Here is a 283,411-nt window from a genome sequence, read left to right on the forward strand (position 1 = left end):
TTTTTTTTTTTTTTTTTTTTTTTCTTCCCCCTCCTTATTCTTCTTCCTTTTCATTGGAAATCAATGAGAAAGACCACTTCTAAATTAGGTCTGTGTATCTGTACTGTAAATTTGCTGTGCTTTTCTGTTCTGCAGATAACTGCAAGTGTGGGTGGCTTTTAAGCTAGATGTGTGTTTTCAACCTAATTCATTTTTAATCRTTTTTGTTCGTTTTATATATGATTAACATCACACTTGTGATAATTATTCTTGTGTTGGTCATAAAAAGGAAAGCAAGTATATACTTTCTTAGTTTCTTTTCAGAAAATATGAGCTGTATTGAGCACTCACAGTCATTTTGGTCAGAACTGCCCATACTGAAGTGCCTTTGCTGCTGTCAAACATGGAAGACATAAATTGCTAATTTGCCTGCTGACATTGAATTTATCCCTCCTTCAGTGATAGTCTTCCTGTGGTGAAAGACTCTTGTCAGCATTGATCAACCTGAATATTAGACCTGGGATATTAATAATACATTTGGTAATATTATAAAGCAGTAAAGTAGCCTGCTTACTGAATAGTACTAGTTTCATGATTCCATCTAATTTTTTTCCGTTTTTGCCTTTCTTATTTATTTTATGACATTTGAGCACCTCTGTTGGTTTAGAGTATGTAAAGTATTTGCAAAAGGACAATGAAAATAAGTTATTTCAAAGGTTAGGCTGTTGAGAAACCAGTAATTGGAGTAAGCAAGGTCTTCTTAACAGTGAAATTGATCCCCCTAAGTCAGCCTACTGGTAGTGACAGTCCGGACTTTCTTCACCAACCTGGAATATCTGTTTTGCAAAAGTTCTTAATTGCTTAGTGGTTGGCAACAAGTATTGTCTTTTGAGATGGCAACTTCTGAGGAAGTGGTAGGAACTGTTAAGTCATTTCTAATAGGTTTCAAATACTACCCAATGTAAGATGAGGAAAAGGCAGCTGACTTGTTTGCTCTCTTTTTCCCTGTAGTTCAGCTTTGCCATCTAAGTTTCAGAGGTGCTACTGAATTTAAACACACACTTCTTATTCTGTTGGCATATTGCTAAGTGGTTGGTTTCATGAGTGGTATGTCTATGGTGTATGAAACCCCAACTTTTTAGTCTGACAAGAGAGCTATGAAAAGAACTTGAGTGTAGCATGTCTTTGTTCAAGCCTTTTCCTGAACTCGAAAAGAAGTTTTCTGTGTGTGCTCTGTATATGATATGAAGTCTCAAAATGAGCCCTCTTCAATTCTGTTAGTTCTTAAACTTGTTCTCTTCTCTTGCTCATCCTTTAGGTTGCACTTCAAGATGTCCTTTGGGAGAGATATGGAGCTGGAGCATTTTGACGAGCGTGACAAGGCGCAGCGCTATGGCAGAGGGTCCCGGGTGAACGGTTTGCCTAGCCCTACCCACAGTGCCCACTGCAGCTTCTACCGAACCCGTACCCTACAGACCCTCAGTTCTGAGAAAAAGGCTAAGAAAGTCCGTTTCTATCGGAACGGAGACCGCTATTTCAAAGGAATTGTATATGCCATCTCCCCTGACCGGTTTAGATCCTTCGAGGCGCTGCTGGCTGATCTGACCCGAACTCTGTCTGACAATGTGAATCTGCCCCAGGGGGTGAGAACAATCTACACAATTGATGGCACCAAGAAGATCTCTTCCTTGGACCAGCTAGTAGAAGGTCAGCAATAAGATTTGGAGTATAAAGTTCTGTTTGAATCAATGTCTGTTATCTTTWATTTTTAAGTCTTCCACAAATGAGTAGTAGCATTGTTTGTCCTGATAGAAGAAAAGAATTTCCAATGGTAAATTTGAATTACAAATATCTTAAGTTGTGCTATGAAATATTCTTGCCTTACCTTACTTGTTTCTTTTGAAAGTGCCTGACTGTTGCCAGTTAACCKAGTGGTAGTAGTCCTAGATCTTGAAGACCTCCCCTGCTGCTTACTATGAAAGAGTATGTTTAAAATACCAGTGAGGATTTAGTCAGTTACACCAGGCAAGGTCCATGGTGGACTTTTTATAGATCTTTATAGATATAGATAAGCAGATACTGCCACCTCTACATGAAAGTCAGTTCTGATTCTTGTCTTTATCAAGTGAAGAGCTCAAACTCTTCCATAACAGTAATTAYGCCTTAAATGAAGTCCTTGTCACTCATGATGCTTTGGAATAAAAGTAGTCATCCTGTTAAAGTCATGTTGCACCTTTTAGCTTTGCTGAAGTAGATGGTTTGAATAGATTCAACCTTTTTCTCTCCTGTAGTGTTTTTCGTTCTCCTATTCTCTGGTGACATTCTTGCATTACTTTTAAGACTCCTCTACATGCAGCATGAAGCACTATCAATTACTCCAGCATAAGCATCTATAAGGTCTTAGCTTATAGATGGCTTCACATTCCGTGGGTCGGCAACATTCAGAGCATGTAAAATCTGAAAGCACTCATGAGTACGTGCTGTAACTTAAGTTGTTCCTGTCTGTGAAGTGGAAGGGCATAGCTTTCRTCTTGTAGAAACAAAGTCTACCTGAGCAACTTTGTTTATGGTGTCCCTGCCCTCTTACCCAACCCCAATATGGCTTGGACAGCCCTGCAAACTGGGGCCTGTTAATTCTCATGTGAGTGTCATCTGCCTGTGGCTAAAGCCATGGGAGAAGCTTTTTAATTTTGTAACAGGRATTGTAATTTCTTCGTGATTTTTCATTTTTAAGACTAGGTGAAAGAATTTTTAGTATCAGTATATTATGAGGGAGGAKCAGAGTAAGTTGGGGAGAGAAGTCCTTAGTGCTGAATAAGGCTCTTTAAAAAGAGAAGCCTGTCTTGGCATAGCAGGTGTTCAGATTCCATGAAGTTGTTTCCTGTAGGTACCATTGTAGAGAAGAACTTTTTAAGGAGTTTTCTAAGTTTTGAGAAGAGGGATGATCCTCCCCATGTTAAAAAGCAGAATAGAAAACAACATGAAGGTGCTCAAAAAGAGCTGGCGTGGTGGGATTGCCCATGTAATTAAGAGTTTTCAGGTTTAGGACTGCAGTTTTAGAGAAACAAAAGAAACTGATATGAGGATGAATGTCTTGAATTCCATGGCTGTCTTGAAACTGTGTTTTTCAGGGCAGTATTTAATTGGCAGAGAAAATCAATTTCTGTGAGGACAGACCAATATTAATCAACATGTGTTTAAAACCAGCATTTATAAACTATTTTCTCATTAGCTGTATAAATAATTGTGTTTATTTGATTGCTTTGCTCACCAAGAAGCATGTATCATTGATATTGATGTTGATTTGCACAGTCTTTTACTGCCAGCCAGAACGTGCAGTTGAGAAAGAAAAGGAGGAAAAAAAAGAATGCAGAGGATGAAATAAATTGTGTTACCTCATAAGCCTGGTTTATTTTGGCCTCCTGGAGAATTATATATATATATATAAATATATATATATATATATAAATATATATATATATATTTGGGCTTTTGAGATATCTTTTATTTTTATGAGACTTTCTTCCTTATCTTTCTATATGCCACTTGTCCTTTGGACACTTCAAGATGGTAGTGATGTTTTGTATAAACTCTTTGCACTCTTTACTGTACAAATTTAATAGAGCTTAGATAGTCTGGTACAGCATTAATTAGCTTGCAGCTCTGCTTTTATGTYTAAATAGCTGGAAAATCACGTTTTGTGCCTCTCGCCAAACGACATTTTACATTTTCACTACAACTACTGGCATATGAAGCATTGCTTTGTTCATTAAATTATTCCCTTGCTATATGAATTTATACAGCAGCATGCATGAATTTCCTAAGACTGTTACGATTTGGAATAATAGTGTCAAAAGGACTGAGTTAGTTATTCTGCTGACACATAAATGTGGTAAATTTTTTATTTGATGGTGCTTATTTCCTCTTACGTATGTGAGAAAGTTACTCTTTCCTTCCCTTACTGGTGTAAGGAAGACAGAGAAGCAACTAGTTCTTGGAGAAGACGTAGCCACTGCCTTTCGTCTAAGAGCTACATAGATAGATCTGCATGAAAGTAGTAGCAGCAGAACAGAAGTTGTAAAGGAACCGTTTTCATCAGTAATGTTTAGTTCTGCTTTGCCTTCAGAACTGGCATGTGTGTGTGCTTGTGTGGCTGGTTATTTTGAGGTCTATGAGAACATTTTCCTTTTATTTGAAACCAATGGCTTCCCTGTGTTTTTGAAGATTTGGGCCATGTGGTATTTCTTGGGCTATGCACTGTTGTATAAAGTTTGATGCACTTGATAGCTTCTTTTCTCTTTTTACGTTAGCCAAAGAGAGAATGTAGGGGATTCAGATTACCTTCTTTGTCAGACCTGATGTTCAGGACCCTTTTGCCATTAGGGAATGGCTTCCAAATGTGAACTGCCTTTTTCCCTTGGTGTAACATGTAATCAAAGCTTCTGGGAACAATGAGAGGGAAGCTGCTCTCAAACCCAAGTTGTTTATTTGCAAGAAGACCTTAGAAAAGGACTAACTCTGTTTGCTTTTGTAAGGATTAGTGTAACGTCTTTAAACTGGAGACAAAGGTGGACTGATGGTTTTTGTTACAGTGCTAARCATTCTTGGGATAAGAACAATAATAAACTGGAGTGTGTGGGATAACTCTAAAATAAAGGATATTATTTACAGTTGTTATTCTTGGGGTCCTGCTTCATGAAACAATGACCACAGAATCAATCCATAGCATCCCTTTCTCATTAWTTTTTATTATAATATTACCTCAGACTTGGTTATGAACCAGAATCAATTGCTTTAGGTTTCCACAGTACTTACCGCAAAGCAGGAAGCCTTCTGCAGAGAACTTGAAGTCAAACCCMAAAACCCCAAACCGCAGGACAGGTGAAGGAGCACCAGGAAACAGCCTTGTCACATGCCAGTGTTGGGAGCACTAACAAACTTTTATAAAGGTTTGCGTGCATGCGTGCGCCTTGTGTAGGCTTAGCATTAAAAATAGTTTTAAGGAATGATCTGAAAAAGAAAAATGAATGTCCCTGGGGAATTATCTCAAAGCCCTAATCCCAATTGAAAAAGCTATGTGCAAGAGTATAAATGTACTATTTTGAAAAATGAAGATGGCCATAGCTGCTAGTAACTGTGGTGTAGGAATSCCACCCCAAAGGAGGTGATGGACCCCATGAGCCTGGACCAAAGAGTCTCCCAGTACAGGCAGTGCAGTTTGTATTGGATACAGCAGGAAAGCTGCCCGCCAGCCAAGCATCCAGGAGCAGCATCTCCTGGATAAAGTGGTGGGCTGTGATGCAGTTCCCAACATTTGTGTATAGGCCTTGCTAGCCCCAGTATCACCTCATTCCTCTTACTGCTCCTTTCCGCTCTGCATSCTGTTCTTGCTGCTGCCACCTGTGCTGCCCCCGTGGTTGTGAGGAGCCCGAGTCACCAGCCCCTGGCAGTGGCTGAGCTGGTCTCTGGTGTGCTCTGTAGTTAATGCTCTTCTGAGTCCTGCTGATCTCAGCAGTTAGCAACCGATGGGCTGGGAGGATACATAAGCACAGGTATTGCACTATGAGAATACTGCTAATATGCTAGTAGTGTCTGCTTAAATGTCTGCTTAAAGCTGGATCGATGTGGACATCTGTTCATGGGCCTGAATTTACACTGGATATTGGGCATGGACTTCATCCAGGTCTGTCAAAGCTGGTRAAGCTTGGACTGGATCCTGTAACAGAAATGTCTGCAATTCTTACAGTATTTAATAAATAAACAGCTGAATAATCTCATTACACAAAGCTGTTGAGGACTTTCTGGCCCTGTTTGATTATCTGATGAATTTGAGAAGATCCGCCCAGTAGCCAGATGATATGCAGTGTGTCTTCCTAAACAATCTTTTTGGAAGGTCGCATGATTTCCTTTTTTCTTAGGTGTTTTCCAGTGATACACAAGTACAAGGCAAATCTTGCTTGTACCACAAGTAAGGATTTTTTTTTTTTTTTACTTTAGGCTTGTGGCATGGTGCATTTTCATTGTCTTGCTTGTGTATGGAAAAGGGGGGAATTTTTGTTAGTTTGTTTTCAGTCTGAGCTGAGCAGAAAGAATGATATGTCTTCTATAAATCAAAATGTAAGAAAGTCCTTTTAAAAATATGAGATCTAATTTATTCCAAATTCTAAAAGTTTCTTGGTGCATCTAATTGCTAGGCAAAAAGGGTGGAGTAGGTTTGTTTCCTTAAGATATTTGATTTCTTTTATGCTGTTGCATTTTTTCAAGACACTGCAGGAAGACAATGCACCAGTAATATAGTTTAACTAGGTTATTGCTTTATTAAGCAACACATTTGGGAACTATCAGGTAATAACTACTTGGTTCAGGTCATCTTCCTTTTGCAGACGGCTCTGCTTGGTGGAGGATTGTCAGAACAGGGTTTTGTTCCTTGGCCTTTTGCTTGTATGAAATCAACAGGATGGCAGTCAGGAAGGTTGCCTGGATGATGGGGTATCAGGCCTCTTTCATGATCTATGAGTCTGGTTTTTGTCCCATTAGTTGGGAAAACGGACGACAATGAATGATGGTTGCACTGAGCCTCCTTGGCTGTGCTTGCTGCTGTTCTTCCACCTCTGGTGAGGTTGTAGAGATGCTCTCAAATGAGGAACCAACACCATTTTAAGCAATGAAGTGGCAGTCACGCCGTCCAGCAAGGAATAACTCTTCCTACCTTCCTTGCATCATTCAAAGAGCCTCTGTCTCTCTTATCCGGGGTTTTCCACCAGTAAGGGCCAGCTTATGGAACCTTCTCCATGGAGCCATTTAGGTTACGTTGTCTTCACCCAGAAAAGCAATCTGAATAGTCTCTTTCAAGAGATAGTGGGGGGGACATTCTAGTAATGAGCATGAGAAGCTGAAGAAAACATTAATATCAATGCACCAGAAAGAGGGAGTCAAACATTCATGTCAGGAAAGCTCCAGTATTTCCAGGTAATGATTCAAGGAGGATCTCCTTAGCACCCACTCTGTAGAGATTTTTATTTTTTGATTGTGCTTTTAATATGAAGGATATTATGACATTCTGTCATTGCCTAAGAGAACTGTCCTGTGGTGTTCGGTGTCTCCAGTGATTCAGCTGCATTAATTTTTTAAAGAAGTATACCTGCAGGTAGTAGACTTTATTTTACCTTTTATTTTTAGTACAAGCCAGGCTTCTAAAGGATTGGCTTGGATTAACCTTTGAATGCCAAGATTTTTGTAGGGTACATTTTAGATTTTATTAAGTGTTGAACACTCATACACCTTAAATTGTGAGATTACCGCTTCAGAAACATAAAACAAACATCGTGGATTTTATTTTTTCTGAGTGGGTAAAGTTGGGTAAATGTTTAATTTATAGTGTTGATTTGAGAAGGTGAGGAGGAAAGTGGGGCCGTCGGGAAAGAGGTATTAGTGTTTAATGCTTTTTTTTCCTGGCTGGGTTTCAGATGTTCCAAAATAGCTGGATCTCCTTCACCCCTTTTTTAAATTCTAATGGTTATGGATACTGTAATCAAGAGTCAAGATTTCATTAGATGACTGCAAGCTCTGACACCTCTCAAATGTGTGTTTCTCTGTTACTCTGCATCTGGGGAGGATAATTTGCTGCTGCTGGTGGCTATGAACAAGGTTCAGCTCTGCTGCACCTCAGGCACAATTCACAATTTACTATGGTGAAGTGATTGTCCACACGACGGTAGTAGAGAAAGGTTACCAAAAAGTAAGTTTTTAAGCTGCATTTGATGGTTTTAATCTTGTCCTGACTGCAGTTTGATTCCAGGCGCCGATTCCTGAATCAAGCTGCCTTGCTTTAGTGTGAGACTAAAGGACTGCAGGCCTCCCTGCCTCCTCCTCAGAGCAGCTGTGAGAGACTCCTCAGGAGGCAGGAGTTTAGCAGAAGGTGGATCTGCTGGCTTGACAATCCCCCTCTGCAGTACCGAGGCACTTTGGTGCTGTCCTTGAAGCAGTGGTGTTTACTGCAGATTTTTTTTTGCCGTCTTCSCTTCCTTAAGGTACTTATGAAAATGAAAACCAAGGTTTTTTTTTTTTTTTTTTGGCCTTTCCATTGAGATTTCCTACTGACACAAGTACTGCCAGAGCTGAAGGATCGGATCAGGAACTGGACTTTCTGGCTGCTGTCAGTGTGAAGCCCTGGACCTTAAGTTCAGGAAACCTAAAGTTACACTTAGGTATGTCTAGTATTAGGAGTACTTAAGCTTTGAATATTGCCATAAAACAGTTTACTGATTGTAAAGATGAGGTACCTGTAAGGTGTTGGACTTCTGCCYATTTAATTGATGTCCCTAGAGGTCTGGACCTCCCTATAAATTACAATCCCAGACAGACTTCCCTGAAGCTTCGTGTTGGGGGTCTTAAAGTGTGAAGTCTTAATTTGACATGATGTGGGGAGAAGGGGATGGAGTGCCTGTATTTCTGTTTTGCTATATGCAGTTGCTCTTAATAAAGATATTTAATCCTACAAGGCCTTGGATATTCTTTTACCTCCTAGGAATTCTGTAGCTAAATTTGATGCCTCTCAAGAAGGAAAAAAATGTATCTTGGTACAAATATTTTATTGATRCCGTATGCAGGCCTGTTGGAAAAGAAGAGGGAGGAGGCAGTTGGATRTTAAAACAATCCTATAGATTCAGGGATTGTATCAGGCTCTTTCATATTCACTTACACAAAAGGGTAAATGCAAGTGGCTGAAAAATGCTGTTACACATTTGCTAGGAAGTCAACTGATCTTTAATATAAGTAGTATTAAAAATCACATGAAATGTTTTCCTTCTGTGAAAGAGAACAAAAATAATTCTTAAGTTTTCTGGTGTCCATTTTCTGGGTACAGTAGATGCAACTTTTTGTTACTCATTTCTGAGTAACTGGGTTGATAGTGAAATGTAAATTGAAATTCAGAAGGATGGACCTTTGAGAAATATGCTTTAATATAATGTCACCTTTTTGGGACACAGTCTTATTTTATGCAAATAACTGGAAGATTTCTCTGGTAACATGGAATCCCCAAATATATTTTTCCTCTGAAAAAGGTTTCCAGTGTGTTTTAAATTTGAGTTACAACTCAAATGGAGACAAGTKTTCTTAAAATCTAGAGGACAGTAAAATCTCATGAATCTTGGATTTCTTTGACTTCTGCAAAATATTTTATAAAAGAAGTATTTATTGTATTGGATGCAGTTTTGTTCATATTAGGATCTTTGTGGTTTTTTTTTTTTTCCACAAAGCAGCATTTTATTTTTTTTAAATTTGTTGCTTGTAAGTGAGGCATTGGGGAAGGAGGGTGCGTTCGTGTTGTTCTTACCTTGTAGTAATTTAACAGTTAAGTATTAAAAATAATGTCAAGGGACATGGATAGGAAAAGAAGAGAATGTCTTGTATGGTTATTCTTGGATCAGTACCACTGCTAAGCCCTCTTGTCTGTCTTTCTTTACATATATCCATCTATATATGTGTGCGTGTGTGTATATATAAAGTATATATACACACACAGTGTATATACATCATATATTTATGTATATATGGATAAAAGGGGAGAAAGTACTTTGGACTCTCGTTAATTTAGTGTAGCTTTCCCTCCGGGGTTCCYTTCCTAAGTTATGATGTTATTGGAAAGTGTGCAGCAACTTGAATTCACATGATTATTAGCAAACATTTGAATGTTGCACTTGTCTCCTGCTTTGCATTTGGTGTTCTGCTTTTAAAGAATATTTTAAAAAATCTTTCTAAAAAATAAATAAAAATCTTTCTATGATTGCTGCTTGCTCATTGCAGTTTGCTGCCCTGTGGTCCATCTTCACCTGTTKCTCTGACCTCTTTATCTTCACTTGGAGTTCTGCCACCGCCTTTCTGGTGGCCATGGAGTTATGAGTCACCTCCTCATCTCTCCCTTTGGGATCATGGCAGCTCTACCAGTAGAGGCCCAAATTCCTCTTGCATCCTGGGACGCTCTGTCCCAAAGGTTTCTCCCAGAGCTAACTATGTCCTGTGTTTCTTGTGGGGCTGGAGTAAAGGGTCCTTAATCCTTAAAAATGAATGTCAGAAAGGAAATCTAGGTACTGAACCCTGAATCCTGTTTTTAGGGTGAGAATAATTAGCAAAATTGATCTTTTAGTGTATGTGAGATGGCTTTTTTTCTTCTTCTTGCATGCTGTTTGGCATAGTAAGTACCATTTTTTTTTTCCCTCCATGTTTCTGTTTTAATACCTTGGGCTAAATGCAAACATAAATGTCTTTATATCATTAGCAAACACTGAACTACAGAACCTAGAAGATTTGAAACATCTCAGATGTTTTTGTGGTATTGTTTGGGACGGRATTTTGTATTATTTGTCATCCAGTTTAATTGTAGGCTGCCAAAAGATGTTGTCTTCCTGGATTTAGYGTTAAGGGGTTTTGTGTGTATTGCCCCCAGCCACAGGGTGAGCTGGATCACCCAGCTCTTTAAGTATTCATTCTGTCTTTATTAATGCATTTTTGTTCTATCAGATCAACAGTCTCACCCACTGGCAGCGCAGTCCCTCACCCAAGCGTGAGGGAAGGGTTGGGGAGGGCTGCCCCTCTTGCAGCAACCTGCACTTGGAGTCAATTGAGTTGTTAACTCACTTTTCACCTTAGCTTCAAGGTGAAAGGCAGATGTGGTTGTGTTCAGTAGCTACATTAGTTCCAGAAATAAGTAGGYGTGTTAATTCTATTTTTTTTGTTGTTGTTGTTTTTGGTAGAAAATGCTCTGATAGAAATATCAGCTATAATCAGCCTTCTTTTTTTTCTCTCTTTCTTCTCACTCTTGCTCTTGATAACTGCAGAGTTCCCTCCCAATGAAGTTACTCTGCTCCTTGCTTTCTTTCTTCCCCCATATATATAGAGTGAGTCCATAGAATAGTAGTAAGACTTCTTGCCTATATGCATCCTGTTTTATATTATTTAAAGTTTAAAATAAATATTAACAAATTTACCATGGTACTTTCATCCATTTCTTATAGAAATTAATTTTCAACYTGTTGCTTTTGATAATGTTTCAAAGTGTTTCTTCTGGAGTGTTTGGGCCCTGTTGTTTCRTTGGTGTTGGGCAATTTAAATGTGAATGCTGGAGGACTGCTGTGATAATGCGCTCGGGCTGGAAAGCTGATTAGCTGCATAGGCCACTTACTGACAGTAGCAGTCCCTACTTCAGATGGCGGGTTTTTTTTTGAAAAGAAAACCATAGCTTTCAAGAGGTTTGTAATAACATCTTTAATGGCTGATAAGTGCTCTGTAAGATATTTTCGTAGTCCATAACATCTAAGAAGGAAGRAGATCAGTATTTATGCATTGTAGATTTATCTTTAGATCAAGAATCATGAGAATAATGTTTAATAATTGAGTAGGATTTCATTTGGTATTTTCCTTGGGTTTTTGTATTTTATTATTATCATTCCCCTGATCTGACTTTCTTATCTGGTATTTTTGTTCCTGCAGGGGAGAGCTATGTATGTGGTTCAATAGAGCCCTTCAAGAAACTGGAGTACACCAAGAATGTAAACCCAAACTGGTCAGTGAAYGTTAAGACAACTTCTACTTCCCGTTCAGTGCCGTCTCTCGCCACTGCCAAAGGAGGTGTTCCAGATGCGAAGGAGAATAAGGATTTCATTAGGCCTAAGCTAGTCACTATCATCAGGAGTGGAGTGAAACCACGTAAGGCAGTCCGGATTCTGCTCAACAAGAAGACAGCACATTCGTTTGAACAGGTTCTTACTGATATAACAGATGCCATCAAGCTGGATTCTGGGGTGGTTAAACGCTTGTACACACTAGATGGAAAACAGGTAAGAGTTTTCATCCAAATCATTCTCRCCATGAATAAAAGAGAATCTTTTCAAAACAGAAAAAGTAGTAAATTAGTACGACTGTGTTTCTTTATAAAATATAGAACCAGGCCTTCCACAGATTAAAATGCACTTAAGATGTGTGATCAGTTTAAGAATGTATGATGAAGTATTATTTGGCCTCAATGATGGTCTTGCCATTTATGATAAATAATAGCTCTAAGTTTATCAGTCAAAAGAGTGGTGTGATTTTGGCTATACATGTCAGAAAGCTAGAATGAAGGACATATAAAGCCGGAACTCATTCTATTATTATTATTATTATTATTATTGTTATTATTATTATTATTTAGCTTGTATTGCAACAGTTTTGAGTCTTTGTACTTACCTTACCAAAACCACTATGAATGGTCAGGACACATTCCACCATGCAAAATTCAGGCCAAATTTGTTGGCCTGAAATTCAGGCCAAACTGCTGTCCATGATGATGAAAGTGATTCTTATTGCAGCYAGGATGGACTATGAAGAAGGTGACAAATTTAGGAAACAATGACTGAGGATTTTCCCTTTCACAGGAAAACAGGTAGGGTTTTCTGTGGTACCCGAATTTACTGAGGAATCTCTTGTAGGTAACTTCTTTCTTCTAGGAAGCACCTTCACAAAGTGTCTTTTTTTTTTGCTGACTGATGAGATTGGGTCATAGTCAGAATTCCAGAGGCTTCTCATGGAACTCGAGGACAGAGGGAAAAGAACAAATATTACTGAGTAACCCAACTTCTTTCCTGTCTTTCACTTCAGTTGTAATTTACCTACAAGTGTATATTAATTATCTCAAAACCAGAGGAGCGATAACCCTGATGAAGGACAAGACTAATTTCARCATGACCTGAATTGATTTAGAGCAGTAATGACTCTAGAGAAATAAGATATTAGAGTTTACAAATGTAACCTTTTACACTGCAGAAATGGATACAAACATAAAATGTGCACAGAGAAATGAGCAGAGTATCCCTGAAAACCTAGAAGCTACTAAAGACTTAAAAATACATTTGTACTGTATTGTAACTTGTTTTGCAGCTTATACATCCATAATATCTGTATTCATTGAGCCCAGATATAGCTAGACATGCAGTCATATCAGCATAGGCTGCAAAATACAGTTGATATAGTCAAATCTTCATCAGCTAGATCCATCCGTGCATCTAACATGTCTGCAGTTACTGGAAATAATGTGTAGGCATAGCTCTGGAAACAGCTTCAGYAATATCTTCTGATCTGAGACACGACCAGTTAATGGACAAGCTGCTTATTCAGAGCACTGGTTCAAAGTAGGGCCAAGTCTGGATTGACCGAAAGTCCCTTCCATCTGCCTTTTTATGATCAATGACCTCTGATATTGGTACAGATGTGAAGTTCAATTTTGATGACTACATACATGTTTTAAATTGTTCTATTTATATGGTCTCTCTGGAAAGTCTAGCTTGAGGTAGAGATGGTCTGTACATGAAATTCATTTTGCATTCTGTCCTTCAAGGGTAAAGTCTGTATCTGGTGAGACTTGTGTTTTTAATGTTACTCTTTTTAATGTCACTTAATGTTTCAGGGAGCAGTAAGACTAGTAAACTTCAGAAGAAGCTGAGATTTTAAAACAGCAGAGATCGAAGGTTGTCTTTGCTATGAACTTGACAGGAGATCTTGGGTGAATATTTTCATTCTTACAGTCTCTATTGGAGCCTCTCAGAAACAGGGTGTTCTCTGGCCTATGTTAATGTTTTGTTTTAGTTATGAAGAAATTCAGTCACTGTCAAATACACTATCAAAATATTTTTATGCTGGTCTCAGATCTCAAATTGTTGGAAATAAATAGTACTGCCCTATTCCTGTGAGAAACAGGACTACCAGGGTGTTCCCGGCCCTAATGTGGTCACAGCTCAGCTTAATTCACGAGGCTTTGTCAAGCCATGAGACTTGAGGTGAGTTTTGACAAGTGTTTTGCTGGGGCATTGGTCAAATACCTCATAGCCATTTGTTTAAAGGATGTCTGGGAGGCCAGGTGTCCCAAAACTTCCTTTCTTCCTCCCTGTCTACCAAATTGCAACTGCATAGCCTGCTGCCCACTGGATTGGTAAGGGYAGGGTTTGGGGGAAGGCTTGTGTCTCCAACTGGCTGGGACAGAGACTTTTTTCATTGAATGTGCAAAGCAGCTTTGTTGGCACGAAAGGAAATCAATGATGTTGAGCACAGCAGGAGCAACCTGTTGTTCACCCCTTCGTGGGGAAGTCATTGATTTCCTGTTCTGCGAGGCAATTGCTGTTCCATTTCCTCTGCCAAAAGCCTGAGCTCCCAGATGCTGCTGGGGGCATGATGATGGATTTCTTTATTGCTAAACTCAAGCTGTGAATGATTACTAGGAGGAAATCCATGGTAAATCCAAAATTTTTGCAGTAGTGTTTATAGCTGGGAACTTCTGCTGTGGCTCTTGTGGGAACTTAGAAGGTTCTGGAAAACCTTGTGGTTAAATCTAACAAATCTGTGATTAAATCTTTCACCACTAACTTGAAAAGCAATAAAATCTTAAAGCTCTAAGCCAAGGAAAGTAATTTAAGGATAAGAGAGTAAAGGTCTCTTAGGATTATTATTTGGGAATGTAACTTGGAAATGAAGCTTTTCTGTACAGCCTTCTTTGTTGTTGGCCTCAAAACATAGTTAACAAGTTAGCTAGCAGGAATCCAATATATTCAGCACAGGTGGGCCATGGGCATGCATAGAGGTCTTGGGGACTGGCATTTGATGCCTCTGGCTAAACCAAAAAAGCAGTAGAAGTCAGTGTCCTCGCTGGACTGCTGAGTTAGGTGTAGCAGTCCCATATGGGCACTAGGCAATGAGTTTAAATCCTCTCTGTCTAACAGCCCGGTCAGTTGTAGTGCTTTGATTTACATGGTTAAAACTACTATGCCATGCTAAAAGAATTGAAGTAGTATGGCCTATTACATCATCATCAGATCATACTTTGATATTACACATCAGATAATCACCTTGATGTTGGTGTTAGTGCCTTGAGATGCTTGAGAAGAGATACAATTGCCTAACTTGTTAGGAAGAAACTTCTCCCATACTGTCTAGTTGCTTTTTCCAAATCTGTGGGAGACTTTAGTAATTCCTGGTGCATTTGATGCTTCATTGGTATTTTTGAAAGGTCAGAGGAGCTTGATCAGGTAGGTTTATTGCAGCAGCCCTTCCCATTCTTTGATGGTGGAGTTAACAGAAGAAAGAAAAGCTAGAATCAACTAAAAGTGATTTTTTTTTTTCTGTCTCACTGTGTCAGTGGCATTTGAGGAAGTATAGTTTGACATTTTCCTGTGTTGTGTAGGTGTTACTGTGGATTTTATGCATTTGACCTAAAAAATTGTATTTACCACAAATAGTAGGATTATTTGCATTTCCTTATAATTCATGGCAGGATCTCTATTTTGACTTCACTGTTTCAAAAAACTTCAGTATGTAATTTCATTAGCACAAATAGGGGCCCAAGATAAAACTTTTTTTAAGCTGATCCTTATTTAAGCTTGGGGCCTTATTGGGTATATTGTCTCAGTTCAGATACTAATGATTCCTTAAAGCAGGATAGGATTCATATTGTGTCTAGATAATTTTAATGGATTTTTTTATTTTTTACTGGCACAGTAAAGTGATGCTGTTGGTTTTAGGGGAAGATATAGAATCATTTTTTTTTTTTTTAAAGATACTAATAATTGTGGAGATGATAGGGAGTTCTCRAACAGACTTCTGAGCTCAGGCACTAATATCCGTTTCCAAAGTCCTTTAGGTAGTTTAATTTTTTTTTTCTCTTAATTTGGAGTATTTTTAAAACCAGCTCAGCAAGAAATCCTGAAATATTCTCATTGCCACCTTTGCTGTGTAAGGAAAGCAAAAAATAGAATGATTTTTAATGGCTGCTTTGAACCATTAGATGGCTACGAATGTAGATCATGGAGGTGTTCTCTTGGTGGTCCCGTGGAAAAGTTTTATGCATTTTTAGATTAAAAGGCTGTTTAAGAGGAAAATAAGACATTTTTAGTATTGACACATTCTCAAATACTTCTGCAGAACAAGATGTTGAGCTGCCCYAAGTTCAGTTTTGGTCTCTTAGCGGATGTCATTTTTAGTTTGGGYGTTAGAGAAAGGTTTGATGTAGGAGGTGGGTGGGCACACAATTCAAGTGTCAAGGACACAAGTTGCCCTTGCAGGTAGAGCCAGGTGGCTGTGTCGCGAGCTTCTTTCTCTCATTTCTATACATTGATGATCTTCTAGAACAACACCAAAAACTGAAATGGGAGAATGTTAATGAAGGACACATATTACAACCACATGAAATTAGTGCCACTTCTAGGAGTGTCTGGTGTGTGATGTGYATATTTATACAAAACTTTTACATTGTTTGTTTAGACAAAGACTAAAATTGGACAGAAATGCTTYATCACCTTGCAAGACATCCCATTCCCTTTTGGAAGAACAAACAAGGGCCTACTTATTTGAAGAGGAAGATTATTTAGTTTAAGTAGATGCAGTCATGCAAATGACGTTTCAACGTATTCGACTCAAGTTAGATTAGCGGTCAGTGGCAGATATATCAGAATAAAAGTCACCATGTAACATTTTCCTTTTATATGTCATTTAAAATAAATTTAGCTTTGTGAATGTGAAATACAGTGACTGTTATTTAGACATATTCATTTTAGGAGCATGTCTGTGTGTCTGTGAACGTGAGAGAGGAATGATTTCCATCAAGCTACCCTACAATTATTTTGTCTTAAGCCACTGAATATCTATGCTAAAAGCAGTGACTGCAAGGAAGGGACAAGTCACAGGGCTAGAGAGGATGAAACTTCTCCAGTGAGTAAAATAAATACATGTGTTTTTTTACAGGAACTCCACTGTACAGTTATGTTATGAACTAAATTCCATTTCCTTGAGACCTCCCCATGTGAAGTAGTATCTTAGCTTTTAATCAGTATTTATTACTGTTAGTTTAAGAAAGTATTCTATGAAGAAGTAGAAAGCAACTGTCTGTATATTTTTCAGTTGTTAATAATGTCAGTGTTCTAAAATAAATCCTTGGCCAAATTTACCTTTTTTTTAGGATGGACTAGAGATCTCAAATTTCTTTTTCTAGACTTGGATTCTCCTTGATATGGAAAGACCTACATAAAGCAAGGTAGGTACTAATTGTGAAAAGACATTCTCCAGTCTACATTTGTGTAGAGTATGTCACACAACAGTCCACACAAGAATAATGTTAAGCAAAATAAAATTTATGTGCCGCAAAATGACTCACTGTGTGTGTGCTTTGAAATTTTGATTCATATCAGCATTTGTAATTGGTACCATCCTTAATACAGTACAGACTTTTGATTTTCAGGGTGACTAGCTGTGCTTGATCTTTAGATTTGCTCTTTCATTTTAGTCACAATCCACTCAAAACGCATACAACTTAAAATCATTCCTGTTTTGAAAAATGAGTTTGATAAGTGCTGTTTTATCTTGTTCATGGTTTCACTTGAGTGCGGTAACCTATGTTACCTGTGCGGTTCTGCTGGACGAAGTGCAGCTCCTGGCCAGCTCCTTGCCAGAGGTGGTGCTGATTGATCAGAAAATTGTCCTGAGTTCTCTATGAGATGTAGCTGTGCTAACTGTTTGGAAACAAATATTAAGTAAGATGGCTATTGCAGATCGCTCAAGTTCAAGATCAAGTATTTTAACAGGAAAGCACCTGCTGGGGAAGTTTGTGCTTCTGTTTTCTGCACTAGTATTTTATTATTGTGCTATCCTGGGCTGTTCCTGGTGGGACCTGAAACCTGGTGTGCTTACACTATCCAAGCTGTTCCTTTTCAGAAATCTTACTCTGAACACTACAGGATTGTATACTTCAGAAAATACTCATGSAGCCTGGTTTTGACATGTTGTTTAGGAAAAGAGACAGGGATGGACTGATRTACTACCTAGCTGGGAGAGACACTTCCCAACAGCAAATCTCTCCAACCTGTAAGGCAACTCGCCTTCCATCCTGCCATCCATATTTAGCTGCTTTCTTTTCTTCAGGAAGATGCATTCCTGGCTTTGGATTTTTGAAACTGATTTAGGGGAAGGACAAYGATTAGGGGTTTCTCTTAAGTATGAAGGCTTTCAACGTTGGGGGAAAAAGCCCAATAATGCTTTTTGGGAAAAAAAAAAAGACAAAGCAAAACCAAACAAAAATTGGTGACTGGAAATTATCTCAGCAGGTAGTAATCAGTTCTAAGGGTCTTGGAAGATGGATCTGACTCCCACTCAGAATAGTGGACTTCCTTTGCAAAATAGATATTAAAATGTATATTTAATACAAGAAGGAGTAAAGTCTTGTACAAAATTGGGAAAACACATCCAGGGTTCTAGGCAGTTTGCTTGTAGCTGAAATGGTTTTGGTGGAGAGGGAAGAGCAATGCTAGGACCTTGAGCCCTTCTGCCTCTGCATTGATGTCAAGTTATGACATTGACTAACAATTTTAATTGTTAGCTGAATAAAAAAAGCCTTCTGTAAGGGAGTGAACAGAAGCCCATTCCTAATTGAAAACAGTGTGTGTGTTCATTTTTCTAGTTTTGGTTCCTATTAAACTGAGACCAACAACTGTGTTGCTCCATCTCTAAAAGCCCTCTCACAATAGGAGTTTCCAGGGTTGCTAATTGGCATCCCCTATGAACTGTAGATTTACTTGGAAAATGAAGAAGAGAAAATTCCATCTTCTTTGACCTTTAGATTCTCTTCTGCATAGCATGAAAGCCAAACTATTATTACTTGAATAGGATTGAAAGCTTGTACACCTGTTTCACTGTGCTTTAAATATCACAGAAGTTGTTGTTACTGTCCTGTAAGGATACCCAGCTACTTACTGGAGTTCATGTATAGTTAGTAGCCATTTTATAAGGACTAGTGATTTTTGACTTCTCAAAGACTTAATGTCACATTTTGTAAATTTGACAGATGGTGCCTCAGCAGAAAGGAGGTTGTCTGGTAATTCTGAGTTTTCAGTGTTACTGGAATAAGTGTCCTTTTGCTTCATATCTGAACTTGCTTTATTTTTTAAATGTGTGACTAAAAATGAGTTTCTCATAAAATTCTGTTGACTGGTAGGAGGAGCAGTAAACTAAAAGGAAATCACTCTAAACTTGAGGGTTTTTTTGGTTATTTTGATGGTGGGGGGAAGGGGAAAGGAGGGGAGGGGACTAGGAGGGTTTTTGTTTGTTTGTTTGTTCACTTCTCTCTCCCTGAGGACTTTTAAAAGCACTATCAAATTTCCCTGATGGCACAGCRTTGCTGTGCTGCAGAAAAGGGTAAATTCAGTTGTAATCATTGAAAAGATGAATAACGCCCAGTCCTTAGGAGCAGAGAYGTTCTCTGTCGGGAGCTGGAATGTCTCTTGTCGTGCTGTCTTGTCTTCCTAAGCCTTGTGGGTACCTCTCCCCAGTCCCGTTAGGATAGTTTCATGAGTTTGACYGAAGGAGTTAAAATTGGAAGACTCCACAGTGTGTATTTTCAGTTGTGTTTACTGAAAGTATTTTTTTATCTCTGAAACTGTGATTATTAATAACATTTTAACTGGAATTAATAAGTGGTTTTTTTTCCTATGACTGTGTGATGTCATGGCGTGATGTAGTAAGGCAGTAAAAAAAAGTGATAATGGATCTTGGATTCCGTAAGTAAACTTCCATCATTTAGCAAAATTTTAGGAAATATCAAAAAAAAAAAAAAGAAAAAAATATGTTCCTCAAGACATTCTGTAGCATATATGTCTTTCCTAGGGAAATAAATATACAGCTCTAAAGAAAATAAACAGTACTACATGCAAGTTATTACAACTCACATAATTGATTGGTAATCTATGTATGACTTCTTGGGTCTAGCATTTTTGCACCAACACTTGAAAAAATCTTTGGAATTTCTCTTTGAGAAGGTTAAATTACTAAAACTTAAGGTGAGATTTTTTTTTTTTTTAAATCAAATACAAGTTTGAAAAGCCACCTGAGAATTGGTACAAATATGTCCTTGACTATTTCCTTCTTTCTACTTAATCTTCACTCACTACCTTTTTGCAAACCTGTTGTGTAGAAGAAAATTCTTCTCTGAATGAGAGCTTGGTGAGTGGTGTAAGAGGACGAGCTACATAAATATTCTATGACTAGTGTGATTTTTCTGTGAAATCTAATTCCTTTGTTTTTCTCTGTCTCTTTTTTCTGTTTATAGGAACGGGGTTCTCTAAAGTGCAAGGAAATGTAACTGATACTGTCCAAATGGTTTAAAAATTATTGATGGTGGAAAGAATGGTAGTGACAATGCCCAACTAGGTGCCTTGTTTTGCTATTTAAGCTTTTAGAAAGTTAGTTTATTTTCTCAAGCTGTAGTCAACTGATTTTAAGTTCTTTTCAGTACTTTCCAACTTTTGAAGGCATGCACTCCACTGTCTCTTATGGTCATTGGAAAAAAAGAACAAAAATATTTTGCAGATGTGGTATTTATTTGATTTGGAATTCACTTTCATGTTTCTTCTACTTTAGTGATAGAGTAAGGCAGTTACTGCAGTCATTGAGGACTGCGACACTCGCTTCTCGGGTGTCTGTCAAGTTAAACAAGATGATTCCAGATCTCTGACTCTAGAAAGATTATTTTTAAAATAAGCTCTGTTATGAATATGAGTTTAATGRACGACTGTATTTCCTTATTCCCTGCACCTGAGGACTTCTGCTGTGAATTTTGATAGAAGTGGGATTGATTAGAGGATGTTTAGGGACCACAATATTAAGTGCTTAATAAGTCAGCAATGTTCTGCACTGATGCTTGACACGTGTTCTTCCCCACACACCTTTAAGCTTGCAACCTCTTTGTTCAATCTTGTAGGAAGTATTGACTTAATCTCTTCTGATCTTAAGTCCCTTAAGTTCTATTGTGTGCTAGTTCATGAGGGYAGAATGCCTAGACTCAAACAGATTAAAGAACTAATACAATTACCAGCAGGTAATTCAAATATTTCCATTGTACAGCATGCAGACTGTAGAGCTCTAAAAAGGATTCAGGTTGAATTAAGCCAATAAATTGAGCCAACTCCTTGGAGACTGTTTTCCGGATGTCAGTGGCTAATGAGTATGTGACAAGTCCTGCAAGGTGTGCATTACACTGACTTTAATTTTCCAGAAACACTTTTTTCCCCATAAACTGTTAAAGCAGTTCAGAACAACTTATAGACATTTTAGTTTCTAAACCAAAGAAGTTGCTTTGGCTGAATGAGCCTGCGCTGCTGAAGAAGGACTTGAGCTTTTTCAATAGGACTGAACTCTTGAAGTCACAGATAGAAGACTTTGGGGACTTGGAGGATGCAGGASAGCACTTCATGGATAGGTAAAAATCAGCACAGATGAGTGTGAAATTATCAGAGATAAGTAAATTCGACTTTAAATGTCATGACAGAAGATTGTGGTGTGCTTCTAGTGAAACTGGGAAAGAAATACAGGGCTTTGGTGTCAGAGCAGAAAGTTACTGAGAACAGCACTCACGTTATGTAGTTAAGGCTGATTGCCACTTCTGAATCGGTGTTCTGGTGGATTTGGTTTTCTGTTAAATGCAGAATATCAAAAACTTCTTTTATGTAAAATTCCTCTGAGCTTTAGAAGCTTAAAACTGTAGGAGACATCCACTCATCAAATGAATGGAGGGTGAAATCTCGGTTTGAACTGTTTTTTTGGCTTGTTTTAAGCAATGATTTTCTCAAAGCTGCCAGACATTTGTGGAAGATTAGGGGGCATCTTTTAGAATGTCTTTGATTAAAAATGAGGGAAAACATTTATCGCCTCAAATGCACATGCTGGCTTCTTAAATAACGTGGTTGAAAATACTTCCACCTACTTTCCCCAGCAACCAGGTTATGTTCATGTTTTGCATTTATTTGAATTGCAAACTGTAGCTGCTGCTGTACAGAATGCATCAAAAAGTCAAACCTTTGACACTTTCTTTATTTCAGCTGCCCCTGAAATATCCTCCTGTCTCATGTTGCCTTTCTTAGTTTCTTATCTGTCTCCTAATCGTCTCTCTGCTTCTCATGGCTTTCTAGAGGTCTCCTCCACTTTCTCTAATTACTCATTTTCACACTTCTTTTGTATTTCAATGTTATCTTCTGTGGGTTTTGTGTGTGTGTGTGTGCGCTCTCTAGTTGCAATTCCTGTTGATTTGCATCTGGCACACTCTCACAAATGTGACTTTGTGGAGTTGGTTCTCCATGTGAGATGGTTTCTTGATCACAGCTTTGGATTTTGTAATACAGCTCTTTTGTTCTGTTTGTAGATCTTATGTTTTTATAACAAACCTGATGTCTTTAACTTTCTTCTGCTGTTTCTGCATATATGAGATTCTTGTTTGCCTCATAGGCCCAGATAAGATCTGAGTTAAAGGTAATTCAGTATACAGAATATCTAAGTTGGACACTTGCRTACTCCTTGAAAATATTTTTGAGAAGAAAGCAGAGAGCAGTGTGCATGGGAAATAACCCTGATGTGCTGGACATTGATAATGACAAACCCTGTGTGGGAATAGATTTTGTGTGCGAATGAACACATGTATGCCAATAATCATTCTGTCTTTTTTAAAGTATTCTCTGAGGGAATAAAAATAAAAATGTTAAAAATAGAGACACTCATGAAAAGGTCTGTTGTTGACATATCAGTTGACATGTATGATTTTGATAAAGTTCTGTATCTGACACTGTTATGGCATTTTATTTCATTAACATGAGCTGCTTTTTCTCTTTATTTTTTTATTTCCATATTAAGCAATATTAAATTGCTTCTTGTAGCTAAGGGAGCATAAGTTGGTGCCCCTGTGGATGTAATATGGTCATAGGAGAGAGTCCAGCTCAGAGCTATGAGAGGCCTGGAACATCTGCCCTRTGAGCAAAGGCTGAGGGAGCTGGGCCTGTTCAGCCTGGAGAAGAGGAGGCTGAGGGGGGACCTGATCAGTGTCTATAAATACCTCAAGGGAGGMAGTGAGGAGGAGGGGGCGGCTTCTTTTCAGTGGTGGCCACTGATAGAGCTAGAGGAAAGGGCCACAAGCTGAAGCATCAAAAGTTCCACAGGAACTTGAGGAAATATTTCTTGACAGTGAGGGTGACAGAGTCCTGGAACAGGCTGCCCAGAGAGGTTGTGGAGTCTCCTTTGGAGATCTTCTAAACCTGCTTGGATGCAGCCCTGTGCCATGTGCTCTAGGTGACCCTGTCTGTGCAGGGGGGGTTGGACTAGATGATCTCTAGAGGTCCCTTCCAACCKTAAGGATTCTATGATTCTATGAYAATAAAGTTTCTATGCAAGTCCTTGGGTTTGGGGGGAATACTCCTGAATACATAAAGACTCTCTCTGTTCCCTGGTGTCTAAGTAGTTCTTGTTACCATCTGAAATGCTAATATTTATTTTTTCTTTTATTCTTGCTACCTAAAAAATATTTTCTGTGCACTGGTGCAGCAGTTAAGAGCAGCTTACAGGGTTTAAGGAGAAAATATGGCTCTTTAGACATTTTAGTTTCTAAACCAGAACACATCTGCTCTGGGGCAGATCGAGGAACACTGAAAATAGTCTAGAGACTATGTTTAGATAGAGTTTGRTTGTGATGAATTGGGAACAGGGCCTGCAATCAGTATGAAATCTAATAAGACAAATATCAAGCAGTTAATGTTGGAAGAAATAATCAAATGGTTCATCAGAAATGGAGAAACAGAACCCRGATGACAGTGCGGTAAGAATGATATCTAAAGCTTTTTAACAGAAGTATTGAACACTTCATCATTAGGAAATAGTGGAATAGTGGGATGTAAGGAAGAAGTTTCTAGTGGTTGTGCAGTTGATTAGGGTCTTTGTGAAAGCAGTTGGTAACATCTGCTTTTTGCACCTGGCATAGGCAAACAAAAATTCTGCATCTTACAAATGTGTAAGGGCAATGCAGAGAGTAACCTTAGATGTGAATGTGCKCAGCACAGTGAGCAAGGGTTGAGAGGAGGCACAGCATCTAAAGGCATGAAAGAGGAAGAMTGGGGCTCTTCTRGCTGTCTGAAAACCACGAACATTGWTACTTTAACTTTGCCCTTTTTGGCTTGTATTTGGCAAACTTATATTCAGTACCTTTAGGTAAGGGCATACCAAGCAACTTGTCTAATAAAGTCGCCTTGGGACTCCATTTTTATAACACAAGAATTAAAAGGAAAAAAAAACTTTTTTAGGGATATTTAAGTACTTCAATAGTTAAATCTATAATATTTCAAGAAAAAATATTTGTCAAAATTAATACATTCTCACAAAAACTTCAGGTTTTGGCAGAAAAGTATTCAGTTGAATTTTTTCATCAGACAGTTTCATTAAGTTTTGAGTGAGAAATACTGTGCTGAAGCTGAACAWTCATTTTAAAATCACTAAATATTAAACTTTGGATCAAATATTAAACTAAGTAGCTAAAGATGTATTGAAGTAATTATAAGGAAATACTGCCTCATGTATATTGAGGCAGGAAAACAGCTGCAAGAAAAATGCTTTCAATGCTAATTATACTGCTGCTTTATTTAAAGCTTCTTTAAGAAGAGGTAACAAACTATAGGGTTCTTGTGTCTAGAACATTGCATTTTATTCATCGGTGGTTGTTTTTTGGGGGAGGGGGGAAAATGAGGTGAAGTGAAGGAAATGAGGACACTTTCCTTTTCCAGGGAAATCTTCAATGCCACTTTAAGAAGAGCAGCCTTTAAATGCAGCACCCCTGTCACAATGAAGCCGTCCATCTGCAGGTGGATGAAGACTGTCCTAGAAAACAGAACTAAGCTCTGGTTTCTCTGGTGCTGAATCCAGGTGACTGCTAGTCATCTCACCCTGCATACACTAGGAACTGCTCTCAAAAATCTTATAGAGGGAGAAGAACAACTGAAAGTCATGCTGCACCATGTAGGAAGCAGTATCATATAACTTCGTGCAGTCATCAGATTTCATGTTTTTGTTAACATGGTGGTGGTGTGTGTGGTGTGTGTGTGTTCTTTGGTAGCCTGTCACCACTTAACATCCCTGAGATATGCAGTGTCTTCTTCCAAAGAACCCCACTGGAGTCTCTTTGTGTCCCGAATCAGTGAGTAGTCAGTCTGAGAGATTATCTTCATCCTTCCTCAAATAGAGTAGTTTCTGCTCTTTGGCAACGAGGCTTACTGAAACCCTGTAGCAGCTATGCTAAAGTGTTTTAAAGTGTTTTTTTTTGCCTTTTTTTTTTTTTTTTTGAGATTACTTCTTGAAAATGTCTCCTTGAATTTGGTGCCAAAAACAAACAAACAAACAAAAAAAAACCCCAAAAGAAAACCTCCTTTGAGCAATTTAGAAAAAGTGCCAAGTCATTTTCATCTGGTAAAACTGAAAATTGGAGCTCTGAAACAGTTTCCTGAGGTATGACAAGGTTTTCTGCTGCATTAGACAGACATTACTTCTGCCCTCAGTCCTAGTCAAGGTTAGGCAGAAAGCACCAGACAGCAGTTGAGTGGGAGGGGGGAGGCTTACACAAAATCAGGCTGAGGCATTTTGTCTTTAGCTAGGTGCATATTTCCCTTTTTAATTAGTACTTAATTAAGCTGTTGTCAATCACTTTGAAACAGAGACTTGGAGAATGGTAAGTTGATTATTTAACAATGGACATAAAGATCAGCATGAGAGTAGATAACCAGACCTCTGTGAAGGAGACTATGGAAGGAGGTGGAGAGAACTGTATAAAATGGTTACGGATGGCAGTAGTGGGGTGGAATGGTGGGTCAAGAGAAGCAGTGCAGAGCTACTGAAACAGCACCAAAAAAACATCCGTGGAGTCTCCATGTAAGTGCCTGTGTTACATGTGGGTCAGGAGGAATCCCTGATCCACAGACCCATGAAATTCCCACAGGAGCCCTGGGAGCAAGGGAATACTGGGGGGCACTGCAGAGGGACAGCCGGTGTCTCATGTCAAGTTCCAAGTAATGCATCCCAATGAAGAAACAGACACCTTGGAACAGTAGATACCCCTCCATTTCCAAATGGAGGGAATAATTCCAATGTGAAATGTAACTTACAGAACCTTTTGGCACCGGCACAATGTGTGGGGTATCTGAATATCTCTTGTAAGTCCAGTAGGTATCTGATGGGTTGGATTTGTCAAAACGCTGACTTTGCAGAGCGTGTACACAAGTATGTAGGTTGCTTCTGAGCACRTGATCAGTCTAAGTCTTTGCACATAGTGAGGAGGTATCTTACGTGGTAAAAGTCTGGGTAAGTTTGGCAGTAAGATAAAATAAACTCTCAGAATCTGACTGTYGTGTTCATCCAAGTTATGAAATTGTTAGCTGTGAGGTGAGGTTGAAGTTGTAAATCTTACTGCAGCAAGGCTCAATAAACTTGGTCAATATTTCAGGTGTTAATTTGGCAAAGCCTTAGCTGAAGCTAGTGACTTTTCAAATAGAAATTTTATCAAAGGAATTAACAGTTTGATAAACTATTAATTAGTTTAAAAAATTTAACAAGTTAATTTTTAGTTTAACAATTAACAAGTGGGATTTTTGTCTTGCTCTAGGCTTCATGTTCTCAAAATTCCTTTCTCAGGAAAGATGAAGTGCTATGAGTAAGAGCATTTGGAATCAACTGGCTAATACTAACAGGATTCAGGTATTGTGACAGCGCTGTGATGGAATAACAACCTAAATTAATCTATTTTTGGTAGTACTCTCATTCATAAAACTTCCAACCCTCTGAATATTTTCTTCAAACCTTTTATTTCATTCATCTGCCTCTGAATTGTCATATGCAGAAATCAAATCCACCAGCTTTTGGGTATGCTTAACACTGCAAAACAGCTAGGAATACTCTTTTTGGCTGAAGCTCATAGTAAGTGAACTGGGGGAAGGATGAAGGAGGGGTTGGTTCGGGAGTTTTTTGCTGCCTTCCTTCCAGTAAATATAATGTGAGCATGAACTTGTCATTCTGCTCTACCATATAGTTTATTTTATGAGTGGGATTCCCCTATTTGCTTCTTCCTATAGTTCAGAATTTCCCCGGTTTTGTGAGGTTTGATTCTTCTAGGAATGAGTACTGAGCAGAACCTTTCTGGATGGGTCCTTAGTTATTTCCGTACGGAGCCACCTGTTATAATTTTCATATATGCGACAGCATTTACAGCTGTCTTTTCTTCATAGAGAAAAATGTCACTGGAAGTTTCAGGGTAATTCTTCCCTGACCTTGCTCCATTACATATATATGCAAACAATCTGCCATTTGCTTCAAGTTATTTCTTGAAATCTCTTCAGGCTGTGGAAAAAAATGTCACCAACGGAGACAGTATTTTAATGATGCTGCTCGTCTTTTGATCTGTTGAAATGTATTGCTTCAATATAAAAATGTGGAAATAGATATCCTTGGGATGCTTGATATTGCTTATGTTTCAAAATGACAGAGGATCTTTAATCCAATAGATGTTTCAGGATTAGAAATGGAGAAGCTCTTCAAATAAGCAGTAAACTGAATTCTAGGTTTAATTTGAATCATTCTAGGAACCCTGTTGCAATAAGATAATGAATGGTTTGATAACAAATTGGAGTTGTAATCTTCCCTGTTTGCCAGGATACCTATGGGCTCAGCATTCTTCATTACTTGCATGAATTCAGGATTTACAACTCAATTTTCAATGTACAATTAAAGTATAATTCTACCAGGTCAGATATGCTGGTAGAATTGTATTCACTGTCTCATACTTCTTGAGATCATGAGTAGTTTAAGAAGACTTGTGAACTGACCATGTCATCACTTGAAGAGCGCTAGGAATGCCTGGTGCAGAGTATGAGTCCACATGTCCCTTTGAAAATTGGAAAATGCACAACCAAGTATTTCAATGAAATGACCCAACAGCCTCATGTTAATAAAAAAAACCCAAATCTTATATTGTGGCACACAGTCTTTAAGGAGATAAAAAGAATGATACCTATCTTTTATTTTGGCTGTGTGCTAAGGTGATAATATCTCTAATTTTTCTATGGCATCTGAATAGGGAAGTACTTCAAGWACAAAAAGACTACGATAGCTGGGTAACTTCCTACATTTCTATAAAATGAATTTCAGTCTGCAACCACAGTTCCTGTGCTGTTCAGTGTCCAGTTAAAAGAACTCATTTATTTTCTCATCTTTTTTTTGCATCTTAARGTTCTCTAAGGCTAATTTAAATTTTGTTGAGTCTTTGTTAGATCTTCATAGTAGAGAGAACCTTGCAGACGATGGTATTTCATGCACTAAAGCTTCAAACGAGCAGTTAAAACTTAAGCATACACACCTTGTAAACTCTCCAGAGAATCMGTAACTAGGAACATTTGTCAGGAGTATAGGTGAGTCTGTGGTTGAAAATAAGCTGTTGGTGCATAATGTGCATACATACACTAAAATTTCTTAAAAGTATGGTCAGAAATTATTTCAACATTGTATTAGAGCTAATGGAATCCCTGGGCAGTCTTTTGTTGTTCATATAGCAGCTAAGGYATTAAACTAGCAGATTTAGGGAGATTGTTTATGTGGGATGCACATACATCTTTTAATCCACAAAAATTTACTGATGTGYAGCATATATGAGCAGTTGCTGTCCTTTAGCTCCACAGTGTCTTACACACCTGAAAATCTTGGTAACAATCCCAACTCTCAGTGAAAATACTGGTATTCCCAACACATTGAGTAACTTGGAAAGATTACATTTGTATGATTAATTTCTTTGATTTGCAAAGAGCTTCAACAGGAGACCAGGAATTCCCTTCCATGTCCTTTTAAACTTAGCAATGTATTCAGTTTCAATCTAGTCTCACAAGAAAATGAAATACAGGGACTGTTTTTCATTCAGTCCCTTCCTAATTCATTCAGAAGCTGTTAGTCTAGTTAAGTCTAACTGCAAAGATGAGTTGTAGTTTCTGTGAATTCGTGGAGTTTTATGGCAGGATTAAGAAGCCTCAGGCTSACGCCCCCAGTGCTGCCATTTGCCTTTGTCCTTATGGAGATGGTGCWGGGAGAATTCATTTATGTTCATTTATGTTTTGTTTGGCCACCTGGCCATACAGCTCTGCTCTCTTTGGCCCTGTGGAAGTGCAGCAAAGTAGRAGAAATCAGAGAATCACAGAATGGTTGAGGTTGGAAGGGACCTCTAGAGATCATCTAGTCCAACCCCCTGCTCCAGCAGGGACACCCAGGGCACGGGGCACAGGGTGGCAGCCAGGCGGGTTTKGRAGATCTCCATGGAAGGRGACTCCACAGCCTCCCTGGGCAGCCTGTGCCAGGGCTCTGTCACCCTCACTGGTGGAGATGGATGCAGCCGAGGTGTCATGGGGATGATGGTGGCTGTACCCACTTGGGGGGAATCTGCCCTCAGGAGTTCTGTCTCTCCAAACAGATGTGCTCTGCCTTGATTTATCTCTCTCTCTGTTCAGCATCTCATACTGAGTAGTTCTGAACCCTGGCTAGGGAGCTTGAGCATACTGGTTTTCTCTTTGAAGRGAACACTTGTTTTTATTTTCATTTCTTTTCTTGGCAAATACAGCATGTGATTTTCCCCCTACCCCACATTAATTGTTAAAACATACTCCTCATGTGCTCTCAGCATGTGTATGTACACGCACACACACATACACACACACAGAAGTGGTTAAAATGCATTCAGTGGATGACCGTTTCTGACATTTCTCTCTGAGATTTAATTGCTAGAGAAGCTGAAGTACTTTTCTGCTAGTAAATCCTAGTTTACTAATGAATAAAGCTTGAATAAACATTCCATAAGTCAAATGAGCTATGGTACTCAGCTTGTTTCTTCAATATGTGAATGTTTTTTTTATCTAGCTTGCAAATGTCCCGGGCACACCCCTAAACAGTTACTCCATGCCTTTTTTCTTCACTCCTCCTCTTCTCTAAAAGAGAAATTCCTGTCTGAAATGGATAATRCGCCTCTTCAACTGCAGTATAAATCTTCAGATATATTTGCCAACTTGAACAAAAAAAAAGGAAAGGGCTGCTCGCTGCCAATGCAATAAAACAATTTTCTATAACCCAATTTTACTACAATTCAGTGTCCTTTTTGTTTTTTTTTATGATGAGAGTTTTTGAGGACATAATACTGAGTACACCCTATTTAGTGTTGCCTTTGCAGTTGCTTTGTTTGATAGTTTTTTTTTTTAAATAAATTAGTTGTTCCCGTTTCTGTGGCAACTCAGTTGTCTGCATTGGTTGCCAAGGAACAGCGTCTGCGGCACAAAGGACAGGGACTCTGCGAGGGAGTGATTTCATCCTTGGTGCAAAGAGACGGGGGAAAGCTGGATAATCTTAAAAGTACAGCCTCCATACTGACTCTACCAGGAACACTTCTTTTTCTAATGCAATTAAGGTGTTGATTTTTTTTTTTTTTTTAATTCAGTTATCGCAAACCTTTTATCCCTAGCTTCACGATTTCTATTGAAATGTGTAAGAGTAGCATATGCACAATGTTTTAGGAAATGCATGTTTCTCAGACAATTTGGCCCACTCTGATTTTGTGGTTGTAGCAAAAGGTGTTGTGCTGTAGTTAAAAAGTGAATTGTTTTTACAAGTGAAGGTAGGAAAGCCCTTCTGCTTTGTGGTGATTTGTAGAAAGCAGACAGATGTCATTCGACATGTCATAGCAAAGGTAGAATTAAAAGCAAGCATTTATTGGAAACACTTTTGGACAAATGGCTCACAGATTCACAGAATATTTATTTAAGGTTGGAAGGGACCTCTAGAGATCATCTAGTCCAACCTTCCTGCTCAAGCAGGCACACCTASAGCATGTGGCACAGGGTGGCATCCAGGCGGGTTTTGAAGACCTCCAGAGTAGGAGACTCCACAACCTCCCTGGGCAGCCTGTTCCACTGCTCTGTCACCCTAACAGTRAAGAAGTTGCTCCTCACCTGGAGACGGAACTTCTTGTGTTTCAGCTTGTGGCCATTACCCCTCGTCCTATCRCTGGCCACCAGTGARAACAGCCTGTCCCCTTCCTCCCTGCATTCTCCCTTCCTGAACTTATACATATTAATCATATCCCCTCTGAGCCKTCTCTTCTCCAGAGAAAACAGGCCCAGCTCACTCAGCCTCTCTTCATATGAGAGATGTTCCATTCCCTTAACCATCCTGGTTGCCCTTCTCTGGACCCTCTCCAGAAGCTCCACGTCCTTCCTATACTGGGGTGCCCAGAACTGAACATAGTACTCCAGGTGCGGCTCTTTAGAGTCTTTTAAACCCTAGACTATTTTCTTACTTGACCTCCAGTATAATTCCAATCTGGATTACCATCTGATCTTTCTTTCAAGAAGTACAAACTGACACCTGTCATGAATTCGTCACTTTTCTAAAATGAATGCAGATAGCAGGAACATATTGTGAGCCATRATTTTGAATTAGTGCTTTTTTTTTTYYTTTTTTTGAAGCTGCCTTGCAGACATCAGTTTGTGATTTTCTGAATTGCTGAATTCAGGATCACAAAGCAGTTAAGGAATTCACTTGGAATTTATTACAAAATAATACACAAAATCTATCCTCAAAGAAGAATGTTAGTTTGTTTTCTACTTAAGTGGTAATGAGATCTTTAAAAAGTACGTTCAATTTTGTTAATAATGTCCAAAATGTATTTAGTACATAGGCATATGAATAGATCTGCTTCTATGTGAATGAAGGAATGATGGAATTTRTCTTTCTTTCTTCCTTAGAGGTTGGTATATGAGCAGAAATAGTTTTTTGTTGTTGTTCTCATAGTTTTTCCCCTCCTAGTATGGAATATGTAGCTCAGTTCTAATCTACTCTTGTTTATTCTCTAGTGAAGTGCTATTAYTATTATTATGTATTACACAAATGCTTCATATCAGTGTTTTTTGAGTCAAATACTATTTGGAATATCCACTGGAAGGTGAAGAGAGCATTGTATACTTACTGTATACTACTGTACACATGTTTTCTGCATACCAAAATGCAGGTAAACATGTGAAACAGAAAAGCTATTGCATAGTACTCTACCTGTAACTGTGTCAGAAAAGAAACCGAGAAACAGTTCTGTTCTCCTGTTCTTAAAAATACCAGAAGGAACAACAGAGCTTTCAAATTGCCAAGGGACGTTGAGTGATTGGAAGCTTGCTGGTATTCCTGACTCTCATTTCAGAGAAAAGCTTCATTACCTGCTATTCTGCTTTCTTAGACATTCTGAATAGAGCTTACCCTTTAGTGTAAGYTTGGACAGAAGATATTGCTACTGTTTCTTGGTTTTGGACATTTTCGGCCCGATATCATTCAGTACTAGATCTGTTCACATGAAGTCGCTTGTCTGCAGACTGACTTACAAGAGTTCTTTTTGACTTAGCTTTGCTTAAAAATGTGTTGGACTTTCCCAGCTTGATGGGTCACTGAATGAGGTGTATTTTGATTTCTGACTGTTTTTATCACCCTTATTACTAAACTTGTTATTTTATTCTCCAGTATAAAGGCAAAAGTGCACATTCACCATGTTGTTGTAATAAAATAATTTTCTGTTTCTTATGGAGGATTTCGTATGGAAAACTATGGCACAATCAACACAGGAAAACGTACTGGATTTCAGACTGATCAGTAACTTGGCTTCAGAGCACTGTTTAGTAAGTTAGATACCAGAAGCTTGTTATAGTGTAGTTTCAGCAAAATAATTGCATTTTGCAACAAAGTAAGGTGTACGGTGTTGATTTCATAGCATAAACACAGAAAACTGCAACTCCCTTTTTGACCCGTACTTAGCTATAATATGGAAGCCTCACGCAGAGAAAGCAGAACGCCCTGGAAAATAAAGGAGCAAGTTACCTATCTTTCAGTGAATGACATAAATAGCAGTCCAGCCTTTGTACTTGCTCTGTCTTTCAGATATTGTGTTCCATGATCCAAGCCCTACAATGTTCTTTGAAAACCATTTGGGGATTATTAAATGGGGAACATGAATTCTCTTTCTGTATAATGCACTTGCAATAATTTCAATTGCCCAAATAGCTTTACGAGTCACCTGAGGCATGATTTACTTAAAAATTATATGAATCAATTAGATATTAAACCATACTTAATGTAAAAGTTATAGCACAGACTGATAAAAAACAGACAACTTGATTAAGTATTTGACCTAAYGTCGTCCTTTTGAACTAAATACGAGGCAGCACATAGACACGTAGTGTAGACACTTTGTGAACTATAATAATATTCTAATCTCTGATACCAGGTTGATTTTTAGAGGCAATGATCACATTTAACTATTTATTGAATAAAATTGTTTATTATAAATATCGTTTGGAAGGAAGAAAAAGTTAAAATAGTAGTGGGCAGTATGCCCTGTGGGATTACTTAACCTTTATTTAAGTGAGATTAATCCTCTAAATTTTATGGAGCCCATCAAAATTGGAGWTTTTTTTCCCTTCTCTTACATAATAGACTTTAAAATCCAGATTTGATACTGAAAATCCATACAAACRTTTCATGTAAAATGCATGTCCTATAGATGAAAAGTAGATGAGATGAAAATCTCTCGTCTACTGTGCCAAAAGTAAATGAACTGCCAAATGTGCACATGAACAGCAGTTTTTAAAAGATGCTTATTTTTGCTCTCTCTAAAATGCCTAGAAAGGMTGTGTTCTGAAAGAGAGCTTGAATGAGGAACCATTTTATTGCATGCTRTAATTTGCATTTTATTTCATTTTATGGTTTGGTACAGGATAAGATGRAATGCTGTATAACTTGTTCCACATTGCCTGTTACCCTCGTGCTGGTAGGATTTGATTGTCAACCTGTAAATTGTTCTGAATTTGTCAGCTCAAAAGCTGGCCTAGCCCTGTAATGTGTATTCTTCCCAGCTTTTGCTACTACCAAAATACTGCCTTACCTGGATCCTTGAGTAGAAGGGTCCTTGTTTGTGTTTAATTGTCTGAGTTTCTAGTAGTTCACACTCAACAAAAACTGAAGGAGAGTTTTCAGGTGTCCCCTTCCTAACAAAAGGGGCAAATGCATCCTGGTTTAAGCTAGAAATTAGCCTCTTCCTATAGTGTCTTTGAAGTGTCTGCAAAGAGGAAGACAGGACTAAATCTAAACGTGATTTTCAGAGGGCATTTTCAAATTCACAAGGCTGGAGTATAGAAAATGTTGAAACTGGACTGGGCAAGAAAATTCTGTAAGCATATCAGTGTGGGATAGATGAGTGGACGGGGAGGTGGATTAGGAATTGGCTCAGTGACAGGGTGCAGAGAGTGGTAGTCAGTGCGCAGAGTCCAGCTGGAGGCCTGTACTTAGTGGTGTCCCCCAGGGRTCAGTTCTCGGTCCGGTCCTGTTCAACTTRTTCATTAACGACCTGGATGAAGGGCTGGAGTGCTCCCTCAGCAAGTTTGCTGATGATACCAAACTGGGAGGAGTAGCTGATAGCCCTGAGGGCTGTGCTGCCATCCAGAGGGACCTGGACAGACTGRAGGASTGGGCGGCGAGAAACCTCATGAGGTTCAACAAGGACAAGTGCAGGGTCTAGCACTTAGGGTGGAATAACTCTGGACGCCAGTATAGGCTGGGGACTGATCTTCTGGTGAGCAGCCCTGCAGAGAGGGACCTGGGCATCGTGGTGGACGACAAGTTGACCATGAGACAGCAGTGTGCCCTGGTGGCCAAGAAGGCCAACGGGATCCTGGGGTGCATTAAGAAAAGCGTCTCCAGCAGGTCGAGGGAGGTGATCGTCCCCCTATACACAGCCCTGGTGAGGCCACACCTGGAGTACTGYGTCCAGTTCTGGGCTCCCCAGKACAAGAGGGATGTGGAGCTGCTGGAGAGAGTCCAGCGCAGGGCTACGAGGATGATCAGRGGCCTGGAACATCTGCCCTRTGAGCAAAGGCTGAGRGAGCTGGGCCTGTTCAGCCTGGAGAAGAGGAGGCTGAGGGGGGACCTGATCAGCGTGTATAAATACCTCAAGGGAGGCAGTGAGGAGGAGGGGGCCGGCCTCTTTTCAGTGGTGGCCAGCGACAGGACTAGAGGAAACGGCCACAAACTGAAGCACCAAAAGTTCCACAGGAACTTGAGGAAACATTTCTTGACAGTGAGGATGACAGAGCCCTGGAACAGGCTGCCCAGAGAGGTTGTGGAGTCTCCTTCTCTGGGGTCTTTAAAACCCGCTTGGACGCAGCCCTGTGCCCCGTGCTCTGGGTGACCCTGTGTGAGCAGGGGGTTGGACTAGGTGACCTCTGAGGTCCCTTCCAACCTTGGGCATTCTATGATTCTATTATTCTATGCTGATGCTTCGCTAAGAAAGGAGTTCAACTGACCAAGTAAATGAATTCTTAGAAATCTCTCTGAATAAATTTCCTTATAAGAGTAACCTAGAAAACAGAATGGAGACCTTTTCTGTAATGTCACTAAAAATCTGTGAAGGTGATTATACTTTCCATTATTCAAGCTGTCATTTGTTGCTGCCTAAATGGAGACCTAAATAATGCACTGTTAAGTGCAAGTTACTCTAACGCTATATTATTGTTGATTTAATGAAGACATTGATATCAGCTATTTGATAATAGCTGATAGCTATTTATTAGCATTTATTAGAAGCTAAGAATGGAATAGTGAGCTCACATCTCAACACACAAAATTGCAGTGAAAAGAAAAGGTGCTGTTTTGTTCTTGCTGCAGTCTGACAAAGGGTACTTTAGTCAAGGTTCCCACTCCCTTCTCTAGTAATGACCTTCAGGTCTCTCTCAGCTTTTGGGAAGACTGTTTTGTCTGTTCTTAGCTTTTCATTTCTACCTGTCACATCAGAAAATGGGTWACCTTAGGTGGACCATTGCGTTGCTTCTGCATGTCTGTATGAGTTGCTGGAAGGCTCACGAGGCCRTCCTTCTTCTCCCACCTCTGCCATGAGAATCTGCTCTGTCTGCCACCTCGTTATTTAGTGCTCAACAAAGGTATGTTGGGTTTCTTTACTAGTCTGTATGATGGACGATTGTAAAGCCTTTTAAGTCTAGTCAGACCAGTGAATGCATATAGGTAAGTTTTGGCCTTGTCACTGCTTGTGCCACATGGTTGTATTTATTTTCTTTTRCCCATAGCTAATTTATCTGTCATTTTAAACAATATCTGAAAGGTCGGTTGCATTAGCCTGGCCCACTTATTTTGAGTGACAGAAATAATTCATAAAYCAGAATGCCCTTTGTAAAATAAAGAACAAGAGATATTTTTTTTTTCCTTATTAACCTTCTTCAGTTGCTGCCTTTTGGACTTTTCTTTCTTGCATATRTTGTGAGACCTTAATGATTTTGCCTTGTTATTCATGTGAGCTACATATAATGTTAAGGACACTTGAAACATGCACAGCAGGAGAATATGCTTTCCATGGTTCAAAGTTCGTTTGGAAAGTAGRAATATAGTTCAGTTAAATCACAGAATCACAGAATGGTTGAGGTTGAAAGAGATCTCTAGTGCAACCCCYCTGCTCCAACAGGAACACCTAGAGCATGGGGCACATGGTGGCATCCAGGCGGGTTTGGAAGAACTCCAGAGAAGATCTGGGCAGTCTGTTCCAGGGCTCTGTCACCCTCACAGGAAAGAAGTTCTTCCTCACATGGAGATGGAACTTCCTGTATTTCAACTTGTACTCATTGCTCCTTGTCCTRTCAACTGGCCATCACCAAGAAGAGGTTGGCCCCAGCCTCCCTGCATTCTTCCCTCAGGTACTTAGACATATTGATCAGATCCTCTCTCAGTCTTCTCCAGGCTAAACAAGGCCAGCTCACTTAGTCTTTCCTCATAAGATAGGTGCTCCGGTCCTTTAATCATCATTGTTGCTCTGCTCTGCAGTCTCTCTGGAAGCTCCACATCCTTCATGTACTGGGGAGCCCAGAACTGCACCCGATACTCCAGGTGTGGCCTCACCAGAGGTGAGTAGAAGGGCAGAATCCCCTCGCTTGACCTGCTGGCAACACTCCTCCTGATGCAAGAGTTTGATAAACTCTTGGAGTTTATCAAAACACGTGTGTAAAGAAGAATTCCAATGTAGGATATCATAGTAATGCTGCTTTGTTCATTAACCCAAGTGGAACTTTAGGTGTTCCAGAAACCTGCTTCTTTGTCTGAGAAAACAAGAGATGATACCAACAGTTTTCTAACCCTCTTCGGTAGAGAGGAAAGGATGTGGCAAAGCAATAGCTTGACTTCAGAAATGCCTGCTTTCTGTTGAACATACCCAAATTGAGTATACTTTTCACTGAAATGCCAAAAGGCAGAGCTTGTCCTTTTAAAATAAAATTTCAATTTCAGTGAATGGAAGAGTGTTTTGAGCAAATGAGCCAGCTGAACATTTCATTGACAAGCTGTCACTGCCTCTAGTCTTCTTAAGATTAGTTGTCCTTAGAAGGCTTCCATCCGAGGGTTTGTGAGTTGAAGTATATGCTTATATGTATGCCTTTGGGGCTTGGTTTGGATTTTTTTATATTAGCTTCTTATTTTGCTGACACTAGCAAGGGGGATTGTTTTAAGGTGGTGCATTGTGTATTCAACATTACCCAAAATTTCTGCATTAAATCCATCAATTGTTTTAAATAGAGGAGATCTCTAATCCAGCCTGGAGTTTCATGYGTTTCCATAGCAAGCTATAATGCTTTGATTTGTGATTGCTGTGTAATATTTTGAGATTTTTTTCTCCTGTGAGTCATTATTTGGCAGGTACGTGGTGAACTGCAGGACTCAGCTGAAAGCTGACAGCTCTTCAGCTTCCTGCTGATACTGGCCATATTGAAAAACAGTGGTGGTCTGTTGCACTTAGGACTTTTGAGGCTGTGTCATGTCTTAAACAAGTTTTTAATCTTGGTTTTGGAGCAGTTGTCAGCAAAAATATTTTGATTGAATAAAGTGTGCAATGTATTAACATGTCTGTTGTTGAATCAGTCCTAAAATATAATTTGAGAACGGGAAGCTATTTATTAGTATGGCAGTTTTATTGGGATTGAGAATAACAACTGTATCAATTTCTTTGACACCAAGGGCTTGAAAATGAAAGATAAAATCATCACAACCAGGTTATAAGCCAGTATTTTTACCTAAAAAAAAAGGCAAACAAAAAACCCTTCCACTTCCTTCCTCTGCTTGCTCATCTGGTTTCTGTTGTTGTTCTTGTTTTATTTTTGTTTTTTCTTTTTTTTTCTCTCCAGATGCTCTTCTAGGCTTTCAGCTAGGGATATTTAACACTTTCCTGGTAGTTAACACTGTATGCTAATATCTAAATTGAGTTAAGTATTGTCTAATTGCCTGTATCCAGAAGCAAGTGCTTTAGAGAAATTAGCAAAATACTGATAAACTTGTGCATTGGCAGGATTACTTTCCACTTGGAGGAGGTAGTTTCCCCCMTTTTCAATCCAGGGTTATGATATGGAAAACAAAGCATCCTGCATGTGCAGTGCAAAGATTAAAACCATATGTAATATTTTAGTGCCTTGAAATAATGCTAAGTGAGAACATGTGAGGCTGTAGCAGTTTAGTTTGTGAGTAGGAAAACAGAGTGTAATCTTYCCTCTCATTCTTATAGATTTACCCTTCAATGCAATTTCACCTTATAAAGCAATTCATCCTATTTCATAAGGCTTCTTTYTCCCCTTAGCCTAAATTATTACTTTCTTTTAACTTTATTTCTAAAAGTCTTAATTTCTGATTTTTTGCTTTCATTAAGCAGATTTTTTTACTAAATGATATTTCCAGGGCCTCTCTAAAGTTTTTCTCTAAAGAAGTTACTGTCCTGTCAGAAATAAAACAGTGGAAAAATCCAGAGATTTTAGTAAGGCTCTCTCAAATTATATTATATATACAATTATATATACATATATATGTATATTGTATATATGTATTATATATACAATACATATTATCTATTTAGGATATGCTAGATTCAATCAGTCAGTGCAGTAGTTGCAAACAGATTTGATGACAAATGCAGAACATAGCAAATGCAGGAGGTAAGAAAAGTAGTATGATAAAAAGATACCTATTTGGGAATTATGTGATATTATGTTTTATGGAGTAGTTCATGAACAAATTTCTGCAAGTATTAGATCTGCAAATCTTAAAGGACATTGCCTAGCAGTTGTTTCAGGGAGTCACATAAGGACCCCTGAAGCAAATGAGGAGGCAAATGACAGAAGCAAATGAGGAAAGCCAGTAGGAAAATGAACTGGCCTTGGAGTTTCAGGGAATTCCTGATTTTGATTCAAATTTTCTGAAGRAATGATGGTATATGTTTTACTCCCAGTTTCCGTAGCAGGAGTAGATGCTATTCCCAGTCCTCTCTTTAATGTGCTGAGCATAATAAATGATTCCTAGTCTTAGYAGCAACCTGGTATAATAGATTTGTGAAGTTTTTCAAAAGATTAAGCAACGGGCCGGGCAGCAGAAACTACTTAATATGAAGGGATCTAGGTTAGATGCTTGACTTGTCAAGTAAGATTAAGTCTTTCCCCAGGAAAAACTGCTTCAGTGTTTAAGAGAGGACATAGGCTAGAAAAATATGAAGTGATTCACTCTTGTAAGACAGAGTATGTTCAGATCATAATTCATCCCTAACTATGACCATGCAATGAACCAACACATAATTTAAATGTCTGCTGAGAGGTTGGCTGGAGAAACTTTTGAAGAATTATTTAGGACAGGACAGGACTATCTGGAAATCAGAAGAGGCACTGTAGTGTGTCAGTCTTTATTCATGTCTTGCTCTCTTCTATATTCCAGTCTGTAAACATTTTATATAGTACTACATATTCAAGGAGAACTGCGAGTGCTTCTTCATTTTCTAATAATCAGTTTTGTGCATTTACTCTGATCATCCTGTGTATCTAAAATTYCAGTCCCATTTGTTTTGGTTTCTGTGAGACTAACTCAGGTTTAAAGGAGGGGTATAGAATGGGAATTACACCATCTGGTTCTTAATGTATCAATTCTGGAACAGATGAAGATACTAAATTAATTAGACCATTTACATTCTGAATAGTAGAGACAATTTCCTAACAGAAAGGTTATCCGGGGCAATGTTCCACTTGACCCTGTTTTTCATGAACCTGCAAATGTTGCTGGCCAGTGAGATGACTAATGGCCTGTTGGACTACAGGGATCCTGCCATGGTTGAGCTGAGAGTGTGTAGGATAGAATCACAGAATCCCAAAATGGAAAGAGAGTGTAGGGAGCTGTTGTACTTAGGTCCCTGGAAAGATTGTGGAGCACGTTCTGTTAGAGTCTATTCTGAAGCATGTGAAGAACCTAAGGACTGYTCAGTACATTTACCAAGCGCGAATAGCGCTTCACTGATGTGATGGTTTTTCATAATGATGTATGATTGGCTACATGGTGAGGAAGGAGCAGTACATCCCATGTATCTTGTCTTTAGTAAGGCTTTTAACAGCATTTCCTGCAGACTGAGTAGGAGCCCTGCTGAGAGGGGCATTGAATTGCAGTGGACCACAGGCTGAATATGAACTGACAAGACACGCACTGCAGTGAGGCAAAACAGTTTATGGAGCTACATTGGGAGGTGTGGTTAGTAGATCCATGCAAATTATTATCCTCCTTTATGTGGTGCTAATGAGTTTGCACCTGGTGTTTGTTGTCTGCTTGTGGATCCCCCAGACAAAGACGGTTGAGGGTCAGTGGTGGCTACCAAGATGTCTGGGGCCTAGAGCACACAGCCTTAGAGGAGAACTTGTTAGATCTGGGTTTGTTTAACCCTGTAGAGAGAAGATAATAACTGCCTGTAGCTACTTGAAGGGTAGTTATGAAGATAATAGAGCCAAACTTCTCAACAGTGTAAGCATGGCAAGGGGAATGGCTTACTTGGAAAGCTCAGCTTGAAAACTGGGAGAAACATTTTTTTGGTAGGAGGGCAGTACCACACCTCCTCCCGCAGTTTGCTTGGAGTTTGTGTAACTTCTACAGGTTTTGGAAGTTTGGCAAGATAAAGTTGTGGCTGACCTGAGCTAATCTTGGAAATGGTTCAACCTAGAGACTTCTCATACATGAGGGATACTAATTTATATTTAGATTTAAATCTGCTAGTTTAGATTAGTATCCTTAATGTAGGCTTCAGTGGTCTGTTCTGCTTGTTTTGTGGATGAACATAGACAAATGTCTCTCCACATGTCTCGTATGAGGAGAGACTGAGTGAGTTGGGACGGTTCAGCTTGCAGAAGAGAAGGCTGAGGGGGGATCTGATTAACAGGTATAAGTTCATGAAGGGAGAATGTAGGGAGGAAGGGGCCAARCTCTTCTCAGTGGTTGCCAGTGACAGGACAAGGGAAAATGGGTATAAGTTGAAACACAGGCAGTTCCGTCTCCAGGTGAGGAGGAACTTGTTTCCTGTGARGGTGCCAGAGCCCTGGMACAGGCTGCCCAGGGAGGCTGTGGAATCTCCTTCTCTGGAGATCTCCCAAACCCRCCTGGCTGCYACCCTGTGCYCCGTGCTCTGGGTGTCCCTGCTGGAGCAGGTGGGTTGGACTAGATGATCTCTAGAGGTCCCTTCCAACCTCAACCATTTTGCGATTCTGTGATTCTATGAAATATTAGAATTTTGCATATTTTGTATTAAAATTTTCAGGGATGTGGATTAGGTAAAAATACCAGATCCCCCACACTGTAGCACTGTTGTTCCTTGATGCACAAATTCTTAGATTTTTTTTTAAGTAATAAGAAAACGTTAGTCTTGCATCCTTATGAAAACTATATATCCTAAAAAAGAAACCCRGGAACCCTTTCCCCTTCAAAATCCTAGCCAGCCTATTTCATATTCAATGTAAATTAAAGTTCTATAGATAGATTGTATGAGTTTCTGGTATTCATTATTCAACTCAAATGTATGTAAAGTTAGGCATTTTTTAGTATGACCTGTCAGTATAATACATTTCTATACATAAATATATCTTGTAAAAATGACTGGATGTCAGAGTTTATTTAAATTTTGTATATATATCTGACCTTTTCTACTAGTGCCCTTTTTAGTGTATTGTGGAAATATTTTCATTTTTATTTCTGTTTAAAACTGCACCTCACAAACTTTGTAGGAGTTCTGGATGTTGCAGACAACATGTACAGACTATAGTCGTACAGACTATAGTCTCTCTCCCTTCCTTTCTTTTAAACCCTTTTATGACTTTGTCTAGCTACCTTCAGTCCTTTACCAAAACTGTTTCCAACAAATCTGTTTGCCGTATGTTTAGGAGTTCAGGATTCAKTGCATTTTTCAGGGAAACTTTCTTGAGTCTTGTCTAAAAGCTGCATCCATAAATGTAGCACATTCCTGGCAGCATTGCACCAGGATGATGATATATTTCTGCCTTTTTCCTTCCTAGCTGTTTGTTGGTTATTGCCAGTGATGGTTGCAGGTTCTGGAGCAGTGCTGATGGAATGGTAGATTCCCTGGCTTATGTTATCACATCTCTCCTTTCATCTCTCCCTTATGACCCTTCAGAATATTCTTATTCTTCTGCTTATCTTCAAYTATGTACTGATCTGTCTATGATCAGCTATGAGAGCAGTGAAGAACATAGTAAAGATTTATCTGCTTTTGAAATGCCAGATTATTTTTAAGATGTTTATCTTCACTCCCATAGCAAGACAGGGCTTTTATTCCCAGCTCCAGCAAGCGTGGTTTATTTAACACATTCCGTGCAGAGAGTGTCCAGAACTGGGAGGCTGATGCAAGGCAGCATCCTAGAGAGCAGTGTCCTGCTTGGCAGCACTGCCAGGAGACACAGCTGTGGTTCCCATTGCCTCTTCTATGTCCGTGCTGACCGGCTGGCTGACCAGGATCCCGTGCATTTCGGTTGCAGTAGGAAGCAGGAATTGGACATAAAGCTCTGTGCTGGACGGCAGTGGAAAGGTGGGATGTAATCAGGCRCATGACAGCAGCACTAATGTGAGTTGGCTGCAATTGGTGGGGAAACCACATCCTAGCAAATAACTGCTGATCACATTTGAATCACGSTCATTTCAGAACCTTCTAACTTGCTCAAGCGCAAGAGCATTTTTACCAGAACTTTGAAAGTCATGACCTTGACCATAGCTCTGCAAGCAAATCACAGGGCTGTGCTCCAGACTGTAGAACTATACAAGAACTTTTAATTGAAATGAGAGTTCAGAGATTTTTAATGTGAGGAATACTGTTCATGTCTAAACTGTTGTTAAAGAGGATTCCTGCATAAGTGTGGCATGAGACTCATACATGTCATAGAAATTTTAACTCCTCAGGCATTAAGCTTGGCCAAGTTTTGGAAGAAGAACATTTCCATTTTTACAACTGGATTAATATTAATTTTCCCTGTGAAAAGGAGAGGAAGAGGAGGACATGATTCTAGTCAGATTTGGTATTGATTGATCTTCCAACCGTGATGGTGACACTGTATTCCACTACTGAATTTACCTTCCTGTGTGGAAGATAAGCAAACTGTGGCTACTGGGGAAGAGTTGTACCTCCAACTTCATTCCTTCCAAATAAAAGCTGTGAGAGGGAAATTCCCATGTGACGAGTAATGCTCAGTGTACAGGGAAGTCATGTGTTTTTTGCCATTTATAGAAAAAGKTTTTTTTCATCAATCTTGAAAAAATCTCAGCTTTTTAGTCTAGTTGACATTTTTGCCTCAGGATAGATCTTCAATTTAGAGATACTGGTTATATGATGAAAACAAATACAGGCTAATAGAGTCACCTCTGTTTTTGAGGTGACTGCCACTGACTTCTTCTTTCAGCTTCTAAAACTAGGTAAAACATTGTAGTGTGGTAGCAGATAACATTCCTTTTAAAAGATGACCCTTTGGGAGTAGGGAAGGTCCTGGAAGATGGACATAATTGTGTTCTCATCTGTAGCTAAAGTGGCATTTAGTGAYGAACAGGAACAAACTGTTTATGATTTCACAGAAATCTCCTGTGGAAAGTTCTTCAACTAGTATGCATTTAATGCTGCTCAATCTCTGGGAGTTTGCAGCCCAGCAGAATAATTCTTTTTGCTTATTTGTGGAAGCAAGCACCCGCCTTTGCCCTGAGAGCTTGASTGTGGTAAGCTTCAAATCACATGGAACTGTAGGCAGAGAAAGACAAGTTTTCACATGAACAATTGCTTTCATTATTTACTTCCTATCCCATCTGATGATCCCTGTGTGTTACTGCAACCTCTTGGGATTTAAAGGCTATATAGAGTTCAAATTAAGACCAGTTTTATGCTGATGGCATAGGATATTGAAAAATGCATCTCGCATTGCCTTTAGGGATGAGAACTTAGTCTAATATAAGAGGTTAATTATAAGTACTTTAAACACTTCAGCCTTTTTTTCCCTAAAGAGAACATAGTAGCTATGAGCATTATTTTTAGTTAAATGTCTTTGCTTCTGCAGAAGTTAAAAAGATTGTTTGATTTTTCTTCTTTTGTTTTAAAGTTGAGCTGTTCTAAAGAACCACGTTTCTTGGCCCTGTTCAGGATGATGTTCAGGCTTTGTTAGCACTAATGAGAGAGAAAAGTGTGCTCCTGAGAAGTATTATTTTCCTGTGTTGTTTTACGAAATCCCTCAATTTCCTTTCTATTTTTACATTTATTATTACTTTTAAAAGAGTTTTGCTATTTCTAAATTATTTGCAATTCAAAACTTGGTATTTTGGTGTCATCTTTAAAGATTAAACCAGAAAAGTAAAAATCTTTGTTACGTGAGTTAGCAGAATCCAGAGATCTGGTGTCTAGCCTTCAGCTTTGCCATTTCTCAGAACATCATTTTTTTAACACAATTTTTCTAGGAATTTCAGAGGATATATTTTATTAGTGCCCAAATGTTGAAATTGTAGCTGTTGTGTTTTCTACCTTTAAAAGTTTTTTATCCTCCTTCTAGAGTGTGTTGGGCTAAAAAATTGTGTTTTAGGGTGCACTGTCTGTGACTCTGTTCCAAGTCATCAGTGTGAATTGGGCCATATTCAAGTGAGCATGAAGTTTGGTGTTGTTCRCTGGATTCTTGTGTTTTCTAGACAAAGATGAGTCTAGAAACCCATCTGATTTCAGGTGAAAATACTGGTTACAAACAACATTAATCAAATTAGAATCAACAATAACTTATAACGCAGATGAGTAAGTCTTCAGATGATTTTTGTGTACTGCTTTTTTGAGGCTTTGTGCTGACCTGTGCTGGTGGAAAATCACTTTTGTTTAAGCCAAAGCTCTTGCTATCAGCCAAAGCGGAGCAGCTGTGACAGGCCAGCCCAGGCAGTGGCAGTCCTCTCTGTGTGTGGCTTTCCCCTGTACCAGCTGGTAAWAGGCAGCTACATCTGCTCAGCCCTGGAGCGGCTGCTTGTCTGGGTCAGAAGCTTTTTGATGCAGAGTTCTGGTGGAACCACTTTAAACGTTGTGGAGATATACCTGAACTAGCAGACCATTGGGATTTGTACTATTTCCTGAATTTCTTATACATGCTATTCAGACATAGCAGAAAAAAAAAAAAGAATAATATAAAAGCTTGATCCCATACTTTTGTTCTCTTTCTTAAATAAGACACCATTCATACTAATGTGGAGTGACTTTTCTTTTTCCACTTGCAGGATTTCTGTAGCACTGAGGCATAGCCCTTAGCAATCGACTCTGGATGTCACAATGTGCTAAGCGTTGTAATATCATGGATTTATACTCCAAGACCTCAACTGCACCTAAAATGTCTACAAAATGGAGAATAAAATGTATATCTCTGTTAGTTAAGGGACATTGATCTTTATACAGCTGTAAAAGAGAGCTGAAGGCATTGGAGAAATTTGTATTATCTGTGTTGGATGTTTAATAGATGAGCTTGGTTACAGCCTAGCACAAAACTTTAGGAGATGATCTCCTGAAGTCAGGAGTGAGAGAGAAAGGAGCAGATTTCAGAGCAGAAATTTAACTGAGGTGTACTTGTTCCTACTTTTGGAATAGCTTTACAGTCTGGTTTGGATATTGAAGTACCTTAAATCAAAGATGGTATAACTGAGGGACCAAAGAATGGTGTTCACTCCCATACAGGGACTTTTCAAAGTCCTGTGCTGTTTGGACTCTGGTTCCTTCTTAATTCACTGACAAACATATACATAACTTTGCAGTTATTTTCCAAAGCAGGAGGTGGTGTATAGGTATTTTCAGCTTGACAGCAGCAAAATCCCAGATCCCCCAGATGCATCTTTGTGGGGTTTGATTTGGTTTAAGGTGAAGTCACTCATTTGGTGGGAAAATGTGCAAGTGGGTCTAGTGGATTYATTCATTTACATTTTGACTTCATTTCCTCTTTTGAAATAGGAAGTTTGGAAATTTTTAATTGTCATGCATATTCCTATATATTTTTATCCACACTTTTGTTTGTGTGTGTGTTTGGTTCTTTACAGTGATTAATATTCTACAGTTTCTAGAAGCTATGTATTTWTTTTTTTCAGTAAGGAAGTCATTTGGAATCTAAATTCTCATCCTAATAGTCAAGGACTAGACTAGAAGGGACTAGAAAGTCAAGGACTGACATATATCAGAAGTTGAARGAGAATAAAAACAGGAGGTAAGGCAGCCCAGGCTTGAAGGGRAAGGTGAGGAGGCTGTGCACAGACGTCAGTCTTGTCTCATGTTGTGAGAGTCGCTTGCCTCACTTTAAGTGTCTGCAACTTAGACTTCTGCATTTAAACTAATTATCCAGACTAATTCATTAGCTGGTGAAAAGAAATAGGCATTTCTGAGGCATGACTCACAATCAGTTTTTAGGATGTGATGAATTGAACTGGCAAAAAAAGAATGTCTCTCAATGAGTGGAGCCTAAGGTAAGCAGATCATCCGTGAATGTCTGCACTGTGGAAGGCTAAAGCTAGGGAAGAACTTCACCCTGGGGTAGGAAAGCACCACGTGTATCATGTGTATGGGCGATTTCACAGGAAGAAGAAGGGTCTGTGACTCTCCACTGCCTGGAAAATCCACCCCCAGTACCATGGAGTGATYGAACTACCAACCCTACCATAGCTTACCTCAAAAAATGTTTTTTTAAATCTCACTTGGAGATAACCATTATATAACAACCRTTTTAGTACACCCACAGCAGAGAAAGGTGACAGTTACCCAGTGAGGAGAGCAAACCAAGGGTGCTGTTTGCTGAGGAATTTTAAACAAAATGGGCTGCTCGGAGGTGTTTAATTGCAGTGTTGGCAACTCTAATTTTACTGTCGTTAAGGATGTGGTAGTCACTGTCTGTCTTGAAAATGTGGCTTCAGAACTTGCATAATTTTAAGAATTTGTTCTTTTATTCCAGGTTATTAGACATTATACTTGTGAAGAAATGTTGGAAATACGATTCTCAGCACTTTGTTGCATTGTGTTTTTAATCATTATGGATTTTGACTTGATTACTTAGGCAAACACCTGAATATTTTCATCTTCATGCCATATGTAGATCACCTTTCTGACAGTTTTAGGCAGACAAAAATCCTCTAACAGAAGGGAATCCAGATTGGAGATGGCTGCCCTTTGCTTAGTTAAAGAAAACTGGCAAAGTTTTTTTTTTTATGGTTTAATGAAAAAAAAAAAGTAGTTGGGGGTGAGGTGCCAGTTATTTCAAAGTTTCAGTTTTTATTTACTGTGACTTTGTGTCTCAAAAGATTAATCATCAGCAAGAGAATTAGATTTTCTGGTAGTTTTTCTGGCCTTTGAGCATCTAATTACATTTGTTAACATGCAGTAAAAAGCTATTGTGAAAACACAGGATGTGTTAATAGAATTATTTTCATTGTTCTGGATCTCATGATAGGAAAATGCAGACAAGATAAACTGCTCAAAATAATAATYGTTATTAAATGCTTCTGTTCTGTAAAGACTTAGTGAATAATGCTAGTAGAAATGTTCTCTTAAAACTACCCTGCTGAGTGTTAATGAAGGAGCCAAAGGTGTGGAGGAGAAATCTACTTAGAACTAAATTATGCTCTGATTTTGAACTGCAAGTATCAGGAGAGGTAATCTTGTCACCTGACTTTTTTTTTTTTTTTAACTATAAAAAGTTTCTGAAAGCTTTCCTTAGGAAAGTTCTAAATGGTTCATCAAGCCTTGGATGTTCAGGAGAATAATGTGCCATTGAAATAATGATTCGCTGTGGATATTCAGGAGAATAATGTACCATTGAAATAATGATTCTTGCATTATGCAAGAATGATGCCCATGGGTCATAGAATTATTTGGTCTTCTGAAACTCAGCATATAGGTCTAGTATCCTGTCCATGGCACATACACCTGAGATAGGGATCCTTCTACAACAAGGATCAGGTAGGAAACCTTCTRCAGAGATGTTGGTAGAAATGTGGTGGAAGTGCAGAGATGCAGCTGAGCTACAACAGGCTTTTTCCTTCTTTCCCCCAAACCAACCCCAGTTCTGTTTGGAGAAAATAATTTGATGCAGGTGTCCGTCGGGTGCTGGATGGTAAGCTTGGAGTGAAACCTAAGGAAACAATAGTAACAGAAAGAAAGCCCCTTATCCGAGCCAGCTCCTAGGCTAGATCTTTGCATCTTTCCCAAATGGGTTTGCACATGGGGAGGATTCTTCTCCTAGATGCAATGGATTTCCATCCATGTGCAGATGTGGGGACTTGTAGCCTCTTCCTTCTACCTCAGAAGATGGAGAGGCAGTGACTGGTTGCTGCAGTGTACCTGGAACTGATCAGCAGGGAAGTTGGATGGATTAGTGGATGTTGTCATTTGACTGTTCACCACTTTTCTGACTAGGAAGCCTAGTATTTTATGTATCTCAGCACAGATATTTTCACAGTTCCACTGAGACTGCAAGAACTGACCATTTACGTCCACTCATTTTTCCAGTCTTTTAATCCTTCTAAGTCCTGTGCAAGAACAACCTTTTTTTTTTTTCATAGGTACTTAGTTCCCTTAAAAGCCTTTGATAAAGGACTTGACAAATTGGAATTTAAAGTAGAGAAAATGGCTCAGCCCTTTCCACTGCTTGTGGATAGGACTCAGTAGGTTGTAAATCAGGACTTCCCTTTACAAAAGCCACATTCACTCTTGCCTAACAGATCATACTCAGCCAGGTCTCCTCATTCTGTTCTTCATTACAGTTTCTGTTAGTTGTATAGCACAGATCTCAGGCTTACAGGCCGGTGGGTCCATGGGTCTTGCCTGAGTCTCATATACCCATGTCACACTTGCTACCATGCTGTCCACAGCTACCCGGATATTCCTAATTGAGAGGTTACATATCATCGTGTTAGTAATTCAACAATTTCATGCCTGAGTTCCTTCATAATTCCTGGGTTGAGTGCCGTCTGGTCCCGGTGATTTGTTGATGTTTGTTTTGCTGGTCTGTTCTCTATCTGCTTATTCAATCACTGCAATTTCAAACAGATCCTTGGAGTCCCCTGCCAAGAAGGGTTCTGGTAGGGGAATTATAGGAAATAGTGTTGCAGTGGTGCAGTAAGCATGCGGAAAARCTCAAGACCTTACAGAAGGGAAAAGTGATTTTATTTCAGAACAAAGCTGGCTTCATTCCTTTCATTCCACCCTCTCTCATTTATACRCTTGCAAGTGCCAAGAAGCACTGCTTATGCACATCTTTAAGATGTGTTTACATAGTCTGTCTAGCATCTGGACATCAGGATGTGTAGATTGAAAGTTGTCAGGCCAGGATTCTTTGCAGGGCTGTAGTGGACAAGGGACTGCTGCTATTGAGTTCTCATCATTTTTCTGGATCCCTAGGTTGAAAGATGTGCTTATTTTGCATTTGCCTTTATACCCATGAGAAGCTGACAGAGTCTGTATACATCCTGTCCCACCTCTGCATCTTTAAGAATTACAGTCTCTTGTCTTTGACTTTTGTTTTCCTGATCTAACCATGCTGGGAAACTACATGTGGGTGTGCTGCTCTCTTGATGACCTGCACATCTAGGTGCCAACAACACATGCTATTTTTACATTCCCTCTTCTGCTGCTGGTGCCTTTGTGCTCAAAAATTCCCATTTGTACTGCAGTTCTTTACAGAAGCTCCCCCAGCTTCTCATACTGCGTTACCATCACTGCAATGAATCTTTTTAATTTATTCTCTGTAATGCTTTTATCTTCTGAGTGCTCCTTTTCTACTCTGATCATGAATTGTCCTACAGGCTCTGGCTAGCCTCCTGTTCCTGATGTGTTGAAGAAAGGCTTATCATTAGTTTTTTCCAGCTATTCATTGGATTATATTTTTGGCCTTGCTGTGCTTTTACATTTTAATATATCAGAGTTTAGAGTCCTTTCTACTTCTTCTATTAGGGCATGACTTCAGCTTTTTGGAGGGTACAATAGTGTAGACTCTATCCAGTCTATCTGCTAGTAATGTATCTAGAATATACTACTGTTTGACTATTCTGGTTTCCTTTTTTTTTAATTTTTCTTTTTTTTTTTTTCTTTCTCAAGTTTTCCTTATTARGAGGCATGTACCTGTCTTGTGCCATCAGCCTTCTGTCAGTTAATCTCCACAGTGCCCATAAAGATTTAAATTCTTTAGCTGATCATTGTGGATCCTCCTTAACAAGTTTCCTTACTTCTCATGTTGCACATGCTGAAGTGGTAGATTTAGGGGAACTGTAGATTTATTTTTCATCTTTGCTGCTTCTGCAGGGAAGTTGCAGCATGCAGAATTGGTTCGAAATCTTATAGCTGAAGAGCCACTCTTATTTAGGACCAAGTCCTAAATGGACTTCATATGATGCATGACGCAGTCACTCATTTCACCCAAAAAAAGAATAAAAAATGATGTGAAAATTTTCTTTAGATTTTTCAAGTGGGTTGATTCTCATTCTTGTGCCTTCTCAAATGTAGGACATGCTATTAAGAGGAACTTCCACTGCTCGGACAACTGCCAAAAATTGGATTGTTACATCCATGGTCAAAAAAAGTTTGAAAAGTGTGGTGACTAGCCTTTCGATGAACCTTTTGAGTGCTCATGGTGAAAGTCTTTTATCTTTGCGTCTGACAAATAGCAAGGAGAGGTTTGAGGAGAAAGGGGAATTAGATGAAAATGACTATCAAGCAGTGGCCTAAAAAACATGCTTTAAAAAATCAAAGAATTGGTGGAAGTCTGAAGATAGAAGCTCAAGAGATTGAGTGGTTTCTTAAAGAAATGCTATAAGCGCGCAAATATAAGCCATTTCTTTGACACCAAAAGATAACCAGAACTGACACTGCCTAATTACAAGTTTTTTTAGCAGTTTGAAACTTAAGGAGCAATGCAAAAAGTGGATACTACATCACCTGTTGTACATGTGGCATAAAATAATTGTACTCACACCACAGAGAACTTATCTGAAGGCCAGGTATAAAAAAATATATAACTGTCAAAGACATAAGATGAAATTATTCTATAAAGATATTAGTAGCAAGAAAAATGACTAAGCAAAGAATTAGTCTTCTAGGCAGAAAGGCTAGAATAGATGATGCTGAAGAGGTTGTTAGTGCTGCTTTTATTTGAGAATCTACTTAGGGTTAACTGTGATCAGATAGCACAAGAACGAAGATGGCAGAACTCAGCCTAGCATATAGAGAGGCAAAAGATTGGTATTCTTTCTTGAGTGATTTTGTGTTTAATGGATTGTTTGGCTAAAATGATTCGGTGCTACTATTGGYGACTGTACTTGAGAACATGCCTTTAATAGTTAAACTGTGGAAATCAGACGGACAAACTTAGTGCTGTTTTCTAAAGGAGAGAGTGGAAAGAAGTTTTGAAACCAGGCAGATTAGTTTTAATTCCTGGAAAAATACTGGAACAAACAATTTGTAAGCACTTGAGAAAAAACGAGGTAGTAAGCAACAGTCAGCATGAATTTGTCAGAAACAAGTCATGTTGAATCAATTTTGTCTTCCTTCTGTAGCAAGGCAACATGCCTGGTGGATATGGGAGAAGTTGATACGTCTTGACTGTAGGAAGGCTTTTGGTGCTGTTCTCTCACTCTTACAAACAAGGTGGAAAAATACCATCTAGCTGAAACTTGGACAAAGTTGATGTAGTACCAACTTCAGTGTGTGGTTTATTCATTTGTTTTCAGCTGCAGAGAAATTCCCCGTTTTGCAGTAGTTTATCTGAAATACTAATTCTAATACTAATTCTTCTCTTAATTCTTCTCTTTTCTCCTCTTTTCCTCTTCTCTTTTTGTCATCTTCTCCTCTCCTCCCTATAAAGCTAAATGCAAAAAAAAAATTAGCAATAATCAAATACAAGAATGACTTGTTAGATAAGCAATTCTGTATAAAATAGTTTTGAGATTGTAGTTGTTTAAAACAGAACATGAATTATGAATGACATCTTGTTAGAAAATATTGTCATTCGCTGTATAAACAAAGTGTTTTTATGTTATTTAATGCTAGTCTGGCTGAGAAGCATTGTGACTAAGGAGTAGCATCTTGTGTGACAGTTGGACAGAAGAAAAATGTGAGAGCCCCAAGACTGGTCAGAAAGCTAGAAGACTTCCATGACAGATAGACATTGTCAATGGCTTCATCTTGAAAATGGCTGTAGACTGTGGCTTAGTGTACAACTTGTACACAATCACATATTTTTGATTTTTTTCTCTGTACATATGTATTATCTTCAGAAAACTGCATTTTAAAACAAAGAAGAGAAAAACTCCTTATTCAGAAAAGACCAATACTGAGTCTGCAAAATCTTGAGAAATGCTAATTCATGTCTGCATAAATCTATTCAGCTTCCATGCATGAACACAAGCTGCCTTTTTAATTATGCAATTGGATATTGTTTTCTCTCAGTAACATTTCTGGATTCACTTGTTGCATGTCATGAATGCCCACAAACTGAAAAAGATGTGTGGGTATCTTGGTGACATCTCATTTCTAGGATATGGCAATCTCATACTTTTAAGGTTTCTCCTTTTTTTTTTTTTTTTTTTTTTCCCCACTTCTTTGGTTATGCTTATACAAGGAAGAAGCAGGATGGATCACTGTCATCAACCTACTGCAAATCACTAAATGAGTTTGAGCCATTTAATATAAAACTGTTCATTCATTACCTGGTTTTAGTATCCAAAGATAGGTAAGTATTGTCTTCATAATAAAAGAAGATAGTTCCTTGTATTTTATTGCTTATTGCAATTTTATGAGTTGGTCCTATACATGCATTAAGCTATTTCAATGGCAATATTAAAAATGTAATGTTTACCACTCGCAGAAGAAAAATTGTGTGTGACAGGTTTGCCCTTCTTGTTCATGACATGAGCAATATTTCAGAACTGTGCTGTAAAGAAATTCATTAGCTGTAAACTATGCTGATAGGAAGGTGATTACAGCAGTATATGTGAATGCGTAGATGAACAAGGTCTGAGTCTGATCTTTCATCCACTGATGCAATCCCAATGTAACCAGAATTAAATCCTTGCATCTTTGTGTATGTTAATATTATATATATAGTATGTATATATCTGTATCTATAAATAAATCTGTAACAACTGTAAGACACACTTAGACTGTGTGATGAAGGGCAGGGACATACATTTAGAAATGTGAGTTTCTTGAACTAGGTTTTAAACTCTTGGTTCGGTCTGACCCCTTGCAGAAGAGATGACTTTCCATGACTTATAAAGGAGGTTAATGTATACTTGCACTGCATCGTTCAGCCCGAAGAATCTTGCAGTACCTAAAGAAATGTAAAGAATATCAAGTTTGAAAAATTACTATGGAATTGTACTAGTCTGAGCAAAAATGGAGAGCTGCAGTGTGCTCTTAAAAAAAAAGGAAAAAAAAGTGAGGGAGGATAGCAAATATGCTGCTGCTTTATTTCTTTACTGCCTACATATCAGCCGGTTTCAAACATAAGCTGTACAGTGAGAAACTATAATAGCCTGAAGCAATAGTGAGCTTAGGGAATACCTTCCCTATGAAACACTTGTTCGGAAGCTTAGGGATTTCTCATTGTTAAGCAAAATCCCATAACTTCAACCACCTCCTGTGTGTGCTCCGTGGGAAACGCGAGCTCGGCCGTGAGGGCCGTCACAGCCGTGCGAGTGCTCCCTGCACCCGCCCTGTCCCTCCCTGGGCTTCCAGGGGCCTGTGCCCGTGACYGGGCCCGGCACGGCGGCAGTGTGGCCCGCAACGTGGCTGCAGTGCGGCCTGCACGCAGAGTGTAGCTTTAAGCCAGGTGGAGGYGGCTTTCCAGCAACTGCAGCACGGGTTGTCACCATGAGGAGCTTAGCAAGCTCTGCAGACGTCCCTGCTTTTCTTTGTCCCCAGGAAATTATCTCGTATAAGGGGCTGAACATGTAATGGAGAAACAGCCGTGCTGACTCAGGTGGAAAAAGAACTAGAAATTGGTGCACGTTAGTCTCCTTTCACTCCATGTCTCCCTAAACCCACAGTAAATACTGAGCTTCATTTATCCATGYGCAGTGTGTATGAAGGCATTTTAATGAGCCTGACAGCCGAGTGGCCTCTGACAAAACGAACTGCCCCTATTCTGGTAGGGTGGCTGGGAAGACTGTCCTGCAGTGAACAACAGCCTAGCAGAAGAGGATAGCATTTGAATCAATTATGTTGCTTGATTTTGTCAGCTGGCATATGGCATTTGCAGTCCTTAAATTGGTTTAAAACATAGATCTCCTGCTGTGCTGATAGCTAAATCTGATTATTCAATGATCTGGCTTCTCCTGGAAGATACCAGAGTTAAGCAAGGCAGCATATTTGTTACGACATGCACTGAGACTGCCTCGGTGCATCCTTTAATGAGGAATTTGCGAAACCAGCTTTGGGGGATTAGAGTACTGGAGGTGAGGTTTGCCCCTTCCAATGTGCCCAGCAGGATCTGGTATTTATAAGGGGAAGGGTAATAAAGGGAGTCTTATGTGCTACCCTAGATTTTATTATAGGTTTCCTCTGAAGCTGTTGCAAATTGCTTGTTACCAAATACTGTAGGAAAACATATTTTTATGACTAGCACTGCAGTTAGGATTGTTAAAATGTTTGCAATATTTGACTTTCCTGAAGTGTTCCTAAAGAAAATCATGAYTAAGCTCAGTTCTGACCTGCTGGTCTGAGGAAAATTCCCAGATAGACATGGTAAACRTGAAGCAATTGCAATTTAAAACCTGCTTCTGATTTTTCCATTATTCCTCCCTCATTGTATTACGTCTCTTCCATTGTAAGACCACTGGAACTACATTAATGTTTTCTGCTTTTTTACTTATAGACATTTAAGTAGTATCCATCATTACCTATGCCTTAGAGATGAGAAAAGTAAAAGAGATTTAACCACGTACATCAAAATTGCATCGAGTAGTTYGGTCTCACAAGTCACTGAACATCCTCAGCCCATTCAAAATAAGGCAGTAAGTCTCAAATGTGGAAAGCATAAGGAACTTACACTGGATTTACAGGTCTTGACAGGCCCTATGGATTACATTTGTATGGAAGAAGAGTTGGTTCCTGGGTGCCTTAGCTTTACAGTTGTTCCCTGCATGTTTGGCTGGGAGGCCGGAGAGGTGCCCAGTGGTGGCACCATGTGGGGCATCACAAAGAGGTCCCCATGAAGCTTCTGCTGCAGCTGCCAGGGCAGTAGAGTGGAGCCTTTGCCCTGAAGATGCTTTCCTTACGGTTGCAGGCTGTGCTGAGGGAACGGAGCTATCTGGGGCACGACCGGATTAACTATCCGGAGGGTGCACATCTATCCTCTGTGCTGCGGGTTGAATAGAATGAAATCCATGTGAATTCCGGCTCATTTCTGAATAATATCTAGGGCTTGTAGTGCTGTGAGCAGAAGGATTTGGAAATACTGTTTGCATAAGAAAAGTATGAAGATGATGAAGGGAACTGATACTGATGTCAGTTTTAATATAAAGCATCTGTATGTGCTGTGTTGCCCTGATATTTTCAGATTATTTTTGCTGATTCATCACAGAGTTGGCCTTGGATGATAGTAGTCAACATTGAAGCTGTGCAACAGATTAATGTGCTGAGTCCAAAGTATTATGGCATTTATTCTGTGCAGCTTCTAGCTCATTTTAAAAAGTAACCCAGGAGCAGCTGTTTCTTTTGCAAGATGTGTACAGTGTTCCTGTGTGTGTTGATGACTGTATCTGTTCTTGTTGTGACCATGTAGTCTAGAGGGAGAGATACTTGCTATTGATTGTAGCCTCTTTCCTTATCAAATACATTAAAAACTTTTGAATATGAAGAATAGTTTTTCCATAGTTTGCAATTCTAGAATGATGTGACTTTTCGGTAACTGTATTCAGTGTCWGAGGGGAGGAGGAGGTGTTAGAAATAACTACCTTCCCAAATTGTGAACTTCCYAAAACCCAGATACTCACCATATGGATGAATCCTGGACTTACAGAGTTCCTGGAGAGGGGGAGGCATATAAGAAAATCCAATAATGTGCTGTTTGCAACACTTGCTGGAGATGTAGGTTACTCAGGGTAAAGTTTCAGCTTTAYTTATCTGAGACCAAGGACCAGATTTGCTGCATCCCAGCAGTGCCCAGCACTCAAGCCTATTAGGGACTCACCCCAGAGGAGTTGTTTTCTGTGTTGAAGCTTCCCYTTCCCAGCTTCCCAGCGCTCCGCCTCTGCGAGGAGCATGGGGAGCATCCCTGTTGGCATGGGGCGCCTGCGCTAAGAAGCTTTCCTGGGTTGCTGCTTTACTCTGGGAYACCTGCCTTGTGCCACAAAGCTCAAAGCACAGGAAACCCAGGCAGTTCCATYTCCATGTGAGGAGGAACTTCTTCCCTGTGAGGGTGCCAGAGCCCTGGCACAGGCTGCCCAGGGAGGCTGTGGAGTCTCCTCCTCTGGAGATCTTCCAAACCCGCCTGGCTGCCACCCTGTGCCCCGTGCTCTGGGTGTCCCTGCTGGAGCAGGGGGCTGTAATGGATGATCTCTAGAGGTTCCTTCCAACCTCAACCAGTCTGTGATTCTGTGAAAGCAAATTCAGAGGTTTGAGAAAACTGAGGAATGAGATTGTAGAAGTGCTGTGAAGCACAGACTGGAGGTGTCTGTAGTCTATTATTTTTAAATATTTCAATTCACATGAGCAGGAGAAATCGGTGGGCACTGCGACTTCTTTCCTGACTGGGAGTTTGCTAGTGTGTAAACTGTCACTGTAGGGACCATAAGCAGGATCAAAGTGAGTCCTTTTCACTTGGCACATATATTGAGAACCTCAAAACACATATGAACAGCATAAAATCTGGAATTTGGCCCATGAACATAATGGGCCCCTAAAACTCTTCGATAACATTGAAAATACAGGGGGCAGGGAAAACAAGTTGGAGTGAGTGAACTAGATGACATCTCCTTTGTTAAATCTTCTGAAGTMCTTTATAAATATAGCAGTAAGCTTGTTTCATATTTTTTCCCTCATTGTTTCTGTATGTGCATGTATGCGTATTTTTTTTTTCCTGAAAATATTGTATTGCATGAAATGGAAACATTATTTAGGAAATTGCCATTAAAACCTCAATCAATATAATGACTTTCTGACCATCTCTAATAAAAACATAAGAAATCGGTATCAAAAGAAGACTTCTTCATGGGAGATGATTGCAAAGAAGAAAACATTGATTTTTTTTAAGTCAACCTAGTAGCAAGACACTTCTGTTTATGTTTTCAGAAGCAGATTCAATGCACCTAGATGTCTTATTTCCCTTTTATTTTGCTTGTCCTTCCATAGAAAAAAACATACAATTCTCAAAATGTGAATGTTAGTCTTCAAAAAATAAACAGAAAGATATTAGTTACTCTGATGTCCACCGTGCTCAGGTTACTTGAATCTATACTGTTTACTGTAGTTGGGAACATACCAAAGTGATTTGCACTGTAGTGGTGCTTTTACAGAAATAGTTTATGTTGAGCATATATGGATACTAACTGGAGCAGCATTCTGGTAAAGTAGGACAGTTGCAATTCCTGGATTGATACACCATGCTGAGGTACAAGATTGAAGTATTTGTCATGCAGCAGTAACCTTATAAGTAATAATACAGGACTAAATTAGTTTAGGATTTGTTTCTTCAACGCAGACATTATTTACAAGTTCCTGTTTCTTTGGCTAAGCAAGTATAAATTGATTTTATTTCTTTGCTGGAATTTGTTTTAAATTTTTCACACATGGATATGCTTTTCCTGGGAGCATCTTGTTATTATTTATAGCCCTCTGCCCATTCTGACTGCAATATTTAGGTAATTTTTTTCAAAGGGACATTCCAGGACTGGGCATGAGTGCCTTGTGTGTCCTGTCTGTGTTCCCTTGTTTACGGAGCATATAAGGCTTTTAAGGACTTAAAGAAAAACTGAGAACCTCTGAAGAATTAGCTTTCTGAGTCTGTTTGGCAGGGAGGAGGCCCCTGTCGCTGTTACTCATAGTAGATCTGATTTCATGGTGTTCTCCTGTTGGTTGCTGTGAGTTAAATTGTCCGAGGGTCTCTTTCTATGCACCCTCGATCTTTCCAGAAGTTATTCATGCAGGTGAAGTCTTCCAYCTTTTTGCAAAAAAAAAMCCCCAAACCCACCATTTCCTGGATTAGTTTAACTAATTTTGCAGGACTCTGTTTTTTCACCTTGCCATATATATCCTGGAACTAGAAATCCACGCTTAATCCTCCTCCAGTTATTGAGGAGGGCATCCTGCTTTCATTTAATGGCATCATGTTCTGGACTTGTTTGTGATCACTTGTAGGGATTTAATGAGCTAATTTTTAGCATCCTGTGATTTGACAGGGCTTCGTTTATTCCCTAGAACAGTTAGATTTTTTTTTTTTTTCCAGAATTTCCTGGTTATTTTCGGTAAGCTGGCTTTAACTGATTATGCAGAATTATTCTAATATTCTTAACATAAGGAAGCAAAATTGCATAGGACCAAGGCGGGGGGATGCAGGAGGAGACAGACAGTTCTGGAAGAAATTGTTACCTAATTGCAGCCAGTATTGGCATTAAATGAATATGTGCCTCTAGTCCTGTTAGTGCTATGGAGTTGGTTGTCACTAACTACAGACTCTGCTGCCCAAACCTGTTTTCATTAAAGTAAGAGTCAAAAAGTCAAAGCTTGCTTTGAAAAAACAGTGGATTTGGGAGCTGAACCTCATTGAATTCATCAAGAGACAGGGCACTTTGAAAACARTATTTCATCTGCAGTATACAATAGTGCTGCAATTAGTATTAGAAATATATACTGATATTGCCTTATTGAAGTAAAAGCAGGAAGAAATGAAGTTTACAGTTTGCTATATAGTTGTTTATTCCTGCTACTTTTGAAGCCTATAGTTTCAAGCGTAAATAAAATAACTTGCTAACACAGTATGTTTTGTGTGTGATAGTGATTGCATCAGAAAGTGATTGCCCTGATTTGGGAAGCAGGACTGCAGCATTTCAGTCACTTGGATACACATCTGCCTTTTGGTCATGACACTGGCTTAAAATAGCCTGTCTTAAGGGTGAAATCAGTTGTTGTGTCTGCCTGTTTGTAAATCCTGCTCATCTTTCTCASTTCTTCTCACAGATGCTCATCCATTAGACCTCCCTAATTTTCCCCTCAAATACCATGAATCGAAAGGATCCTGCTCACTCACTTCCATGTGTTGACTTGCCAAGCTCACATATTACCAAGGTGTTGATCTGCATGTTTTTATTGTGATAACTTAGTATTTTTTGCTTCTCMCATGTATTTTCCTTTTTTCCCTTGTTAAGCCTTGCTTCATTTTAAGCATTAGTTCCACAAACATTTATYATTAACCACAAAGTATCAATACATTGCTCATCTGAGTTACCTTCTGAAAGGATATAGTGTTGGAAGGACTTGTAGGTTGTTATTTCTTTAGCATAGGATCCTAAGCCAGACACATGGTGAAAGGTGACTCAGTACTAGGTCTCCCCAGTATTTGAGCCAGTTCTGAAAAGGTACATTAGGGGGCTGTGGTAATATATAAATTACAGAATTTAATTTATACAGAATATAAATACAGCAGGTCTATCACTTTATTAATAAAAAGGTCACRTTATGTGATAGTAGAATTACATTTTGAGATATATAGAAAATTTTACTTGATATATTTATGTACCTTACTCTTGAACAGGTCTACTGATGCAGAGGGAACTCACTGATGCAATAAAGGATATCAGAAAAATCTGTTACAGATTTCATAAAATTCAGGTTGCTCCCTCCATTTTGCAATTTTGCATCCTGAATGTTAGCCAGGCACAGTAACTCTACCCTGATAACAGGTGTGAAAAGCATTTTGAAATGTTACCATATTGATTGCCTTCAGGTGTGTTTAATTAAAAATAGCATACAGAGAGGCTTATATACTCTCTTTCCTGGAACAACTTCATCAGAAATTTTCAGTTTTTCCCTAGAAATCAGAAAATGAGAGCTCTTTGTGTAGGATAATGGAAGCAGGTTAGAACCTAGTAGGTATCTAGTCTCAGCATCAGCAGTAGGTTTTAGCTAATCACATTTGTTTTTTCCAGACTGCGAATCTGCAAGTCCTTCCCACACCCACACCTGTGTGCATGGATATGTGAAAATCAAAGAGCGTAATCTGGGAGAAATTCTGTTGTCATTAGAGCATACACAAGATGGTGACACTTTTGGCTTAAGTGCTCTTTTTCTAAAAGACAGCATCAGTCTSTTAGTACTAAAAGTAAATTTGTGAATAAAATCCACACTGTTGAGTGTGTGAAGAGTGTTTTTTTCAGAAATATTTGTCTTTCAGGCACTAGGTAGAGTGATTCATGGGTGACAAAAAATATCTTGCCTATTTTGCCTTGATCCATTGTTCTAATTCTAAAAATGAATCAGGAGAGTAATTTAGAGTTCTCTCCATGTACAGCGTGCCCAGCTCAGGGGAATGAGCAAACCAGAAATATAGGAAGTGTTTCCCATGAAATAATACTTATTGTTTTTTAAAGAGAAAGAACTGTCCTCAGAAGCTAGAGGGGGTCCCAAAATCAGGTATATACTGATTCAGGAATGGGGTGAAAAGTAGACAGATGAGCTACATATTTTGGAAGATACAGTTTGTTCATGGCAGTTTGTGTGTCGTTTGCATTTTGTATTGCAGTAATACATTCCTCCCCAGACTAATCTTAGGTTGACCTTCTCTCTTTCTTATAGGACATTATAAACTATCGTCACCTCTGTTTCCCAGTGTTTTCCCTCTTAAAAATAGGTAGAACATTTTAACAGTAGTTGCTGCCTTCCGAGCTAAAGGAGATATTAATAGATACATTCTCTCATTAAGGTTGCTGTCTTCACGAGGTTAGCTAGAACTAAAACTGAGTAAAAGGAAGTGCATTTTGAGTACAATTAGGTTCATAACATTATGGATGTGACTAATGAAGAGCTAGTCTTTGGTGGAAGTTGCATTGCAAAAGACAGGAAAAAATAGGGGGGAAGGAGTAATAAATTTTTGAGTTGTGTATTTAAGTGTCTACTTGGCTAGCTTACATGAAACTTGGGAGAGAGAAAGCTTGTCACATTATCTCCAAAAATTCGGTGTGGTCTTGCTTTAAGTTGTAGCACCTTGCCACTGGATTCACTGTTTTTCTTTTAGATGCGGGCCAGAAGGTGAACCATAAACATATTTTTTACTTTCACAGCAGGTTTTACAACAGCTGCTTTTTTTTTGTCCTCCTGATTTGGAAAAGAAATCAGTCTAGGAGATTTTTTAAAATAATTTTTTGAAAGAAAAGTAGCATATTAATAGAATTCTAGTTCAAGTCGACACTTTTCATGATTTTTATCACAAAACATTTTCATGATTTTGACACAATTCATAGTTTTTATCAACTTCTTACCTGGTTAAGACAAAAATAATTGAACTTAGCATACTGAAGATGCCAAATGCTAAGGGCTGTGAATGTCCATGTGTCTCTCTAGCAACCATTCCCTAGTTAAAAAAAGAAAAAAAAAAGGTTTTAACTGGTAGTTAATATCAAGGACTGCTTAATGGAATTCTAGGAAAATGGAGAGACATGTAATTAAATAAATGTAACTTATTATCATGCTGGCTTTCTCTTTGTGCTTTTGCAGATGAATCATGGGTTGCAAAGGTGGAAATCAGATACATGCCCAAAAAGAAAGGCTTACAGGATTGGAACTGAAATGAAACACAGGCTGTCTATGCTAAACATGCTCAGCATCCCCTAAACTTGGAAGTATCCTTTCAACTGAGATTGCCTCCCAGCATATAAAAGTAGCATTTCTGTGGTCAGAGTACCGCCAATTTAATTTGGCTTACCAAATTAAAAATTAATAATAAAAAAATAGCAGAAGCACCGTGACTGACATCAAAGGCTTCCTTGCTCTTTAGTATGCAATTGGGCTAGAAAATTGTGGTCCTTCCTGTTATCTGGCTTTCTAAACTACTACTAGTAATAATMATCATCATCATCATCATCTGTATTGTGCTTTTCAAAGTGAAACAGCTATGGAGTTAAGTGCTGCTGTCCCAAACAGTTTGACCTGGTGRCAAGAACACATTCCTGAGAAGAGGGAGTATTTCCTTTAACCATTAAGATCTTGCCATTGTCTAATTGATATTTTTTAAAAAACTATTTTGTTTCTTCTCTATTATCTGAAAGCTTTAGACTGTGACTAAGTCCTTGGAGTGAAGCATTTAAGACTGAAATGCATTTAAGACTGGAGGAGGTGGTGTTTAAGGTATACCTTCTTTCCTTCCCATTTTTTGGGGGGCTTCCTTTTAGTTGCTCATATATTCCACTGAGTGCACTTAGTTGTTTTAGATCCGTTTCCTAAGAGATTTGACTAAGTACATGGAGACATCCTGGGTAGTTTCTGCTCTGGAAGACAAATGCCTGCCTCATTAGTCCTGCTCAAGGATGAATGTACCCAAGGTTACGTCTTCTAACTCTGTTGCCCGTCTGCATGGAGTTTTATACTTGTGTGCAGTTTTCACTGCCCTTGTCAAATCAATAATTTTTTGTTTCCTTTTTTTTTCCCCCCAAAGGTCTTATCATCAAGAAATGCTTTGAAATTAAACCTGGCTGGTTCTGAGGCAGTGAGAACACAGCATAGGTCTTGGGAATACTGTTAAGTGTGGTATTTCTGTGAATTGCTGGTGAAGTGCTCATGTGCCCAGAAACATCAGAGTTCACAGTTCCTTCCTATCAGTTCCAATGCTTAGGAAAAAAACAGTTGCAATGAGGTAGTGTATATCTGGGAGTGTGCTTCTATTCCTAAAATTTAGAAATATTTTTCTAACTTACTTTACATTGTAATCACACCGATGTATTAGAATTCTCTATCTTCTCCATGGAGATTTTCAGCAAAAATTTAGAATGAAAATATGGTGGTGCTAACATCCTGAAGCTCTAAAATATCTTGTTCTGTTTTATCATTTAAACGTGGCATCATGGCAGTTGGGTAGCATGTAAACACGTTAGAGTTCCTTTGGGTTCCTGGCCTTTCTTTTCTGTGCACACTTTTGTAACAGTTCAGCACTGAAAAGTATGGTTTGGGTCTTGCATACAGTGCAGTTAATGACAAAATTAAAGCTCAAGTGGGATCCAGATAATCATGGTGTTAAAAAACATAATGGACGTTGTTAACACCCATTTACATCTGTGCATCTAGTCTGCAATGACTTTTTTCTTCATGTTAGTTTCTTCAATGCTATTTCCTGGGAGAAGGASCTGGAAGCTGATTTTCAAACACTGATTATACCCAGCAGATTTATCCAGAGTCTAATCCAGCACCCGTGTACCTCAGTCACCTCAGGATCTCAGGAGCAATTTGCTTCCTTGCCTCAGTTCAGCGCTGCTTGCAGGAGTTCAGCTGCTGGCTCGAGCTCCCTGGGACTGGGTGGCTGCTGCAGCCAGCTCCTTCCTTCCCTTCTCAGCACTGCTGGTGGAGAGGAGGTGCCAGGAAGATGCAGGAATCTTTCTGCTCTTTTTTTTTTTTTTTTTTTTTTTTTTTTGGCCAGGATGAAGGGAAAGAGGGGACCCACACTCCTGAACATCCTAAATGCTTCCACAGCTTTCTTTTACTAAAAAAAAATCTCTTCTTTAGGCTTTGAAATTCTGATTTATTGCTTTTGGGCRGAAGGTATTTAGTCAGTGGATATTTTTACAGAGAAGAACTTAATTCCTATATTTAGTCTGGAGTTTATTGTATAATTAAGGGACTACCTCCACCAGGACCTGAAATGGCAGCACTAAAGAGTTGACAACACTGTTTATTGCTCAGTCTTTACATAAAAACTGTGAAAATATCACCTAGAAACATATTGCCATGTTATTCTCCATTCTTCTCTTATTGTAAAAGATGCTAAGATGCTATAAACATAAATCTTTGAGACTATCTTGTTCACTCTGTTATRAAAGATGTTTCATTTTGTAGCCTGGCTTCTGATTTTATTATGTTATTTTCTTCTTGGGCATGAAAGAATCAATTGAAGTGGTAACGTTACAGAAAAATGAGAGTATTTCCTCTTCTGTGTCTTTGTCTTGGCTTCATGGCATCTAAAAACAAGTTGGAGTGCTAAAGGGTGTTTCCATATACAAGCATCTAGTGAAGTCTCTGACTTAGTTTTCAATAATACAGCAGCCAGTATCTTGATACAGCTGTTTCCCCATGACAGTAACATACATTATTGTGGTTACCTTTTTGTTTCTGGTCATGGCTAGATGGACTAACAGGATGCAAGGCGTGAACGCTGTTTATATACCCTTACCTGGGGCTGTGTTGTGGAAGTGTAGCAGTTTTTGCATTAACAGCTTGTCTGAAAGGATGCTCAGCAATGGGGCAGAGTTTATGGTGGCTGTAAASATTCAGGAAAGGTGAGCAATGTGAGTCCCAGGGTATCAGCACTCAGCCTGCCCAGGCTGCCTCTGCTCGTGGCATGTCATCAGRTAACACTTCTGGATGATTTCAGTATCCCAGCTCTTCTTTTAGATCTTTGTACTTATCTAGTACAAGTCTTTGATGAATAGACTATATAAATAAGCTAAGATACCCTCATCATAATTTCTGGATCTGAGTTTTCTGAATGCAGGTGTCTCTGGAACCAAGCTGTAATGTTTCACCTGCTCTAGGGACTGCTGCAGAGTCCAAATACTCACCCTGGGGTTGTTACTGCAGCTGAAGGACTGACTGGCAACGGTGCTGGATGCTGCCTGTTTACACATTGCATGGTCTGCCCTCCCGAAACAAACCTTGCTGCTGTGCAGGTGTCTGCAAGGCTGACAGGCGAGCCAGACCCTCCCTGTATTCCCACTGCACTTAGTCAGAGCCCTAAATAGGCTGTCTTCCCTRTCCTGAATTTCACACAAAATTAATGTATGTTAAACAGCTTCTCCACTTTTGTAACCTTTCTTTCTGGGTCTTTGGCAGCATTTCTTTTTTTTCCAAGCTGAGGTTCATTAGTCAGTTTGTCTAGCAGGCTATGAAAAGACATTATTACTCTCAAACTTAATTAGCTTTTCAGTCTAAAATCATATGATGGTGTCAGTGCCTTTCTATGCTGGACCCCCAGATAACAAGAATGCAAATTCAGTGAAGCTGTAGCCAAAGGCGTTGCTGTGGATAAAAGCAGGAAATAGTTCCTTTAGGAAATTGTTCATTGGCATCTTTTTTTCCTTCTAAACAAAAAAAAAAGTCTTTCATTTTCTATATCTGGAAAGCTTTAWTATGCAAGAGGCACATGTGGCTAGAAGGAGTGTGGAAGACGTTTTAAGGTGTCGTGCTCAAACCCCATAGAGCGGTAAGTAAGAGAAACAGAGTGCTCACACAGTTGATGATTAACTTTTATTTGGTGTTTACTGGACACTAAATGGCTGTGCATTAGTTGAATACACAATAAAATACAACAGWGAATGTATTAGACAACAAAATCTGATTGCAGCTATATATTTCTCTKTGCATTTGTTGGTACTATGATCTCTTTTACTAAGGAAAATGGCAACACCAATTGAAGTTTTGCTCGTCTCAGCTATCTTCTGAAACCTTTGAAAAGGCTTATGGGCTTCCTGATTGACAGTCTTTGAAGAAGTGCTTATATTTAAGTCTCAGTTGTTGTGCTTGGTGATCTTTGGGCACAGGGAAAAATGTCTTCTATTATTAGGGTTTTCTGGCTTGGGAATATTGTCTTTTAAAATTAGCTATATCTGTATCCTGTTGGTTCCTTATCAGTTAGAGGTGTTGAGGGATAAATACACGAGAAATGTGAGGTGTTCAATAGGATTTGACAATGGGGGCCCTCCATGAACTAGCAACAAGGATATTTTCCTTGTGCTCTATCAGGTAAAGAGAAGTAGAGAGTTAAAAGAGAGCTAAAAACTCACTAATTACWTGTCTACAAAATACTGTTTGGAATAAACAAGGAATTTCAGGGTCTGCTAGATTTGCAGTCTGCTGGTACATACCTGCTTTCCTCTTTTCAGTCCAGTCTTAGACTCTGTGTAGCTGCTGTATCAAACAACTGGACAGCACCATCTGCATGGGTTCTGGATTCATAAGACTCACAGTTACTGCTGTAATGTCATCTTAAAGCAGCTTCCCAACACGGGAACCTCTCAGGGAAGGTCTCGTCTGTTCTGTGCCTGCAGTCAACATGGCAGATTACAGATTCACCAAGCAGGTCTTTTACTGCTGTGCTTGTGGCAAAAGACCATCTGGAGGCTAATACAAGGGTATTAGGAAATTACTTCTTAAAGCTTGTCAGATCGATATGAATAATTGCAGGAAGAGCTTCATATCAAAAGGTCTGGAGGTAAATTTGTTCTGATGCTGCTGCATCCCTTGAGGTGAAGTTCTCAGCTATACTGAAGGATGGAAAGAAAAACAAGCAAGCTCACACGGAATCARTTTCAATGTTCTAGTCATGTATTATACATATATTTGGCTCATCATGGTACATCTTCATCATAGGTTCTTTTTACAGTCTGCTGTCACTTATGTGGAAGTAAAAAAAGGAAAAAAGCATGAAGAATTGGTTATTAACTGTGACAGCTACACATATTACTTTGATTATATAGCACTAAGAGGAGCCTTTAGAACATGATAGGACATAAGCAGTGAATTATATATAACACAGATTTCATGAGAGCATTTCAAAGGTAGGGGCTGTAGTAAAGGGAGAGGATGGAGAACTACTTTCAAGCAGCAGTGCTGTGGATTAAGGCAAAGAGCTCTGTTGGCTGTCTGGGACATCCTGGGTCATCTAAGCCTTAAGCGAGGGGATGAGCTGGAAGCCAGCTCCAAGTATTATGTGCTTAACCTTTTTTCCTCTGCTTCTTGAGTGCTTTCGGACAGAACGGACAACACTGATTTGGAAAGAAGCTGTCATTTTGAACTGCTTAAGCAGGCACCAGTACCAACAAGGCAAGTCTTACGGTTAGGCTTGTCTCAGATTCCTTCCAGAGCTGTAGAGGTGAAAGCTGGTACCTACAAAAATGTGAATGCAGCAGAAATTGTCTTTGAGGAGCACATTTGTAAGGCAAAAAGAGCRCTTTGTTCTATTATTAGAAGAATGAGATTGCCATGGTGTGATTTCACCTGAACTGTGTGAATTACACAGTAAATCCTCACTAGCAATAAGCCAAAAACAGGCTGATATTTCTCTGAACTCTCATGGCATGAATAAGGTCATTTAAAAGTGTAGTAATGTCCTTATAGTGTAATGATTAATTTCCCCTTAAATCTTTAATATCTATTTGTTATTGCAGTCTGTTTTTTATTCTCTTACGTTTCTTATGTATTCTTATGTTTTTCTGAATGATTTTTCCATGTTTATGTATTGCAGTGGGGTTTTTTTGTTTGGTTTGTTTKTTTCTTTGATTGCTTTTTTAATAAGTCAGTAGTCATTCTCCTACAGGCTTAAATAAAAGCAAATTCATATCTGTGCTATCCTACAAACGTTACTTGTTTATTTTAACTGTCCTGCATCGCAGTGAAACTGGAATGTTTTACAGATTTGAACCTCTGCACATAGTTTAGCACATTTCCTTTGTAAGCAGCACAATCGTTACGACATTTTCATGGGAGAAGAGAGGAACCCAGTTTGAAATCTTTGCTCTTATTAAGATCAAATTTGGTTCTCCATCCTCCCCCATGCTCTGACTGCTGGGTGATGGGATATATTTCAGAGAGGAGCATGTACGTAGAAGTGACTCCTTCACTGAATTTAATGTAAGATCACCTGAACCAGAGAGGCCTTTCTTAATAGAGCACTGTTTTATTTTTCTCAGGAAAGATTTGTCTTCTAAATACATGGACTTTGAAAGCTCTCAGAAAGTCATCACTTATATGGTAATGTGCGTATTCATTCATCCATTCAGGGTGCCATCCAGGCATTCATTCAAAGCCTAGTTCACATTTGACATATTACAGATAATAAGAACAAAAATCTGATATTCCAAGGATTTTGTCTCAGGCAGAAGAATGGGTCTTCACAGGTTAGTTTGTATGTGTGGTGTTCTCCACACATTGAAGTAAGCTAGGGTGATATTTCAGATATGATGTATTCACCAGCATGATGTATTTTGAACAGTCATCTTATGTTTTATTCTTGTTTTGTGTCAATTACACATTTTCTAGAATTAAATGAGAAATGCCATGAAATTGCCAAGTAATTGTTTATTTCTTTCCTATGTGCATAAATGTGAGAATGTTTCTCCTTAGTAGCTGTCATTTGATTTCCTCATGGACACGCATCTTCTGTGGCATTGTGCAGTGCAGAAGTGCTCCAGTGAAGGTTGAGATCTGTAATTCCTCCACGCTGGTGTATCATCGTGGATAATGAAATGACTGAGGAAGCTTTGCTGTGCAGCTCATGGGAGCTCACTCTCTTAACTCCCTTTCTTGAATATCCCAATAGTTTTATTCTTCTGACAGTGTTCTACAGAAAATGTAAATCAACTTGTATTTTATAGGGCAAATGATCATTCTTTAGAGATCATCTCACAGTCACCATTTTGTATGAATGAGAAGTATATTAAAAAAAAAAAAAAATTACTATCAGGTTATTTACTCCATTCCAGATAGTTGTATTAGCTTATTAAAGGAGTCAGTAAAATAATCCAGAGGGGCAACAACCTCTGGGCTTTATTTAGTGGGTTTTATTGACCAGCACAAGATATTTGTGATAACAACAGCCACCATTAACTGTTGTGATTGTTACAGGCTTATCAGTTAGTAAATAGCAACTAACAATTAGTGCAACTAAATGGAGTACACTGCTTGTTCTAGTTAAATACTGGAGTTTCTTCAYGGGAGCCTCTAACCTTGTGAGGAGTTACAGCCCAGGGTCCCAGGTTAAAGGGATGGAAGGGCTGGACTCACGGTCCAGCCAGAGAAGTGGGTCAAGAGTCGTTCCCAATCCCTGCTCAACTTGTCGGTGTTAGACTCTGTCCTTTTCACCTTTAAGGAAGGACTGTGTGAATGTGCTATGGTCATCCTCATAAGGGGATCCTTCCAGAAACTTCAGGAGAGATCCATAAGATTATCTGCTCTTTGCACCATCTGCAAGATGAGTTTCGGTCCTTTATCGGTGTTTGCAAGTGTCTCAGTTCTTTAGCCAGCTGGGTATTGTTTGCAGATTTTAGTGAAGCTAAGCCACCCTGTCGCCACAAGACTTCCCACTTCCCTGTCTTGTTGTTGGGGAGAGTAGCCAAAGTTTCTCCATYGCTTTTCTGCCACACTGGCAGAGTTCCTGCATTTTAGCAGTTTCATTGTTAACGCTTTATTTGTCCATCACAGGTATCAGAGAATTGAGTGACCAGCTGTGACCAGGACTGTGATAAGACAGTCCTGACTCTGACACTCCTCTCCCATGCCTCCAACACCCTCCATCTCTCACCAAAAGAAAACCTACTAACCCTGAAAGCCTATAAATATACAGAAGAAGCTGCCGAGTCAGAAGGAACCCTCTTGTTTCTTGTATGTCTGGACAGAACATCTAATGACAGAATTATTTGGCAGCACTTAYAGCAATAATGTAGAAAATGACAAATAGTGTGTTTAATGATGGGAACAATTCTGAAGCTGTTGACTAATACCTCTTGTGTCCTTATTGCATTTTTAGCAGCTCCGTTTCCAAGGCAACTGCTCATGTCAGCATGCAGATGTGCTTAAAGCTACGTGAAGACATTTCCCAACAGCTAATTATTTTAGTGACAAAAAATAAAGGACAAACTTCTGCCCTTCCTTATAATATTTTCAGAGATTTAAAGATTCCCTGTGAGCCAGCGGCATGTCCCTAATACAGAGATTTACCAGAGAAAAGTGGTTGAGATGAGTGGGGCATGGCTGTAACTGGGGAAAAATTTACTTTTGATTAAATCTCTTAATTATTTCCTTGGTAATTTTCCTAATTAAGAGACCGTATGTTATGGTCTTGTTGGGGTGGGATATTGTCTTGGTCTAGAAGGAGGAGAGTAAAGTATTTTAGAGCCCATTATGAACATGGTGCATGGCACCTTGGAGGTGCAGTACTTGCTGATGGTGCTTTGGCTGGACATGTTTTTGTCAGTTGACTGTATAGACTGTCAGAGAGTGCTGTCTTGCAGCACGAAAAGTAGAATCAGGGAAATAAGTATCCTAAAATTGCTAAGATGTTGAGCTGTTATTGTAATGAAGCCATTACAACTTCTTGTTGAATGTGGAACATCAAAATTACAATGCATTTCAAAACAATTACTGTTTCACGAACCTATAGAAGGACTTTGTTCATAACAGAGTGGAGTGCCTATCTGTTGAAGAAAATGAAATGGAGGTGAAAGTGCTCACAGATTCATAGATTAAATGACAAGCAAGATGTGCTGTGGTCATCTACCCTTATCTGCAATGTAGCACAAACCCAATAGGGTTTACTATTCTCATGTCTGCTCCCAAGCCCATAGCTATGTTTGAACAGCATCTGCTCCAGCATAAACACTGACTTAAAAAGTTCCAAGTGATGGAAAAATCCACCATAACTCTTGGTAGTTACTGTACAAATCTTAATAATCTCCTTTATAGAGAAATAAGGTGTATATTATGAGCTGAATCAAAAGCTCCAGCTTCCAGTAATTTGCCTCGATTAGGTCTTTATGAGGAAGACTGGAATGCATGTATGATCAAGTTTGTTTCATGAGTAGCTAGCTACTCATTCTGTAGATCTTGTTACTATTTTTTGACAGGATAAATGTCTAAATGTCCTTGAATGTTTTGGCAAAGGTGTGTGTTCTGATCCCTCAGATGTTCCTCCAGCTGTTTGCTGAACTTTCTCCAACTTATTGTTATTATACTGTAGTACTAATCCTTCCAGGAACATTTATATCAGTATCCAACATGGCAATAATATCATTTCTATATCACTGCTTGAAATACATCCAAACACTTTATTTCTTCCTTTTCATCCTAACTTTGCAGCAGGACCACATGTTTATCTATTTATCCATTAGAGGTAGCACAAGTCTTCTAAAGCCACTAATTCCATATCTGTAAAATATCAAATGAGTTTGGYAAGACTTCTTTTCCGTAAATCTTTTGAGGTTGTCATTTAGTTTATTTCCTCATTTTAATTGCTTGAACCTCATGTCACCTCTTGCCTTATTTTACTAGAGCTCAATGTCAGACTGACAGGCCTATAATTATGTAATTATCTAGATAACTCTGTTTAGTTCTCTTGAACATTCAACTGTTACAAAGTCTGCTCTTCTCAGACTTTGTGGACTTTCTCACCCTTCTGGTACTTGCTGAAGATCAATTGTATTGCTGCAGAGCTCGTTTTCCAGCCCCGTTACAGCACTTAGATGCAAGGTATCCAGACGGGGACACAAGTCCCTTACTTGAGCAGCTGTTAATTATTCTCCTTTGACCCTAATTGCAGGGGGGGTTATTTCATCCTATGTGACTTCTGCATTTTCACTGGTGCGGCAAATAAATACTTATTAAACATCTGCCTTTTCCATGTTATTGAGAAGGCTGCCTTTCTCACTTACAGGGGATACCAACTGTGCAAGTTAATTATATCTGTAGTTAAGTCAACCTTCAGTTTCATATCACTTTTGCATCACTGCCTAGCAAGTAGCTTACAGGTAGTATTTTTTACAATAACAATTACAGGTTTTGTATTTTTTTACAATACAAAAAAAAWTCTGCTTTCTGCTTTTTCCTTTAGAAATGAGAAAGGAACTCCAAGAATTTCACCTTTATTTGTGTTGTCTTTTATGTTTCCATGCTGTGTTAGGGCATTAGGGAAAAAAGAAGTTTCATTTCTTGACTTTGTGGTGCTAGTGTATCATAAACCTATAGAATGGTTAAGGTTGGAAGGGATCTCTAGAGATCATCTAGTCCCACCACCCCGCTCAACCTACCTCAGCCTCTCTGCCCCTACCTTTCAAAGAATTCTACTTCTGCAGTTCTTGGAATGGTACTTCTCATTCTTTCATATGTTAGTTTTATGATATAGCCACAAAGCTACATTTAATGAAAAAAAAAAGTGAGAAAAAAAGACTTCTTTTTTTTGTGAAGAAAACATAGCAGTGTATTACAAATCAGCACCAATTTTGGCTCCTAGCAAGCAATACATTGAACATAGTACAAAAGAGAAAGCCTYGAACTTCACCTCTGTTGTACATATCTACTGGTCCCCAATTCTGGATATCTCTCTGCAGTGTTTTGAGCAAATCTTTGTTGCTCTTGTCCATGCTATGCTCAAGCTAAAAAGGAGGACCAACTCTTAAGAGTCAAGTCTGAAGGCTCGTCAAGAGCCTCTGCCAAACGTGACTGAACACACATGGATATGCTTACAAGTCTCAAACCACGTGTCTTGATTTTCAAAGGATACAAATACCCACACTAGAAACTGCTCACCATATACTTCCAAGAACAGGATCTTCAATTTCTAAATTTGCTGCCCCCAACTGTACAGTACAGTACAATACATGTAAAAGAATATTGATATAGCAGATTGCTACTGGACGCTCAACAGGAGTCATGTAGTGGTACTGCATAAAGGGAGACCAACAGATCTCATGCCAAGTCAATAGTTAGTTACTGCCAAGCTCACTTTTGCTATTGATACTTGGCACTCTAAAAGCCTAAGTGCAAAGGGAAGGTACATTGTTATTCATAGGCTTTCAATATTTGTTGGAGTGTACGTAGCATTGGCAGATAACAACTTGTTCACATTTATGTAGAATTTTCTAGTACKGCGCTATGGCTTGCATATTTTAATGCATCTTTAACACTAATATATGCACAAATAATTTGGATAATTTTCTTTTTTAAATACACTGTCTCCCATAATGGTTTTGGTATGTGTGTTCCCTCAAATCAAATATAAAATTAAGAAAAACAGCTACTAGACATGTTCCTTAAGGAAAATATCCACAGTTAACAAAAGGTATAGATGAACAAAACAGAAAGGATGCAAAACAGAAAGCTTGCTTTGCTTCCATTCATTAGAAAAATACTGTGGTAAACAGAGTATGTTAATCTTTGCATTGAGGTTCGAACTTAAAGAGTAAATAGGGAGAGATTTTTAATTTTTTTCAGCATCTGCTTAATATGCAAATGTTTCCTAACGAAATGAAAACTATATTTTCAGAAGGTTCAGGAAGGTTAGGAAATACATAATCACTTGTAACTATGACATCAATTTAGGGTCACGATAGCTGATGTTTAAGCTGATAATTTACCATGAATACACTGAGCACCCCTGAAAACAAACACCGATGTGTTTTCTTAAGTCCTCTTCTTCCTGTGTGAAAGCAAGTGGGGCTGAGAAGACAGATTAATAAGGCAGTGCTTGGAGTAGTTATGTGGGCAGATGAGTGGGACTCTCACCATTAGAATTTCAATGGAGCAGTGATATGGGAAAAGAAATAGTCATTTAGCACTGTTCTTAAAACACACTTCTGCTGAAGGTACCACTCAACAAACTGCCAGATCTTGTGTAGCATCTCTTCTTTACTATAAAGGAATGAACCAGAAATACTTGTGTTTGACTTCTAGATTATAATTTACATCTGCATGGATACAGTAAGCACAATTTTCTCTTAGGAGCTTTMAGGGAGCTCTTCTGTCTAAAGTCTAAAGAAGCTTTAGGCTGAAGTTTTAACTATTCCTGTACAAATGAAACGAGGCAGTTATGATGTTATAAAATGAATCCAAACCATGCTACCGTTCTGCTTTGAATGGTAACCAGTGTAGTTTAGCCTGCTACCGTGTAACAAAATTCATGCTGGACTAACTGCCTGACGAATTTTGCCAGTGAATGGCTTGCATGACAGAAGCACATTATTTCACCTATATTAAGAGTTACTCAAGTGGCAGTAAGCTCTATTTGTGTGTGCTAAAGCACTCTGTGAAGACAGAAATGTTTCATTATCCTAGGTACTTAAGAAGATTTTTTCTTCTATATATTTGCCTCATCTAATGAAAAAAAAAACTAACATCACCAAGCATCAAACAGATTTCAGAACAAGCCTCTCTGTGTCCTTCTCTAGGCTACAGAAGGAGCAAAACTATTCAACTGCAACTGAAAATTATCCACTGTTTAGATTAGAATTTCCAAGCAGTTTGTTGTTAAATCCCCATCAAGGGGCTTTATTATAATTGTAAATTGCTATTGAGGACTTCTGACAAATTGTTTAAAAATCCTTTGACTGCRTAGTAAGGAGATCATATGACATGTATCCTGTGAAACTGTTGACACTATTACTTATTTCTCAACTTGCATATTGAAGTTTTTAATTTTGCAAAATATATTAAAAAAAAAAGACTATAGATTACAAGTTTGTCTAATACTTGCTTTGAGCCAAGGCCAGGCAAAGTAGATCCACTCAGAAATAAAAATACACGTTTTGATGATAAACCAGAGATTGAGTGGAGTTTTTGAATTACTTTAGGGCATTTTCTTCCAAATATGTTTATTTGTGTGTTGATTTTGGTATGTAATAATAAGATCCACCTCTTGACCTGCATTTAACTAAGGCTGGACATGCTTACCATTGTTTTACTGGATTTTTTTTCTTCCCACTGTGGTCTTTGATGGGTTAAAGCTCTCCTGAAATTATTTTCATATACATACCTAGTGGTGATGATTTTTTTTATGATACTATTCTTAAATAATAGAAGTAAGATGTCAAATTGAAAGATTTGGATTTTTTGCAGTCCTGGGAAGAAGCCAARACTCTTAGGCAAGTTTTTAAAGGAGGGCATATGGGATGATGGTGTGAAGTGCTGTGAAGGAGAATATTCTTCCAGACAGTAACTTTGTACGCCAGGTTTCTGCTGCTATTAATTTCTTTATTAACATTTTGTTATGATTCAGTGGTGTTTGAAAAATATAACTAAGGTTTTCAGGATGCTCCTAGAGATCTGCAGCTAATCTTATCAAACAGTATGAGACAGTTTTCTTCCAAAACTAAAGCTAGTTTTCACTTGTCTTTGCAGGCACATACTGAGTTTGAAGGGACTAGTATTTAGACTAGGATTTAGACAAGAAGCAGCAAATCTTACATAAATCTGCTGTCTAGTTTCCTTACACAGAGCTTTCCACAAAGAACTGGTAATGATTCCAAATTGGACTTGTACAGCGCTCAGCTGTTCTTCAGCCATGCAAGTTGTAGTGTTTGAGAAGTGGATCAGAAATATGGGCAACATGGCTATAGAAAAAATAATCATAATCAAAAACTCCTCAGAAYAGCTCTTCTTTATTAGTCATTGGCACTTTTTAATATTCTTATCAGCTACACCTAACATTGCTGCAGATTGTCCCTGCTTCATTTTGTGCTTATCAAATTGKTGTTCAGAGTGTTGCCTTGGTAAAAAAACATAAATAATTTCTGTATATAATATTTGCACACAGTTTGCAGTATAGTCTTACTGATCTTGCTTTTGATGGACTGATTTCATAGGTATCCCAGTATAGCTCAACAGCAAGGGTGAGAATTTGGAGCTTAATTCTCAATTAACTTCCTAAGTTGCACAGTAACATTAAATTAAATTAAGTATTTTTACATCTAAATCTACTGCATTACACTTCTTGTAAAAACACCTCAAAATTAGCTGTGGTGTTTTTAATGCCATTTTTGGAACTCCGTAGATCCATTTTTTCTAGATATTGTTTATTAATACTTAAAAACTTCAGATTGTTATAGTTGTAGTTACAAGTTTAATGGATAATCCAGACTACGCTTTTAGTTATGTGAAAATTTGCAGGGGCTGATCACCAGTGGATATTCTGCATCCATTTTAAGGCTGGGCTGCTAGGGCTTTGGAGACTTCCATTTCATCTGGTCTTTCTTTTTGACTATGGGAAGCTGTAGTCATGGAAGACTTGGAAGTTTTATCACAAGGGCACCCTTCATATCAGTGGTTGCTGTTGAATCTGTTGGAAAAAAATCATCATTTAATGCCACCAGAATTACTGATATTATTAAAGAATCCATATGAGTTTGATTGCTATGCTCTGCTTTTTTATATCCTTTTTCTAAAACTTGGGACCTCAGCGTTTTGATTTTGAAAGGTRCTATTAGATGGTAATTACTAGTGGAAGTTTGAAGTAAAATGAAAGTTTCAATTATTCATGCATCTTGTAGGAGGCAAAGCTGTGTTCTGCAGTAAGAGGGATGGTTGTATTGGTAATTAGTATTTTTTGAAAGAAAGTATAAAAATAGAGGTGGTTTACAAAGTTGCATGCAGTGAATTTTGTCGCATTTGAAAGATATATAAGCTTTATACACTGATATTTTATCTAAATTTAGGGTTTGACTTTGATTCTGAAAATACAAAGATTCTTATAAAATGATTCTGGTAAAGAAAGTGGGAGGTTTGCAGAAAGTGGGAGGTTTTGCATTAAAGAACAATATAAGTGTGTTTTAGAACTCAAGATGGTTATGTCAAAAAGGAAATAGCTATAAAATTTTTCCAAAGTGGAAATCAGTAGCTTAGAGGGTGATCTGAGCACCAACAAGACACCGTAATAAAAGATCRTAAAGAAAGACAAAGTTGGGGAGACAGGGCATAGGAAAGATTGTGTTCAGAGATGCTGGCCAGCCTAAGATGGAAGTAAAGAGCTGCCTGGGACAGCTTTCACCTCTTAACTTGAGCAGTATGCCAGAAATCATACATGCCAAGTCTTAGAGGTGCTAGGGTCTGCACCATCTACCTTGTTCCTGCAAGCAGAGGAGACTGTGAAGATGGAGRCCACTTGCTTGCATTCTTTACTCAAAAAGGAAAAAAATGCAGATGGAAACAGATGGTCAAGACAGGCCATTGCATTGCTACCTGCCCCAGCAAACCTCTTGCTTCTGTGGTGCAGAACTGTCCCAACTGCAGCAAGGGGAATGTGGTCAGGGGCATGCATATTAAAAGTCCCYTTGTCTAGTAGACCTACTCTCACATTCCTTGGTAGGTGCACCCTCCGGATTGATGCTCTGGTGAGGCCTGAGTCTGTTCAAGTTTTGTAGCCTCTGAATTTGCCTGGGGGTGCTGAGATTCTCACTCAGTCCTTTCCCACTCCAACCGCTGTCATTGTTACAGATGGGAGGAGAATCCGCAGTGGACCCATTGTTTAAGACAGCATTCCCCTTGGGGTAACCATGGCACCTGGGCCCTTAGCCATGTTGTCCTTCATCATCCTGCCCACTTCCCTCCTTCTTTGCATCCTTGAACTGACTGGCTATGGATGCACAAATCTTTCACTGGATCCTTGTAGCCAAGGACTTTGTAGTCTTGGATCCTTGTAGCCAAAGATCTTTTTGCTTCCCTGTAGAAAGAGAAGATGCGGAGTCTGAGTGCAGGACGTGCCCCAGGAGCCATGGTGGATGCTTCCTGTACCACACTGCTCTGTGCAGCTTGTCCAGGGATCCCTCTGATACTGGCTTCACTCCTRTGAGCAGCTATCTGACTAAATGACAGCCTTAGCCTCTTATGCTTTTGAGACCCCTGCACAACCCCCAGGAGGACTTCATTGGAGGACCATGCTCATGCCATGACCACATTCTCTGCAACAGCCACAGGACTGTGCCTCTGATACAGCCTCTGGACCCCTGCCAACTACACTACCAGGAAARTACAGTGTCTGTACTGATGTCCTTGAGAAGTAGGGGACAGAAGTGCTCTTGCCCCATCATTCATATGGTGGTCCAGTTTCTACTCATGGTTTATGAAAGGAATTTCCTTCCATAAAGGGATTGTGGCTCTTAGAACATCATGTGCCAGGATGGGGAATATTTTTCAATGGATGCTTGAGGCACAAGTGTATTTGAGAAATGGAAGCAGGCATTCACTGTGGCTTCTCCCTAGTCAACCTAAACCTGTGTAGGTGTGGAGATGCACCTTGTCCGGAGGGAAGGCTGCTGTCAGGACCTAGAGCAGTTTTATTGTCTGAGTTAAGGAGTTTTCTTTGGTGAGTCCAAATTCAGCTTCTTTGCTGATAAGAGCTATTGAAACAGGCAAAACATAAGGACCTGCCCCTCATTTCCCTTGGGAGCTGGTTTTAAGCTGAGGCTTTACTGTCTGTCCCTGCCTGTGCTATATCACAGCAGGTATGACTGTGTCCCACCTTCTTTCTCCTTGGTTCAGATCCTACACTGGATCCACTTTTTCCTGCTTGGATGAAGACCTGTCATCCTTATACTAGTTGGACTAGTTGAGTTTTCACTGGATGGTGTCTGATCCTAATGGCTGTCTCTCACCCTGATCCTGATCCAGCCTGGMTGCTTTGCCTCCTGGCTCCATGTTGGTGAGGTCCTCTTCTGCCTACCTTGTTATCAAACTTCTGCTTCGCCAGCCCTYTGGAGCAACCAACCATCACCATTCCCTGACGGTCTGTGTCTACGGTGCTGCCCATCAGAATAYTCTGTAATCAGTTGCAGGCTAAAACTAAAACTACAATGAAAGTAGAAAGCTCTGTTCCAAAGTGTGCTTCCTAACTAAAACCCTGCTTTTCTTCAGTTAGTTACATAGGCTCTGTGCTGGAGWGCAGCTTCTATATGTGTCGAGTATCATTAGGGCTTCCCTCACAGCTGGAATAGCAGAGAGTTGATTGCRCTGTTCTGCAGTGATGGGACATCTGCAGCTCCTATTTGAAGTTGTGCAAATGTTGTGWTCTTTGTTCCTAGCATCATTTTTCCTGCTTTTTAAGGCTGTCTGCAACAGCTGTTCTTCCTACCATCACAATGCAGCCTGCAAATCTACACTTCAGACCATTTCTATCTTTGTTATTTCTTCAACCAAAATAAGGTTGTGATTAAAAGCAGTTGTCTAATGGCTGGTTTTGAATGTCAGTCTCTGGAGATAAAAAATTGCTTTTTTATGTTTCCTAGTAAGTAAAAACCCTGAGTAAAATAGACACTGGAATGACATTATGGCAGTTGATGCGTATCATAGTCTCAGGTCAGRCAAATTACTCAGTTCACTGTCATTAATGCCTGTATTTTTAGGTTTTTCCCCTGCCTGGAGTTGTGATGGGTTCAGCTGTCATGTTTAAGTATGTAGGATATATAAATACTGGTGTTAATGAAAATCTTGTTCTGCCTTGTTCTGTTCAGTGTATCAATGAAGAAGATTCAAACAAACTATCATTTCTGCTTTACACTTCTTTCTGTCTTGGAATTAAAATAAATGCTGCAGTATATAGCATCTCAGTTACATAAGTAGCATTCTTCATCCTTCCACTTATTTTTTTTTTTACTCTTTACTCTTATTTTTCTTTCCAATTTTCAATCTCTTCATCAGCTTCCATCTCTAATAGGAGTGTGTGTGACCTCTACTTTTTATCTGTATGGTAGCTAATTATGGTCTGACATGTTAGAAGCCGGAATGCAACTAAAATAATTGTTAGTCTGCATCCGTGTTGAAAGGTCTCAAAATGTGCACCAGGCTAATTTAAATTGGAGGGATGGAGATGCTTTGCAAGCAGGTTCTGTGTGCGATGGGGCAGATAAACATTAATTGGTATACAGCAGCAGCTTAGTGAGACGATGTTTGAGCTTGGCTTAATTTCAACTAGTGCATTATTATCCGGGATCATGCCAATTGTCTTGCATTCCAGCTGACAGTGTTTGGATGCTTTTGAAGTAAAGGGAGGGTCCTCAGTGCAAAAGGATTTTTCTTTTCAATTTCATAGAGATGTATAGTTAATCTTTCTCTTTTTTTTTAAACAAAATAAGTTTGCTTTACACATAAATTCCCTTAGGATAATGTGGTACATCCTAGAAAGCAATCTTTGTAAGTCATCCAGAAATTTAGGAAGAGAGCTCTCATTGTTGCTGTTGCTGTCCAAGTACTCACGTGTGGACCGTCCTATTACTCACAATTATACCACTGCATACCAGAGCAACTCTGTTAGCTAGTGTGCAGGAGGGAGAGTTATGAACTCGCATATTTGACACTTTGGCAATGGAATAGATTATTTCTGTATATTTCCATATGTATATTTATACATATATATATATATATGCATGCGCACGCGCGCGCACACACACACACACATATATATATGCTTTGTTTTTTAATTTTTGTTAAGGAAAGAGTAATCTTTCATTCCAGGGAGCAAAGAGACTTTGCACTTTATGTTGGCGGTGCAAAGTGTACTTCCCACTTACTCCATCTGGGCACCTCAGAAGGGTCCTTCTGGCACACAGTGTACACTGCAGCACCTTGCAGGATATCACTTTGCTTGTGGCAGTATTGCAGTGGTATATAGGTCTTTATTTCARTTTTTAGAAAAGGTTTTTCTTACTGTCTTCTCTGTAATTTCAGTAAAAAATAATGAAAATAGCAGTTTGGAGATCCACAAAAGTATTGTGCTAAATGGAAGTTTTTATGGTAATGTGTCAGATTTTGAAAACTGTTATTGGAATAAACCCCCTATTTAAGAGAATAATAAACATTAAAGCAATAATTAATAATTTGAAAGGCCAAGTAGTAATAAAAACAATTAATCCATCAAATGAATCCAGATAATGGCTGCAGTTTCAACTAGAAGGAAGATTATAGTAAAAGAATCTAGAAAAGCAAAATCATGTGAATAACATTTGAGAAAGCCTTATTGCTCACATACTCAAAATATAAGTACTTACAAGATGTTGTAAAACTGTTTTACACACAGAAAGAATGATAAGCTTGAAAAATGTAAATTGCATAGGAATGAAAGAACAAGAAAATCTGTCAATATTCTCTTTCTCTTTATGAAAGCCTTCATTTCTGAAAGCACGTACTTTAGTTTGGCTTTGAGATGTCAGTGCTGTATGGAATCTTACTTTGTCAACATGTGGATCCCAGTTCAGGATGTGAAGACAAACAAGCAAATAATTATTGCTTAATGCAGGGATGAGATTTGTTTTACTGCCTTACTAATGATTCTTTGTTCTCAGGGTGACTTGCTTCTGTAAACATGGTTGGGAAAATCTGCTGATAACCTTTAAAGTAAAAGAGTGAGGTTTACTAGATATAGAAGAAATATATACCTATGTTTAAAGAGTTTCCTTTAAACACTCTTTTCAAAAAGATTTTCAGGTTATTTTTGTAAAACTGAAGAATGTCTTATATGTAATTGTTATGTCGGTTAGGAAAGCATTATCCTCCTGCATATGTAGTTTCTATTGCAGAGAGAATTAATACACTTCTGGACACATTGACCAGAACTTCAGAACTTCAGAATTATTTATCACTGACTTCTAGTTTCTTTTCCATTGGTGCTGTATCTACCCTCTTACTCCTCCAGTGACTAGCATAGTTTGGAAAAAACTGCTTTCTGTATGCATACAACTTCTGGGTATTTTCTCAATCCTGTTTTGAGACAGATGCAAAAAAATGGATGCATTTGGTTTAAAGTGAATTAAATCACTTTCTTGGTGTTTGATCTTTATTTCTAAGCTTTGAATACTTGAAGAGATTTTCTTTTCTTGTAAAACACAAGTGCTCCTTCAGTATTTTTAAGGTGCTTCTAATTTTAGCCCTTTTATGTCTGAGCAACCTCTTTGACTTCCCTTGCTCTGTCATGGATATCTCAAGCCCTAYGAGACATCAGTGGGAATGTGTCATCACTTCTTGAGGATACACAGTGATGARTTCAGCCTCCCACTGCTAGGTGAAGTGTTAAAATCCTTTGTCTGCATGGAGGGTACATAACAGCTTAGTCCATTTCAGGCTTATTTAGCAGGTTTTCTGAGTACTCTCCCATAGGTATTTATGAGAGTGTGTCTACAGCACAAGGTGTTTTTGATTCTTTGTGCAATGTTAGAGATGAAGGCAAAAATAAGGTATTTTCAGATGTAACTTGAAGAATTCTTGTTGGAAAAATGACGCTATCAGCTCTATGTCACTATGACTGTGTATTAAGTAGGTTGTTGTAAGTAAACGCTTGCGGGTACTCATCATGGAATCACAGAACGGTTAAGAGTGGAAGGGACCTCTAGAGATCATCTAGTCCAACCCCCCTGCTCCAGCAGGGACACCTAGGGCATGGGGCACAGGGTGGCAGCCAGGCAGGTTTTGAAGGCCTCCAGTGAAGGAGAACTTCTTTTTTGAAGTTGTCCATCAAATCCCTCTCCTGTAATGAGAGCAATATGGCTGGACAAACCTGTACTCCTTTGTGCAGCATGCATCTTTCCAAGTTTTGGCTGCTGAAAGACTTGTTACAGAACTGACCCAAGCATCTTTGCAAAGGGAGTGCAGAGCTGACGCTGTGGCTCCCTGTGAGACAGTTCACCCTGAGAGGCTTGTTCAGCAAGGGGTGGCCAGCAGAGGCAACTGCAATGGTGAGATCAGATAAGCATTAAATTACACAGCCTGCAAACTGAAATGCAAAAATTACTTTGAAGTCTATGCTGTAAGAAATGCATATTAAATTCATTAACTGTCTGAAGCTCTTGATAAACCAGCTACTAGAGAGAAGCTCTGATGTACTTTGAACTGCTGAGGTAATTGGGTCCTTTGGGCACAGTCATGGTAAAAGTTGGCATTATCAGCTCTAAGTGGTGGCTCCTGCCCTAGGGGGAGGGTTCCTTGTCACTCTGATGATGATGCCTAGGCCACTTACTGCAACTCTCTATTTCTCTTTTGCTATTTCAAAAACAATAACTTTTTTTCTTTCATGCTGCAAATATTGTGAATGGCTGAAGAACTTCCTCTTCTTACGAAGACCGTAGCCCTTTCTTTCAAAGCAAAATGAGAACAATTCAAGCTCTGTTCCTTGACAAATCATCTCTACAGAACTCTGAGTAAATGTGTAATGTGAGTTTCCTGTTCACTGGAGATGCTTTGTTTCTCACTGGGGCTCATGCGCTTTCAGTTCTGGGAGTAATGCCTCTCAGGAAGACTTGCCTCACAAGAATACTTAGAGCCTTCCTTTTGACAAGCATTTATACTCCTGACTAAGATCAAGTGCCCTTGTGCTGTTTCTCTGGTACCAAATCTTTGTACCCAGCATTGCATAAGTAACTTCTATAAAATAAATCCTAACATGATGATGCTTCTTTTTAATGAACCCCTGAAGTACTTTTAAGCATTTCTGTCTATTAAAAAAAAAATGAAATTCCAACCCACTTTTATCTTTTACAGTTCATTTTACAAACAAAGTTAATTTTTTAAATATCATTTGCTATCACTGCAGCACTGCTACTTAATACAATGAATTATTAAGAGGATTCAGTAATGTGCAGATTATGAAATGGAAGTAGGAAGAGATCACTAGAGATTTTAGCAAGAGAAATTTTAGTGGATAACAAGAGGCAAGAAGCAAAGTGGAGATGGGGACATGAGGGCAGAAATGCCATGAGTGAACGTAGTCAGCAAATGCTTCCTCTCTATGAACTAGGAGAAGAACAGGAGACAGAGCAGTAGTTACAGAGCAGAGTGGTAGTTACAGAGGTAAGAGAAACCAGGCTGTCTACCTACCTATTCATCTTTTCCTCTTTCTGGAACTCTCATTTCAGATCATTTGTTCACCCTGTGTGAACACTTTGTACAACTGTGTTGCTATCTAAATTGCTGCCTTTGATACTGCTCCTTGTGGAGACTTCTTCTCAGAGCCATCCAGCCTTGGAACAGGTAGATAGCAATAACTGGTTGTCTTCATTTTCCAATTTCTTGCCTTCCAGCAGGCACTGATGCACTCTCAACTTTCTTACTTTCTAAAGCTTGACATCTTACTCACATAATGTCTGCTGTGGTTGATTTTTTCCTTCAGCAAAGGGACTATTCATTTGATTTAAATTCTCTTTTGCTGTGTCCATCCTTTCTGAATCACCTTGGTGTCACTTCTGACTCTCATCCTGTCACTCAACTTTTCTATGCCAGGTAGTCCATCAGTGCTGATGACTTTGCTGCTTTTAAGTCTCCTTGCACTGGTTATCCTGTAAGGGCAATTTGATTAATTGTTTCCTACTTAGAACTGCTTGTTCATTGTCCATTAGAAAATAATGTAGTGCTCTGAGTCGTATAGCAGGCTTGATTTAAGATTTTTAATTTTCCTGGATCTTAGTTCTTCAGTAGGTTTGAGCTTTGTATTGATTCAAAACGATAGTAAAGCATAAAAATATCCAGGAAATACTGATACAAATGAAACATTAGGGAACATACAGAGCTGAAAATACTTCCCAATTCTCTTTATTTGATTTTTTTTTTAAGTTAAAGGTCAATATGTTTAAGTGGCTGTGAATGGTTATGAGCTTAGCTGCAAGTTGTGCTGTATCAGTTCAATAAGAAAACAGAAGAAAATGACTTGTTTCATTATGCAAAAGGCATAGGAAGGTAAAGAAAATGGCAGTGTGAAATAGCATTTTAAAATTTGCCTTTATATTTCTGAAAATGAATGCACTATATTGAATGGTTTTGTGTTGTTTGAAATAAACCATTATTGGCCCTGTGTCAGCCRTATTACGTGCAAGCAATAAATCTGCACTTAGAGCTTATCTTCAAAGAAATTAAATCTGACATATGACCTTTCACCACTGCCTACCAAATGAAGGTGTCAAACTGTTCAACTCATTAACCTCCTTTTTAAGTCGGAATCTAGTCTGAGTTTCATAGGAAGTGAGGTCACAATAGCTTATTATCATCAGTTCTTTAAGGAACTTCCTAAGAACGCTCTTTCTAGAATGAAAAATTAAAAACCTCTTCTTATTCAACCTGAGACCTTTAATCCCATTGAGAAATTTATGGGCCTGACAGAATGTCATAGTAGTGACAACAAGGAAATTCAAGCAATTGGCTTTAGAAAAGGTGCATGTGTTTCTTGGTATTTTCCAGATTTGCAACTGTAGCATTGTAATTTAACCTATATAAAGGAAACCTTGAAAATAAAGCTAAATTATTATTTTGGAAGGCAACCCACAATCACTAAACACAGAACAACTTAGGCTGAGATCTTTTAATCTGCAGTACCTGTTACTTAGACACTGGGCAATAGCATATRGATCAGCTGCCCCCTTTCAGTGCATGTGGGTGGCTGTGTGGGTGCGTGAATTTAACTTCTGCAAATGCGATGAGGAAGCTGAGAGCACAAAGGAATGTGTTTCTGAGGAATGGTTTGGTTATAAAGAGTTTTCAGCTGATCTGAGTTGCATATAGGTCAAGCAGTACTAACTTTATTGTGCTAGTTTTGAACAATTTGGTCTTTTCCTAAACCTTTTCCTAAATTTATAGACTAAATGGGAAATCTGACTGACAAGATAAAGAAGTGGAGCATAACAGAAGTGTCAAATTGACTCCTATTTCCTACTTCCCTGCAATCCTCTGCACTGTGTTGTGGCTTTTTTTCTGCCTTCTTTGCTTTCAGTCTCCATCATACAGATTAAATCTAATGTGGGAGGAGGTGCCTCATAGGTCTGTGGGTAAGTCTGGATAATAAAAATATGTAGAATTTTAGCAGTGGAAGAGCAGGCATGAATGCAATAAAACACCACTCTTATTCTCCACAGAAACCCTGTGTTAGCACAAGTAAATGAAATGTCTTTGTTCCAAAATTAGAAGTAAGCATGGAAAATGAAGTCTGCAGCTGTTTGAACTTTGAGAGGCTTGGCTGCATACTCAACATTTCAATATTCTTAAATTTTTTGGAAATTTTAGCTCATAGCTAAACAGACTTCATTTAATTTTGTTTTCTTTTGGTTATGTCTCTGCCACTTCATGCACATGAATGGCATGAATTGCCCATAAGTTTTTTTATCTCCCCCAAGTTTAGATTTCTTTTCAGAACCTTTCCAGGTTAATTTTTGCAGAGCTCTGTAAGTTAGCCAAGAAAGAGTAATGTGAGTCATATTCAGATGGTTGGCACAATAATTGGGTAAATCAGTTGCACAAAGTCTAGTTGGAGGTCTGTAGGTAGCAGTGTACCCCAGGGGTCAATATGGTTCCAGACCTATTCATCAGTGACCTGGAGAAAGGACAGAGTGCACTCTCTGCAAGTTTGCTGAAGATACAAAACTAGGAGGAGTAACTGATACTCCTGAAGACTGTGCTGCCATTGAGAGGGAGCTGTTCATGCTGGAAAGATGGGCAGAGAGAAACATTATGAAGTTCAATAGAGGGAAGTGCAGGGTCCTCCACCTGGGGAAGAATAAYCCCATGAACTAGTACAGGATGGGGACTGACCTGTTGGAAAGCAACTTTGCAGAGAAGAACTTGGGAGTCTTGGTGATCAAGTTCACCATGAGTTACCTACTGGAGACTGAGAAGACCTGTGACATCCATGTTGGCAGCTGGTCAAGGAAGGCGATCCTCCCTCACTGCTCAGCCCTGGTGAGGCCACATTTGGAGTACTGGGAAACATTTCTGGTTTCCCCAGAAGAAAAGCAGAAGAGCATGGAGCTACTAGAGTGAGTCCAGCAAATGGCTGCTAGGATGGCTAAGRGACTGGAGCATCTGTTTTATGAGGAAATACTGAGAGAGTTGGGTTTGTTCAGCCTGAAGGAGGTATACAGGAAAGTATTATCTAGTGACTTTTCAGTGGTGGCCAGCAATAGGACAAAAGGCAACAATGGGCACAACCTGAAACACAGAAAGTTTCATCTGATCATGAGAAAAAGCTTCCTTCCTGTGAGGATGACTGAGCATGGGCACAGGTTGTCCAAAGCGGTTGTGGAGTCTCCTTGGAGATACTCAGAAGCTGTCTGAATAGGATCCCGGGTAAAGTGCTCTTGGTGTCACTGCTTGAGCAGGTGGGTTGGACTAAATGATCTCGTCATTCTGTGCAGGGAGAGTCATGGAAAGCAAAGATCCTTTAGCTCATAACAATTGAATGGAAAGAGGAGGGGTAAATTTGGATTCATAATGAAGTCCCTGAAGAGTCTATGCTTAGACTTGTCCTATTAAGCATTCTCATACAYATCTATAAAGGGGTGTCAGCACTGGGGGGACAAAGTGTTTCTTATTCAGGAAAGTCAAAGATAACTCTGATGATAGAAAAAAAATGTGGAAGTATTTCAGGGTGTTAAAAGATTGACCAGTCATAAGGCACAGACTTCTTGTCAGCAGATGAGAAGTAATGCACCTGATTGATTAAACTGGTTCCAAATCAGCTGTTACTGTTAAGAAAAAAAAGATCTTGAGTTTGAAATAGATTATATTTTGAAAGCATCCTTTTTAAGGCTCAGTAGCCGTCAAAGACGGAAACGGAATTTTGGAAGTGGCTTGAAGACAAAAGAGCAGATGCTGCTGATTCACACAGCTCCCTAATGGCATGCCCACAGCTCAGGTTCTGCCTACAGTCCTGACCAGCCCCATTTTGGAAAGGATGGAGCAAAATTAGAATATGTACAGAGAAGAATAGATGGCATGAAAAAAAACGAAAAGGAACTGCTTCCAAGCCTAGGACTTTTCAGGATGGAGAGAGAAGACAAGGGGTGGGGGGTGGAATTTAATTCAATAGTAATAATTAATAGTGTGGGAAAAGTAGATAGAGAATTATTTCTCATTGTTTCTTATTCCTTAAGCTGTAAGGAAATTCAAGGCATTAGGTGTCAGGTCTTAAATAGGTAAATGAGCAGTTTTAAAGTATAATAAGGAACACCAAATATTAGGAAAAAAAGCTGAAAGTCAGTGAATTCCCCATGATTCTACAAAGACAGAGCAGTGCTTTGGCCTGCACACGCATGAACACTGACAGTGCTCATAGATGTGAACCACACAGACTTGTCCTCTTCCTATCCATAACCCTATCCCTAGCCAAATTTGCTACCTCTAATACTGCTACTGAAGTCATCCAGGCCTTACAGGGTATTGCTGGTCTAGGCTGGCTTTGCAAGGCCCCCGTGCTTGCCTTCACTGTGAAGTTTGGCCATTTTTTCCCTTAACATCCTGTTAATTCTGGCCATTCCTCAAGGTGCTATCTCTAAGGATAGCACCTAAGGATAGAAGGAATTTGTCAACTCCTCCCACTGTTTGTTGTACATTTAGTAATTTCTCATGTGCAGTAGCTTCTCAAGAGGTCTGGCTTCTCAAGATCTGTCCAGATCTGTCCCAAACCTGAGGTTGGGATCTGGTCATCTGCCTATGTAAGGCCATTGCATGTTTCCTGTTTTTCCATTATTTTCCTAAGTGTCACCACAAGCTGCTTTCAGAGATGGTCATGGCTAGCTGGATCTTTTGTCAAATGCTGAACAGTGATTCCACTTTCTGTGGAGCAATAATAGCAGAAGCATGTGTCAGCTTCTCCCCCTGTGCACTATCCATGTTCTTGTTCTTTGTGCTCCCAAATTGTCCACTGCCTTGTAACTATTAATCATGTAACTAACTCCATTGCACAGACCCAGTTCCACCTGGGGACTAGAGATCCAGTAACATACAAGTAAGAGACCAATAAATCACCAGTTACGAATAGTATGGACAAAAATCATGTCATCAAGCAAAAAGTGATTTTGGCAGATCTGATCTCTGGATTATTAGAAGCTCTAATTAAACCCCTTCAAATTAGACTCAGGATTAGAAACAGAGGACTACTGGCAAATAATTTAAAAATGGACAAATACTGTTTGATAAAACTCAGATTCAATACCAGAACTGCTTTCTAAATCTCAGTCTTCATMAATATTCACTTTAGTCTCAGTTTTCATAAATGTTCATTCTGTACTCTGTGTATTATTAAACTAGCATGACAAGTGGAAAAATAACTTGTATTCTAAATTAGCATAATTGCTCATGCTTTCTAGTTCCTTCCTGGTTTCAATTTCAAATTTGAAGTAAAATGCTTATGACCATAACATACATGTCTTGGGAAAGAATTTATGTGATGATGTGCCTTATTTAAGCTGATGACATGCTTGAAGCATCCTGAAAAACTGTCATATTTAAATGCCATATGTGAAAACTTAAAGACCCATTTCTATTTACAGATAAGTCCTGAAGTTTTTGTTTGAAAGTCAAGCTACTTTCTCTGAACATTGGCTTCTTCTTTGTGTTATCAGTTTCAAAGAGTTAGCAAAATTGCTCACTTTTAGATTGATTCTTCAACAAGCATATAGTCTCTTGGAGAGATCAGTCTCAAAGCTTGGTGTGACGTTGGGAATCTTGCTCTTCTTACATTGGTGTAGGCAGGCTGACTTAGAGGATGCCGGTGTCATTTAGAAACAACAGAACTTTTACAGCCTTTAAAGGTCAACTTTTATGAGTTCTTTCAAGATCTCACCTAAAGTTAAGAGTAGGGACCAAGTTGAGTCTTTCAGTTACTTTGGTCAATAGAAGAATATACTCAAGCAGAACCCCTAAGTTTTTAAGCTTTGGGTTTCTGCAGTTTTGGTAATTTTTTTATCTCTGCTGAGGAAAAAAGATGTGTGAGGCAGATAAATAAAATATTTTTGGCAACGTAAAAGGGAAAGAAGCATTTTCTTTTTTATTTTTTTTTCCTTAGACTAAGCAACTCTAATTTGTGCAGTTTTTATTGTGTATCATGTCTTATACCTTTTTTGCTCTTTAACTTTTCATGGAGTTTAAAGTATCTCCATCTGGATGCACTAGAATCTGTTGTCCATAGTACTAAATTATTAGAAAGATTCCTGGAATGCTTTTGGTCTAAGCTAACTACCCCTTTTAGCATTATAGAAATGTTTAGTTTAATTGTGTAGATACCAGCTGAGGGTCCAAAATAGCACTAAACTATGACTATAAATCTATGAAACATGACTTACAAGGCTATTTTTAAATACTGTGCCTATTTTTGTCACTGACAAAGTCATCAGTAATGACTTTATTATATTTAATCTTGGGTCACTGATTAAAAGCCCCCAAAAATCATCATGAAGCCCCATCCCTATGGATCTCTGCTGGAAACACACTGCTTTTTCAARCCAATGTCCCAGTTGCAGCTACTCTTTGAGAACTGTCAGTCAGCGAGCTTAATATGGTTACCATGTGTTTTATTGATATAGAATAATGCTAAGTTTTGAATCAGAATGTCATGCAATGCTAACTCACATAGCTCATCTAAATCTCTGTGTGTTATATCTGCCCAGTTACCTTTATCAGCCAAAAATGTTATCTCATCAGAAGATAAAATCGAGTCTATTTGACAGGACAGATCTTCCACAAAACTGTATTGACCAGCACTAATTATAATCTTATCCTCTGATTCTTTTATCTTCCCGCTGCTTTATCTCTCTCAGGATTCATGTCAACCTAACAAGAGCTTGCCTGCCAATGTTATCTGCAATGACCTTTTACTTTGTGTTTGTAGCCTTCCAATCTCTAAAAAAATCTGTAGTAGCAGCAGGTTTCTGTATCCGCAAGAGACAGTCTTTTCAGCTAGTCTCCTATATGGAAGCTGCTTGAAAGTTTGCTGTTTAGTTTTTTTGTTTTTGTACTTCCTGATACTCCCTCCAGTTATCAAGAGACTGGAACATTGAGCAGTAACTTTTCTATTGCTTCTCACTTGTGGGATAGACATGCTTTTCTTTTGCGTCTTTATTAACAATTTTGCCATCTTGATCCATAGAGAACTTGTGCTACCACTTTTGTTCCCCCTTTGCCTGAGTATTTTCATTAGCCTGGGTCCTTGGAGCTGATTTTTTTTTATCATATCAGATTTCCTTACCAGTTCCTTCCTAGTTTCTATTTCAAATTTGAAGTAAAATGGTTGTGACCTTAACATGCAGATCTTGGGAACTATTATAGAAGCTGAAGATGTGCTTAAAACATCTTGAATTACAGAACTTATCTATTCCTCTTATTTCCATTTATATGATTTAATTGCAATTATTTTAAATTTCCTCAGTTTATCCACCAAGCTAAAAAAGCCCATAGCCCATATAGTTWTGCTTGGTCCTACAGTTTTGGCGTTTGGACACCTAATAAATAGTTGTAATATTTCTTCCAATCAATTGTGCTCATAATTATGAAAGAAATAAGTAGCCTCACAGACATGGGGAGTATATTCTTCAGGAGCTRCAAATGTACATTCCTGTGTTATTAGTTCAGACTAGTTTCTGTTCTTCTGTAATTTTCAGATTGTGATTACTGCCTAAGAGGAACCCCCTTATTTTGTCAATTTAATGTTCTTTTTTTTTTTTGCAGAAGATGAATTTCATATTCATTTTTTTAAATTATTATTAGAAAATTACTGGGTTTGTTTTAAAAAAGGATCTAGTGAAACTCTACTGTTGRTTTCATGGGATGTCATGCATACATTTCCTATCTGCAAGCGTGTGAAAGAGAARGCTCGGTGGCTGTTTCACGGTAAAAAAAGAGTATTGTTCATTCTAGTGGAAGGGAAGAAGAAGAAAATGGCAATTGAGATAAAGTTTAATTCTGCACTGGTCTGTGGAGAGTAAGTGTTGGGGTGACTGGCAAGGCATATAGGCAAAGGGGCAAATGAGGTGGAGCTGCACTAAAATGTTGAATGTACTCGGAAAGGTTTTGAATCAGAATGGCGCYTTTTGGCATTTTAAATGCTCTTCTAAAAGAAATATTGTGGTGGGAAAAAAATAGAGAACTGAAATGCCTTTGGCAGAGAACAGATRACTATTTGTTATCTGTAAGCACATTTTCCCCACTACTCATTCTTTTTTCCTTCTGCTTTTCTATATGGAAGTGAAATTAAAATAAAGATTTTGAATGGCCAGAAATCAGAATTAAGAATGTAATCAGATTACGTAACAAAACTGATCTTTTAGCTTCCCTATGCTTGGAAATTCCTGCTGGACTAGAAAAGAGCTTTGGCCTCAGAACTCAGCTCTTCTACAAAGGCAGCACAGAAAGAAGAGTGTAGAGAAAACTGGCTAAACCTCTCCTAAGGTATTGATAGATCATTGAGGGTCTCACAGTGCAGTTCTGCACCTTAATTTAAAGTAGCACAGATGCATAGAAGGTTGCTGTTGTCAGGGCRCTATATATAGGCGTATTGTATATGATGACATATTCACAGTCTAAAACCATGTCCTTGTTGGCTTTGAGATGCTTGGATGTGGTGGTTGCTTTGGAGAGTGAGAGTCATGTGGTAGCCTTTCTGCAAGCAACCATTTGAAGCTCTCTAATCCTCTAAAGTGCTATGAAGGTGAAGAAGGAAGGAGTTCAGCATATGCTGGAAGGACATGTGCTGAAAAAGGAAGGAGCTCAGTGTATGTTTGAAGGGCATACGCTGGAGAAGGAAGGAGTTCAGTATATGCTGGAAGGACATATACTTCAGGCTTCTGCTGCAGGACCCAGGCTGGTGGTTAGTGCTGCTCTTTTTGATTCTTTCCCCAAGGACTGGGTGTATCTGACCTTCATGGGCACCTACTCCTCACTGTATAGGAACTGGAGGAGGGCAAAGAGTTGCCATCATTGAAGTAGCTCACACAGCAAAGCTGGATAAAAGCAGTCATTGCACTCTGCTGGAACAGTGAGTCGCAGGCAATCACAGAAAATTATCAAGTACTCCCTGCCTCTTTCAGAAATGCAGTAGTAATCTGAGAGGCTAAAATCAGCAAGTCTAGGCATTTTGAAATTATCATCTCCTGGATTCATAATTATAGGCAGGAAAGAGCTCAAATGTTTCTATCCTCCATATCCTGTATTATTAACAGTGTTGCATTTGTAGGGGGAAAAAGAGCTTTTCAGGATCAGCCAAATTCATCCAACTGTCTCCAACTTACTTACAATTTTACCACTGCATGAAAATTAATTGGCATTTGTTTTTGTTTATTCTAAAGGGTATGCTTTGGGAAAATAATCCTTTGACATGCATTTGAGAATTACAGTATTGTATGTGCCATAGTCACAAGAGCACACACTGGATATATACATATGAATTTTGAAGTAAGTTCACATTCAGGGTCAGTTATTTAAGATCCAAGTCTTATGCTTGATTGTATCCAAATAACATCACATTTCTTTACTGTGCATCTGGAAGCCTTACTGATAATGAAATTGAAAAGCATATGAAGTACCTACTGYATATGCTCTATTTTGTTCTGGATTGTGTCTCTAGCTATTTTAAACCTCATTATAACTGGAAAATCACCTTGCATAACAGCATGTACTGCAAGTACTTAAAGGATTTTTGAATAGAAAATGGCAGCCGAGTTCTATCAAAATCAGCTCTGCTCTTTTTAGGCCATCTGAGTACTATTTTTCAAAGGTTTTCCATGGTTAGAATGTGATTATTATCAGTCTGATGGAAGGAGCTTACAGAAGGAACTGAAATTTCTTCTGGTTTTGCTTGAAACGAGTTTAAAATGCTGTAATGGAACTGTACAGCAAATCTGAGAAGAATTTCATATCACCTAATTGAACTTTGTTTAGTTTATAGGAATGATCTCTTTTCTTATAATTTATGATACTTTGAAAAAGGAGCAAAACCCACACAGGAAACAAAAATMATGTTCCTGATATCCTTCTCTTTGCAAAGTCTTTTCTAGCGCTTGGAATACGATAATGAATGTAGAGTCACTATTTTCTGAATAGTTCCCCCTTTTGTAYGAAATGTACTCTAGATGCTTTCCCAGCCTTGGGAAAGTATTTGGAGGCACATGCGCAAGCCGAGAATTGAAAGCCGTTCCAAAAAGCCTAAGGAAACAGCCCAGCATTTGTGCTGCTTCTCTCCAGAAGCTTCCCTTCCTCCCTGTTTGGTGGAATAATACCAGATCTGGAAGGCTGCATTTTCGAGGCTTGTTCAATAAGATGGCAACAGAGGGAAAATGGAGACAGTGCAAGAAAGTGAAGACCTCAGAGAGGATTTAATAACTTCAGTAATACGTAGGACTGTATTTCAACAGAAATTTCAACAGAAATCCAGATCTATGAAAATGATTAAGCGACTGGAGCATCTGTCATGTGAGGAAAGGCTGAGAGAGCTGGGCCTGTTCAGCCTGGAGAAGAGAAGGCTGAGAGGGATCTCAGACAGTATAAAGAGGATGGGGCCAGAGTCTTTTCAGGATGAGAAGCAACGGGCACAGCCTGGAACACAGGAAATTCCATGAGAACATGAGAAAAAAGCTTCTTTACTGTGAGGGTGACAGGGACTGGAACAGGCTGCCCAGAGAGGTTGTGGAGTCTCCTTGGAGATGTTCAGAAGCTGCCTGGACAGGGTCCTGGCTTTGTGCTCTGGGTGACCCTGCTGAGCAGGAGGGTTGGACTAGATGATCTTCAGAGGACCATTTCAACCTCAGCCCTTCTGTGGTTCTGTGAAATACAATGGCACTGACTACTCATTTCTCTTCACTTCTTCAAAGAATTTAATGCATGGACTGGACTAAAATAGCTCCTGTATTTTACTGGCCTCTGTTCCCTGGCACCTAGGCAGGTCAGCAACATTTTGGGTCGTCTTTGCAAGTCTTTGCAGTTAGTGTCACTCATGTTTGATTCCTGTGTTCTCAGTTAACTATTTTACTCTTCTTATTATGTTTCCAGAGTACTGGTCCAGTTATTTGTCCAAAACATATCTGACAAGCTGTGATAATCCAATTTGCTTCTCTGTTCCTTAGGGATTGTGTGCTAGTTCATTTGTTTGCCAGGACTTAAAATATTCATTGGTTTGAGCCCGTCCTAGCAAGGTGCAAGCATTTATAGTTAATTCCTTATGGTCACTCGGTGGCAATTGCACCTGTATTATCACAAACCCCAAAGATGAGTTTCTGCCACCCTGTCTCAGCTTTACATCAGTTTGTAATCGGCTTATCCTGAATTCAGTTCCAGCCATGACTATCTCTGTTGACTTGGTGTCTCACACTGTCCTGTTCCTCTGTGATCCTGGAAATTTGGAATTTATAGCATCTAATAAGGACAAGTGTTCCAGCCATGCTTGTGCAGTGGAGAAGCTGATGACTTTTTCCATATGGCAAAGTGTTCAAGGAGTTCAGAAGTTGAAATCACTGAAAAATCCTTTGCTAGTTCAGGCCTTTTTTTAAGCAAAAATACAAAACTCTTGTGTATACTACATTTGTCTTTTTACTATATCAGGAATTGATAGGATAATGACTGAATTATTCTAGATATGGTCCACATAACTGTGTTAATATAGGGGAAGGACTAAGGCGCAGTTGCCAAGCTGTCGAACTCGAACATGCACATTTATATTGTGCTTTCATCCTCTGTGTCTTTGTGTCTGCAAACTCYCTGTGGCTTCTATCAGCAAACCAGTCTGCCTAACATACTTGAGAAAGTAGAGTAGAGCTGTCCTGCCACTTCAAAATTACCTCTCAAACCGTCAGTAAAGTTGTGAGTAAAATGATAAACCTTTTCCTTCTTTAAGCAACCTCAAGCTCCTGAGCTGGTCCTGACAGTGAGATCCGATTGAGTAATCACCGGAAAAAAATAGGGAAAAACCAAAGTCATCATCCAGAAAAGTTTTTGTCTTTCTGTCCTTTTTCTTTTGCTTTAGAACAGAATCCGCCTTTCTCCCTTTCTGCCTGAATCCCCAATCCCTGGCTTGTCTCTTTTAGCCCCCGGCCACRTCCTCCAGGCACTCACTGACTAAAGCAGGTCCTGACATGGGCTTAAGTTAGCTATGCCATTAGCGACGTCCCCTCTGGAAGGAACAAGCAGGGACAATAGGGAAACAATAGGGAAAAGAGGAGGAGSAAGGAAAGCTTGGCCTTTGTCCCATGTCCTCTGCGCGAGCAGAAAGGGGAAGATGTGAGGAAGGGCACCTGTGTGCCRTACATTTAGGTGGCGGCAGGCAAGGCTGAGGCTCTGGCAGTGGAAGTTGCTGTAGGGCAGAGTGAGTTGGATGGTGGGTCTGGGCTTGAGGACTGCCTGGGCGTCCCGAGAGGAGCTGGGAAGCAGCGGTGGCAGAGGTAGGAGCACGGACATCTTCCTGATGAAGGAAAAGCACCGTGCAGTGGAAACGAGATCAYGCAGAGAGGCTGCAGGCTCTGCTCCTTGAGCTCGAGTGGTTTATTGCTTTAGCATTGCAATCCTAAGATTAAAGAAAGAAAAAAGAGGGRGAGGGAAAGGGAGGGAGGAAAGAAAAAGCAATGGCTTCAGCAGAATCTCAGCCTGCTTTTGTGATAAGATTGCCTTCAATTTGGGGAAGCAGTGACTGGGCTGTTTTGGCTACCTAATAGACATTTTACTGGGATTTCTTTTTTATCGTCTCCTTAGCCCTTGCTCCTGAGTTTTCTTTCCAAGGAAGGAAGAAATAAAATCAGAATTTAAGTTGTCCTGTTGCATTTTTAGTATTTAATATTATCAAAAGTGCTTAGAACATGTTGGATAGGTATCTCCTTTTTAAGTTTTGCMCACATTTAGCTTTAAGAAAAACAACTAAGTGGCCTGAATATTAAATATTACATATTAAATGTGTAATTAACATATTAAATGTTTCATTTTTCCCTCACTATGCAGTGTCCAATGTCAGGTCTTATGGCTATTCATGGTTCATGTATAAATGCATTAATGTGTTAGAACTAGTATTTAATTAATACTCAAAAAAGCACTGCAAAGATGTTGGCAAGTGTTATCTCCATTTTACAGCGGGAGCTGAAACATGGGGAGATAAAACACAGCATCTCACATATCCTGTTTCTGGTAGCCACAATGGTATGTCGGTGCCCTGGCTCCCAGCTACACAGCCCCTTTTAGCAGTGTTTTTAATAGCACCGGTTCCCTCTGTTCCGCAGTCTCAGCTGTGACAGCTTCCACCTCCCTCCATAGGGCGCTCAGCTTGTCCAGCAGATGCAGAAGGCTCCAACACATACCAGCTTYCTTCATTATCCTTCCAAAGGCCTCCTGCTCTGCGGATGAGGCGGTATATGACGCTATAATTAAAGACTACGTGTAATGTATGGTCCCCAATAGGGGACTATTGAGAGCAGAGCAGCCGCAGCCTCCTGGCTCTCAGCCCTGATGCCGCAGTAGCATCTGGTGGCTGCAGGAGCAATTGCACAGGCAAAAGAAAATTCTATTTTTTTTTTTTTCTTTTTCTGTTTCTTGCTTCATAGCACTAACAAGGACACTTAGGGCTACTGTTATTTTGCACTATCTGGTGCTAGAAACTGTCCTCTGGAGGTACAGGGCTAGGAAAAGGAGGTGTCAGATGGTGATGCACATTTATAGGATGCATGTTTGAATAATGCACACGCACATAAAAATGTAACCAAACTGGAGTTCTCACAGAGAGAGCAACGCAGCTTTTCTTTGACTGTGATGTGGCTTGCTTGGATGCTTTTCAAGTCCCTGCTGCAAAGGATGGAAGGATTGAATCATCTATATAGAGCAGTTATGAGTGTTTGAGTTTTATTGTAACAGCCAGAAATGGCTGAGCATCTGCTGCTGCAGCCCTCCCTCCTGTTACTGGGGACTAACACTGGTGTGAAAATGTCAAATGACATTAGATCCCAGCATGGTAATCAAAAATGATCCTATATCATATCTAGCTATATCGCATCTAAACATAATGCAGGCAGCGCCACCCATTGCATAATTTTTCCTTTCTGTAGAGAAGAAATTAGGAAAAGCAGTTTTGATGAGTAAAAATAAAATCCCTATGGGGAGGGAAGAGTCATTTAAAACCAAAGCTTGCCGTGCTTTTAGTAAGGCAGCAGTGCTGCTCTGCCTGCTTTGGTTTAAGTGAGCAGGCTGGGAACTGCAGAGGACATTGGGGAAAGGCCTTTTCGCTGCGGCTGCTTTGCAGCTGGGCCTTAAAGCTCAGCAAGAGCTGTGGTCAAAGCCTGCGTGCTGAGCTTAAGCCTGCACGGCCCCACTTGGGCCTGGTGTAGATGACCTGTTTTTAACTGAGAGTTCATGACTGCTGTTGAGTAAAGGGTAAATATTTTTCAGTGATAGACTGTACATGTCATATGACAGKTTTAAGATGAAGGGGGGATGAAGAAAACCTCCTTTTCTGCATTTTGCTACCTGTTGAATGTTCCCTGGTTTCAGAACACTGTGTACATACTATYTTAGCTGCAGGGAAAAAATGTATCTAAGGTGCAGCACACTGATTAAACTGGAACAGATCACCCAGTGGCTTCCCAAAGGTCAGAAGAAAAATTCAGTTTAAAGTAGAACCAAGAAGTATATTCTTAGGCCTAAGGGTTAAATATAAACAGTGTTATAGAARAATGAGCCTTTGTTCCCTGTTAGGATTCAGTGCATTAGTTACTTTGTTACTGCTACTAATTAACTCTTCCTGTATCTCAGTTTCTCATTGCGAGCTTTTAGGGCTATGATTTTCAAGCTCTGTTATCACTTCAAACATGTCCAGTAGCAGAAGTGTATGACATGTTATTGTCCCATGGGCATTATCAAAATCACAGGCGTTTTAATATTCCAAGATAGGTAAAAAGCATTGCTAAATATAGGGTTATGCTCATTCAGTGAGGCAGGACCACTTAGGGTCATTCTGTTTCAAAGGGTCAGAGATACTGTGCATGATGGCATCCTATGGAAGATAACAGTGGAGGTTGTTGTCAGTCAGGTAGGTTTGCTTCAAGTGGAGCAGCATGCACACCCTGGCTTTCCTTTGCTGAAGGAATATGTGTGTTCAGGCCTTAAGGCTCCAACCTAATGAGGAGCAGCTGAGGGAGCTGGGATTATTTAGTCTGGAGAAGAGGAGGCTCAAGGAAGACCTTGTCGCTCTCTACAACTGCCTGGAAGGAGGTTGGAGTAAGATGGGGGTCGATCTCTTCTCCAGAATAACTACAGATAGGACAAGAAGAAATGGCCTCAAGTTGTGCCAGGGGAGTCTGAGGTTAGACATGAGGAAACATTTCTACATGGACAGAGTGGTGAAGCATTGGAGCAGACAGGGTCACCATACCTGGCAGTATTCAAGAAACAAGTGTATGAGGCCCTCASGGACATGGTTTAGCAGGCATGGTGGTGATGGATCTACGACTGGGCATAATGATCTTAAAGGTCTTTTCCAAACRCAGTGATTCTATGAATCYATGATTCATTTGTCAGTGGATTCAAGCTACCTGGTGCTGTCTGCATAAGGAGTTATTTTTTTCATATCTAACTAGAATAATTAAAGGCTGTAGCAGCAAGGCACATAGTGACAAGATTAAAAAATGCATGACATAGTAAATGAAGGTTAAACAAGGATTTACAAACAAACACAACACTTAGAAACATTATTCTTCTTGATGATCCAGCAGGCTCTAMAGTGCCTTGATATTCACAGTGGTCATTTTAGCTGCAAATAATATCATCATCAAAAATCTGAGTCTGTTGTGGGTTTATCTTAGGCTATTACCAAAAGGTACAAAGCAATATAGTACATCTGAGACACTTTAATCCATCTTATAGCTTCTTGTTTTTCTTATCAGGGAAAAAGAACATGTATTTCACTCGATCATCATCTAGGTTGATGCTGGCATCCTGACCATGCTCTGGTGAAGCATTTCCATGGCTTTGCCTGTCTGCCTGTTACTTTTATGTCCTAGAAAAGTTGCAATTTGTGCTTGTGTGTGAGAACACATAGTGGTTTTTATGGATCTGTGCACAGAGACAAATGAAGAACATGATGAGGGGAGAATATTTAATATTTTCTGCCAAATATGAAAACAGTATGGCTGAGAGACAGATCCACTTTCTGACAACCCATATCTCAAATGTCTCAGTTCAAACCCTAGGAAATTTAAACCTWAACTGCTGGGAGTTGCAATAATGGGCAGATTCAGTAGAAACTTCTATTTTGCGTTTAAAGTGGGAAAAAAAATCCCCAAATTAAATGTTACAGATCAAGTCCTCAGAGGCTGAAAAAAGGCCATGTGTTCTTTTCTCCTTCTTTCCCCACTACTTGCCTGCTGTCCACAACAACAAAGTTAAGTGTGTAGGGCAAGATAATTTAATAGATGTGCTACTGCATGTGATGCAACCTCCACAGGAGGAACCTGGCACTTTGCCTGGACTTTCTGGGCATTTCTTGACATGAAAAAGAGTTGGCTCTTATTGCTTGCTTCATCGCATCCCTGTGTTATGCTTGGATAAAGTCTCATCTGCGAGATACAAAGGGACTGAATGGAGATGGTCATTAGTGCAGTGGAGCATGTAGTTGTTCCAGCTTCATGGTAATCTGAGGAAGTAAGTAAAAATATTTGTAGTATGGAAAATGGCCTGTAACTTTAGTGGGAAAATTGAGCTACTGGTCATTGTCCCCTTTTCATGCACCAGAGTAACCCCTGCTTATCATTTCTTGTTATCCTTTGACCTCTTGCCACCCTGATATTAAGCCTGTTGTATGAATGAAATACGTTCAGTAAACTCAGGTCAGTTCTTAATGGACAGTAATTCAAATGATGAGACATGTGATTAGTTATAACTTACTCTAATTGACATGTTTTCCCCAGAACTACTGCAGTGCTCAGATGGAGAAAGCGTGGGTGTCATGAACCCGGGCAAGTGTGAGGGGCGTCCCACTTACATATCCTGTTTTTTTCCCTGTTCACATGCATGATAGCTTTCATCCAGACTAAATATAGTTCAGATTATGTGTATATAAACACTTTCAGCGTTAAAAGCAGTCAGAAAATTCCTGCTTACCTTAAATTATATTGAATTTGAATGCTAGTGGAGGCAATGACAGCTAATGAGCTGTACATAAGCATTAGGTGACACCACAGAACCTGTGTGTCTGCTGTGTTTTTGAGGCACTGGACAYAGACTCCTTCCTTTCCAAGAGGCTGGCTTTATGTCAGCATTTTATTATTACTATCTAGGCTTAGTAAGAAGTAGAATTGTTTATTTTTTGAATTACCAGAAATGTGAAGCCTTGATATGCGCAGAGCAGGACACAGAAAATTTTCTTTCAAAAAGCCCTCCTTGTAATAGTAAGAGTACATTGACTTTCTCCTCCTRGCTCACTACTGAAAAACTATCTTCAGATGATGGATTGAACTAATATTCTGTGTTAACAGCCACCTGAAAACTGTATTGCCTTTAATTTATTGGTATATAAGAGATAATATTTCTCTAAGGCAAATAGAAAAAGATAGACATTTATTCCTTTACAGTAGAAAGCTTTCAATATCCTTTWAAAAAAAAATCTACAATAACTGCGAATAAGATTGGAGAAGGATTGAAAACTATTGAGAACTGAAACTATTTCAACACCTTATTTCTGTAATTTCCACCAAACTACCGAAGACTGCAGGCATGTGTCGGAAAATAAAAGAAGAAAGGCATTTTCTTAGTGGAAATAAGATACTGTTTTCATATTCAATAGCAGTTAACAATCAAAAAAATGTGCAGGCTTCTATTAAGCCATGCAGGTCACAATTTCAATAAGTGTTTGTGTCTGGTCTTGATTCTTAGTGCTATTGTTCTGGTGCAAGAAAAAGTTGAACATCACATGCTGATTTCTTTCACCCTCTCTGAAAGTCCCTATCTGAATATTTAAAACGTGTCCTAATTCTCATGCTGTATGTATACTTGCTATTAATTGAGGGGAAAATTTTTGTAGGCATTTAGTGCAGGTTTCAGAAATGTTATTTTAATCCCAGGGAGTTCTCTTCATTTCTTATGGTGGCAGCTGCATTTCCTTTCCAGACTGCATGCACAGCTTTTTATCTGCTGTAATGCGCTGGGTTTCAGCCATTTCCTTGCTGCAAATGAATAATGAATAAGCTGTGGTTTGGAAGCTAATGGTTCAAGATGAAATCAGAAGCTCCTTGCAGCATGGATGATACTCATTTGTCATCTCCATGGAAACATCTATTTATCAGGACACTGCAGTGAAGACTGTAACAAGAAAGTAAGCAATTGTTGGAAGGAAAGGCTTTTGCTGAGAAGCAGGTTTAACAAACATAAAGGACAGAATTACACAGGAATGCAGTATTATTTTTAAAATGGATTTTTTTTCAAGAATACATAAACTCAAGGGGTATGGATTTAAATATATTTTTACAAATTTGAAAAATAGAACGAGAAACAAAATGGAAAAGCTACCCTGGCAGATCTTATTGTCACCTGTTGTGGTCCATGTGCCMAAGACCACATAGTAATTTCAGACCTGCAGCCTTGCATGTCTCCTTTGCATCCAAAGCATGGCCGCCTGCCCTCCTGCTTGTGACAAGCTTAAATCCTTTTATGTGACATGCTTAAATCCTTTAGTTCTGTGAGTGGAAAATAGGGTTTTGCAGAAGAAGTTCTGGGGTCCAGAAGAGTCTTTCATCAGGACTGATTTCCTATTTGTTTACTCATACAAGTTACTCTGTTCTTATAGAAATGTGCAAGCCAAAATCTTAAAATATTATTATTATGTTGTTTTATAACAGGCATAATTATTTACTTTCATGGATGCAATGAAATGATATCTCTATATCTATATACTGTATATATATATGTATATATACAGTGCTTTTAAGACCTCCTTAGCTGAATATTGGCAGATAAGCTCCGAACTTTGGAGGGACCACACTGAAGAAACATTGAAAGCGACTTAAACCAGCATTTGTGTATGGTGCACTCCAGCTTTTTGAGACAGGTGAGGGAGCTGCCCTGAGCCTGTACTACTGTTTTCCAGGAATGCTGCATGTCCTCACTGTCTTTCATGTCCCYAGTGAAGAAAACCAGGCACAGTTTGGCCTCTAGGAGTAAAGTTAATTAGGACAGGTAGTTTTGCAATTTCATGTCCAGGTAGATGATGATAGATTTGTTCACAGGGCAGAGGGAAAACTGATAYGAACTGATGATGAGGAGAATTGTCTCCTGTAAATTATGGAGACGTGATCTGTTTTGTCATTATTTTTTATTCCACTTTTCTGCAAGAAACTAACGTACACCTAGGTTGTGTTTTTTATATATTTTTGCTTTTTTTTTAAAGAATGAGCTATTTAGGAACAGGCTGTCAGTCACCTTCAAGAGTCTTTTGCCTCTAAGCTCCTTGAGGACATCTAATTATCCTTTATAATTAGTTTCAAAAAGAAAAAGAAAAATCTGTAGTTTGGACTTAATTTTGMAGAATGCGCGTGCAGTTCCACAAATAAAGCATGTGCTTGCATCCCAGCATGTCATCAGGCTTCATGACTTACAGATACCAGTGCTGATGCCAGTGGTACCGCTTACTGGTCGCACACAGTATGCATATGCCTGGATTGAAAGCTGTGGTAACTGCCTTCTCCTGCAGTGCCTAGCAGAGATGGAAGCTCCTTCGTCAGGACCTGACTGTTACCTCAGGTGGTCAGAGCAGCTGATACCCCTCCTGGAACCCCTCGACCGAGAAATACTCCTGCTCTGCTGGAGAGAAGAACTAACTGGAGAGAAGATGGCATGTGAATCACATTTTTTTTTGCCTTGCAAGACCTCTGGTGATTAACATAGTTAAGAAGAGCTTTTAGAAAACCAAGACCAAGTATTTGGAAGCATCAGATCTGGTGAACACTTTCCTTATGGGTAGCAAMAGTAGATTTTTCAGTTTTGGGAAATAAAAGTCATTCACTTGGGGAATTCTGTACTGAAAACTCTCCTTAGGATATAGTGACGGTTCATTTATGATCCCTGAATGACTTCTCTGCTTTTTCTTCCTCTTTGAGCCTATCTCAGTATAAAGATGTTGATTATTAAGCACTAGTCTCTTGGAGGGGCGAGTGTAAAACAGCAGAAAATCGGTGATTCCTGAAATTTCTTCCAAAGCAAGCTGAAATGACTGTGAGCAAAGGACGTGGGTTTTGTTAAGCCGCAGCTCCACCGTGTGTGGAAATGGGACATTGCAGCACATGGAAGAGGCTGCTGGAGGCAGGCAGTTCTTGGGCAGGTGCCTGGGCTCATCCACACCTGGTGAGCAACCCATGGGGTTGCCGACCCTCCCATCCAGTCTGCATGAASAACACACACCTCATGTGTGTTTTCAGATAATATTAACAAGTATCACTGCTTTCAAGTAAACATTTATTTAACATTAAGCATTAGCATTATTAATCTCTTGACAGATAGTAAATTCATRTTAAACAAGGAAAGTTCATCAGATAAGTTCCTAAGATCAGGTCAAGTATGCAAAATGCTTGAGGTCCATGTGAGATAATTAAGGATTTAGTGCAAAGCAGTGAASCCACTTCAGATGGACAATGAGCTATTTAGTCTTATTTGGAAACAGTATTCACCTCTCTGAATATTCATAGTGACTTAATAGCAAACTCAAGGCTGCTCCATGCAGATAGGAAGCCAGTTCTTTCTCAAGAGTGAACTCGTCCTGAAGTGGCCTGCTAATTACCTCACTAAAGTAGGCAGTTGCTTTTTATGGGAAATATTTGAAAAGATGTCCTGGGTAGTAATTTGTAGAGCTTTATATTCTTCATTTGGGTTGGCTGAATCATTGCGCCATTCAAAACAGTGAATGTTTTCTCCTGTCTAGCCTGGGAATGTTTTTCCCGCAGCATTTAGGTCACTAAAAAGAAATTAATACAGTACTTAGGATGATCAAGTTTCTGTTTGCAGAGGTGAGTTTTAGTGGTGTCTGGATGGCCTCTGCATCAGTGCTGTCTTCTTTTCCCCTTGCTGTGTCTCCAATTTCTCTTCTCCTGCAGGAGAGAATTTCCTAAATTTACAGATTTAGGAAATTTTTAGACCATCAGAGATGCCAGGTGAGGCTGTTTATGAAGCTCATTGGTAAAGCTGCTGCGTACTGAGACCTTCTAAGCTGCGCTCTACAGTGCGCAGAGTGAGCTCTCTCTTGAAGGTACTTGAAAACACTGCAAGTTTTGCTTTTGCTCTGTAATATATTTTTAGGTCTGTCTTTCTACTGAAGAGATTTCTGTGGCTGAAGTCAATTTCTGTGAATACGTTCTCCTCTCTGTGTGTGATAGTAAAGAAAAAAATATATTCTTTTTTGTCCTGTATAAATTAGTTTTAAAGGAATACTGCTGCCTAGCTATGAACAAATCACATATTGCCAAGTAAAAATACCTTGTACACATTTCTGAGTCCTAGCAGTGGCCTTACACATATACATCACCTGCGGTGACAGCCTTTCTTTGAGTTCCAGTGAGAGTTTATTCTATATTCCTGTGGCTTATTTCTATACCAAGTTACTGCTTGTAGCAGATAACAAGACTCTTATGTGCTTTCAGGATCTTTTCTGTTTCTGGAAGGCATAACAAGGTGGCTTCGTCTTGCCTTTTGCAAAAAGGAATTACACTAAATGCAAATCATCTTGGAAAAAAGGCAAGAGGCTACCTCTATAAAAATGAGAATGGATGGAAASATGTAGGTTTCGGGGTGGAAAGATTCCAGTTTAAGTGGTGAGGAATGCTTAAACAAAGGGACATGTCTGRGGTCATTTTTTGTTCAAGTTTTGCCTGTTATAAATTGACAGAAAACTGTAATTATGTAGTTGATACAAAACAAATACATTTTATATACATTGCTGTCTAACTTACTTCAAGAATAATAATCACACAGAGTGCCCCTTAGCAATTATGGTATAGCAATTGCTATGCAAGTGCAGTTATGACCCATTTCATCTGTGTTTGGCTTTCCTTTTTTTTTTTTTTTTTTTTTTTAAATTTTTCTTTAAGCAACATAAAGACTTAAACTGTGCCTTCCAATAGCAAACTGTTATTATAGTATCTATTAAAATAGCAGAGTATCTCATATTTCTTGTAAAGTGTAACCTGTGCTTGCTGAAAGTAATTAATAGCATTTCCAAACTAATGAAGTCAGTCTGATAATTGGAGCCTTGCCATGAATCTAAGTGAGAGTACTTATCCTGTCACTTGCTTAATGTTTGTGAATATCATTCAAGGAGTCCTTGAAAAGTCCCAGGACTAGGACTAGCTTGCAATTACTTCCATCCTTATCAGAGTGTGTCACCATCTGTGGACTGGCTCGTTCTTGCTGCTTTTGTCTGTCTAACTTGATAAATGGATAATKTTTTCCCCCTTTTTAATTTTCCTTTTTGATTATGCATAAATGAAACAGCTTCAACAGCCAGTATAGTCAGAGCTCCAAGCCTGTTAGATGTTTAAGACAAGTACCATGTTCCCTCTCTATTTCTGAGCTGTCAACCCGGTTGTTTTATTTCTGAGTTAACAAAAGAATGTTTTAATAATAATAATAAAATTTTTAAAACACTAATGAAATTCAGTCTATGACTGTTTCACAGACATGCTCAAACTTAAAAGAAGTAGTTGCTCTAAGTTTCATCTGATTTTTTTTCCATTCCATACATTTCCATTCCAATTTTTCCGCAAAAAATTATATCCCGAGTCTTTAGATCTGTTGATTTTTTGATTTTGGTCCATGTTGAATGTATAGAGAAATGCATATGGATGTAACTCACTTTGCTGAATTATTCTGGAAGCAAATACTTAATTTGTAGGTAGTGCCCTTAACCTGTCCTTCTAAGAATCTGTATATGCTAAAGAAAGGCATCAGTGAGTGAAAAGGAAAAGAAACTCAAAAACACAGCAGGATGTTACCACAGTTGAAATAGTTTTTTGGTGCAAATTTYCTTTCCCAACATGGTGCTTTTTGCTGTCTTTCTAACATATTTAAGGCCAAATAGCGCCCTCAATTACAAATGTAGCAGATCCTTCTAAGTTTCGTAGCCTGACTTCTTTCACATTTCTTTACCATATCATTCCCAAAAAGATATAAGATAACTGAAGTAAACTATTCTGAGCTGAAAATTATTAAGTTTGAGTACTTTTTAAAGTTAGATTCTCCTGCCTTTTGTCATTCAGTCCTAAGGAACCAAAACCAGTGGTAATGACTTTCCAGTTATAAGAATCATCCCACCATTCCAGTCATGGATTAAAAGTCTAGACTGCCATTTCATTGCTTAGTAATTTTTCTGAAGGACACAGTCTCTCTTAATGAAATTGCCAAGAATTTACAGCGTTAACTAATGAGACAAGTTCCCTGATTAATTCCCCAAGAAATGCTCTCGGTGGAGCATATCAATTCAATGGTGGCATTGTTAGACAGATACTTATATATTAATATTAATATTTATTTTACATGCTCTCTATCCATCTTGTTAACATCTGTTGTAGTAATGGTAACTATTGCCAAATAGTTTGAAGAGTGATGGTGATGAGGTAGCGTGCATCTAAATGACTGGATTGCACTTCAGATTTATTGTCTGCATTCTGCATTTGAAAGAAAGAGAAAGCTCTCAATTTTCACTTTTTGAAAGCATAAAAACCTTAGCTAGTTGGATCATACGATCTGCTTATTGAAAGGATTGCTATTATGGTTCAGCCCAAATGACCCTCAGGAATTTGAAGGTGTTCAACCATTCAAGGTTTTGCATTTTCTGCTATTTTATTGCCCTTATCGTTACATGAAATGCTACATTATCAGCATAGCTGTGTTGGTTTTGTACTGGTTCCAGCTACACTATGCAATGACTTGTTGAAACCTTGACATCTGTTTTCCCTTTTCCTCCTTTTTTTTTAGAAGTCAACCATGTCGCTCTCTTTCAGTGTTGCATGCTGAGCTTTAACTTAGCATGTGTACCTAGCCAAAAGGCATCACACATCTCAGCTATATTCCAGACACTGTAAGATGGAGTGATGTCCTGAATGCTTTTTATTAATGATTATGCCTGAAAGAAATGCAGTTTACAGCATTATCACCAGAGTCTGCCATTATTCAATATGTTGGGAACATTGTATCATGGACATTATGGTGATGCCTGTATTGTAGCGCTGGGATTTTGGAATTAGCATGTTTTTAAGGAAGAAAAAATAAACCTTCCATCTCAAAATATATGTCTGTACCTATATGTTTTTTCATAGTCCATCTGCTGTTTGAATCACTGGTTGAAATCTGGTTCTGCTGCAGGAACAAGACATGATGGATTTGGCTCAGATATTAATTGCTTTTACAAATTACACGTTTCTACCTGTTTCTGCAGTGCGCTCTTCTTCACAATAACAAGAAAGCCAGAAATATTCTCACATTCAACAGAGGCATGCTCTGAAGTAGACTGATTTGATGATTAGCAGCAGAAAGATTAGATGAAATTAAAGGAAATCTTGGTTTTGGGGCAAGTTTTCTAGAAACTGCCTTCCTCAATGCCAACGGGTGGACCTGATGACCTGGTCTAAGTTTGATGCTTTTGTAGTGGCGTAACAAATTTCCTTGAATCAGACAGTGATACATATATAATAAAACTTCAGTTTTACAGAGATTTGCAGGATCTAAAGCAAAAATACAAATACAAGATTTCCGTTTGGATTTGGATCCAAATGAAGAGTAAATTTTATTTGGGCTTCTCCAGACCACTGTCTCCCACATTTCTGAGGAATATCATGTGATTTCTCAGTGTCTCAAAGAGTGATTGCAGCTTGCTGCCACAATTCCCAGTTGGAAAGGTAGAGAGCAGCATCTGGCTAGCCAAAAACAGAGCAGGACCTGGCTTTCAGCTTCCTGCTGAGCAGAACTTTATTAAAAATATACAGATGGCTAGAAAATTATCGTGGACCATGGTAAAGAATGAAATTAGTACTTCTACTCTAAAAGTTAATTCAAAAAATTATACTTGTCTTCTAATATGCATTTGTTATGTTTCTCAGCTTTTCTTTAGTAAAAACAGAAATAACAGTATTGCACACTTCAAGTAAAAATGAGAGATTTTGATTATAAGAGGCTATCGAGTTCGAAGACTAAATACCAGTCACAATGCTTTGCTGGTATATAGATGCTTGGAAAAAAAAAATGGAAAAATATGCATTGCATATACTTTATTCTTGAATTGAATAAAATCCAAACCTTCAAGATTTGGGAGGAAAAATATATTAAAGTTTCTTCAAAAATAGCAGATTCCACTAACGCTTTCTGAAGAAACAAGCCAATATAATGCATTGATTAAATATAGTCAGCATGAGTGACTGCAACGTATAATTTGTAGTACCCTGAAAAAATATTTTTATCTTTACTTTAGAAAGACATTTCCTTCTTATCTCAAAACCTGTCACTGTAATTTCCAGAAATTGGCACCTGCCTGCATTTGTCTTTTGAATGAATTCAGTTTGATGGTTGGGTCTCTGCCCCTTCATGTGCCTGCTCTAAGTGACTAAAAGGATAGGATTAAATCATCTACTAAAATTTCTCATTAAATGTGAACAGTGATAATTCTTGATTGTTCACTCTTGCTTATATTCTGAACTTTATACCCAGACAGGTGATTCTAGTCCAGTGCTCTGCTGTTAACTGCAAACATAATAAAGCATTTGATTTTCATTTCTGAATATATCTGGCAAAATAGTCTAAAAGAGTAACACTAGCCAAAACAATAAAAAATAGAAATTTTTTTGCTTGTAAAACAGTTAAGTGGTGAAAGAAATGACTGAAAAATTGTAATTTTGTCGTTTATGAGAGAGGTTTTCTCATAAAATAGCCTTTTTCAGTCAACAAACTCTCAAGAGCGACTGCTTTTTGAAGAATGCTTTGACAAGTACTTAAAATAGCTTAAAACATTGGTCTAAAAGACCAGCAGCTTTTGTTCAAGCCCAGTTGTAGAAGTACAGGGATTTGAATGGTAAATAAATAAATAAAAGGACCATCTTGGTGCAGAGGATATGAGTTATATTGCTATAAGTGCATGAACATTCAGCCAACAAGCTGAATGGAGAATGAATTCGTCATTCATTAAAACACGAATAACATGTTCTGTGCTTTAATATTGCTATTCCCAGGTATTCAGTGGTACAATTCTGTAATAAATCATGAATCAAAATAAATACCTCACAGAGGCTGGATACTACATTTGTTTTTTTTCCAGGATAGCTTTTGTAGCTGTGTACATTGTTTCCCTTGCACACGTATTTTCTGAAATTCACATATTTTTCAGCCCAAGTCCACAGAGCTGTTTTTTAATGTAACACCATGCTTTTTCCTGGAAATAACTGCAATGTGTTCTTGTTTTATTTACCCAGTCTCATAAACTGTTTTATTGCATTGACATAACCATATTCAAACACCCATATTCAAGAAAGATTATTTTAGTAAGTTATCACAAATACAAGTTATAGTATTTCCTGGTTAACAGAATTATGTGAGTACACTATTTATTGTTAAAATAATTGCCATGTGAATAAGGAAAAAAAAAAGGGGGACTATAGACAATGTTGTGCTATACTTTGTTGACCACTTAGTAGTAGTTTTGTAGCTGAAGCAGGAGTATGTATGAATTTGGCAAAGAATAAAGTTAATCTCCATGTAGAATTCAGCCATAAGAATGTCAGTAGCATTTTCATTGGTGCATCAATTATGCCATTTGATGTTAAATCAGCTATTCTTTCAGTGCTCTTTGTACTGGAAAACACTGTTTGACACTTATTTATTTAAAACAGGTGTGTGTGTGTGGACGGGGTTCCTCTCTGTCCCTTTGCAAGCTTTGTTGTTCTTTTTGAAATTTCAATTACAGACATACCAATTAATTATGCAATTGCAGGGGATTAGCAGGATCATTGTTTATGGTTTCTTTCAGTTTGAAAAAAGAGTAGTTGATGGAGCCAAGTGGTTCATTATTTAGAAGGAATGCTTTGTTGACCTCTTTATGACTTTTATGATCAAGATTGTCTGGGCTCTGTGGCTGTGAAGTTGTCTCCCTGTTAATTGTGGTATAGGAATATGCAGTGCATATTTGCAGGGAAAAAGAGTGCTTTGGAAGGCGTTTGTGGCAGATGGACGTCCTGCTTCTTAATCCAGCTAGAGTTCTGAACACTGAAGGTTCATTTCCTGTTTCTCTGCCAAAAACCTTGTTTAGGAATTGTTACAGTCTTCGGATTGCTGAGAAGAATGCTTGGCTGCTAACTTGCCTGAGAAATCTATCCACTCATTCAGTTTTACAGTTTTAAAATCAATTGAAATATAAAAAATAATAAGAGTTGTTATATTAAAATCATTTTAAAATTTGAGATAACACCTCAGACCTTTAGAAAAAACACCTGGTGTTGGCTTTTGATGGATCTGAGAGTAGGTCTGACTTCTGCAAGAGCAGACTTGTGCAGCAGCTGCTGCTTCCAGTAGATACATGGAGCGGAGCTGCTGGTGGAGCAGAGCAGTCCTCTTCATGGCCAACACAAACCCGTCCTTTGATCAGCACCAAGCAAGAGGCCGTGTTGCCTGATGACACTCTCTGTGTCACACTGTGGCTGACAGTCGGGGACATGCAGCAACCTTTCCCTTGCTTTCTGCCAATATCCCTCTCTGCCAAGAAAAGGCTGTGGGCCACCTGTCAGACCACGCAGCGATAGGGTACAGCTCTGATTCAGACCTTGAAGAAAATGTCCCGCTCTGTGTTGACTATAAGGGAATCAAGCACTGTGTGACCTTTTGTGCACTGTAGTCATTGCTTGCTTGTTACTGTTTGTGTTTTGCTAGACAGGTCACAGTGGCTTAAGGAGCATCCAGTGCTACAAGGTGTGTCCAGTCAAAAGACAGGGTATACCTGGCTGGAAATGCAAACTCTCATTTTGTAGGAAATACCAAACAACAAAATTTTGGCGGTCCAAAAGAAGCAGCATTAAAGCTTATTATTTTGATTTGTGTAAATTACACAAATCCATGTTTCCCTGTACTGAGGTATGTAGGATAGGCACTCTTAAGAAAAAAAAAAACACAACAGAAATAGAAGAGGGTCTGAGGAATGTCATGAGCATGACTGATGAAGTCATGGAAGGCTTCAGTCTTATCTTTCCAGCTTCCCTTTATATGTTCATTTTAGAAGAAGACAAATTACAGGTATTAAAGAGCTCTCAAAGATCAGTAGATAGAACTGCCTCACAACATAATACAGGAGCTTTTCAATAAAATTGAGGGCAATAAATCAAAACTGAAAGAACTTTGCACCTTGTGCACAGGTGCTCATTGACACAGTGTGGTACAGATTGACAAATTCTATGGTTAAGGATAAAGTGTTAGAGGAAATTAGAAAATAGAGAAATTATTGAAACTATTGAGAGTTCTGCTGTTGTGTAGATAGCACGAACATGCAACACACTCCAGTTTTATAAGGGCAAAAGCTCATGCACTTCAGTAGTCTTCAACTGTTAGCAATGGAAGCTAGTAAAGGAGCTCATTCATCTCTTGTCTAGCAGCTGCAAGATCTGAAATACCCCTCTGAAACAGCTGCTTTGAACTAGAATGGTACAAGGCAAGAACTAGGTAGTTTAAGGAAAAGAGATTTCTGTGGTTTCTACAAGAGAATATTTAGCTATGTTTTTGAGATTAGTAATAAAGTGTTTGAGACCTATCAGATAGAGAGAGTAAGGGGACAAAGCAGCATCCTGAATTTAGAGTGTAAGGACAAAAAGGGGCATACTAAGACTATGGACTAATCAAGGCAGTAGAGTTTTCTGGCTTACATTGTAAGCCGTGAAGTTGAAAAGATAAAATGTGATGGAGTTTTCTAATTAGTGAAATCAGGGTCGTAGCTTAGAACAAGAGGAAAGGGGCCAAGGACTAAACATGTTAGTTGAAGTTCAAAATGACAGTTATTGTTTGCAGTCTTTGCAAAGAGGAGAATAACTAAATAAGCTACTGTCAAACCAACAGGGAGATGTTCAAAGAAAATGAAGTGGCATGAATGTGAGTATGAATTGGAGTTATGATGAGAATGATGAAAAAGCATTTCAAAAAAAGACTGCCTCTTCATTTGCATCCTCAGTAGAGTGATGGAGATAGAGAGCTACAAGTGGGCACCAAGCTTGTGGTGCTCTCCAGAGGACACTGAAGAGGGGAACGTGGGAGAAGAATTAAGAGTGCATTGCCAGAGGGTGTTGTGTCAAGGGTACACTCAAAAAAATAATGTGCAGGAAGGGAATAGAGTTTGATAAAATAAGAGATGGGAGTTGTCTTGGGCAGGAAACATTATTGTGGTGCATAGAGCTTAGAGTTTAATTTAGAGGTAACTGCAAGAACAGAGTATTGGATTTCCTGAAGTAAAAGGTGCAGAGGGGAGAAAAGACTATGGTTCACTACGGGGTTTACATAGTGGAGTGAGGGGGCAAAAGAAGCAAAGAGAGTTGAATGAGGACAGAATTTTATATCTGGTGCTAGAGGAAATGTAGGTGAAATAAAGAGATGCCATTCCTAGGCTTGGTGACTCTGCCTGCATTTTTCCTTCTTCCCACATAACTTCATGGTACCTTCCTCCACATTAGCTAGTCAGTGCAACTGTGCATTGCTGCTGCTGTCAAAGGAAAATAGGGCTTGCAGAGGAGTCATATTTGCGTGTGGATAGGAGCCACATTCTCACTGCTCTCATCCTGTCTCCCATGAAGCAATTTCTGACAAGGGGAGTTTGAACTGTACATGTTAGTGGTTCCTACAGAGCAACCTTCCAGGAAAGTATCAATATTAGTGCTTCTCGACATTACCTTCATGCATAAATCCAAGAGTTGACTGTAGACAATTATTTGGTAATATCTCTTGCCATAATTAAAATCCATAATAATGAAGGTGGATTTTAAAACAGCCTTTAGTGTAACAAAGCAATTTTGGGTCTCACCAAATGTTTCAGTCTCAGGTATAGTTTTTGCAGTGAATTAGAGCTGCCAAGTTTCTATTACCTCTAATAATAGAATTTGAACCTCAGAGGGTTAATTTGAAAGTTTTAATACAGATTTTTCAGAAACCGTACATATTCCTCAAAAAGAAAGCAATGACACAATTATAAAGTATGGTATTTTAATGTGAAAAGATTTTCTTTTAATTATGGCACCATTTAGTGCAACACAGTAAAACAAAATGGGGGGTATTACAATTTGTATAGAAAGCGTAGCATAAAAAGTATTTCATATGCTTATAAAATGCCCTTACTAATCAAGACAGAAATGACTTTTTTAATTGGAAAAAAATATTTTTAGTAATTTATTTGGCAGTATTAGCTGGATGAAGATTATAAAGGTAGAGCTATATGTATCAGAAAATGGATGTTAATACAAGACTTGTAGCAGTAAACTGGCCTTACATGTTCAGGAAATCAGCGAATCGAGTAGCCTCTGTATTTATGATGGATGGAGTGAAACAGAGAGATGTCAGACCTGAGGTAGTTGTTCAAGAGGCAGCCCCAGAGGCCACGTGCACAAGCTTGCTTACCTGCTTTTGGAGGGCTCCAAAGAGAAACCAGGCTGACAAGCTGGTTCTGCTGAATTTGAGCATGAAAGTTCACATGTTTCTAACTGCCTGTTGTAACGATGCTGCCTCGTGTTCCTCTAATGGGTGGTGTGAGATGTGCTGTTCCAGAGGCATGTGTGACGTGGCCTCACAAGCCAGCTGGTAAGGACAGTATTGCTGTGACTGCTGTGGAACCTCCGCCAACCTGAGCCCCTCGGTAACATCTCCTCTTCATTTACAGAGGGCACTCTTGTGATGAGAATCTCATGGCAAAGTGCTCCCCTTCACTGGAAAGCTCTCACAGTTTGATGATGCACTTGTCACCATGGAGATTTCATTCCAAAAGAAAAGAAGGCATTTAGTGCCGTGCAGCTTCAGAAATGTGTAGCAGATACCTTCCACTGCCTTTGGCTTAACTACCCCATTAGGTGAGAACTTGGACCAGAAGCTAAGGGAGGAAGCACATACATGCTGATGATAAATTACATTTTTTGCAGATAACTGGATCTCAAGAGGTAGCATGTGCCTAATGACAGAGAAATGTGGAAGGGCAGGAATAAAAGACTCTGAGGCTGAGCCAACAGGAAGGGAAGTAGACTTCCTTTCAATTTGAGGAAAATATGCAAATGTGATATTCTGTGAATTTCTGTCTAATTCCTTTTCATCAGAAAGGATGCTTCTTCATATTATCCCAGTGTTCACTAGGCTGAGTTTCACAGAATCACAGAATGGTTGAGGTTGGAAAGGACCTCAAGGGATCATCTAGTCCAACTCCCCGGTTCATGCAGGAACTCACTTTACTTCCATATATTTAAGAAAAGAAAAAGTAATTGATAGCAAATTTATTTGGATTTTTTTTCCCTTTCCTCTTACTGAGAGCTTTCCTGAATTTCTGGATTTTTCATTTCACAGTAAGGAGTTACACCAATATGTGCGATTCATTTCTGATTTTAATGAAGCCATAAAGTAATCTAAAATGAGAAACAGCTTCAGTGGTCTTTCTATTGCATAGCCTGCTAAAGGAAGTGTAAGGAGGAAAGCATATACTACAAAGCTGAACGAAGCATTGGTAAATGTTCTGAAATAAGCAGCAGCCCTATAGAGTCTGGGAAGTGAATGTAATAGTGTGTGAGCTCTTCTTATCCTGTAACTGAAGTACATCATGAAGTTAAGCAAGACTGTATAATACCAATAAAATTACTGTGTGAATTTATAAGCATTTGGGAAAATACCTATCTATGACAAAAGTTCTTACTGCCAGTGGTAGATGGCAATAAAGTGACTTTAGGATTCACAGATTCACAGATTCACAGAATATTTAAGGTTGGAAGGGACCTCTACAGATCATCTAGTCCAACCTTCCTGCTCAAGCAGGCACACCAGGATCTAGTCTAGGAGATGTTCCTCCATGAGGCAAGCGTAGGAGGATGTAAGAAGTAAGTTCTGTAAAAGCAGCAATGTGTGTTAGGCTGGTTAGAGGTAAAACCAAGGGCAAAATATAAAGATAATGAAAATCCTTACTTAGGAGGCGTTTTATTTAATATGGAAAGCTGAGGGAAAATAAATAAGAGGCAAAACAGAGAAGAGTGATAAAGTGAGCTTCTTTGACAGATAAAGAACTTGAGACCTGTCCAGGAATTAAATATTGAGGCTGAGTGTGCCAAATGTAGCAGAAACATGAAAAAAAAGGCTTTATAATAAAACTTAGAAAATGACAGTTTTATAATGTTGCCAATGCTCTAGAACAAAAAACTGAGTCAGTGTCCTAACATGATGAGTCATGTACACACAGGGTTTTTTTCCAAGGATAAAAGATTTCTTTAAAAAATATTTTTAACTTTAACAGGAATTATAATCTAACGTGATCCTTTCAGGTTCAAAAATGATACTCTAAATTCACATTAAATCCTCCCAAATAGCAGGACAAAATCTGAAGGGCACTCACAATTGGGTCTCTTAGTCCTCTCTTCTTCTTCTTCCCCATTAGCTTCTTTTTTTTCCCTCTGTCTCTTATGCAACTTACATCTCTTACATTCCCTATTCTCTTGTTTTCCTTTTGCCATTTTTCATCTTTTTCTTTGTAGAAAACTCTATAACCATTTGCCATTTGAGTTTTCCTTCTGGATTTTTCTTGTTTTCCCCTTCATTTCTTTTTCCTCACTTTTCTTTCCAGCTTCCCAACACCCCACAACTGTGCTGCCTCGGGGCCACCCAGCTTGAGATTTTCTCACTGCTCATCCAAAATAGCTTTCAGCTTTATGACTCTAATTAAGTTGTTATTCCTAAAAGAAGAGAAACACACATAGCACTCCCCCATCTTTACCCTCCATGAGCTCAGCATTATGAAAATTGTAGTAAAAATATGAGAGCTAGTAATGCTGGGGGTACTCTTTTATTCATTAATGCATAGAAACATCTGAATTTATGAATAATTTTTATTGAAGATTTTCAGTGTGTATTAATTAGATACCTGGTCAGCTTTTGAACAACAGAAGCATATTCAATTTGCTTTGATGGAGAGGGCATATGCAAAAACTTTTGGTCTGTCCCGTGTGTTTTTGTTCTTAAAACATGAATTCAAAAAGGTTTCCGACCTCACTGTAATCAGAATATAACCAATTATATGACTCCATTCATAGCTTTCATTTCCTACTTTTAGGGAAAGGATTTATTCTTTCTCAGCTTCCTTTGCTCTCACTTTCTACCCCAGCTTCTTCCCCACCATTAGCCGCCCTTTCTCACTTGTGGTGAGAGAATAAACCTAGGTAATCACAGAATCACAGAATCCTTAAGGTTGGAAGGGACCTCTGGAGATCATCTAGTTCAACCTCCCTGCACCTGCAGGGTCACCTGTAGGTGCATGGGGCACAGGGCTGTGTCCAAGTGGGGTTTGAAGATCTCCAGAGAAGGAGACTCCACAACCTCTCTGGGCAGCCTGTTCCAGGGCTCTGTCACCCTCACTGTCAAGATTTTTTCCCTTAAGTTCCTGTGGAACTTTTGATGCTTGAATTTGTGGCCCTTTCCTCTTGTCCTGCCGCTGGCCACCACTGAAAGAGGCCAACTCCGTCCTCCTCATTCCCTCCCTTGAGGTATTTATATACACTGAGGCTCTATAAACTGCTGTTCTTTCCTTTTTGGTCATCTGTGCTCCCAAATGGAAAGCATAATTTCTTACATATTTCTTAGATATAAGAAAGAGAGTGTCCATAGTATCCAACTTCAAAGAGGTGAATATTAAGACCTTAAATGCTTCAAGACAGTCAAGGGGAAACAAAAGTATCCACAACAGTTAGGAAGTTTTGCATTGGTTCCAGGTACTCTCCTGTAAAAAAAAAAAATAAATAAATAAGAAAGAAAGAAGAAGAAAAGAAAAAGGTAAAAGTATTTTCAGGTGCCTAAGGTGTCAGTGACCTGTGGCTGGTCCTAGCTGGACAGCCTGTGGCTGATCCTGCTCCAAATGGCTCCACATGGCCCATATGGCTCCACATGGCCCACGTGGTTTTCTAATGAAAGCATCAGACTAATCTCCAAGACATGAAATATGTTGGGACTTTTCTTGGACTGTCTTGTTTCTCACTGCAAGGACAGATTCTTGAATTTTAAGCTGTTTACTAGGACAACAGGGACAAGGATTTGGAGGATCCAGGCTTCAGCCTGTGAAAGTTGCTTAGGTAAGTTTAGGCATGGCAAGTTCTTCCATTTCTCCTATTTTGCATCCCATGCATTCCTTCCTAGTAAGTGAAAGCTAGTCTTTTTTATATGGCTTGCCAGTGCCTGTGCTAGTGATCAGTTCTCTTTACTGCTCTTTTTTGCTATTTTGCCACAAATGCAAAGAATTGTAATGCCTGAGACTTCTTGTCCTCTGCTAGCTTTCCTATTATTTCTCCTTTCCATGAAGGAGTGTAAGAGAGATGCAATTAAATTTAAAAAATATCTGACAGAAATATGTTTGTTTACCAGTTACAAGTGTCACAGTATATTCAGCACCAGGCGTGTGAAGGAAAACATTTATTTTTGCGGAGTTTCACATTACCTAAGCTGTATGTCTGACTGCTCCTGCTTTCCCTTGTTCTCCCTGTCATGAAAAAAAGTCCTGGAGGAATATGGAAGGTGGGAATGTATTTACAGAAAAGGAAGAAAGGATTCTGTGGCTTAAAAACAACAATATGTTATGGTGGGAGGCCTGTGTGATTTACCCTTTTAAAGCCTGACTGGTTTTAAAGAAGATGATGTGCAGCAGAGCATAGTGGCCTCCTAAGCATCGGCACTGCGCAATGCAGGTGATACAAATCCTTGATCTTCTACACCACAATTTGTGAGAGGCGTGTTCTCCAGAAGTACAAACGGTTAATAAAAAGCAGGTCCTGCTGCTTAGTGGATGACTGAGTGTGAATAGAAAGTGTTTGCAGATTGCTTGGTGAAAAAAATAGCCTGAAAGGGAGCGCTGTGTTTTTTCACACCTTTCCTCCAGAAGGGCCGTGGGGTAGAGGCTCTGCAGAGCAGCGCAGAGCACGGCTGGTGAGGCAGAGGAGGGGACAGCTAGTGAAGGACACGTCAAGATTCCTGATATAACATGTGAAAAAAATGCTGGAAGCCTAAGGAGAAGCTGAAAGATTGCGGAGGGGAAATGGCCCCAGTGGAATCTGCACTCCTGCCATGAGCTTTCTGAGAGCTGGAATTATAGTTCCCGATTTAGTAACATTTCAGGAGGCCAGAGAAGTTCTAAAAAGTCGGTGTTGTTCTACAGAGACGGGAGCTGAGCTAGTAACCACACACTGACAGCACTGGGAGTGGAGGCGAGCAGCAGCAATGCTTTAAATTATATAAGTAAAATCTGGTGAAAAGCCAGGATATCTAAATATATTTTACATTCCTTCAAAGCATATTATTTTCATATTGTTCTAATCCTATTTTCTTCTTTGTATAGAAATTGCACTGGTTTAAGTTGAGGTGGTTCAAATATTAGTTTAATTGAACACCCACATAGGTGGTGAGGCTTCCATTTCGATGTCTTAATTTTTCTTGAATTAAACCTTATTAATTGAACGGGACCAAATATTTTTTATTTTGATTAAATCCATATTTTTTTGTTTCAAATGTGAATTTATTTTAATTCATGTATGCTGTCAAAATAGCTCAACTTTATACATAGGGTTGCTGTCATTTCTTCCATTCTCATCTGAGCTTTTCATCATTCATATCAAAACAAATGTAAAGGCTATCACCCCCTAGAAATGTGTCAAACCTAGGAGGTACACAGGAAATTGCAAGATTTTTAGTGTCATTCTGAAAATTAGTGGTTTGGTGCATGCTGTGGGAGAGGTGGTAATTTTAGAGGAACTTGACTGAAGTGAAGAGATGTTTGAAGCTTGGTGGGAGTATGGGGTGGGAAGATAGGCAGGATGTGTCTTGTGGACAAAAAAAAACAAGATAGGAAATAAGTGAGATTATAAAAAGGTTGCTGAGACTGATACACTAATAGAACATACACTGAGTAGGAATATAGTAAAAAAAAACTCCACCAAATATTTACTTATTAGATTTTGGTGTTCATGTACTATATGGTGTCAGATAAGAATATGAATTGGAATGGGGATGTGCTGAAACTGAATTTAAGTTTAAATGCACTGCCTAAAGAAAAAGCCATTCTAGCAATATCTTTGTCTCTTTTTTTTTTCCTGATATTTATTCCCTCTACTTCTTCTCTTGTTTGCCTCCTTTTTCATCTGCTCTATCTTTAAAATAGTTTTAATGACAAGTCTTACTCTGCAGGAGAGTCACGACATACACCACTATGTATCTTCCTTGAGAATTCCTAGAGAGACTCTTCGCTGCTGTAGATGCCAAAGTCTTCTGGCATATATCCAGTATTCTGGCATATATCTGGCATATATCCAAGAAGCATGATAAAAGTTTTTAACCTTTAGATACCAATCCCTGCTAGTTGAGGGGGGATTTGTTTGTTTGCTTTCTATGCAAATGACTGGAGAAACCTGTCTGATCTCATTAGTTAATTTTTCCTTTTTTATTTTTTAGTCTGTAAATGCTTACTTTTCCCCTCTTTCCATGAGTGGCATGATCCAGTTCATTTGGAGTACTACCAACTATTGCTTGGATCTTTAAAAATGCTTTATGTGCAGTTTTCCTATGTGTAATGTTGACATGAAATTCTATTTGTGAAAATATTTTGTTCAAGTAGTAGTGTATTATTTAATTATACGACGTTACAGAAATATAAATAAAAGTAGTCCTTTAGAATCTTCTTATAAGCATTCATCAGGAAAGGATTGCCCTTGTTTTCCTTAAAAGTAGTCAAATATCTAATTTGTTCTTAATTCTTGTCAAAAAAATGTTCAAAAGTCAATCCTTCTAGGTTTGGGGAAAGTTGCTTAAGAACATTAGTAAAGAAATAGTCATCAGAATGGAAACTTTAAACCTGTTTTTTGTTAAAAAAGTCACAGTAGTGCATGTGAATTAAAAGCTATTGTAAGGAAATCTCAAATAAGATCACAAAACTACGTAACCCAATCCTGGCTATTCATATTTGGATGAATATGTGGAAAAGGATAATCCTTTTATCCAATGCTAGAAGAATAGTTACCAGCTCACCTGATTATTTGAATATGTGCCTTCAAACAGACCTTACATACGTTACATTGGGTATATGATGGAGACTCCGTTCCACCATAAAAGTTTCATTCTGTTAGGGAGATTTTGCTGTAATAACTACATTTAATTCAGCTTACAAAACCATTACCTAGTTTAATGGCTGTCAAAGAATATGAATGTGAGCTCCAAAAGCAAATTACTTATTCGGTAACTACTGAATGGTACCTTGTGCCCAAACAAAAGGCATTTACCTCATACTTCATGTAATAAATGTGACAGTTACGGCTTTTCGTCTTATCTCGCTCTTCCTGCAGTGTCCATAAAAGAGTTTCTCACTTGTAACAGATGCTCAGAGCAGGGCTTTGAAATTTATCTGGAGATGAAACCCTGTTGATTCCATTAAAAACAGTTTTCATGCAGATGGAGACAAGGCAGGATTTATTGTTTTTGCAGTTGTGGCAGTGAGGTATTTCACACAACGCCTTCCTTTTCTTTCCTCTTGCAGGTGATGTGCCTTCAGGATTTCTTTGGTGATGATGACATTTTTATTGCATGTGGACCAGAAAAGTTCCGTTACCAGGACGATTTCTTGCTGGATGAAAGTGGTAAGGAGATGTCTTCTAAAAATATTTACAACCAGAGCAGGGGGCAGCTTTTCCTATCATGCTAAATTAAGCTCAAACTGTATCACCTGAACTGTTTTGAGAAGCAGAATAAATATTTTTATCCTTTAAATTCTGAATACCGAAAACAAGCAATGGAAAGCAATAAAGATGTGAAGGGAAAAATATCTGCCAATGCAGCATAAAGCTTTACCTCAGCTTGAATTTGATGTACAAATAGAAATAGTAATAGTGTTTTATGAAACTCCTTTTTCTATGAAGTCTCCCCTATTGTTTAGGCTTTGTTTTCTCTATGAGTTTATTCTAGTTCTCTACCACAATCTCCCTGTTTTTATAATCCAGGTTTAGGTAATGCTCTTAAGTAATGTGATATAGGAAGTTACAATTCTATATGGAAGATAAATGTAATCAATATATGCAGACAGAGTCACCTAAGAAAAGTTCTGTTTTCTTAGATACTAACACGGGAATTGAGTACATAATCCTAAAAGGAAAATACAGACTTGTGTCTGCCATCATTGTGTATTCTTAATTATGAACTACAGGAATAAGAAAAAGCTACAAGGTTTGTGCAATAAAAATTAAGAAAAGGGAGAAAGAGCGAGCTACTAGTTTTTGTGTAGGTTGGATTTTTGTCTAGGTTTTGTGTATAGCAAGACTCAGAAAAAATTTTATTCCTCCCACACTCTCTCAATCCAAGCTATGTCTGCAGTTCTTTGTTATAAATTCCTCTTGTCTTCTGGAAGGACAGTTCACATAATAAAAATTTGCTGTAACAGTAGCCTCCTGAGTGCATGGACAGCTTCACAACTTTATCACTATTTTCTGATGCAAATATACATTCAAAATGAAAGATGATGCAATTGTATTTTCATAATCTGTGTAATTTTTGGTTTATCTCGCTCCAGCAAAATGTTCCATAACTTGTGTAGTGACAGAAAAGCCTGTGCAGTGTTTGTATCACAAGCTGAAAGCCAAACCTAAAAGCAGTTTTTTGCTAATGAACAAGGGAATGGTACTTTGTATTAGTCACAGGCCAAAGTAAGCATGCATTATATGCTCCTCTGGAGGATTTTGGAATATGGAAACAAAAATCATATTGTGTAAAATCATTTCAGTAATGAAATATGGTGTAGCAGGGAGTTGGCCCAGGTGTGAATACGGCCAGCACTGCCATCCTTGCCTTTCAGAGGAGAGACAGCTGAGGCTGACAGGCTTCAGTTTTGTGTCATCTCTGAAAGATGCCACTTGCCCCTTCACGAAGTCTCATCACTGAATCCTGTCTCTTCTAGAGCCGACTCAAGGAGAGGTGCTGACAAGTCACCCCTGTAAACCCCTTTTTGAAGTAGATGATAGCTCTTTTTGGGAGGTCTCATGTCAAAATACAGATATAGCCTATCTGTGCCTTGCCTTTATTTCTCTGATACATTGTCATCTCTAAAATTTGTGCTTAAACCTATATTCTGTTGAGGCAAAATAAAAAAAAAAAAATTTTAAAACTCCAAGTTGAGAATATAATTTTACCAAGGTGTTTGATGTTTGCTTTTCTAGACCTGCAATGAATATTAACTATGTTGAGAACAGGAGGTAATACAAGAAATCAGATCCAAACTATTTTCTAATTTATTTGCAGAGCGTGCATCATCTTTGGTGTACGCTTTTGGGGGAAGTTTGGTATCAGAAAGTTTAAGCAGCTTTGCACGCACAGCTATTGTGCCAATCGACATAGATGCAGTCAGCCTTCTCTGAGGTCTCAAGTTGTCCCAGTAAAAGGAGCAAGATTGAGAGAGGAAAAAAAAAAAAAAAAAAAAAGCTTTTGGTTCATTTTCCTTGGAGAATGAAGTTTCTGTGACCATGCTCCATATATGAGTATACCTCTTAGTTAATCTAAGAACATTAAAACTATTAATCCAACTTGGAAAGTTCATCTATACTTCCCTGGAAAGGAACTTTTTCCATCCTTTTTCCATCTTCCTTTTTCTCACCTCCAGTGTCTTCCAGTTTCACCCAGATGATTATTCGTGGAGAATAACAGTTGTGGTGGTGCAACTGAAGCTGCTAGAAAAGCAGAAATTGAATGTGGAAAAAAAAAGGACAGAAAAATACTTAAACCATTAAGGTTCTGATATTTTTGGTGATTATTTATCAGGAAGAAGGAATGTCATTGTTTACAGTCCAGATTCAGAGTTCCTGACACAAGAAGTGCAAAGTAGAATTCCTAGGACCGACAAATCTATCACTTTTACTGAGTTTTAGCTGTTTTAAGTACCAAGAGAGCTTCTACCTCTTTTACAATTGAGCCAGTCCCACTAGTCCCTTCCTCAGCTGGTGAAACGTAGTCGATACGTCCTCTCAGTCAATGGTAGATGTCACCACAGGTGAAATGAACTGTGACCCAGCAATGTGTGTTTTGCTTTGAAAGGATTCTTATAGGCCCAGGCCTTAAATGTTCTTATCTAGACTGTATTTATCCAAAACCATTGAAATAATTTTCACTGCAAGAATAATTTCACCCCATCCATGTGGGGTGGAATATCTCAGTATATGCTCCTAAGCATTTTTTTTTCAAGATACAGTTTTTCATAGCTTGTTCTGACTCAAGGATGCCTAAAGATGTAAAATCAGAAACTTAGACAAAAATGATGCAGAAGTTAGTGAATCAGTCTCCCTGGTTAAGTGTGGGATTATCATTACCTGTTCCATTTCTGACAGATACTTGTCCAAGCTGCTGCTTAAAAGCTTCTGATAATGAAGATCCTACAACCTCCTGTGACCTTTTGTTACAAACGCTCTTTGCCATTTTTATGCTCTCTTATCTTGCTGTAAATGAAGCTTAATGCTACTGTTCTTCTACTCATGGTCATGGGAAACAAGTGATTCCCTTTTTGTTTGAAAAATCATTTGACTGCTATGAACCCAATCAGTTTTTTCTTCTTTAGGATTAGCAATTAGTTCAAGATTTCTTTGTTTTGACTGCAGGATGAAACTTCTCCTTGAAACAGGGGATCTGTTCCCTTTTTGTATTGTCTCTCTTGCCTGTTTTATGTCTTTCGGGAAGAGGCATCACATATCCCCTTGGCAATCAATGGAGAAAACTCGGTTAATTAAGGGCCCATCAAAGAGCATAATAAGCAGTTGGCTTCTACAGTTTATTTTATTCTCTCTTCCTTGAAGTTAAAATATACAGATGGTTTTCATATTAAACACACTGTTTATCACTTGCAATATAGTATCAATAGGCATCCATCATCATTTCTGGTATTCATTATCATATCTGACCTAATTTTTAGATATAACAGCAACGCATATTTGCATGAATAGAAGTTTAGATGGATCAAGGAAATACATGGGAATGACCATAAGATTAAGAAATAAATACTCTTTGTCATCCGTGTCATCAGTGGTGATGCTGTGTTTATAGAAAGCTTTTTTTTTGGAGGAGAGGGAGGAATAATAAGCCAAAAAATCATATTAATGAAAGACACATTACATCAGACAGTTTGCAGGATGAAAATTTCCTTAGTTTAGGATATGGCAATGGCTGCTGCAGGCATTGTTAGCGTGTAGTCTTGGGAACTTTCCCAGAAATTCCAGGTTTGCTTTCATTGATGGCAATTCAGTTTTCAAATAAAAGAAGTCGTTAGAGGATGCATTTCTGTAGACCCCCAGTTGCATGTTGGCAGAGATCAGGATTTAAGGGCCACATTCATAAAAATACTTACGATTAGCTATTATTTAGACATCTAAGTAGGATTTGGGAATGTAAATAACGCATGAAACTGGTCTTAAATAAGAACATCTCCTTGGCTTAAACAAATACTTCTTAGTACTGTGAAATATGAGAGTTCTGAGATCTGCAATATCAAAATTAAATTTCAAAACATTAAATGATTTTTATGCTTTGTTAATGTTGGCCGAGTGCTCTGAAAGCGTAGAGTCACACAGTCTAACTCTTAACTGTGACAGACTTCATCACATACTGAGATGCATCATGTAAAAAGGCTGCAGTAAAGACAGGCCAAATTCATTTTCTGCCTCCAAGCAGAGCGTAACCAATATAGAATGTCTGGACGTGAAAACAACTTGAGATCACTTGTCAAGAGCGCATATTACTGCTATGGAAACAGTGATGAGAATGACTCTCTTCGAGGGGAAAGCTCAGATTGGGATCTTCGAGACCTGATTTCACTTTGACTCGCTGGCCCGTGCTAGTCCTCAGCGCAGCAGCCCTGTGCCAGCAGTTTGACTGCAGCATCTTTCCAGCAAGAGAGGGCTTGCCAGGAAAATCTGAATCCTGTAGTGTCCGTGCACGTGTATGTATGTGCAGAGGGATGCACACACATGTGATTCAACAACTGTGGTTAAGGTCAGGAGTATTGTGTTTAACCCCGCTAGTAACTGTCAGGTTTCTGTAGCCTTGATTGCTCCATCCTTCCTTCCTTCCTAAAAACAGGGGAAATCAGTTTTAACCCTCTTCTGTGCTGATTTATAGGACAAAGACTGATGCACAAAGCATTTTTTGGGCCCAAATTTTGAGTGCAGAGGATGCTGTCTGACTTACTCAGCCCCCACCAAAAGCTCATGCATTGGCAATGGGAAAATAATGATAGGTTCTAGGGACGTCAAGATATAACTTTGCTTTCAGCACAGGCATAAATATAATGTGTCCCAGTGCAGTGTGATATTTTCAAATGTCAACAACTGCTGGGCCTAAGAGACAGATATTCTGTGTGTGAGGCAGAAACAAACTGAGGCACAAGGGACGACTCCTCAGGCAATAGATACCATTTATACTTACATTTTTACCTTGCTGCCATGTCCTGGGTGAGCCCACAACACTCTAGTTCTTTCCCGCTGCGTTTCTCTTTCACTTACTTGCCTTTCTCACAGTAAGGACATTAGTGGGGTGTCTATTTGCTTCATCGGATGAGTTTCACGACTTAAAGAAAGCTGATAGAAATATCCTGGAGATGACCTCTACGTTGTCCAGCTTGCTAGAAGGTATCTGATAGGTTCCAGAGCTACCCAGGGAGAAGTGGCAGGCAGAGCACAGACAGGCAGAGGGTGGTCAGAAAAGGCTGTTCCTTGAGAAGCGTCCCCCAAAAACATCTCTGTCTTCTTGTGCAGGCCTCAGATCTGGCTGTGGGGATGTACACAGCTGCAGAGTGGTATATGGCAGGTTTACTTGATTCTGTGTTCTTAAGCATACTGTAACTTACAACCATACTCTTAACCAGAGAATCCTAACCTGTGGTAAAATATTAAAAATAGGCTGTTTTTGTTATTATTACGTGGTAGTTATTGTAATATCATACAGAGCTCTGTTAAATCTGCAAATAACACTTGAGTCAAATGAGCTGTTTGAATTTAAAAGGTATTCACAAAACTTGGGCTTTTTCCTGCTCAGGTTTTCTCTTTTAACACTCTGCCTTTTTTACAGACATGTTCTTGATTATGTAAGTCTGTTCCTTTGGGTGGTACCTGCAAGCTATTTGCTTTGGCTGTGCTCTGTTCTGCCTCACAGGGCTGCCGACTTGAGACACTGCTGCTCACCTTTCTGTCTAAAACTCTATTGCAGGGAAAGTTTGGTCACTTCAATCATAAACTTTTGCTTCACTCAATAGCAGATTTACAAGCCAAAAACAAAGCCTTTTACAAAAGGGCTTTCAAGAAGACACCCTATGTACTTTGCAGCCCAGACATCCCCGTAGTCCCTCTCTGTTCTCCTCCTTTTCCCACCTCCTCATCATACATGCATGTCTGTTTGCACAGTTGTGCATATCATTTCTATGATATTTTCTCTTTTTTTTTCATGAAATTTGCCACCTATATGCATAGCTGGAATAATCATGACTACCTAAAACTTTTAAAACAGTTTTGCACCGAAGCTAGCCAAACACGAAGGCACCAAATGATACTAATTCACAGTGTGCATTGAACCAAATGTTCTTCAATATATTTTTTTAGTGTTGCTTTTTCTGATACCTGATAAAAAAACAAGCATACATGAAACTTCATCCAATAAATTCGATCTGGTAGAAATTCCCACTTTATCTGCATACAGAATTTTGAAAATTCATATTCCTTGGATATTCTTAAAAGATAAGGTTGATTTTGAATTTAAAAAATACTTAAAATCCTGGACCCCAAAATAGCAAACATTTCTTAATTGTATTGGCATATTAATTAACAAGTGTTTTAGGTGAGGAAACAGGAGAATTTATTTTTAAAAAGTTATAAACGAAAGTAAAACATAACTAAATATCAGTACATTCTTATATACTGGAGATTTTTCTCATAGTGGTAAAATTTTCATATGTAGTTAGTAACTCACTAGGCAGAATGTATTTTTATTGTCTTATATATTTTGATTTTTTTGTTATTTATTTTTGTTTTGTAATTTCTTGAATTTAGGCTTGTCCTGAATTTAGATTATTCAGATTGGTTCAGGAAAAAGGATTTTTTTATGAAAGCAAGTTTTAGCTGGTTTCCAAAAATGTAAACATCCCAGTTATATATCTCAATAGAAGCAATGCAGTTTCAATTTTAATTATGATTTTTATTAACTGGTAATGCTGTGTGTATAACATACAAATTTAGTAGATATCAGGATAGATCTTTATATTATTTCGTGGGTAGGTAACTTTTTAATATGACTGTCTGGTATTGCCTCTTTTGTGGAAGTTGATTTATATTATAGCCTTAGAGCATGGTCCATTCAAACTATAAATTGAGTTTCTATGATCTCTTTATATTATTAGAAGGATGATGCCTTTCAAATATGTTAACATTCTTGGAATATTTTTTAGAAGAGACTTTCATTTATTATTTGCAGTGAAGATGTGAGCAACAGAAAGTATTATAACTTCCTCCTTCAAGGCTTTTCAGTACTTCTGTTGACAAGTTGAACCCAGCTTCAGGGATAATTAGAGACTACCTTTCCACCTTGTTTATCTGTATACTTCCCCTCTTCCTGTTAATTATCTTGTTGAAACACAGTATAAAATTTACTCTTGCCTAGTATGTTCATATTTGTAATTTTTCATAATACAGAGATCCTTTTCAATGCTAGGAAACACTAGAATCTCATTTACTTCTGAAAAGATGAACTATGAAGCCTGTAGTCTGTTCTAGGAGATGCTTTGATTGAGCAGCACAGTGAAAATCTCATTTTCTGCAGTTAGCGTGAGTTTGTATGAGACATCTTAGAGATGAGTAGTTCTTGCTGTGACAGTGCTTCATTACTGAGTTTAAGAACCTCAACCAACTGTACTGTATCCTAAACTGCACTAAAATGTGCCCTAGAAAACTTCCTCTTTATTGATTCATATTCCTTGTACCAGGGATCTTGCCCAAAGTTGTCTACTCATTACTAATAAATTGAGATTAACTTTTTAAATTTGACCACTGTATTTTTCTGCTCCTCCTATCAGACAGAGGCCCTATACCTGCATACTTTCAGAAGTCTTAAGTAAATATGCATATGCCTTTTAAGGCCAGAAATGTTCACAGATTATTCTCTTATAGTAGGAAGATCTTTTGAAAAGAGAATAATTACTCAAAAATCCATAATTCATTAGCTTTAGAAAACAGAAACTTTTTGAAGGCATATGAGGAAAATAATAATATCCATTAAAGACTCTTGAAAAAGAAATGTATCCAACATAAACCCAAGTGCACCAGCTGAGAGAAAATCAAATACTATGTGGATAATATTTTGAAGTGGTAAAATCAGAAACCGATCAGAGACAGGTATTTGATTCATGCATATTTAGCTAGATGCTGTTTATACAGGCACAAATATATTAAATATAGAGGGTTTTACCATCCAGCAAACACAGCCAGTACAAGACCTCTGTACGATGACTGTGCTGGTCTGCACCGCAAACATGATCCCTTAGGATAAATTTTGGAAAGCCTGCAGAAATTACCAATTTACAGATTCAAGGTGATATCTGACACTTCCAGATGCGCCTCTAAAATTGCTTTCAAGTAAACTTTTATTTCTTAGCATAGCTCACCGCAGGAGGACTGTATGCTAATATAATGCAAAAAGTAATCTAAGGCTGAGTAATCATTAGGAAGTCTCATGTTGCCATGGATTCGAGCACCCGTAGGTGGTAGGTCATGGAGCTCTGATTTGGATTCTTTTGTTCTTCACTCAGAGCTTTTTAGAATTTTATTCTGAAGGAATTGTAACACACGTTTTTCTTAGGGAAAAAAATCCTGTAAGGACTTAAAACTGATTGAAGCAATAGAAGAATAAAATCTGAGATCTCTTTCTTTTAACTGTAGGACCTGGGTCAAAGAAAGTGTTTGCCAGATCGCTACTTATTCTGGAGTGGAGGGTGGTTGGAAGACAAAGGGTTTCAAATCGCTTAGTTTCTTCTGTTCCTCTGAAACAGGAAAGAGAAATCGTTCACAGCTACTTAGGACTGTGTTGCCTAGCAAAATAAGAAAGACTTAATTTACAGAGCAACAAAGTTTCTGATGAAGTCTAATATCTCAGATGGAAAAAAATGTGCAGGAAAAGGAAAGCAAAGATGTATTAAAAGTTTTTCTGTCTCTGATTTTATGTGTTCTTTCTGTTTTGCAAACACATTAACATTTACAGGTTAGGTAGTTAGCTAATGCAAAAAAAAAAGTGATTTTTGAGTAGCAGCTGCTCTACTGCAGATCTGAAAGTTATACTATTGTCTGCTTTAAATAAAAAGTTTAATCATGGGAAGGAAAGAGCAGGAAGCCTAAATATGGGATCAAATAAATTGCTTGAAATTATCATTAAAAATAAAAATCTTAAATTCATACATGAACGTTTAATAATGAAGACAAACGCACATAAATAAAACAAGATTGATTTTTGTTAAAATCACTTAGGGGAGGACAGTTCTCCTGAGATTCTGCTGGGAGTCTGCTGGGAACAGAGCTCAGACTGCGTATAGACAGACGGCTGTGTGTTTTTGACCAGAGGGAGAAATGCTAGTATGTTATGAGAAGCTTTAAATACCCTATATGCATGTTAAAAAAAAGTTAAAGAAGAAATGCTGCTAATATTAACTGTGATTTAATGCATAATATTATTTTAAACTTAGCACCATTAATAATAATAAAGATATTATAAACAAATGTGGGAGAAAAAAATGCATTAGAAATTGTAATCATATGTTGATTTCATTTACTTTGAGTAGAGCACTAAAGAAAACCAAATCACTCCAACAATTAAGAGTTTAAAAGAGAGTATTTTGAAAACCTTGTATGTGGACTTAAAAGATAAGGTATATGAACACAGAGGAGGTTTGGAATATCTTTAAATCAGAGGTTCAGAAGTTTGTCTTTGGTTTACATCAATTCAAAGGAAAAAATAGCCATTAAAGCTACAAACTTACTTACCTGACAGAAAATAGCCTGAAAAGCGGTGGTCAGCAAAGAAGTTAGTTTAGCAAAACCTAGACATGAAAATGTAGGCTTAAAGTAATGTTTGCCAACATTGAGCTAATTTTGACTTTGTGAGGGAAGTAAAATTTGATAAAAATTTTAGCCATATTCAAGGATAAAATAAATTATGAACTTAAGACACAGTGCAGTAAAAACAAAGCTCGTATAGCCTCTATTTCAATATTTTGTTTCTCTATTCAAAAAAAAAACTGTATCATGAGAGTAAAGCATATTAAGAATATATGCAGAAATAAAAACTGCAGTCCCAAAAGTTAATGCAAGAGTTAAGTCAGCTGACAAATACAAAATCTTGTTGTACAGGGAAGACCTGTGATGTCTGAGGAAAATACAAGTATACAGTTTTAAGATACTGAATAAGCAGCAGGATCCTAATACAATACATGCTCCTGTAAAGCAAAAGAAATTGATATTGGTACAGATCACCTGTCATTTCTTTACAGATACATACTCAAAAAAATTTTTTTTGAGTTTTCAGGTGGGATATCAGCCTCATGAACCAACTCACCTAAAGAAATGAAAATAACTCCTCTGAACAGTTTCAGAAGTGTGCAATGCAGTTCAGAATGACCGATGGTTTCATAGACTTTCTGAGTCCATTCCAGCCTAATTTATGTCTTTCAGTTTGCAATTATTTAAAATTTCCCAGCAGAAGAAAGCAATTATGGAGATCTCACATACCTCAATGTGTATTTTGATTAACAGATACTCTTAGTAAAGCCACATTTTCCATTATCCCTCTGTTAACCTATTGCCAGGAAGGCTCAGCCTGTTTACTTAAGTTTTAAGTTTTTTTCTAAATAATCAGAGCAAAATTTAATTGTCTGAGCCAGAGTGTCAAGGAGAATACATTTCTGTTACAGGCAAAGGACACCTATGGGATTTTTATGTCTTAGACTGTCCTGTGGTTCTTGGTATTTATTAAGATAGGAAGCTCATTTCTGCGTTTTCTGATGATAGGTAAAGCAGCGTTGCAGTTAGTCCCATGTAGTTGAAGACAGCAATACCATACTGGGGACAGAAGGAGCAAAAATGTGGGCAGGCTGGCAGTTGGGTGGACACAGAGATGTCAGACAAGTTTTGTTGCAAAACTTTCAGACCAATTTCCTGTGGAAAGCAAGAGGTTGCACGTAGGAATACTTTTATATTAATGCTGCGATATAGAAGGTTTCTGCTTTAGTAAGTGTGCTATATTTAATTGTGTGGTGCATGAGGATTTTGTATGTAAAGATGCAAAATACACTCTTGAGAAGCATTAATCTAAGTCTTTTGCCTTATTTCTTAGGTCTGTTCATAGACATCTTAGGCTGTGGGTGACTGATATTTGTCTTGTTACACAGCTGAATATTTTTTTCTTATGTGTATGAATATCTGGGGAAAACATAAAGAATATTTAATACTTGACATTGTAGGCATTCTTCTTGTTTTCTTAGTGGCATGCAGAGCAATGTTCCAATTTTAAAGAGCTGCTGGAAAGCCAGGTGGTTTTAGACAAAGCCATTTTATATTTTTTTCTTTAATGACTACTGCCTAGTAACTTTCAGTACTCATTATAGGCAGATTTGAGGTGCTAGATGGAAAAATTAGTCTGTAATATTCCAGATTCCTTGAGGTACATGAAGTAAGTTTATTTACAGAAAGAGAGACACTGTATGTGTGATCAACTCTTTTAAACCTAAACTTTGTGGTGATAAATGGAGCCAAGTCCACCTGAGGCCTGTGGTCAGTGGGATCAGTACTGGGCCCGGTGCTGTTCAACCTGTTCATTAATGACTTGGAGGAGGGCACAGAGAGCACCCTGAGCAAGTTTGCAGATGACACCAAGCTGGGTGGAGTGGCCAACTCTCCAGAGTGCTATGCTGCCATCCAGAGGGACCTGGGCAGACTGGAGAGTTGGGTAGAGAGGAACCTCATGAGGTTTCACAAGGACAAGTACAGGGTCCTGCACCAGGCATCAGGACAGATTAGGGGCTGACCTGCTGGAGAGCAGCTCCACGGAGAGGGACTTGGGAGTCCTGGTTGACACCAAGTTAACCGTGAGGCAGCAGTGCCGTCGTGGCCAAGAAGGCCAATGGGATCCTGGCCTGCATCAGGAGGAGTGTTGCCAGCAGGTCAAGGGAGGGGATCCTGCCCCTCTGCTCAGCTCTGGTGAGGCCGCACCTGGAGTATTGGAGGCAGTTCTGGGCTCCCCAGTATAAGAAGGACATGGAGCTTCTGGAGCTTCTAGAGAGGGACCAACATAGAATGACAAAGATTATTAAGAGAATGGAGCATCTCTTGTATGACGTAAGAAGTGAGCTGGGCCCGTTTAGCCTAGAGAAGAGGAGACTCAGAGGAGATCTGATCAACATAGACAAAAACCTGAGAAGAGACTGTAGGGAGGATAGGGCCAAACTCATCTCAGAGGTGGTCAGTGACAGGACAAGGGGTAATGGGTACAAGTTGAAACACAGGAAGTTCCATCTCCTTGTGAGGAAGAACTTCTTTCCTGTGAAAGCAAAAGGCAAATTGGCAAAAGGGCTTCAGGAATCCTACTCTGAACCCTATGTCCACACTTTATGAAATGATGTTTAAAAAATGGATGGAATTCAAAGAGAATGACAAAATATTGACAGGGATGAACCCATGCTTTATAATTAGTCATTTATAGAGGTCAGTCTGTCAAATGATTATTATTATGATTAACATGTGTAAGTTTATGAAGGGAGAATGCAGGGAAGAAGGGGACAAGCTCTTCTCATTGGTGGCCAGCGATAGGACAAGGGGAAATGGGCATAAGCTGAAACACAGGCAGTTCCATCTCCAGGTGAGGAGGAACTTCTTTCCCGTGAGGGTGCCAGAGCCCTGGCACAGGCTGCCCAGGGAGGCTGTGGAGTCTCCTTCTCTGGAGGTCTTCAAAACCCGCCTGGCTGCCACCCTGTGCCCCGTGCTCCGGGTGTCCCTGCTGGAGCAGGGGGTTAGACTAGATGATCTCTAGAGGTCACTTCCCACCTCAACCATTCTGTGATTCTGTGATTTCCAGCAGTTGGCACTTACATAACAGCATGTGTTAAATTGGAACAAAAATATAGCTCTTTTAATTTCTGCTTTATTTTTGGCAACAGTATTTTCAAAATCTCATATAATTTTCCTACCCATTCCAAGCAATCCACGCCAGTTTATATGTTCCTGCCAACCACACAGAATCAAATTCAGACCAGTGACACAGGTGTAATTTGAGGTAGTTTGAATTGGTGCATTGGATTAGTTTTGGATACAGCTTTTCATAAATAAGAGAAAGGGTGTGAAAAGAGGCTTTTTTTCTTTATTCCTTTTTTTTCCCCTGTGATATCATGCTGGAATTTAAATGGATAGATGCTTGGTGAAGGACAATATGAGAATAACAACTGCAAGTAATGCAGAGTTAGCATGCCATCCTTTCATGTTAAGTATCATAGGTACTTATGAAGATAGAACAGAACATCCATCACTTTTGAAAGGGTTGCAAGGGACCTAATATTCGTGTTATAGGCAGATTTAAAATTAGCGTAAAATCCAACATATTGAGTGAGCTATACTGGATGCTGAAACCAATGACTTCCTACTAGACTAAAATAATCTGCTTCTTACTGGCACTAGTCCACATCTCCCACCTCCAAAACAAGTGTCCTGGTATTATGCATGTGGGAATGCAAGATTCCTGAAACCAAGGAGACAGGAAGCAAGAAGGAGTATGCGTCCTCAAACTGATGGTAAGGACATGTATCAGAGAGGAGGAGCACTGCCATTCAGCTTTCTGCTACCTATGGTTGTTTACAAAATCTACATTCTGCATTTCTTCTAAATAAAAATATGCAGGCAGTGTGGTAGTGGACACTGAACCTTAGCTTTCATGTAGTCAAGTCAGTGCCCAGACTATTGATAATGGGTTGAGGTGGCCTCACTGGCAGACCTGCGTGGGACATGTGTGTCCCAGGGGCTGCCAGGATCATGTCCCTTGCTGACTTCTCATCCAGCGAGCCCCACTCTTACAACCTGCCTTGGCTTTGTGAATCCACCTCAAGAGGAAAGGAACCTTAAACTTTGGAAATGAGGATCCAGCCCTCAGAACCTTCATCCTTTTTTCTAGTCACTTTTATAAACTGGAATTCAATACGTGTACTCCTTAGTCATGTCACTACTTTCCGATTTGTATTTATGGATATCTTTGCATTTATTTTTTAAATTAATTTAGCCTAGTCATTTTACAAACTTTTCCAAGGTTTTTACAAACATTTCCATAAAACTGTTTATTGAATTTCAGAATCTTCCATTTACTTCTTATTTTTCTGAGCCTGCCTTGTCAGCAATCCTTTGTAAACCCACATCAAATGTGAACTAATTTCTAATGTAAAGCAAAAATTGAGTAGAACTTTATAGTTTATATAACAAAAGGGGAATGACCATCTTACAAATCATATTACCAGATCTTGTCAACAATGTCACCACAGCAATCAGTTAACCATTTCTGCAACTCATTTTAATATTACCAAGGAGGATTTCAATGTGAGAGGAGTTTGGATAGCTGAAGTTGTACAGGTAATCCAAAAATCTGTTACAGATAATTTGAGAAACTTGTGACCAATCTCAGAAAAAAAGAAAATAGCATCAAAATGTAATATAATTAGTGTAAGTAATTTTACTTCTGTTATGCCTTATGGTTCTTAAATATATACCTTACTGTTTGAATCCCTGTACTTGCCATTCGTCTCTAGAATTTCTAGAGTCTAGGTCATCTTGAAAGATACAATTTTCATTTAAATTTCAGGGCTTTATTTATTTATTTTTGGCACTAGTAGTATCTGGCCTTACTAGTGGACATCCAATTCTTGCTTCATTATGCTTGTGTTTGATAGCTGGTCTAAAAAGCAAAGTCTAAAGTAGCAGAGCCTATCTCAATTCCTTTCAGAGTTTGCCCTTCATAAAGCTGTTGAAGAGCAGATAGCAGCAGAAATCTTTGCAGGAGCCGTGCTTATTCATGAGCTGCAGTGCAAAGTATCTTAATAGCTAGAGTTTCTCTGGACTTCAGGGCTGTTCTAAAATGTTTTCAAGCTCAACTGCCCCAAGGATTTATCTTTCATGTGTTTTTTTTTTTTTTTTTTTTGTAATCTCAATTGTTTTCCTTAGTCCTTCATTAACCATAGCTTCCTTGGCCCCAGTGCTTGATTCTGAGGCCACAGTGCTTAAGTCCTTTTGCACTGGTGGTGGTGTAGCTCTCTAGCTAAAATAAGCCATTCCTACATACAATGGGTTTCTTTGTTGTATTAATGATGAACGCAGCTTTGTCATGAGGTCTTACATTGCTTGGATTTTTATTACATTGAGCTGTAATACAGTTTACATTGCATTTTGCTCTAACAGCTTTCATCCTTTAGTGAAGTAGAATATTGAGTGCTTCCTCTTCCTACTTCCATGGTATCTTTATTTCCCACACTGAATTTGATCCAGGTGCTCATTAACTGTTGGTAACTCATTACAGATGACAGGCAGTTATTGATGGAGGCGCTGCTAGATAGCAGGAATTGCTTGTAGTACACTGGGACTTAACTGGCATATATGAATACACTGCTAAATAGGAACTGATATGAGATCAAGTGGGATATTCATAAATATACTTTAAGTTCTTAAAGAGAAGGACAAATGCTTTCATTTTGACACTGTGCCAGGTTAATACTTTCAAGTTTTTCTGCATGAATTGATATGATATGAAAGAGCACAGAGACCTTGCAGGTTATTGTGTTCTTTGCAGTCCCTTTCACACCATTCATCGAGAATAAATTCCAGATGAATCTGTAAGACTGGAGTTGGACAGCTAAATGAGGAGGACCCATAATTGTTATCAAGGAAAGAGAGGAATGTATATTAGCAGTAAGTAGGAGGCTTTTCAGAGGTTGTCCATTACCAGACTGTTAGCAGCTCAATGATTCTAAGTTCCATGGATGGTTATTTGCTCAAATGGCATTGATGCAGTTGGGTGTAAGTGAGGTTTACACTTCAAAGCAGATGCATTTTATCCATAAGGCTGCTGGGGTTTTAGTAATTTTACGGGAATGTTGCTCTTCATTTTTTGAGTTGTTTTTGCTGTGGTTTTTTTTTTTTTTTTTTGTCTGCATGGTGTGGTTCAGCAGTCTTTCTTTTCTAGCAAATCTTCCATCTGGAAGATTTTGAAAATTGCTTACATTCTCATAAGTCCTATTCCAAATTATAGATGCTGTATACTGTGAAGAATTTGTATAGTTCTTGATGATGTCCTCAGATATCACCTTACCCGTAAGGTTTTTTGTTGTCATTGGAACCTTTTGAGACCTTAGAGGTCTCTAGGCTCTCAAAATGGAAGCTTTGATGGCTGGTGAAGGACCAGCTTTCTGTGATGTAACCTACATTACAATAGCTAAATACATTGAACATCTTTGCTTTCTTAAGAGTCCAGAATTGTGATTACCTTATGTGGTAAGTTTAGAAAATCAGTCATTTGTGCATACAATTTGATATAGAATATCCCTTACTAGTATGTCTATGTTAATGGGTTATGTATGGCAGTTTTCCAAATAAACGGTCTCTCTCCACTCTAAATGACAGGGAAAAAAATCATACATGACTTAAAAATCATAGAATGGATACTACCTTATGAATACTTCTAGTACAGACTTTAAATGCCTTGGGAGCTACTATCTGTCTTACTGAATAGCACTTAACGTCAGCTGCTTTTCACAGGTATTTCACAACTATTGCTTGCCCATTTTCCCCATGTTTTCCAGGGTTCTCTTGTCCTCTCCTGCTGTAGTCATATGAAATGTTCTTCTTGGATTATCCATAAATCCTGTAACTTCTGTCAAATCTTTCTTACTACTTTCCTCTGGTGGGCCTAGTCATTAACCTTACTAAGAGGACAAGAACTTGGCACCTAGTTGATGTGTAGCTTAGAGGAAATTGTGTTTTTTTTTCCTTATTTTAAATAATCTATATAACCATTTCTGAAACTAGTGAGAGCCACTTTTGTGTTTTTATCTGCCTTTTAGGAAGTATTTCTTGATGCTCCATCAACTTCACCATGTCCTTTTAATGACAGGGACATTTTAAAATGCTATCATTCACCCCCATCGGAAAGAATCAGGGCAGTTCTTGTTTCGGGACTCCTTACCCATTTAGGCAAACATCAGCATTCCAGCTACACACGGCCTTTTTCATTTCTGTAATTCCAGGAGGCTGTCAGGAAGCAATAGGAAATGACCGAGTGGTCTCTTCAAAGGTTGTCCATCACATTTATCCCATGTGTTAGTCCTTCAGTCCAAGTTTAGGGAAACGATGATCTATATAGCATACATGGGACATCTGAACAGGGTTTTGCATGATTTTTTATGGCCATCATAAAGCTTCTTCCCCTTCCTCACACATTCCTCAGCACAAATCTTGCGTGTTTTTGTGGGAGTGCTTAGCACCTCATATGTCTAGGAACAGCTACAACAAACTAGTAAACACTCAGATACGTGTTTAACATTATTCTCAGGTCTGTTTGATGGGATCGAACACAGCGACCCTTCATGCATTGATAAAAGAAGTGAGGAAAAGAAAAATCTCATCCTCACTAAAAGTTTGAGTGCATTCCTCTCACTGCAACACACGCTTGCTGTGCGTTTGTCATCAGAAGCAGCACTGCTGTCGGGCCTCCCACTCCAAATGTGTTTAGATGCCACACGCTGTGTACAACGTAAATGTGTAGCTGGGCAGAATATGTGAGTGCCACCATTGCTGCTATGGCTGAAGGTGTCCTCGTTTTCTTTGGAGCTGCCTGCAAACCCAGTAACAAAGAAGGAAATGAAACAAAACAGTAATATGTCTCTGGAGTGTTTCAAAGCCATACAGCCCTAATTAAAATCTCAGGCTTAAAACTCTGATCCTTGTGAATGTGAAGCAGTGCATAGCTTAGCTGGAAACCATGACTTCCCAGATAAATAGGGGAAAAAAGAGTATTTGTCTGGAGCTTGTTAACTTGGCTGATAGTGATATTTTGTTTGAATAAGTGTCGTCACATACATCTAAAAACAGTCATTTATTTTACTAGTGCTTGAATTTGTTAACCATGTTATTTGTCAAATACTTCTGCTGTAAGATGACAAGATATTATCAAAACTGATACAATTACTCGTGTGTTTTGTGCACTCTCCTATAAAAATTTCAAGTTGCCCCTACTTAGAATTTAACTCTTTGCTCATCACAAACTGGGTCCTGTCGTTGCTGACTCACCTTTTTATGAGAGAAGGAATGATCCATATTGCTGAGAAAGGCCACTGAGAAGCAGCAAGAGCTTGATGCTTAAGAAATTTCATGCTGGTATTTTTTATCCTATTTTTTTTTTTGACTTGAAATATCTCCAAATGAATCAATTAGTATGCTTGTTTTCTTCTACCCTCATATTGTAAGCAGCTGACTAGTAGTGTGTGGTTTGTGATAGGAAAGGGTAGAAATAGAAACGATGCGTGGAAATAGCTAAAATTAAAATATAATGAGAGCAGATAGAGCTAAAAATACCTCTGGTTCGACACATGGGTATGTACATGCACAAGTGATAACAAAAATATAGTATCCAGTACACTGATGCTGTTGCTAAGGGATTTTATTCCTTTAATGATCTATTTTCACTTGTCATTTTCAGGCTTTTTTTTTTTTTTTTTGCGGGGGAAGAGGGGTCAGAAGTAATTTCTTTCTTTACTGTTTGTTATCGGGTAAGCTTAAAGATTTCTAAATATCTTTTTTATATAAAGCATTTGTAAAACTTGAAATAAATGCTTCATGTAAAAAACTCCAAAAGGAAGACGAAAACCCTCCAAATCCAAAGCACTATTAAAACAATGCTAAAACAATATTATGCTATATGGTGAGCCAATAAAGCTCAGCTCACAAATGTTAGGAAAATAGTAAGCTAAGATTGCCTATAGAGCTCCATTTTCTGACTTCTGCAAGATTTCAGCTCATCCCTTCTCCTCTCCTCTGAACAGAGACAGAGTCTCCCGGTTCTCTTTTCCTCATCTGGAGCAGCTGTAGCCTGGGAGCATCATGAAGGGGAGCTGGAAGGAATTTTCTCCTGCTCCCACACTAGCATGCCAGTGTGCAGGAACTGCAGAAGAGTTGGGTCCTCCAGAACAACCTCTGGGGTCTTAAAGAAGAACTTTAATTGCATGAAAACACTGCTAGAAGTTCGTATTCCAACCAGACTTCTGCTTTTCTGCAAAGCTGTGCAACTTGCATAGCTGACATCAAGTCAATAGTTGAAATGTAGAAACACTGAACTTAGTGAGAACTTTTAAGGATTCTGATGTTTCGAGGCCTGTGCCAGACTTGTTTTCTCTGATTTCTTTTAATTAATAATATAAATTTCCCATTAACCTTACTAATTTTTGGTAATCAACTGAAGACGTATAAATTGACTAAAGTCAGCCTGAGGACAGCCAGCCAATTTGGAAAATTTCAGTCTACAGAGTTAAAATTTTCAATAAGTTTTCTAAGCAACGGGTAAACAACATTTTATAATGGAAGGTATCAAGCAGCTGTAACAATAACATTGAATTGCATGTTGGGTTGAAATGAGCCGTAATGTTCCACTTAGTGTAATATCAATAATATGTTTTTCAGTAGGAAGGAGGGCTGCTGATGTGTTCTAGGCAACATTATACACGTGAGCTGCACAAAAACGAAAGATCCTGGCACCAAACCTCTTATCTTTTAAATGTGGCAATGCTGTAAATATGAGTCACAGAACAGAATAGTGCATTTCCATACAATAATTTTGTATTAGTGCATTTCCTGACATGCACTTCAAATAAATAGAAAATGTTGAAATTATTGTTCTCTTTTTAAAGTATATCTTAAATCGTCCTGCTAATTACAGCCGCAAATAAAACACTACATGTTGAGATATCTATTAAGCAGAGCATACAGAAAGCAAGGTGCCATCTAGGATTTTTCTTGCAGTTGTTAGCCTAAGAGTCTAAATCTTCACAAAAGTCAGCTATTCAGTGATGTCTGAAAATATAAGTTATGACCACAAAACCAATCAAAAATTGCAATAGAAATCGGTGAATATTTCTTAGGCCAATAATTCCTGTTAAGGTTTTTCGTTATTTGTTAAGGTTTTTCAAGACTTTTCAATGTGTTACTTCACATACAATCATGGGCTGGCTTTAGGTAAAAGTGAATAAACACCTCTTGTAATAAGCATTTTGTATTTTATGAATTCATTTATGGAGAGTAAGCAAATATGTTTTGGGTAGTTTGCTGTTTTAACTGTTCAAGAAAAGTTCTTTTTAAAAGCAAGCTACACTGATGTCAGAAGTCTTTAAAGGTTGTAGAAATAGGAAGTTAGAACAACTCCAATCATGTTATCAAATCTGAGGCAAGAAATAGAAAACAACCTTGACATCTTTTTAAGTCAATAGATATATTTGAACTCAGAAAATAAGTTATATCTGGACCTCTGTTTACATGTTGTCTTTAGTACCGCTTCTCCTCATAGTGCCAGCATGTTTGCTGTAACATCGTATGGAAAGGAAAGGATAAGAGTGTTCCCTGATGAAAAGAGACTTGTTTTCTAACACAACAGCACTGTTTATAGTAAATTTTAGAGAACTCCCGTGGCAAACTAGCAGATTCAAAATAACACTAAAATTAGTTGCAAATGTTATTCTTGCAATTTTCTTAACTTGTATCCAGACATATAAAGGACGGATCTCTCTCACACCGTGGCGGGCTCCTTTGCCAGAAGCCCAGCTTTCTTACAGTTGACCTTGTTGTGCTTCCCCTCAAATGCTCTTGGATCCTCTTAGCTGCAATGGCTTTCTCCATTCCCCAGCTGCAGGCCAGTGCTGTTTGCCTTATTTCCAGCCCGTCAAATGACAATTTTCCAAAGGTTCACTGTTATCCATTCCTGGATGAATTTACTGCCTCCTTCTTCTTGTTTATTATGTTCAAATACATATGAATTATTCTCTAACCTCTTTACTGATAACTCATGCATCTTTCTCCCCATTTCTCTTCCTACTCCATCACTGTTTCAATGTATCATGAAAAACAAAAACAAACAGAATCTCCTATTCTCAGGCAACATGGGGAGAGGTGATAGAACAAGCCTCAAGCTGTGATATGATGCTCGTAGGCAATATTCTTGTTTCTAGCCGAGCACTGGAGTTAAGGATCCTCTTGAATATTGTTCTAGAGTCAAAGATACTGTGACTCGGAAATTTCCTGAGAATATTGTTTATTTCATTTAAAGAAATTGCTGACTTTTGGACCAAAATTATTCCATGGAAATTTGGTGCCACTTTCTTCTTGCTGGTGGAATTTTTTTACAGCAATTGTGAAACTGGAATTATGAAGAGAGAATATATTTATATTAATGAGGGAAATCCTGTAGCACTCAAACAGTCTTTCCGAGTTTTTTTCTTTTTACCTTTTTCTCTTTCTTTTCTTGTCATGACTCTTGAGCTGAATTGTGTCTTTGTTAACTTATGTGTTTGAACAGTTGTACTCTTATGGACACGTAGTGATCCCCAGTATATCCAATGTATGCTGATGACACCGCTGTCAAACAGAAACTTGGTTACAAATTTAGAACATGAGAGGGCAGGTATTTAGACATTCACTAATATAAAATATATTTCCAAAATTCCTTTTTCATATCCTGCTCAGAGTAAATAAAGAAACAATGAGATATCCCTAACCAGAAAACAAAAAGTAAAACTAAAGTCTCACTGCAGAAATATTCGTAATGATTCATCTAAGGAAATATGGGAGAAATAGAAACTCTCGTTAGAAGCTTCCTATACAGCCAAAGACAATTAAGGAAGATCTTTAGCCAATAGGTACTTGTCATGGTCTCATCGCTTGTTTGTAACTCAGTTGAAATCAAGTAATGAAGCTGAGAATGAACACTGAAGTTTGCTTCATTAAACATCTGCTATTTAAAAATACATGAACTAAAAATATTTGGGGAATGAAATAAACTTTGCAACAAGTCTGTGTTCTGTAGCTTTCTGTTTTAAGATAATTAATCCTCTAAACTATGTATGCAAAGATTAAAATGTATTGGGGTCATTTAATTGCATAAATCATAAAAATGAACATGAAAGATTTTATATTAAAGCAAGGTTAACTATGTGCCAGATAAATTCAGCTATTTTCTTTTAGGTAGTCAAAATTATGTACAGGCAGAAGGTTAGGGAAATTTCAAAGAAATGTGTGAAAGAAATAGGAACAGATTTATAAAAATGATGTGGAAAAAAAAGGATAGCACTGGATTGCTTCTTGGCTTGTTTTTATACCATACTTTGAGAATAATTTTCTTTACTGATGCATATGCCAAAAGGATCTTTTGCTGCAACCTCCTCCCTTTGCTTTCTGGAGTCTGAAATGCACAACTCCATTTTGATTTCTCTGGGTTTCTTTAATGAAGCTGCCGAATTGCTAAGCTTTTGACCTAAGCTTTGCCTTAGAGAAAAATTGGCTAGTGTAAGGAAGGTCAGGCTTTGCTAGGGCTTCTCATTACTGTGTGTACACAGTTATTCTTGCTTCAGGTCATGCAGCTGATAGCTTTTGAAGTGAGGCTCCTAATATGAATCTAGGTCCTGTACAGAGTAACGGCTTAGACGAATTGATCCGTATTCTTCACGTGTAAGCTGAGAGAGCCAAGGGGAAAAGAGTTGAGACTGTGCCTTGTCTCCTGCGTTACTTAGTAGATTGTAGAATAAAGCCAATGAAGTTAAGTAGAGCATAAGGCTTTTATTTTGTGTAGGTGTTCTCCACATCTATAGAACCAATACAGTTAAAGCACTGCATATTTTCCCACTCCCTACATACCTAAAGAAAAAATAGCTTGTATTTGAGATGATACAAAATTAATCTTCTGGATATCGGCAGCACACTGCTCTACTAGAATTCTGTTGTTTGTGTAGAGATTCATTTTCCATTTCAAATTGCTAGGGGAGCCATAAAAGATTTAGATAGCTGTGTCCGTAGAAATCTTTTGTTGGATACAGTTGTGTCCAGACAGAGAAGATCTGCAGTTAACTTTGAGGAATAGATCTCTGCACATTGTAAAGGATACTAACATTTAAGGCAAATTCTGCAGAAGTTTCTGTATTATTAAGCTAACTTTTAAATTAAAATAAAATCAATTGTTCACTTGACATAATAAAAAGCAATATAGTGTATTAAATCAAAGGGGAATTTATAGTCTATCGATCTAAAAACCTACCTCACTGAGCTGAGCTCAACTGGGAAAGCAATGTACAGCTTATTAATCCCATTTTTCTGTCTGAGATGAGCAAAAAAATTAGCATACACCCTCTTGAAATACATTAACATGTGGAAAGCTCTGAAGAAATAGAGAAAAATAGCATATCAGAGCAGATTCTTTATAGTCCCATTTGGGCTCAAGTCCATCCACAAAAGACCAGCAGAAATTCTCCCAGGGAAAGGGAAGTTCTTGGTTCAAACCTCCCTGCTTAGGTAGGTTTGTGCTTCTGCCCTTGTCCCACCAGCCCAGTGGAGCATCTTGCTTCCCTGCCAGTTACCCACTACTAAACTTCATAAAGACTTGGATTTCATGGTAGAGCTTCACCATTCTGTGGGGTGAGTTAAATTGCTATCCCACCTTTTGCCTTTCTCCCATCCTGCCTCCTGTGCACTCACCTCTTCTGTCTTGAGAGAAGTTTAATGTCTCCCGGAAAAATTCTTCAAACAAAAGATCCGTTATTTAATCCAGCGCACCCAGATGTTCCCTTCAGATTCTGTGAAGGATCAGAGACAGAGGGGAAGAGGAAGTGAGAATCAGAAACAGTAAAACTGTAATAAATGGCTGTTCGGTTGTTCTGTCTTTTGAAAAAGGAATATACACATACTGTGTTCCATAAACATATGCATTGCATTAGGCACAGTGCAAAGGATTTTATTCGAACACAACTAAATATTAGATGGAAAGCAGCAAGAGGTCATGGTTGAAATATATATATATATATACACATTATTTGATATATAAATAAAATATTTATTTTCATAAAATATATTTATTTTATATTGTATAAAAATATATAAATAAAATATTTTATAAATAATTATTTTATATGTAAATAAGTAAATAAATAAATGAGGAGGATAGGGGAAAGGAAGAACATCCCTGTCCCATTCAGTGTGTAACAACTTGATTGGCAGACATTTATAAGGTAATATTGAAAAGGCAAACAAATTTATGTCATTTAATTAAGTAATTAGCAAAAATTAATAAAAAAAAAGAAGACACATATAGCAATATCTACAAAAGCGACAGTTGAATCTCTCTTCATAGTGAAGGAAGCGCAGTGTCTGATTATGCAAGGTTTCTCTCAAGTTACATAATAAAATAATTGTACCAATGTAAAATTGGGAATTAGGTTAGTGTTTGCATTTGGAACACTTTGCACATTTTATAATACGAATTTCTTTTTTTTTTATAGAAGGATCTTGTTATTTCATAGAGCAGAATTACTGTTTACAATGGTTTGTCATAGGTAGTTGTATAAAGCTTGCTTCTAAAATGATTGTGTTATATCCACCCGCAAATAATTCAGATTAAATGCATCAATTGGCCTATCTGTACTGTGCTATCATATTAATAATAATTTACAGGATGATGGAGATTGTTTCAGCTGCCTAATTCAATACAGGAAGTCAGTAAGATAAATCACGGAACAAATTATCTTTTATCTTAAAAGAGAGTGAAAACACTGCTCCTAGATTTATGTGCACGGATGTCTGCTTTTTTTGCCTAGCTGTATGGAAGGCAAATTAGTCCAGAAACAGTTTCTCATGCAAATACATTTTCAGCTCAGTAGTTCCAACACCATATTGACTTTTCCAGGGACCTTCAGCATCTCTTGGGGTCATGTGTTTTTCTAAATAAATAGGTGAATGTAATAGTAGCCTTTAAGTTCACATACACCAGCAATTTCAGCAGCTCGAAAAGCAATCGCACATCAGCTGAGCTGGAGCACTTGCCCATGTGCAGATCATTTAATCTTCTGTTATTGCAGGCTCAGCTAAGCCTTGTTCCACGAGCTCCCTTTTTCCTGGGGATGTGCGCAGGTAGTTGCTGTGACTCAGCTGGCAGTCACTCTGCAAGCTACAATAACCTCATCATCTGCTTCAGCCTTTCTGAAAACTTACTCTTTTGAACGAGCCTAATATATATATTTTTAACCCGAGTCTTTAAGCATGTTGAATTTTCAGCATTGGGTGAAAACCCCCTTTTTCTTACAATCAAATCAGGTGGGTTCTGCGTGTTGATTCCGGGCCACAAGGTGAGTGGGGATCCGGAGCCCTGTGCCCACAGCTGCAGCTGGTACCTCTGTGAAAAACGAAGTGGAAGGAGGGATGCAGGGAGGGTGAGGAACAAGCTGAGCGCAGACGAGCGCTTTGGAGCCACGAAACATTCGCCGGCCCACATGGGAGTCTGCAGGAAAGGGTGGGAGGTTGACGGGTTTTTGGATCTGGCCCCATTTTGTCTTAATCTGCTCTGACTCCCGATCGTTTCAAGGTCCCCCTGTTGTATGTGTGATTTCTGCTAAACATGCAGGGAAATTTTTAAGATCAAGACCATATGATATAGCAAGATTAATCTATCCTTTGGCCCTCACCTCTCCCTCCCACTGGGGGAGAGCTTTGGTTCTGCTAATTTGTCATGTTACTTTTTTCCCTGCCATTATTTTTTTTCCTCCTCATGGTTCACCTATACTGGGGATTTTGGCCCAAATGTTTCTAGCATATAATGGAGATAAATAGAATTCTTCCTGTCCACAACATGAAGTTTAAGACAGCGTTGTTTATTTCACCCAGTTTTAATGTGGAGAATTTGTAAGTCATTTGTAGAATATAAGTGTTTTTTTTTTTTTCATTTTTATTATATATTGTGGCTCAGTGAATCCCTCCAGGTCTGTGAAGCAGATGTGTTAGTGTAGCCTGTATAACAGCTTCACTCCATCCCTTCTTCTGCAATGCAGTCAGGTTTTGAGTTGTTATGATATGCAGTAATTAAAAATTAATAAATAAAATATCAGAAGATAATGAAGCTGCAACCCCCTCTGTCATGTTAAATCATTGATGAGTTGCCTGTGAATAGGAACTGTGACTGATGATGTCTTCCACCTAGAAGTATGATTCGTTTGTGGAACGTTTGTCTAAATTTTTCCATTGTCCTTGCATCAATAGCAAAAAAAAAACAAAAAAACAAAACAAAACAAAAAAAACCCCTTATGTCTCCATAAAATATATATGGATCATTATACCCTCCTGCTTCATCAATCCATTCCTTTTATGTCTCCTGACACTTGAATACTAACTGAAAGTGGACCATTTCTGCAAATAACAGCTACATAATTCTAGTGAATTACCTTGTTTGGTAGTGGTATGTAATTTGTAAGCCTGTTAAAATGAAGAGTTAGGCTTTTTGTGAATAGCTCTTGAGTATCTCTGTTTAAATAAACTTAAATCTCTGCTTTCGGTGTTACAGGTAGCCTATAAAATATAAAATTTGGTGTAGCAATGAAAGAAATAATGAACAAAATGAGAATCTTTGTTTGCATTCATCTGTTTCAAAGCAGACCAGATGTTAATTCAGATATTTCAGTTTCTCCAAGTCTCACTCTGCTGGAAACAGGGTATGAATTCAGTGCTCATGCAGTTTTTGAAAAGTGTCCTTGAGCTGAGCCTCTAGGGATGTTTGCTCTGTGTTCCTCGGACCAGTGAGACTGTTCACTTCAGTCCTGCCGAGCCATAAAATGGAGGGCCAGCTTTTAAATCATGGAAAAGTTATCATTTGGGCTTATCAAATGAAACTGTTAGCAGAAGCAGCGATTTGAGGGAGAGGCAATTTATATAGCAGACTGGTTTCTTTAAGGCATGACGCTTATTTGAAACAGTTCAAGGAGCTAAAATGCTGCTGCTTTTCTTCAGCTGCTCCAGCTGGTCACCGAGGAGCAGCTCAATCTGCCCAATACTCCTTGCCAGGATCTTTTGACCGTGACTGCTGCAGAAACACTGCTTTGTACTTGCAATCCACTTGATGGTGGGTTGAGATTGCACAATCATATACTTGACAGTTCAGTTTACCATGTTCTTCTTTATGCTTGTGCCATCTTATCTATTTATTTGCTATTTTAATATTTTTTTTTTTTTTACTGCTAGAGTGACTTTTCCTTAGAGATGTTTTCCATAGAGAAATATCTCTGGTGGCCTGCTTCTATATTATTGAGCTGCACCTTCTGTCATGTAGATAGCAGATAACACCTACCAGATAGCTTGGTAGGTGTTAAAGAAGAGATTGCATAGAGAGTCTCCAGTACCACCACAGAATTCCTGGGAGATTTGGAGGCTCAAGTATCAAGCACTCTGTTTCAGCAGCGGAGAAGTTTCATATAAACTGACTTACCTTTCTGAGCTTCCTTTTTTGTGTGTGTGTTTGGCTAGGAGGCTACATCCTGCTGGAGTTAATCTGAGGAAATGATATCCCCAGGTCTCTAAACTGCAGTTGCAAGGTAGATAAGCCTCATTAAAAAACTCCCATTTGTTCATAGCATTCTTGCAGTGTAAGAAAACATGCCTGCTCAACACAACAAAGTTCTGGCATCCGGGATTACCTTTTGTCTCCACAGGTTTGCACGCAGGCACATGTAAACTCAGAGCGAGCAAAGCAAGCCCAGCTTGTGGCACCTAAGCAGAACCACATGAGCCCGGCCAGTGGCCCAGCAGCTGGGAGCCCAGCAACGTTTCTGTCAGTGATCCTTCCCAGTTTAGGCCTGGCCACGCTGCACATCTCTCGCCCATCTGTTTGTTTTGCTTGGTGTCACATCACCCCCATCATGAGGCGAGCACACTGCCTCTTGCAGGTCGCCTCGGGGAGAGTTTTCTATTTGTAGGAGATGGTGTCGGAGAAAGTGCAGAGGCTTTTCTGGGGGAGGAACAGACATATGGGAAGCTGGGACTGACATGAACAAAACTACAGAAAGCTAGAAGCGAATTGGAAAGTTACCACAAGGATATTTTGCCTCTTGTTTTTCTACTTTTTTTTTTTTTTTACTTTGCCTTTTATTTTTCTACATTTTTTTTCTATATTTTGATTAAGAACCAGATCAGTGATGTTGATCAGCTCTTCAAAATCTGTGTGGATTAAAGACAGGCGCAGAATGGAAACCTGAAATTTTGGACACTCAATTTTAGCACTTGTATCATCATCCAATTAAATGTTTTGTAACTTTGAACAACATTGCTGTGAATGGCTTGAGTTAGTTTGTAAGAAGTCCTTTTTTTTTAGGATATCTAGGGGAAACAGGAATATTTCCTGTAAATGGAGTTGATGGTTAATTTGTTTTATTTTGGTTTCTGCTGTGTTTGGAAGCCTTGGTGTTTGTTTTTTGAACATATTTTGATTAAAAAAAATCAGAATATTTTTGACAGAAAATTTAGTGTCTCTTTGAGAATATTTATAGAAAATATATTATTAAACAGTGGGTTTGCATCAGGTCTTTACTGCTGGGTGTTTCTTATCTCTTCAGAAACAGCTTCCAAGTCTTAAATCCATTCCAAGACTGAGAATGCACTTGCTTTTAAGTATTGAATAATCCCAAACTTCTAAGCGCATGTTTTACAGAAATATGACTTTTATATAAAGAACATATCTGGAAAAACTGTGGGTGATTCACAAAGAATAAAATGGCAGAACTTGTCAAATTAGTTATTTTCCATCTTTCATAGTTTCTATGTGACTTTAAAGCAGTCCAATATTTTGTCAATTATTATGACAGTCCTCTTCAATTGCAGGGTAGAATTCCATTGCTGTTAAAAAATCTAGAAATGGATATAGTTCGAAGTTTAAATTTTTCAAAAGTTAATGGAAGAAATGCAGGACTAGCGATGGCTCTTGGACATCACTTTGCATAACAGTAATTACAATGCTCATGTAATTCTATATATATATATATATGTGTGTGTGTGTAGTTCATCTATATTTTGTCAATCATTTTAATGACTTTCACTTAATGGAAGCTGGTCAAGTCAAGTTGACATTGTCTAATGTCATTGAGGTGGGTGCAATGCAGTAGTGATATCATCTTACAATGATCCACTGAAATAATATTAGATTTTACCATAAATAATACCTGTAAAAAAGGTAAGAGTGCATTGCTTCTCAGCTATAACATAAGTGAATGTTTATAAATCTGCTACCTATACAGGTAGCAGGTTACATAGATAGGATTATTCCTGGCTCTGTTTAATGCCTCTGTGTTTATTACCATCTAGACCTCAGCTGCTTCCTCAGAAGTGATTTCTGCTGCAGATGTTTTTAGCACATTTTAGTACATTTAGTACATTTCAGAAGGTGATGGACTTTTTCATTTGGACGTGACTGTATAAAGGTTTAAGAAAAAAACAATATCTCTGGGTAGCAGAAAAACAGATTGATCAGTGAGAAGTGTAGATAGGGCAATCCCTCTTGAAACAATTACAGCTTTCACTGTCCTGTCAAAAAATCAGTTTAGATCATTCAAACTAATTCTAAAAAAGAATGAAATCTATGAATATGAGAAACTGTAATCCATGACCATCAGTAAGAAATTCCTTTTTTTTTTTTTTTTTCAAAATAAAGTTTCAGCATATAGTTGTTTTGGAAGAAAATTCATGCATCTTATTGATGTATAAGTAATATCCAACTGGATTCTGGGTTGTCTGTGAAGGAAAAAGTATTTTTTTTTTTTTGATTGGATTTGTATTTCATTTATGCTAGTGCCTGCTGAAAGAAGTTCCTGAAGCTCATCAGTCTGAATTTGGAAGGCAAATACAAGATTTATATCTCAATGATAATTATTTTAATTCTTCCATTAAGGAAGCACTTTACCCACACTATAATGTTCGTGGACTTACAGATAGGTTTACTTTGAAGTGTCTCTCTTTCTTTTACATACCTTTCAGAGGAATCCAGATACAAGTGCTGATAAGTAAAAAAAATTTTGAGCAGCTTATGAGTCATACTAAGACAACTTAATCACAAAAAATCATAGAAGGGATCTGAGAGGTCCCAAGGGAAGACTTGTTATTACTAAAGTGACTTTATAGATTTCTGGCTAATCTGTCTGCATGAAGTTCTAGTTATGGAAATTTCACGAGTTCTGTAGGTGATCTGTTCCAGAATCTACCTATTTTTGCAGTTAAAAACACTCATTTATCTGATTTAGTTTAACTTTTATAAAATAAAAATCGTTCTTCCTTGTCTTATTTGCAATAGAAATAACGAGTGGTAAATCTTTTTCCTTGCTCCTTTTCCCCTCCCTGCATGTGCAAGGGGTTTGGACTAGATGACCTCTAGAGGTCCCTTCCAACCATAAGGATTCTATGATTCTTTTTGGCAGTCATTACATATTCAAAACATTACACCATCTCATCACCTCTTTTCTGGACTAAAGACTATTTTAATTACCTTTCATTGCTTATGTTCGCCAGATTTCTGTTTTTTCTTCTTGTTCTCTCAAGCCCACTCAAAATGAAAGCTTTGACCATAAATAAGGAGGAGTTCTAAGGAGAGTATATTTCTATCAGGTGTCCTCCATGCAGTGTTCCTCTTCATCCCTGCAGGATGGTGATTGCTTTTCTTGCAGTAGTTTGTGTCATATTCAGCTTGTGACCTCTTGCCACCTGTGTGTCCCTCTTCAAAGAAATGTTGTTTATCATTTACAGATCTGATTGATATAGGGAAATTGGGCTCCTACTTTGCTTGTTTCTATTGCTTGTTCTTGCCTGAATGTAGTATTTTGGACTTGTTGAGTTGTATCTTACTTTTATTGTATGACCTCCATGTTTTCAGTATTCTTCTAAATACCATTTATGTTCTTCTGAACTGCTTACAGTTTTACCTATGATGCTATCATCTCCAGATTTAAAATGCATACTGAGCTTATTAATGAAAATATTGAACAAAGCCAGACTCAGAAACAAAACCCTGTTGAACACTCAAATCATGCCCCCCTAGTTTGACAGTAAAGCACTGGGTTGGTCTTACAGATGATATTTCCCTTCATTGCTGTTTCAAAATGTTGACTATAATATACTTTTATCATAGCTCACTGCTTCCCCTGTTATCCTGTTGTAGGAAGGCTTGTTTGATGCAATTTGTTCTTGACCAAACTATTTAGTCTGCTTACCTTTTACTATCTTCTGAGCTTCAAATAATTTCTCGTATTATAATTTTGTATTTTTGGGAAATTCAAGTTGCTACGGCCAATGTTTATCCCATTTCTAAACACAAATACTTGCTTTGCCTTTTCTAAATCTCTCAGAACTTTATCTTTTCTTCAGTTTTGGGGAAAAAGAAGTCTAGTAGATCAAAGATTGTCTCAAATATTTGCCTAATTTTGCCTATTTTGCCTATTCTTCAGGTTTAGTCAATTGGAAAATGTTATCTAAGGATTCTCTGGCATGTTCTATTCTTAATACATTTTACTCCCCTGTTGCTAGAGTTGTCGGCATGATTGCAGGTAATCTTTTTAATGATGACTGAAACAAAAAAAAAAATTAAGCACAGGCAGGGCTTCTCAGATTCATCCTTTTTTAATAATTACTTTTTATTTGTTACTCTTCTCTTTATGTAAGACTCCTAGATAATCTAACAAATTAGCTGTCTAAGTGTCATGAGAATTTGATTTGTGCTTAACCTTTGTGGCAGTAATCTTTATCCCAATGTAGTGGGTTTTGTTTCTTGCAATAAAGATTGATTTTTTAAAACTTTATACTGCATAACAAGGTTGTTAGACTGATAAGTGCATTATAAATATGCAAATTTACTCAAGAAAAAAGCTTCAAAAGCAGAGATAAATAGGACATTCGGCTTAAATAAAATTTTCCTTTCTTCATCACAAATAAAGCTAGAATAAAAGTTCTCAGTTTAGGAGTCTTGTTTAGAATGTGTTTTTAAGTTGACTATCTGGAATAGGTGTTTCTCAGTAATACTTCTGTTCACTTTCCGTATAAAGTCAGTGTTCTGCATATGAAGGCCTTTGACTTGTCTAATTGTGATAGAGACTTAAGTTTGTAAACTTCCAAAGGAGTCACTTGAAATGGAAAGTGTAAAACAAGTGACACTCTTCATACAGCAAATCGTATAATCAAAAACATAGGAATCTATTGGATTGCAACATCTTCACATCTATTACACTGGAATCCCCCTCCCAAAAAAAGAAATATCTGGGTACTTGATACTTAGGAAGATATTGTTAACATTTACCATATGGACTGGATAGGAGAACTGTCTGTTCTCAAAGAACAAGATAATTTTGTAATAGGCGGTATGACAAATATTACCTCCTTGTGCTGAACAAGAAACCCATTATTTTGCTGAACAGGTAAGTTAGAATTTGTGAATGAAATTGTAGTGCCTCTCATCCTCCAATTTCATATATAAACAATGCTAGCAAAAATGCTATCCCAATAGCCTAGATACAGTTAGATGCTTTAATGATGATTGTTTCCCCTGGCTTCAGGAGATGCATTTGAGAGATAAACAACACTTGCTATTACATGCCTTCAAAATGAGTTTTTGTGACAGAAGGCGAAAATATACACGAAAAAAAGAAAGGAAAGCTTTGGTAAAGCTTGCGTAAAACATACAGAGGAAGCAAAGTTAATTAAAATCTCTGTAAGTGAAATAGAATTTGTGCCAATACTTACACATATCTGTAATGCATAGTGATGTATGGTGGTACCTGTGAGAGGTACGCCTAAGTCAAAGACAAATAAAATTCCTATCTCAACTCAGTCTTGAACTGTTCTTAAAAACAAAATGATAATAATGCAGTTTCGGTGACAGAAATTAGTATTTTGGATATGCAAATACATTTGCATATATTCAGTAGAAAATATTTCTATTTCATTTAGGCAAACAGACTTTAATTTCCTTCAATTTTGACTGCCTACAAATGCAGTTATAAAAGATGTTCTGCAGTGTCAGAGAATCCACTGCGGTGATGAGGAATCTCTTTTTACTACTTACTGCCACTGCTGTGGAATAAAGTTTTTCATGATTGCAGATTCCTACTCTGTTGAAAAGTAAAATTTAGTTCCATAATCTTTGTATAGTGGAAAGAATTAAGGTGGACGTTCATGTCAGATGATTCTGAGCAAATAGATGAGGACTTTGGGTGTTGTGGATTAGAGCAGAATGAGGAATTAGTGATAATATATGATATTTAAGTCAGATTCACAAAGACCTTGTGTTTTGTAAATTAGAAGGCATTTATAGAAGGCATATATAGTACATATATCTGAAAACATTTTTAGGTTGGGTGTAGCTGTTTGGATTCCTAACCGTTTCCAGGATTTTCTATTCTATTGAGTTAGAATTAGGCAGAGATGTCTTTAGTTTGTCATATTTTACTGTACACAGCTTTTGGCATGTCAGTGAATCCGTAGCCTAGAAATCAGAAAATAATTTTTTCCACATGAAAGAGAATTTGGATTTTTAAATATTTTATAGGGAGTCATAATCCCAGTCAAAGCATGTTTCTCAGAATGAAAAAAAAGGGGTGAGGGAGGTTAGGTATTTTCCACTACAGGTATTTGGCACACAGATTAAATAGAGAGTGTTCCTAATCTTACAATGAGCAGAAAGCTGGTTGCTGGTAAGATATGAAATCGAAAGATTGGGTATCTTCTAAAATACACACTTCCTATGGCATATAGCTTAGCACCTGGCATAAAACTTTTAAGATTTTGTATTATTTTGCACATACATCACTGTCCATCAGTGTCATAAACACATGGCATGGAAAGACATGCAGAACATAATTAAACTAGGCAAAACCATGACAGCAGAAGATTTGGAATTCCTTAAACCTCCATGAAACACCATTTATCCTTTTTATTTCTGGAAACTGAATGCTAGTCACCCTTTGGAATGTGTCATAATTACAAGTCATATCTGCCTCTGGGTCATCAGTTGAGTTGTATGAACTGCAGAACTGCCAGTACCTACTAGAGGGGATGATAACATTTGCCTTTTGTTGAAGAGAGTTGAAGAGAAACTTAGTTCTGCAAACAGCAGATTACTAGTTTTAATTGAAGGCATGAGTGCAACTGAAAAATAAAATCTTATTAACTGCATTAAGAATTAGCAACATGGAACAAATTGCTCTTAACATTTAAAACTAAAATTAGTATTGCATTTGGCTTAATGATCTACTGTTTGGCCTGAGGACATTGCTGGTGAGGCTAACATCTTTAAGCAGTGGTGAAAGGCCCGAGCCTAAGGCTTACAGTAAAGTGGCTTACCAACGACCGTAGACATCCTTGATCCTCCCTCCTTGCTTATCTGTAGGATACAGCTGTTCCTGAAAGCAAGTTAAATATTCTCATCCTAGAGAAACAGATTGGCAGGGATGCCTCAAAATAAACATCTGTCCTCACGCAGACTTCAAAAAAAATCAAAATGTAACTGAGTGATATTTCAGCTCAGGAAAAACTTGTGAAATTCATACATTCATCTTATGAGTAGTTGGCCATCAATTTTTGATGTCATAGCAGATAACTTTTCACAGTTATCTCTAGAAATATATTAATTTTGATCACTTTCTATCGCAGTTACTGCAGATTACTCTCTAGTGCTTTCTTGCTGTTGTAAAATCTAATGAACATATAACTAATTAAATATTTTGGAAATAAGAACATCACAGGGCAGAAGGTGGGAGGGAGGCAGTGTGATACAATGTGTTAATATCCCTTAATTATCCCATGCAGGAAAAGATCAAGAGCTCACAAGCAGGTATGCTAGTGTTCCTACCAGCTCTATGAGTTTCTACCAGTCATTGACATCTCTGCAGTTACAGGAACGGTCTGTTCTGTATCTTGTCCCAAAGGTGTCTCAGTGATGCAGACTCCTAGCCTTGGGATATTTCCTTTTTTTTTGACGACCTTATTGTTGGTAATGCCCATTAAATGCTTCAGACTTCTCTGGTGATGTTCCCTGCTATAAAGGGACTGCAGTGCTGCACTGTTACTCAGTGCTGGTAGTCTGTGATTCTCCTGCCTTCTTTGTAGTTCAGTCTGTTGTTATACAACAGAACATCTTATTACAAGATGTTTTGGGTGAAAATCTATTCTTATTTATCTGGTATTCTAGGTTAGAAACCAGTAAAGCTTGTGATCAGACCTAAAAGTTGACCTTCTTTAGCTTCACGTTACCATGGATATCATCATTTTGTTTCTTTTAATCTTTTTGGAATGTTTCTTTCCTTGCTGAACATGCTATAGAAACACCTCGTGTTTCTGCTTGCTTGAGTCTGCCCACATGAGTGAAAAAAAGATAGCATAACTTTTCTGTTAGGAGTTGGGAACTATTTCTGATACAGTTTTAGCATCAAAAGAAAATCAGGAAAAATATGCTGGTTTAATTCATGACTTACCAAACACTCATTGTATAGTTATCCAAATATAGTCTGGTGAGGACAGCATATGTATTTATTTCCTTACTCGTGTAAATTCTATGTGGAAAACACGTTTTTTAAAGAAAAAAAGAAAAAAAGAAAAAAAATACAGATGTTATTGGTGCATTCTCACTTGTTCAGTGTGTACACACAGGTTTCCTACAGCAACAGCAGATTATGGTGATGTCTTAGAGGCGGCAAGCAGTGATTATGCAGTTACTGGGTGGGATCTTTGCCTGCAGTAAAATCTAGTTTTCTAAAGTAAACGTGACAACAGAATTGCATATATAAACTGTGCATAGGCATAGATATGTTGAAACCTGTCTGCAAAAGCAGCATGGTATCATTCTGCCTGTCACTGTAATCATTTTAGGCTGTGTATGTAGTATTGTCACAGTGTTCAAAGCCCTGAGTTTCCTGATGCTGGTGGGTGCAACACTGAAGCTTTGCCCATATGCTTATCTGCAGGCCATGTCCTAGCCCATATGATCTTTGAATAAACTTATGTAAACCCTTTGGAAATGTGGCACTTGACAAAACTTGCCTTGGGGTTCACAGTGATTCTTGAACAGACAGAAAATTAGCTCATCTGAACTGTAACCTTATTAAAACTTCAGGGCTTGCAGATTTACTTCTAAAAGGAAAAAAAGAAAAATGTGCCAAAGCAGTTCCAAATGGAGCTTAAAAGGGGTTGTACAGAGAGAAAGAGATAAAAAAAAAAAACACGTCTCAAGCTAAAGGGAAAAAAAAAAGATTTGTGCTGGCAGCAAAGAACCCTCACAGCCATCTCCCCAGAGTTAACAGCATCAGAGACAGTAGAGCAAGGAGAGTAATTAGTACCTTTTACTCAGCACTTCCTAGACCACATCTAGAACACTGTTTGGAGCCCCCAGTTCATGAAAGGCATCAATAAGCTGGAGGGAGTTCAGTGGAGAACCATCGGGATGGGGCAGGATCTGGAGCACTTGTGCTGTGAGGAGAGGTGGAGAGGAGGGTCTGTTTTTTTCCACCTGCAGCAGGGATGTCTTTGGGGGTCTCTCAGTCTCCCAATGCCTACAGGGATGTAATCAAGAGGCTGGAGCCAGGCTCTTGACAGTGATGAATGGTGGAAGTATGAGACATGATGGTTACACTGAAACAAATGTTCAGAATGATCTTTATTATCATGACAGCAGTCAGGCACAGGAAAAAGTTTCCCAGGGACCTTTCTCTGTCTCCATCCTTTGGGAGAGCAAATATCCAACAGGATAAATCCCCAAGCAACATAAACCAGCCTCATTGGTGACCCTACATGGCGCAAGAGGTTGGACTAGACACTACCTGATGTCTAACGTGAGTTATCCTGCAGTCCTGTGAACTTATGGAAACTGGCCAGTTCTCAAATGAACATCTCAACAGAGGAATTTTTGTATACATTTCTCCTCCCATGGGGGAGTATGTCTTGCTGAAGAGGCAAGACCAAGGAGGAAGGTGGTGGCAGGATGGAGTTAGCTGCTGCAGTTTAGGTGACCCACATCTTCCTTGCTCATGTTTGACAAACCCAAAGGGATGATGCATAATTTTTTTATTATTGATCTTCTTGACATCTGTGAATGAATGAGATGAAAGTGCTGTTGTGAATATTTTCCTAGACAGCATTTAATCAGCACGGTAGAAAAATTAACATGCCTATGCATCTAAAATAACATACCCGTGCATTTAGATGCTTCTTGCATACCACTTTCCACGTGGCCTTTTCCAACATTGTAAGGGAGGATAGACTTTCTAATGCAGAATCTTATCTCTAAACTCATTCCAACTCTGTGTGCATATAAGGTATTCAGAGAGCTTAAATAAGTATTATTAACTGTAATGAGCTGAGAGTTAAGATTTGACGCAAAAGGATGTAAGTATTATGCTCTTATATGTTGAAAGTAGAGGAAAGCTTCTTATATAGTAAAGTATATTACAGATATAGTGTTTTTTTCTTCAAGTTCATCATTGCTACTAAGCAAATATCATCTGATCATATTTGCTTGATTGATTCATTTTTCTCTTAGTCTTTTTGTCTAAGTGACTATTATAATGTTCAGTTATGTTCCGTACTGATTATTGTGGATAGGGATCCACACTGGAATCACCTATTAATTTTATGAGGAAAAAAAATTATGAAAACAAACAGATGTTCAAGTGTTTGAGCATTTTAAATATTTACAAGAAGAGTAAAGCACCTCTTTGCTTTTGATATTTGCTCAGTTTGTGGAGCAGCAGTTTATGCAAACACATCAGGGCAAGATTTCTCCACTAGTTACCTAGCAGAGTCTAATTGAAAGTGGTCATATGGCTCCTCCTGTTTTCAATTTATAATTTCCTCTTACAACAGAGTAAGTGCATTTTACCCATTTTCACTCACTGGTGGGTAAAAAGAAGGAGATTAGTCATCACATAAAATATCAACAGAAAGAAACCAGCTGCTACTAGACGTTAAGAAGGTGGGACAATTTGGGAAGAAAACCATGTCTGGGAAGACTAGGGCTTTTTCTCTGGTGCTTTCTCCTCTCAGCTGTGCTGAGCAGTGCTGTGGTAACGTGTCGGTTCTCGCTTCCATTTCCTTCAACAGCTTGCCACCAGGCAAACGGTGAAGATAGCCAAGAGAAACACACCTTGTGACATCATTCTCTGGTGGATACATTAAAGTTAATTAGTTATGCTCAATTTTCTTTCTTTGTTCTCCACTCTGTCTAAACTATGTTTCAGGCTCCACTGATGATAGATGAAGACTAAATAATATGCAGGCTTGTACGGAGCATTTTCTGACTAGGGAGATTGAAAAAAAGAAGTCTTATTTATTTCTCTTAACCAATTTAGGGGAACATAAAGTAAAATTTTATTTCATGGGGAAGAATATGAGGAACAAGTTTGATATAGAAATAAATGCTTATTGATGTATTTTAAAACAAGCAAAATACACTGATTTGACAGGTGAACACAGTATAAACATTGGTGCAGACTTCTAATTGCATGTTGACTAAAAAGTCTAAATCTTTTTCTTTTTTTTTTTTTCTTCCTGACTGTATAATATATCTGGTGATTAATTTAATATCCATTATGACTGCAAGACATCAACTTTATGCACACTAAGTTCTTTTATCCTCAGGCCAAGAACCATTTTGCAGGCGTAATGCAAGACTGCCTACAGAGCTGTGTGGGTGTATATAAGCTCTAACCTGAACATCTTGCAGTGTTCCCAAGTGGGAGGGTAATTTTGCCTCTTCATTGATTTTACTGATGTCTCTTATGAGCAAGTAGTGCCATTTCCCTCAGCCAGTGATGAATTGCGTGTGCCATACAATGTGGGCTGTTGCTCACCGGAGGATTAAGCAGGAGCAACAAACCTGCTTCTCTTTCCTCAGACCTTTCCTGAGTGACAGACACCTGCGTCATCCTGTTCAGTCTTAACATTTTGATCTCTCAGAGCAGCCCTCTGGTTCTTCCACAAGAAGCTGTCTGTGCTAGCAAAAATGCTTACATTGCAACGGGAGCATTTGCAACAAAACACGGGGTTACTTGGGCTAAAATCTGCAAAAGCAAATAAGTTTTATGTGTAGTCTCAGCGCTGCTAAATTATGCTGGTTTTAAGTACCTGCAGTAACCATGGTATCTAAAAGTTAGAGTTACCGCAGCAGTTCCTTGGCTGTGCACTGGTACATACTGTACTTAGTTTTTAATGGAGCCATCTATACAAATTTTACATTTTCACATAAAACTCCTTAAAATGAATGAAAACAAGCGTGGGCTAAATGTTTGTGCTTTTCAATGCTTTTTCTGTTACAGGATCTTGCTGGCTTTCTTAATTGCTAATATATGCGGTTTCTTTGTCTTCTAGAATGTCGGGTAGTGAAATCCACTTCCTACACCAAAATAGCTTCAACTTCCCGTAGGAGCACCACCAAGAGCCCGGGCCCATCTCGGCGCAGCAAGTCTCCTGCCTCTACCAGCTCAGGTAAAGCAAGCAAGAATTGTTTCTTAATATTAACAGCTAATGTCTCTGGATACAATCGGCAAAGTGCTTCAGATTCTGTGTTTCTGGCAAAACACTGTATTCGTAAAGTAGCTGACAGAGCTGACAGGTAAAATTCACTTGCTTTCTAAATCACATCTGAGATGAAGTGTCTCCAAGTGGTGTGAAGTGTCATACCAAAGAACTCTGCATTGTTTTATAGATTGTACTTTGGCAATGTCATGGTTCATTTTCCTTTTTTTTTTTTAAATTTCTTTCCTTTGCATCATTATTATCACAAACCTAAAGACTAAAGAGATATACATTGTGCTAGGGACTGCATAAACACAGTGTAGAAAGTAGTCCAGGCTGCACAGTGGAGACTCTGGTTTGTATTTGCATCCTGCACCATAAGGTTTTCAAATGGAAGAGAGGTGGTAATTGGAATGACCCAGGTGCTCCAGCCAGTTTCAGAGAGGGGAGGTACAAATCAGCCAGCTCAATGTATTTCCAAGAGGTCTACATGGAGCAGCAGAGCATCCTGCTTCACGGGAGGAGGGAATGGGGGAGATGCAATGAGAGGGGGAGGCGTAGATGTGGGGAGCAGGGCTAGGAGGCCTCCTACACATTCTCAGAACAGCAGAAATGAAGAAGCCTACAAAGAAATAATGGCTTATAGTCTCTTCTTGTGTTCTTTCATAAAGGTACATTAAGCAGTTTTCTTTGTGGGCAGGTAGAACAGAGTTAAATTAAACTTTAGTAAGGGAGGTGATATTTAGTGAGCAGATGCTATGGACTCTTTTTTAATCAATATTAATTTACGATATGATTGATAGAGCCTGAACTCTGTATGTGCATTTCTGTGTGGAATAATTCTCCTGCTGTGCATAAACAAATGTTTCTGTCAAGTATGTGACTGACAGCATTTTTGATACCTTGGCTACATGCTACTTTATTGGTTGTGTTTCAAAATAAATAGTAACATTGTTACTAAAACCTGCAGGAGAAATGAACATGAGTAAATTCTAATTTCCTGCAATTTAATTTGACTAGTCTCAGCAGAATGCCTTAACTTGTTTAACCACTGAAAACGATCAGAAGATTCTTTTACAGCTTATGAAAAAAAGAATACTTTCATCATGCCACAGTGATAATTAATACATCATTAAAATTATAATAAGAAGCGTGGTAATGGAAATATTAAAAAAAAACAGCGTTTTGGAAGGTTCAATGTTAATGACAGATTTACCTATTTTAAACGCATTTTATTATTTTATTAAAAAAGAAAGAATGACTTTGTGGGAAATGAACATATTATAGTCTGTCAAAACTAGGTGTGTGACCTGCCCCATCTGACAGCATGATTGGAGCATTGTACTGAGGAAGATTTCCCTAGAAAAAGATACTGGAAGAGGTCCTACAGAAATGTATAGGATGCCGGCAGCACACCTGTTAAAGGATAGGAGCCTATAATTTGTTACAGCTTAAAAGGGCAACAATTTAAAATGTTTCTTTAAAAATTTACTTCATTGGGAATATGGTTTTGATTTGGTTGTTTCTAACTTCTGTGTTTGCTTTCTGCAAACAACAAAGAATAACAAAGTTGTGTGAATGTTCCAAAAAAAATTTCAAATCTGAATATTTGCATGAATATTTACATCCATATTACTGTCATAAAAGAGGTCAGTATTATATGAGTAGGTACTTGCCCTTAAGAAGAATTGTTTTTAGGCCACATTAAAAAATCGATAGATTTTAAAAATACACAGCTTGATATGATACAATGTACTATAAAAACCAGCAGCTGGAGTAAATGAACCAGGCTAAATCAAACATTTATCTTGAAACATAGCTATTTTTTTGCAATTAATATGGCTGTTGCTGTCTCAAGGTAGAGAAGCCTGCTCCTAATTGAAAATAGTCATTGTTTAAATAGTCTCCTTTGGTCCTTTATATATTAAAAAGAGTTTGAAAGGAGAGGAAAAAAAAATGCTAGTTTGTTAAACAAAACTCCAAATGCTAGCATTTAGTGCCAATATTATATAGTTTCACTATTATACTTTCCAGTAGACCTAAAAATACTGCCTGTTTTTCTACTTACATACACGACAGGAGCAGAATATAGAAATTATTATCTAGTGCACATACCTATGGATACTTTTTTCCATATTACTTACATATTAAACTTCTGAATATTAGAGTCTTTTACTGTCATTGTTGTTAATGCTGAGTATATATATGTGGGGATTTTTTCTTATATACTTATATACTTCAAGCTGCTTTCAGTTTATCTTTAAGTTACCACTAGGAAATTTTCTTTTATTAGACATAAACATAAAAAGCAGTTGAGAAGCAGGGTAGGTTCCTTGCTCAGAACACAGACAATACATATATTCAAAACATATAACAATACATATATACAAAAACAAAAGCATGTACATGTAGAGGACCTTCCTCAACTATCAATTTGTAAAGTTTTCTGCATCATAAAAGATAGGCAGAAAGTTGAGAAGAGTAGGAATATGGGGCAGGCAGAAAGCATTCCTGGCAGTGTGCCCCTGAGAAAAAGCCAAGTGAGAGAACCTTTTAGGACAAAAGGCCTTCTAAAGAGGTGTGTGTTACTAAGTAGAAGGTGATTCCTCTTGCTGGGCTCTTGCTGCATTTCAGAAAATCTGAAAATGCTACACAAAAAAATGCAAAAGTTGCAAAATCAATTATTAAAACTGACAAAAATCTAATGTAAGGAGATGACCCTGGGTTACCTTTAGTTTTGTGCTATATGTATCTAAATTACAGAGCAGTCTTTAATGCATTTGGTTGGCCTAAAATGAGAAAAAAAAAGAAAACTGCATCTGCTTTTACACAATTTCTTGTCTTTTTTAAGAAAGTGTGCCCTTCTGTAGGCAGTAGTTGTTTTCTTCCATCATTGTTTTTCTTCCCTCCTTTTCTTTAGTGCATGTTTTTAATATGCTTGGATTTTCTTGGTAGTCTCTCTGGCTTCTGAGGGTGGATGCATCCTGTTTTTATGTGAAGGCAGAGCACACTTTTTTTCTTAAAAGGTGTAGGCTAGCTCGAAAGATCTATGGAAAGGCCAACTTGTACTTTATTTTGTGTTTTGTGCAGCCTTTTATTTGTATCTGACAGTGTTTCAAAACAGTGCCACGAGATGGAAATCTCACTGCGGGAGGATTGCTGCCTGATTTTGACTAATGAATTTGAGGTTTTGTCCGTTCCAAAATGCTTCCAGCCTACATAGATAAGAGCAAACAGGAAAAAAGCATGGGAACAAGAGCAGAGAAGGGTATCGTGACCTCCCAGCCAGGCAGAGTGCTCAAGCCTCTGGCTCCAAATGCAATAGATAATCCTGCCTCTATTTAATTTTTTTTTTCTGATATGTTCCCCAAGTCTGTAAAACTTTGATATTTTTTGTTGGCACTGAGTATTATTCAGGAGACGACAGTACAAAAGAGATGTTGAATTACAGTGAGGCCACATATCAACCCATTGCCAGTGACTGAAAATTATGTCTGAGAGCTATTCAGCAGCTGTCGGCTTCTGTCCAGCTACCAATTAACACCGCTGGTGGCAGCCTCAGCTCAGGTGAAGAGCTAACAGAGCTGAAGCAAGCCACCCTTACTTCTTCCTGGTCATTATTTTTAATCAAATCAAGAACAGCTTGAGACAGATGGGATTATTATACCCTCAATCCCTTAAATTATGGAAAGTTATTGCATGCAGGTAAACTCTTTTTAGCTTTGAAATCCAAACTCTAATTTTCAGGATTTGCTTTTAACAGAAACAGCTACTTTTTTTTTTTTTTTTTTTTTTTTTTTTTAATTCTGGACACCTCCTTCAGAATTATTTGCTTCCCACCACTCTTTCCCACTTCTTATCCTGAAACTATCATCTCCCAAAATATTCCATATCCTTAATATGTTATTTTTAACTGTGATTTATGTTTAGTGCGAATTTCAGTTGCTGAGTACTAGTGTTTTTCAGGGGTAAGTGAAATAATATGTATATTCTCTGTGACGAAGGAAATGTTTGTGAAGAATTGATAGAGTAGGTAGCAATATCTTGGGCTGTGTGTGTTTTAAAAATTGCATCTGGGCAAAGAAGTCATGAAGACACATTTTAAAACTATAAGCTGATAGATATCCCCTGAAGAAAAAATGTTTTAGGATACAGAAATTGGATCTTACTCAAAGGCTTCTCTAGAGCAGATGCTTATACTTTTCTAAGCTATTTAGAAAAAAAAAAAGGTAGATATATTCCTTTGTAAAAATATGTTTTCATTTAGTTTGCTCATCCTTAGGCCCCTATCCTCTAACCAGAAACAACCTTCTTCTGCCACCTGACTCAGGAAGGTCTTTTGGGTCCCAAAGCAAGGGAGATGACGTATAATATTATCTTCAGTACAGCCACATGTTTTTATTCACACTATTATATATACTCAGCTGGCAGGTTTTTTTCCTTTTTAATAAATGTGCTGAAGCAAAACTTTTCCTGAACAGTACAAACCCATGGGAGTGATGGAGTCATCCCACAGTTCCAGGGTTTTCCAAAAGAGTTTTACTTTGATCCTATGATCCTTTTAATTTTTTATTTATATTGATGATATTTAGAACTTAAAAGATTAAGTTTTGTAATTTTATAGCTTATGTTTAAATGAAGGATTAATAAGGGAAATAGAGATGGTTAGACTAGTTTAACCTTCTAAAAGCAAACCAGTCTTCAAGTTGGTATTCTTTTCCTTTAGGCTAATGTGAGAATCCTTGTCTTGCTAATTAGGCCAAACAGTTCAAAAGAAAGAGATTTTCACTAAGTCTTAGGCTTTCTAGGTTATACATTGCGTGAAATTAGGTGCCAAGTTCATAGAGATTAAATATATTCCAAAAAAATGCAGAGAAAAAAAAATATCAGGAGGCATTTACTCAACTTCTGATGCTCCATGAAGTTACTGATTCTGAGGAACTGTGTTTTCAAGGAAGGATCTTGTCTTCTGATGTCTCAGGCATGTCTGCAGTGTCTACAACACATCTGCATCTGCTTTTCAGTGTGGGCATAGCTCAGCCAGGTTCAGGTTGGCATCTCGGTGGTGTGCTAGCGGCCACCCCATGAGATCAGGGTTGGCCAAGAGGCTGAGGCTCTGCCTCCCAACTTGGGTGGGTTTTAAAGTCTGTGCTGTTTGAGATGTGTGTTGAGGTTATCACAAGTACCAGTGACTTACCAAGATGAGTTGAAAGTTTGCTTAGGTATCTGATGCTGCTGGGATGAGAATATAAATCTCATCTTTTCTGCCAACATTTCTAATGCGCTGATAAGCTTAAAGCTCTGTTAAGCTTTGTCTTCAGTGGCAGAGATGCTCTTTTTGTATCTGGATAAAAGAGTGAACATAAAAAGGACTGTTTGGCAATAGTTAAAATGTATGCAGTGCTGACTTCTGGAATATATCTCAACTCATTGCACTAAGGAAGAACCTTTTAAGGGCCTTACTGAGGAGCGATAATGAGATTGCTTTCTTGATCATCGCTCTGACCAAACTATCTCTCTTGATATGTCTTGTTTGCTCAGAAATGTTTTCCTGAAATGTAAAATGACGAACTACAAGAGTAATTGGGACAAGGTCAAGTACTGATCTTGCAACACTATTTTGTAATTACTTTTGCTGAACACGACCTACACATGTTGTGACTCTGTAAATTATCCTGTAGAGGCTAGTCTTCCAAAGCTGTGGTTGGAAAAAGGCCTACATCATTCCCTTCTCCCAGTCCCCATCTCTCCCATGTTTTTCATATACATTTCTTTTGTGTTTGACAAACCACTTTTGTAAACTCACAGAGTCATCCCAACATGTGCACAGCGTACAAGATGGTCACACATCAACAGGCAGGTTTTATAAGGAGAGTATGATTTTAGTACCACACACTGGCATTGGCAGCTTCTCATACTGGCATTTGACACTATAATCCAGCTTTTCTCACTTTTGTTTTTATTGCATAATAAAATGATACATTATGAAAGTGATTTATTTGCTGGAATGTGGTCAAGGTCTTTTTGTTTGCAACATTTTCACTAGTTTATAAGCGTCTTCATATGAAACCTATTTTCCATGTGTCTTAGTAAATGATGGTATCCAGCTTTAGTGTTCTGTTTTGTGTTTTTTTCTCTACTTTCATATGTGTGCCAGGTGCTGCAAAAACAAATAAAAAGACAGGTTCCTGTCCTGTTGTGCTTCCAGACTCAGCAAGAGATGACAGTAAGCAAAGGATTTCATAGCTAAGCATGTGCATACATGTGCTCAGTGCAGCCACAATATTTTTGTTATTGTTTCAGCTTTTTAATACATATTTCACCTGTGCAATTTTGAACAGATAAATCTTTTTCATGAGACTATGGTAGAGCAGTGTGTGTTAAGCTGAACTCACTGACCCCTTCCATTTTATAAATAAAAAGTGACAAGGAGCCTCTTGCCTCACTCAGTAAAATGATTTATCGCAACAGTGATTTACCAGTTTCATATGTCTTTATCTACATCAGGGTTCCCTGTAGGAACATGTGCTGCATCAGTCATGCAGTACAAACCATGCAGCTGGACAAGAGTGCAGCTTCAAACTACAATACATTCCAACAAGAAAAGGACTTTTGAGGCAGTTTAGACTACTTTCTGGTACTTACCAGAAGCGTAGAATTATTATATACTGAAAATTAAATACATTATTGACAAATATTTTAGCCATATTATTTGGTCATGAGCTGCATGGGGTTCTGGACATAATTGGACATAACATGAACTTTGTTCATCCAGAAGATGAACAAAGGCCAAAAGGAGGAGCCTTAGCATGGAATAGGGAATTATTAGGAATTATTTCTTCTTTGTTGTGATCTTCCAGAGTCCTGTTCAGGTTGATTCTAATGCTGACCTTGTACAGACTTTGGTCATCCAACTTTGTTTAATGATATTTCGCAGTTGAGTTAGAATCCACCAAAATTTGTAGGTAGGGAGAATTTCAGTGTTTTATTTTAATCTCCAACATATCTTAATCCAATAGACACCAAGGAATGGATTCATCTTAGTTCAAAAATGTACAGTATAGAAGAGGAAGTGCAGTTCATCAATCCATTTTAGATGCTTGCTTGCAGATGTTACAGCTCACACTCTGACAGAACTTCACTTAAAGTGAAGTCTAGAAAATTAGTTTAGAAGTAGGAGCCTATTTAATATATACCTAAAGATCAGTAAAATGAATCCCATACCCAAATCTAAGTTCACATCTATTTTTTTATGCTAGAGTTTCCTAAACATCTCTTCATAGATGTTTATGACCTTGTATACTCACAAATATCCTAGTATGAGCACTTAGGGACCTGAATTTTGAACATGGATAAAAGGTGAGAAAACTCCACTTAAATCTCTTTAAGGCTGTAATCTATGCTCTAATTTTAAAAGTTGCAGATGGTCAACATTAGCATGAAAGCTCTAAGAATAAGAAAAGCTCTAAGAAAAAAACGATACTCAGGAGAGCCCTGGAACTTAATTTGACCACTCTGGGCTCCCTGATAGTGGCAAGTGAGTAATATTCAGGGTTTGTATATGTATTTTTTTTTTTACCCTAAGTAGATACTTAGCAATCAGATGTGAGAAATGCATGAAAGTCAAGTACATCATTGCATCTAAGACTGGGTGGTCTCAAGTCTTTGTCTTTGGGACAAAATAACTGCAATAGTAATTCTAAGCAAAAAATTGTTTCAAATTATGAGGAAAGAATCTCTGAGGAACAGTATCTGGTACTTTGTCTTATGAGGTTTATTAAAGTGTAGTTATTTTAAATTTTCTCATAGCTATAGACAATCTGCTTGGCTTAAAGAGAAGACTACCCGCTAGACTTATTAATGAACAAGCCAGAGTGCCAACTTAAAGTGACTGACAGTATTTTAGTATTAGTTTTAAATGACGCTGTATTTGTTTATAAGAAAACTTTTAAGACCATCTGAGACTCCTGACAGCTCTTTTTTAATATTCTCCTGTGCTCCTTTTCCTTAATGTTTTCAAAAGTATTGATAACAAGTTTGGGGTGGCTTAGAGGATTATTGGTAACATCTCGGGCATCCTTATGAACTTCTGTGAACGTGTCCATATGCAAATCCCCCAGAACTTAGTACATTTGAATCAATGCCAATATGTACAAGCTGTTGTCCTTTGTACAAAGTGATTTTTGAGCTTAGCTGAATGAAATGGCTTTATATAAAAGCAGTATGTTTGAATACAATTCCTGTTTCTTCTTGTTCCTATAATTATACAAGATATCGGACCTTTACCTTAGACAATGCCTTGCACAAAGTGATGGGAAGATCTAATCAATAATAGCAGCTAATCACAATTGAATGACCATTATTTTGCAGTCTAATGTGTTCTATCGATCTGTGTAGTGTAGTAGGTACACATATTTCTTTCTCATGATCTGTGGGTCCAATATCATTAGCCAGTGAGAATAATGCGTTATGTAAAAAGTAAGAGAAAGCTATTAAAAATGCCCACTGTGTTTTCCAAAGAATTTAGCATTTGCTAGATTGCCACTCAGACACGGTTTTACAAGAGTTATTGTCATTTTGATTTTCAGATGAGTCATTGGGTGTATTGCCCCCAAAGGCACCTCATTATGATTCAGTGCACAGCATATAACATTGCTTAGGCTTTCGGGGCTCCGTGCAATGTGAGTGGGGGTTGCAGTTGCTCAGCACTCTGGAGTGGCAGCATTATGCTTAATTGACACCTTTGATGTAGCCCTAAGACAGCACCTGCACCTCCCACTGCTGCTCTGAAGACGTCAGCCTTACGCAGAACCGGCTTCTGCTTATGAATCCTGCATCGCATTCAGCTCACTCTGTGAACAGCCCTAGCTATCCTTAACTAATCCCACTGCTTCTCATTTTTGCTTCAGCTTGGCTTAGTGCAGAGCAGGAATTTTGCTGCTTGCTATTATCAGGTTAAACCCTAAGATTTTGTCCATGTTAGAACTCATAGAAGGTAAGTCAAATGCCTCGTTGATAACCTAGTATGTAAATATTCTCCTAAAATGCAGAATTTGGGAATCTAATTATTGATTCTTTTTGTCCTAATGCTGACAGATACAGACTGTGATATGACAGTTGCCTGTTTAAAGAATATTTACATATATATGTGATACATGCTTTGTAGTATTTATTTCAGTGTTTTACTGTGAACATTATGAATAGCTTCTTTGTGATTACTTTGTAGTAGTATTCTGTCCTCTGCTGGTGTTGTTTTGTTTATTTAATGAATAATATCACATGCATGCAACCGATGCTTCAACAATAAAAAGCACTGACATATTTGAATTTGAGAAAGTGAGGGCTTGCTGTGACTCAGACCTGAGATGTTACATCCACTTCATCCACATCTTGAAAGGTCTTTTGAGTTAAGTCTGAGGTGATGTTTGGGTCAGATAGTAATGCAATAATCTCTTCAAGTGAGTGAGGGAGCAACAGCAAGCAGTTGATTTGTTCGTGCAAGCAGTACAGCTTTTTGTTCTTGTTAGTTGCACTTGAAGCAGCTAAATGGAACAAAGAGCTTTAAATACAGCAAATATCTGCAAAGGGTAGGCACAAAGCATGTTGAGCTGCATCACTTTGAAGTGTAGGAACAATACAGTTTAACATGTAATAGTGTCCTGTGTCACTGACTAAACAGTCTCTTCAGATTCATTAGACTCTCTGCTTCGACTCTCTGTCAAAACTGGCTTCATAAGATTCCAACCTCTGAGGAAACAGTTCTTTTATGAATGACCGTATTTAATGTTTAAAATATGAAGAGAGCAAATGAATCTTCCAAAAAAAAAAAAAAAAGTAGATTTAATTATTTCCTTGCTTTTAATAATTCCTTGTATTTATTTTCTCAATTTTTGGACCCTTAGTGAATGGAACTCCTGGTAGCCAGCTTTCTACTCCCCGCTCTGGGAAGTCTCCAAGCCCATCTCCCACCAGCCCAGGAAGTCTACGGAAACAGAGGGTAAGGAAATAAGGAAACTCATTTCTGAGAGAGGCCCGGTAGGATCTGACATAGCCTTTATCAGACAGCATCCTCCCCAGCAATGCCTTGTGCTTAGAATTGTAGGTTGGAAGAGCTTGGATATAATCCTCAATGTGTTTGTTTGTGCAACGTTTTTAAGTGGAATACAAGTGTTCTGTGTCCTTCAAAATGCCAAATATGCTGGGAATTGGTTTATCTTTGAGGAGAAAAAAAGAGAAGATTCTCTTTTTCTCCAAAACATTTTCTGTCTGTTTGTTTTAGTTTCCTTTTCCAAGCCTCTCACAACTGCAAGAAAATGTTGATGTTGTCAAAGTTTTTTTTTATTTTTTTTCCTAACTTACCATTGGCGTTATAACACATGCAAAACCTACCAGAGCTTTGATTTTGAAACAAAGTGAAAGAATGCTCTGTGGAATTAGTTGTGATATTATAGCCTTGTGCAGCAAAGATATTATCAGTAGCAAAGCAATGGGAAACCTTTTGGCACCTTGCTGGACCAGAGTTCTTAGTAGCTGTAAGTTCCCATTGTCTTCATATATAGAGAATCTATAATGTACCTAGCCATCCAGAATGATGGTAATATCTCTTTTACTGCTCTAACCATGTAATAGAATATTACTGGTCCAACCCAAAATACTCTACATGCAGATTTAATTAATTTGAGTTATTCAGAAGCAGTGGGACACACGTCTATTTATCTTCTCTTCTGATATTTTTGAGACTGTGATCAGTTGTTCTCAAAGAAAGCTTCCCTAAGGCAGTGCTCTATATCTCAGTTTTCTGTTTACAAGTATGGTTGAAAGACTTTTTTTTTTCTCTGCCTTCTTGTTTTTTAAATAAAGACAGGATTTGTGTCTCTCAAAGAAAGAGATTGTACATAGAATTGACAGTGCTTGAATTTAGCAGTCAGTTCATTCCTGATGTCCCGGCTATCCAGACCAGGGTTAGCTGGAAAATGACACGACTCCCTTCATGCCTGTATATCCTTCCCTCTTTCTCATGGATACCAGAAGGGAGAGGAATTGTGCATGTCCAAGCCTTATACCAAGCTGGGATGTAGGAGTGAGATTCTGTCATGACTTGCTTGTAGGCTTGGAAGTTGACTTGGAAGTACTCTGTGATCCTGCAGCATAGAGATAGGCACTAAGAGTCAGCTTGAAACCTCAGGATAGTCATTTGTTCATTGTTTGGTACATAGTGAGTAAAGATGCAAGTTACAGTTGGGTAAGTTGGTAGTAAAATCTTGAATGCAATGCCCTGTTTGCTCTTAGTCTCAAGACTCATGAATGAATCATTAATAAGTCATTGCAGAGTCTACCAAATGAATTATAATGAATTATACATTGATGATGTGAGGGTGTCCATTAAGATACACAATACAGAATATAGTGGATTTTCTTCTGTTCTAAGGCTTCCTCTTTCCATTGGTAACCCTCCAAAGCTTCCTTTGTTGCTTCTGACCAAGTAATGAATAAATGTTTTTCTGTTAACATTTGTGGATGGATGAATGGGAGCCATGTGGTCAGCACCATTACATACAAGACGTGTTTGTCCACAAGATTTTCTAAATGTGAAGTGGAAGGCAAATGGGTCTCTTCTAACTGGTTCCCTATATGGAAGTATAACAGGATCACTAAAGCAGTCTTACGGATGCAAAGGGTCATGTGATGGTCATATAATCACATTGCTAAGTATATAGAAGTTTTGAAATAAAATTGTATAAGAGTTGACTTTTCCTCTCAGGTGTTCATATTAAGTTCCATTGACCTCAGGGGAAATTTCATGCCTCTCTGGACACAGAATTAAGCCCCTGAACACAGAGAAGGACAGGCAACCACGGTGTTAAAGTTGATGACACCTTCTATTTTGGGGCTTTATTGTAGAAAAAAATATATTTGTACATATTAAAACAAAAGGTGTATTTGTGTAAAAGACATTAAACTAATGTTACTTAGGTTGAAAAATCTGCTGCCCAGAGTTTAAGGAATGGAAACATTACATTTGGCAAAAGAACTTGACTCAGGTCATTTCATACCTTGTGAAGTGAATGAGCAAGACCATGTGACTGTGTCGTTAAAGGTCATAATGTGTATTCATATGACTGAACCAATGTTATGAACAACCATAAAACGGCGCTTATTAATCTTAATAATACTTTGTTTTGCTTTAGTGCCATCTTTGTACATACCCTTTTAATTACCCATTTGATATTTATTTATAGAACAAGTTATTTTGTGCACCATATTTTCATAAACCACATTGGAACCCAGAGCATTTTGTATTGTCTTCAACCACTTGAACTACAGGAATAACTAGGCAGCTACAGGAGAAGATTTATTCCCTAGAAGGCTGTTGAGGTGGTGGTGTCATGTGGTGGTTATACAGGAGAGAAGGGGGACTAGTGTGACTTGCTCTTGTCTCCATCTTATTTGGGGGATATTTCTACCCATGCTCAAGAGAAGAGCAGATAGATCTATGTCTTGGGACTTGCCACTTGAATGTGTTGGAGCTGGAAGACTAGAATTGGATCAAGTGTTGAATCAAGTGTTGAATCAAGTGTTGAAGCAAGCAGAGCTTGATTCCCCTTGATGTAGCTGGTAGATCCGGTCTTCAGCATCCCCATTTGAGTGTTATGAAGGAACTGTGGGGATTCTGCTTAAAATGCTCAGGGGTGCAGGCAGGCAGTCCACAGTTTCCCTGAGAAACAGGAGTGAGATTCCTCACAGTGATGGATTTGAATTCACTAGCACTAAAGCAAGGAGCTTCCATAAATGGAGGTATTTCTCCCTGTCAATAGAGAAAAACTGTGAAAAATGTTAGAAAAAGGAAATCAAACCAAAGCCAAAGGGAAAAAAAATCCTTCTAGTTATGAAATGTATTAGGCAACTTAAATATAGGGGTTATAATAATAAATATAATTATAAATTATTAATTGTAAATTATAAATTAAATATAATAATCTTAGGCAAAATTTAGCCTATTCTTGAGGTTTGAAAGAGAAACTAATAGGCCAGTTTAATTTTATAGTTGTAATATGGATACTTGAAAGTCATCTAATAATCATTTGATCATTTGGGATTTCTTTGTTTTCCTAGAATTTACACTTGCAGCCTTAGTACTTTAATTATATTTTCTTATATTTTATATTATATAGTTATATTTGAATATATCCTTGCTAGCAAATCAGAAGATTATTTTCTGATATTAGAAATGCCAACACTTAATATGCAAAAAAAATACTATTCAAAATGAGAAGCTTTTTTATTAAAAATGGTTTCTTTGTATACATTGTTCACACAGAAATTATATTTAAGACATAATTTTCAGAAATGTATGTCAGATTAATATGACTGTCTATTTGTACAAATGCCTATTAGCAGTTTAGCTGTAGAATGAGCAATTCAAAGGAATTAAAATCTGCTTTATACATCTCTCTCATATAGAGTCGTTAAGATTGGTAAATTTGAATTTTTAAAACATTACTTTTAAGCAGTTCTTGCTTTCAAGCATAGATTTCAGGTCTTGTTTGTTTGTTTGTTTGTTCGTTTTGCCTCAGTTACCCTCCTGTGATTTAAAAAAAAAAATGCACAAAACTCAAAAGCAAAAACCTAGAGCAATGCTAAAGCTGTTTCCTTTAGCTTTGCATTTTCATGAGCTCTCCTAATTCGATGACCCTGCTGACTTTGGTCTTGTGTATGTTTTGGAGTACTTAGGAGTGCTCTGTACTCCAAGTTTATACTCTAAGTATATGCTCTATACTGAACAGGTCCCCAGAAACACTTCAACAGCATCCAAGCTGCTTGAAAGAGGTGTGCTGGGGATGGGGGAAGCCCTGTAACGCTGCTGGCTCAGTTAGCGCCTCCCTAAATCAGCCTCTTGGCTTAACTCCCCTTGCAAAGACAGCACTTGCTCCTCTGCCTCTGCTCCTTGGTTAACTTTCTCTTTGCTTCTCGGCTGTCCCGTATCTCAGAGAAGGCTCCTGTGGGCTGAATGGGGCAGCATCACCTCCTCCAGCACCTCTGGCACTGCAGGCTCTCCCAGTCCCTTCTTCCACTCTGGGTCTCTTCTTCTGCTGTCTTGAGCTGGTTGCTTGGCTACCATCAGACAGAGACAGAGAACAGGGCATTTTACATACTTTCTACCAAAAAAAAAAAAAAAAAAAAAAAAAAAAAAAAAACAGTATAAAATGCACATCACTGTCAGATAGTGCAGAAGATATGTGTACATGTAGTGGCAGTAACCATGAACCCAGCCTCTTGGATTGCTGGGTTCATATTGCATGACCAGGGAGGGCAGCAAGTTTTGCCTGCCTTATAATAATGAAAGGTAGGCATTTACTCTCCTACAACTATCTGTGAAACAAAAGGATATATATTTTTTATTTTGATAAAAAAATTAAAGGATTAAATTGATATTGCCAAGTTTCCAGTCATTTGGAGACTCTCCAGAATAGCCAAACATTGTTTTAATAGTGTTTAATTGGAAAGATTTAAAGAAGAAAATAATAGCTGTTTATTCTTTTTTATGTTCAAACTCTAGATGTATTTACTAGCCATGTGTTTATTGATTAAAAAACAATTTACCTTGTGAAATTAAGTTAAAAGTCTGAATGTATGCACCTTGTGTATTTTCTACTTAAAAGTATCTTCTGGTCCTCAGTAACCAAAGATTGTAAGACAGTTGCAGTGCAACAAGTCAAACAAATTAAACAAATCATTACTGCACTTCATCTTACAGGACCTGTATCGCCCACTCTCTTCGGATGATTTGGATTCAGTAGGAGACTCAGTGTAAAAGGAAAAGTGGAACAGTGTTTATGGTTTGTGATTTGGTGAAGGTTTAACATTTTAAAAGAGAATAGCTGCTAATTTACAGTAACAGTGAATCACACGAAAGAGTTTTGCATATTTAATATTTAAAACACGGGGCCAAATTAATTCTAAAGTGTGGGGACATTTTTGGCTTTCCCACTGCTTTTAAAGGAAATAATTTGTAATGAATGGACCATTGAATATGTCCATCAAATAAAAAACAGCATTGTGCACACTTCAGGGGATGAGGTTGGATGAGGTGAATATAACGCACAAATCCATAGTGGGCACACTGATGAATAGCACTCTTTTTATCATCTAAAGTACTGATTATACGTTCTGTTTTTAACATAGGAATCTTTATTCATTTTGATATGAACTTTTAATGAATGCTTTGCTTTACCAATGAATGGGTAAAGCTGCAGAAATAAAAACCTACAATATTAAACTGCTTTTACCATGCTGCCGCATCTGTCCAGAACGCACATCTGGATCTCTCAGATCTCATTCTTTTCAGGGATTAGTCTGTTTATCTAAACAAAAAGGAAGAAATGCTGTGTCTGAACTAAAAGTAAATGCATTTATAGCAACATTAAAGTTACCTTTATTGTATTACAATTTGGTGACAGAAGGATAATATTTGCAGGCAACGTGAATGTTTTACATTGCAAGAGCGGTTAATACTGGTCACTGTTGTGTTAGATAAGTAAATATGAAAAAAAAAATATATATCCTAAGCAGGGCCTGCTGGCTAGCAGCATACACACAGTCTGACACACATATGATGATACTCTTGGTAAAACACATTTGGCCTCAGAAGCTAATATTTTATTCACTAATATTAAGGACAGGAAGATTTGGGGGGTTTTGTTTGCTCTAATAAAACATTTTATGCTGTTTCTGAATCATTCATTTTAAAATGAAAGCATATAGAAATGGTCTATCTGTGAGTCATCCTCCTATTGACCTAATTTCTCTGTTTTCATAATTTCTTGAGGTGGTCATTTTGTACAGCATGAATATGCAAAACTCCTTTAGTGTTAAGTAGATCATGCATTATAAGCAGTTGCTTAACAAATATCTACTAATTCTATTTGTCTTCTGCTGCTTTATTGTGCAAATCTTAGTCAAGTGCTCTAATTTATATAATAGCAATATTTCCAGTTATATGTTTTAAATTAATTTAGTATTTATCTGTATTAAGAGCATGATATACTGATCAACACACTTCTACCATCTTAAACGTTTCCTTTCAGTATCTCAGAATCTAAAGATTTAAAAATTAGAAATCAGTTTTATTCCGTCCTTCTTCAAAAATCTGTAGAAAAGATATTAGTAATGATTTAATATATGTTGAAAACAGGAAAATTTACTTAGTACAAAGAAAATATTTAGCTATTACGTGCTGAATTTTAAATGTAGAGAAATAATACACCTAAATTGTTTTGTCCACACTAGAATTCCTCAGCTGAAAAATGTTGCCATGTGATACTATGGCTTCACTATATTAACACATTTTTATGGAGGCTATTTACAAAAATAAAAGGGCAGCAGAATACAAAACTTACCTTTTCTGTTTCCAGTACTTGGTTCTAGTATCACCTGAAGAAAAAGTCATTGGTCTGGCAGGTTTCCTGAAGCAGTTAGGTCATTCCATTTTAAAATGCATGTTTGCCATTCCTGCTTCAAGTCTTCAGATTTAAAGCTATTTCCAGCAAAATGAACAATCCCCGCGCCCTCCTCCCCAGTCCAAAGGATGTCCTATTCTGCTGGAAAAGTTCACAACTGTGAAATTACTTGCATTTTTGCCTCTTATGAGAGTATGTCTTCATCAAATATATTACTCAATCCCAAGAAATGCATATTAAGTAAAAAAGCATTGGGATCAGTTTCCAAAAATTCACAGAACTTCTCTGTACTGAAAAAAAAATAACCACCAATTTCTGGAGAATTGCTTTTGTCTATAAGGAAAGTAAATTTCAGGAATTTTCTTTTTCCTCCCCTCTTCTGTATGGACTACTGCTGCTTAAAGCAGTTGAGCTCAGTATGTTTGCTCTGCCCCAAGAGCCCAGCTTGCCAGCAAACGTGAATTCCATGGCTTTGCTTAGCTGTGGAAAAGAAAAATGGACCTTATATCAGTAATTGTTATCATAGTGAGTTTTCCATCAAGACTGTTTCAAAGAATATGCTAGTTCATGACATTTAATCATTTCAACATATGACTTGTATTAAGGGGCTATTTGGGGGCAGTATGTATCATTAATATTTCATTTAAGGAATGAAAGTCCCTTAGAGATTGAAAAGGTACACTGTTTATAGACTTTGAGATCCCTTTAGTGTGGAATGTAATTCCCATTATACATGAGCAGAAATTATACGTTTCTTTTGAACAAGACCAGAAGGTTTCAGTTTATTGGGGAAACTGAAATTGTGTTTCCCTGTACTGGAGTGCTGCTTGCAACGGCACAGGGTTTAGTTTGACGTTAGATTTCATCAACCTCATTAAATAACAGAATTGCTTAAGAAACCTTATAGTGTTTAAACCTCTTATAGTTCTCTGTATGCTGCATTATTTGTGCCTACTATAAGGTGATTATGGTGTAGCTAAAGAGCCTTATATAGATTGTGAATGCTTTGCTTCTCCTCGAGCTTTATGGATTCTTGTGATTATTTCCCTAACGCTTTATGAAACTTTCTGTTATTTTTCCTCGCTTTTCTTTTTCTTTTTCTTTTTCTTTTATGCAACAAACAGTTCACATGTGAAGCACAGAATGTATGTGTGCATATGTGTACATTTATACACACATGCACACACACACGCACACACAAATATGTATAGATGAATGGGTTTGTAATCCATGCACACCGTGTCGCATTTGCGGCTTCTTTAATTGAGTATATGGGGAAAATGTATGGTGGAAAACTGTTCATATGGTGGGGGCTGCCACAACTCTGCCAAAATGAATGGGACTGTGACAGTCTGTACTTGCTGAGCAACAAACCTGCGGGATTATACACAATTTTAAGAGATCTCCTGTACAAATGAGGGCCTGGTTCTGCTCCATTTCAAGTTAGTGGAAAAACCGTGATTAACTTTAAGGTGGGAAGGATAGGGCCTTATGCATGGAAGTTTACTTACACTGACTGAAGATGAATGATAAGGTTAAAGCAATGTTCTTTTGACATGAACGTCTTTGAGAAATGCACTGTTCTGTAGTGCAGTTATCAAGTCATCAACTGTTACAAAGCTTTTCTATAGGAACCTGTTGTAAAGTCTTCAACAGTCACACTCTAATGTGAAAAAATGCTTTTCAATTTGTAAAATAATTCACAGACAGCACATTATATTTAGTTATTTGCCCCTTAAACCATTTTCACGGGGCCCATATGGCTGCAAAATGAAAATTCAGTGGTGTTTGTGTAAATATGCACCTGTCGTTGTGAATATACATGTGTATCGTAAGAAAGGTTACACAGCCCTGAAGAGCACGTGAGTTGATATTGGTTTATTAAATATTAATAATAATATTTGTTTTCACAGTTTCATGTTCCACACTATGATGTGAACTTTATATAGTGCTGTGTGTAACAGAAAATGTCCTCCAGCTCTTAAGTGTTAAAGTGAATTAACTGCAAATCTGTAATGAACCCAGATTTGCTATTTTGTCAGAAAAAAATAGTTGAAAATTGAACAAACATAAAATCTGTAAGGTGCTAAATTACAGAATCACTTGAAAATACTTAGATTAATGTGATCTCTTTTTCTTCTATCCAGCTAATAACACACAACTCAATAGGACATTGTTCTTAAACTATTGCTAGAGTCCAGTTTATCTGTTAGTGATGGTATGAGTATGTAATTTTGAATGATCAGCTAAAAAAATAAAAGGAATCCTACATCATGCAGCCAGCAGTGGCTTTACATGTAGATAAAAGTCTGTGAGAGGTTTCAAAACGGGTGGGAAAGCTCCCAAGAAAACCCTCTGTTGAGAGTGCTGAGCTCATGCAGCCAGACAGATGCTCTACTGAGCTAAGTATGTGGTAGGAGCACCTTTTGTCTGGCTTTTTCTGTGTTTTTGGGTTTGTTTTTGGTTTTTTTTTTTTACCTCTTTCACTTTGCACCTGAATTTGCAGAATGTCCGAGTTCCCTGGACTCCCCGTTGAAGGCATTGGATGTGTAGGTACATGTATAGTATATGCACAATTCATAGAGGGGTTGAAAGCACATGTAATGCACACACCCGTATTTGTATGCATTTTAATGTCTGTATTTGTGCATGTTGACTATATTCAAATTGACTTAAACGAATCCTCAGCAGTGAAGTATGAAGAAAAGATAATACTGTATTCAGTGTGTACTTGTTGTCTGATGTTGTATGAGGTAATTAGTTTGTGGTTTGCCCTGCAATACAGTGTTTTGGGATTTAAACTCCAGTGAAAGAGGAGCTAACAATGTTTCTGCTAAGGCCTCTCCATTTTGTTAGTTGCACTATGATATTGTAAATATTGGCACACTTACAACATAAGTTAAAGATTTTACAAAGTTCTGCATACATTATTTTTTTTAAACAAAAGTGCATGGGTATTTGCTTTTTCAAATATACCTTTTTTGGTATTAATGTGATGCAAGAAACCAAAAAGAAAGCTGTTGATTTATCAACAACAACAAAAAAGTAAAACTTGCAAAAATAAATGCCGATGAATGTTTTATTTCATATAATCAACTGAAGAAAACCACCTTCATTTCTGTGCCATTGTTTCATCATACTGTGTTGTACTTGTGTTTCATATTTGACCATGTCATCCTGGTGGCAGTTTGTTGTTTCGCTAGATTTAACATTGCCGTAGATTATTGTAAACGATGTAATAAATATATTTAAAAAAATATACACTGTTTGGTGAGTTTATTTTGGAAATATGATTAACAGGCTTAAAAAAAAAAAGCCACTCAGGGTTGGTATTGCATGTTCATTTTGAATCAGTGCTTTCCATCTAAGAGTTCACATATAGTGTAAGCAGATGGGATTCATGTATCCAAACAGGCTCCTTTAAATAGTAGATGCATTCAGTACCTTTTTAAATAATAACTTCTAGGCTCTAGCGAGTGAATGTAAAAGGTCCTTCAGGGAAGAATTTTATTTCTAATGGGTCCTTTAGAGACAGTAAATCTACCTACCGTGAACTGGTTGCGGGCAAGTTTGTGTGCACACAACAGGGCATAGATTTGAAGTATGGAGTGAGGGATTGGGATCGTGCACCCAAAGCAACGTGGCAGCTCCCTGCTGACAGCCAGACTCCAGCCTGGTCAGTCATTAGGCGTAGTCCGCCTGCAAAAAGCTAAGAGGACTGAAATGCAACTGCTGCCTTTTAAAATGAGTTTCCTTGAATTATCTTTTTGCTCTTTAAAAATACATATCTCTTCCCTACTTCTGTGTGGTGGTTGCAGTTTATGACACTCTGTCTCCTGCTGTCCTGCTGCTTTAGATCATGTTCAAACACTCTCTTGAAGTGAGACTGATATAAGTGCTGGTTTTGAAGCTCTCATGCTTATATAAAGAACTAGGTCTACCTAAAAAGACATCCAGACATGAAAGGAAAAAACGCTGTAGAAATAAAGAGAGGTAGAAACAAACCAACTGAAGTTTATGCCTTAGTAACAGTTAAGAATATCAGGAAAGCTTTAAAATTCACCTCAAATAGATTAAAAATTAAAGAGATGATTGTGCTGTAGTCCTAATTAGATGGAAAAAACAAGAACCTTCTTTGATTGGTTGCCTTTGTATTTTCATTTTGTTGTTGAGTAGAAAATTTTAGCTTTTTATAACTTTAGAAAAGGGGGAAAAAACTTTCACATTGTGCTCCTGCTTATGTAACTTTTTACGTTAACTGCAGTATGGAGTAATGATAGACCAATTTGCCATATAATGAATCTGATAAATTTAATTTTTTAGGACCATCAGTCTTTCCTCGAGGATGCCAAAGGTTGAGGAGCTTGGAGTCTGAGTTATAGCTCAGCCTTGGAAGAAGCTATTAGGAGCTAGCAGGGGTTAGATTTGTTTACTGTTAAATTCTACATAGGGAAGTATTTTGGTCTCTCAGAATTGCCTTCTTGTGCAAATCAACTGGGTCCATGAGCAGTCGGGGCTGCAGCTTAATGAGAGGATCCTTACAGAGCAAGTGCTTCAACTTGAAAATTTGGCTGCCCTCTCTCAGCTCCATTTTCTTGCATGCTCTCCCATTTGCCTCCCTGTCCCTCCAAGAAGGAAACCAGCACCCAGTTATCAGTTGTCTTGTTGGCACTTAGCCCTTCTCCAAGCTGTGCAAATCATTGCATACACGAAACCCCTGTGATTCCTCCACGAAGGGTCTCTGTGAAATGACGTGTCTCAAAAAGGCAGCGTGGGATGTAGGACTGTGGACAAGTGGCAGGCTTGCACACGTTTTCCAGATGAAGGCAGTTTATAAATAATTGCGGATCTTACATGTCAGCGTAATGTAGTGTCGGAATTTGAAGAGAAAACTGCATCATTTCTCTTCTGTGTGTTGAATCCCATTGCTTTCCATTCAGCACAAAGACTGAGGAGTTGATGCTTCTCTCTTAAGCATTTTTTTCCCCATTTTGTACTGTTTACACAAAGACTTTTCTTCCCTGTCAGCTGGCTGGGTCAAAAAATTTAAGCATTTAAGGAAAAATCAGGAACATATTTCACAGGACAGTTGGGAGAGGGAGTTTTAGTTTAACTCTTTGCTTCTCTCTAAACTGAATACCAAACTGACTTTGTCTTATAAAAGTTACATCCAGATATGTTAATTTGACTGTTTTCAAACTAGCTGTCCTCTGCTTAACCTTTAAAAGCATTTTGTTTCCTGGACATACACCATTTTGTTATGTTGACTCACTTATTTCTTTCCACTATTACATCTTAGAAGAATTAGGGGAGTCTTTCAAAGTCCTTCGAAGCTAATGCCTATACTGTACTGTTGTCTTTATTTTTTACTTTTAAAAACACGATCCCTTCAAGCTAAGGAATGGGTTGTGTCAGAAATTTGTGACAGCTGCCATGCAAAGATTATTTATAAGCAAATCAAAGACTTTGAACAGTGCAGAATGCAAAGAGTTGACTGTGGTTGCTTAAATGTTTTGTTTTGTTTTTAATGCTATTTATCCTTGCTGAATTGAAAATTATCGTACACAGTATATTGATATATTCAGCTTTTTCTCTTTCCAGGCTTTTTGCATTCTGTGGAATTCATAGGAATAAACGAAATCTTAGGCAGCACATTTAAAGTCATTAAAAATCCCCCTGTGTTAGGCCTCATTCCTGGATTTACAATTTGTTTACTAATTTTGATCTTAGTTTCATTAATAGCATTTCTAAAAGAGCAAAACTCTTCATGAGTTCCAGCTTAGCTTTACACCTGTGTACATTTTTGTTACTCACATTTCATCCAGATGCTTCCTTCACACCATACAAAGGAATCTATTGTCAGGGGACTTTGTAGACTCCATATGCACTAATAATGGTTTTGAGAGGTTTGGAACATATAATACACTGTTTGGATTTCAAGATGCAGGAATCTGAATCGCATTAATAAACTTCCTAGACATACTTGTTTAGTTTCTGTTCATAACTGCTGATATTGATAGTCCATAAAAGTTATTCCTGCTATTGAGTTGGAATGTGATTTTAAGATTAATTCAGGACAAAGGTGAGTATGTGAAGAGAGCAATTAAAATAATATTTGCTTTATTGACTTTTGTTTTCACTGAATTTGAGGAATTTCTTCTGAGGTGTAAACTATTTACAAAACAGTTGCTAAATGAATCTCCCTGTGAGACACGGGTGAAACTCTATAGCGCTAATGTTTCTATTCACATCAATAAGATGTGTGGTGTGTTGGCCATCTGTTATATCAACCTGAATAGGATCTGAAATCCTTACACCAAAGACCTGATTTTTTTATGCTCTCGCCTTTACGGAGGTGTGCCATAAAAATGACCATGTGCTGGCAACCTGTGCAACTGAACCCCTTTAAATCTGGGTACAAGCGATGACATTTCAAGCGCCTCAGCATCTCTTAAAATTAGAACTACTAATTGCATTAAGGTCTGTGGGCTGAAGAGATTATGCTCTTGCTTAGAGTTTGTGTTTTCCCCCCCTCTGTAATGTCCTTAATGGGGTCTCCAGCTGTGAGAGCCACCGAGTGCACAGCAGGCTGCCTCCCCATGGGCAAGCAACTGGAAGGAGCACCAGGAGCCACGAGGAGCGTTGGACCCAGAAGGCCTCAGCTTATGAGAACAACGAGCTCATTAAGGTCTAAACGGGCTGAGTGTCCTTCTAGCTTAAGTAAAGATAAATAAATAAATGCCAGGATGGTGTTCTGGAGGACTGAATAAAGAGGAAATTGCTCTATGCCAGCTTTGCCTAGTAACATCTCTTTAATTGTAAAAATGATGGTCTGTGCGTAGACGTTGCAAGTATATTCAAATGTACTGTTCCTATTTTTTTTTAAGTCTGCTATTTTAATCGGAGGGGTTCAGCAAAGGTAAAGAAAATTATCTGTTTTCTTTGTATTTTTCAGTTCAGTAGTTTTTAAAATCACAGTATGTATTTTTATCAACTCCATCTTTAGCTCCTGCGTTTGTGCCACTGGCAAGCTCTGCATCTGCCCCCACACTTGTACTCTGCACACAGCTCTTAGTGAAGGTGATGTGTTCTGTTTGCAGAGCTATGATACACTCTATACTAGCAGTGCTTCAGCTCTGAGTACCATCTTAGACTTCTGTTTCTTATTTAGCACTGCAAACTTGGTGTTAGTAAGAAAACAAATGGGGCACTAAAAAAAATCTTCATAATAGTGATTTATTTCCTTCAAAATTTATATGGGCCACTTTTTTTTCAGTTTGGTTTCTAAACTTATGCTAAATACATATTTATATACAAATATACATAAGACAGCTATTTAAGAGTGGAATTATATTTAAGAGTCCTGTATATGGGGTGTTAAGACTGTTTGTATTTAAAGTGAAGCCCTGAAGTATTTTGCTGACATGAGACCTAGAAGGATTCCAGTTTGGGAAGGACTGAGCACTCACAGACTTCATCAAAACCAGAGCTGAGGATCCTTGAGGAACCAGGCTCCCAAATAGAAATTTGAGTCTTTCTTTAGACATCCGTTTGGAGAAAATTTAGCCACCAAGTCTTGCTTTTACTGTGTCACCTCCCAGACCAGAACAATGAGGGAAGGACCCTGGGAGGGGATCCTCAAAGAGCTAAGGAAAGCTGCAGTGCTGTGTAGGCAACAGTGTTTGACCCAGCATCTGCCTGAGAGTGTAATCTCAGCACTTAAAATGCAAAACTGAACTGGGTAATTGTCTGCTAATCTCCTGAAAATCTAGTGCTACCATTGATTTTTTTTTTTTTTTTGCATTACACCCTTTAAACGATGTAAAGATTATTTTCTAATTGTACATGTATCAAATATAAAACATATTTATATTGTAATTCCTTAAGAAAATGCTGTATGATGCAAAAAAAGAAGTAACAAATCACATCCCTCTCCCCCCACAAAAAAAAAAAAAAAAAAGCTGAAGCAGACCTATGAGTAGAAAAAGCATCTTTTTCCGCTAATTCTACAAGCAGGACGGTAAAAGAAATCTATCATTATAAGCTATATAAAAAGAATGACTTGGGGAGAGACTTCTCCAGCTCTGAGAAAAAAATAAAATTTTCCTGTTACCTTGATCCTCATCTGCACATTTGCTTTAAAATGAGCCTAAGGTAAGTTTTTACTGAGATACCTAGTAGAGTTTAAACAGGAGTAATGCTTAGAATGTCCTAACCATGAAACAAAGACAGAAATGTCTGCAAGCTGCATAAAATTAGTCGGTGCTCATTTCTGTCATTGAGAGGCAATGTGCATGGTCCAAAATCTGATGAATGCAATTAATTCTGGTCAAAATTAAGAAGAAATGCTTGGATGGATGCCAAAACTGAGCTGGTGATGATTAAAAAAGACACAGAGAATCTCTTGGTAGACAGGGTATGTGCAACCTCTCAGGGTTATTAAATGAAAAAAAAAAAAAAGGCCAGCTTCACCCTTGGTCTAAATCATGTAACCTTAATCTCCTTGGGAAAAATTAAAACTTAGTCTGCCCAAATGAACTCAGCATGCAGATCCGCTTCTAACTCTGCTGATTGCATCCTCCCTGTCTGCCTGCTTTGCAAAACATTTGACCACTCTGTGGTTAGTTGTTCTTGTTATATAGTCAACATCTGCTTTCCAGTGCAGTGGCAGATGAAATAATTTCCAAAAGAAAAAGGGGAATTAAATGTATCAAGTGGATCAACACCCTGATTGTGGAAGAATTGTGAAAATATATTCATAGAATTATTATGCAACACAAAATAAAAGTTTTGGGTGAAATCCAGTCCATCCCAGGTGTTTGTGTAATTTCACCCATTGAGATGTTTAAGGAAGAAGCCTTTCCAAAGTACATGTCTAGATTTCATACTTAAGTAATAGGCAGAGATGGATATTTTAGAAGACTTGCCTACCACTACCCCGACTGCTATGTATTTGGCATCCAAGTTAGGTGGCCAAGGTCTCTTTCTGGAGGCTACAAGGTATTTTCTTCTCACTTAGACACTCAATTTGTAAGATTTAAATAAGAGGTATAGACTCATGCCTTAAGTGGGCTGTATAAAATCATTTCCTTAAGTGGGCTGTATACAATCATTTCCTTTGCTAAAAAGAAGAACAAACAAACATTATTCATGCTGCATTTTATGCTCTCCATACATTATCCTAACAAATTTGCTTTTTTAGAGCACAGCTGGAGAGGTTCTCCTCAGAGGGAAATATGCAGAAGTGCCACATTCAGTCCATAGCAAAAACAGCCAGAATTTCATTTCTTTTAGTTCCTATTAGATTACTGATACCCCTGAGAAAAGTTTCTTGCCAGTAGAGGGCATGCAAAATGTGTGCCAAAATGTGTGTGGAATAGAGAGAAACTTTTTTTTTTTTTTTTAAGTGGAGTCTACATAAATATGTAGCTGCATATAATGAATGAGGGAATCTCTGCAATTAAATGGGGTATCAGAAATACAGAAATGTAACTTCAGTGGAAAAAACGGACTCTTCCCAAACATCTCGTGTGTCTATATCCGTAAAAGAAAATCACTACTTAATGCAGAGCTCGTTGAAGCCCCCCTGGCACATCCATGCAGTAGGAAGCTGCTGGGGCTGCTTGTGCTCTGTAACAAGCCTCTGTTTTCATTTGTGTCTCTCCATTTCCAGAGCTCCCAGCACAGCGGCTCCTCCACCTCATTAGCATCCACCAAAGTTTGCAGCTCTATGGATGAAAATGACGGACCTGCAGAAGGTAACGTTGGAAGGCTGACATTTCCAAGCAGACAACAGTGATACAGCAGCTGTGTAGGAAATGAGTCATTCTTCCTGCCGGAGAAGGTGGGAGCGTGGCAGGCAGGATGACTCTCCATCAGGAGCCTCGTCAGGCTCAGTGAACCCCGTCATGCTCACTCCACATCAGGTCTGATCCTGCATTTGGGACAGCCCTATGCAGAAATGTTTTTGTCACAGCAAACTCTGGATATTAGCTATATAGTGACACAGTGCTGACTGGATTATTGCACTGTGTTTTTTGTCTCACCTTGCGTGGTAACAGAGAACACAGTGCTGTGCTGGGTCCTTGCTCAGGAATGACTAGTCTCACCACACGGCCAGGCTTCCAACAAGTTGGCTAAAAGATAGCGCCTGTTCCCATGCACATATACGTAAGTGTGGATGTATGTTCTTGTCTGACAGTAACTCTTCATGCCCCTATGAATTCCAGCAACCCCCAGCCTCCATATGTCATATCGTTCACTTACAATACTAAGCCTGAGCAAAGGACCAGATACAGACACAGTTTAAAAGTGTTATCTTGAAGGGTGTAAAATTCAAGTCATATCTTTGTGAGGCACTTTTTGTGCTAAAATGCTTACATAGTTTGTGGCAGCTGAAGTTTACAGTCAGCTTTTAGAGGCATGTTAGGTATTTGTAACACATTATTTCGAATGCATTTAAAAATAATGGCACATGAATGAGCAGTAAAACACATGAAACTGCAAACTTTTCTTATGCTGAGACACTGTGTAATGCAATTTTACCTAAACATCTGGTGCCCAGGTTGCATGCGAGGTAGTATTATTGAGAACATTTGTTTAAAAACTAAATATTTAATATTGGGGGGAGGGGGAGAACTAGCACTTAGCACATGAGGAGTTTTATGGATGTCTCAGTTTACAGGATGTAATAAAATAAGTGCTTGAGTGTTGGACTTCTTTGGTACATATATTTAATCATGCTGTGTCAAGGAGTTCCAACCCTGTTTGGAGGCTGGTCTGCGCTTGTGCAGATCACAGAGGCCGTTTTATAATTAAAAAAATACAATTTTGGTTTTGTCCTGAGGGCATATTGGAATTGGAATGGTAAACTATGTAACACTCAAATGGTGGTATGTTTGAGCCCCCAGAAGTCTTATTTTTCATTATTGTATCTGCGTGAAACCTGTTGAGTATATACAATGTCAGCAGCATGGTTTCATTGTACAGTAAGTGAGATACTGACTCCGAATGGTTTCCAGGCTCCTAAACCATAGACTTAAAATGCATGTTATGTGCAACATCTGTGTTTCCTTCACTAACAATAAAAATGTACTAATGATTCTTTCAGAAGTGTTGGAGGAAGGCTTCCAGGTCCCAGCATCAATAGCAGAGCGATATAAAGTTGGAAGGACTATAGGAGATGGAAATTTTGCTATTGTGAAGGAGTGTATAGAGAGGTGAGAAGGAATCATTTGCTTATTACTGTAAAAGCAAGCAATGTCATGCATTTCTAGATCATGTCTTTATTTGAAGAATATAGTACATGTTGATTAGGGAACATCAAAGAAAGAGGAAAAAATTAGACTAATACTTTCTCTTGTGTAAAAGGAATGATTCCAAGGGACAATCTATGGATTTAAATCTTTGTGAGTTTTATATGTGTTTCTGATATGCTAAGCACAGGTTCATCAGTTCTTTGTGTTAAATCTTTCCTATTGTCCTGGAATAATATTTTTCCTTGCAATATATTCTTGAAACATGCTTTTTGTTCTACGCAGGTGAGACATTTTGCATCTAAGAGCATTTCGTAAAGACGTCAGGAAGTTTTATTTGTACTGTAGTGGTGGTGGTTGAAGGGTGGTTTTAAATCCATCTATTTTGTCATCTAACATGGAACAGTAACCTTTTCTATGTTTGCTTTTAATGAAATCTTACTGTCTCCTGCCATATACCAGTATATGTGCCCTACATAACTTTAGGAGTCTGCAGCATAGGCATCAAAGTCTCACCACTTTGGGTACCTATGAAAAGTGTAGAAAGAGTCTCCCTTGAAGACTGAGTCTCCCTTGAACACTGATTTTAAATTGAACTTTAATTTAAATTAAATTAAATTTGATTTAAACTAACATTAGGTTACAGAAGTCATCTCTAATGCCCAGGTTGCAGAACCGGCCCAGGTTGAGCAGCTTAAGTGTCAGTTTCTTGATTCTTCTTTTCAGATTAATCATGTCCATGCTGCTTGAACTGACTCAACCCAGCCTTAAGGGCATGAAAAGGAAGGGAACAAAAGACAAAATTGCTTTAAACAGAAATGTTGATGCCTTTTGGTGGTGTTTTTGAAAAATAAGTCAGAGAGAAGGTACTGGTAGCCAAAATGATGATGAGACTGCTCATACAAAATGATAGATGGAACAAAGGACCATAGAAAGGTCAAGAAGTGATCATGAAATTCCGTAAATGAAGTTTTACATCCCTTATTGCTATATACGAGGGAATCTTTTAGAGAACTGTAATTGCACATTTGGTCTTGAAAAAGAAATTACTTTCCAGCCTGAAAGAATGTGATATTAATTGTAGAGAGCTAAGTCAAGAAAAGAACTCATGGCAGATGATGATTAATTAGATTGGCTAATTTTAAACTATGTGTTTTTTGAAAAAAAGACAGGTCCTGCTCTGGATCTGAGAGAATCTGACATGACAGAGACCATTGAAATAGCTGCTGGGAGAATATATTTTATATCTGCTGACTATGAGCATGTGAGACTTAATTGAAGCTCTTGTGAGGTTTTTAGAGTTCTTTCGGGGGGAATTTGTGGTGGAGATGATCATGCTCATGGCAGTAGTTCTTCATGCCAAACTCCAGAGTTCAAACATGAAATTGGAGTTTATAGAAATCAAAGGAAATCACGGCAAAACCGTATGAAAATAAAAGCTCAGTAAAGATCTACGGAACAGGATGGAAAGAGGGACAGGTAGAAAACATGGAAGAGGATATATAAATCAGAGAAGAGAAAAAAAAAAAGTGAGCTAAATGTGACTAAGTGTTGAGAAAAACATTATATGGCTCAATAGTACTCTGAGAATTTGATTCACTGTGCTTTGATTAAAAATCCTGGTTGTGCTGAGAGGTAGTTTGAATGTACTAGTGTGCTTTACAAGTGTTTCTAAAGTTTAGGGCAAAGATTTGAACAAAATTAAATATAGGTCCGACCACACCCCAAAAAATCCTGTTTATAAGTTAGCAGACAACTTAGAGGAAAACTTGAAAACTGTTTCCTGTCCTCTTCCCTATCCTCCTATGTCTTTGATGTATTTGATAACATGATGTATCTAGTGAATATATGCTCAAATAGCCTCATTACTCAGAAATTCCCAAGTACTGCCATGATCTCTGAGCCACGTCATTGCTCAGATTACATTTATGTTAGATATTACTGCTTTGGGACTGTTTGAAAATGCAAACAATGTAGAATTATTTCTGTTAGTTCCACTTCTAAAGCAGGATGCCTTGGCCATCGCAGGTGTGGAAGGAGAAATTAAAGCTCAGACAGTAAATTAAAGCCAGTAAATGTAAAACACTTTCAAAAACATTCTTGGCAGTCTTTCGAAGCAAAAAGCAGCACTTCAAAGTCCGATATGTCCATCATTTGCAGAGACAGAATTGATAGGGTGATACTTGGAATGGTCTTTTCCACTTTCTTCTGCTGTACAGTTCCTGTGTGCATTAAACTTCAAAGGAATAACACTGTGAGGTGTTAAGCAACTAGGAATGGGTCTTGTTAAGCATCTCCACTGATCACATGGACACTCCTCCACAGCCATAGAGACCAGCCGGCACACACTGGTCAGCCCCTCTGACACTGCAGATGCATCCACAGGCACTTTCATCTGGCAATATAGAGCACAAATAGCAACCCAAACTGGTCTCCAGAATTTCCCTGTGGAGGCTTCTGACTATCCTTTGCCCACACCCATACACCCTTGTGTGTGTGCATGCACATTTAGTACAGACAAAGAAATAATGACGGTAGCTTTCTGTCTCTTGTACATTGGGAACCTCAGACAAGTCTAAAAGTCTAGAAAGTTAAAACACCCACAAAGTTCCTCTATGAAATAGAGGTCTGATGTTGTACCATATGGTTGTTCCATTGTTCCCAACTTTTACCCAGCAATAATGCACGTTTCATGCATTATGTGGCACCTTTTTATTGTTCAGCTTAAGTGATAGGTGAGGGATGATATGCCCATTTTACTGTAGCTTTTTGGCATTACTGTAGGTATTTTTTTAGTGGGTTACAGAGGTTGCAGTGTTGCTGACAGCCTGCGGTTCTACAGCTTTTTAAAGGGAAAAGATTTGCATTATCTTAGCTTTAATTTTCTTTGTACAAAAACAGAGAGCAGTCAGAGTTGTCATCTGCTCGTTACATGCCTGCTCTATCATAAGCGCAATTTGTCCTGCGGTGTTTTTGTACGTGTTCATTTTTAACTTTCAGATATTTCCAAATTCTGACATTTCCTCACTAGCTCATGTTTCCCAGTGTTTTGGAGTACATGGAGACTCCCACGGCCAACAAAAAAACATCAATTTCCTTTCTTGTGACAGAAAAGAAGCATTCCTAGGGCAACCAAAGAGCTTGAATGGAACTTCTATTGAAAGAGAACATATTTTATCTGAGTATGAACCCCATGTATCTTTATTTCTAATGTTTCTTCTACTCCTACCTCATCTTTCTGTTCCCTGCAAAATGGTGCTGGCGTCTCTGCCTGTCACCTCATTGAGCAGGAGATAAACCTGCCCAGCACCAGCACCTGGCGGGCACCTGTGTGGAGTGTGTTGCCTTTCTGGGAACTGTAGCATTGAACCCTCGAGTCAGTTAGGAGAAGTTTTTAGTTTTTCTTTGCCTAAGTCCTAAGCAATCATATAGTTTTTTTTCTAAGTTGTAAACAATGTAATACACTGTGATTTCTTTGCATGATCTTTTAACTGATGGCTTGATAAAGAGGGTCTTTGATTCCTGCTGACCTTGGAATTTTTCTTTTCTCCTGAACAACCTTCCCATTAGTTCTTAAATTAATCCTTGGTGGTATATCATTGCCAGAAGATAGCTCCATACTTAAATACAGTTATGAAAATGCCCAGTTATTTTGCTAACGTAGTGTTTTGAATATATGACTTACTTTACATCTCCTACTTGAAAAGCTGTGGATGTTTGTTGTCAGCAAGTAGCACATTCACATAGCATTCTCTATGGAACTGTTTATATATTAATTTAATAAAATTATTACATAGCAATTTAACTGTTAGACTATAGAGAATGGAGAAAACTACCCTTTGTGCTTGGAGTGTCATTATTTTCCTTTATTTTCAACCAGTTTTATGTGTAAGGGCATCGTCGCAACCCCTGTAAGCAGTCTTAAATATTAATTACAAATTTTTCTTATATAGCCCATCTTCTATTTCATAAAATAATCCATGACACTAGAGCTTCTGAATGGTTGTTCTTGTTTTAATCTTTGCAGCCATATGTTGGTTATATACCCCGATGAAGAAACAGAGGTTGTTATCTTGAATTTGTATGCAAGCTGAGTTTTCTGTTAGTATGTTAGTGATCTATAACAAATATTGATATTTGTAGTAATGACAGACATTATATGATTTCAAAAAAATAAAAAATATATAAAACACTTATTCTCATACAAAAAAGTATTCTCATCTTGAAGTAATTCACTGTAATTACTTCCTATTTCTAGAAGCTTTCTTATTCCCCTCCACAGATATCGTATCTAACTGCTGGATATCCTATACTTGTTGAGTACATAAAATGTTATTCCAAGGACTGACTTTTAGCTTAGGATTTGTGAGTGTAGATGTGCAAACATCTTTCATGATTTTTCATTTTAAATAAAAGTAAGCATTTTCCATAACTCATAGATTTTGCTTGATAGGAAACAAAACTTTTAATTTTTAAGAAGGCTGGCATCTCTAATACTGTAATATATTTTTAGACAAAACTACAGAAGAAATAACAAATTCCACTTTAAAATGGAAAAAAAGCCCAAATTATTTAATTTTTAAAACATTGGAATGTCTTTGTTTTTCTGGAACATATTTAGTATTTTTTTCTTTTTCTCAGACACAAGTATTCACTAAATTTGACTGAAGATCACAATTTCAGTAAAATGCAAGCTTCATTTCTTGACAAAACAAATACTTGAACAGAATTATTGCCCAGACCTAATTACTAATACTGCGCTCAAATGACAAATGCAAACTTGACTAAGAAAAATATTCAACATGATTGAACCTATTTTTTTTCCTCTTTCCTCAGATCAACTGGTAGAGAATATGCGCTGAAAATAATCAAAAAAAGTAAATGTAGAGGAAAAGTAAGTACAAAAAATTCACATAGGAGCACAATATTTTTTTTTCAAGAAATATCTGAAAGACCAGATCAGTTTGGGAATCTGTTGGTATTTATCTCCTTCCCAGCAAGTGTCAAAATCTTTTTGGTTGAAGTCTTCTGCCCTTATGAGACTCTCAGAGTACAAATTTAGATACCTTCTGAATTACTTCAGATGTCTTTCAAGATGTATGTATTTTTGCAAGTGCACTCCCTGCTTTTTCTCTTAATGCTTGTAATTATGTCCTTTAGATTTCATAATCCCAGATACTATAGAAAAGAGCACTACAATACTAGACAGTCTTAGCAAATCCTGTATATATAATCTGTATCATGAGGTTAATCAAATTGTTTCCAATTTGATTGGAATAAAATACTAACAGAATTTATTTCAGTTTATACTAACTGAATTTATTTCCATTTTTAGAATTTTATTTTAAAATTTTATTTATTTCCATTCTTTAAAAAAGGGGTTTTTTTTCAGATGATGCAGTTGTATTCTTAAATGTTTTGGAAAGATTTTGCATTGGAGAAAAAATGAAAAAACTGCCATAATCTATTCTTCTTTGCATCAGAAACATGTCATTTAAAATTTCATGGTCATTTAAAATTTCTCTTGTGTGGCAGGAACACATGATCCAGAATGAAGTATCTATTTTAAGAAGAGTCAAACATCCCAATATTGTACTTCTGATTGAGGAGATGGACATGCCAACTGAATTGTACCTGGTCATGGAACTTGTAAAGGTAAGTATTTTAGAGATAAGCTACTACTTAAGAATTGTTTCATACATGTTCAGAAATTTCATTGATATTAATGCTTATTAAAATCATAGAAATATATAATGCTTTTGATTGGAAGGGATCTCCCAAGGTCGCCTTGTCTAGTCCCTCCTAAAAAATGTGGAACTCACAGCCAAATAGTCTTCTAACTTTAAAATGTTTCAAACATCCATATAACTTTTTTCAAACCACATTCGGAAGTGTTCTGTGGACAGCATTTTGGAGATCAAATGAAGTTTTTTTTTGAGAAGAAAAAATGTGATTAAAAAAGTTTTACCTGCAAAAATGCTACTGTCTTAGGATGAGTTGAAAAAATATCCTGTTGAATAATGGTCAATAATTGGTATTCAAAATTCAATATTTGGTATCAAATATATTTTAATTAAATGTTATTAGGTTGTTAAATTAAAACTATACTAACTGTCTTTCTTTCACACTCTTTGATACTGATCCTTTGACAGGTTTCCATTCTAGATATAAGCTAAATTTAACCTGGAGAAGGAAGAGGAGGAGGAGAAGAGAAAAAGAGAAAAATCTGCTATTAAAATGGTAGCTCTGTTCTTATAGGTAAAACTATATGTATGATAGGTATTTGGGGTCCTAGTTATTTCTTCAGATTAATTTCCAGATCTCATGAATTATTTTCTCTCCCTGATGGAACTACAAATTCAAACTGGATGCTTAAACTCAGCCTGCATTCTTGCCCCAATATTGCCAAAAATACTCAAATATGTCACCGTGCATAGCAGATGGTAAAAATACACTTGAGCAAAATTATCCAAAAATTGAGTAAAGTATCCAAATTAGAACAGAAAACTACTGTAGAAATGTTGTCCTCTATAATTATTATAGCAAAATACCCTTTTTATCATGTTCACTTGGGAAATTGATGATTCTTTTGCCTCATATCCTGGTCAACAAGCTTTCCCTGTGCACCCTTTCAGGCCTGGGGTTGAGAAATCAACTGATTTAAGTGTTTAAGGATAAACTTTGCAATATGGAAGCTCAAGCTGTGCAGTAGCGTTTGTGTGAAGGCATATTGTATGTGCATACCCAAAGCTTGTGGGGCTCTCTAAACCCTGAAACCCAGGTCAGTTCCACCTATCATAAATCCAAAGTGCAGTTTTCTTCAGTAGGCATTGTCTGTGAAGCATGTTAAGAAAAGGGCACCAGCAGAGGTGATGGGAGAAAGAGTTTTGCACGCAGAAATGTTCTCTGCAGTGCTTCACACTGGTTGTAGATGGAGATTAGGGAAGATTCCTTAGGGAGCTCGTTGAGGTCAGGTTGGAGGAGCCTTGTTAACCTTGGGAGGCTAAGGGTATTCTCCACAGGAGAATGGCACTGTTGTCCTTTCAGGTTGAGCCTGCCTGATGCCCCACTTGGCTTGAGTTCTCCTATGGAGTTTATCACAGTATGGTTAAAGTTGGAACGAATCTGTAGAGATCATCATCTAGTGCAACCCCCCTGCCACAGCAGGGACACCCAGAGCACGGAGCACAGGGTGACATCCAGGCGGGTTTGGAAGATCTCCAGAGAAGGAGACTCCACAACCTCTCTGGGCAGCCTGTTCCAGGGCTTTGGCACCCTCACAGGAAAGAAGCTTCTTACCTGGAGATGGAACTTCCTGTGTTTCAACTTGTACCCACTGCCCCTTGTCCTGTCACTGACCACCACGGAGAAGAATTTGGCCCCATCCTCCCTACATTCTCCCCTCAGGTCTTGCGCATGTTGATCAGATCTCCTCTGAGTCTCTTCTTCTCTAGACTAAACAGGCCTGTCTCTCCACTAGACCCTCTCTAGAAGCTCCACATCCCTCTCATACTGGGGAGCCCAGAACTGCCCCCAATACTCCAGGTGCGGCCTCACCAGAGCTGAGTAGAGGGGCAGGATCCCCTCCCTTGACCTGCTGGCAACACTCCTCCTGATGCAGCCAGGATCCCATTGGCCTTCTTGGCCACAAGGACACACTGCTGACTCATGGTTAACTTGTTGTCAACCAGGACTCCCAGGCTCCCTGTGGAGCTGCTCTCCAGCAGGTCGACCCCTAATCTGTCCTGGTGCAGGACCCTGCACTTGTTTTTGTTGAACCTCATGAGGTTCCACTCTGCCCAACTCTCCAGACTGTCCACGTCCCTCTGGATGGCAGCCCAGCCCTCCGGAGTGTCGGCCACTCCACTCATTTCGTGTCATCCGTAAGCTTGCTCTGGGTGAGCTCGATCTCTTTGTGAAATTCATTTATGCCTCACCTAATCCTGTTGTCCTCTGCCACTGAGCTCTTGTAGAGTAGTGGCAGAAAGCATAGAGGCCTCCCCATTCATCTTAGCACAAGCTCAGAATAAGAAGTTATATTCTAGGGGGAAAAAAAAGGGAAAGTCTGACACTCTTCCACTCAGTGAGTCCCTCTCCATAGCCGACCCTGGAGGAACTGCCCCATCTCATCATAGTGGCAGCCCGTCTCTGGCCCCTGGACATCAAGGGTCTTGTATTGATGCTGTTAGATTATGTACCATGAGCCATTTATCCCTGTTTTAATTCCTGCCATTTTATATGACGTGAGCTCACTCTGAAAGCCATGCTACTGTAGTTTTTTTCAGTATCCAGGGTACTTGTGTAAAGGTACATTAATTATTTCTGCAGAGTGTTGCCCACTGTAATGAACCCACAGCTTTGGCTCGTATTGACAGATCCTTCATCTTCGCCCCATGAGGTGTGCTAAGTAGTAAAAGCTGCGTCTGTCTAGCATGCCAGGACGTAAGCATGAAGCTGGTTTTATGGGTTCAACCTGCTGTGCTATTTATGCTTGAAAAATGTAGTTTCTGGTAGATTTTTAAATCAAAGTCTTATTCAGCTAAATAAAAGAGGAGAAGACCAAAACCTCTTATGAAATAACTAGCCTAATGTATAAAGAAAGCCAGCCATTTTAGGTACTCTCTGGAAAAATCTGTTATCTCCCACTCTTTCAATCTTCAGAATCACTGCAAATACTAAGATATTTATGGCATCAGTCATGTTATAGAGAGCTTCTCAAGATGTCTAGGTAGTTAAAATATCATAGAAAGCATTGATTTTGTAAATTCTTTAATTTTATGGGAAATAAGAGAAAAAAATTAAAAGAAATATCCTAATCTTGGGATGCTAACTTTTTTTCCTCTGAAAGAAACATCTATATTAATTGGGGAAAAAAAAAAAAAAAGTGTTGTTATACTCTGTGGGCACCAAGAAAAGTAGTTGTGGAAAAACATTAATTGTTATTTCACCAATTGCTGAATGGTACCATTTCACAGAATGCACTGTTAGAGTTGATTAACCGTCTGTTATTGAATGACTTCTGAAGACCTGAGTTTAAATCAAACTCACAGACAAGGAAGAAATTTAAGGAGAAAAGACTTGATGCTGCAGAGCACGGTTTCAGTTAATACCACCCTGCATTAATTGGCGGTAACATGTTTGACATAAGTGACTGCTGCAAATGCGGCCTTCACCTCCTGGCAGATAGGCCATTCATTGCTTTGTAAAGTGTAAGAAAAAGCACTTCATAAATACAAATATAAACACATTGCAAGTGGTGCTTGTAAAAGGAAGCAAGGACGTGGTCTCTGGCATGTTGCCTTTTTACACAGCGAAACAAAATTGTTATTCAAACCTAACAGGGCTTTGGCCAGTTTAACAAGCGAGATTTATTGCACAGTTTCCTTTACTGCTCCAGGATATGATTTCACTTTTGCAGAAGAAAAAAGAGATTATATCATTTACATAACAAGGTAATAAATAAATAATTGGTTACTGTACCAAGTATACTTCCTCATGTGCACAGATGATAAAAACTGCATTCAGATGTTGCTGGTCTGATTTCACTCCAGAACAGGGGATTTAAGACTGCAATGTCAACCTAAACTCGCTCCTTGTGCCTAAATAAATGATAGTGACCTGCTGTGTGAATCAGCTAAGCAGATTCTTGCAGGTTAAAGTGCTCTTTTGGGAGAGCAAAGTCTGAAAACAATTTTGCCTGATATAGTTGTCAGCTATATTAACTCTTTCCAAGGTATAACCTTATGCTCTCTTTTTCTTGCTAGACTGTCTGGTAAGAAACTTTACTGACTAAAGGAGATTACTTAATGGGAGAAAATGATTCTGCTTCAGGCTGACTTGACTTTTTCTTGATGCACTCTGAACGCCTCATTTTTTCCTGAGTTTTGATTTCCTCTGCACATGAATATTTGGTCTCTTTGTTCTGACTTTAGGCTGATTTTTCTTTCTACTCTTTTTGGTTTTTAGATTCCTCCTCTTGCTTTTTCTACTATTGCATCTCACCTCAGATTTTCTATTTTCTTGAGGCAAATCCTTTCTTGATATTATTGACACTTCTGCTGAGCATCTGGAACTTATTAGATAGGACCAAAGATCTGTCTAATCCACTACCTCATGTTAAAAAGCAGCTGGTACAGGAGCTTCAGAGAAAAGAGCTTAAGGAAGATAGATTATTTGTCCCACGTATTTTGCCACATGCTGATATCTAATACTTAGGGATCAGTTAATGTCATAAAGTACATGGTATTATACCTCTTTCCAAATATTTGGCCTTTCCTTCTAATCCTCTCTGTGGTTTAACTTGGCCTTTTCTTCCTCCTTTTCTTTGACACTGTGCGCCTTGAGGTATCTTACTTGGTCACTAGCCAGAGTAGAAAGTTTTGATGTGGTCCAGATTTGACAGTAGTTGTCTGCAAGCAGTTTCCAAAGCTGGACTTTTGCACCAACAGTGGGAAGAAACCTGCACTGGCAAGCTTAAGCAGCATCTTACTAATTCTTTATATATAAATATATATATATATACACACACATACACACACAGACATATGTATGTATATGTATATATGCATTTTTTTAACAAGTAATGTCTGTTTCTTCATGCTTGAGCCTTTAGTATTTATCTTTTCCTACTTTTTTCCTCTGTATCCATGATTCCTAGAGAAAAAAATCTTTGTTTTTTTCTCTGCCTTCCTTCTCTTAGTGAAAACAGTTGTTCATTTACTCAGAAGCTGAACTTAAAAAAATAAGGTTTTTTTATTTAAAAAACATTAAACATCTTGAGACTGTTGATAAAATCATGAAACCTGTCAAAGCTCTGTTGATTTCAGAATCTTTACGTCACTCCTGTGATCACCTGGTTCTGCGATTGCAACAGTGGGGTTTTTCTTGGTTTTTTTTTTTTTTTTTTTTTTTTNTTTTTTTTTTTTTTTTTTTTTTTTTTTTTTTTAGATTTGTCCTTTCTTCTTTTTACACTCTTCTATGTTTCCTTTAAGGTACTAGTTTCATTCTGGCCTAAAGCCCAATACCTCTGAATAGTGTCTCTCAAAGGTATTTTGTTGTGCTATGTTTTTCCCCTCTATCAGCCTCCTCTATAATCTCTTTTAAATTTCTTTTTCAGTCTTTCTCCAAATACTTATACATTCTTGCCTGCTCAGCTCTGGCAATACTGTCCAAGTGTGAAGTCTGCCTTGGATCTTAGTAAACAAGATTATTAACAAGATATACAGGGCTTACATTTGATTTTTCCTTCCTTCCTTCCTTCCTTCCTTCCTTCCTTCCTTCCTTCCTTCCTTCCTTCCTTCCTTCCTTCCTTCCGTTCTTCCTTCCTCCCTCCCTCCCTCCCTCCTTCCGTTCTTCCTTCTCTCTCTCCCTCCCTCCTTCCATTCTTCCTTCTCTCTCTCCCTCCTTCTCACTGCTTGCTCTTCACTGGCAGTAGCTTTTGCCTGAATTAAATACCATGAGGATCTGGAGATGACACAGGTAGCCACCTCTATTTGTAGCTGTGGTGAAACAGCTGTTTTACAGTATGATTCTCCATTTTATATGTTGGAAAATTCTTCATTGTCTCACAATACCAAACACCTGATTTCTTGGTGGAGAAAGCAGTTTCTAAAAGCCATGTTCCAAAGTTTTACAAGATGGAAACAGTCTTTTAAAACACACTAGCAGTGATGACAGGTAGTTCTTTGAAAGAAAAGTCTTCGTCTTTTTTTTCATTCAGAAAGTCTTCATCTTTGTGGAACTGCCAGGTTTGGGGAAAAAAAAAAAAAAAAAAAAAAAAGAAAAAAAAGAGAGATTTCAGCTCATTTGTGATCATAACAGTGGTGAGAGTTGGTATCCAGCACGGTGACAAGCAGGTGTGTAGGCACACCAGAAACGTGCAAGAGGAACTCTGAACACGCAGGTTGGTGAGTACTGCCAAACATTACAAGAGCCACAGAAGGGAACAGTTTGATAGCAAAGTCAGCCCCTTGGCTGACCAGTTAAACCATGACAAATGGTTCTGGATTAATGTTCATCTAGGAGAGATGTCATCACAGTACCCAAAGTTTAATTCTGGAAGGAAAATGTGCTACTGCTCCCTCCTCTTCCTCCTTCTCCACAAATGATGCTCCTTGATCTTCCCTAAATTTGTCAGTCACTTCACAAGTAAATGTTGTTCATGTGCCATGGTTGTTTTGCTCCAGGGAGGAGATCTTTTTGATGCTATTACTTCCACCAACAAATACACAGAGCGGGATGCCAGTGGGATGCTTTACAATCTGGCCAGTGCCATCAAGTATCTTCACAGCTTGAACATTGTGCACAGGGATATCAAGCCTGAGAACCTGCTGGTAAGTGAAAATTAAGCTTTTGCCATTGTTCTTGCTAACTTGGGAATCAATTAGAGAGTGTCTTGCTTTTTCCTTCCTTCCCCAACCCCCTTTTGCGTCTATTTCAGTCTTTTAACCTTATCATTGTAAAGCTTCTCGTAAGAATAACAGCTATCACCAAGTATAGTAATATCAGATACTATGTGTAGTCTGTTCCTTGGGACACAGTGACAAACCGTTCCAGTGGTCACTAGGAGCAATCTTGTATTTTGCTGCAATGTAATTCCATGCTTTTCATAAACATAAAGGTGCTAGCTCCCCTAATAGACCAATCTGTACCTCTGCAGTGTGGCACACTTCCCTAAGCAATTAGCAGCAGTTCAATTTTTAAATCGATGTTTACATAAGCAGTAGACTGTTACTGTGTAGTATGTTCTTGAAGAACCAGGAAGAGAACTTTAGAGTCCTTCCCATCCCAAATAATCTCCCTGTATCTCCCAAATAATCTTTGCATCTTCTATTAAGAAATTCTTGCACTATTCTTGATAGACAGCTTAAATCTTTTCTTTCCTCATTGAATCTGTATGAGGCCCAACCAATGAAGATAACAAAGTTCCTTTGGCAATGAATCCTTCTGGGGATTTTGCACCCCTGAATGAAGCAACTCTCTCCACCTGAGAGTTTCATATCTTCCAAGAAATTAATGTCTCATAGTTATTTCACTGTTCTCTGAGTTTTTCCTAATTTTCTAGCATGTTCTATTGTCAGGATGTCCCAGTTCTTGCATATTCTGCAACCAGGCAGCAATGTTTAAGATACTAAAATATTGATTCTGTGTACTGTCCACCATCACACTTAGTAGTACTTGACTCAGAAGAGGTGTTACAGGAAAACTGACTCCAGGAGATATTAATGAAGTTCCAGGGAAAGCAACAGTTGAGATCTCTCTGGTGATAGATGCCTGTAGAGTTCTGGGTGAGAAAGCAGCTATTGCTGTCCTGTTTTTCCAGAAACTGCTAAAAACATGTTGTGTAGAACATTCATTAATCTCCGACTGCTTGAATATAAAGCAGCCTAAGGTTGCTACCTTAATGCTGGTGTTCGTAGGTGGCTGCATGCATAAGTTATGATAGTCACAACAGGATTCATTAACAGTGTGACTTGGGAAGTGCAGGACTGCCTAGGGGAAAAACCCCCCTTTTTCCTGAAATATCCCTAATTTCTAAAGTCTGAAAGTGATAGAAGCAACTTATGCAGGAAAGAAGGAAGATAGGGGAGAGCGGGGAAAAGGATAAATTCACCTACCTATCCATCTATGGCAATACATGAAGAATTACATTGTTTTGCATTGTAGTTGATCTGTTTTCCAAGTGATTGTTCCTTTGTAGTGCCCAAATAAAGGTCACAAATTACTGTTAAGCAATGAATATACAGCACTGAACTGCTTTCAGCATCCTAACTTTCAAAAGCCAGCATTTGATTCCCAACTTATACTCATCCCCTAAGGTTTGTCAGGTCTTTGTCAGAAGTGAACTCTGTTTTAGGAACGGGCTTTTGAACGAGCCTTACCCGAGTGCTGATACCCTTTCTGACACTGATCGTTTGTATCCATAGGTGCCCTTCCTGCTTTCATCCTGTCCGTTAAATGGGATGGTTGTTCCTTGTGTTACAAAATGACTGTTAGCACTATTTTCCTGGCATCTACAAAACACTTGTACAATATTGTAGAGGCCTCAGCCCTTGTATTTCCAAGGGTCTTCTGCTTGCAATACAGTAAATTTGCTGGCAGCTCTGTGACCCCTTTGGCTGTCAGGGCACTATTTTTCCCTGGTTTGAATGCTGTCGTTTCCACGCTGGTGTTTTCAGGGCCTTGCACCTTCTTCCCTCACCTTTTTCCTGCACTGTGGTTGAGGTTACAGAAGGGGAGCCAGTGCAAGGCCTGGGGGGGACAGGTAGGGACCGCTGCACAGCAGATATCCAGGGCAAGATGATGCCATCCCATCGCATCTCTTCCGCAAGGGAGAGCTTCTCATTTCCTTTTTCTCCCTCTCTCCCCCTTCTCTCATTTTCTTTGACTCTTCCACAAGAGCAGCTTTCTCTGGTAGACCTGATCAACCACAGACCTTGCCAAAAAACCTTCCTCAACCTCCATTATGAAATAGTAGTCCTTTGTAGGAGTGTTTAAATGTTCCTTATTATCTTCAAGACTTGCAAAGTCCCCCTAACAGTCAACTGGCCAAGAGTTCAGAGTATGCCGAATATCTGTGATGTTTTACCAGCACACACATTTTCTGTCCTCTAGAGAGTGTCTTCCATGCTTTAATTGGAACATTTTTCATAATTGCTGCTATTTAGCACATTTATTTTGTCAAGTCCTAGGATGTCTTTATAGCCGTATAATAAACCCTAGAGAACAACTTCTCTGACTGTTGCCATCTGCAGTGATCACACGAGCAGTTTAGAAAATACTGACGATCTTTATAGTAATAGGATACATATGGTGGCACACAATTACGTATGGCTGCATTCAATTAGTGTTGTACAATTACACTGTTTTATTGCTTAGTTAAAACAGTGAAAGCACTACATAGTGGGTAATTTGCACTAATCCCCATTTCTTTAATTGCCTTCAGTTTTTAAATGTAGTGGAACATATATAGCGTTTGTTCTGAATAACATGAGCATTAAATTATCTTTCACATTCCTTGACTGGCAAGTAACATACCACAGCTTCACACTGGGCTCCTTTTTATATGGAGTTATAACAGAGTGAGGAAAAGTTACTTTCTTCAGCCTTACAAGTCAACTGAAGTAGTTTTCCAAAGAAAGTAATCCCTGGAAACAGATGGGGCAAGATACTAGAAAATGCGAAGTACCAAATATTCTTCATTGGCAAATATTGTGCAAATGTCTTTTTCATAATTAATTTCTTATATATATAGTCATAAAATCTCTTCTAAAGGAGGAAATTTATAAACAGATAGGTTACCATAATTCAGAGAAGGCTTTATAAAAAATAACTGCATAAAATAGAATATGAGATACTAATTAGACTGGATGCAACTCCTGATGTTTAAGTGAACACTTTACATTTTTCAGCAAGTGAATATTTAAAGTCTCTAGTCTTTAATTAAAACTGTTGTTGAAATTAGATTTATTACTGCCATTTCAGAGAGCACTTTCTTTAGTTTCAGGAACCAGATGTATTTAACAATCTGTGTTTTTAATAAAACCATAATTGCTTTCTTTTTTTCCCAAGGCTTTTCTGTAAGCCCATCTTTTTTTCTCGCATAGTAGCAGAGAAATATGAATATGTATCAAATTCCTAGTCTTCTTAAAGGTCCCATTGTATCATTAAAAACGAGCAATATGAAGAAAGGAGAAGAATTTTATAAATTCTGAATGTCTAAATGTCACTCCAGCAAAAGTTAAAAAGAGCGAACTGAGAACTGCTTGTCATCAGTGTGGAGTTAACCTAGGAACTGCATTGCTGGGATTTTAGACCTTTGCTTCTGGATTTTATCTTGTATCAAGAAGAAATATCTATAATGTCTTTTGTTGACCAGATAATCTACATTTCTGGTCACAATGCATACATTTAGTGGGAATATTTTCCCAGTTGTGAAACCTAAAACAGACTCTCCTGCATGTTTTAGGTAAGGTGGAGAAAAAAAAAAAAGAAGAGAGTGTAAATTAGAAACATTGCAGGCTCTTTTTAAAGATATAGCAGGTTCCTTGACAGAACTATATTAAATCTTTGAATTTTGTCCTTTATTTAGGTTTATGAACACCAAGATGGAAGCAAGTCTCTGAAATTAGGAGACTTTGGCCTAGCAACAATTGTGGATGGACCTCTCTATACTGTTTGTGGGACCCCAACATATGTAGCTCCAGAAATCATTGCTGAAACTGGGTAAATCACATCTAGTGATGATTCATCGATGTAGCTTGAGCACAGAGAAAGTTCATGTCAGAATATATAAGAAGTTATTAACAATCCTAAAAATGCTTATTCTTATAGTGTGGTTCATATAGCTGTGATTTCTCTAACCATGTCTCTCACACTTCTAGATATGGCCTGAAGGTGGACATCTGGGCAGCGGGTGTGATCACTTACATCCTGCTCTGTGGTTTTCCTCCATTCCGTGGGTATGGGCTCCGATATCTTCAGCCATTCTTGTCCTGTGAATGCTCCCTGTGCTGTGTCTGAAGTACACAGATTCCCACTGGAAAAAGCTCTCTCCTCATAGCTTCTGGGTTTCCTGTGCTCTGCATAGTAATTTACACGCCACACATGTCCGTGATTTTGCTGCAAAATCTCTGTCTCATGTTTGCTTATTTTAGCTTAAACTTCACTGCATTGCAAGACCCTCTGTTTCAGGTTGTGGGTGCCTTTGTCTGATGCTTAAAATACACAGTGAAATAATTATCTTTCATGGATCAAATACATCATATTTTGTGGTCAGTAAAAAGTAATTAAAATGTCAGCCACTTAATAAGGATATTTCCATTTTCATCTTAAAGATTTTTTTTTGCCTTAAAAACAAATGAAAAGTTGCAGTCAGTCCTAAAGACAAGCAAGTTACTTCCGAAACAGTGTACCAAATGCACTTCATTTTATGATCTCAAGATTCATAACTGTGTGCCTGGGGAGAACCAGCAGCTTCCTAAGGCATCCTAAGGACTCTTCAATAAAAAACTATTTCAAAAAGCTTATTAAAACCAGCTCTGAAATAATTCCTATGTGTGTTTTGTTGTTGTTTTTTGTTTACTTTATAGAAGTGGAGATGACCAAGAAGTTCTTTTTGATCAGATTTTGATGGGACAGGTGGATTTTCCATCTCCCTACTGGGACAATGTTTCTGACTCTGCAAAGGTAGGTATCAGTAGTTAATACTTGCTTCTGCACTTCCGTTCATAGTATACTAGTATATAATGAATATTATAGTAGTATATAATGAACATTATTCTTCCACAGTGCTCTGTTTGATATATCCCATAACATCTCCTGCTATACCTGTACATTCCTCTGGGTCACCAGGTGTGTTTTCATTTGATGTATGTCCATCTGTTAGACTCTCAACTGGACCCCATCTCTATGTGTCTCATACAGCTGAGACACCAGCAACTCCTCCTGATGTAGAAAAAAATCCAGTTAGTTTGCTTGCTATACTCTCCTACCTTGAAAGCTCTCCAGATCTCCGCTTTGTATGGATTTATGATGAGGACCAGGTTCCAACCTGGAGTCTTTGGACATCATATAATGACATTATGGGGAGACTGTTTCCTCTATTAATCCCATTAGGTGATATGTCGTTTCTTTCTGGCAAAGACCCAGGCCTTGCACTGGTTGTAACTCCTTGCTCTTGCCAAAGGGGTATGAAATACAGATTTACTCTGACCATTCACTTCATTGCTTATAGCCCTTTGGCACAACAGAGTTGACTTGCCATGTAAAAAGATAGTTTACTTGGTTAGCATATAGGTAAATACTTAGTTTCCCTAATAAGTGAGTGTTCTGACAGTTCATTTCTGTAGCCCATACAGCAAATCCATAGTTGTTTTGAAGTTGTTTTCCTGTTTCTTTCAGTGTTTGATTAATGACAGAACAATTACGGTATTTTGAACTGGATGTGAGGAAAGGAAATTGTAACTTCTGAATCTCATTTTTGTTGCATTTTTTCCATCCTTATTTTACAGAAACATGTAGTGTGATAAGGAATTGGCTTTTAATCTGTAAAGTGAAGTCAATAAATAGGCTACAATCACAGAGCTGTAAGAAGTCCTTAAATCTCCTTATTGTTTTTTAGTAGGCTTTAATTTATAGCATCACTAATGAGAACTCCATCGGTCCTTTGCCAGTGGTTTTCTCCTGTGAAATTCCTACTTCTGACTAGTTCATTCTAAAATTTCAGTCTTAAAGCAGGCCTACTAGTTAACTTCTTTTCCTTGTTACTAAGACCTATTATCTGCTATCTTTAGTGATATGCCTTTATTTACAATCATACTGCCATCTTATTTTCTGTGCACTGCACTGTGTTCACTGATGGAATTGGGTATATCTTTATTTACATGCTAGCTGAAAGCTATGGGAAAGTAGTAGTAGGAGAAATCAAATCAGCAAAAATTGTATTTTAAAGACTTTTAAAAGATATCTTCTATGTCGTTTATACAAGCACTTAAAATACAATTCTAGAATTTTTTTGGCCTCTTTCCTACAAAGAATTTGTCTTTTTCTTGATGGGAAGCTAACCTTATTTCATGCAACCATCTGTTTTGTACATTTTATATTAAGTATTTTATCTTAAACAGTGGCTACAGAGGTATAATTCTGTCTTCCAGCTTTCCAAGGTACCATTAGAAACTGATTCAGAAAAAGTTCCGTTTCAAGTTCTGCAGTTTGTAGCTGTTCGTTTTTATATAATACTAATAAATTTCTGCAGTTGGGAGCTCGTTCTCTCTTTGAACACTCACAAATATTCAGTCAAAGAGCATTTTAGAGAATTAAGTTTGCTAATTTGCTTTATCAGCAAATAATGTGTTCTTCAAGTTTGACCCAGTATTCCATTTCTCAGGAACTTATCACAATGATGCTTCAAGTAGATGTAGATCTGCGGTTCTCAGCCTTGCAAGTTCTTGAACATCCCTGGGTTAATGTAAGTAATTTCAGGCTTGTGGGTGACACTTATAATTTGGCACCTTTAAGCTCTTCTCTGTCAAGTCTCTGTTATGCTCTTTTGGAGCTGGCACCTCCTAAAAATGCTACAGATTTAAGTGTAAATAAATGGAGTAACATGTTGTATTAGTGTATAGTGTGTATATAGTGAAGATCTTGAAGTCTTCACTAGTTCATGCTTGTGAAATATTTTGGGCCAGGCTTTCAATGCATCTCAACTAAACCTGACCGATTTATACCTTTAAGAATGAATTTGTGGTTTCAGTGACACATTTGTTCTCCTAAAATCAAAGGTCTCAAAAATCTGACAGTCATGATTAAGAGATAATGAAATATAGTCTGTAGTGTTAAGCCTGCTTGATCCAGCATGATAAAGGGAAACATTCAAGATCGTATTTTAATTTCTGATGTTGCAATATGCATACATTTATGTGCTGCTATATCCTTTTAATTTGAGCTATCATGAAGTATCTATTTATATATCCTGACTTATCTCTGAGTGACTGGACATGTACCATAAAAATGGTAACCAGTGAGGTGACATATGGATAACTCTGGCAGAGAATAAAGAGATTTGTTTCTAATTAAGGTTGAGACAAGGACCCCACTTAATATCAGTTAATTATTTCAGACTATTTAATACCTCTCAAAATATTTGTGTGACAAGAAAGAAAAGCTGGAGAAAATCTCTATTCAAATCTGAAAAGGAAGACTGAGAAAAGAAATACAAAATGGACTAGGGAAGAAATAAAATTAGAGGAAAAAATAGTATTTTGTTGGCATGTTACAAACTGCAGGTTGCAATCCTCCCAGAAATACTATGTTGTCCTTCAGATAACAGGTTCCCCTAGCTGCTGTATCCAACGGATTTTCTCATGAGAGCAATGTTCTAAAAGTTTAAGTATACAATAATCTCAAATGATATATTTTTTTAAAAAGATGTTCTTGTACAGACGAAAATGGCAGTGCCTTTACAAAGTATGCACCTTAGTCCTAGATGTTAACTTACTGCCCCCCCGCTTTGTTTTTCCTTTCTGTAAATACTCTTATCATGCAGAGCACTTCTGCATGTACAGAATGCAAGGATACAGGACAGCATACAATGTAAATCCTTTAAAGATGCCACTTAAGCAGCAGAAATAGTACTTTTTCCTTGGTGCCAGGTACTGTCCTTGTACACAGTGTTCTGCCACAGTTTGTGATGACTTTTAGTTACTGATGCATCTGTTCTTCCACATAGGAGAAGAGGTGGGTGGGGTATTTTGGAAACTTGGTGAGGCATTATAATCAGCAAAAGACTGCAAGAAGTGCAGCAAAGCTAGACCAAGAGGGAATTCAACACAATATCCGATTTCCAGCAGAGGATGGTAGTTACTGTTTATGAAATAGTACATTTTAAACAGGCAAGTGGAATTTGAACTTTCCCTGGTATATCTTCCAGTTTCTGGCAATCCAGTGTTTCAGAACTTCTGAGCCAAAAGTTTTATCCAAACCACTGTATTTAATAGACATCAATGGACTCACCCTCTAAAAATACACCAAATTCTCCTTTGAATCCATTTACACCTGGCCCCTGTAGCATCCTGTGGCTCAGGGATCTACATTTTAACTTGTTGCATAAAAATGAGGAACTCCACAGGGTATTTTGGTAACCTAGTCATGCCTTTGCTGGAGTGTTTAAAGGGTTCAGCCACCTGCCCCATCTTCCCTTTGTGCCCCTCAGGAAGCACAAGGCAGGACAGGGAATTTGGTCACACTCATGTCACCTGCGCTAGGCAGCACCCCCTCCTCACAGCAACACCTCTTATTCTTGATACGTTTTCCTGAAATAGCTTCCTAAAATATGTTATATACGGTATAAATGAAGCAGGGAAAACAAATTTGCAAACAGAGCCAGTAGTACTGTGCATAAATACCTGAAACAAATATTTCATGACAGTTCCATAATCTCTTCTTTTCTGTGCAATTGCTGCTCTTAGCAACTGAGAGGAGTCAGTATTTTGTCTCCAGCAGTATGCTAATGACAGTTTAAAAACGACACACTTTTCATAAAAATGAAAACGCTTTTTAATTCTCGCATACATCTTCCAGGTATTTTTTCTGGAAGGCAAAAGACCAACACTGGAGCCAGTGCAGGAAAATACTTCAGCACATCTCAAAGTTTTCTGTTATTTCAAGGCATCACATATGAAATGCCTAATATTAAGCATAATATTAACTAGATTAAAGCCAAGTTTACTTCAGGAGAAATCTGAACACGGCTGAGCTGAAACAGGCACATAAATGTTTTCACAAAGGGTCACAGTGCTGAATTAATTCTCCCAAAGAATGTGAATACACAGGGAGTGAATGTTTACAAAAATGCTTGGAGATCTGTGAGTCATAATTACCTGAGCAATTTTCTGCAATTTTTGTAAAATATTGTCTTTTGCTGTCCAAAAGAAAAAGTGATAAGATTAGTGAAATTGCAGCTAAAATGCTGGATAGGATAGCTGGATCAAAAAGCAGGCATGTATTTTCTCTGACAATTTTAAGGAAACATTTTCTCTCTTTGATCCAAACTTTGAAAGAGGTGCTCTAACTGCTTACACTGTATAAAAGCATTTTGTAGATTGTAAATAACTATTCTACTTTATAGCAGCTTACTATGTGATTACTTGGTAAATTGCTGAGATTCCTGGAATGTACTTTGACAGGTTCAATAGGAGCCAACCCTCATTTCAGTTTCAGTTTTTGCTATAAAAATAGCTGGAATCCTCTTGGAAACTGCAAAACTTGTTATGGTCAGAGTCAGGCCAGTAAAGCAGTTCCTATGTCAATAATTTCCCAGCTGTTTTCAATTCAAAAAACAAAACCTGAAAAAAATGTTGGCTGCTTGCCATTGCCACAGATGGAGATCTTGGATCCTAAATGCAATTCAGCAGCAGTTCTCTGCCCCCTCCGTTTAGTTTATTTGGATTTGTCTCTCACATGCAGTACACTTAGACCTGGAAACAAACCCACCAGTTTATACTTCCCCTGTTGGGACCCCAGCTCTTTCCTTTACCTGTTCAAATTCTTTGCAAAACCAAAGAGTTATAAAAGGGGCTGGAAGCTTGAAGTCTGACATTTTAATCATTGGTAATATTATATAACCTGAAGTATGCTATTGGCAAGTTATGGGACAAATCTACTCTCCTTTTTGTTGGATGAGAAGTAAATATTTCCTAATTTATCATACAGCCTTGGTCAATGAATGCTGAAAGAGAAGGTTTACATTCTGTAAATCCTTCTCTGTTAAACTAATCAATAAAAAACATGGTGTGTTATTGCTGGAGGAGTAAGGTTGTAATCCCCGCTTGAAAAGAATTAGGGAAACTGTAGCTTTGAAATATTTCCTTAAACATACTTGCCTTATATTTCCTTAAAGACGCTTGCCTTGGAGATTTGTTTGTGTAATAAATGAATAACCAACTAGTAAATAGTAATAAAGTGAATATTTGTGAGGAAGTTAATTTAAGAAGACATTTCTTCTTTGGCAGCTGCAGTATTTTTGATCACACTCTAAGACACTACCCAAAGAAAAATCTCCTTGTAATCCTTAAAGGAAATGGAGTCAAAATGCTTTTCCGGCACTTTTATTTGCTCTAATTTTCTACTATTATTTATATAATGACCTCTTCATCTGGTGCGTTTAGGTCTGGGAAGCAAGCCTCTTGTGACCAGCCTGTGAAAGGGATCTGAGTGCTCCAGGGCAGTAGGAGTCTGGGATTCCTGAACTTTGCTCAGCCTTTTAACACTTCTATTTTTCTTTTGAGTAACAATGTGTCCTGCCTTGTAGAGTGATGCAAATATGAAAATAGTGTTTGTTGCACTGTCAAGTAGTGCCATAACACTCTGCCTCTTTTTTTTCTGGCGTTTCATTGTTCTTAGTACTTGCAAATAAAGCAAAAGTGCATTTTACAGATCCCTAGGACAAAAACCCCCAAGATCTCAAGATCCCAAGCACTAAATGGAAGCTAGCTGAAAATTCTTGACCATCATTTTGAAATGGTCAGTGATTTAGGTTGTTTTATTTTTGAAACTTGCTAAGGAAAGCTCTTTTTTACAGAGGGTCAGCAATCAGCAATTCTGAAGCTGTTGGCCCTTTTAAAGTTCTCAGAGTTGATCACCAAAAGCTGCTAGTCATCTTTAAAAGCTCTTGTCCTGACTGCTAAAGGTTAAGATGAAATTCTGTAATCATCACCCATTGCAAAAAGTAGTTGATATACCTAAAGTAGAGGAGATAAACCGTAATAATCTCTTCAGTAATCCTTCCCATTATAGCATCTTGACGAAGTTTTTATCAGGAATATAAATTTTATCAGGAATATAATATAATATAATATAATATAATATAATATAATATAATATAATATAATATAATATAATATAATATAATATAAATTTATTATATAAATTATATTATAATATAATACTAAATATATTTATAGTATAAATAAATATTTTATAGTATATTATAGTATATAAGTATAAAATGTATACTTATAAAATATATAAGTATATATATAATATATATAATATATATATAATATATAAGTATAAATATAAATATAAGTATAAAATATATGCTTATATACTATATATAGTATATAAGTATAAAAAAAATATATTATATTATAGTATATAATAAATATTTTAAACCACAGAGCAATTTGTTTTGTGTGTAGATAAACAGCTGTCATCTCTTGCCCTCAATATCTATCTATTTTAGTGTTGGTTGAAGTGATTCCAGGAGCCACTGTATATAAATTAACTTTTTTACAATACACTTTGGAACCTAGAAAATGTCAGGTAGTATCCCTAGCAGTTAGAAAACTTAAGAGTGACAGAATAATTCCCACATATACCTGTGTGGCGTCTTAAATGGAGCTGGAAGATATATTATCTAAAAGCTGGAGTCAATACTTACATCTCTGGCATATTGCCACTGGGGTTGTGCGGGTGGTACTTCACCAATAAAACGTTACCACAGTCTTGGTAACTGTTGTCTGCTCTGTAATTTAGTCTTCTGACAAGATGACATGAAAGTTTGGCAGGCTTTCATGTCAAGACAGCCAAGACAATTATCTTTATTTTTTCCTTTCCAGTGGAGAGGAGTTAGCTATATAGGCGAGCTTTCTTCTGAGAAAGGCAAGGTCAGCAGAACGTAGGTTATTTTTAGGGGTCATATATCCCCGAGCCAAGACTCCCCAGTGCTAGACAGCAATAGACTACTGAATTGCACTGGTTTGGTTTGCGATCTGCAGCTGTGTGCACTTGACCAGATTTTCCAGTTGAGACGTTTTATGAAGGGGTGAGAGAGGGATCTCTAAACACAAACTCCCCAACTAAATAAATCACAAACCCAAACTAACCTCCCTAAATTTCCCATATGCTCACAGAGCTCATGAATTACTGCAGCAACCATGCAACTCCTTTAAGAGCCCTCAGCATTGCTGGGAAGCCGGGAATTCCCACCTAGCCTGGATCTCCTCACCATGAGACTCAGTGAGACTCTCAGTGAGACTCATGGGACTATCAATGAGAGCTGGATATTAACTGGAGCTGTGGTCCTTCAAGCCAACAGTCCCTAATCTGTGGCCTGTCTGATTGAGCTGTGGAGGTCCCATTTAAGTATTTTAAGTTGCCTTCACTCAGGTCAGTTTTTGACAAACAGCTAGTGCATGCTTGCCTCAAACTCCTTCAATATTCAGTCTTCTCCTCACACTGCTGCAGAGGAGCTTCCTTTTTTTTTTTTTAATCTTACTGAAAGACAATTTGTTTAAAACCGTGTCTTCCCAAACGGTATTTCGTGGGGCTCTCTTTCCTGCTTCCTACCAGAAATGGATTTCTGATTTCTCTAATCCCTTGGGCACTTGTTGCATTCAAGATCAATATCTTTAAAATTTATTTTGATGAGTCAACAAAATAAGGAATAGGAACAAGTTTATCATGCATTAAAATATTAATGGACATAAAAACAACTGGACAATGCAAGTTAAGACATGTTAGAAATAAGAGTAAAATATTTAATAGTTATTGTTATTTTACATCACCGAAAGTTTAAGAAGGAGGAGTAAAAAGAGGAGAGAGGCTGGTTTCATGGTCCAATATGACATTTATATTGGAAATAGCTTAGATATTTTAATGGGGACAATGACTAACAGATACTGCAATACAATTTTTATTCCTAAACTTTTCTGCAATGATGGGTGCTATCAGAATCACCTCACAATACCTTTATTCTGCATTTTCTCTCTGAAATTTTATTGTGTTTCCTTTCTCCACAGGATGATGGCCTTCCAGAGAATGAGCATCAGTTATCAGTAGCTGGGAAGATAAAGAAGCATTTCAACACAGGCCCTAAGCCGAACAGCACTGCAGCTGGAGTTTCTGTCATAGCAGTAAGCATCTGAAATACACAGCTGACACATTTAAATATGTGACCACAAGGCAGTGTGTGTTTAGGAAATGCCACCAAGAGAAGCCAGAGAGGGTTGATCTGTAGATATTCTAGCATTTGGACTGAGATTCTGCACAGTTTTTCCATTGATTCTCCTCTCCTTAAGTTGTTATTTAACAGCTCTAGGATGCAAAAAGTAAGCCCACTTCTATATTTTAACAGAAGATCAGTGGGCTAATTCCAGTGTAAATTCAACATTTGAAACTGTCGGATCATGTCATTTTACTTGTCAGCAGAATCATCACACGGATTGAGGCAACACAGAGGTTGTAGCGGAAGGACAGCAGCACTTTACAATGAGTGGAAATCACTCCAGAATTGTTACAGAAAATCTGTACAACAACCTGAGCTCTTCTCGGGAGATACCAAAGAGAGCTGTGATGGCTCACTGCATACTGAAAAGTGCTGCCTTCATGGTTTATACCAACTAGCCATTTCAGATGTAGCTGAGCAGCAATATTTTATTTGGTTACATGCCTCAAGCGCAAGCACCTTGCTAGCTCCTTCCCTTTTGGGCAGAAGGGCTAGATTTGTTAAAGAACTTCTTGCTACCTTTTGTACAGTCTAGGTATTCCAAGTATTACAATGCACTGGAGCTTCTGAAACCAAGCGTGATAAAGCTCTTGACCAAGCTCTGCTCAAGTTTCAGTGGCATCCTCAGTGCAGTATAAATCTCGTACATTTGTATTTTTTTCCAAAGAGGAACATGTGTATTAGATATACATGCACACAGACGATATTCAGCATTTTATGAGATTATTCATACTAATGCCATTAAGTAGTGACATGTACATCCTTTACATTTTTGATACATCTGCCTGTGTTTGTAAGCTTTTCTTTATTACTCATGGTAATGCTAATGCTCCAGATAGTCACTAAAAATAAGTGACACGTTAAACATAACCATTCCCATATTGGATTACTCCGTGTTCATTCCCAGCTTCCATAAATTGCAGGTGGTGTTACTGCACATGTACACTTTCTTGTACTGTTTCCACTTTCATGCTTCTCAGCTCAGCCCCTCCAGTGGTGAGTTAAATCAGCATGAAGTAAACTCAGCTCAGCACATGCAGTCTGGCTCACAGGTGTGATCTCTTTGTGCAGCAAAATGGAAACTCTCCCAAAGTTAACTCGGTATAAAGTACTTACAATTTCAAGCTGTGCCTCTCTCATATTTTTTTCTTTACTCTTTCCAACCCTGAACTTCTCAGCGTGGAAGCAAATTGTCCCTCATGCTTTTCTTAGGTTTTTTTCTTGGTCATCAGCTAACATAGTCAGCATTTTTTTATTTTCATTTTTTAAGCAATAACCCTGCAACAGCTCTCCCACAACTAAAACATCACATACCCATTGCTCATCTGAAATGCAGGTATGTTCTGTACAGACTAGCTGAAACCGTGTTCTGTGCGAATGGACTGCCAGCACGCTTGTCCATGAGAATTACTGCCCAGAGCCGTTCTGCAAATGACTGCACAGCTTAGAAGCAAGAAATGATGCCTCTGTCTTCATCCATCCCTCGCCTCCTTTTTATTTTTTAATTTCCCAACCCTCCTTTTTTCTCTTTCTGTCCTCTTTGCCCCAGTTGCTCCGTCAAGGAACGTGTTTACAGCAGTTTGACCCTTGAGTAATGAGAAAAGGCACTGTAGTGAATCTCTCCACTGAAAAACATTATACATGAGAAAAAAACATATATGTTAATTTATAGTCTTTAACAGCATTTTTTTAGTGTTTGAAATTTAACAAATTATTTTTAGTGGTCATCTCTATGGTAAATATCACACTTTGGCATGATGAATTCTACAGTTTTGCCTATAAAATAGAAATGTTCAGACTATTAAAAAAACAAAGTGATTTGCTTAGCTATTGTCACTTATTTTCTAAGAACTTGGAGGAGCTGGGAAAGTACAATTCTCTTTAGTGTTTGGTAATGTTCCAGAAGGCTGGATAATTTTGATTTTAGGAATAAATTACCTTTATTTGATATAAAACTAACTTAATAAGTAAATTAAAGCCAAAAGTAAACCAACAAAGCAAACCTTTAACTGTTGTTGCTGCATTTAAAAGCATTTGTAACTTAGATTTGACATGCTTAGTCATTAAGGGTTTACATTTGGGAATCTTCTTTTTCACTGTGATATCAAATATCATAGAAGTAAATCTTATTATCTAAGCCTGCTCTACATTTAAAATTTTCAAGATATACACAGATGCTGTAACACATTGTTCAGCACTAAAGGAGTGCACTATTTTCTAAAGAAAAACAGTTTTATTGTGCCTGCCTGTATGTTTACTGTAAGTTTTGAGAGAATGCTTGTGTATATAATATATAATGTAGAATTCTATATATTATATAACACATCTGTGTTTGTGTGTGTGTGTTTGTGAAGATATGTTAATATGTGCATATATTTTTTTAGATTATTTAATATTATCCATTAGAAATCTTAGCATTATTTTGAATTTTTAACATTTTTAGCTTCCAGACAGAGCCAATCTGTGCTGTTTAGTTGGGTATTTATTTTTCCTCACAATGATATGACATTATATGCCTGTTTTCTTTTGTGTTAAGCAGTAATACACCTCAAAGATCTCAAGCTATATTCTTCATGTGCACCAATTAAAACTAATATGAAAATTATGTTAACAAGGTTGAGTTTGGCTGAAGTTGGTCAGCATGATTAGCTGGAAGTTTGAAGCCACATGTATTTTACGCGTCTGTACTGTGGCTCCTGTTTCCTTCAGCTGCATTCCTATACATTGTGCCTACTCCTTTTGGTCAGGGAAACGCTAGTTTGGTCTGCTTAGTAATTCTCAGTAAAAATTATGTCTGCCCATTTAGGCCAGAGACCTACTCTAAGTTCCCATGCGCATGTCCAGACTTCAAGTTTATCTACCTTTGAAAGAATTTGTCCATTTGGATGAACTAACGTGATGAATGATGCCCTGTGCGTGGCTGTCAAAGCAGCTCCTTGCTGGTGTAGCTGAAGATGCTTCCCTCAAATTAGGGATACAGGCAAAGAGGTAGGGGCAGAGATTTCTGAATCGATGTGTCAGTTGGGAAAGAGCACTCATTCCCTTAGGCTAGCGTAGCTTTTCCAGCAAAATGCAATTGGAGAGCCAGCTTTTAAAACAAAAAATTTAAACAAGCCCTAAAACACATTGCTTGTTGATGGGAGAGTATGTCGGAGAAATATCATTGTTCCTGCCCTACTCCTAAGCTCTTTTCATAAGCATCTACTACAGGTTGCTGTCAAAGACAAGCTGTGAGATTCGGTGTCCCTTTGGCCCGTCTCACAAGATATTTATGAGACAAAACATTAGTGGCATCAGGTTTTCCTTATAGCTTTTCCAACAGGAATAATATTTTATAGTTGCATCACAATGTTTTTAAAAACTATTGCAATGAAAACATAAAAATAGATGTTTACTAAATAGACCTTTGAAACGTCTGGGGCAGAATTTTTCATTCAGCTATGCAAATATGTCACCCCATTGTTTCTTTGGCCACTAAACAGTACCCTATGGCCCTATACATTTTAAAGGCCTTGTCTAAATTAAGGAACAGAGAACTAAAAACATTTCTAACACTGCTTTGCAATCCAGAGATGTGCTGTAATTCTGTATATTAACCGAGCATCGTTCAATTTGTGGTCTTGTCTCAAGTGTTAAAGCTTTGCCTGTATGTTGTCACTTTGTGCTTGCATTTTTGCCATTATTAAGGCAGAGGAAAAGACTAACGATAACGCTGTGCTCAGGGTATGTGAGGTCTCTGTCTTGGCAGTGGGACTAAATTCCAGCCTGAGACTCACATGAACCAGGTAGGAAAGAGAAAGAGGGCAGCTTTTCTGCCTCCTAAATGCTGGAGACACCCTAGATAGCCAAAGTCACAAGCTGAGGTGAGGAAGGCAGAGCAAGGAGGCATTTCCAAGCCCTCTGCTGATTGCAAAAATAATATTACAGCTCACCAGTGGCATTTCTAGGAGCAGGATTTCTTGGGTGGAGAGGAAGAGAAGCCAAGTATATTGGTTTTGTTTGCCTTAAAGAAAAACCTGCGACTTAAATGTCACTTTGTAGCTACCTGTGCTGTCCAGGGATCACTGTGCACAGTTTGTTCATTCATTGAATAATTTCCACGGAGACTAAATTGTTTGACCTCAAATTAGAGACGCAGCTTCCTCGATATTTCTCTCTATTTCTTTTTGTCTATTAAATTTGTGAACACTGGTTCTTTCCAAAATAAAACAGAACAAAACCCAGCCCTTTTGTGTCTTTTATATGCAATACACTAGGATGCCAGAAGATGGCAATAGTAGACCAGTGTAGTTAAGCCTACAGAAAATTAACTATAGCTACAAGGTTTTCCTGTTCTTAAAAAGAAAATGCCCTTTAAATAATTCTAAATAAAATGAAACAGGCATTGTTTTAACCAAACAGAATAAATTATTAAATTCTATACTTGCAGCACAGGCATCAAGGAAACCGTAAATTTATTTAGATCCCAAAGACTCTTAACATAGCTGGTAGCTAGGCACACATTGAACTGCTTTTCTGCATTTAGAATTAGTGACTGTCATCAGTATTGGAAATATATGCCACGCTCCTAATGAAGCACAAAATGGCCTTTTCTCTTCATAGGGCACAACGAGAAAATCATTGCCATCTCCAGTATTGAAGTGGGCAGAGTATCTCTCTTAAGATATTTTCCCCTAAAATTATATTTAACTCAGTTAAACGCTCTCTCAACCATATGTTAGGACAGCACAGAAGGGTTAGAGAAAACAACATATTTTCTTTGTTCCTGTATGCCCAGTTCTGCTAGTGAGAAGCTTAAGCTCAAAGGATCTCTACTCTTTAAATTCTGCAATGAGCGCACTTTGCTGGACACAACGTTAAGTTCATTTCCATTTGGACTTTAATTGGTGCAATTTTCAATGTAATTGTTTTGAACTTCTATCTTTTTGAGCATGAGGTGTAAGCTGAAATGATAAACAACGTTATTCCTGGCCCTGAGTGGTCCTGCTCTCCAAGGTTAACGCATTTTTAAAAATGAATTACCATGATTGATGGGGTATCAAAACCTGATTCTTTTCATCTTTACACATTCCACGATTATGAAGCAGCCTAATTTAAGCCTTGTGTAGTCTGTCTAGCCTGCTCCTTGTGATGGTTGCACTACTTTTCTTTTTTTTTTTTTTTTGTTCAAATTACAAAACCACTCCATTTAATTGCAAAAGATAATTTTCCATTACTGGTATGTGCAACTTTAAAGGGCACTTCTGTCTTTGGAGGTAACAAGATATTTGTCAGACTTTTAAATGAATGCATTATGCACTAAGGAACCTATTTCACAAACTCCATTTTAGTTGGGGTAAATTGGCTTCTAATTTAACAAGAGCAAGCCTAGAATTAGTATCTTTTCCTTTCATTTCTTTGCTTTTTTCCTTTGGCTTTTCTTTACTTATTTTTTTTTGCTTTCTGTCTCCGATGCGTAGACGTAGGCTGTTAGCTAAGTGCCTTCTGAAAGTGAAAACCGTAAATATGCACTTAAATAAGGAACAGCTTGCTCTGGAGTCTTAATTCTTTAGCATAATGTCGATCCACTGAGTTGCCCCGTTTCTCTCTGCTCAGCTGGACCACGGGTTTACCATCAAGAGATCAGGGTCTTTGGACTACTACCAACAACCAGGAATGTATTGGATAAGGTATGCGATGGTGCAGCTCCAACAGTCAGTGTTTCCATGGCAACGTGCTGGCAGTCTCCATTAACCAGTTCCTTCGGTGGATAAACATGCTTTTTGATTTGTTACCCAGTCCATATGCTGCTTTATCGGTTTCATTTGGACCTTGATTGAGACGCCACTCCCCCTCATTCCTGCTCCTCACCCGTCATCCACGCCGCCGGCATCGCCCGCTTCCTCCTCATCGCACATGCTCAGCACCCAGTCTCCCTATAGCTAAGAGGACAGTGCGTATAGAAAACAGGAGATATGCTGAAGTATGTGCCCTCCCCCTCCTTACTGCTTGCAAAGGCATCTGCTCCCTGCGCGCTCCTGCGTTTAAGCACACGGAGCAGCAACAGGGGCTCAGCATATATCTTCCTTTTTTCTTCCTTTTTTTTTATTTATTTTCTTTTTTTCCTTTTCTTTTCTTCTTTTTGGTTTGGTTTTGTTTTCCATGTGAGATGTGGAGCTATATAGTGTCACTGCAAAGCCACAAAACACAATCCTTACCGTAGACCGCACAATGCATTCGCCCACCGTCGTGTGTAGAAACTCTCCCAAGTGCAGTGCAGCACAATGCATTGTACGTGTGGGTAAGCTTGTGTTTCCAGCAGTGCGCTCTTCTTTTCCTTTTCAAAAATCCTTCTGATACCTACGCCCTTTTTATTTATTCATTCATTTTAACACTGCATGATTTTTTCAATATCTTTCTCTTCATTGTGTAACCGTGCCAGGGTTGTCGTTAGTTGGCTTGACCTGTATGATAAATCAGGAGCTGGGGCGGGAGGGGGTTATTTGGGAATGGGGGCAAGGAGGGATCCTGTTCTGCTAGCCCACAGCAGGCCCTCTCGCTACCTCAACCGATCGAGTCCCCTATGATTTTCATAAAGTGGTTGTTTGCTGGCTTTTTGCCTGGTTTTTACTCGCTAGACCTCATTTGTGATGGTCAGAGAATTTGCTCAAAGCTCCTCGTGAATCCTGCATTTTTCTAACAGCGCAATTTTAAAACCTCACCGATGAGGTATTTGGGGAAAAAAATCAGCAAATTAAACCATATTAGTGAAACAGCAGAGATGAACATTGCAAGTGTTCCCAGGGAAGTCCAATCCCCTCCCTGTCTCATTTCATGAATGCATGAACCGGACTGCAGCACAGTTTCCATAAAACCTAGCAGTTCCCTGAGCGCACACAGAGAATTACGTGGATTCTGATATGGATGTTCTGGGGAATTTAATAAAAGAAAGAATGAAAGAAAGAAAAATCCTCCTCTTCAGCCAAGAAGCAGAAAAGTAGTTCCCACCCACCAGTGAATTAAATGCTGGCTAAAACTAATTGGGAAACACTTTCACCCCAAGGGCTCAAATGTTTTGGAGTAGTTTTTTTCACATTTATGCCTATTGCAATCTTATTCATGCCTCTGAACCTACTGCAGCTTGCAGAAATGGCAAAATGTGTCTGCTGTGCCAGACAGCACCATGTTCCCATGGCCCTGTTCATACAACACAGTGCACAGAGGAGGCAGCAGCATGGCATCCGTGCTTTTTTTTCTTGGAAAAGGGGGGAATCTTCAGCATTTCTGTGGGTCCTAAGCACCCAGCTTTGGCTCCATGTGGGTTTGGTAGCATTGGAAATATTTTTATTTTCACTCATTTAGGAAAGATGACCTTTTTTTGTCAAAAGTTTGTCAAGTGGTTGCGAAACTAATGTTTCCTCTGGAAACCAGAGGGAAGCTCAGAGGAGCTCTATTGCTGATCTGTCTTGCTGGAGTTTAATTACTATCCACGACCTGCTTATGTACTCCTTTGCAACTTTGCTTTTTTTTTTTTAGTTTTACACAAAAAAAATCCGATATCTTTCTACTTATCATACTCAATATTTAGATCTCTTAAAAATTCCCCTTTCAGAGGAAACAGACCACCCAAAATAAGAGTCTGTGAGAAAAGAGACGGTCTCCTCTCCCAGATTGGCCTTGACTCAGTTTAACTGCAGAGCCCAGATTTTTACACAAACCATATGCACTGCGGGGAGGGGGGACTGGGGGGAGGAGGGCAGCCTGTAATTCTGCAAGTTGGTAAATAAATAAATACTATAAAAGCAAAACAAAACAAACAAACAAAAAAGGCCATTTGACTAAAGCGCCAGTAATGGCTGCCATAGGCATACAAAATGACATTTCCTTGAATAATGGGCTGGAGCAGATGGGCGATAATCTCTCTTATTCACACATAAACTGCTCTGTTTTCCAGCTGGGGGCAGTAACAACAATTAGTGCTTTCTAAACAGCGCACCTAGTGTGTGAAGGCAAATTGGGGAAGTGGTGCTCCTAGGCTATATGCTTAATTAGGGGATGCTCTAAGGCTTGTTACCTTGCAAGAGGCACTGGTCTCTATTGCTGCAATCAACATTTTAGTATATGTCAGTTTAGCAGTAGTTTACTAGTAGGCACTGTGAGCCCAAATGCAAAGCATATGAAATATTCATCAATTCCTATATACAAAACAATTTATCACATGCCCAGGAAAATTAACGTGAATTCACAAGTACAGCAATATGTGAAAGCATGTCCAAAGGAAAATGTAATACTCCCTTTGTTAATGTTAAACTATTCATTTCTTCTCCACTCCTTTGATCATTTTCATCCCTAGTTTCTAGCAGTCTTCTAAAATATCTTTTTAAATGGCACTATTTCCTCCTGCAGTCAACCAGAAAACCTCTTCCTTTCTCTACCTGAAAGACTTTCTTCTTTAAAAAGTGCCTCAAAGTCGTAATTTTCTAAGCACCGATTTTGTGTCCTGTTTTATTTTTTTGGCAGGAAGATAGTATGTGCAAGTGTTCTTAAGTTAAATGACTTTTTTGGGGTATTAAAATGCGACACATTTTATTTATAGCAATAGCTGTTAGATGTGATGTCTGAAAAACCTTGAGTGTGAGGAATGGGAAAAATACAACAGTGAATTCAGTAAAATAATTTGGATGCAAAGATTTTAAAAGCAATGACATATAATGTCATTGAAACATCATCCCTGCAATCAGACATGCAGAGGCAGCTAAGGTAGCTTCAATAGGGAATGACATCCCAAGATCCCAGGGAAAGTTGCGTTGTGTGCCTTGAACTGAGGCTGCCAACTTTTTATTGCTATCCATAGCCAAGAAAGCCAGCTTTGGGCTAAATATGTAACATCTGGATATGCTGCAATCTGCTTCAGCCACCCCAAATCACCAAAATCAACCCAAGTCAAAGTCAGCAGAAATTGCCCATACTCCTCCCTCTGCAGATATATTATGCTGTGGATCTTTTTTTTTTCTTCTTGTGTGAAAGCCCAGTCTTTAATGGATCCTTTCACAGGATCAAAACCCATGGGTTCATTTTTTTATAACTTACTTGTTGGAACATAGTAATGATGACCATAAAAAATTCAAAGACATAGAGTATCACCAACATTGTCCCCAAGAAACATTATAACTGATAGGTTTACTTTCTTACAAGAAAGTTCTGGATATTAAGAATAATTTCCAATATTTCAAGCCTTTTCTTTGAATCTAAGTGCTGAAACGTGCAGTATATAGTCTTCTTCATCTGCATTAACTATTCCTCCTAGTGGCAGCTCATTTTGGTGGCAACCCAACAATTTTTCTTTGACCCCAAATTTCCTTACTGTATTACATTCCTGTCTGAATTTTAACTTGTGATTGACAGGATTGCCTGAATTTTCTGCCTTCTCTAGGCTGAATCAGATACATCAGATTCAATGAACCTAATGTAAAATGTTAGTATAATACATTAGGTAGTGACACAATATATATAATGTTAATATAAACTATTATTATGTATTACTTCTGATATGTCCACAGACACTATCCAAAAGTTAAAAGAGCAATAAAATAAACAAGAAATATGTGGGGATTAAGGTATCAATTGTCTTATTGTGTAATGGTAATAAATACTAAGGAGACTGACTACAAAGACATGCAATGAAGTTGTCAGTCCTGCCAGTTCTGAATTCACAGGATACTGGCTTTTGAAAGATAATTCTCATAGTCACAAATTAAAAAAAAAAAAAAAAAAAAAAAAAAANAAAAAAAAAAAAAAAAAAAAAAAAAAAAAAAAAAGATCTGAATAGCTGATTTGAAAGTCCATAGTTCTATCTTATGTGTTTTCTACCGAATTCCCATTAATTTGCATCTGTCAAGTCATTTACAGATATCCCAAATGAGTACAATGCACTACTGAGTCAAAAGTAGTTGGGAATGAGGCTCAATGTCTGCAAAGTGCCCTCTTTAATATAGTAAAACCCTCAGTAAACTTAATCCTGGTTAAAAACAGACAAACACCTAAACTCATTTAAAATCTCTTTTCCTGCTCTTTGACTAAGAAAACCACAACTGATTTACAAACTATAAATAAAATTCACCCATGCAAACAACTTGGCACTAGGTCTCTTCCACATGTAATTGAAACCAGCTGAGGAATCGTGTGTTAAAAAGTGAGGGATGTCAAAGAGTAAACACACATTTAAATGTAGCAGCATGAATCCAGCAGTTACACATGTAGAATACTTATCTTTGTATTCAGCCACCAGTGCAGTACAAAGCATACATAGAATCATAGAATCCCTAAACTTGGAAGGGACCTTTAGAGATTTAGTTTTATTTCTTTTTTTCCTCTCATTTTAGCTAATGCTGTGCCAGAAGTTACATGGTGCACCAAAGCACTGGCCTTTTGTATTTGGAGGTCTAGGTTCAAATCCACTCGATTCATGTGTCCCCTCGATGTGGTCATTTGTACATCTCCAAATCACCATGTAACTTAATTATAGCTTTGCCTGAGGGACTGAAAATAACATGTGTCTTCCACACTGGGCCTAAGGTGCATTGCTAAGTTTGAAGTACTGCCCAAAAGTGCAGTTGGATCATGAATTAATCATACTACCTGAGAGGCCCATGGAAGCAAAACGTGCCACAGCAGAAGGCTGCCTGGCATGCCTTCATGCCTTGCATTGTAAAGCTGCTGTTATTGCTTTATGCTTATGCTTAAGCTTTATGCTTAATGGTCACTTTTACAATGGGGAAATCTGCTGTTGTGTCCCTAAACACTCTAAACATTAGAGCTCTATCAAGAGCCCTAGCCAGAAACTAAAAATGAGCAGGGTAAGATTATCTAGATTTGAACATTTAAATATACTCATATACATGAACATATATAAAACAATGCACTGGAAGAAAAATACCATTTTTACGTCAACTATGTCCATCTAATTCTAGAATGCAAAAAAGCATTGCTAAAATGGCAAACAAATTGCAAATATTTTCCTGGAGAATTAAAGCAAGTGAAGGGAAAGGTTTCTTAGATTAATGCATGAACAGCTGCATCTCCAGTTCAGTCTCCTAGCTAGTATGAATAATGGATGGATGAAGAGACAAAATGCACAATAATGTTCTTTTATTAATGGAAATGAATATATATATATATATATGGTGACCAGCAGTAAATTAAGACAAGTGAATAGAAAAACAGTCAATGCTTGCATTCATAAAAGGCAATCACTTCAACCTAATATTACTGGACTGACAGAAAATATCACCTCACAGACAAAATAAGGCTCTTCTCACTGCAACATGTACATCCTCCCAATCCAACATGTATGTCAAAGCAGCTGTAGTTTTTGAACGTCTGCTCATAAACACAGAATCCAACATTTTCCAAGAAACAAAGAATTTGCATGGCTTAGGTGTCCTGCAACATCATGGCTTAGAGATCAGGTAAAAGATACACCCTATGGTAAAATCCTAGAAAAATGCTAACTGCACTTGAGTATATGCGTAATAGAAACAATGATTTTACAATAATGTTCTGTTTCTTCAAATTAAATGCATTTCCAAAAAGAGCATGTTAACCATTTGGTACTGGGTGTCAGGATTACTAAATGATGGTGCAAAATACATTAGTGCTTAATGAAGTGCTTCACACACATCAGCACTAAACTATTAGAGGCAATCCACTTATCTGCTACTGGATAAGAAGCTCTCCATTTCCTCATATGGATTGTAAGATGACATCTGCATATGTTAAATAAAAGTGCTATACTTGCATTTAGTTGCCATTACTATCATGTAGTCCTCAAAGTTCTCACTCTCTCATCGCAAGCTGAGAAAAAAAGTGTCAAAATGTGATAATGAAAATCTGGGATTTGCAGCCCTGTGAAGCATAAGTGCACTTCAGATCCTCTTATTATTTATTGAAAGAGTAGCTTAAAGTAGAAATGCCCTGAAAATCCATAATGGGCCGGTTCATGCACTAGCAAACTATCCAGCTGAACAGTAGATGAAATAATAAATCTATTAAACCAAGGAAATGAATATAAGTGGGTTTTGTTATCAAAATAGTAATAATAATCAGAATGCGTATTTTTAGCACAATAGCACATTTAGAATATGCTCCTATGCACAGAGTACAGTAGATAAAAATTACACTTATAAAGCACACACAGTCAATGCTCCAATATACACTACCATCCAAAAATATACACCTTCCAAAAGAGTAATCCATTATACTTTGAAATTCTTCAGAGGTCTCATTCAATGAAAACTGACATTTGTGCAGAATGCAGAATGGCAATGCTGTATGGCAATGTAAGAGGCAGCAAAGTGCAAAGCATGCTAAATCTCAGAAGTTTTGTAGATATTGGGAGTGCTCCCATGTGTCGCAAGAACTGAATCCTTTTGTGGTTCTGGCATTTTAAACACTAGGTATTGTAATGAGGTGATTTTTTGTATTTTTGCTTCTCCTAGATAAATACTTCCTACTTTGACTCTTTCAGGCCTTAAAAATTTTATTTGATAGGACTTTTGTTTTGAGGTGAGAAAAGACTTGATGCGTCACTCAGCCCAGGAGAGTAAGCACGTAGTGCCACTGAGTCTACAAATATATCTTTATAAATAAAGACCAATTAGATGAAATTCAGTAGAGACTTTGACCAAAAATGTAAAGGGAAATGTCACCTCAGCAATCTTCCAGGAAGTTTCTGAAGGAAACCAGAAATAGTTGGTCCTACAAACCACAGTGTAAGGTGTTGAATAAGTGGTATCATCACTTTTTTGTCTTCTCTACCATTTTGATTATTAAAGGCAGTAAATGTCTTTAGGTATATTTAAAAAAAAAAAGCCCCCCAAAATTGATAATAATGATAGAAAAGCAGTATCTTGGATTTTATTTTTTAAAGACATCTTTAAAGTGATACCATGATGTTTAATTATCTGGTGCATTTTGCAATTTTGTAACTTTGTCTTTTAAAAGAAATTACATTTTACATTTACATTTTAAAGGGAATGTTTTATTCAGGAGTATTCTGTTTTGTGTAACTTACCTATCTTGAAATACTTTCAGCATTTACATATACATTTACCATTCTCATGCACCAGATTTTAAAAATATATATTTTTTAATATAATACAAGTATTTTTATTTATCTAACCAGAAATGTTTAACTTTTTCAGTGGAGAATATCTGTTACCATGAGATGATGTGATGTGGTTTAAACTTTAAATAAATGCTTATTTCCTGTTAGCATAAAATTTCTTTTAAATATAAATCTGTATTTTATAGAATGGTAATACTTGCCATTCTTTTCAATTTTCACACAGAATTACATACTGTATGCAGTATATTCACTATGTGTAAAGGACGTAGGTATTCTTCTGTTTCGCATTAAAACATAATGAAAAACTGAGTTAGTTCAAGACTTAAGAAATGTACCATACATTGAGGAATACTAATTAGACTTCTTAACCAAAAGATTAGCAGTAAACAAAGAAATTCTCAGCAGATGATAAGTGTTGGATTTTGTAGCAATTATTATTTAAAATACAGGGATGAATTTATCAAAGTTAATTATTCTACCCTTTTAAAATAGTGCTTTGTAGGTTCTGGACACAAAAATAATAGTTCAGCAATTTAGCCTTACCTAATCCATTTGCTATAGTAGCTCTGTACTCGTGTCTATCTTTCTGTCACTATTACATCATTTTTGAATGCTGATTGCATTATTTCAGAGCATGGATTGCTATAATGCTATTCTGCACTAGTATAGCAGGTTTAGTTTTCATTTTACTCTCAAAAATATGTTGGGTGTAAACATATCTTTGTTCTCTGTTGAGGCACACACTATAACTGGTAAATTTTCTAGAGAAACCAGTCAAATTTATCTCAAGAGAAAGCAATAAATCATTCGAAGCAGGAGAACCTCTTGGCTGCATTCTTTTAAATGGAGATTTTTCATAGTAGGCAAAAAAATGTACATGCCTTAGCAGTTCAACCTATTCAGCAGTTCAACCTTCAGCAGTTCAACCTTCAGCAGTTCAACCTGCCAATGTCTTTGGCTCCTGTGCCATGATTGTATATTTGATTGCATTTTGTGGGTCATCTTATTAGCTGCCTACCTTTACGGTTTTTGCTTTTTCCTCAAATCCTGGGCTATGATTTAAGAAGGTAGCCTTGCTTCAGAAAGCAGTGTGTGTCAAGGTGCTCTTGCTGAATCAAGGCCATCCTGTTGAATTTGTAATTTTCAGTAGATTCAGAGACTGCAGTCTCATGTTTTGTCATCAAGAAACAAGTGAAGCCCAATCCCACATTTGAAATCATTGACCAGACTAATTTTTTACCTTTTACCTGGGTTATCTTGTAGAAGCTACATCACCCTTAAGACCTATAGTCCCAACAGTGTCAGAAATTGAGCAGGAAGAAAAAATAAAATAGTCATCAAGTAAAAGATGTCCATTCCCATTTCTCAATATTTCTCAAATTGAGATAGTCAGTGGACTATTTAATTCTCTAGACCTTGGTTAAAACGAGGAGGCAGGATGGTCAGGTTCAATGGTTCTTCAGTAAGAACTCATCAGCCTTCTTCCTAAGAACATCCATTGACTGGCATGAGGAGGTGTCACAGAGCTGGGCTAGCTTCCTTTGCTGTTTGTTTCTCTATCCTGTCTGACAACTTCATCACAATCCATCTCTGTTAACCAATTGCACTGACTTGCACATGCCTGAGTGTGCATCAACCTTCATTAGGTCACAGCAAAGACAAGCCTACATCTCTGCCTTGCCTGTAGAAGTAGATTTATACTTTGAGAAGGGTGGGGGGAAGGTCAGTTGGTATTTGGCTTGAAACTTGAATCTATTAAAGTATTAAATTAATAGCATCCAGAAGTAGAACATATGGCATCCATATACATGGTACTGTATCTGCTTGATGATGTCACGCTACCTCTTAAGGTTTGGGAAATGCACTTTTTAAAGCATTTAGCTATGTTGTGGGCTAAACCTCTCAGACCTGACTGAAACTGAACAGGTTTAATTTGGTCTGAACATTTATTATCCCTGGTATTTGGAGGCCACATACAAACTCATGGTTTTCATTAGTTTTGCATTTCACACACAGCCTAATTTCATTTATTCTTATTTTATGCCCCTGCCAGACCACCGCTCTTGATAAGGAGAGGCAGGTTTTCCGACGAAGACGCAACCAGGATGTGAGGGGACGTTACAAGGCACAGCAAGCTCCACCTGAACTCAACTCCGAATCGGAAGACTATTCACCAAGTTCCTCCGAGACTGTTCGCTCACCTAACTCACCCTTTTAATAAAACACTTTTACTCGAAAGTCTTGGCTTTAACCCTTTGAGCCCTGAAAATCTTTCAGACCTGTGTGAAGTGATTACAGCTGATCTATCTAGTGCTAAAAGCTCGAGTGGTGGAACACAAAAGGGTGTTTACAGAATCTTTGTAAGAATAATTTCCTAATTGATCGAAATACTTGTTCTCTGTTTAGATTGCAACTTGCTGCTAACATGATCCTCAAAGGGTTAAGGCTATTTTGCTTTTTTATTTAAAGATAGAAGCAGTGAATGTTTTCATCAGTGAAGCTAGGAACTGCAGTATGTAATTTTAGCACATGTTAACCCTCTGAGTAAGCGATCAGCTTAGTCTCGACAGCCCACACTAGGGTTTTATTCTGGCTTTTTTGCTTTTATACGCACATATCTTTTATAGTACCCTAAGGTTCCCTGCCTCTTTCTGGCCAAAACAATAGCAAACACACTATTGCTTAGGGGCTGAAAATACGGGCTTTAAAAACAAACATAAAATGAAATAAACAATATCTTTTACAGCAGCTCATAGTAAACCTGCTTCATACTTCCATAGAAGAGCGACTGTTTTTGGAGGATATTATGCAGGGTAAATGTGAACTTCAGTTTAGGACAGTCCCATAGTTTACTGGAGATGACATGATGATGGCCTCAGAAGGTTGCTTCCATATCATTTGCTGCTAATGGCAGCGCAGGGTCTTGGGAAATGGCTTAAGGACACATTCTGTCAGGTAATGGCATGTAATGATCTAGTTTAAGAGTTGCTGCTCCTTTTGCCTCGCAGTCGGAGAGGTACAGACAGCTTCTCAGCATGACTTGGCTACTCCATAGGTAACCACAGTTACTCCTGTGGTAAGAGCCATTTTAAAGATGAAGATGATGTAAAGATGGGAATTTTACCTTTAAAATAGCTAGAGGATTTCAAAAAAAGGCAAGTCTTTTAAAACATATGTAGAGCTGTAGACAAAAGCCTTTTCTAACCTGAGCTGATGAAAGTTTCATCTCGGAGTGGACAAACTGAAAAAATGATTCACCAGTCTATTTGTCCTGTTTAATAAAATTGTCACTTACACAGAGAATATCTATTTCTGGCTTGTTAAAACCTCAAGACAGCTTTACAGTATATTATTTAGTCATTATCGTAAATTCGGCTTTCACAAAATACTATGCTTAGTAAATTTTGGTTTCAAATATGATAATTTGGAAGAAAAAATATTATACATTCACTCAAAATTTCACTTGAAAGAAAAGTGGCATACTTCCAAAACCCTATTCTAAAATAAAAAATAACATGAAATTTATTCTTTCTATTTTTAATCATGTAAGATTGACCAAATTTTAAGTTATCTCATCTAAAGTTAATATGTTGTCACTGTATTTTTTTAAAGTCACATATATGGGGTGTACATTCCCTTTTCTTCTTCTTTTCCTCCTTTTCTTTCTTTCCTTCTCATGTTCTCTTTCTTTTCTTTTTCTTTTTTTTTTCATATCATACAGTTAGAATTATCAATGTGCTGCCCAAAGAGAGAGGCAGATTTTGCCAATCTTTCTGGGAAGTGTAAAGTTTGGAGGAGCAGAGCAAGTTACTCTAAATGCAATTTATATTCAGAGTTCTGTTTACTCTAAGAGCTATTGCTACAAGCAGTTGCGTCACTGAATGTGTACGTCTTGTTGTATTCAGAATAATGCTCTTCTACATTTCTAGTTTGAAGTATAAGTTGAAAGATCTTTTAAGAAACATTGAGATTGTTTTGTTTTCCATCCTTCAAAATGCATCTTTCATTTCTTCAGACATAATAATGTATATATTAAAAGCTTTGAAGTTTTTTTTTATACAGGAATTTCAGTCCTGTGGATCTTCACATAAGAATTTCATACAGAATGCAACTGATTTCATCATACTTTAAGAATCCAGAAGTGAAACATTTAGTCTAATGTAGATGTCTAGAGTTCCTTAGAGGTACAGAGAAGGATATTTCCAAGTTTGATTCATCTCATCTATCACAGACATGTATTTTAGGAATACTCATACTTTGGAAAGACCTGCTCTCACTCTACTATGGAAAAAACCTGGTGGTGAAAGCTTACATAGATACCAAACTTGAGAATATTATGTTTAGTAACATGAACCTTACCTTACACCATTAGGAAGCTCTAATCTCTGAACATAAATCATGGGCAGAAGCTTTGTGTTTATGCATAGCCTCTGTTACCTTAGCGAAAACGTGAGTTAAAGTATGGATCTGGATTAGGTTGTAGGGTTTATGTCCTTACGGCTGACTAACGTGCAGTTAATGGTGGGTTGTTGGCTAAAAGTCAACATTTTAACCCAAGTGAAGTAGCTAGGTGGCTTGCTGGCAAGCTCCACCTGGGCAACAAGTGAAGGGAAAAAGGAACTGCCATGCAAAAGAACTCAAATGTCAGGATTGGGGAATGGGCTGCATCTGTGGCAAATTGCTGACCATGGCCAGCCAGCCTTAGAGGCACAAATAGGGCTGTTGTGCTGCTAATATCTTTAGTGTGGATACACTCAGATAGGACAAGGATTTTTTTTTTTTCTTCCCAGGTACCAGGGCCTCATCCAAAGTAAATCCTCCCTTGCCACCAACTTACATCATTTTAGAGTAGATTGGGATCAGGCGTATGTTCTTTCAGCCTTGCCCTTCCCGCATTATATTATATACTTTCTTTTAGATACAACTCAACCAGGTAAAAACAAGATATATATTTGGTAATAAAAAGCGGTCCATTAATACCAGATGCTCCCTGAGTTAGGAAAATTTGGCTGCCTTGAAACAAAGGCCAATGTTCATTCCTCTTAATTAGACAGGGAAGCAGGGAAGTCAGGAGAAAAAAAAAAACAAAAAAAAAAAAATCACTTTGTGCATGCAAAATACAATTCAGAAACCTGTGTAAGATTTTCCTGACACCTTTTGTTTTGCCTTGGAATCCAGGGTCATCATTAAAATAAGATGTTTGATTCGCCATCTTGTACTACTTAAAATGTATATGAAAATAATCCCAGATTCTAAAACCCCTACTCATCCCTAGTGTTTTACGTGTTTCTGATCTTCGGTTCATGTTTTATGAACGTAGCTATCAAAATCTTTTTTTTAAATTATTTTTAGGTCTGTGAGGGATTGAGTTTTAAAATGTTGATGGCCCCTTTTTAGGCTGCAAGGAAAGGTACTGGAATATTTAAAACTATTTGAAAAGAGGTATCCATGATGGTTTAAATATATCCACATATAGATAATGTATGTATGTATGCATATCTATATATATGTATGTATGTATGGTTTGATGGAAATAATAATGGTTTAGGCATGTTTGCCAGCTTCTGCCCTTTTTTTTCTAACCTCTGAATTTCTGGGAGTGACTGAAAACAGAATATATGGCCCTAAAAATACTTGAAACACCAGTGAAAAAAAAAAAAAAAAGGAATCAAAGATAACAAACTATTCTGATGTGATATAAAGTAAGAGAGCATATAGCACACTGGCCATCCTACTGTAACACTTACCAGTCCTCCTGCCTCTTTTCTTCATCTCCCCTCAAATTGTATTGGTGCTAAATGTGACAGGATTAGTTTTAAATGCTTATTATTTATACAAGGACAACTTCCTCCCACCTAAGTCTACATAGTCAATTAGGGCTCTTAAGGATAGCAGACGTTGTCAGCTCTGTCAATCACCAAGGAGATAGGGAGAAGCACTTCCAAGAGGTGATTCAGGTCATCTAATATTTGGTCTCTGGAGATGCCTGTCAGTCTGAACTTACTATTAAAGAGAGATTAGAGTAGGGTAGCTACTAGCTTAGTTCCTCTCAATTAAATAAGAGTGGAGGTAACGTGGGCTGCAATCTAAGTGCAATATTCTAGTGAGGTTGTGTGCTGGGCTCCACCTCATCTATATGGATCCATCTATGAGTCAGGCATTTAGTCTAAGCCACTCATTTAAACTTCCCTTTCTGTTCCTAGAGACTGGCTTCTCTAGGGGAAAATCAAAATTTTAGGATGGATGAAACACCCACTAGATGAGGTATCTGTCCTAAATATATTTAAAACATGATTTATTAAATAGTGACATATATAATATTTCTGTTAATAATAATTTTCATAGCATTAATGCACAAAAAATCCAGAATACTATGGTTATACTCAGAGGGTTAACATAAAAGCACAAGGCATGCTGATTACATTGGTGTATCCAAACTGCTTTGCTTTTTTAGCCAGTGTTTGCTGATTTTTTCAGAAAATTCTTGGAAAAAATCAAGTTTGAAATAATTTAAGTGTTGTTGTTTAAGGAATTTCTATAACCAAATTAATCTTATTTTTAGTTTAACTTATCACAGGAATAATATGTATCATTGATGCAGTGTAAGTCCGTAGTTATCAATTTTATTAATTCCACAAGTGATTCCAGAAAATCTCTCTTTTTTTTAAGTACTTACTATAGAGCTTACAATGGTGGCATAGGTGACTGAGACTGTCTTTCTTATTGGTAAACAAACAATATTGTAATTTCAAGGAAGTCCTAAGAATCAGCTTTTCAGTTTGGTAGTGTACTAGTTAGGGGGAAGCTATCTCATGACATGCATTGTGTAAATCATCTTTGTAGATGAAGATCGTTCATATTAATGAACACATTCTTTTTCCTTGACATTGTAGCAGAAACTGTTTACTCGTTAATGAACAACCAATACATTAATTTGCTTCAGACTGTTAGAGGGGAAAGTGAGATTCCAGTCATTGACAATGTTATTGCTTTACAGTAGCCCTCATCTAATTTAAATGTGGTGCATACTACAATAAGCAAAGCCAAACCTGTGAATAAACTCCTGAAAAAGCCTGATGGGTCTTTATTCAGTTGGGTGCTTGCATACGGCAGTGCATGACAGCAGAAAGGCTTCCAAGAATTATTGAAATGAAAACGATATATCCACAAATAAGAGCTAAATTGCAATCCTTTCCCTATGGGGCATATATGTTCAAAAAGAAAAAAAAAAGAAAGAAAAGAAAAGAAAAATTGGCTCAGAGGTTTGCAGAGCTACCATATTACCACAGGGCAAGTACATTAAATCAATATTATTTGCTAGCCTGGGGTATATGTTAGAAAATGGCATCTTTTTTATTTAGTTTAGATTGTGGCCAAGAAGAGCTTTCCTAATATTATTGCAATGCCTGCTAGTGCTGCCATGGTTAAGACTCTGTTAGTATTTCCATTATAAACTCTTACTCTCAAAGGTTTTTAATTTGATCGTAAAAATTTGCTTCAGGCAGAGCCCTGACATACAATTTTTCAGCTCAGAGTGATTCTTTTCCTAAAATATGAGGGAAACCAGCTCGACCTATTTGACATACATTTTCTAAATGTACACAAACATTCACCCCCACAGATACAAATAGCAGTAACTTCGACAAGTGCCATTTTTACACAGCTCATTTCAAATGCGTTAAGTTTTCAAGCATACCTGAGATCTGAACCTCAAAGCTGGCAGCTCGAAACTTAGAAACCCATTGAGGAAACTCAGTTATCAAGAGCCAAAAAGAGGTTCCACATGTGAGAAAGCTTTATTTCCATGGGTTAAGCCCTTCAAGTTTGCTCAGTAACAGGTATGTATGAACACCCCTGCCGAGTGCTCATGTAATTCCTCGACCCATTAGTTTAAGTCATTCCATGTAGCAAAAGCTCAGTGCGAATATGCTGAATTTCCCTGTAACCTAAGGAGAGGAAGTTGTTTCCTCTTGCGTTTTCGAGTAGCACCATGGACAAAGCTGGAGTTACAGCAGACAAAAGTATCCAGAAAGAGAAGAATCAAAGGAATGTGTTTTCTCTTAGAGGGAAAAAAAAATGTCTGGCTAAGACAGGGTTGAAAGCTCACGCTGAATAAGTGAGGTATAAAAAGCTTTTTGAAAGGCATAAGTATGGAATCATTTGAAAACTATAAAAGTGCAAGGGAGCCACTCAATATAATGAATCCATGTGCAGAGCCGATCAGCTACTAATCTGGAGCAAATTTACAGCTACAAACAGGCATAATTAATATACAAATCAAACACACCCAGGAGCAGATGGAATTGAAATCCTAGTTCTTTTAGCAAACATAATGCAGACCTGTGCCTCGTATATTCACTAAATGAGACCGTGTGTAGCTGTTTGAAGTAGTGTTACATACAGGCTAGCAGGGAAATTAGGTGTTTAAAAAATGGGTGTAAATTAATTCTTTTAATACTGATTCCCCAGCATGCTTCAACTTTAATGGTTCCTTTTGGGAAACGACAGCTTTCAAAAAGGGCCGTCTGAGTGTTTTATCTTTGTCTTCACTAAGAACTGAGCTGCTATATTGAGCGTGTGGTTCATACCCTACCATCCACGAGGTTTCTGCTACAGCAATTTGGGCTGCAGGGAACAACAAACCATCCGTGTAATGAAAAGTCAGGGAACGGCCCATCAGTACTGGTGATGTCCTCCTAGGCCTTCTTAGCAAACCTTCCTTGGCCCGAATCATGAACCACAGACTCGGTCATTTCCCCAAGTGTTTAGACTACGTGAGTGGGTGGCAAAGGACAGCAGGACAGAGCAGCACCTTTCCTGGATGTTGGCCTCCTGGAATGCACAGCACCTACAACATTATCTAAGGGCACAACAAACACTTCCTGATGTTTTGGCAAGCCACAGGTAAATATCAGGTTGGGAAAAGAACTGCTTTAGGTTAAAACAGAGATCTAGCAAAAAGGCAGAGATTTAGCACTAGCTGTGACAAATTTAGCTGACATTGGGGAGACGGTTTATGACAAACTGATCAAATAGATTCTAGAGTTAGATTTGTGTTTCTGCTTTTTTGTTGGGAGCATTGGTGTCAAGAAACTCCAAGCAATTTTAAGGTACAATTTGATCTGCTATGAGCAACTTTTCTTTCTGAGATATTTCTGGCATGCCCTATGTGTGTCCTGTGATAGGAAAATGCTGGACTGAGTAATTTAGAACATCCTTTCTATTTTTATATTCCTAATAGATTTTGAAGTTAGTGATGAGAGTTATTTGTACACATCTAATTTTAGGTGCTCGGAGAAAAGAGAGGGGTGATGAAAGAGAAGCCCAGCTTATTTGTCCAGACAAACTCTCAAGAAAAGCTGACATTAGTACCACTACTATTACTATTGCCTTTTGGAAGTAATTACTCTTTTAAAGCAGGTATCTTATGTGCCTGTAATTTTCTTCAACATCTGCTATTAAGAATAGAAGAGGGTAAAGAACAGCATGTATATGCTGTCTTTTTTTTTTTTTAAACTGGAAGCCCACAGATATTCAAGCAGTATTTCTAGAGTCCATAATATGATGAGAATTTCAGGACTAATGAGAAGGAACATTATTTGCAAGTTACAGATGCAATGGATTGAATGTAAAACGGAATTCTTGGTGCTTTATCTTGCAAGTGAGAGTGATAGATTTTTTCCTCAGCAAAGATCAGGCACATATGAGAAGGTAAATAAGCTTTTGAGATATGAACTGAACTTCCGACAATTTAGCATAGATCATGAATCTTAACTAGATTTAGTCTTTGTCAAATAACTGCAGTGTAATTGGGAATTGAATAACATTGGCTATTGACGCCTTTTGTCTTTGATAGTTAAGAGAGGGGAGGTCAAATTGATTGATTGACTGCTGCTAAAAAATAGAAGTTCAGGAGAGTCTTTTCCAGAAAGGGCCTAGGTGGAAAAAGAAAAAAAAAAAAAAAAAAAAAGGGAGAAAGAGAGAGAAGAGAGAGAGAGAGAGAGAGAGAGGGAGGGAGGGAGGGAGGAGGGGGAATCTTGCATGATTCCCGAAGGCCAATTTATCATTTGCCATTTGTGGTGATCTTTGATGCCTTCTCTGAATGGGGCAAAACTACTGCAACTGGTCCAAAGTTTAAAACTTATCACTATAACTTATTTTGGATTTGATTATGGAATTAATAATAACCTATTATATTCTGCCTGAAAGAAAATTATTAAAGGATTAGTTGAGTGTGAAATTAAATAGCACTTTTCTCATACATGCAAAAAGGATCTAAGGAACAGATTGCCTTTAAGGAAGTTAAATTATTTCTAAATTATTTCAATTGAGATTTTTTCAGTATTTCCTTTAAAAGTTGGAAACTTATAAGTTTCTATGTAGTTGTAGAAGAATTTTTATTTTTCTGGATACCAATTCAGTCATTTTTAAACATTATATATTGCTGCAGAAAGGAAGCAGGAAGCCAAATATCATTTTTCAAATCCTGCCATTTACACTATTAAATGTAGATGAACAGGAATGAGATCTGATATTATCACCCTAACATGATAACACAAACATTTTTTACATTTCTGCATTTTAATGTAAAATATAAATGACAAAAATGAGTGACAAATCACTTTGTTTAATACTTTGTCTCAACTTCTAATGAGCTGATGTTTCTTGAGCAGAAAAGCATTACAATATATTTCAATTTACAGCCATCACAATTAAGCCACTAAGGAGTTGCATCCAGCTGCATTCCTGAGAGGCTGCGCACAGGCTTTAAAAATTAGTCATGCAACCACATCCTGGTTTTCCCACATAAACCTCTGCACTAAAGTAAGTCTTGATGAGCATGATTAAAAAAAAAACAAAAACAAACTATTAAAAAATTCGCACTTCATGTGTTAATTTCCCAGCACAGGATGTAAGTTGGATAAGCATATGGAAATCAAATATAGCTGTAGACTGACAGCTTTTGTATGTGGTGCCCTTCAACACTACACATACAAATTCTCATGAGAAATGTGAATACTGTTTTACAGTGGAACCCTGCTAAATCCTACTAATGACTGGAAGAGCCATTGTAAAGGACTGGATTTGAGGAATTATCAGGTGAATGAAGAAATACAATAAAAGACTGGAGGATAATGCATTGCAAAGTGTACTTTTTCATTTGTTCTGACAATTGATTTGGTTTTAATTTCATACTTCATACATTATCAGCAAGTGTGCTGGAATGTAAAAGCTACAAATAAGGAGTCTGAGTAATATGAGATCCCACCAGGGCTCTCTGATTATTTTTGCTGAAAGGCATAAAAAGTGCTATTTTATCTATGTTGATAAAAGCCTGTGTTTTATCCCACTCTCATTTACAAGTTAATAGTTGCTATTTAACAGCTGGTTCATACGCACATTTTAGGTGTGGGAGATAACTGCAAAACTAAAGACCAGTCTTTCAGTCTTTCTAGAGGATGAATTTACATGTTCACAGGTAATTACAATTTGACAACAGGACTATAGATATACGATACTGCAACTTCCTCTTTTTGACACCCTTTTCCCAAAGAGTGTGTCCTACATCATCCTGACAGCACACGTTCCTGAAGCCATGAAATGAGAGCTAGTGTTTCATGAATACTTCAGACCTTCATAAACCTTCACTCTCTTCAAAAGAAACACTCCTCTGCTCCCTTTCATATAGCCTTGGCCCCTCCAGGTTCCTCGTTTTCTTCCTTTTCCCGCACTTCCCATCCCTTGTGCAGTGCCAATGTTGTATGTCCCATGTGGTAAAACAGTTGAGGGAACCTGCTCCAGGGGAATTAAAAAGTTTCAACCTGCATTAATGCCCTGCTTCTGTTCATCGCTCTTATACAACAGCAAGTAAGGAAAAGGCTATGAAAAAGTGACAGCTGTAGTGAGGAGGTAGGACTGCTTTCAACTGTAAATGGCTTAAACTGTAAATGAAAGTAAGGGCAAAGGTCTAGGGGCTGAACATTTTAATTAATGAGATCAAGTCCTATATTTGAATTTACTGCTGCTATTTATATATGGATCTTTCAAAGCATTTTTCTTTTCAATAAGCTGAAAAAGTGGGGTGAGATCCTGAAAAAAAAATACTGAATTAACAAAAGAGGTGAGACGTCGCTTTATTATTTGTTTCTATATTATTTGTTTCCACTTACTCTTCCTAAAGTTATAGCTCTGAGTTTTCCATGAAATGTTATGCCTAGACACTGTCCCAATCATAGTTTTTCTGCCCTGGCCTGGTAGGCAGGGCTTTCCAGTTGCTCCAGAATAGGTGGAGACTCTGGCACCCAGGACCCACAGGCATCCTTGGGATTCCTGGTTTGTGCCAGCAGCCATGAGGCTCCTCTGCACCCTTACACTCTTCATGGTCATCATCAGTCTCAGATGGTGCATTAAGCACCACTTAATCCAGGTAAATGGGAGCCAGTTAAATACTCTGTTTGAAAGACCCTGGAATCAATAAACACTTTTGCCTGAGGAAGAGGAGGACAGTAAGACAAGATCACAGAATCACAGAACCTTTAAGAGTGGAAGGGACCTCTAGAGATCATCTAGTCCAACCTACCTTCTCCAGCAGGGACACCCAGGGCACAGGGTGGCAGCCAGGAAGGTTTGGAAGATCTCCAGAGAAGGAGACTCCACAGCCTCCATGGGCAGCCTGTTCCAGGGCTCTGTCACCCTCACAGAAAAGAAATTCTTCCTCATATGGAGATGGAACTGCCTGTGTTTCTACTTACACCCATTGCCCCTTGTCCTATCCCTAGCCACTGCTGAGAAGAGCTTGGTTGAAGTTGCGTTGATCATATCAACAATAGCAGCTTAACAGCACTACTACCACATGTCTCAAGCATTCAGCCAACATAATCTCACTCTGGTGGTTCAAAACTATTGAAAATGAGGTGAAGAAATTCTGTGACCATAGCCTTTAATGCAGATGTTAACCTGCCTCTCTGCTCTCATAGCCTTCTGCAGCTTTTCAGAAGCCACCATGAAAGCAGAGCACTTCGGTCTATCCACAGTTACCTAGCCATACCTGAACTGGGTTGCCTTTGTCCCCCAGGACAAGGTGGCAATCCACAGTTGGACAGTGATAGTTCCTCCATCAAAACACTTCCTGCAAAGTGCCTGAAAAGAGATTAGGGTTGCATCTGCACCGGCTGCAAGGCCATGCCAGGCATCAGGAAGGAAATAGGAAGCCCACAGACACTTTGAAAGTCAATAGTAAATGGAGGTGTAAATCACTAAATCAAATATTTCCTAGAAAGCAGATGGGCGTGGCTTTGGTTTGTTTGGGTTTTAACTTTTTTTTTTAATCAGGGAAACAGCTTATGGTTGGGACATTGGAAACACTGAAAAAAGATTAAAGAGTATTACATCAAAGACTATCCAAATCTTAGAAATTTTACTGTGTTTTTCCTTTTAGGGTAAGAAGCAGATAAAGAATATAAGAACTAGATTTTGTCAAGCTGCTTATTTTGAAATACAGAAATATTCCACTCCAGGTAGAAAAGTCACCTATAGTAAAACCTGGTTAATTCACTTTTCTATTTCCCTTCATATATATATAGGGTTTGTATTGCTATTTTACCTGCAATTGCCTCATAGTCAAATCTATGACAACATGATGTTTCATGTTCCAGGTAGAAATCTTTTTACATGTCTGGGAAAGATAAATGAATCCAAAGGCTGCAAATTCAATAAATTATATTACAATAGGGAAATTAAACTTTAGCACTCAAAGGGTTGCATGGTATCAGAGGTTGTCATTATTCTGTTGGCTTAGATTTTTGTTCAAATGGTTTATATGCCTTTTTTTGGAATAGATAATTGACTTTGAAATATATCAAGTTTAATTATGCAGTGTAGGGAAAAAGACATCTCTGCTCAAGTCTTCCCAAATCACCTGCATAGCAAGAAATCAATTTCTTCTTTTCTTAGTTGCTAGCGCTGTAAAAAGATAAATCCACTGACCCTGAAAATAGATCTCTTTTTATTCTTGGCCACTTCCATAATCCTCCTTTCTTAATAGCTGAAAAAAAATCATAATTAATATGCCACTGGAGAATTTTCATTATTTCTTCAGAATTACCTCTTAATTTGCTAGATTATCCTGATTAGGTAATGAATTTGTCAATTCCATTTTTTTTTAAGAACATGAAAGATCTCATTTTTGACCAGGCAACGTTAAGCTAAACTGCAACCAATTAAGACATTCTGGCCTAGATTTTTTTTTTAATTATTACTATTATTCCTTTAAAATCATTTAACTAGTGCATATCTAATTATTGAAGTCTGCAGAGCCCTACACTCATTCTCTACTTGCAGATATTGTGGCCATAGGTTTAAAAAAAGAGCACGGGTGCCTGCGATCTGCTCCCACTGCAGCTTAGTGCGGCTAAGGCAAGAAGAGGGTTGTGGGCTGCAGTTCTGCTGGGACAGCACAGCAGTTTATCCACTTCACAGAAATGCTGGGCATAGGCGCCCATAAAGTGGTGTCATCAGGCGCCAGGTTTTCTGCAGAAATTTCTCTTTACATTAGCCTATCAGCTTAAGGAGAAAAAAAAAAAAAATGATTTTAAGTAGTTAGGGTTTTCTATGCATGAGTTAAAAATACCATTCTTCCTTCACCAATGCCTAGCAGAAAAAAAATCATACTGCTTTTATGTTCACTCTTGGAGAACTGTGAATCTACCTTTGGTGTTTTTGTGGTTACTAAGAAAACATATGTGGATCTTAATTATATTTTCTTCTAAGAGTCTATAGCAGATCAGCAGGTGTCATCCTGCTCTCTTTTCCTCAGGAGAAATCAATCCACTTTCCTTTTCTGCAGCCTTTCTCACTTCATCTAAACTGACCTGAAATATTGTGTGCAGTTCTGGACTCTCCAGTATAAAAGGGACATGGAACCTCTAGAAAGGGTTCAGCAGAGAGTGACAAAGGTGATTAAGGCATTCAAGCACCTATCACATGAGGAAAGACTAAGTGAGACCCTGTGCCCCGTGCTCTGGATGTCCCTACTGGAGCAGGGAGCTGGACTAGATGATCTCTAGAGGTCCCTTCCAACCTCAACCAGTCTGTGGTTCTGTGATCAGTTAAGGAGCTAGCACCAATCCTTGTGCTCAATAGCCTCATTCGTGTAAAATATGCAGTGTTTGCCATTAAAATGCTAACCTCTGCCCCTTAGTGTCATTAAATTTGGATGAGAGACTTGTAAGTCTAGGAGACTTCTCCTAGGCTCCTGCCTGCACCTCTGGATTGATGGCACCGTAGTTGTCAAAGGTGGAAATTTTCAGACCATAGGAGGGGCACAACAAAAGGCTGTGCACTGGTGGGTGAGTGCAGCCTGGCAGGGACTGGCTTTTCCTGCCATGAACCAGGGAGAGGCCACAGACTCAGGCAGTCTGAGAAGTTGGAACAGGATGGAGACTAGAATATATATACATAAAGCAAAGGATGTCGAGAGCCAAGCCACAAATAACCATGTGGCGCTGGAATTCCTCGAGACCGGCAGTTCACAAATCATGAGAACAAACCTGGTGAAGAGTGATGAGCTGCAAAGGAGAGCAGGAAAGCCCGACACGCCAGGAACGAAGGCAAAGGCTGCAGACTGCAGGATTTCAGGGACTGCTGAGTTTTCAGGGACTAAGGGTTTTTCTTGCGACACAGGAGCTGGACATCAGGGTCACAGTGCGGGCTGAGAAGTGTCTCCTGCTGCCAGAGTGTGCAGATGATGTCGTGATGTTGAGACACAGCACTTGGGAGAGGAATGGAGCGCACGTCGGGATCGCCCACGCTCCATGCTGGCGTGGCGGTACAGGCCGGCCCCGGGCAAACGATGAGGATTGATGTTTTCTGTTTGATTCCTAAACCAGTGGGTTTTCTTTCGGGGCAAATGAAGAGGTGACAGCTGCCACAGTTTTAACATCCTTCCTGCAGCTCTGGTGCTGAGCCTGCACTGCAGGATTACACTCGGCTCAGGGAAGGTTTCCTTGTGGCAGGCGCGTAGGAGGCCCTGAAACACGTCAAACGTGGGAGGATTTTTAGAAGCACAGCTCTGATAACCTCCAGTGAGCATGTCCAGGAACTTTTCCGCTTGCCCAAATCACAGCAACACCACGTGGCCTCTCTCTGACCCCAACATGAGTGTAGTGGCAAATTTTATGTCTTTGCTTTTTATGTCTTTAGGACCGCAGAGATCCTAGAGTTCGTCAAAGAAATGATGCCAGGGAACAGAAAATAGGGAAAACAAACTGTCAGTCTGAACAGGCAAGGCATATGTGGGGACCAGCATCTGGTTTATTTGTTAATTTTTAGCCTGTGTGCCATGTTCTTTAAGGAGCAAATGATTGACATGGAGGAGGGGAGGATGGCCTGCTCCTTCTGCCTGACGGCAGGTGGAAGCCAGAGGAAACCAGGGAGCTGCTGAAAGGAATAGACCCAGGCCAAGCTTGGAGTGGATGGAAGGATCAAAAGGATCTGGAGGATCAAAATGAACTGGGAAGAGTCTGCTGCAACTCAGATGCTGTGGAGTTCTCTGCAACCAGGACTGAAAGAAAGGATGTATCTGCAAGACCCAGTGGGCAGAAAATGCGGGGTGCTAATAAATCCTTTCTATTGTTGTTCCGTTTGACCTGATCGCCTGAAATATAGAATTTGCTGGCCAAGCTTACATCCTAATGCAACCTGTTTGTGGAGTTTGACAGCCTTTTTTGGGGGTTGCTGCCTGAAAAGTGGAAGTGGAAGTGGAAGTTCTGGTAGAAGTTCAAAGCTGTGACTAACTCGAGGCCTGTCCCAACAAGCAATGCAATAACTGAGAAAAACAAAAACAAAACCAAGATGTTTTGTGATCAGCTCTAGGCACACATGCTCAGATGTCATGGACAGGGATTTGGGTAATGGGCTGCATTGGGACAGTGACAAATGGTCAACCTTTGCCCTTCTTTAAAATGTTCCTCCTCTTCAAGTCTTTCTGTGCTGTCCCCTCACTGTCACCACTGCCAGTTCAGGCAGAGGAGGGGGGTGTTTGCTGTCATGTATCTGAAATAAAAAGGAAATCAAATAAGTACAGAGCTTCCAAGGCCCATCCAGCCCTTCCACTTTCAGGTATTCCTAAGCATGGGGTAGAGTGGCCATGTGCATGGGCTGCAATGCAAAGAGGGGAAATTCAAACCACTCTTCCAGCAAGTTTTACTGAGCCAGGAGAGCTAATGAGGAGAAAAGGTGAAAGGATGTAAAAGAACAATTGGAGACAAAGTGGCCACACAGTTGAGTGTGAATACACCAAAAGTAACAACTCCTGACTGTCTTGCCCCAGCTTCTCCACATGTGCCTTACCCCAGCTCTTGCTCTAGGCTACTGGGGCTATGAGCACAACTTTCCAGTAACAATTTCCAGAGTTATGATGTATATGACTTAGTGGAAATTCGGGCTAAGTCAGAAAATTCAATGGAATTGTAAATGGCTATTACTTAGATATAATTCAGCAGGAGAAAAAGGACACCCACCATAACCTCTTCTCCCTTCACAGAGCACAGAGGCTCTCTAAGTGCTAACAAACATAAGTGTTTTGGGCTACAGTCACTTATGCAGCTAGTGTTTTTGTTGAATCAACTTTGGTCACATTCCCACCCAACCACAGGATTTGTAGCTACACAAGATACTACTTTTGCTTGTCTGCTATTTCCTCCATGATGTCTTTTTGGCTTTTTCCTTACCCTTTAGGTTACTGGAAAAGAAGAGAATGTTAAATGACTTCCCCCCTGCAACCCCAAAGTGACAGCATTTAAGCAGAAATCAAGCCTCGAACTCGTACTTTACTACTTATTTGAAGTCCAAATGTGTAAGAAAATCACCCAAAGGGCTTTCATTCATTCTCATGTATTCTGCCTTTCATGTATGTCTTAAATTACACTCAAATGAGGCTCCTTTGCCCACAGAGCTGTCAACATTCCCCAGCTTGCATGCGTCTGCAGAGAAAAATTCATTAGTTTGGGTGCCAGAACACCATTAGTTAAAGTCTTACCTCTTTTCCTCTCTGTCTTTTTGTCCCACTGTCATCAGCCCAATCCTCGCCCACTCCTCCCTTCACAAGTTCTGAATCTGTTGGCTGATTTCAACCAATTTGGAGAGACAAGAAAGAATTCTGAAAAAAAAAAAAAAAATTAAGTACTTGCAAGTGCTGTGAAAATCAGCAGCTCGGTTGCCAAGGGAAGCCCAAATTAGCTGTCTGTGCTTGTGCCAGCGAGATGCCAACAGGAGCTCTCCTGAGTACTCCAGACCTGACCGACTAGAGCAGCTTGACACCAGCCTCCTGGAAGGCACCTGGGTGCTGGGCAGGCTGGGGAGCTGGAATACCAACCAGATACTGCTTTGGGCAGTAAGGGGCAAGAGGGAGACCTACCTTTCTATCTTCCTTTTTTTCTCTTGAACCATTGAAATTAGGCATGAAAATGGCTGAACCTTCATTTCCTGCCCTAGCTGGAATTGTATTATCTTTGACCTTTCCAACTGCAAATGTGCCACTGTGAAACTTTCTGGCAATGCATGCAGCTTTTACTGAAACAAACACTTTAAATATCTGTCCTGTGAATTTGGGGGAGAAAAAAAAATCCACAATTTCATAACTCTTTTATATTCTCAGAACAAAAGCTATTTTCCAGCTAGCTTTCCTTACAAGTTATTATTCATCCCTTACCAAGAAAAAAGGAAGATCATATGGAAAAAGAGAATCTTGGGTTTTACACATCTTCACAATTATTCTTTGAAAGAATTCACCTAAGCTGACTACGCAAGGAGCACAGCCGTACCCGCCTATGCAAATAGTTCTTTGGCTAATGCTCATCAATCTGAGGAATAAAATCAGGTGACACGCTGCGAAATGCTGACCCTGCTGCTTGTCCCCATGCCATATGGCAGCAGAAGCTGGCATTGTTCTTTGGCATTCACATCAGAAATTGCTTTTGCCCCAACCGACTGCTGTTTACAGAAATTATGTTTCACTCCTGACCATTAATGTTTGTGTGTGAGATGACAGAGCTGTAACCTGCAATAACCTTGCAAACCTGTGGCACAACACAAGCACTCCAAGGACAGACACATTGCAACATTTAAGTAAAATATTAAGTTTAGTGTGGTTTAATTTACTGGAAATGAGTGAAAGGAATTCTGCTCGGTTTTCTACAGGAAAAATTTGACTGAAGAGAATCACAGCTCTGTCTCATCTGGGCCATTGGCTTTATCAGGCTGAATCCATCCCATATAGAAACATTATTAGTCTCTAGATGCTCTTCAATTCCAGTGCTAAATTCTTTGATAATTGTATCTTGAACTACTTCCCTTGGCAGCCTGGTCTTTAACCCAATAACCTTCTGAATAGGATTTTCTCTCTTGCGTTCCCATTTAAATTTCTTCTTTTTTAAATTTAAGTTTGTGTCTTTCTCTTGTCTCTTTGCTTTTCCTCCTGAGCCCTCAGGTTTACAGGTTGCGTCATTCCTATTTGAGGTTTCTTTCTTTACTTTGTTCTCCTAAATTAAGCAGCATGGGATTTTCCTTTTTTTTTCATGTGAAGTAACTTAACATTTAAGAAATGCTATTGTCTTCACCTTTCATTTGTTCATTTTGTCATCTGTCTAGCTTGTCCTGTAACTCAATGCCTCTCCAGTGGTCTCAATTGGCTTTACGTGGCTAAAACCAGATATGGAATGTGAGTGATCCAAAGCTTCAAAAGCAAGTTGTTGAATATTAATGACTCTGCTTTGACTAATTTGGAATAATAGACTGCTGATATTTACATCTTTGAACTCTTTCCAACCAATGTGTTACTATCCAATTTAGTTTGGCATGAATCATGCAACTTCAATGATTTTCAATTAAAATGCCTTTTTTACCTGTTTTTGCATGTTGTCACACTGAAAGCAAATGGAACTTTTAGCTCCATTTCCTTTACCAGCTGGTGGATTGCCTAGATAACAGTTGTTCCCTGGACTTTCAGGTAATCCCCCTTTTTTGGAAACCTTGTTCAATATGTGGAGAATGCAGAGCTGGAAGTGTTTGGGTCTGTAAACAGCTGCATAACTTGGCACATCTTCTACCTCTGTGCCCCATTGCTAGCATCAAGAAAATGTGAATTGGTCTACATGCCTAATCTGAGGTACTGAGCAAAATCTGCTTTGTCTCTTACTCCATTCAAAACAAAGAATTGCTGCCCCTCACAAATGGTCTTTAATACCTATGCACTTGTGGTGCCTGCCTTGTGATGTTTGGCCTGTGACAGGTCAGGATATGTGGTTTTATCTCATAAATAAATGAGTTTTTCAACAAAATACAGTTTTGCTTGAAACTGAAGAAAAATAACTAAGATGTTCAAGCTCTTTTGTTCAAAATTACACAAATAATTGATCAAACCAACTCTTCTTCTAAATCCATGAACGCATGCAAAGCTCTAAATAGGAAGAACCATTTCACCATTTTCATTTCGTCTTCTCATATCCATGCTCAGTTCATTCCTCGTACTGTGCAGGAAAAGTTCAGGGACCAGTCACCCCAAACTCATTGCTGCCTCACTGTGATTGATTGTTGTCTTGCCTGGGCTCAGTCAAAAGGCTAGTAATAAATTATATACAACCAGAGTGCTACAAGCATGTACAGTTCTGCATACAAAATGATAGAGAATATCAGGTTCAATGAAAGATGCATTCCTCACTGAAGCTATAATGACAAGCTGTCAAAGGGAGAGGAGAAAGAAATTTAGACCTTATTTAGCCAAGGAGTCCTTCACTAATCAGTTCAGAACAAGAGGTGACTACTAAGTCAACATTATTAAAATACCAGTACGTTATTAATATAGCTACCAATATGCTATAACTGATCTTACATGTTAGCAGCCAAATACAACAGCAGACCATTACCTTGCTGTGTTTGGGAAACATTTATTCTGTTCAGTAGCATGAGCAGACTATTTGTTACTTAAGGCAGAAAAAGAAGCACTTTGAGGATGAAAGATTAAACCAATCTTCACCCCTTATTAGGTTTCAAGGGCTGTTGGCTATAAAATTAAGCTATCTATTGAAAAAGAAGGTATAGGCAAAGGCAGAAACTCTGGCCATCATCTCATCAGGAGGTGAAGAGCAAATCAGCTGAATAATGGAAAGAGGCAACTTCCTCATGTTACCTTAGTATAAACAGATTCAATGTATTTTTGCTCATTTTCTTCTGCCTACATCTTTTCTAAACACTTGTGACTGTGTTGTCTATTTCGAATATTATGAATAAATGCATTTTTTTTTTATTTTTCCACAATCTGATTTAAGTATAGCTAGCTAACAACAGTATGTAAGTCTCTATCAGTAAAGCATTCTTGTCCCTGGAGTGTGACAAAACTGTAAATCCGGGACCTCAACAAATGCTCTGTAGGAAACTTCCACTAAAGTCAAAGGATCCAACAGAGCAGACCCACTTGAACTGTTTAGACCAAATGCTAACATTGCTAACACTGACAGCAGGAAAGCAGAAAAAACATTCATGTCCTGTTGGTGACTTAGCAGCTTTCTGGGATGGAGAGAGATGTTGAACAGCATCCATCAGTGCCAAGCATCATCATGGCAGAGAGCCTGGCACTGTGAAACAACAGAATCAATTTTTCTCCATAAAGACAGTGAATTTATGAAATGTCTCTAAGCATAGCAGAATGTTCCCTCTATCACCTCCTGTAGGCTCCCCCCTTTTCTCCCACTTCTATGGTCTACCCACTAAACACTGAGGCCCCTACCTCCATCTCTATCATCTTATTTCTTCTATTACTATTCTAATCCAAACGATGACTTTTTCTGCTCCATTTTCCTTCCGCCTCCCATCTGAAAACCTTTCCTTCTCCGATTCTGCTTTTTACTTGCATACAAAGCCATTTACAATTCATAGGGACTATGAGGGGGCAGTACAAGGAGACGTTTGAGTTTTTATGGGAGAAAAAGGGATCAGGTCATGGACTTATGGAAGCTACCAATATTTTCTTTTATTGGCCTTGACCAAACATGTTAAGAAGAGCAGAAGAAAGCAAACGTAAAAAATAAATGCAATAGCAAAAGAAATAATTGCAGCAATTTTTAAGGAAAATCTTTATCTAGCCTACTAATAAAATAAAATATTGTCCAGCACTTTAATGGCACGAGGCTATTCTGGAGATCCTGGTGTGGCTCCTCTCATGCCAGTCTAAGCATCCCTAAGGATGCTGCCCAGCACAGCAACAAATTCTCTCTCTGGGAATCCCACCTGGAGTCATCATCTTACAAGTATATCGAAGAATTGGGAACAAATGCTGCAGCAAAAACTCAAATACTGTCTGTCCTTACATTATATCACCATTTTACAGTATAACTGTAATTCATTGCAGAAATGGAGTGAAAATATATTTCAGAGTCATCTGGTTTGTACTTATTTTTAATGAGATCAACTGGGCATTGAGGGCAGAGACTATAAAGGATACATGTAAACTTGAAAGAGGGTTGTAAATAGGTTCAAGGAAGGACCTCTGGACATAGGCCTTGTATGACTAGTACAAAATTAGTAGGGGCACATACATGGATTTGTGACAGGAGTTGGGTTATGTATCAAACTCACTGCTGAAGCTGAGATACGAAACTACTTGCTTCAGTTACTGAAATACAGTTTTAAACTCTGAATGCATACCTTCTGATTGAGAAATGAACTGAAATACGTCTGGTTTAGTGCAAGGCTGAGGTTTTTGAAAGAATTTTCTTTACGAGACTTCCTTTTTTTTTGGTTTCTGTTGAAGTCTTTTTTTCAGATTGGGTTGCTCCTGTATTTCAAAATATAAAGGAGAAAATTACATTTCATAATCCTTTTGAGGAGCCTGAGAGTTGTGATAGAAAATTGTGGATAAATTGTTCTTGGATCTGATTTTAATAAATAAATAAAAAGTCCACTTTTTCCCCTTTCCTTATAGCCCCCAAGAGAAGACTGGTTCCATAAGGAAAACAATATTTAGGCAGTTTCTGGTGAACATAGTCTGGCTTTTGTGAGGCAGCCACAATCAATTCATGTGGAAATTGAGCAAAACTCTGTTTTCATGATGTCATGCTTCACACCTAGATTAACCACAATGTTTTTAGCTGAATTTAAATTAGTTCTTCGTTTGTTCATTTCTTTCTTTTGTTTGTTCAGCTCTGAGGCTCTTCAAAAACAAAATGCTATAAGGTGCATGACCCCTGTAGAAAGAAAAACACAGCAAGGTCTTGTACTAATAGCTGTAAAATAGTGCTGGTGAGTTCAGTGTTGCTCTAGCAAATTCCCTAAGCTTTTCCAGGCTTTATTTATTAAAAAGTAAAGGAGGATGAATCTACTTATTGCACCTGTTGTTCCTTTTCAATAAATATATAAATTATATAAATATATGCTTATATATTTATGCACATGCACAAACACATAGATATCTATACAAAATGCATTTGTGTTTGTACTTAAGCAAATTGACAAAACTATCGAAATAAAACTTTATGGGTGATCCAGCCTACATAGACCAGAGGAGATACCAAGCAACACAGTGCAAATTTTGAGAAAGGAAAGAAAGACTTTCAGTTTTAATAGTCCTAAACTGCATGGCACTCATTGAATTCATACTTTGAAAAATTGAGCAGTCATCTGCTTACCCTTTTTCGTCATCACTTGGGTTGCTTATGGATCAATGATATTTACAAAAGTAGAAAAAACAGAGGTGATCCTCAAACTTTCTGAAGGCTTCCTCTCAGATCTAAAATTCTTTGTATGATGGTGGGCTGACACTAGCACTTTTGGTATTAACTCTTTCGATGTTAAGTGTTCCTCAGAAGGAGTTTTAAATGGATATATACAGGAAATGTGTAGCCTTACCTAGCATATATTAAAAAGAAGATTAAATACCTAAAGATCTTTTCTGCTCATGATATACAGATATCCTCTCTAAGGCTGTGGAGGTCACTAGAAGGTAAAACTGAACAGAGGGGAAACATTTGTGTTTCACGGAGTAAACCAAAATATTCCCTGGCTCGTTCATTTGGCTACATTAACTAAACAAATACTATTAATGTAGTAGCTTTCCTTCTCACTCTTGCATAGAATCCAAACCTGAAAAATCTTCTGAAGAAAATCCGAAATGTGAAGCTCTTGCCATCACTATAAAGTATTGCACAGAAGCACCAACCACAAATCAGAACGCAGTTGTAGCAGATGCTATAAAAGAGAATAAAAAGCTCATGACTGAGTTCTAAAAAAGCCGGAGGTAACTGTAAAATGAACATTTTATTGTGTATTTGAGTAGTAGTCTTGGTGAAGAAGAGAGAAGAAAGAAGGAGCTGAGATTTCAGCTTACCATGCAATAATTTGTTCATATTTCTTTTCTCACATACATTTTTTTCCACTCCATCCTTTTCCTGCCTCATCTCCCTAGCATATTTATCATGATGGAAGTCTAAACATAAAAGACCTGAACCTGGATATCTTAGTGGTTCTCTCTCTTTTCCCTTTTGCTGGTGCAGTGTTTTTTAGGGTACAGTAAGACAAATCAGTTTAAGTTACTCATAGATTTTATGTGGCTGCTGAGAGATGAATTTAAGTGGGAGGGGGAATAAGAGCAGAAAGCCTTATTCTGTGCAGCAGTGCACTGGAAGGACTGGAAAATTACAGCACTTATAATCTTCATGTAGAAGGGAGAAAAATCATTAGTCTGCTTGGAAAAAAAAAATCCACTTGTAAGTAAACGCTGGAGAAGCAATTTGCAAATGGAGAAATTAGCATTGTGTGTTTGTAGCCATGCATGTCAGGTCTCTATATGCATGCTGTTGTGATAAGTAGATAAATCTTTAATTCTGAAACTTGCTTTTGCTCCCAGGTTTTCCAGAGACCTCCTTTTGATTAGAATGGAGCTGCATCATGTATCGCATTAGAGCTATGCTTTATGGTAATACACAAGCGCAAGAGGAATTGAGTGAAGAGTGACGACTATCCTTAGTTTTAATACTCAATTTTGAAGGCTTGGTAAAGTTATTTTTATACATCTTCTGCCTAGATTTATGTAAGTTTAAATCTTTTTAAAAGCATGATAAAATCACAATCTTATGCCCAGCACATTTCTGTTTTCCATTTCCCATTTCTGTTTGTAAGCTAAATAGCAGTTCCTGTCTCTTCTGAAACTTCTATTTTGTATCAGAAGAGCCAGTAATGTTTTAGGAAACTTGGAGATCAGATGAAGAATTCGCTCTTGCCAAAACACCTGGCTTTGATGGAGTAAGAGCAGGTTTATGTAAAGACTTTTCACAGTTATTTTTCAATCAGATAGAGAGTAAGTTTGGTAATTCTAGAGAAGGTGGCTGTTCGCCAGGAAAGAATTTAGAATTTGAGCTAAATCTAATAAATGCCCAGAATGCGACGCTCACTTCCTGATTTCACTAAGTAATGTAGATGTAGAGATTTTTCTAGGATGCAGGCCACTAGTCTTCAAGACACTATCGGAAAATCAATTCACCAACATGAGAGTGGTTATGTTCACCCCAGACATGTGTTCTGTAATGTCAGACACTTAATTAATGTACCCCAGGTCTCCTGTAGATTTAATCTCCTCCCTGTCTGTGTCTCATATCCACTGATGCCAGGGAAATATTTGACAGTGAATTTCTATTTATAACTTCAGAATGCTTTTTAAATCCAGAGTTATGTTTTGTTACCTGCAGAGCTTGGAATCTTGAGAGTCTCTAGGAAAGAATCAAATGATCATGTCCAAACCCAATTGGCTTTAGCTATTCTCTTCTCTAGCCTTTTCCTGTAAAATTTGCCTATTTGCCTCAAAATTTAAATAACGCTAGGGTGAGGATTATGGTTTCTTCATTTACTTCTTCTTACTCTTTTTAAAAGCTTTTCTCATCTGTTGCTCATCCTCTACACTCCAAAAGCTGAGATAAAGAAGGGCATATTTTTCAAAAAATTACTTGCTTATCAGACATTACAAGTTTGGAGCAGCTGAATCATCCCACAATTCACCTGTTACACATTTTAAAATGTCATAAAGTCATTTCTGCACAGCCCTCAAGAGTATCTGGTTTTTAAATGAAGTTTTAATTAGTCATACACCTTCCTGAATTCTAAATTAACTCAGGAAAGACACCTGGGTACCATTATGGAGAATGTAATTATGACTTCTATCCAATATGCCATATCTAAAAAAAACCCGACCTCAGCAATATTTTAAAAAAGGATGATAATAATTCCAGAGATATTATAAAGCTTTCTACATATATCAGTAGTTGTTTCAGACTAGAAATAGTATCATGCAATATGTTTACCTCAGGTTATCTCATCAGGAAGGGATCTATTTGAGATCCCTTTAAGAAAGGAGAACGGTTCGTTATTATCCTTGACCATTTCCTTTAGGATAGAAGACAGAAAAAAAGAGTTATAATAAAAATATGCTAAGCAGTAACTGGAAAAGCAAGTGAACAGGCACGATCATTTCACACTTTTTCAGAAAATAAAAATAAATGTGTTCAATGAAATTGGTACATTTCAAATGGACCTCAAAAATTATTTTCTCTTGCTGTACAATCTGTAGCTGTTCGACGTGGCTATGAAATGCCTAAAAAGCCTATAACAACTTTGTAGACATTGGGATATCTAAAATATAGTAGAAAGGTTTTAAAGAAATGACTGAAAGTCTCTAGAAAATAATGTTATGAGTTTTAATTTTCCTATATATTTCAAGGCATGAACTAATTTTCAATGGTATAAATGAATGTCATTTGGAAGCCAGTAGGTCAGGCCGTGGCTGGTTCTTGGAAAGTTTCTTGTGTCTTTCTGTATCTTTCCTGTGTCTTCTCTACCTACCTACCTGCATATCAAATTCTCATGATCCTTTTAAATGTCACCTGTCTTCAGAAAACCAATGAAAACTGACTGAGCCAAGGAATTCAGTAAAACTGTTGTGTGAAACAATTGAATTCAATGTAATAGACCGAAGACTTTACTATAAAGAGTATCTGAAACTGTAGAAAAGGAATGCTATAGCTATTACCTGGTGTTATCAGATATGTATTCATAGCTTTTTGTTCTTAAAAAAAAAAAAAAAAAAAAAAACTTTAAACAATGTGTTACTTCTAAATCTTGCAAAGCTATTCTGATTGATTCTTTCACTGTTGTAATTTTCAGATGTTGATGACAAGATGACAGTTTGGTATTACCTAGCTGGATGGGATGCCCTTCTACCTTTTGATCATTGTTTATTCAATATTGCTTTATTGTGGCTAAAAAATAAGGACTGCAACCAGATTAAGCCATTTGGCACATAAAATTTAGGAAACAGGGTTCACTGCTGTTGGATTTGCTGCAGCCATAAAACAGAACTGCAGAATACAGCTGCCTATTAAGAGGAAATCCTTGCAGGCAGGATTGCACTATACCTGTTCTCTGTAGAGTCCACTAGTTTCCAGACTGTTTATAGGAGTATTACAAGGAGTTGTATTTGATGCTGTAAACCCTTAAGTAGTTTAGATTTTGTTTTTCCTGGTCTGCTTTTTCTACCTGCCTGATTTCAGTAGAGATGCCAGTGGCTTGAAACATTCCTGGTATTCTTTTTCCCCCTCCTCCTTTTTGTATCTCCATGCAGGTTATTCGGCGAGAGAAATGTCAGTGCATGAGAGGTGCTGACAAGGATTCTTTGATCACAGATCTTTTTCCTGTTTTTAATCTCATTGTGTCCTAGTTTACTTGTTATTGTGTTTACTTTGTTGGCTTAGTAAAGGAATTTGCATGCCTCTCCATATTTTTACTGATTCAGTGAGGTTTAAGTAATGTTGGTGGTTCTGCTTGGGCAGGCAACACACATACGTGACCCTCAAATCCAAACAATTGTCTTAGCCAAAGCCAATTCTTTTGTAAGAGATTTACTAATCTGTCAGCTGTAGGGATGTGTAATTAGTGCTTCACCTTATTGGCCTTTGCAGAATGGCAGACTGGAGCAGCTTACTGAGAGCATAAGTAACTGATTATTTGATAAGTCATTTTGGAGACTGTGAAAAAGGAAGAGATTCATCATGTAATTGCAGGAGTTAATTGAGGTGAGGAATGTAGAAGGCTAGACTTACTTTTAATCAATAGAAATTCTTCCAGGGAAACACAGTGCTTGCAACCATAAAGAAGGATAGCTAAATATTAGGAAAATGTTTATTAGGCTTCTCAGTCATTCTTTATCTGAAACATTTTCTACTGAATAACTTTTTATTTTATGTTCTTGCTCTGCTCAGGTAAATGTAAAGAAACTGGAAGACCTTGTGCCATATAAATCTTACAAGAGAAAGGGAAACTATGAAGGCTAAAAAATGTGAAGTTAGAGAATCTCACTACTTGTTAGTGTTTAGAAAACTATATGAGTGCCTGTGCACCATTATGCAACGAGGACTCAGTGCTAAAGGATGCTTAACTAGGAATGAAGTCAAACAAATTTCCCGCATCTGTGTTTTCCGTGGAAGGTGCTATTCAGAGGGCATTTCCTATGGGAAATCAGATGATGGCCTTAAGAGAGATTGCAGTCTCTCAGGAGGAAGTTATGAAGCAACTTGAGAAAGACAAGTGCAGTGAATTGCCAGGAGCAGATGGTATTAATCTGAGGAGTCTGAAAGAAATAAACTGTGAAATAGCAGAAATACTGATGAGGCCCTTCATGTACAGTGATTTTTACTGTGGCTTCAAAGTCATTTGATTAAATTCATTTGATTTTTTTTTCCTCAGCAGAATAGTTTATGCCATGATCTTGGGTTGGCTTCTTCCTAGTTTTTGGGCTGGAAGCATGCATGATGAGGGATGTGAAGAAGGCTAATTCAGTTGGCTTAGAGCAGTGTTACTGCTGTAGAGGAAAATCTTTAGTGCTTTAACTTACAGAGAAACAAAGGAAATGGGGAACAACTGATTCTTGAGTTAAGTCATGGGAAAAGATCTGCAGTGAACGGCTGTTTGCTAGTGTCAAGATGTCAATAGTGAATAGGGAGTTGAATAAATTTGTAGAAGATACACAATTTTGTGGGAACTAAAAATACAGAAAAAAAGAGAGAACTTCTGTAAACAGATTTGCATATGTATATGTGGGCTGAGAAGCAAGATGTTAGATAAGGTAAAATCACATAAGTGGAGATTAAGGAGTAGACCCAATATAAAAAATCTCCTTACAAAGCAGGTGATTTCATAAAAAGCTTTGAGGAGAAAAAGTAGAAAATGTTATAAGAAGGGGTTGAACATATTTCTGTGAATAGAAAAAGTGAAATGCAGCAAATTCTGGTGTGGAAACTATTAGGAGTTGAACAGCACACAGAGAGTGAGAACTGGAAAGGAAAAGGATTCTTTATACTGGTTGCAATTTACATAGACATTTCCTCTGAGCAGGAAAGCCATACCAGTGAAAAATCTCAGAAATTACTTTCATTGAATCATAACAGTGACAAGATAGCAATAAACATGGTATTTATAAATGACAGAAATGTAAATGTTTTCTCTAAGTGCTCAGTTGTGACATTAAAAGGAATGTTCCTTGTATAACTGCTATAACTGCCATTTTTCTGTTTGTGACTTCAGATTATACAATTTTAATGAGATAGCATACAGAAAACAGAAAATGGGATTATATATCTAAAAACTCTAAGAAATGATTTGTGAGATTTGCTTTTCTGCTTTAAAATAGAGATTAGAAAGAGAAAGGGATGTGGCTACTGAGACAGAGCTGGAGTAGATCTGAGGGGAAAAAAAAAGAAAAAAATACAAATGGTGACCTACATTCTTATAAAATGAGTAACTAATACAGACTTCCTAGACAGCAAATGCTCCAGCCATGGGTGGAGAAGATTCTAGGGCTAGACTGGAAGAGCAGAAAAAGAAGACAAGACTGTGTACAAAACTTGAGCCTGAAGTGTAAAAAAGTGACTGATACTTTTTAGATATTTGTGACACAGAGAGAAAAGAGACATAATCTGAGGACAGGAAGAAATCCATTAAAGAAGAATGTGAACACAAGGAATAGAGGTGTTATGTACCAAAAGACAACTCATTAATGATGTGAGATGTTAAGCCCATCACTAAACAGATGCAGAGAATGAAAGGGTGTGCTATGGACACACACAAGGCTGCAGAGGATTACATAGGAAAATCTATTTGTCAGCCTTCATAGAGGACAGATTGGCAAAGATACTCAAAGAAATGGAAATTCAGGTGATTCTCAGTAGAACCATGCTTTTCCGTAGAGAAGCAAAGGAAAGAGTGATAAAACTATGAAGACAATATTTAGCTTTGAATTTTTAGAGAAATTTTATGATGTTGGCCGTTGAGAGATATTCATATAGAGGGAAGATATTTTGCATTTCTCTAGTCTCCTCTTAAACAAATGTATTTCAGTCTTTTGGGACTCAGAAGATCTAACCTTAGAAATATGAAAACAAACACAGAAGGCACTTTTATTTATAGTCTCTATGCTTAGATTTATATACCTGAATATTAAAATCCAGCAAAAAAAAGGAAAGAAAAAATGACAATAACCCAACTCTTACTGTCACAAGGGCAGCCAGATTATGGAAGAATAAAAGAAACATGTCAAGATTATCTACATTGCCTAAGTCAGTCATTGTGTGTACAATTCAAACAGACAGATGCAAAAGTGAAGCTAGAGGGACAGACTGTATATGGTGATATGGTAAGAAAAGAGGAGAGGAGAGAAAAAAAGAAAAGAAGAAATATAAGAAATGATAGCATGGACAAAATTTGAGTCAAAACCCTGTGAGCCAAAAATACCATAAAAAGGCTTGAGTGGTATCACAGAATCACACACACATAGGGATACTACTATGATTGCTCTAGTCATCCTATAGGTTTAGTGTGCATTAGTATTTTTAGAGAAATAAGTGCACCTTAGAACTGCATCATCAGAGGCTTGGTTTCCAAGAAACATAAACATTTGTTTTCCAGACTAATATGGAGAGCAGCCCAGACAGTCCTTTGTGTCATAGCTGGTTGTATTCTCTGAAGAAATGTTCATTGAATTAAAAAGAGCTTATTGCTTTAAACTTGGTTTTACTTGGTAACCAGTGAGGGCATTCTAGAAGAGCTAGTCATTGAATGAATAAAGCTTTACTGAGAATGAAGGCAAAAAAAGTTAAGATAAACAGGAAGATGATGAACATGGGGTGGCTAAGTGAAATGAGAAATTTCCATTTACAAGAAATTAAATTTATTGTGTTCATCATGGAAGCACAAAAAGATAGAAATTAGTGTTAAGCCATAAGGAGTCAAGCAAAGACTTAAAAACATTTTATTGAGGGACAGCTGCTAGGCTAAAGGCTTAGTATTGGAACTGCCGATGATATTTTGAGGGTTGAGGTTTTATTACCCTCAATGTTTTAATTTAAGCTTATGCCACAGAACAGTGATAGTGAAATTTCCACAAACACAAAGTTGTGAAGCATTGTCAATACAAAGGAATAGTCATACAATAAAAGAATATTAGGTGAAGGTGAACAGTCTTAAGGGTTTTAGTAATAGAAACGAGATGAAATTTGATATGGCAGGTTGTGTGCTTATTGGGAGCTTTTCTTTGAAGTTCTGATACACTTTTTTAAGTATTACCAGAGAAGATCCTCTGCATAAAGTTGCACCAGGGGAGACTGAGATTAGATATTAGGAAAAAATTCTACATAGGAAGAGTGATGAAGCTTTGGAAGAGGCTGACCAGGGAAGGGGTGCAGTCACCTTCCCTGGCAATGATCAAGAAACCTATAGGTGAAGCACTTAGGGACATGGTTTTGCAGGTATGGTGGTGATGGTTTTATGTTTGGACTTGATGATCTTGAAGGTCTTTTCCAACTGTAGTGATTCTATGATTAGCCGAAGGCTTATTTTCTGTCCTATGTATTTTGCCAGCAGGTATGTTCTGTGGACACAGAACAGATTAGGTCCTGCATATGAAATAAGTTGCATTGTTAGATAACTGTGAGTTACCAATATAATACATCTATGGAAATGAAAAACACAATCAAGGACATATCAATCAAGATATTTTCGGTATCATTAACTTTCTCATGGAAATGCCAATGTAATTCTTGCCGATGAGACCTCACAAATTTTTAATCACTCAGTAGAGGTGTTTTCTTACTGGAAGATGTGCAGAGGGCCCGAAGTAGGGAAGCTGGAGGACTGAAGAGTCTCATGAAAGAAAACTGTTAGGGTAAGTTTAATTCTTTCAGTCTAGAGTCATGAAAACTGAGGAAGTAGCTATGCCCAAAGCTATTAATGAAGAACACTGAAGAGCATGTATGAGAAGGAAGTTTCCAAACTCTGTTGTGGTCTTCTAATACCAAGAGGAAGCAGAAGAAACAACAATTTCATGAAGACTAGTCCCGATTTTTGAAAGGATTATGGTTACTGTTGTGTGTAAAAGTGAGGCTGAACTTGTTATCTCCAAAGATAACATATACAGTTATATACTCACACTGTTACTTATCATCTCTGTCCTCACTCTTGCACTTATTCTTACCCATATCAGAAAAATGCATCTCTTAGGTAGAGATATACTTTTTCTCTTTTGGGGGGAATGAGGTGGAATGGTGAGCCCCTAATTTCCAGTGACTTATGTACCTTGCAAATGCTTCATCTCAGTGAAATCTGATGCTGTGGTGAATTTTAGGTTACCAATATTGATGACTTCTCATCTGCCTCTATTCCCTTCTTCCATTCATGGGGTAGTCTATTGGTCATGCTTTGCATTTTCTGCCTTTGATAGTGGTCTCTCATGCTCATCTTTCTCTGATAACATCCTAGCTTGCCTACAATCCATCATCTGCTAATTCTCCTTGTTCAGTCAAATTCAGATGGAGAGTTATTTGTTGTTCAGTTCTGCTATTATTACTATTGCTATTTTTCCTCAGCTTCAGTGAGGCTCTGCTCTTGTTGCACTTTTCTCCTATTGTCCCACAGACTTCACTGGCTTTGTTCAAAGCTGGTAAAAAAAAAAGGCACATGACTCTTCTCTTTATCTTCACTTGCCTTCTTATTCCTCTTTTGCTCCAGAATCTTTTTATCTGGCTCTACAAGTCTTTTGTTAGCTCTTCTTTTGAGAAATCACTGGATGCCATGCTGTGCCCAGTTGTCAATTTATTCCTATGTAGTCCTTTGGCTGTGTAGATGCGAGCACTGTTCCTTACATTACTTGGTCTCTCATCATTTGAGAGCAATCTTTGACTGCACCTATCACAAGGGATTCTGGCACATAACTTTTGTCTATGCAGGCCTCTGGGCTGTTCAAAAATGCTTGAAACTTGTATATAGTCATGGGAGTTTCTGTACTCCATTTTTGTGTGCAGTTCAACAACATACCACAAATCTGAGAGGGAAAGTCAAATAATGTGATGACAGGTACTTCCTTGTGGCTTCAGAGATGACGTGCAACCAACAATGCGAACAGCTTAATTTTATGAATTCCTGAAACCTTTATCCCAGAGCTAGAGATGGTGAAACATTTGAAATGCTGCATCCTGTTCTTTTTAATGAGACTTTCTAAATCATTTTGAGTCATGTCAATGCTATAAATAGGCTTTCCTTTTTGAAATTCTACAACTGCTTACATACTTGGTCTGACTGATTTATCTGTTTTGTTCTATTGTAGCTTAATATTGCAAATAACAACCTATAAACCTCCATTTAAATGATGTCAGCAACGTCTGCAATAGATTAAAAAAATGCATCTGATTGGGTTTTGCTATAAATTTTTGCTTGATCAGTGGATTTAATGCACCGTTTGACCCAACAGCTGTGAGGTTAAGAGAAATGAGGAGAGAAAGCCATACTTCTGATGGCCTAAGGGGACAGCGGAGATGATAATCTGCTGAATCAACCAGCACGACACTCAATACTTAGAACAACCCATCTTGCTTACACTTCCACCCTGAAGATGCACCACTGTTGGACTTTTCCTTTGGACACATGATGTATCACTAGAAAGAGGGTTGGATAGTCGTGGGTACGGGCATGGATCATCTCTTCCTCCCCTGCATCATGGTGGCATTTAGTTAACTATAAACTATTTCCAGATTATTTCAGTATTTGTGAACACAGCTTGTGGTACGTGGCTCAAATTTCTCAGGACTGGGAAAATTTTAATCTGATCTATAGTATCTGAAACTTGTGCCTTTTTGGGTTAATCCATGCGTCTGGATATTTTATCCAGACATTTTAATCAACATCTGACACAGATGTTAGGTTGAACGGTCTTTTGCCTGGTTATCATCACGAAGTTAGTATAAAATGTAGGGTTCTCTTAGGGCCATGAAATACATCTCCTTTTGCAGTATATGGTGGTATTTCCAGAAGGGAAATTTTTTTATGTGAAAGTTAAGAGCATCTATTCTAGGTTATTCTGTCTATCTCAGACAGGAACGATGAGTTTAAGGTGAATATGTGCTGTTATCTCATAAAACTTCAGGTGAGAGCAGATTTACAGAGAGAAATCAAAAGGAAATTCTCCTGCTGGATTCAGTGTCAAAAAGTGGTCACACCATGGAAAGCTGCCAGCTCTACCCTTCAGTGTTTGCTACCTTCTCAAAAACATGCTCTTTTTTAAAAAGAAATTTAGCTTCCAAGATATCCCTATGCAACTAATAGATATACACATTTTTAACAAGGCATATATGTAAAGAAATAACACTTAAAATCCTAGTAGAATTATAGTTGTCAAGATTTAGAAAGTCACCTCATCCTCTAGTTGCAAGGTGTTTGGAGGGTGAAAGAGCATAAGGAGGTGGAGAGACACCTTAGATCTACAAATACATTAAGAATATATGTGAGGAAGAAGGGAGACGTGTACTTTAGGTATCTCAAAAGAAGCATAAAGAGAAAGAAATTGAGTGGGAAACTGGCAGTGGATAGAAGTTTTGACAGGACTGAGAAGTAATCTCCCAGGGGAAAGGCCCTCTGAACAAACCAAGTCAGGCCAGAAAAAAGCTATAAAAAGTTCAGAATTATACACTCAGATATAATGTCTGCAATTGCTCTGATTTTCTTGTTTGTTTGTCTTTCTCTCATGTCTTGGAGTGGATTTTCCTAGGGAGCATGAGACAAGTCTAGTAGGGGCGAGGACCTCATGCTGTCACATGCATCTGCTGCAGCAAAGCAGTAGGCAGGGAGCAGCCATGGAAGAGTCCTGCTTTGCTAGGGACAGGACGAGGCTTCACACCTTGCCGCAGAGCAGCCCTGCACAGCATCACTAGCAGCTGCTCCGCAGCAGCTCCTCGGTCCTTGCCAGTTGCCCCATTTAGATGCAGGAAACTGTCTGGGGCACCAGCTCACCCTGCGCTGCACATGGCCACGATAGGGAGCCAATATTGTGGGTTTTTTTGTGTGATTTGTATTTATTTATTTTATTGGTGGTCACTAAGAGATCTTGGCAGGTGTGGAGGAAAGAGGTGTAGCTCTGTAAGAGCCACATTACTACCTAAGTGTGTGCATGTGGGCAAGGGGCTGCCATCTCCTGCAGTGTGTTATTGTCCATGAGAATGGAGGAGCCTGTCTTCTCAAAATAATTTTAAAGAAGACAATCCAGTTGATGCCCTTGGGGACTCTGCTGATCCAATACTGCTCAATGTCCCACCTGAGTATGCTGCAGATGTCTCCAGCTTCTGGCACCGAGACGTGCACAATTATAGTGAGACAAGTGGAGCTTGAGGAAGGATTGAAAGGGAAGACTTTCCAAAATTAGACTGTTCCCCCTCCTCACATCTCCTCCCACCCCCATGCATTTTTGTGAAGTTCTCACTGAATCCAAACATGCACCATAGAAAAGAAGCAGTGAGATCTCGGGGTCAAAGGGTGAACTCTGCTTGTTGCAACATCTGTTCTTGCTTACACAAGGAAGTTACATGGGTGTAAGGACAAGAAATCAAAAGAAGTACTTAAAATGATCGTGAAATGCTGGAGAAAATCATTCCTTGTTCCTGTCAACTCTCCCCTCCCCCATGGCCTGCCCTTTTGGAAATCTTTCCTTACGTTTTGGACCGAAGAGCAAGGATTTGAAGAGACTGTTACCAAATGCGTAAAGGAATGTTAGTATAAGAAGAGTTCCCATTTTTAATAGCAAAAATCAAGCCCCCCTCTTCAGAGGATTTCATTAGCCCACCCAACTGAGGACATAGCATATGGTTTTCATGAGATGCAGCTTTATTAATACCGAAAGCAAAATAAATGGGACAGTCTCATTTTCGCAGTCCTAAATGGAATTAGGCCTGATACTCCACTCCTTGATTTATGTGACCAGCTTGTGCCTGGCTGTCCATTTGTCTGCCCCAGCACTGGATGATCGTAACTTGGAAACTCTGGATATTAACACAACTAGATTGTCCACAGGCATTGAATTTCACAGTCTCTTTCAGAGCAAAATCCTGACTTCTAGGGCAAAGGTAGAGGCGATCTGCAAGACCAGTCTAAAAATCTACACCCTCATCTCTATGAAAGCAGAAATTAATGAAAAGAGCAATTCAACACAGGAGCTAATGATTAGAAAGCTTAACAGAGAGTTATCTGAAGTGTGGCTGCCAGGAAAAAGAAAACAGCAAATAACTGTTTGACGTGACAGTCACTGTTAGATGTTTTGACATCAAAAAATTACCACTTGAAGGGCTGGTTAAAGCCAAGACACTGCTATTAGTCTCTCAGTCCTTGTTACTGAGAAGAGATGCAAAATAAGATGGTTTTACCATTTTTGTGGACATTGAAAAAGCCATGACCTTCATCCAAAATTGAATTCTGTTTTACCTACCTAGATTCATATTTCATTTTCACCTTCCACATAGTGCCGTGCACCAAGATTTTCACAATTAAATTTTGAAATTGCCATTTTACTGGGACAAGACCAACCTACTTGAAGATTTGTATCCACTGACAAATTTTTGCATTACCTCTTATATGTAACATATTTAGCTCTGCACACATGCAAGAGCTTTAGCCCAAGTGCTCGCTGCTTTTAGATTTGCTGTCCTAGCTTAGTATCTGAATTATGTTAGCAGAAATTTTCTTTTGCTAAATCAAACACTAACTCCCTCAGTCATATGATGATGATGATAACAATGATGATGAGCATTATTATTATTATCATTGACAGCTGAAGTTTTTATTTACATATTTATTTCTTTGTTTTTGTCTGGGCACTCTGTTGGTCAATTTTATTTTGCTTCTCTGCTGATCCTATAGTAATATTACCGAGCCCTCTTGTTTAGGTTGAAACTTAATGATTGCCTTTCAGACAGAAAAGGACTTGTGTGTCCTAAAGCTCATCTGTTTTCTTCAGCTGGTCTAACAAAAGGTGCTACATGTCTCTACAATTGTACATGATGGCATCCAGATGACTTTATAACATTCCTTTAGATATCTGTGTAGTTGCCCTTCAGAGAATCACACATGATATATAACTTTTATATAAGAGCTCCTTTCTGCCTTCCCCCACTGCTTTAAGAGAAATGAAGGCCATATATCTTAGAAAGCGTTGCATTAGGTTGGGAACTAAGAGATTGTAAATTGATGCATTCTACCAATTGCCATCCATATTTCTATGTTGCTCCTAACATTTATTTCTCTGTAGTGCCTCTGTTTTCCAGTTGGGATGGCAAATACCTTTTACTCATTTTACGAGTTATGTAATGCAGAGGTTATATAAAGTAATGTCTGACAGAGGTGAGAATTAAATCTAGATCTGAGCACGGCCATGTCTGCTGTTCATTCAGCTCACCGCAGTGCTCTCCAGCCAGCCCTATGCCTATCCTGTTGAAATGCCAGGCTATGCTGCCCATTGCAGCCCCAGCTCTTGCCTTTTCTAAGTACAAACATTATGCTGAAAACATCCGGACAGCAAAGCCAGGATTAGCAATGGGCTGATTTCCTCAGTCCTGGCTCACAAAAACCTGCGCAGTCCATTAACAAAATGCGTGCCATGTTTCCACCGAGTGTGCTCCAAATAACATCTGCTCCGTTAGCTTCTGAGGAAGAGATCAGTGGCATGAGTTTAGTTCAAATAACATCAATGATGTGTAGAGAGAAATGGAAACAGAATCACTAATGCATCTCATAGCATAACTAAAACTGCCCTGGTGTAGCAGTAACAAATGCCTTCTTGTGATGGTGTTTGCTGTTGAGTTGTAGGGCTGAGCAGCTGCCTGGGGGCTGAGGGCTGCGAGGGGGCTGCTCGAGCTGCCCGGGCTGCACGGCTGTGATGATAGTGTCTCACGTGGAAAGGTGCAGGCTCAGATGTGCTTCCAAGTTGGCTTTGGTGCAGGACTCCCGAAGGCTGAGCAGGTTACAACTTCTATTTTTACGTCCAGGGGCCACTTTGTCAATTCTTGTTGCCTTTTCCTACATTGCCCATCTTGAAAATCCTGAGTATGATATTTCCTTTTTCACACATATTCCTACATGCAAAGGGCTTTGGCCTCCTTAGGCGGGAGGTAATGCAGAAGCACAATTCTGCAGTGCTTTTCTCATTAGGCAAAAGGGGATTAAGTCATATTTTAGTGTTCTACGGTGTGGAAACACAGTCACTGAGCAATATACATTTCTTGGGGAAAGCAAAGCAATGATTTTCTTGTGAAGAATGATCAAAAGAGCAAAAGAACAAAATGCAGCTCCCTTCAAAGTGATGTGATAAGCTGGAACCACACGTCTGCAAGAGACTTAACTGGAATAGAGAAAACATCCCCATAACAGAAGTTAATCAGCTGTCAAGGCCTCACCAGCATGCACTACCCTCTTTGGAGCTACCTGCCTTCCTCTTGAAAAGGAAAGGCATTTCAGATGTACGTTCCTGAAAGAGAAGCTCTATTGCAGGCAGCAAAATCAACAAGTTTGTCCCAGGCCTCAGAGGAAAATGAAGATCCCAATTGCCAGACATGCCAAAAAGAAATCTAAATGGTGAGGAATATCTACTTAACAACCTCACATTTCTTTTGCTTTGGTCAACTTTGAGCAACAGCCCAGGAAGAAGAGATGATGGGAAGAATATACTGGTGTAGGTCTGTCCTTGGAAACAGGCAAAAGTGCAAGAAATTACATGTGTATCCAGGGGGTTGAACTTGCACACTTTGTGTGCACTGTGGACATCTGCAGCTGAGCTAGTCGTCCTTGGTTGCTTTTATTGGTAAAGGAGATAAATAAGAATTTTCAGAGTAAAATTCCTCTCATGATGAAACAAACACTTAGAGATTTAAAATGTTTGTTTCTCTCTAATGTTTATAAGGAGAGCTCAGGATGACTAATGCAAAGGCAGACAGCTTATGTTAGGCAAGGGGAATTCCATCCTCAAATTCATCCCAAGATAAATTTCCTCTACTTATTATGTCATAATACGATACCTGTTTTTACAACTTAATCATTCCTTACTCAAGTTGTTGAAAATATTCCTGTCCATTAAAAGAAAGGAAATCTGAGAATAGTGTTTTGTAAACAAAGCTGTTTGTTTGTTTGGAAAGTCATGGTTATAATCTTTTCCATGTGCTATTATTCCTAACATTAGCAATGTCCCTGTTCCAATCACACATAAACAAGGGCTTTGAATATGGTCTTTTGCTTTTGCGCACCCAAGCCTGCACAAAAACCTCAGACTGAACTGCACATCTGTACCCTAGCAGGATGTGAAATTCTAATTTGCAAATGGCTATTCTTATTTAAACAGAAATAAATCCCCAGGAAAACTGTAAGACTTAATACCATGTTGCCTCCAATGTCAACTTAACAATGGCATAAATAAAATTTGATGGTACAGATTACAAAATTGGCAGATTTAGTAATAGGAAGGAGCACGTGCTAATAAAGCGGTCAGTGGACCAGACTGGGAAGCATGCTGTGCTCTGCCATCAACATAGCACAGCAGCACCTTAGGAGAAGGATTGCATGAACTAAATGTTTTTACAGAACAGAGTAAGATGGGCCCGGGGAGCTTAGTGACACTAAGTGCTAGCATAATATAAATATTTAACAACCCCTACTTCCAACAAAATCCAGGCCACATGAAACATAGATTAGGACTGTGTGTCCTGAGCTTATTTCAGTATTAGCGTTAATGGGATCTCAACTGACCAGCCAAAATAACAAAACAGTTGCTAGAAAACAGCAGCTAAGCTATCTGCCATGCTGCCTTCATCTGCCTTACGGTGGTCTGAGTCCAAGCTGCAGTCAGCGATCCTTACTCCAAAGTCAGAGCAGATTAGTAACTCAGGTGTCCTGCTCCGCAGGACTGGGCTGAAAGATAAAGTGAAATTCATTTAATCTGCTAATCAGGAGCCTAACATTCAAAATGCCCTATCCTGGAGCTTTTCAAACTGACATTGTGTTGAATGATAAAGTTAATATCAGTTGACAGTTTGCCAGAAGCCATTAATTTAAAACTCTCAGTTTTGTTTCAGGGCTTGTTAATTTTGTTGTGGTTTTCAAAGAGGAAGAAACCAAGTGAAAAACAACCACACTCTTTCTTTTTAAGTAGAAGGTCAACATTTCATGAAATTCCCCACACACACTTTTTTTTCTTCTTTTTTTTTTTTTTTTGAGCAGTAGAAATGAAATTAGACCTTTGTTTATACAGTACTCTGGAACCAGTCCTGGATTTGTTTTTGAAAGTCGGTAAACTCTCTTTCCAATTTAAATTGAATAAATAGGTGCAGCTGAATAAATGGACAGAGTATAGGCTGTGACTCGTATGTTTTCACTTTAAAATTACATGTGGAAGAGAACAGAGAAAGGAAGCCAAGCAGAAGAAGAAAAAGTGTAAAGAGGAGAATAAGGAGAATGTATGGTATTGGAGATTAAGAAAATACAGTTTCGAAGAAGAGGTGGTGTCCATCAGTTTCTTGTTTTCACATAGCTACTGTGGTCAGCTGTTGGGGGCTTATTCCCCCAAATGGCCTGTGTTTAAAGCACCACATCTCACTAAGCAGCACTGTGTGCCCTCAGGAAGTGTTTTGCATCTCAGGCTATTACCTGCAACAGCCAGACGGATTTGGGGGGCATAATGGCCATAGCATGGAGTAGGTGCCCTGATGCATCTGTTATAGTTCTCTAATGAAGCAGCATGGTCAAAACCATTTTCTTTCTCTTAAAAAAGAACTATTTCCAGCCTCATGTGTCATGTAGCATCTGTAAGTCTTCAATTAAAGAATCTAGCAATGCTACTTAATTCTACCTTTCCCTAGCAAAAATATATGTTAGTCAATTCCTTTGTGTGCATGAAATAATTAAGGTACTACAATGAATTAAATGTCTTCTGCAAAAAAAAAAAAAAGAGAATTAAAGCAGATTCTATGTACTGAAAAGGGTTTTATACATTTGCTGTTATAAAATGAATAAAATATGCATACTTTTTTTCTAGGAGTGCAGTGATACCCATTTTTATTTTTTAATAGGAAATGCATATTAAAAATGCATGTAAATGCTATATATAATATAAAATATATAAAAATATAAACAATCTGTGCAATTGCTTTGTGGAGCCTAAAAATGAAAAGATTCCTGTCTCATCTTGAAAAATAACTTATGTACTTTTCTGCTGGAAAGAAGCTGTGCAAGCTAATTTATAAAGAATTTTTGCCATCCCCAAAAGAGGACTGTGAAACGAGCTTCTTCATCTGCTCTGAAAACTATTGAAGATACTATCACAGTGGAAAGACATACTTCTTCCTTAGTGTGTATACAAGGCTATTAAAGCAAACTATTTTGTTTCTTCTCTGTGTTTTATGCCTTAGTGTTACAGCATTTGGGACCTGTCTAATAGAAATTTAATCTGCTTTCTCAATGCTTTTCTACAGTATTTACAGTAATTCTTGCTGAATTATTTTCATCCACATTACACATGAATGCTTTCCCTGTCTTGCCTGTTTGCTCTAGGCAAACACAGCAAGTAGACCTATGCTGAGATTCAGTTCTTCATTTTTTTTAATGGGACAAACATATTTTCCTCATTATTTTGTTCATTGTATCTCAATATTTGGTCATAGACCATTGACCTAATCACTACCCCAAAGAATAATACAGTATATAAGAACAATTTCATTTTTAGCCATGCTACTAAAAATATTCCTGTCTGCATAGACAAAGTTCTTGAGTAAAAAGTGCTGAGCCTTACCGTTACCCATGGCAAAAGACCAGGATGATCTCAGAATACTGGTCCTGGGTTTCTGTTTTGAATTTTAGTTTTTGTCAGCCTTTAGGAGCAAAAATGTTAAGAGTGGTGTTAAGAGCAGGTAGCCTGCAGAAAATCGGTATGTAATGAGATTTCTACAATTACCTGCCTGTACTGAGACTCACCTTTTACTTTAATAATATGTAATTTCTCAGGCAGAATGCTTTGCTTATGTGTCTGAATAACTGATCTCCAAATCATCATTATATACATATACTATCAGAGAAATGTATGGAAAGGTGTTTATAAATGTACTTCATCTTTAACTGTATTCTGAGGCACAGCAATATTGGTTAATCATCAAATTCAGTGTCCAGCCCTCTGCATAGTGTTACAGCCTCATGTGCTGACAGAAGGACACTGACCCTGAACAAGCACTATGTGGACAAGACTGACTAGGTGGCATTCATCTAATTTTAATTACATTTTCATATGTAATGAAAATTGTGAACATTAGGAATCAGACAAGGAGAACTCCCCCTCAACCTAACTTCCATTGGCAGGACCAGTGCACATGTTTGGGCTTTAGATGAAGGTTTTCTTAGGTGAATGGAGGTTAGGAAGATTGCCAATGTCTAAATGGTTCCTTGGGAAAAGACCACTTTTTGAATCCAAAATCAGGAAGGCATAGGATGATTTAAAAATTTCTCTCCATTCTCCTGAAGATGCACATGAATATATCTCAGGTATGACTTCAAATCATATAGCTCCGTTTGCTATTGTGAGGCAAAGAGACAAGCTGGGCAGGAGAACATCTTTGCAGGACCAAGCCCTACACTTTACATTTAAGTCTCAAAGACAAAAAATTCAGACGACAGAGTCATTCGTTATAGATCTTACTAAAGTGTTCCCACTCAGGTGCTACACTGCAGAAGCAGGGCTAGTTGCCAACAAGAGAGACTGCATTCCTAAACAAAACCTCATTATCTAAAGCTCCAGCAGGTATCAGCTTGGTTCAAGTACCAGCAACTTTTACTTCACTAGTCCATTCAGCACTGGGAGGGATCAAACATAGCGGCAGTGGTGCAGCATATACCTTTAGATCAGCAGTCCTGGCGATCCATGAGTATTCATGAATTCAAAACGCTGGGTCCAAAATGTACTGAGCTAGGATTAGAGTGAAATGTGCAGCTGAGTCCCAAAGGATGAAGTGCACCTGACTCATGCACTGGCAGGAAAACACATCTGAGCTTGCAGTGGTTTCCTTTTTGTTAATGAGGTCGAGCTCTGAAAGACGCACATCTACCCAGGAGGGAACTGGGCAACATCTGCAAGGCTGTGGCAGCATTAGCAGAACTCTATACCTGGCAAGTCAACTAATATGATAAACATGCCCAGCTAATGGCCACAGAGCAAGGTGAAGTTTGTCCCAGTGTAGATGGTCTTTGGAGAGAGCTATGGAAAGCTCTATTTCTTGAACTCCCTTCAGATCCTGTGTTCCAGGATAAATAAATTCAATAAATAAATAAATAATCTGAGTCTGATTAGAAGTATTATTATATGATGTGAGTTATTATTTTAGTAGTAAATGGTACTAAAGTTAACAGTAGCCATTGAGAACTAGAATAAATTAAAATTATTGGAATTAACTTTTAATTTCAGCTTTCAACATGCTGAATAATTGCATGCAAAATATATTTCTTTTTCTTAAAACGGAAAAAATGGAACTAAAATGCTGACTCAAAGCAGCAGCACTGGAGAGCCAAAAGAAATGTACTGTAGCCAGAACTGTGTCCAGGAGACCACCTGGGGAACTCAGAGAGAGTGTGAGGAAGGGGATTACGGGACACAATGGCAAAACGACAGCCTGAGGAAGTGATTCATTCCCAGCACACAAGTACGAGCCAGGTCACAAATCGCACATCAGTGCATTTCCTCATGTGTTCTTCAGGAGGGCTCTATCCTCAGACTTCACCTGAGAGCTTCTGAACTTCAATTTGCAGCACCCTCCACCTCCCAGGGAAGCCCACCCAGCATCAGCGACGTCCACACATGAGGCCTGACTGCATGGAAGAGGACAGAATTACGGTACCACCTCTGTGCATTTTTCAGCACTGTAGTGCCTCAACTGTAATGTGACCTTGAGGAGGTAAACTGTGAGTGAGATTAAGCTAATAGAAAGCCTGGAGTTGCTGAGGCTAAAATTCATCTTCTAGGAAGATACAGCAGAGTCTACAGGCAGCTACAGTCTATAGAAGGGAAACCTTAACACAAGAAGTCTCAGTCTCCATATACCCCATTCATAAGGTATTTATATGTGACTACGGAGTAAGAAGTGTCCACTCCTTGAGATGCATCCTGAGATAAATGCAGCTCTTTCAAAATGTCATCCACATAAACAGTGTATGTTCAGAGAGTACAGAGAACATAATCCACATGACGATGGATTTCCATAAGGGTTTCATCAATTTCTCTTGCAGAACCTCAGTTTCAGAAAGTAAGCCTCAAAATCTTTAACCTTAGGAGCACCCTGATCAGAAGCACCAAGACCTTCCACTTGAAGGCCTAGCTCCCCTAAATCTTCCTCCTAATCCTGCCCTTCAGACGCTTTGCAACCCAGAGCTGTCATGTCCCAGCACTCACAGTTTCCCTTATGTAGAGGAGAATCTAATGTGATCAAGATGTTCAGTACTTGTAGGCTGAAGCAAATAGGAAACCACACTGAGCTCAGCTCAGAGAAGAAGGCTATTTCATGTAAGTGTGAAGTGGGTACCAGAGCCCATCACAACAAACTACAAATTCTTCCCTCCCACCGGTACCTGATTAAAGAGAGGACAAAAATACTCAGGAACTCTTCTGGCAGGGACCCTTGTGCAGGGTCGAGAGACATATGTTTCAGTTCTGAATGACAAAGTCCTTTGTAATGTCTCTTGCAGGAATGTTTCTGAAGTCCCTTCCAGCTGCCATGAGAAGCAGGTTGCTTTCCATGCACTAACCAAGTTCACTGATGGTTTCATTGTGCCCAGGGAGGCAGATGCTTTGGGAAAAATCTTTGCAGGTAATGAGGGCTATTCAGAGCTCACAAAGGGCCCTGAATGCAGGGTAAATGGTCTGCAATACACTCTGAATTAATAGAGAAAAAAATAAAAATAGAGGGAAAAAAAGAGTGAACACAGATATTGTTAACATGATCACAGTAACACATTACTCAGTGGAGAGCATGCTACAGTTGCATCTGTTACGGAGTGCAGTTTATCAGGGTGCAGTGACACTTCAAAGGAACCTCTTGATAGGCTGAATGGCAATGATTAAGTACAAAAATGAATGTGTCATTACACTCAGGTCTGTGTTTGATGGCATTGGACTACTCATCGATGGACACAAGTTTAAGACTGCTGTTATCAGGTAACAAGTTGCCTCAGAAGCATCTACAAGAAACCCAATTATCCTGCAAAATAGGCGGAAGAGGTCTGCTTTCTAAACCTGAGAAATCATCTTCCCAGACTGAGATGCATATGTGGCCAGTCGTACCCAAAACAGTGTATATAGGCCTAGTTCAAGCATGATACACGAGCTGCAGTTACATATATGACTGCTACTCAGAAATAGCCTCCAAGAGTCATCCTTCTCATTACAATGTCACTTCTCTGCACTGACAGTGCTTTGCACAACAGGGACACCTTCAATCTCTACAGCACCAGACTGTTTATGAATTAAGCCTTGCTTACTCTGGCAAGCAATTCTTGCAGTGAATGATATACTTTCAAAACCCCTAAATTTACGAGTCTATAGAAATCATCTGGAAGGCTACACTGAATCCCTTTCCTTCCCATTCCTTCTGCTTCCTTTCCAGACATATGAAGTGTTGATTATTTCAGTGAGGCAAATTATATTTAATAAAAACGTAGATCCACATGTACTTAAGCATACTTGTTCTACATTACTGTGTTAATTAAACAGTTCAAACTTAAGCAGTAGTTTATGGTTATTGCTTGGCTTTTTGTTTTCTAGTGCCTTTTTTTTTTTTTTTTTAGATACAATGATGCTTCCCTGCCAAACCCGAGATTCCATTAAAAATAAGCTTAAGGAAACAAAGTGTTATAAAACTGTGTAGAGCCTAATTAGTGAAAAAATCCCCAAAGAATGAAATTCTTTGATTGTCAAGTTTCTATGCTGAGAGACTTCCCAGGAAGCTCATTCTCAAATCAGCAGTATCCCAGATATCCAGACAGTAAATGAGCAGGAACTTACTGCAGTGCCAGACTTCTCTCAGCCATCAGAGCAGCAAAGACTTATAGCTCAAGGCTGTATAATAAACCATTTTATGATGATAAATTAATTCTGAAAAAAAAAAAGGAGATGGGAATGTGCTCTTGTGGGATTTTGTGGTTAGAAAACCAGAGTACAAGTCAGGAAAAAGAAAAGATAATAGTGAAGATACTGCATAAATTGCTGTATTGCTGTGCTTCTCATCTGGGCCAGCACTGTGGGTCTACGACCCAGCCTTGACCTGAAAGAGACATGGGTTCAGGTTAGGATTAAGGTTCAGGCTGAGAGAAAGGAAGGCTGGAGGTGCTGCTGGTGTGCGCGTGGAAAGGCGCTGCCCAAGGAAGGTGTGCTGCTGCCAAGAGACCTGTGCTGTGAGTAATTTCTTGTCTGTGCCAGAATTGAGGTCTACATCACAGCCTTGGCTAGAAAAGGATGTATAGGTTAAGATTAGCGTTTGGGTTGAGAGAAAGAGGAAGCCTAGAGGTGTTGTTGGCATGGGAGTTGGAAAGAGGGTGTGTGCTGCCAAGAGCACTCTGTTGGGAGAAGCTTCTCATTTGGGCCAAAAACTGCAGTCTCCATTCCAGCCAATGGCACTTCTAGACTTCCACTTTCTCTCAACCTGAACCCTAACCCGAAACTGATCCTTGAAGGTCTTTTTCAGGTCAAGGCTGGGATGTAGACCTGCGTTTCTGGCCCACGCAAGAACTCCGCACTGCACAGCTCTCTCAGCAGTACACACCTTCCTTGGACAGTCCCGTCCCACACGCATGCCAATGGCACCTCTAGCCATCCTTTTTTTCTGTCAGCCTTCACACAAACCATAACACGCAAGATTTTTCCTGCCAAGTTTGGTACATAGACCCCCATTTCTGGAACAGACAAGAAATTCTTCACAGCATTGGTCTCTTGGCAGCATACACCTTCATTCCACACTCCCTTTCTAAACCCATACCAATGAAACAAGTAGGCTTCCTTCTCTCCCTACCCTAACCATAATCATAACCATAACCTAATCCTAATCCATTTTGCTACTCCTAATCTTAGAAGTGTTTTTCAGGTAAAGGTTATGCTATAGATTCCATTCCTGGCACAGACAAGATTATCTTCCAAGCACAATTCTCCTGGCAGTACACAGAATCACAGAATCATTGAGGTTGGAAGGGTCTTCTGGAAAAGCCCTCCTGCTTAAGCAGGGTCGCCTAAGGAATGTTGCCTAGGGTTGTCTCTGGAAAGCTTTTCAATATCTCCAGGGAATATCTTTCACCATGACAGTAAAGAAGTTTTTCCTCTTATTTAGATGGAACTTCCCATTTTTCAGTTTTTGATGTTTTTTTCTTGTTCTATTGTTGGGCACCATTGGAAAGAGTCTCTATCCATCCTCTTCACACTCTCCATTCAGATATTTAAGTCTCCCCCAAACTTCTAAAGTCCATTGAATTTTACAAAATCTCCCTATAAATTGAAAAAAAAAAAAAAAAGGTAAATATTTTGGTAAAGGACTTACTATGGCTTACTATTTTCCCTCAAGTTAATCACTATTTTGGTAACTTTGACATCAGAACACAAACAAGTAAACAGCCACAGTAGAGAAGAAAGCAACATGTGTTTGTGCAATTGCCAAAAGATTTTGGCGGTTCATTTGAATTGGTGCAATTTGCAGAAGTCTCATTTCCTAATATAAGCCATGGTGATCACACTTCATGTGCTAATAAAGCATACTAAAGCACATGTGCTAAAAGCACATTAGTAGTTTACTTCATTTTCAGATCAGCTTTAAAATGCTTGTTGGTCATCTCTCCTGTTGGAAATGTGCGTACTCCTTAACATCCAAATTTTCTACATACAATGATAGGTATAGCATGAAAATATATAGTAGATAAACTTAAAGAACAAAGGCATGAAGTGCAGCATAAGTTTTGGTCATTTTCAGCGTTCCATTCAAATGCCTCAATAGACACTTTTTTCTTTTTATTCTTTCACCCACAGACCTCTTCTTTCTATGTTACGTGTGTATGTTGTGTGTGCCCTGCCTGATAGCACTGAGAATTGCTAACTCTTGACAATTTAAGGGCAGACAGAGGGGCATCTGTTGTATGTCGTGGCTTTTCTTTCTTTCTTTCTTTCTTGCTTTCTTTTTAAGCCTGGTGATAATGTTGATAGAGATACTTTGATCTTTTAGCAATTCAGCTGCATGGAAGAGATTCTGACTGTGTGGATGTCTGAATAACTTCCATCAGCTCATAAATCTAAATAATTCTCAAACTCTCCTACTGGTTTTATGATCTCCTAAATTATACAGTCCCAAATATTTTTCAACTGTTCCACATTTCTGACTATGCCTTTGGAGATAGTGAAAGCTGAGCCTTCAGTGTTCTGTTTCTATGGCAGGAAGGGCCCAGGGAGCTTTCATAGGCCTGGGCAGATGAAGATGGTTTTCACCTGCTTTGTTCTTGGGCAGATGTTCGTTGTGCTTAGCACCCATTCTTCTTTTATGCCTTCATTAAAAATCCTCCCCTACACACAGTGCCCACTTCATAGCTTATTTGAACTCTTACTGATGTTGCAAAGGTCTTTGCATGGTAGAGCTGAAAAAAAGGACTGACATATTTTTTTCTTTTTTAATAACTTCTATGGATTAGGAGTGTGCTGTTGTTACCATGAGTACATAATAAAATCTCTTTTTTATATATATTTTTGACGGGCAAACCCTTTCCATACCTATGTCTGTCCTGGAGTATGCAGAGAAGTACTGGCCCAGGAGTCAAGCCCAGCTCAGCTCTCCTCAAAGTGGTTTTGACATGCAGAACTCTGTTCTGAATTAAGGACTCCTTCATACCCCAGATCAGCAGCACAGCTGTGGGCTTCCTTTTTCTGGTGAAAATTCAGTTTGGAAAGATATTTCTACCAGACTTTTTTTTTTTTTTTTTCATAAATAAATAAATAAATAAATAAAAGTGATTTGGAAAAGAGCTTTCATTTTGCCCATAATGTTCTGATTAAGTGGTGGAGGAGCAGTTTCAAATTCACCTCTCCACTTCGAAATGCCAAGATATACCCTGACTGTGAGCCTTTCTCATCTCATTCAGACCAAATATGGTTTCTGGCCAGATTTTGACTGTAGAGAGCCTCCTGGTAGGGTTCTTTTGTGGTATTGTATATCAGCAGGTTAAATTGCTGAGTTACTGCTGACCAGTAACTGTCACTGGTTTCCCTTATACCCAAACCCTGCACGGCCAGCAAGGGCACTTCAAAGCCAGAGGGGAACGAAGAGCCATTGCTTGCAATCAGGATTTATATTGATAGTTTGTGTTAGGAGAGAGGGTTTATGAGTGCCTCTGGCAACTAGTGGTGAGAGCTCTGCACCTATAAATTCAAAGTTGGTAATATCAAACTAAAAAAAATATTCCTCAGCTATGGCCTGAGGTAAGAGTGAAGTGGGAAAAGCCAGGCTGCACTACTGATATACAGCCACAGAAATGACCTCCATTCCAAAAGAAATTCTACATAAAATTTAAAACCAGCCAGACCAATCTATGTAATAAAATGTCAGTAGTGTAATTCAAATCAATCTTAGAAATTATTATATATTGCATTTGGTGAGTTTATACACTTGTGTATCAGAACTCAAAACCCACTTGGATGCAATCGTGTGCCACATGCTCTAGGGGACCCTGCTGGAGCAGAGGAGTTGGAGTAAATGATGTCTAAAGGCCCCTTCCAGCCTTAAGGATTCTATGATTAGCTTAGAACAACTGTTGACAGCCACTTGGAAACTCAGTTGGGGGGATGCTGGGATGCTACTTACTAACTACTATCAGTTAACACTTAGACAATAGCACAAATACAATAATAATTGTGCAGAAGTTATTTTTATTTAAATATTATAAATATTTGTGAGTTTCAATGTAATTTTTGTGGATTTTACAGTGTACGAGCAGAGAGAATAATCTCACCTTAGAGATTTGACAACAGTTCCATCTGAAAAGTGATAAAACTATTGTATGCTCAGTAGATGACCTCTCATTTTCTGACAAATAAAATATAGAAAAAGTTTGACTGAACTCAGTGTTTTCAGTAACTGTAACTGAACAAAATAATTTCAGTATAAAAAAATAGCATGCAAAGTGCATGAGTTTACACAAGACAATTTTTACAGTTTCTTGGGAGATTATGAAATTTTATACCTAGGATTTCTCCAGGTATTTCATGCAGATGTTGTGTTATCTGCAAGACTTTCTTGCTATAATGACTTTCATTTAGTAGGAAGCTATTTAACTCACGTTTAGTTAAATTATTTAACAAATTAATTCTGCGTTGTCTCTAACTGTTTGCTGCATCTGTGCTTAATAGCTAAAGAACAGAAAATGGGACATCATTGGGGCTGTATATTTCATTAGCCAAAAGAGTTTAAAAGGCAGATACAAGAAGAAATAGAAGTTATTTTCTGCCTTCTCACTAGGGCACGTTACTGTAAGTTTGCTTCTTATCTCTTGATATGCCTCTTGTCTTCAGCTCAGAGACCTGACTCAGTGCATGCTGAATCTTCTCTCCTGCTTGTGCATCCTTTCCTCTGCTGGGATGATAGGGCTCGCTGCAATCTCCAGCTGGGCGTGCAACAGTACTCCAAGTCTGTTAATAAACTCAGATGTTTTGACAAATGCTTTGGATTGTCAGCAATCGCACAACATCAGGATGTGTCTGTGGGTTCAAGAATATCCTTAAGTACTGCTGCTACTGGGGATTATTTTCTGGCTATTACTGGGGTCTGGAAGACACTTCTTCACCTGATGCCCAGATCATTGACTGCCTGTGCACCTTTTATGACACCTTTATAGCTTATGCTAAGCTTTTATTTGAATAGTCTGAATTTGACATATAGTCATATAGCTTCTACCTTCTGGTTTAGATTTGCTGTATCCTAAGGAAACCCTTGTTGTAGGTAAGTAATGTGAAATCATCCTTAATTCAATTCAGGACGCAGTAAAGTGCAAGTCCATTTATTTGTTTACAGTATGCTGATAGACATCACCATTACAGGTGCTTAGAAAGAAGCATCAGGCTCCCATTACAGAAGCCCCTCTTCCTGTATCCATCTGCCTGCAGTCAGCGCTTCCCAGACATACTTCTTCATGCTCCCTGGGAATCCCTTCTCGGCAGAGCATGACCAGTGTTACAGCTCACCCCCTTCCCAGGCTCCCTTGTGTTCCTTCCCCTTCTGCCTTCCACCTTTCCCCACATCTTTTTGTTCTACTTCACCTGGAGATACCTACAGCACTGCTCAGAGCGGGGCCGTTTGGTAACAGGCTGCAGCTGAGAGGTCACTTCACCAAGCACCTGATCTCCAGTTCACTGCAGGAAACTTGTCCAGCCAACAATGAACCCAATGGGGGAACTGGGTGGAAATATCTTTGCTCAGCCTGCTCCATGTCCTGACCCACCTTATGGTGCATCTGGGAGAGAAAGCTGCTGCAGCCCAGTGGGGGGGAAGGCTGGAAGTCTGGCCATGGGTGAGCAGGCACCAGGCTGCCTGCATTGGGCTGAAGAACCTGTCAAACACAGCCTTGCTTTTCTGGATGCTGGATATTTAAGTCTGAGTTGATCACCACAGGATCCCTTTATTAAACATGGAGAGAAATAAGTAAGTAGTGCATCAGCAGGATTTCTGCCATCTCAAGAAAGGTATCTGAAAAGTTCAAATGTTTTGCTCTCTGCAAGTACTTATTTGTATCATTCTCCGGACAGCAGGGTAACATATTCAGATTTAGATGTTTAATCTTAGTCAACAAGCTGGGCAAAAAATAGATCCTAGGTTTAATGAAGACATCTCAGTGCTAACTCATTGAGCTTCTATGTACATACTGGTAAATATCTAAAAGAAATGCATCAATGAGCAGGATCCTAATTGTCACTGGTCCCAGAGTTGATCAGCCATTCTGGGGACACAGTAGACTAAAACTGGTAAGTCTGGAAGGTCAGTCTTCAGGGGACATCAGTATAAGGTGTTACACTTTTCAAATGCTAATGAACCAGATATTTTAATTCATGGGTGGCACCAGATTTTGGTAGAAAGTCTGACTTTAGCCTAGTTTGGTCCTCTCCTGGAAGACACAGAGAAAACTATGATAAATTAAGTGTCAAGCATGATGTAGGGATAAATGTTTCCAAGAAGTGTGTTCCTCTGGAATTTAACCAGTTCTGGAAGCCACTGTATCACTGTATCACTTCAGATTTAGTAGTGGTAAAGTCTATTTGAAATGCCTTTCTTCTATAAGTAAGTACCTGTCAGTCTTCTTCTCTTTTTTTTTTCCCACAATCTGTGTGTGATGATAGTTTCTTGAAACATTTGAGTTTCTTTGAAACACTTAATTTTCAAAGTTTCAGAGAAAAATATACTCAAAACTAACTTGTAGGCAAGTGTGGTTTTCTACTGTTAATAGCTCTAAACTTAAGTGTCTTGTGTAATAAGTGTCTTGAGCTCCTTTAGCCTCTGCATTCTCAATTACTTATTGATTTTTAGTGTAATGGATAGATAAGGAAAAGTAAACTTGTTAATGAAATCAAGGAATGCATCTAGTCTTTCCTTAATGCAAGTATGGACTTTCTGAGGAGCATTTAGCCTAACATTATCAAGTGTCAGTTGCTACTTATCAGCTGGAATTGGCATGAAGGTGGGCTCCCCTGCTCTGCTTTGCGGTTACAGTGACTGGTTTCTGAAGATAGAGAGTTCATTCAGGTGATTCACTCAGGGTGTTATGACAGCTGTGTTCGTATTTTCTTTCCTGATTTCACAGCAGTCTCCCTAGATAAGACTTTGAAAGACAGAGCTAATAGGGTGCTTGTCAGCAACATGGCTTTCCTTGTTATGAAGCTGGGGGCACTCTTGTTACTCAGATGCTGGTGGTGCTGCTCCCAGCATCTTTCATCCAGATATTCCTACTTTGAGGAACAACATATTGAGCAGCAGAGTTTTAGAAGATATATATGGAGGGCAATTTAGTTCTTCTACTTTCAAAAGGGGACAAGAGGATGCTTTTAGCAAAGCTCTGAAAAGCTGTACCTGGGTGTGAGCTGTCCCTTCTCATTAGCCAGTGAGAAAATGCAGTGTCTTTTTTGCATTTTATACCTTTAGGAAGAAAGTCCCTATATATTCTGGCAGAAGGCACAGCAGGAGGCAAGTGTGGCCATCTTGTGAGCACCTAATAGTGTGTTTCCCCTTCCCTCTGGTTTCTCTCTGCTATGTCTTACACCTGCTCATCCTCAGGTCCTTCTTTTTGGCATATCTAGCCCTCTTGGGAAATCAGAAATACATAAAATATTTACCTACTCTCTGACAGTTTTTGCTGAATAGTTTGTTGGACACTACAACAAAATTTTTATCATATTTTCCTGGTCCAATGCATCACCAGTAGATCATAGTGAAAAAAAGAAAATCATGCAAAATAGTTGTATTGCATATTTTTTCTCTGTGCAGCTGCCAGTTATGAAGGTAATTTGATTTTCTGATTTTATAGCATTTTGGTCATTTTGCCATGAAGTGTTGTGGTTTTAGTGGCTTGTAATTGTACCATTTAAATATATCTGCTTCACAATGAATTTCACACTACTTATGCCTTAGCAGCTGTATGTTTATGGCTATTAAAAACAGGGTGTATGATCTGAAGATTTTCAATAGTTTATGTAGGTTGCCAAGTCCACAACACTTTCTCAAATAAAAAGATACCTTGATTTTTTGTTAATAATTTTATACAATAATAGCTGTAGGTTAGAGCATAACTTCTCTGTTTCTGTTTTTACTCCATTATATATTACATTCAGTATATACTACATAACTATGACTGAGTTGTATGAGACTGCATGAAACATATGTAACTAAAATAAAAAGGTAGGAAGAGGTTGCCTTTCAATTTTAAGGCTACAACTTGCTAGGTTTGTCAAATACAGGTTTAGAGCTAAAGGTGGCTGCTGGAGTCGCTTAAGCACTGAGGAGAAATACAGAGCAGCAAGGGTCCTATGTTTGATAGATTTTGCAGACCTAGGCTTAACTGACAGAAGGATTATAGAGAGTATATGAAGGGGGGTTATACATAAAAATATCATTATTAATGAATTATGTATTTCCTCTAGAAATTATCTAAGCCCCAATAGCCGCCCTGCTCAAGCAGGGACACCTACAGCCTGTGTCACAGGGTGGCATTTTTGGGTTGTAAAATCTCCAAAGAAGGAGATCCACAATCTCTCTGGGCAGCCTGTTCCAGGGCTATATTTCTACAAAATCATCTTTTAGGCTCATGAGATTTGGTCAGAGGTGTCTTCATATGTAAAAATATTTTATGTGTAAAACTATTTTTCCACACTTAAGACAGTTCTACTTGCTACAGAAGATCCATTCGCTACACTAGTGTAACCACATTATGTAGATCTTATTATTTAGCATATTCTGTTGAAGTTTGAAATCTAGCTTTTATTTAAAAATCCATCTCCGTGAATGTCAAAAGACATTGGGATCTATATCAGATTGAAAAACTAAAGGAAAAATATCCTTAGGCTCCTGAGACAAGGTGTGTTAGACAGGAAGAGCTTAGTGTCTGCCTAACCAGTGTTCAGGAGAGGCATCAACCTTGTGTGCCAGTAGTTGTATTTCAGATTGCAGAGGGGTTGCACACATTTGCTCATTAACATCTGTCGCCAATCTTATGTTACACTGGCTGTTCCCAGAGCACATGCAAAAGATCTCCAGTCAGTATATATCACTGACGGCACTTAGGACACTCATTAAACTGGAGAATATCTCCCTTTTTAGAGTAACATTTCTTCTGTCTAAAATGTCACTGTATATTTATCCGCAGTGACATTTATAAGACTGTCTTTTATATCTTCATCGTTTTCTCTCCAGTCATTTATTTTCCAGGCGACCCCAAAGTGCGTTCCTATGAGTCCTTTATTTTTTATTGTGTGATCGGCTCATGGCAGCCTGCAAAGCCATGAAAGCTGCTTTTTGTTATTTATCGCCCCATGTGGCCAAGAGGCCGGACCCCCACCTCGGGGTTCGCGCTGTGCGATGTGCTGTGAAGGAGAGGAAGGCGCCGCTCCACAAGGAGAGTTCGGCAGCTCATCCGGGCTGTCCCATTCCCCTCCTGATTCCTCCCTTGGGAATTGGGATTCCTCTGGGGTGTCCAGAGGGAAGCAGGGCCTGGTGCGAGGCACGGGGCTCAGGCTGCGTTTCCCTCTGTTGGGTGGCCATGGGTGGCACACGCAGAGGCCCATGGTGGAGCAGCAAGGTGTCCCTCACACACCCGCTTAAGGAGCCAGGCCTGGTCCTGCCTCAGCTGGGCAGGGAGTAGCTGGTGCCCCTCACACCTCATCAACGTAATCCCCTAATAAGCTGAGGCAGGGACGGCTGTACGGCCCCGCTGCAATGCGGGGATTACACCCCTGTCACCGCATACCCAGGGGCAGCCCAGGTGTGAGCGAGCACCTGGGCCGTCCCACAACGTGGGAACCTACAAGCGAGCACAGAGGCTGGCTTTGAGCTAGAAACCAGGAAATTCCTCTTCCTAACCTGGAAACGGAGCACAAATGGGAAATCACAGGCTACAGATGTGTCTGTCAAGCCTGTCAAGTTTTTCTTGACAAATTATAAACATTCATCTAAAGTAAATCTTCTATATCCCCTTGTAGACTTCTTGTTGAAAAATTTGATTGCCCTTGCCTAATTCTTCCCCAAATTTATTTAAAAAACCTCACAAAACTGCAGTGACCAGCACATGCTTGGTGGGAAGGGATGTCTTCAGGCTTGGCAGCTGAAGGTAACCAGCCTGAACGTCCCTGAGCTGTGAATTCAATGGCAGAATTCAGTGTGATCAACATAAAATCTCTGAGAAAGAGAAGGTGATTCATTTTGAATCAGCAACTCCTGTTCAGACTTTTGTGTTGGTAAAGTCCTTCAAAAGCAAACTAAACATGTCAGAAGAGGGAGAGGGCCCCATTTTTCATACTGTGTTACATAATTTGCCTTCAAGATTTTAAAGGACCTTGATCCCTTCACATTACTGAAAGACAAACAAACAAATTCTGGTTTGTAAATGACTGTGTCTTTTAATCTGGAAAGGTCTGACCATGAGATTTAGTAGTATTGTCTGTTTGTTTTGCTTTGGTCGTTTTTTT

At 38.3% G+C, this 283,411-nt stretch overlaps 1 protein-coding gene across 6 annotated transcripts; it reads left to right on the forward strand.

Annotated features, from left to right (window-relative positions):
• The first annotated feature begins 1,301 nt into the window (after positions 1 to 1,301).
• Positions 1,302 to 229,862, forward strand: DCLK1 (doublecortin like kinase 1). 6 transcript variants are annotated; one of them, XM_026033900.1, is made up of 18 exons: positions 1,302 to 1,686; positions 11,470 to 11,816; positions 121,398 to 121,497; positions 160,339 to 160,455; positions 166,643 to 166,711; positions 170,388 to 170,482; positions 186,616 to 186,700; positions 188,053 to 188,161; positions 193,034 to 193,091; positions 193,733 to 193,852; positions 200,383 to 200,529; positions 204,288 to 204,421; positions 204,580 to 204,657; positions 205,288 to 205,384; positions 207,084 to 207,164; positions 213,496 to 213,609; positions 219,297 to 219,370; positions 228,860 to 229,862. In XM_026033900.1, the coding sequence occupies exons 1-18, from the start codon at positions 1,311 to 1,313 to the stop codon at positions 228,915 to 228,917; spliced, it is 2,259 nt and encodes a 752-aa protein (XP_025889685.1). In that variant the 5' UTR covers positions 1,302 to 1,310; the 3' UTR covers positions 228,918 to 229,862. The 6 variants fall into 6 exon arrangements, with proteins under 6 accessions (XP_025889685.1, XP_025889684.1, XP_025889687.1 ...); XM_026033899.1 differs by lacking the exon at positions 219,297 to 219,370; XM_026033902.1 differs by lacking the exon at positions 166,643 to 166,711.
• The last annotated feature ends 53,549 nt before the right edge of the window (positions 229,863 to 283,411 follow it).

The sequence above is a fragment of the Nothoprocta perdicaria genome, unplaced genomic scaffold (genome assembly GCF_003342845.1).
Source record: "Nothoprocta perdicaria isolate Ctin4 unplaced genomic scaffold, notPer1 scaffold_137, whole genome shotgun sequence".
Lineage (NCBI taxonomy): Eukaryota > Metazoa > Chordata > Aves > Tinamiformes > Tinamidae > Nothoprocta > Nothoprocta perdicaria.